General features: G+C 44.8%; 2 protein-coding genes across 10 annotated transcripts; both read right to left on the reverse strand.

The window, feature by feature from the left end:
* Nucleotides 1-30,265: 30,265 nt before the first annotated feature.
* MRPS23 (mitochondrial ribosomal protein S23) lies at nt 30,266-46,803 on the reverse strand. The gene is made up of 5 exons (XM_030186014.1): nt 46,719-46,803; nt 40,869-41,045; nt 40,408-40,485; nt 34,375-34,498; nt 30,266-31,408 (listed from the first exon to the last, which is right to left on the reverse strand). The coding sequence occupies exons 1-5, from the start codon at nt 46,760-46,762 to the stop codon at nt 31,280-31,282; spliced, it is 552 nt and encodes a 183-aa protein (XP_030041874.1). The 5' UTR covers nt 46,763-46,803; the 3' UTR covers nt 30,266-31,279.
* An 18,302-nt stretch (nt 46,804-65,105) lies between these two features.
* CUEDC1 (CUE domain containing 1) lies at nt 65,106-202,261 on the reverse strand. Of its 9 annotated transcripts, none has more exons than XM_030222511.1 (14): nt 201,399-202,259; nt 164,741-164,899; nt 128,524-128,607; nt 113,230-113,289; nt 102,459-103,069; nt 97,068-97,195; nt 94,891-95,017; nt 93,954-94,128; nt 85,006-85,089; nt 76,878-76,979; nt 72,351-72,444; nt 70,422-70,480; nt 69,844-69,905; nt 65,106-65,823 (listed from the first exon to the last, which is right to left on the reverse strand). In XM_030222511.1, the coding sequence occupies exons 5-13, from the start codon at nt 102,756-102,758 to the stop codon at nt 69,847-69,849; spliced, it is 1,128 nt and encodes a 375-aa protein (XP_030078371.1). In that variant the 5' UTR covers nt 102,759-103,069; nt 113,230-113,289; nt 128,524-128,607; nt 164,741-164,899; nt 201,399-202,259; the 3' UTR covers nt 65,106-65,823; nt 69,844-69,846. The 9 variants fall into 9 exon arrangements, with proteins under 9 accessions (XP_030078371.1, XP_030078366.1, XP_030078367.1 ...); XM_030222506.1 differs by lacking the exon at nt 113,230-113,289 and adding an exon at nt 130,328-130,382; XM_030222507.1 differs by lacking the exon at nt 113,230-113,289 and having other exon boundaries at nt 201,904-202,259.
* Between the last annotated feature and the right edge of the window lie 60,806 nt (nt 202,262-263,067).

Raw genomic sequence — 263,067 nt, forward strand, 5'->3', positions numbered from 1 at the left:
GATTAGTGCATGAGCCCACCTAGAAAATAGGAGTTGGTAAGTGCTCGTGCCCTAATGGGGAAATTAGGATGTGGCCATTAATAGGGAAAATGGCAAATGTGGTCATTTTACCACCGCACTAAAGGGCCCTTTTACTAAGTGGTGGTAAGCCCACCGTGGGCTTACCACGCGCTACTCTGGAGCTACCGCCGGCCCAGCGTGGGCACCAGCAGTAATTCCACCCCCAGTATGCAGCATTTCTGGTGCTAGCGGAAATATTCCAAAAATATTTCCGTAGCAGGTTACCTGGCTTTAATCAGGCAGTGCAGCGCTCTACCTGGTTACCGCTGGGTTAGCATGGGAGCCCTTACTGCCACGTGGCAGCAGGGGCGTAGCCAGACTTTGGCAGGAGGGGTCTAGAGCCTGAGGTGAGGGGGCACATTTTAGCCCCCCCCCCGCCACCGCCCCCCCTCGCTGCCGCCGCCACCACCACCACCAACAACAATTTTGACCCACCCCCGCTGATGACCCTCTCGATCCCCCTTCCCGCCGTCAACCCTCACCCACTGTTGCCTACCTTTGCTGGGGGGGGACCCAACCCCCGCCAGCCGAGGTCCTCTTCTTCCGGCGCAAGACTTCGTTCTGTTTCTGTGAGTCTGACGTATGCAGGATGTCAGACTCACAGAAACAGAACGAAGCCTTGCGCCGGAAGAAGAGGACCTTGGCTGGTGGGGGTTGGGGTCCCCCGCCAGCAAAGGTAGGCGGTGGCAGGAGGGGTGTCAAGAGGGTCATCGGCAGGGGGGTCCAGGGCCAAATCTACGGGAGCCCAGGCCCCTGTGGCCCCATGTAGCTAGGCCACTGCGTGGCAGTAAGAGCTCCCCCTTGCATGGCCACATGGTAAGAGCAATTTTACCGCATGACCGTCCAGCTTATAATTGATAAAGAAAAACACCTATATTGCGACCCAAATCGGGAGATAGACGTTTATCTCACAAAAACGAATAAAGCGGTATAATCGAAAGCCGAATTTGGACGTTTTCAACTGCACTCCGTCGCGGATGCGGACAAAGTTGATGGGGGCGTGTCGAAGGCGTGGTGAAGGCGGAACTGGGGCGTGGTTATCGGGCGATCAGAGATGGGCGCCTTTTGCCGATAATGGAAGAAAAATATGCGTTTTTAGCGAGCATTTAGGGCACTTTTCCTGGACCCTGTTTTTCCACGAATAAGGCCCCAAAAAGTGCCCTAAATGACCAGATGACCACTGGAGGGAATCGGGGATGGTCATAAAACCCCTCCCACCACAAAATATGCCGTTTCACAACTTTTTATTTTCACCCTCAAATGTCATACCCACCTCCCTGGCAGCAGTATGCAGGTCACTGGAGCAGTTATTAGGGGGTGCAGTGGACTTCAGGCAGGTGGACCCAGGCCCATCCTCCCCCCGTACCTGTTACAATTGTGCTGCATAATGCTTAGTCATCCAACCCCCCCAAACCCACTGTACCCACATGTAGCTGCCCCCCTTCACCCCTTAGGGCTATAGTAATGGTGTAGACTTGTGGGCGGTGGGTTTTGAGGGGGATTTGGGGGGCTCAACACCCAAGGGAAGGGTGCTATGCACCTGGGAGCTCTTTTACCTTTTTTTTTGTTTTTGTAAAAGTGCCCCCTAGGGTGCCCGGTTGGTGTCCTGGCATGTGAGGGGGACCAGTGCACTACGACTCCTGGCCCCTCCCACGAACAAATGCCTTGGATTTATTCGTTTTTGAGCTGGGCGCTTTCATTTTCCATTATCACTGAAAAACAAAAACGCCCAGCTCACAAATTGTCGAATAAAACATGGACGTCTATTTTTTGCGAAAATACGGTTCGGTCCGCCCCTTCACGGACCCGTTCTCGGAGATAAACGCCCATGGAGATAGACGTTTTCGTTCAATTATGCCCCTCCATGTCTTTTTTTGGCCTTTTTACCCACTGTGGTAAAAAGGGCCTCAGTGCGCGGCATAAAAAGCCCCCCCCCTCTGCTAGCACAATGCCCTTTTTACTGCAGCTTAGCAAAAGGGCCCCTAAAAGTGTCCTGAGCACGTGGGAAAGCCCTGTGCTGAGGATAGTGCTGGCCACTTTATAGCGCAGCTTAGTGAAAGGGCCTCTTAACTTTTCTTTTTTCTTATAATAAGTGCGTTACCTTGTTTTGGGCTCCATTATTTTAAAAGTGTTCTCTTGTGGTTGTGTAAATTGAAATCTGTATAAATAAAAAATTTTTTGAAATAACTGAGAAGAAGGTGCTATGTCTAGGGATGTTTCTATAGTGATGTATATTATCCACTAACACATTTACACCCACTTTAGATTTTAAACAAAGCCTATATTTTTTTGATTGCATAGAGATTTCTTTGATTTCCCGAAGTGTCTTATTAATTCCCACACAGCCTCTGCCATGACCATTTGATATTATAAATGGTTTGCTTAATGTGCTTCCTTTTTATAATAATGCTATGTCTTCATTCAGACCCTAATTAGTTTCTAAGATTTTTAATTCAGGCCTTGACCGTAGGTATCAGATTAGAATGAGAAATGTTTCTGGTCTTTTGTGCTGTGGCTCATTTATTACGGTACAAAGTCTTTCTATAGCATAGTTTCCATTTGGTTCCAGGTCAGCATTAGAATCTGGGTCGGCATGAGAAAATGCTGGATCTAATTTTAACTCGCATCTTTTTCAGTAGTAGCTCAAGGCAGTGGGGTAGCCAGACACGATTATTTTTTTTTGCGGGGGGAGGGAGCAAAGGTTAACATAGGTGAGCACTAGGCACCCCATTTCTTCTGCTTTAGGGTTCCTTTTACAAAGGTGCACTGAAAAATGGTTTGCAGTAGTGTAGGCATGGGTTTTGAGCGCATGCCGATCCATTTTTTAGCGCACCTGTAAAAAAAGCCTAAATTTTTGCTAAAAATGGACATGCGGCAAAATGAAAATCGCCACGTGTCCATTTTGGGTCTGAGACCTTACCGCCAGCCATTGACCTAGTGGTAAAAACTCACGTGGTAACCAGGCGGTAATGACCTAAGCGCGCCAAATGCCACTTTGCGAATGTCCGTTATGCGCACCTGAAAATGAAAAATGTTTTTTAGACACGCATATCAGATGCACGGCAAAAATGAAATTACTGCAGGAGCCAGGTGGTAGTCGGGCGGTAACTCCACATAGACGCTTACGTGGCTTAGTAAAAGGGCCCATTAATTTCCCTATCCTTACTTCCCCCTGCTCCCCCCCCCCCAAAAAAAAATTTTAAATTAAAAGACATTAGCTGGTGGAGATCCTGAAGTCCTGCTAATTGCAGAAACCCAGAGCCCATCTCAAGTCAGCTAAAGCCTAGCAGCCAGCAGCAGCTCTGTGCTTTAGCTAACTCAGTATAGGATCCAAATTTCTTCACCTGACAGGACTTGGGGATCTTTCCTGGTTACACGAATAGGTGCCTGGCTGCTGGGTGGGCATGAGGTAAATGTGGAGGGGCCCAGCGAAGCCCACCTGTGAGCCAAAACTGTGCCCCACCCACTGCCTCCCCTGTTTGGCTGTGATGCAGTAGGTGGGGGCAGGAATGTAACAGGGCATGTCATACAGGATGCATTTACAGCTTTGGACATTCCTGCCTCAGTTCAAGATCTAAGTATATTTTCCATCATTTGAGCACTTAAAATCTGACAGCTATTTCCAAACTGTATAACTAAGTTTTATTGTAGAGAGTTATAGCTCCCGCAAAATCCTCCCACAGCTGCAGAGCTACTGTGTAAGATTTGGCCCACTGGGAAGGAGTCTAGGGCATTTTGCAGGAGAAACTATGCAGCCCAATTTGAAAGGGTGGCTGAGAGCCCCTTCCAGCTTGTCACCCCGTTTGCCCACAGCTTGTGACAACCTCGGGCAGGGTGTCTAAATTCCCATCTCTTAAGAGAATGGGGGATCCTGGCTTTGGTCCCTTTTGTTAGGGAGCGTAGAAGAATCCTTCTGTTTTTGGACATCTAATATCAAGATGTAAAACTCAGAAATTAAGACACAGCCGCAGCTGTTTGAAAATCTGGCCCTTGAGGTTTCTCATGGAGGAAAGGGAGAGATCAGGTTTCTTCCTCTCATGTGAAATATGAAGACTTTGAGATAGCTGCGGATTTATTTATCATTCAGTGTTTTCTTTTTTCCTGCTGTATGTCTATCAGGATTGTTTTACCCCCAAAACTTGTTGATCCAACTTTATTAGATTTGTAAGTTCCACAGAGCAGATCATATCTCTTATGCATAGGTGTGCCAATGGTGTAGCTACGGGGGGGGGGGGGGGGGTCCACAGGGGCCTGGGCCCCCTCAAACTGGCTCCGGGGCCCCCGGTTTGGCTGACAGGGGTCCCCAACTCCCACCAGCTAAGGCGTCTGTCCCACGCTGGTCTTATATTGGTGGCGCCCTTTCCTGTTTCTCAGCGCTGCGCACGCTCATTTTAATGACCAGCGCAGGACAAATGGTTTAGCTGGCGGGGGTTGGGGACCCCCACCAGCCAAGGTACCTTCAGGTGGTGGCAGCGGCGGGGGAGAGCAGCAGTAGCGGGGAGGCAGAAGCGGCGGGGGGGGGGGGGCAGAGGTGGTGGCAGGAGGGAAGCAGCAGCGAGGTGGGCCAAAATGTGACCCCCCCCTCCTTGGGCTCTGACCCCCTCCTGTCGAGGTCTGGCTACGCCCCCGAGGTGTACAGTAGAGGCGTGCATGAGAACATAATCTGGTGTCCCTCCCCAGTCAATTCTTTTCCATCCCCACAGTTTTCTTTCCCATCCCTGTAGCCAAACCATATTTAAAAGATCTTGTAAATTCAAACAAAACATAAAATGTGTCCTATAACTCGTTAAAAATTAAACAAAATAATAGGCATAAATAACTGTTAATTTGCAAGAAAAACATATTATTAATCTGGACTCCTCTTGATTTTTTTCATTTTTTATTTTTAGTTTTTAGTTGAGGAGTTGCTGTTTTCAAGTTTCCAAATTGAAGTGTGCACAGGGACATAATCTGGTCCCCATTCACTTCCTATCCATCCACTCCCATCCCCATTCAGTTTGGATCTGTCCCCTCCCATCCTCATGGTATTAATTACTGTTTTGTTACCAACATCTCAGATTCCCCGCAGGTTTCCTGTTGTCCCCATTCCCATGTTCACCTCTAGTGTATATGTCTAATGGGGCTACAAGGAGGAGGAGTAATAACACTGTTTGTTGGAGGGAGGCCTATGGTCCATGCTGTCCTGCTGTCAGATGGGTACACAATAAGAAAACGGCTCTCAAATAGGCCTATGATAGAGCTCTCTATATTTTTATGTAGGCAGCTGGTAATCTATCAGGAGGGATGTCTGCTTAGATTCCCATTGCTACTTCTTTAACCAATAGAAATTCAGCTTTCATCTGACCTCAGTGGTCGGCAGGAAGAGCAATATCTGACCCATTGGACATTCTGACCTCTTCCAAAAAGAGGTATAAAAGTTAGGAGTGACATTTTGTAATCAGAGGGAGGACCTGGCTATAAAACCTTGACTTACAGATGAACCCTGTGTTAGGTTCCTATTCCTCCCTGGCCTCTGACCCTAGGCCTGAGAGGAAAGCCTTTAAGCCTTTGCCTTATAGCCCAGACATAATCCCCTAAATTCTGTGAAGTTGACCACCCAACTTTATGCTTAGTGGCAAAGTTGTGTGCGTAATGTATAAAATAAAGTCAGTTATGCACCTAACTTCATTGTTTAATTAGATGCTAATGGGCGTTAACAACCAATAGTTGCCAATTATTGGTGTTGATTGGCTCTAATTGGCAGTTAGGTGCATAACTGACATTAGTCAGTATTCTATAAATTGGGCATGCAATTTCCATAGCACTTCTGTAAAAGGGGGGGGGGGGGCGGGAGGGGTATGTGTGTATCAGGGGCCTGTCTAGGAGTTACGTGCATGGGTTCTAGAATACTTGCAGTTATGTGCCTAAACGCCTACAGTTAGATGCAATACATGTACAGCAGCCATTTGGATGGCGTAACTGCTCACGTCTAAAGTTGGGTGTGGAACAGCAGACTTACACTAGTATTCTATCATGGCAGGTCCGCACAGAACTGCTGTTATAGAATTTTCACTTAGTATGTCTCATCCTGGTGCCTATATTTCAGCAACCTTTGGAGCATTTATCCCTATAAGAACTAGTGCTGTGCTATCCAAGCCAATACCATAGGGTCAAAGGAGTATCCAAGAGTGACAGAATGCCACCTAAGCACCTGTCCTAGTAGATGGCAAAGAAGGAGTGGAGAACCCTCACCACCCTCTTGAGTTACTGAAGAGAAGGGGAGACTGGTCTATTTCTGTATGTATTTCAGAAAGGTCACCTGGATTTCATTTTATCTACTGGTGGTCCAGGATAGGGTTACCATACATCCTCTTTTAAGAGGACATGTCCTCCTTTTGGACTTCTTCAGATATGTTCTCCAGGTTTTTTAATTTTTAGAAAAATGTCCTCCTTTTCTTTTATGTGCCTATGACCAACACACTTACCCACATAATGAGAGAATCCAGCCTTGGCCTATTAGTCAGTCTGGACACATTGGGGTGCTAAAGAGAGAGAAAGGCATTGCTGATCCCCTCTCTATTTCTCTGCTGGTTGGAATCTGTCAAAGGAATTTTGTTTGTGCAGCACAATTTTAAGCTTATGTCATGCAAAGACTTTCACATGTAATCTCAGAAGCCAGTCAAAGTTGTTGAGTAATATCAGCTCTTCTGAAAGGTACAATATTTCTTCACCAAAGGAAGCAACTATTTTTCCTAATCCAGGAACATCACTGGGTTCAAGGAAACCTATCATCTATGACCAGGGGCGGGCTGACCATTCGGACAACTGGGCAGTGCCTGAGGGCCTAGTGGCTCTAAGGGGCCCAGAGACTTTCCCCCTGCCGCCGCTGCTGCTGCTGCCACACACTACAACCCCCAAGCCTCAGTGGGCCCTCCCCAGTCCCACCTTGAAGGGGCCCTGGTGGCCTAGTGGCCTCTGTGGAGGCAGGAAAGAACCAAGACTGTCGAGACCCACAAGAAGTCTTGCCCCCTATTTTGAAAACACAGCAGCACCGAGCAGCATAGCAGTAGTGGACAGCACAGAGTGAGGTTCTTTCCTGTCCCCAAAGAAGCCACTAGACTACCAAGGCCCTTCAAGGTAGGACTGGGAAGGGCCCACTGAGGCTCAGGGGACCATAGTGTACGGGAGGGGGTGGCAGCAGCCAGGAGGGGGAGCACAATGACCCTTTTTGCCCGGGGGTACAGATCACTGTCATTCTGCCCCTGTCTATTGACATCTACAGAGTTCCTGAGGATTCAAGAATACTTCAGCTGATCCCATTTGCAAAAGACCTGAGCTCTCAGGATCCCTGAGTCTCAAGCCAGTCGACATTTGAACTATAAGTGGAAACCTATAGTGAGCTATACTGCACAGCTACTCACAATAGAATGCATTTAGCTTAACAGAATGTGTTTACCCCTGTTACCATGAGAAATAGGAATAAGGAGATACAGAGAGAGAGGTGGATTTTGCTCTGAGATTAGGAGTGAATAGCCTCAGAGACTGTAAATATTTATCATTGTCACTTGTTACCTTTTTCATTGCTAGTGCCACTGCCTCATTGTGTTTTGACTCAATGGGGCCAGCTCTGTGGGTGCCAGTAGGTGCTGAGCACCCGTAATATTGAGCAACCCCCCCCCCTTTGTGTCCAGGGAGAAGTCATTTGTTTGTGTTTTACACCTCCAATCATTTTGAAAAGTTGGCTTTGTTACATAGATGGTTTCAGAATAAAATTGGGGGTGGGGGGGGGGGAGTCATAGAGTGAATGGATTGGATAAAAGTCTGAGAAAAGCTGCTTGTCAGTCTCTTGGTGTACATCAGTCCCAGCTCTGGTCCCAACTAAGAAACACTGTTTATGTGCAGTGTTTATCCACCATCCAGCTACTACTACTATTAATCATTTCTATAGCGCTACTAGATGTACGTAGCACTGTACACATTATATGTAAGTACTTTCTCTGTCCCTAGAGGGCTCACAATCTAAGTTTTTGTACCTGGGGCAATGGAGGGTTAAGTGACTTGCCCAAGGTCACAAGGAGCTGCAGTGGGACTCAAATCCAATTCCCCAGATTCATAACCCATTGCACTAACCATTAGGCTACTCCTCCTGGATAAACTGATTCCTTTCAAGCTTGAGATCCTATTAAGGTTGTCTTTATCTTGGCAAGGCAAGGGAATGATATGTGCTGCAGTGGCCATATGATTTTACATCTGCAAGCATGTGTTGGCTGTGACTTCTGTTAAATCCATACATTGTGGACATGGTTTCTCATATACTGTGTTCACAATGGTGCCTGTGAACGCCAGTCTGTTTGTAAGATGCAAATTTGACTTTTTACTGAAAACCCAGAGTCTGGAGTAGACAAATTGTCTACTCCATGATGACTATTGTAAGACTCTCTCCTGCTTATAATCGAACGAGAAAAACGCCCAAGTTCCGACCTAAATCGGGAGATGGACGTTTATCTCACAAAAACGAATAACGCGGTATAATCGAAAGCCGAACTTGGACGTTTTCAACTGCACTCCATTGCGGAAGCATACAAAGTTGACGGGGGCGTGTTGGAGGTGTGGTGAAGGCGGGACTGGGGCATAGTTATCACCCGAACAGAGATGGGCGCCTTTCGCCGATAATGGAAAAAAAGTATGCGTTTGTAGCTAGAATTTAGGGCACTTTTCCTGGACCCTGCTTTTTCACGAATAGGGCCCCAAAAAGTGCCCTAAATGACCAGATTATCCCCAGAGGGAATTGGGGATGACCTCCCCTGACTCTCCCAGTGCTCACTAACCCCCTCCCACCACAAAAAAATGATGTTTCACAACTTTTTATTTTCACCCTCAAATGTCATACCCACCTCCCTGGAGGTCCCTGGAGCAGTTGTTAGGGGGTGCAGTGGACTTCAGGCAGGTGGACCCAGGCCCATCCCCCCCTACCTGTTATAATTGTGCTGCTTAATGCTTATTAGTCGTCCAACCCCCCCAAACCCACTGTACCCACATGTAGGTGCCCCTCTTCACCCCTTAGGGCTATAATAATGGTGTAGACTTATGGGCAGTGGGTTTTGAGGGGGATTTGGGGGGCTCAACACACAAGGGAAGGGTGCTATGCACCTGGGAGCTCTTTTACCTTTTTTTTTGTTTTTGTAAAAGTGCCCCCTAGGGTGCCCGGTTGGTGTCCTGGCATGTGAGGGGGACCAGTGCACTACGAATCCTGGCCCCTCCCACGAACAAATGCCTTGGATTTATTCGTTTTTGAGCTGAGCGCTTTCATTTTCTATTATCGCTGAAAAACAAAAACGCCCAGCTCACAAATTGTCGAATAAAACATGGACGTCTATTTTTTTCGAAAATACGGTTCGGCCCGCCCCTTCACGGACCCGTTCTCGGAGATAAACGCCCATGGAGATAGACGTTTTCGTTCGATTATGCCCCTCTCTGTGACCCTGCTACAATTCAATCATTGAGGTACAGAAAAACCAGATAGCCCCATTTGTGTATGTTTACAGCTGCAATTACAAGGGATTTTGATTTCAAAAAAAGTGTGTGGGCCAATGCAATGCCGAAAAAGAGGAGTTTGTACAAAACACAAAATAAACACCTGCAGAACATAGGAATCAGAATGTGAATGTAAGTATCTTTTGGATTTAAGGTGCACAGCCAGATTCCATTTTTTACATTAGATTAAATTGTACTTCTATACCTCTAACACCACAGGGTTCAAAGTGGTTTACACTGCTAAAAGATAGCCAAGACAAATTCCTCGGAACTGAAAAATAAAAATAAAAAAATTCAGCAGATTAAAGACAAAGAAAGAGAGTTCTCACTGCAGAGAAAGTGGTTGAGGTCTCTGAAAACTAGGATGGGTAAAAGAGGTCATGGATTTTCTACACCACGCCTCCGTAGCACAACCAAAGCGATCCAATTACTGGTGCCACTAGACACTCATTTATAGAATTGTCTTCTAATCAATGGAACAAAATTAAGGTAATTATTTCTGCTTGAAGATGCCCCCACTACCAACTGGGAGGTCCAAACTACAAAACTCTCAACAAACTAGAGAACAATATGTTAACCAACAGCAAAAAGATAAGTATGAATAACAATCATAATGACCATAATTTCTAAAAAGATAGAACGCACAGACAATTCCAAACTGTAAAGTATATCAACATTAAAAATGATACATATGTTCCTACTCTTATAGGCTATATAAATGCAAAGTCACCTGTTAATAAGTCAGCCATAATTAGAGACTGGATTGAGGTTTACTGTTTATAACAGAAATGTGGCTACACCTTCAAGATGACCCAGTACTGCCTGACCTATGCCCACCGGGCTATAAAATAATACACATCAACAGAACCAAAAAGAAAGGTGGGTGGGGGGGGGGGGGGGTTGCCTTAATATATAAATCCTTCTTCACAGTAGAACCTATTGATGAACACATATCCTCTACAATTGAAATCATGGCATGCAAAATCACTGATACAATATTAACTGGTCAATTATGCTGTATACTTTTCTACTGTCCTCCAGGAAATTGGCCCAATGCCCAAGAAGATTTAATAGATTTTGTATCAAATATTTGCACTTCTCTGATATCCTTCTACTAGGAAATATCAACCTACACCTAGAAAACCAACACCAAACTTCCTGAACCAATGGAACCTCAAAATAGTGCAAGCCACTTCATCTCATGCAAAAGGTCACCTATTAGATATACTAGCTTACAGGTTCTCAGCCAATAATAACCATAACCATATACTAGAAAATCATAACTGGGAAGAGGTGCTAGTCAGATCACAGCAAATTCACATTCACACTTCTATGGAAAGAGAACGACAAGAATAGGAAAGCGAGGACACCACATACCATCGTAACTAGAGGAAAAGTGGATAATCATAGCTTCTGGTTAACAGCGGTGAATGATCAAACAAACATCATCTAATAACATAAACTTCATGAGAAATTGGGCTGAACTAAGCAAGAACACACTGAACAAAATAGCACCACTTAAAATGAAAACAAGGAGTAAAAAACAACCACATCCCTGGTTTAATAATGAGCTACTAGCGATGAAATTTTCTGTAGGAAATTTCTGACGAAGAAAGGCAACCTTCGAAAGCTAATCAAGAAATGTATTAAGTTATGTCCAATAAAAAAGGTATCATCTTATTTTCTTTTCCATGTTTTATTTTGTTTGATTTCTATTGATAACCTTTAAGAGTGGACTAACACGGCTACCACACCCCTCTCTACTGTAGGAAACTGAAAAGAAAAGGGTCCACAAACAAACCAGACATGAACAAAACTATATGGAGGAAAGTTTTGTACAAATACAATATAAAGAGAGCTAAAGCAGAATAATACAGCACATATGTGAACCCAGGACAGATCAATGCAAAAAAAGTATATGAACTGATAAACAATGTATTAACCACCCAAACTCGACCAGCATCAAATGAAACACCACCAACAGCAGACGGGCACGCACAATATTTTGAGCAAAAAATAATAAAAACAAGATCAAATCTCGCTGTAACACAAATATCCCTCAAAGATTTCTTACACGAATACGAAACCAACAATGATCATATCAAAGCAGACAGAACCTGGTCCCCTTTTAAAATACCTACAACCAGCGCGGTTAAAACACTGTTGTCAAAAATACACACATGCAAATTGTCTATTAGACAGCTGCCCTCCAGACTGGTTCATTGAATGCTATACTAAATACATAGAATACATGCTCTTGAAAGGTCATTTTCCTCATGATAAGGGTGACATCATACTTATGCCAATCCCTAAAAATGCCACTAGTAAGATCAGCGAACTCACAAATTATAGACCAGTGGCTTCAATGAGTGGAGGAGTGGCCTAGTGGTTAGGGTGGTGGACTTTGGTCCTGGGGAACTGAGGAACTGAGTTCGATTCCTATTTCAGGCACAGGCAGCTCCTTGTGACTATGGGCAAGTCACTTAACCCTCCATTGCCCCATGTAAGCCGCATTGAGCCTGCCATGATTGGGAAAGCGCAGGGTACAAATGTAACAAAAATAAAATAGATACTATTGAAGATTCTACATGGAATGTTGCTATTCCACTAGCAACATTCCATGTAGAAGGCGGCTTCTGTTTCTGTGAGTCTGACATCCGGACGTCAGACTCACAGAAGCAGAAGCCTGCGTGGCCACATTGGTGATCTGCAAGAGCCGATTTCTACATGGAATGTTGCTAGTGGAATAGCAACATTCCATGTAGAACCTCAAATAGTAGCAACAGTGGAGGAGTGGCCTAGTGGTTAGGGTGGTGGACTTTGGTCCTGAGGAACTGAGTTTGATTCCCACTTCAGGCACAGGCAGCTCCTTGTGACTCTGGGCAAGTCACTTAACCCTCCATTGCCCCACGTAAGCCGCATTGAGCCTGCCATGAGTGGGGAAAGCGCTGGGTACAAATGTAACAAAAAAAATACCACTACTGACCAAAACAATGAAGGGTCTAGTTGCACAACAATTAATGGAACATCTGACACATTTCTCAATCCTTCATAGCTCTCAATCAGGTTTCAGACTACTCCACAGCACAGCACTAAGACACTACCCTGATAACACAATTCAGAAGATTAATATGTCAAGGCCAGAAAATCCTAATACTACAAGAACTTTCGATCTAGTAGACCACACAACACTAATGACCCTGCTCAACCACATGGGAATCATGGGTGCAGTGGCAACCTGGTTTAATGGTTTCCTAAGAACTAGATCCTATCTTGTAAAGATGTCTAATCACTTTTCAGCCTCCTGGATCTCTGAATGCGGGGTGCCACAATGTTCTCCAATATCACCGATATTATTCAAAGTTATGATGGCTCCACTCTGCAAGATGTTGGAAAAAAAATGGATATAACACATTTATATATGCTGATGATGTCACTATCTATATACCATTTAATAACAACATCACAGAGATATCGGATAAGGTTAAAAAGGTCTGGACCTTGTGGGAAAGTAGGTCACAACTTTCAAACTCAAACTAAATATAGATAAAACCAAGTTCCTGGTTCTATCCAGCTCGCACAAACCCACTTCATACCAAAACTTCACAATCGACCAACAAACATACCCAATTGAAACACAGCTAAAAATACTAGGAATTATTCTCGATAAACATCTGTCTCTTGAAAATCAGATTTCAGCAGTCACATCAAAGAGTTTCAAAACTCTATGGAAACTGAGAAGGATTATGGACTATTTTCCCAGACAATCATTTCATCTCATAGTACAAGCGATGATATTGTCCCAACTAGACTATTACAATGCAGCGTATGTAGGGTGCAAAGAAAACATACTAAAATTGCTGCAGACCACTCAAAATATGGCAGCAAGAGTGATATTCGAAAAGCCAAAACATGAAAGATATGATGCTACTCTGGCTCCCAATCAAGGCCAGATTATTTTTCAAAACTAGCATTATAATTTTCAAACTACTGTTCGGCATGTTTCCTGAGTACATGCTAGATCTGATTGAACTATCACCAAGAAGTGCAAAGCCTGGGACCAGAGGTTACCTACTACTTCACTTACCCAACTGCAAAAACATAATGCACAAATCAATATATACGGCGGGATTTAGTTATCTGGGTTCTAAATGGTATAATTCAATCCCCAAGATCACAAGAAGCATTGCAAACTATCTACAGTTCAGAAAAGAATTAAAAACTCACATTTTCAAGAAATGCTACTGAGGGTCCATAACTAATCTGTAATAATAACACCGCATAATACTTTGTAACTGTAATGCATCACTATAATTTCCCTAACTGTTAAATGTAAACCACATTGAACCAAAACTCATTTTTGGATAATTGTGGGATACAGGAATGAATGAATGAATAAATAAATACGGCCTGTGATCAGAATGTTTAACTATATACATTAAAAACTTGAGGAAAGTGGGCAGGCTCCAAAATTATTTTCTGACACTGTTTAATGTGTAGAGTTTTGTTTGTTTGTCAACCTGCCTGTCTTGCTCTTTAATATCTTTTAAATTTGGTCTCAATACCTTTCTGCCCTCCCCATTTCACAGGTCACTGCCTGGTTTATTTTGCATGTGTTAGGAGTGTGAGGCTGGCACTGGCTCACCACACCTAAAAGCAATGCCCCCCACCCAGTACTCTTAGAGCCATAGCACCAAGATTGCTGAAATTTAAATGAAAATCAGACAACAGGAAACTTCTACAAACTTCTAATTTCTGACTAAATTGTTTTGGAAAATATTGGTGGTACAGCAGCTGTATTGCCTCTCACAGGAAGGAAAATGCTGGGATCAGGGGAGGGAAGATGCTGGACCAGAGAACTGGAGTTGGGAGCACATCAAGGCTCAGATGACATAACCCCCACAAAACCCAGACAAAGGGTAAGGGAGGACTAAATGGAAGAATCAGACAATTCATGAGCTCTTGCTCACTTCCCACTGGAGTTCCACAATGTATGTAAATCAATGCTCAGTACTTCACACTGATGGGTTTTTGGCCATTTGCCCAGAGACCCTCCAAGTTAGTCTTTAGCCTTCAATCCAAAGATATTCATTTATTTAAACCGATACTAAATTACTTTCTCTCCTCACAAGTTTTTTTTTCATTAAAGACAGCTCTATTGTTTGAATTGCATAAAAGAGCAACTTCCTGGTTCTGCTCCTGCTTTCTTGTGGTATGATTCCAGGTTTCCTTTTTTTCTGTCCAAAAAGTTTCTTTCCATTTGTACATTTGGAAGAAAATGATGTGCAGCTCTCATTATGCCCTACGCCTTTTTTTTCCTTCAAAGTATTAGGCTGTGCCATACTCGCTTTTATCCTGTACTCATTCAATGACTGCATCTCAGTGATATTAGAACATGTACCCAACGCAAAATTCTCAAGGAGGAATTAGAGAAAAGCAAGTACAGGTCTTGATAATGTGGCTTAGGAGTGGCCTAGTGGTTAGGGTGGTGGACTTTGGTCCTGGGGAACTAAGGAACTGAGTTTGATTCCCACTTCAAGAACAGGCAGCTCCTTGTGACTCTGGGCAAGTCACTTAACCCTCCATTGCCCCTGTAAGCCGCATTGAGCCTGCCATGAGTGGGAAAGCGCGGGGTACAAATGTAATAAAAATAAAAAATAAAATAAATAAATAACCTGTACAGAGGCAGTGGAACACCTTTTCAGTAGGAGGAGGGCTAAACAGACAAACCTCTGTTCTCCTCCACCAAGGTCCCTAGCTGTTGAGGAGGTCAATAAAAAATTTCAGAGGCATTATCCGGATGGTGCTCAGACAGTCTGTACAGATATGCAGTGGCACTGTCTAGATAGTACTAAGGCGGTCTGTAAAAATATTCAGTGGCACTATCCGGATAGTACACAGGAGGTCCGTAAGGATATTCAGAGGCACTATTCGGATAGTACACAGGAGGTCCGTAAGGATATTCAGAAGCACTATCCGGATAGTACACAGGAGGTCTGTAAGGATATTTAGAGGCACTATCCGGATGGTGCTCAGACGGTCTGTACAGATATGCAGCGGCACTGTCTAGATATTACTAAGGCGTTCTGTAAAAATATTCAGTGGCACTATCCGGATAGTACACAGGAGGTCCGTAAGGATATTCAGAAGCACTATCCGGATAATACACAGGAGGTCCGTAAGGATATTCAGAGGCACTATCCAGATAGTGCACAGGAGGTCCATAAGGATATTCAGAGGCACTATCCGGATAGTACACAGGAGGTACGTAAGGACATTCAGAAGCACTATCCGGATAGTACACAGGAGGTCTGTAAGGATATTTAGAGGCTCTATCTGGATGGTGCTCAGACGGTCTGTACAGATATGCAGCGGCACTGTCTAGATATTACTAAGGTGGTCTGTAAAAATATTCAGTGGCACTATCCGGATAGTGCTGAGATGGTCCTTGTAATGATATTCAGTGGCTCTATCTGTCTCAATGGCATTTATCCAGGTGACAGGTGCTGTTACATGGTAAATGCCTTTACATATGAGCCCTGTTGTTTCCTCAGGAGGCGATGGCATTTCTGCTGCTGGAGATTTTTAAGAGTAGGTTAGACAAACATTTCTCTTGGCTGATCCATGTACTTGAAGGCTGGACCAGGTGACCTTTGAGGTTCCTCCTAGCTGAGTTACCTTCCAATTTACTCATATCCAAGATGATGGATGTGGTTAAGCAGGCATTTTATCTCAGGAGTGATATTAATATCTTAAGCAGAAAGTGGAAATCAGGCAATTCTGTTTCCTGCACCCACTGACCTTTTTTCTTTTTTATTACTTGGGAATGCTATTTCTAAGAGCTTCAGGGTTTCATGCAATGGAATTGCATTCTTAAAAGACCAGAATGTATTTGTAATACTCACTTCTTTTGGCATGGAGCCCAAGATATTACAGTTGCTGAGCGGCAGACGGTGCTCGAGTAGCAGATCCTTCTGGTTTTTATAGACTACTGATAGGAATTCAGTGGAGCATCACCAGTTGCTTCAAAGTAGCAGCGCTGCAGATGGAGATGCACTGACCTGGGAAGAGGGAGTTCTGGTGAGGGCTGCACCATGCTATGGAATATCTTACAAGATATACAGCTGGGGCCTAGGCTATTGCCTGCATAAGAAACAGCCTTATAAGCTTTTACTACTGTGTACATTTCTGATCCATAGCAGAGAGTTGCTGCCTTACCTTAAGCTCTTAATTTAGAAAAGCATTAAGTATGTGTGTGGTGGTGGGTATGAAAGAAAAGTTTAGAACTGTTGGAATGTAATTGTATTTTACATGCATTGCCTGTCACCTATTATTTCTCTGTGATTACTCTGTGACCTCTGATGTGAATTACTTAGAGAGGTCACACAGCTATGTAACTTCCTGTGGGGGTTAGACACAGCAGATGAAGAAGATGCAGCACATGGAGCACATGGAGCTCATGATCTCTCCTAACCTGAGAGGATCTATGGTGGTGTGAGCATCCATTACCATCTAAGCACATGGAAGGAGCTGATAATACAAATGTATAGTAATATGTATATATAAGCCTGTCTGATTATAATCTAACTACAAACTGTGAGTAAACAGATGTTTTGTTACTTCAACTTTAAAGTGACTCAGCAGTGAATTATTCAGGGGTGAATGAGAGAGAGATGAAGAAAGAAATTAACATTTCTAAAGCTGAAGCTGTGTGTACTAAAATCTGCTAATTATTTACTACAAATAATCCAACAAAAGGGTTATGGGCCCAGGGTCCAGGAATTGAAAAAGAAGAGAAATATTACCAGGCAGAAAAAAGGGCCACATTTTTCTCTTAAGTTTTAAAGGAAAGATTCAGTCTGTCTCTCTCTCCCCCACACAGCAGACAGAAGGCTAAGAAAATGGCTGAGGGAGGAAATTCACCATTTTTCTATTCTCTCAAGGTGCCTAAATTAACTGAGTTTAATTATCAGCAGTGGGAACTAAGATTCATATGTCTCCTTCGAGCAAAAGGATTACATATATGCTTAGACCAAGACAGAACAGCTGAAAATATGGCTGAATGGGACAATGCAAACTATTATGTGAAGTGCATGCTTTTGGAAGCTCTCTCAGAGAAACAAGCCATATTAGTGGAGGGAAAAGATACACCAAAGGACATTTTATATAAACTGAGAACTATGTATGCAACTACATATGCAAAGCAGCAACCAATTTGGCTGGCAGAGTTGAATGAAACCAAATTAAGGGATAAAAGTAAATGTAATGATCACATTATGCATCTTATGTCTTCATTTCAAAAGCTAGAACTTTCTGGAATTCCCATGTGTGATGCATTGAAAAGAGCATTTCTTTTTACCTCACTATCAAAGAAGTTTGATGTTTTTAGGTCTGTAAATGAGGCCATTGAAGGGCAATCTTTTGAACAGGCAACATCAAAACTAAGGCAGGAATGCATAATAAATGATTCTGAGGAGATGTGTTCTCAAAGCAAGTCAGAGAGAAATGAAACAAATTTCTTGGCAAAGAACAGAGGAAGGCGGAGCTATGGGAAAACTCCACCCAAGGGCAAGCTGATTTGCTACTCATGTGGAAAGGAGGGACATGTATCTAAATGGTGTAAGGAAACACAAAACACTCCCTCTAGCTCACCTAAGCCAATGGAACTAAAGAATTTTCAAACCAGGAAATGTATGAAGGACAAAGATAAACACAAGGGCTTTCTAATGGCAGAAAAATCTTTGACTATGGTAAATAATAATTCAAATGAAAGTACTTGGATTTTGGATTCAGGGAGCACATGCCATTTAACCAATTGTAAAGATTTCTTTCAGGAAATGTGTCCAGAGGAAGGTATTCTTAAAACTGCAAACGCAGGGACTGCTAAGATCCAAGCAAAAGGTATTGGATTCTTAAAATGCAAAGTGTCTAATGAAGTTAAAGAAATTCCTGTAAGTGATGTCTTGTATATTCCCCAAGCAGTTTGCAATATGCTTAGTGTATCTACATTAGATAAGAAGGGATTTGCGATTCATTTTGAAAACAGTAAGTGCACAATCTCTAAAAATGATGAAGTGTATGCTGAAGCTTTTATGCATAATGATGTTTATAAGCTGAACATTTCAGGTGAAGCCTCACATATGGCGCAAGTAAGGAAGAATGATGGTAAATGTAGTCTGGAAATCTGGCACCGCCGCCTGGGACATCGTGATTCTAAGGTGATCCAGGATCTTTACAGTAAGCAACTGGCCACCGGCATTCAGATAAGTGCAGATGCTGGTAAAATGGAGAAATGCATAGACTGTGTTACTCAAAAAGGTGTGAGACCCTCATTTCCTGCATACACAGGAAATAGGAGTAATAAAGTGCTGGACTTAATACACAGTGACTTATGTGGACCGTTTAATATCCCATCATTGGGAAATAACAGATTTGTGCTAATATTCTTGGATGATTTCTCTAGATATTGTGTGGCCTATTTGCTGAAAGAGAAAAGTCAAGTCACAGACATGCTGAAGAAATACGTAGCCATGGTGAGCAACAAATTTGAAAGAAAACCAAAGGTTCTTCAGACCGACAATGGTGGTGAGTTCACTTCACAAAGCATGCGCACATTTCTAGAACAAGAAGGCATTCAGCATATCACAACAGTAGCTTATACACCAGAGCAAAATTCTGTTGCAGAGAGAAAATTTAGGTCAATTGTGGAAATGACCAGGTGTATGCTGTCAGATAGCAATCTCCCTAAAAGACTATGGGGGGAAGCCATTCTCACAGCAGTGTACCTACAAAACAGAATGCCAACTAAAGGCGCTGAGCGCACACCACATGAGACATGGCATGGTAGGAAGCCAAACCTGTCACACATAAGAACATTTGGAAGTACAGCATATGCTCATATACCAAAGCAAAGAAGGCATAAGCTGGATTCCACAACAGAAAGGGGCATTTTAGTTGGCTATGCTCCAGGACACAAAGGATATAGAATTTTGAATATGAAAACTGGCATTGTTGGCATAAGACATGTTAAATATTTTGATGAAAACAAAAGGGTTGATAAAGGCTGGATTATCCCAGATGAGCCTTATCATCCAGAATATGAAACTAGAACCATAATAGACATGCCAGTGTATATAAATGCCATACCAAGGCAGATGTCTGAAAGCAACTCACCTGTATCTAACGAGGAACAGGCAGAGGAAGCAGACACAGAAAGGATCATTGAAGAAGACAGTACAGTTGGAGAAGGGGAATCAATTGGAGAAGGACTCTCAGATTTAGAGGATGCGGAAAGGTCAGACCAACCTGTTGTCAGACGCTCATCCAGGGAAAACAAAGGTGTTCCACCCCCAAGACTGTCTTACCTAACAAAGTCAGCAGAAGCTCAAGAGCCCTTAACATGGGATGAGATTGAGAAAATGCCAGCAGAAGAAGCTGCTGAATGGCATAAAGCTGCACAAGAAGAAATTGATGCATTGGATAAAAATAATACTTGGATTCTTACAAAATTACCTCCTGGCAAGAAAGCTATAGGATGCAAATGGGTATTCAAGTTAAAAAGGAATGCACAAGGAAAAGTGGAAAGGTATAAAGCCAGATTAGTCGCAAAGGGATATCTTCAAAAATATGGAGAAGATTTTGATGAAGTGTTTGCACCTGTAGTGAAACACACGACAATAAGAACACTTCTGAGCATTGCAGTCTCAAAAGGCATGCAAGTCAACCACATTGATGTGAAAACAGCGTTTCTTCACGGAGATATAACTGAAGACTTGTACATGGAACAACCAACAGGTTTCATAAATACAAAACAAAGACAGCTAGTGTGTAAATTAAACAAAGGTCTTTATGGATTAAAGCAAAGTGCAAAATGTTGGAATGAAAAATTGCATGAAATATTGACAAATTTAGGATTTAAGCAAGGTGAAGCAGATAAATGCTTGTACACTAGGTGCACAAATGGACAATATGCATACATTTTAGCTTTTGTTGATGATCTGCTCATTGCAAGCAAAAGTGAGCAAGAGTACATGGACATTGTAAAGTGTTTAAACCTCAATGTTGAGATAAAAGAACTTGGTAATGTGTCATACTATCTTGGTATAGAAATTGAGAAACAAAATGATGGTTCTTATCTTCTAAGCCAGAAGCAGAAAATAAATGAGCTTATTGAAAGTTTAGGTATGCAAGATGCCCAAGTTGTAAGCACTCCCATGATCACTGATTTTCTGAAGGATGAAACAGTAAGAGAACCTTTACCAGATAACATCCAATATAGATCAGCCATAGGTAAGCTTTTATATCTAGCTACCACATACAGGGCTGATATAGCAAATGCAGTAGGAATTTTGAGCAGAAGGGTCAGCTCACCTACCAAATCAGATTGGACTGCAGTTAAAAGGATGGTAAGGTATTTAAAGGGTACCATTGATTGTAAATTAAAGATTTCAGCCAATAGTAATCCAAAACTAATATGTTACTGTGATTCAGATTGGGCAGGGGATCATTCTGATTATAAATCCACAAGTGGATATGTGTTTATGTATGGAAATGTACAAATTTCATGGGCCAGTCATAAACAAAGTATTGTGAGTTTGTCTTCTACAGAAGCTGAATACGTGGCCGTATCGGAAGCGTGCAGAGAACTGATGTGGATTGAAAAACTTTTGCTGGATTTCGGAATAGCTGAAAAGAGACCAATCCAGATAATGGAAGATAATCAGAGCTGCATCAGACTGTCACAGAATGACAAGGTTCAGTCACGCACCAAGCACATCGCAACGAAATACCACAACGTGCGAGAGTTGGCAAAAGAAGGGGTCATCAGTCTACACTATTGTCACACCAGTGAGATGACAGCTGACATCATGACCAAACCGTTACCCAGAGAACATTTTGTGAATCTGCGTATAAAGCTTGGACTTTGTATGAATAAATAATTGCATGACAGTTATGCATGAGAAGGGGTTTGTTGGAATGTAATTGTATTTTACATGCATTGCCTGTCACCTATTATTTCTCTGTGATTACTCTGTGACCTCTGATGTGAATTACTTAGAGAGGTCACACAGCTATGTAACTTCCTGTGGGGGTTAGACACAGCAGATGAAGAAGATGCAGCACATGGAGCACATGGAGCTCATGATCTCTCCTAACCTGAGAGGATCTATGGTGGTGTGAGCATCCATTACCATCTAAGCACATGGAAGGAGCTGATAATACAAATGTATAGTAATATGTATATATAAGCCTGTCTGATTATAATCTAACTACAAACTGTGAGTAAACAGATGTTTTGTTACTTCAACTTTAAAGTGACTCAGCAGTGAATTATTCAGGGGTGAATGAGAGAGAGATGAAGAAAGAAATTAACATTTCTAAAGCTGAAGCTGTGTGTACTAAAATCTGCTAATTATTTACTACAAATAATCCAACAAGAACTACTCTCTCGCTCCTTGTATAGTATTTAGACAATGGATTCTACCACAACTTTTAAAGCAATATCCAATTTTCATAGAGTAAGTGGTCAAAATGGAGGTATTGTTTAGTGGTTACACAAGAACATAAGAATAGCCATACTGGGTTAGACTAATGGTCCATCTAGCCCAATATCCTGCTTCCAGCAGTGGCCAATCCAGGTCACAAGTACCTGGCAGAAACCGTGTCCATCTCAATAGCAGGCTATGGACTTTTCCTCCAGGAACTTGTCCAAACCTTTCTTTAAACCCAGATACGCTAACCGCTCTTACTACATCCTCCGGCAATGAGTTCCAGAGCTTAACTATTCTTTGAGTGAAAAAATATTTCCTCCTATTTGTTTTAAAAGTATTTCCATGCAATTTCTTTGAGTGTCCCCTAGTCTTTGTACTTTTGAAATGACAGAAAAAACACCAAGGGCTCATAGCTTTACATTAAATAGATTTCAAGATCGAGAGGGATGCATTTGTTAATGTCCACAGTAAAGTCATTGTAGTGGTACCAAGAGTTTCAGAGGTCGGGGAAGGGAGGGTGTAAGGGAAGAAATGGAAGGTAGAATGTACTATGAACTGGGTGGCAGGGGTTATAAGTCCAGACCCAATGTTTACCCATCAGCATTGATCAGGAGGCCGTGAGTGGTCTTTGTTGTATGGGGAATAATGGGATAGGGTTGGGAAGGAGGTAAGATGGGAGTTGGCATTGTTTAGAAGTTAATAAAGAAATGAGACATTGCTTACTTGTGTGTTTATTGAATTTAAAAAAAAAAAAAGATTTAACATTAAAAAAAACAAACCTTATTCTTCCACTGACATTCGTGGCTTTAAACAAATTACTTCACCCTCCATTACCTCAGGTACAGATTGTAAGGGACCTGTCTGATGTATCTGAATTTGTAACATGGGTTTGAAAATGCAGGTAATTAAATTCCAAATGGGACAAGCACATCAAATCAGGCTGTCCACTAGCAAATCTCGGTGAACTTCTGTCAGTATGGATGAGAGAAGAGAAGAGGACAGAACCAAGCAATAGGTTGAAAAACACACAGGAGTCCTCTGAATTTCTGCAAACATGAAGTCCTGGGGTTTAAATGACCACTGACAGCAATGGAGGACATCAATGGGTGGCAGTAATACAGCCAAACGTACTGCACGCCAGACCTTTACGCATCACTGCTCACTTGTAACTGAAGGTACCACCTGCGTCAGGTACAGTTTACACAGCTCAAGCTCCTTTCAGCTGTGTTAAACTACCTTAATGCGGCAGCGTAAAGCATCACAGGAGCTGTTTGGGCTCACTTGTGTCTCCGGGACAGTGTCTGATTATTGAACAGAAAGTGAGACCTCAGGATACCCTCTCTGGCCACCCCAGGATCTCACTCAGCTTGTACAGCCTTGGCTGAGGATGTGTGACACCTGAATGGGAGCGCAGGGACATATTTCCACACATGAAGGGGAGGAAATGGAGCCCTCTATTGTGGGATAAGTGGCAGGAATCCAAGCCTGGCAGGGCCCTTCTCCTCTCAGGCAGCAGGTGCTCTCCAAGATGTGGTTACGGCAACAAAATAAATGACGGATAATTGCTTTTGTGACAACTTGCCAATTAAATTAGACTCAGCAGAATAACATAATGACAATTTGTTATGCTCCAGTGGGTACTAACATACCAGTCATAATTAAATGCTTTGACTGAAGTAGAATCCTGCTCTACACAGGAATATATAACCCCAATTTCCTCTCAGTGAAACATTATAGGTTTGGGCTTGATTTCAATTTCGGTGGGATAATAACATTAGTACACATCAGGATTTGTTTTGATGTACATACATTATGTGAGTAATAACACAATATGTAAAAGTCTGGATTGGAGGTTTTCCTGTTTAGACTTAGAGGGGAATAATTGAATGGCGCTGGCGATCTATTTTGGCGGCGCCGCAAACAGCTGGCTGAACCGTATTATCGAAAAAGATAGCCGGCCATCTTTTTTTTCGATAATATGGTTTGGCCCGGCCAAATGCCAGAGTTCGCTGGGTTTGAGATGGCCGATTTTGTTTTTCAGCGATAATGGAAACTAAAAGCGACCATCTCAACCCTGGCTAAATCCAAGGCATTTGCTCGTGGGAGGAGCCAGCATTTGTAGTGCACTGGTCCCCCTCACATGCCAGTACACCAACCGGGCACCCTAAGGGGCACTTCTAAAAATTAAAAAAATATATACAAATAGCTCCCAGGTGCATAGCTCCCTTACCTTGGGTGCTGAGCCCCCCAAATCCCCCCAAACCCACTTCCCACAACTCTACACCATTACCATAGCCCTTATGGGTGAAGGGGGCTCCTACATGTGGGTACAGTGGGTTTTGGGGGGCTTGGAGGGCTCGACACTTACCACCACAAGTGTAACAGGTTGGGGGTTGGACCTGGGTCTGCCTGCCTGAAGTGCACTGCACCCATTAAAAACTGCTCCAGGGACTTGCATACTGCTGTCAGGGAGCTGGGTATAACATTTGAGGCTGGCATACAGGCTGGTAAAAAAAAGTTTTTATTTTTATTGTTTTAGTGTGGGAGGGGGTTGGTGACCACTGGGGGAGTATGGGGAGGTCATCTGGTGGTCATCTGGTGAGTTGGGGCACCTTTTTGAGGCTTGGTCGTGAAAATAAAAGGACCAAGTAAAAGCGGCGAAATACTGATTAACGCCACTTTTTTTTCCATTATCTGCGAAAGCCGGCCATCTAGTAGCCATGCCCATGCCTGCCCATGTCCCGCCTTCGCTTCGCCGCCGACACGCCCCCTTGAACTTTCGCCTGCTCTGCGAGGGGAAAGTGGTGATGGTGTCAAAAAAGCAGCTTTCGATTATACCGATTTCGCCGCTTTTGAGAGATCGCCGGCCATCTCCCAATTTATGTCGGAAGATCGCCGGCGATCACTTTCAAAAATAAGCCTGTTAGTCACCCAGCACACACCATTAAAAAAAACACAGGCAATCCGTGGTGGCACAGTTACTAGTAGATGTTAGTGGTTCAAGATTAAAACGGCCCAACCAGTCTGTGGAGGTGGTCAGGGTTGTAATTACTGCTCTGTGCTCTGGGGAAGGGGGTGGGTGGGAGAGAGAAGCAACTGCCTCTTTGTAGGTTGCCCCCACTAAGCTGCAGTAGCGTTTTAAACTTGTGGTAGAAATCAGCTGGTGGTAAATGCCGAGATGCCCATAGAAATATAATGGGCGTCTTGGCATTTACCACCAGCTGATTTGTACCGTGAGCTAATGCTACCGTGGCTTAGTAAAAGACCCCCCCCCCCCCCATAATAAAACATTTTAATAATATTTTTATATTATATTTATAGACTACTTTCCATGAACATAGGGCTCAAACCAAAGCTGTCTACAACAAATCGCATATTAAATAATGAAATATATCATAATATATCACCGGCATATATGTCAGACCTCATAGACTTAAAGCTATAAACACATATGAGGGTGATCTCCTTTTACAATAAATCAAATATCTAGAGAAGGCAGGAGATATATGAGTAATAAGCGTATCAAATCTAAACGTCAATAGTTGAACCACTTTCTTGTTGTTAGAGGAAAAGGCCTCAAGAAGCCCCCAGCTTTCTATTTTAGCTTCGGGGGCTGGACTGCTTCATCACTGGCCAAAAAACCTCGTTGTGTGCAACTTTACTCTGTTGCTAGATTACTCTATCACATTAATAAAGATTCTGTAAGCGTGAAACAACTTAGCTTGTCTGTTGTCTCCTTTTCCTTAGGGTCTTTCCTGCACCTCGATTCCTGACTACGACCTACGGTGGCCAGCATTTCGTTCACCTGCCTCAGGGTGCTGCAGCTGCCCCCCCCCCCCAACCCCAGAACTCACCGGCTCCGGGCTCACTCCCAGTGAATCGCTCGTGCAAAACGAGACTTCCACCCCCGAGGCCTCCTCCACCAGCTCCCTAGCTTCAGCCATGCTGTAAAACGCTTTCAAACACCTCCGCGGTTCTCAGGAGTGCCTTCCCTGCATCCACACGTCCTCTTCGCACACTCTCCTTGCTCTGCCCCCTTCTTTTTCCTCCAATCAGCACCCCATGTCCTCTGCCTTTTACAAATCGCCCAATCCCAAGCCATCATGTCTCTCCTCCATTCCCGTGTACCTCTGCTCCGCCCCCTTGCCCCCCTGACTTCCTACTGCCTCAAGGCCCACGCTTAAATGGCCCCCATCGAGACAAGCTCTCGGGGCCGCCATTTTCTAGTACTTTTGCTCCTCCTCTCCTAAGGGGGCTTTGATCCTGAATAGTCAAAATCTGCTAGGTTAGTCCAATAAAAAGACATCACTTTATATTCTTTCACCTTTTAACTAAACCAAGAGTCAGTTGGTTTCAGCTTAGGCACTGAAGGCTAGATTCTATATATGACCCCGGAAAATTCTATGTGGGGAAAAATACGCCTATATTTTATAGAATAGGCTTAAATTTCCTCATGGTATATAGAATATGATGAGCACCTCTCCACGCAATCCCTACAGAGCTGCAGATTCTGTTAGACAGCACGCCTAAAGATATGGGCAAAAGAGTTTGCAATTTCTGGCAAGCTGAGTCATAGCTGCATGAGTGGAAATTGCTGGAGCCTGGAGACAAACTACAGCACCTTCAATGAATGATTTTTATTTTAGGCTGTGAGACTTTTAACTTGCTTAGTAAGTTGACTGTCATGGGTTTGAGATCTTTTTCTCTGGTTATACTCAGTGAAGATGACCAATAATTCTACCTGGCACTGGCCTTGTTCTCCAACTGCTGAAGCTGAGGTAACAAAAATTATTTTTAGTTTAGTAACTATGTCAGTTTTGAGAATTTACATTTGCTGTCTATATTTTGCACTATACAGGAAGAAATGTGAGGGGGTGTTTTACACGATTATCCATGCAATTACAATTTTTAATCGATCTGCAGCCATAACATTCTCTTCCTTGTGATGTTTAACTCTCAGGAACAGTTCAGAAGCTGTGATTCCACTCCCCCCCCCCCCCCCCCCCCGGATCAGCCATTGAAGGAGGGAGACGAAAAAGCCAGTGCAGCAATTCTTTTATGTTTATGTACATCCCCAAAATGAGAGGCACAGGATCAGAACGAAAATCCATGAAGCCCAATAACAATCCAGGTCACAAGTACCTGGCAGGATCCAAAAATAGCAAGATGCCACATTGCTTATCCCTAAACAGTAGCTTTCTCTGGGTGCTTCTACCACATGGTTAACATTTACTAATATCACATTTGATTTTTTTTTATATTTCTGTAGAATTTAAGAAATTTTACCTGTAAGCAAAATGGAATAAGATTCTTTTTATATTCTTGCCCAGCAAGAAGTACTCACACTGAATGGAGGAGATATTGGAGGCATTTGCATCGCCCCCACCCCACCACATGATCACTCTGAAGAACGCAACTTGCAAAAATGAGTTGATATGTATTTTAGAGGTATCCTTTACAGAAGACTTGTGTAAGCAGTAGGGATAGCCCTAGATAAACTTGAAAGAAACACTTTTCATGATATTCTGAGGTTCTATTATAAAGAAAAACAAACAAACAGAAATTGATTTGGGGCTAGTCCGTAATTCAAGATGAATAAAAATCACCTCTTATCACTTTGAAACCTAGGCTTCTATGACAGCTTATGTACTACAGGGATTTTTCTTACTTTTACTACGCATTGCTTGAAATCTGGTGTTGTTATATAGTCTACATGGGCTGTAGAGAGAAGATAATCAAGAGAATTCAGACTTTACTGAACACAACAGCTCATCTGATTTTCAAAGTACCAACATTTGGGAGGGGTATGCCATTGTTAGTACAACTACACTGGTTACCAATGAGTGCGCGTGTGGCGTTTAAACTGTGTTTCTTGGTTTTTGAAGTTCCTCATTATATGATGTCTTTTATCCATCTGTCTCCCAGGAATTCATTCTAACCCTGATCTAGAGAGATTTATTGGTCCAATATCTTAACCCAAAAAGGATTAAATATAAAAATTACTTAGTACTTTTGCATATATCAGGTTGCTTCATGCTGGACTAGGTTCCCTTGTAATATTAGAGGTCAGGCTAATGATGTCATATTTCAGAAATTACTGAAATCTTACTTTGTTTAGAGATTACCTGATTTAATGGTTGTTTTGTTCATTTTGATTGTGATTTTTTTGTATTGTTAAATTTCATATATTATTTTTATTTTGTCTATTGTAATATTCCTGGGTCTGCCCTGCCTCTTTGACATGTAAAGCCACATTGAACTCAGGAGGTATGTGTGGGGTACAAGTGTCATGTTATGTAATGTTATGTTGAGCTGTAAGAACAAGTTTGTAACAGTAATAACACAGCCATCACACACCAGGAGAGAAAAACTAATTTGGTTGTGATGTCATCACACGAAAGAGGTTTTAATTTTTTTTTTTTTTTTACATAACATCCCCTTCCATAACGTAAGGAGGTTGCACCTGCAGATTTGTTATGGCAGGCACAACTGATTATACACCAGCAAACTGTCCAAATTTTAGGCAGATTTGAAGGCATCTTTTCCAACTAGCTGATGGCACTAAAAAGAGACACCTTAACAAGAAAAACAGTCGCTTTGATGCCAAAACCATTCAGTATCATTGTGTAGAAGGAAGTTGAAGCTTTCTCTGTCTCAACAAAATGTTATTCTGAGATGGGAGTATCTTTGCACTGTTTGGCTGCTGCAGACATCTTGCAATTCACTCCCCACTCAGAAAACTTATTCTTACACCACCATGCCACCAGACACTGCTAAGAAAGCAGACACACATTCCTATCCTTTCCAGGGCAGCTGCTTTAAAATGTTGGCTGCCCACTTGTATGAAGCTAAAAACATCACTAACCAGCTTATTTTCGAAAGAGAAAAACGCCCATATTTCTACCTAAATCGGGAGATGGGTGGTATAATCGAAAGCCAATTTTGGGCGTCTTCAACTGCACTGTCGCAGGAACGAATAAAGTTGATGGGGGCGTGTCAGAGGCGTGGTGAAGGCGGGACTGGGGCGTGGTTATCAGCCGAGAGGTGGGCGCGCTCGGCCAATAATGGAAAAAAGAAAGGCGTTTTTAGCGAGAATTTAGGTCACTTTTTCTGGACCCTGTTTAATCACAAACAGGTCCCAAAAAAGTGCCCTAAATGACCAGATGACCACCGGAGGGAATCGGGAATGATCTCCCCTGTCTCCCCCAGTGGTCACTAACCCCCTCCCACCCTAATAAACAACATTTAAATATTTTTTCCAGCCTCTAAGCCAGCCTCAAATATCATACCTAGTAATAGGGGGATTCGAACCAGCCACCTTCTGATTACAAGACCTGTGCTCTAACCACTGCACCACTTATTCAGTCGTTTAGATGCCCTTCCCTTTCCAGAAGGTGGCTGGTTCGAATCCCCCTATTACTATTGTTTTAATTTGGATGTCCCTGACTGCACTTGCATGTTTTTTTTTTTTCCTTCCGATTTTTGCTCTCTGTATGGGTCCCGCGCAGCACCAACTAAACTAAAATTGCTCCGGGGACCTGCATACTGCTGTCATGGAGCTAGGTATGATATTTGAGGCTGGCATAGAGGCATCTCAAGGGGACCAGTGCACTACGAATGCTGGCCCCTCCCACGACCAAATGCCTTGGATTTGGTCCGTTTTTGAGATGGCCGGCAGCGGTTTCGATTATCGCTGAAAAACGAAAACGCCCAGCTCAAAAAACGCCCACATCCAATGCATTTGGCTAGCACAAACCATATTTTTGAAACTAAAGATAAACGTCCATCTTTTTCGAAAATACGGTTCGGCCCACCCCTTCACAGACCCGTTCTCGGTGATGGACTTTTTTACACATGGGCGTTTGCATTCGATTATGCCCCTCTAAATGTCAAAAGGCAGAGCTAGCCCCTGGGCAAGGAAGAAGAAACAAAGTACATCAGGAAGGACTGCGTGTTTCATCAGGGAATTGGGAGATTTATTGCTCCCTCAGTGGTGTATGGGGGTTGCACAAGTCTCAGCTGGGAGGTGGAGGGGAGATCTTTAAGGAGAATCCTTTGTTGCAACCACCTTCCCTGAGCATTCTGCTGGTCCCAGAAACTTGAATCTCCATCTCCTAAATTGAAGCACTATTGCCGATCCAGAAGACCCAAAATGCTGTGTAGCTGAGAACAGTTTAATCTGACAAGATTTTTTCCACAATCACACTGTCATTTTATATACAAATGGATATTTAATAATATTTACAGCAAATAGATTTTTCACACAGTAACAGCAATATTAACTCAAAAGCAAAACAATTTTTCATGCCACAGTATCATAACAATAACACTAATAGTAAAAAAACAAAAAAATAAAAGCTCTCAATTTTCCACAGATCACTTAGAATATGTTGAGAAAATGTGATAGAAAAGTTTGTATTTTTTGATACTGCTCTTTCACACTTGCCATCTGGGGGGCACAGCCACTCCTATCTGTTAAAACACGAAAGCTTTCAGCATTACGAGTGGCTACCTGTCACTGACAGCCCCTTTTACACAGTGGCGGTAAGCCCAACATGGGCTTACCACTCGCTAAAAAGGAAGTACTGCTGGGCCACCACAGCAGCTCGACGGTACTTCCCACTCCCAGTGCACCATCATATCTGGAACTGCAAAAAATATTTATTCTCTAGTGCTGGGTTAGCGCTGGAGCTCTTACCACCACCTCAATGGATGGCGGTAAGGGCTCCCCTCCTCCCAAAATGGCCACGAGGCAAGTGCTTTACTTGCCCCACGCCCATTTCCTGCATTAAAACAAAAGCAAGACCTACCTTTTACCCGCTGCGGTAAAAGAGTGCCTCGGCGCAAGTCAAAAACACACACCAACACCAGCGCAGACCCCCTTTTGCCGCAGTTTGGTAAAAGGAGCCCTTAATTTGGCATTTGCCTAGCAAAAACAGACTACGGAGGGCTTCTGCTTTGCTACATCAATCCAGTGCAGATGACCCTCATCACTACAAGAAACGAGTAAGTGATGCACACAGTTGTCCAGAAGCTTTAGATGTACACAAACAATGTAGTAAAATGAATCCCAATAAATTTTATGAAGAAAGGGAGACAGCTTTATTATTTTTTTCTGGGGCCTGGTCCTTTTTAGACTGATTAATATAGTAGCTGCCACCTGCTCGGGAACTGTGTGCATTATCAGAACAAGGGGTGGAAAGGAACACTGGTTATTAAGAGTTGTTAGTGGGAGGCTGGGTTTGTTCCTGTGCTTCTGCTTCTTGAGATTGCTGTTGTTGCTGTATCTCCTCCAACACAGTTTTAAGATTAATTTCCAGGAGAGGACCCTTGTTTTGCGTCATCTGAGAAAGGAGAACAACATAAACATATAGAGAATTAGAAAAATAAAAATCTTTGTCTGTCCTACTCACTCTTTACCTTGTACACACAGTGCTCTAGTTCTGGTGTGCAAGTTGCTGTGGCCTAGTGGTTACAGCTACAGGTTGTGAATCATAAACAGCATTCACCAAGTAGGGCCAACCCCTATTTACAGCTGGGTGTTATGGTGTCCATCTTGCTTTGTTGACTGCTGATGCCACTTCAGGCATGCTCTTGCCATGAACAAGCTACACACCGTCGCTTGAAGGCCCAAAGAGGCCACTTCAAAAGCTTGTTTCAGCGAACCTTCTAGATGCCTATCCTGTAAGTCTTTAAGGACAATGCCCCCTTCCACCTGCAAGGTGGTCTTCTCAGTCACCGCCACAACAAGAGACCACCCTGGGAAGCTGCAATTTCTCTTTCTCCTCTGGAACTAATGGGTAAGGGTGAGCCATGGCTCCTCCCACTCTCAGGTATACATCCAGTGAGACCCATTCTGCTGTAATCAGGTCCTGAATGTCAAGATCTCCCTGAGCCCATACGCCAGGCCCCTTCCCTGCCCATCTTCAAATCCCTGCTAAAAGCCCATCTCTTCAATGTCGCCTTTGGCACCTAACCACTATTCAAGAAATCTAGACTACCCCAACTTGTCATTTCGTCCTTTAGATTGTAAGCTCCTTTGAGCAGGGACTGTCCCTCTTTGTTAAATTGCACAGCGCTGCGTAACCCTAGTAGCGCTATAGAAATGTCAAGTAGTAGTAGTAGTAGTAAGATGCATCGAAGCCTTAGAAAGACCTCTAAGCCCCTCATGATCAACTAAGATGGAACTCCTGACACCGGAGCAGAAGGTTCCTCAATGGAAAGCTCCCCCAGTGCTTCAGAAATAAGAGTTACGAGCTTCTCTTTATGAAACAACCTCAGTACTTTTGGGTCATCTTCCTCCTCTAATGGTTCCTTCAATGATGGCTCCCCTGAATAGACGGAGGCCACATCAGGTAAGAAGGGAGAAGCAGAGAGCCTCATCTACCTACTCCTGGAGGTCTACATGGGATCTCTCAAGAGTCAGAGGAGCAAGAAACTGAAGCACAATGCAGCAACTCTGACTGTCCCTGCTTCAGTAAATAGGTCTGGTGCAAGAGCAATATAAACTTCAGTGAAAACAAAGATCCCGATACAGTTGAATGCTCTGTCGGGCCCTGACGTTGTAAAATGGCGGTTGTGCTCCATGCGTGATCACTGCCAGTTGGCCCCAACAAAATGGCACCCAAAAAATTTGCAGCTGCTGACCATTTCTCCCATGTCCTGCAGAATTCCCAGCTTGCACGTACTACAACGCTTCACACAGCGGGAAAAACACTTAACTGTCTCTCCAGGAGTCACCATTAACCACGACTGGCACAAGCACAGAACAACGCAGTTCCAAGCAGTAAGTCACGATCCCTCCCCTGCACCAAGTAGAACTTGCAACCCTCCAAGTGGTTCAGAGTCAAAATTTAGTCGGACTTACCACTGCTGGCTGCTCCTCCCCAAACTCACAGTGTCCACAAATCTTACCACAGCTGAGAAAGAATCAGGATTGATACTCTGTCCCATGCTCTCCAGTAAATCTCTTTCCTTCTCTTTTTATTTTTTTAAGTTTGTTGTGCTGGAAAAAGGAGAGCTCCATAGGAAACAGGTGAAGGGAGGTAAGAAATAAATTTGCAGGGCACCAGAAACAGGGATCTGAAGACCTCCACATATGACCCTGACACTAAAACCACCAGCAAAGCTCAACTGGGGACCGGTAAACCAACTGGACCAGGAGCAAATCACTCAGAACAAAGAGTATCCATCCACCTGCTGGAGATAGAGAACTGAAAACTGAGCTGAGGCACATCTCTACTACTACTACTACTATTTAACATTTCTATAGCGCGTCAGTATTTTCTATCTCCATCTGCTGGCTGATGGACACAACTATCCCACAAATGGGAAGCTATGTAATGGAAATTTTCACTTTCACAGTAGGGCATACAATTGTGAGACTTGCACCTTCCTTAAGAGGTGTGTCATTATATTGATGCCATACCTCATGGACTGTAGTAGCTCAGGGCTTGAGTGCCACAAACAGGCCAGGTTTTCAGGATCTCTAATATGCATAAGATAGACCTACATGGATACTGCCTCCATTTATACAAATCTATCTTATGCATATTCATTAGAGCAGGGGTTCTCGCCCTCCTCAGGACACACCCAGCCAGTCAGGTTTTCAGGATACCCACAATGAATATGCATGAGATAGATTTGCATACAATGGAGGCAGTGAATGCAAATGTACCTCATGCATATTCATTGTGGGTATCCTGAAAACTTGACTAGCTGGGTGTGTTCCGAGGAATGGGTTGAGAACCCCTGCATTAGAGGTATCTTGAAAATTAGCTTGTGGTACTTGAAGCCTGAATTCCTTAATCCCCATTATAGGTGATACGAGTTTATAAATGTTGTCCAATTATTCCTTACTGATTTAATTGCTTTATTTGGGGCTCTTGAAAATATCTACTTTTTGTTTTTATTATAACGAATGCAACTACCAGGACAATTACACCAGCGGCATCAACCACCTGCCTGGAAGGTTGTAAAAAGTGCTCCAAGAAAGAACAGGACCAGGCAAATCAAGGAGAAGCATAACAGCTCCACCTCTACATGGAAGATTTTACTTCAGTTGCTCAAGACCGACAGTCCTAGAAGAGACTCACTACAGATGTCTTCCCCTGGCTGTCACAGCACTTGAGGGACTGCCTTACCTTCTGGGGGCTGAAGCATTGACCTGACTACTATAAAAATATGGATATCCTTTGGGAAAAAGAGAAAACAATATAGCTAGATTCATTGTGCATGTGATATATATATACACACACACACACACACACACACACAGAGGACACAGGGTAAAATCAGTCTTAATACGTACAGGAACTCCTGCTTTCCTCCTTAAAATGAGGCCTTCTCCCAACAGAGCCTTCCCTGTTTCTTCAAACAGTATTTCTTCATCTGTTTCTCCCAGTTTCTTAAGCTCTTGGAACTTCTCCACAAACCTTAAATTTCAAGCATTATAAGCAATTAAACAGCAGAAATCACTTTGTTTCAAAGACAGCAGATCAGAAAACCATTCCAGCCAAATGTTGTAAAGGTACAGTGGATGTCTAAAGAATGCCATATCGTGTCCTAGCTAAACTTGATGAAGCAGGCAGGAGAGTCTCAACTGTGAAAGAGTAAATGCTTAGATGAGCTGGGGAAGAATGGGTGACAGTTTAATAATTATTTCTCACTAAATCAAAGGGTGGCAGTAAGGTCTCAGGCTGAAAATGGACACGCGTTGGTTTTTACTTTGCTGCATGTCCATTTTCGGGACCTTTAAAAAAAGGCCCTTTTTCCAGGACACGGCAAAAATGGGCCCAACGCACGGCCAAAAGTTGTGTTCGCACTGCCGGCTTAGTAAAAGGGCCTCTATTTGTCTCCTACTGAATTATTTAGAACCTATTTAAAGTATATATTGCAATTTCCTAAGACTCTTTAAAAATTGAGAATGTATCAATCTCCTAAGAGGCAACAGAAGTTTCTTGCGGTATGGGGGGGGGGGGGGGGGCATATTTGAAAAGGATTTCTCCATTGGCACGCAGCCAAGTTCTGAATAGTTTTCGTTGGGGCGTTACGGATGGTAAAGACGGATGGTGATTGGATGGTACACACAGGAACCTGGGGGAGGGTAAGGGAAGGGGGAGTTTTAGAATGTAGGTAGGGAAGAAGGTGGGGGTGGGGAGGAGGATGGGTGGTTTGGGTGGAGGGAAAGAATGTATGAGGAGTTAAGCTCTATAAACTTGATGGCGAGAATACGTCTTTGTTGTTTATGATTTCAAATTATTGGCTATTGAATATGTTAATGATCAGTTTTGTTGATTCATCAATAAGAATGCTGTAACAAAATAAATGTGGAAGCGCCAAATAGTAAGAGTGCTTTAGACTTACAGCTTATTCAGTAAGTTAAATGCAGTTGGTCTGTTGGTATAGGTCAAATGTTTAAATGTTCTATATGAAGAGAAAGTGGGGGGGGGGGGGGGGGGGGGGGGGGGGGAAGACAGAGATATGATATTTACAAATTTGGAAACAGCTTATTGCAGTTGCTCTTTAATGACTATAATTACCTCTTTGTGGATTCATTTGTAAAAGCTTTATCTCTGTACTGTTTTCAATAAAAAATGTTGAAACATAAAAACTGAGAATGTGTATTATTTACCTAAAGGTGAAGAAGGTAGAATAGACACAATTAAGTCACCTGACAGTTTAGATGTTTCAAAATTTCTAGAATCTTCCCAAGCTGTCATAGTTAAAAGATCTACCTTGTTGATTACTTTTTCTTCTGTGGAAAATAAGATGGCGGTATTGAGAGCATATTTTCCAAAAAAGAATTTACCTTTTTGTGGTTAACCTGTGATGTTGTTTCCTGATGTCTCGAAATCCACAGGAAAATTTTTCTTCAGTTAAAAAGTAAGGTATTGGCAATTGGTGCCACTTTCTTCTTTAAGTTTCCTTGCAAGTATTTGGTGGATTATGAGAATAATCATATTTTTATGATTCTATTCAATTAGAATCTTTTTTTTATTGAAGATTGGGTGTAAGGTGTAATTGGGTTTCTTTTAGAATTTTTTTTTATCTGGAGGGACAATAATAGTTTAACATCAGTTCTAATGTTATTATGTTGCTTGCTGATAACCAATTGATTTTGTTTGTACAGTTTACTGCTTTGACCAATTTGTAGCTTGTTCCCGTGATGTGGGCTATAATAATTTTTTTCTGTGAAATTGATAATGTGATGGATAATTCTGTATTATTCTTAATTTGTTAGTAAATTTTAAATTAAAACAAATATTACAAATGCAGTAAGCATCATAAAGTTTAATACAAAGAATGATTAAAAAAATAATTCCCAAGCTCACATACTTGCAGCCAGTCCACCTCTGCTAACGGGGCAAACGTTGCTGAGAAGTGTGATGGGCTTTGAATAGACTGTCAAAGGGAGTTCTTCTTTATGCTGTGCATATTAGACAGTCTGGGGGCAATTTTACAATTAGGCACCTCCAGTCTGAGGGCATGTGGCGGGAGCCTACTGGATTTCATATACTGCCTTTCTGTGTTTACAATCAAAGCGGTTTACATATTATATACAGGCACTTATTTTGTAGCTGAGGCAATGGAGGGTTAAGTGACTTGCCCAGAGTCACAAGGAGATGTAGTGGGAATGAAACGCAGGTTCTCAGGCTGCTGCACTAACCCTTAGGCTACTCCTCCACTCCAGATTCCATTACAGAATACTAGCATAACCAGGTATCAGCAACTTACATCTTTCTGTAATTTATGAACGTGGGAGCCAGACCTATGCTCCACCCATGTAATACTCTCTTGCATTTACATGATATGTAAAGTTAGGCACACCATTACCGAGTAGCGCTTAGGTGCCCTGCTGGCACTTTCGTGGGCAAGTGCTAGTACTCTATACATTTATGTGCACAAGGGAGTGTCTAGTTTATAGAACTACCCTTTCTATAGATGTTTTGGCAAAGGCCAAGATGACTAAACACCAAAGGCACCTGGAATCTAATTTTGAAATCCCAGTTCCTCTTTGAAAGTTGTGGGAAAAGTCTGCCTAGTTTTCGGGTGTCTCCCTCCTCTCTGCAGACAGTTATTTTAAGTAGGGCTGCATTTCTGAACTAGGCTGTGAAAAATGTAAGGCTGTTTATAGCAATTCCGACGCTGTTTTAGATTCTTTAATATGTAATTTGTCAATTTGGATTTCTTATTTTTTCAATACTTTTTATTCTTTACTTTATTTAGGGATGCATTTTGATTAAAATTTGTAAATTGCTATTAATCACACAACTCAAGGTATGTTTTTTTTTTTTTTTTACTTTTGTTCCCTGTAGCTCCTTGTGACTCTGGGAAATGGGACAGTTAGGGGCCTTCTTTCACAAAGCTGCACTAGGGATTCCCATGCTACAAATGAGAGGAAGTCAATAGGAATTGAATGGGCTTCCTGTGATATGCCGCACGGGAATCACTAGTGTGGCTTTGTAAAAGAAGACCTTAACCCTCCACTGCGCAGAGCCACAAGGTGCTGCAGTAGGAAAAAAAATACAACAACATGCCTTTAATCACTCAATTCATCGTGCTTAAAATTTTAATCAAAATGCAGCCCTAATTTTAAGTACCAAATAAAATAAGCATGTTATCCAATTTCTTAAAGACCATTTGTGCTGAACTTAATTATAATTAAAATTATGGACTCAATTTTTGTTTAAAATCTACATGTATGGCCCATTAACTGCCCCTTTTACAACAGTGATTCACATACATACACAGGTTTGCAGCTGGTTCTGTAGGGGTATTTACCTGAGATCTCACCTTTGCTGGTTTGGGCCTATAAAAGCCTGAACCATTCTTCTAACAAAATGGCCTCTGAAGCCTTGTGACCTGCATTCATCTGCCACTATGAGAATCCAGCTTGTTTGCAATGGAAAAGTACTGCTGAGCATTGCAAAGTTTTCTGCACCCAAGGACATATTCTTTGTTGCAAACTCGCCCGTTATCTCCTGGGAAGCTTGAAGGAGAAAAACACCCATGGCTCCCAAAAGTATGGAAAAGTACAGAGAGTTTGCCTGCCCTTGATAACTGCTTCATGGCTAGAACAAAGGGTTCTTCATGACTATGTTGGACATAGGTCATGGTGTGTGATTGGTCCACAGGTATCATCATCTGACCATCTTGGATATCTAAGGTTTGGACTGAAGAAAGTTTAGTTGGTGTGTTGGAGAAGTGAGTCAGAGACCGGAGAAGGAGGAGAGACCAGAAGGAAGAACACCAGAGGATGTGCCAGTGAACAGGAAGCTCTAAAGAGAGCAAGAGACTATTTTCCTAACCAGTGAACTGAATGCCGTGTAACGAACTCAGACCTCATCAAAGACTATACCCTTTCGCATTCAGAGATACAATTCTTGGACCTATTCCTGGGAGGCTTGCTGACGTTTCAGCTCGAGTGAGGAAAAATCCACTTCTCTACCATTTGGAGACTGCCACACGGCATGTGAGATTCAGGATTTATTACCTATAGATGGGGATAGTGACTCCTTAGTTTATTCTGAGACAGATAGTTTACGTCAGGATTTTTGGTCAGTGGAGTATTCAGCTAATCTGTATTTTGCATATGACGTGCTAAATTCTCATAAGGATTATAAGGAGTGGCCTAGTGGTTAGAGTGGTGGACTTTGGTCCTGGGGAACTGAGGAACTGAGTTCGATTCCCACTTCAGGCACAGGCAGCTCCTTGTGACTCTGGGCATGTCACTTAACCCTCCATTGCCCCATGTAAGCCGCATTGAGCCTGCCATGAGTGGGAAAGCGCGGGGTACAAATGTAACAAAAAAAAAAAAAAAAATACTGTTCTAATCACTTCTGTAGTTAGTCTCAGGATAATCAGATTGTATTATCTATTTTGGTGATAATCTATTTTCTATAGCAAGTATTTTTGTAATTTTGCTTGGCACTTTGCTTCAGAATATTTATTATATATTTTCTTTACTTAATGAATATATATTTCATCTGTGCCTATGGTTTCCTTTTTCCAGCTTGACTAGCTAGTTTTAGTAGGCATTAGAGGTCAAATATCCCTAGACACAAGATCAGGATAATTGTTAGCGGTATAACTGTTTAACTGTGTTCTGAGCCATATAAGTACCTCGACCAATCAATTAACCTACAGTTCACTACATAACTCAGGCAGCAATGCCACATATTCAACAAATGGAAAACCTTGTTCCAACTTGGTAGTCATGTTTATTCAGTTATTCAGGAATTTGCTTAATTCTATTTTTTAGACACAGATAATCTTATAAATAATTTCATGTATTTATTGTTCTTATAAACTGTATAAAATGTACTAAATGCAGTGTTCAATTGAAGAAACCCAATACAGCAAAAGGGTTATTTTTAATAAAGCGCGCTAAAATCTGGGCTTAATGAGTTGAAATGCAGGATTTTATTTTATATTTATTTATTTAGATTTTGCTCACACCTTTTTCAGTAGTGAGTTACATTCAGGTACACTGGATATTTCTCTGTCCCAGGAGGGCTCACAATCTAAGTTTGTACCTGAGGCAACGGAGGGTTAAGTGACTTTGCCCAAGATCACAAGGAGCAGCAGTGGAATTTGAACTGGCCACCTCTGGATTGCAAGACTGGTGCTCTAACCACTAGGCCACTCCTCCACTCCATACGCTAAGCCCAGATTTAATGCGGCAACTTTTGGGGGCATTCCCTCTTTTTTTTTTTTTTTATTGCAGGTTGTGCATTAATGTTACCATTAACGTGGGACTACTTACCACCTCCTAGTTCGGAGTAGCTAAGTGCTCCCACGTTAACTCTGCATTAGCCAGTTAGCACATGCCAAGTATAGGGGTCCTTTTACCAAGCTGAGGGAAAAAGGGCCCTGCGCAAGTGGCAGGGACTGTTTTTCCCATGCGCCAGGGCTCTTTTTACCCCAGACAAACATGGCTAAGTGGTAAGAGAACTCTTACTGCGTGGCCATATGGTGGGGAGCCCTTATCGCCACCCACTGAGGTGGCGATAAGGGCTCCTGCAGTAACTCGGCAGCATGCAGCAATGCCTGATTACCGTTGTGCAAGCCGTTTCCGGGTGTTTTCTTTTTCCCCCAGGAATGGTGCGCTTGCGGTGGAACTACCGCCAGCAGCCACGTTGGGCCGGCGGTAGTCCCGAATTAGCATTCGGTAAACCTTAGTTGGGCTTATCGATACTTTGTAGGACTCCAGAATGCGTTAGCTGGCTAATGCTTTGACACCCACTCTCTGCCCATGTCACGCCCCCTCAGAGAAAAATTGCAACCTTTACCTTTGCTGCTTAATTCACAGGAAGCAGTGTTTAACATTACACAGTCTTACCTCTGGCTTACGGATCTGAAATTGGATCTTGATAGGTCAAATGGTCTGGGACCATTCCCATAAACCTCGAAAAACTTTCTGTAGGGGAAACAAATCATCATGTTTGGTCTTCTAAATATTCCTGGTTGAATAAAAAAATATCTTCTTTATCACCAAATTACTACCACAGATCACATAACATACTGGTCACCAACTTCTTAGTGCTCTGACCGTCTTAATGGCTATTGTTCTCAGTTGCTCATTATGTACAGTATGCAAAACATTTCGCTTTACTTTGTAAATTCATTTTTTTAAGTGTTATATATTTTATTTTATAAAACTACATAAATTGGTCTCATGAGAATTCATAAACCTTAAATAAGCACCTTTCTATTTCCACTATCCAAGCACATTGAGCTGTAAACGCAAAGCTCCAGATACAAGTAATATTTCAGAAGATACCTAGCTAAAATGTAACTTACGCTCTGATTACATCTTCCTCATACAAAATCGGAGGCACATTATCCTTTAAGTTATAAAAGCGTTTTGGAGGTTCTTGGTAAAGTGGTTCTGTTTTAGGAGGGAAGGCAGCATATACATCGTACCAAATAGGTTTCTCAGACTGTTTGATGACGCCAGCACGCATGAGATCACGCACTCTGTCACAGGGAGAATAATAATTTTAAAAAAAGGATAGTCAAAGAAGAACAAATCTCGTCACAGAATAAAAGCTATGGCAGACCAGCAGCTACCAGGTTCAGAAAGGCAGTTTCCAAGGGAAAATCATCACTGGCACCTTTTTCTTACCAACAGTTCTTCTAGATTAAAAATAGTGCATGTCCTGTTTATGGATTTGTCTCTGCAGAGGAGCTGGAAGGTTGGAGCTCACAGATAAGACTATTTTCTGATTACCCCTGCCTTAAAGCATCTCAATGCAGTTCTAGAGATAGGTTACAGCAAACACATTGTACAGGTTTTAAATTTAAGCCCACCCACCCTGCCCCACAACCTATCCACCCCAAGACTGACACTTCCTAAATAGCTTTCCCAAATACACATCTTACCACAAAATAACTCCACCCTAATTACACCCCCATCATAGTACACCTTTTCAAATTTCAACCAATCAGGATGACTTTTATTCTCTGTAATAATTGTGGTGCTTTAATTTCAAGACCAATCATATGGAGACTTAAAGCTTGTCCTATCTGTCTTCAGCTTGCTAGTTTAAAACAGGAGCTCAGTAAAGTAAAGCAGGAATTAAATGCACTTAAAGCAACTTCTAGGACTGCACAAAATCATACTGCACAGAATCATTCCAAATTCTCACCACTGCCTCAAAGGATAAAACCAACTAAGAACAGATGGTTCATGGTAGGCTCAGGCAGGCTTCGTTATGTGACACAAAAGCATCCGCCCACACAAGTGTTGCCCCTACAGAATTCTTTAGCTTCATTACAGCACTGTGTTGTTCCTGAAAATAGAACTGAGGAAAAAGATAAAGAAAAAGCAATGAAGGTGGTACAAAAAGATATGAAGGTACCCAAAGAGAAAAAAACACCCCCAAATCACTAATGTTGAAACACATACCAGGAAATGTAGATGGAATGCGATGACCACAAATGCTCGCAGTCTAAGCAATAAAGTTCATGACCTTCAAGCCCTGATGGTGGAGGCAGACTTAGACGTTGATGCAATCACAGAGACGTGGCTAAATGGTTCCCATGAATGGGATGCAAACATACCAGGCTATAATCTATTTAGGAAGGATAGAGAGGGTCGTAAAGGTGGTGGAGTAGCTCTATATGTGAGAAATGATATCGCAGCAACTGAAATGACAGGGACCTGGGGAAAGGAAGAAGCGATATGGATCACCTTAAAAAGAGACGATAGAACCTCTGTCCACGTGGGTGTTGTCTACAGACCCCCGACACAATTGGAGGAATTAGATAAAGATCTGATCGCAGATATTCAAAAGTTGGGAAAAAAGAGAGAGGTGCTGTTGCTGGGAGATTTCAACCTGCCAGATGTAGATTGGATGGTTCCAACTGCGGAATCGGAGAGCAGTAGAGAGATTATGGATGCTTTTCAAAGTGCTCTGCCTGAGCAAATGGTGACGGAACCCACGAGGGAGGGAGCGACGCTGGATCTGGTGCTCACAAATGGGGATAGTGTGTCAAATGTCCGAGTGGGTGCCCACCTGGGCGGCAGTGACCATCAAAGAGAGAGATACGTCTGGCGAACGAATCTCATTGAATTCTTTGACTGGGTGACTGGAGAATTAAATCAGGGATGTGCTATAGACGTAATCTACCTAGATTTCAGCAAAGCTTTTGACACGGTTCCCCACAGGAGGCTCTTAAACTTGACGGGCTGAAGATAGGACCCGAAGTGGTGAACTGGATAAGGAACTAGTTGACGGACAGACGCCAGAGGGTGGTGGTGAATGGAATTCGCTCGGAGGAGGGAAAGGTGACTAGTGGAGTGCCTCAGGGATCAGTGCTGGGGCTGATTCTGTTCAATATATTTGTGAGTGACATTGCTGAAGGGTTAGAAGGTAAAGTTTGCCTTTTTGCAGATGATACTAAGATTTGTAACAGAGTGGACACCTGGGAAGGAGTAGAAAACATGAAAAAGGATCTGCGAAAGCTAGAAGATTGGTCTAAGGCTTGGCAATTAAAATTCAATGTGAAGAAATGCAAAGTGATGCACTTAGGGAGTAGAAATCCACGGGAGACGTATGTGTTAGGTGGTGAGAGTCTGATAGGTACCGACGGGGAGAGGGATCTTGGGGTGATAGTATCTGAGGATCTGAAGGCAACAAAACAGTGTGACAAGGCGGTGGCCATTAAGTAGAAGGTTACTAGGCTGTATAGAGAGGGGAGTGACCAGCAGAAGAAAAGAGGTGTTAATGCCCCTGTACAAATCGTTGGTGAGGCCCCACCTGGAGTATTGTGTTCAGTTTTGGAGGCCGTATCTTGCTAAGGATGTAAAAAGAATTGAAGCGGTGCAAAGAAAAGCTACGAGGATGGTATGGGATTTGCGTTACAAGACGTATGAGGAGAGACTTGCGGACCTGAACATGTATAACCTGGAAGAAAGGAGAAACAGGGGTGATATGATACAGACGTTCAAATATTTGAAAGATATTAATCCGCAAACGAACCTTTTCCGGTGATGGGAAGGCGGCAGAACTAGAGGGCATGAAAAGAGATTGAAGGGGGCAGACTCAAAAAAAAATGTCAGGAAGTATTTTTTCACGGAGAGAGTGGTGGATGCTTGGAATGCCCTCCCGCGGGAGGTGGTGGAGAGGAAAACGGTAACGGAATTCAAACATGCGTGGGATAAACATAAAGGAATCCTGTTCAGAAGAAATGGATCCTCAGGAGCTTAGCCGAGATTGGGTGGCAGAGCTGGTGGTTGGGAGGCAGGGATAGTGCTGGGCAGACTTATACGGTCTGTGCCAGAGCCAGTGGTGGGAGGCGGGGATAGTGCTGGGCTGACTTATACGGTCTGTGCCAGAGCCGGTGGTGGGAGGCGGGGCTGGTGGTTGGGAGGAGGGGATAGTGCTGGGCAGACTTGTATGGTCTGTGCCCTGAAAATGACAGTTACAAATCAAGGTAAGATATACACAAAAAGTAGCACATATGAGTTTGTCTTGTTGGGCAGACTGGATGGACCGTGCAGGTCTTTTTCTGCCGTCATCTACTATGTTACTATGTTACTAGTAGCATCTCCTTGTGTAAACAGTGGCATTTAAATGGATAGATTGTATACGTTTGTAAATTACTATTTCTGAAAGAAACTATTTTCAGAGGATAATCCACACACCCATATATTTCAAGGGGGTGTGGTTCGGGCAAGACAAACATCTACATATGTATTCCCCATTCTACAAAGGGAATATACCTGTATGGAATAAAACTTTCCCATTGAGTTTTACGCTACATCAGAGGCACAAATGGGTTTTAAAAAGGTGCTCATTTTGGATAGGGCTTAATATAATACAATATAGGAGTCATCTTCCTTAATCCCATACTGTTTATCTCTGCTTCCAAAGTCAAATTAAAATTGTGGCCTTACTACTTAATACGCAGAACTTAACGTGCAGGTTTTTAAAATGGGGTACCTACACACTGAAGTTGCAAATCTGACACTTCTATGCTGCAGTTAATAGCACAGATGTCGGAATGGGGTGGGCCACAGGGACCAAGGCCCCACCAAATTGTTGATCCAAGCCCCGCCCAACAGCTACTGGGGGGGGGGGGGGTCATGTATCCTACCTCCTCTTGTTTTTCTCCTCCTCCTGCCACTGCTGCAGCTCTCCCCATTCTGGAGGCAAAAAGCAATCCCTCAGATTCTATAAAGCACATCTAGTGTTCCGTGACAAAATCCAAGCATATTCTATAACGACGCACATAACTTAATTAGCTTAACAAGCTAATCAGCCTTCATGAGGTCATAATGAGCAATAATGAGCACTAATTGTCAATAATTTGAATTTACACGCACAACTCGCTAAGCGTATTCTGTAATGCACTGAGCCTAAACTCGAATGTGCACAGCCAAAAGGGGCGTCGCTATGGGTAGGGAACTAGGCATTTCATGGGCATTCCAAAATTTACACGCAGTTATAGAATATACCCCTGTGCGCCTAAATCTATGTGCCAGCATGTACGCCACATTTTTCTTGATGTAAATGGATGCGCGTAGTTTTAAATGCTGTGATATCAACTAAGCGTATTCTATACACAATGCCTAAATATAGGCGCAGTTTACAGAATACGCTTAGTCGTAAATTTATTTTGTGCGGAGCTTTTAGGCACCATATAAAGAATCTAGCCAAAAGTGGATTCAGTGCTTGGCACTGGGCCTAGAAGAACAGGTCGACACTCATGCGTTGTCATGTCCTACCCACCTCTCCCCTGAAAGGAAGTCCATTGGAAGGGGACCTGACTGTTGTTCTATGCCCCTGTCCAGTGGTGAATCCACTTTGCTCTTGGCCTCCAGAAGGGGGGATGGAGATGCTAGACTATGTGTGGGAAGGTAGTATGGAGGGAAAAGGAAGATGCCGGACTGTTGGGGAGATAGAGAGAAAATGGATCATGATCCCAGTATGAAAGAAAAAAACTGACATTATAATCAGTGCTGACAGCTGGGTGGAGCTTAGAACCACCAATCAAAGAAGCTGTCTCTGCCAACAAATATATATGTACTCTTGGAGATATTTCAGAGAAGGTTCTGCATTAGCAGAGCTTTTTCTAAGATGCCACTAGAAATGAGGAGGTCCACAGCTTGACATCTCAATTCCAACCTCACATTCCATGCAAAATTTGACTAAGGGCCCTGTTAACTAAGGCGCGGTAGCATTTTTAGTGCACCCATGGGTGTCACTAGCGTTTAGCACACGCTAATATTTAGCTAACTCGCCCTTAGCGCAGCTTAGTAAAGAGTGCCCTAAGCAAACATTACAATTTAAAACTACAACCAATATTTATTTATTTATTGCATTTGTATCCCACATTTTCCCACCTTTTTGTGGGCTCAGTGTGGCTTACAATATGATATAAATGATGGAAATACAGTTTGTTACAACTTGGTTATGGGTTACATTGTGCACAGTTATGCGAGACAATCGAAGTAACGTTAAGGAATATAACAATGGAACACAAACATTGAAACACTGGAAGGAGACAATGGGAAGCTTAAAGGGCCATATTAAGGCATGAATGGAACACAAACATTGAAACACTGGAAGGAGACAATGGGAAGCTTAAAGGGCAATGTTAAGGCATGAAGACATATGGTATATATATTTCTGTGAGTAGAGGTATAAGTGATGTGAGATTACGGGGATGAGAGTTCAGAAGTGGATGTATGATGCATTAGTGAACAGTGAGTGTGGACTTTATGTGTTTTGGCTCTTTCCGTAGATTTTTTCAAAAATATATACAGAAAAAATGTTTTTTCTTTATAAACTAGGATCAAAAGCAAAAAAAGACAACACAAAATTTACACTTGTGTTTTGTGCCTTGTGTGGTGCGTGTGCTTTTCTTTTTTTCCATCTAATACAGCAGCACATTTATTTAATAAACTCGACAATGCAAGTGATTTCGTTTCCTGCATAAAACATATATCAAATTTCGAAGTGAATCTTAAACTGGCTTCAAATGCGGGCCACATTTAACATAGCCGGTTATCAATCACGTTCCTATACACGGTGCCAGAAAGAAGAAAAACCGCTGCCGGCGACTGAGAACAGTAAAGCTTTCACTGGGAAAGGTGCTGGATAGAAACGAAATTATTTCAGTGCATGCCAAGCTGTTCGGTACCTAGTGAAGATCGTTCCCAACTTCTCCAACCGACTACCAGCCATTACTCTCCGATTGAGACGTTATTCGGCACACCGGAAGCGGAAGTCATGGTTCTACACTGACAACCAATCGGCGACGCCGAACAGTTGCTTACTTCCGGGTCACGACCTGAAGGACTTAGGTCTCCAATACTAGAAGCCGGTTTGCGTGTTGTTGCCTTGTATTAGGAGGATAGGAAAGGGATACACCTAAGTAGTCTGGTTGGAAAAAAAGAAAGGGGGGAGGAGAGGGCTTTCCACAAAAAATATGCATGAACTAGATCTCTACACAAAGGAGGCAATGCATTGAAGTTTATCTTATGCATATTTATTGTGGGTAGCCCAAAAATCTAGCTGGCTAGGTTGTGCCCCTAGTGGATTGAAAACCTCTGCATTAGGGTGTCAATATCTCCCCTGGCACAGACCTTTTGCGAATTTAACTGTAGACATAGCCATCAACAGCGGTATATTGTCCATACATCTTAAGCTGTGTGTATACTGCATAGATTCACCAGCACAATCCTGGTATGTAATTACATAACCCCAAAATACCACTGCTGCTTCCACACGGCCATAAACACTGAGGTTGCAGTGTGTGTATTAAAGATGTGCAATTTTTTTTAGTCTTAGAATTTCTCTTACTGTATTTTTGGGCATTTAGTTAAATTGGAGTTGAAATCAACTGTGGGTGAGACGCAAAGCTATGAGGTTTCCCCTACATTTTTACACATCTTCCATCAAACCAGGGCCTAATTTTACTTTTTTCCCTTCCATATTCTTAACCTATGTTAAAAAACATAGCAAATAACAGAGATGCCAAAGGAAGACCATCACAAGAGTGAGATTTATTAGTGTATTCAGAATATAAATCTAGAAAAATTCGTGTATTGCAAATGGAAAAAAAGCTGCATATGATATTTGCTTTCTTTTGAAGCCTCTGAAAGGATAAAGACACTGGAGGCAATGTGGGTAAATTCTCAGGGCTGAAAATTTGCTTCCCACTCAGTGGCTAAAATTATGTGCATCGATTTCATAGCACTTGTATCTTTAAGTACAGGGAAAAGGGATGGTACACAAGAAAGTGTGCTCAGATTTCTTCCTACTGGTCGGACCACTTGGTTTTCCTTCTCTTGGACTTATGTCTCATGAAATTAGTGATCCAGAGCAGTGCATTAGTACAGAGGTTTTAATAAGTGAGGTGAAAAAGAGGCTTAGAGTGTGAGAGATAGCCTTAATATGAGTGGGAGGGTGGGGATGGGTCAGATTCCAGTGGGGACAGGTTAGATTCCAGCAGGGACCGATTTCTGACTTTTAAAAAATAGCTTACAGCACAAATGGCAAAAAAATGCATGTACATTAAGGCACAATCACTTGCAACAGCCCCATAGCTAGTATAATTGTTTGTGCCTAGATATTAGCACGCACAGCATTCTATAAGAGCATAGCTGGTGCTCTGCCTAACCTCTACTCATGTGCATGCTCACCAGTAAAGTACACGCCATGACATATTTTTTCCGCTAGTCATCAGTATTCTATAAGAGGTCACTTATGCACATAAATGATTAGGCAGCCCTCTACAGAATTAACCCCCCAAGTGTCACTCTTACTTATGGCTAGGATTCTACCCCTTCCTCTGGAGAGAAGATTTACGTTGCTGTACCATATACCATGATGAACCATTAGCTCTTCAAACGTTATGGAAGGGTGGTGGCTTTTTTCCCATTTTTACAGCAGCCTGGTCATGTTTTTGTTTTCTGGCAAAGTGCTGTGGTTTAGATGCCTTCTTTTTCATAAATGAAATCTTGAAGAATGGTAAACACCTAATAACCTGTTTAAAAAAAAAAAAAACAACAAAAAAAGACCCCTCTCTCCCTCTTAGAATTCAAATCACTACTTTTGTAATTTTTTTTCATTTGTTTGTTAAATGGGACTGGGTGTACCTCTGCCAGTGGCTAGCAGTTATGATTAGAAGCACAGCTTTTTGGTTTTTATATCCATTTACATATTCCCTTACAGGATCTATGTTGATTTTTCTTCTTCTAGTGCATCAAATCTGCTGAGAATGGACACCGTGAGTCTGTGCCTTACAATGACTGTGCAAGCAAAAACTACATTATCTTGGTCATTATCAAATCATGATAAATAAATAAATAATAATTTATTTAGTACACTTCACATGGTCCTTGAAGAAAACCTGTGCAAAATTACCAGAAATGGCCACAAGATGGAGTCCCTTTTGAATGAATGAAAAGGACGGGTTATTTGCAGCATTCCATTCAGGGTCTGGTATTTGCATGTTAATGTCTTGCTCAGAGTCTGCCAAGAGTGTACATCCCCTGTTTGCTACTATCTTTTCACAGTAACAAGATGGAATTCAAGGAACTTAATTTCTAGGAAAGAGAATATTTACTGGGCCATACTCATTGCTGTGTTTTCATTGAACAAGTTTTGCATTGCATTATGTACTCATTTTTAGCTACGTAAGTATCTCAAGATGCTTAGAAATCAGTGCAAGACTGAATTCTTTGCCAGCTCTCATGCCTTTTGCTGGACTAATGTTAGACTTTGTGCAAGATGGTGGGTCAGCCCAGCAGCTCAGATGGTAAGCACCATACAACAGAATTCTGAAGGTTGTCAGCTTGATTCTTAGGTCAGGATCTGCACCCTCTGGGACAGCTAGAGCTGGATATGCTGTAGAGGCAACAGCCATAGCCACTATATGAAAGTGACACCTCATGGTTAGGGCCCATGGTTGTAGATACAAATCAACTTATGCATCCAGCTTTTCTTACATAAGTACACAACTGTGGAACACTTTACCCAAAACCATGAGATCTATCCATAACTATCTTAACTTCAGGAAACTATTGAAAACCAACTTAAGAAGGCCTCCCCACTGATCCAATTTAACTTCCTGCAACACAGCAAAATATGGACTGTACTAGACTTCTATCACTACCCCCTCTTTATTTCCTTGATGTTTTATACTGATGTTTGTTACATGCTTACTACTGTACTATGTATTTGTATTATTGAACTGGAGCCTACCTTTATGGTATTGTGTAAGCCACATTGAGCCTGCAACTAAGTGGGATAATGTGGGATATAAATGTGTTAAATAAAGTCTCAAAAAGGGCCAGGTCATATGGTGCCAGGGTCAGAATGGTCACTGCAGTGACCCAACTGAATAACCTGAGGAGACGTAATATAGAAGAGAAAATCTCTAGCTAATATGAATGAAAGAATACAACCGCTGCCCGGTTACTGCCGGGTTTTTTTTTTGTTACATTTGTACCCCGCGCTTTCCCACTCATGGCAGGCTCAATGCGGCTTACATGGGGCAATGGAGCACTTACTATGTTACTTGCCTAGAATTGTAAGATAGTGTGGGTTACACATTTTTAAAAATAAAATAAATAAGTGTATGAGAATTAGAACAACTTCTGATTTAAACGTCTGAACTAATATAAGTGTATTGGACATTGTCCACCATCCAACTCCAGAAAGAGTCTTTAAAAAGATTGTATTGTTATCTCAGTATATCTCAGCATAAATTTCTGTATCTTAAATCAGAACAAGTCAAAACAAGAAGGGTATATAACATGACTTTATTACAGAATTCATATTAAACATCTTTAAAAAATATCACAGAAATAAATTCTAAAATAGCAACACTCATAAAGGAACATTACTTAGTTTTTAGTCCATTTCATCTGCTTTCATATTAATACAACTGAATATAAAGACATTCATATTTGTTTCAGACATGTAGATACTGTTCTGGGACAATAGTGCCAGCCAGATTCTTGTTTTCCACTTGTGCTGAAAGGAAGTGAACTATGTCAGTCCCTTTATCCCACTCACTTGCATTTGTGCAATTTTAACTCTTGATTCACCAGGATGCTACAAACTGTTACTTTCTCTGCGATTCTCTGTGCGTTGGGCCATATAACCCAGGTTGTGCCCGCTGGTTTTTATAGTATAAGCAATATCCTCTCAGGGGAGAATAGGAGAACTTTTCCCCTTATAAGTATCTATTTCCTGAAAGTCATGACCTTGAAGTTGCCTAGGCCTTCCATAGAGGTCCTTTTACTAAGGCGCGCTAACAAATTTAGCATACGCTATTGATTAGCGCACACTAAATGATAAAACACCCTTAGGAATATAATGGGCGTCTTATCATTTAGTGTGCGGTAATCAATAGCACGTCTTAGTAAAAGGACCCCATAGTTTCCTGTGTTATGGTCAGGCAATGACCCTTGAGTAAATAGTGATCATTATGAGGGAGGAGGTTAAAGGGAGATGAGGGGGCATGTGCTGCCCCAGGTAGAACGCCTTTGAAATGTCAGAGTAGCACCTTGCCTACTTTGTATACGTGGTGGTTTTTACTAGATGTGTATTAGAATCCTGAGAAGTAAGAAGCACTGGCTGCAAGCTGCAGTCCATACCCTGAATTATTGCATTTCCTTGAACAGTCTTCCGGCAGGAAAAGACTGTCTGTGCACACAGGCCACTTTTTGGTTGCTCTGAAGAAAGGGGGTAGATATTCACATATATTAAGTGCCGGGCCATGTCTGGGCACCAGGATTGAATATCCGGGTTTATGCAGCCGGCTTTTTAAAATGCGGTTAAGTGTGAGATTCAGCACTTAATCCAGTGGTTCCCAAACCTGGTCCTGGAGGCACCACAGCCAGTCAGGTTTTCAGGATATCCACAATGAATATTCATGAGAGAGAATTGCAAGAGGTGGAGGCAGTGCATGCAGATCTCTCTGATGAATATTCATTGTGGATATCCTGAAAACCTGACTGGCTGGGGTGCCTCCAGGACCAAGTTTGGGAACCACTGACTTAACCACATAAGCGACACCAAATAAAGGTAGGGCTGACTTTTATGTAGTCCGATTTGATCACATAACTTAGGCAGTTAAGTGCTAATACTGGCACTTAACGGCATATGTGCTGACTCTGCCTTGCACTGCCCACAAAATACCCAGTTTTCACTTTAGCGATGTGTGGTGATATACAGTGATACTAACTGGTTAAGTGCTGCTGATTATCAATGTCACACTGCAAATTATTTATGGAGACTGCCATAAATGTGATGGTATTCATGGCAGGCGATGACCAAGGTAGCTTTGCCAGTGCCGTCCCTAGCCATCCCAATGCAATTGAAGGTTAAGTGAGTTGCCTAAGGCCACAAGGAGCCGCTGTGGGATTTGAACTTTGGGCCTACGATTAAAGCAGAAGCATAGTTTACCAAAAAAAAAAACAAAGGGGACTGGGAACTAGAGGACACATGAAAGGTGGGGTTTTCCCACTGAGTGCCAGATAACGGCATTTCTTCTATGTGGAGTACAACTCAGTCACCAACCGTAACCACTCACATATGCACTAAAGGATCCAACATTGACAAAAACACATCTTATCCAAAACACACTGCAGACCTTATTAGGGTTTCAAATCCAACACACTGCAGGAAACAGCAAGCTATATTCAGCTTTTCAACAATATGATCTACAAACAGGTATCTTTCTGTCTGGCAAATAATCTCGTCTCCTCTGTGTGCATTGCGCCATTGTTTTTAAGAAAAAAAATATTTATCTTGATAGCAATATTCATGCTCAGAATATTGTTCACCAGGTGAGAATACCTCGCCAACTAAGCAAACAGCTCGGACTCCCACCTGAGGATTTGTGAACAAGTTTGCCTTGCTGAGGGTTCTCTGCTGCTGCTGGGAGCACTGAAACACAGAAGCTGATGGCAGACGAGCTTCTCATTTTCCCCCCCAAACCCACCTCCCCGCTCCCCCCATTTTCTATTTCTGTTGATGGCTCTCTCATTCTCCCTGTCTCCTCAGCTCGAAACCTTGGGGTCATCTTTGACTCTTCTCTCTCCTTCTCTGCTCATATCCAGCAGACCGCCAAGACCTGTCGTTTCTTTCTTTACAACATCCGTAAAATCCGCCCCTTTCTTTCCGAGCACTCTACCAAAACCCTCATCCACACCCTTGTCACCTCTCGTTTAGACTACTGCAATCTGCTTCTTGCTGGCCTCCCACTTAGTCACCTCTCCCCTCTCCAGTCAGTTCAAAACTCTGCTGCCCGTCTCATCTTCCGCCAGGGTCGCTTTACTCATACTACCCCTCTCCTCAAGACCCTTCACTGGCTCCCTATCCGTTTTCGCATCCTGTTCAAACTTCTTCTACTAACCTATAAATGTACTCACTCTGCTGCTCCCCAGTATCTCTCCACACTCGTCCTTCCCTACACCCCTTCCCGTGCACTCCGCTCCATGGATAAATCCTTCTTATCTGTTCCCTTCTCCACTACTGCCAACTCCAGACTTCGCGCCTTCTGTCTCGCTGCACCCTACGCCTGGAATAAACTTCCTGAGCCCCTACGTCTTGCCCCATCCTTGGCCACCTTTAAATCTAGACTGAAAACCCACCTCTTTGACATTGCTTTTGACTCGTAACCACTTGTAACCACTCGCCTCCACCTACCCCCTCCTCTCTTCCTTCCCGTTCACATTAATTGATTTGATTTGCTTACTTTATTTATTTTTTGTCTATTAGATTGTAAGCTCTTTGAGCAGGGACTGTCTTTCTTCTATGTTTGTACAGCGCTGCGTATGCCTTGTAGCGCTATAGAAATGCTAAATAGTAGTAGTAGTAGTAGGATTGTACAGCCTCGTCTGCCCAATTTACTTCATGTTAGTGACACAGACCCCGATGAATCTATGGCCTTCCCCTCATTTTGCAACTAGGCTGAGGACAAGCATGAGTGATTTCATCCAACAGAGACTGATCTGGAGAAACGTACACTAAGGTCTCAGAGCTTTCTAGAATGGTGCATCACACATGTGAAATTTCCTATGTCTCATTTACACAGGGCCTCCTGTTATAGATTTTTGCAGAGTCCACTGAACATCAGTACTTTATCTCTACAGTTTTTTATAGTCACAAGATAGGTAAGAGTCTATTTTTATGTTGGATTGCCTCTGTTTCACATCTCCTCCTGCTAGGTATCTCATAGGTAGGTTGCTTGGTCATTTGTTTTTAAGTTTCCTTAACTTTTGGTGTTGCTGGGACATGCAACGGCTTTGGTGCCTCAAACAGCATCAATTAGAACTTTTTTTTTAATCATAGAGATGTTTGATTTGGCTATTTTACTATCAATGTTCTAGAAACAGAAGACTCAGTGGCTTTAAGATGTCCTGGAAGTGCAGCAAAATGATATCAGTCACTGACACTCACAAATTGTGTTCCTAGATATCTAGAACAAGCTCTTTAGTTTATCCAAGTCTGATCCAAGTTAATTTACAACAAATCCCAAAGGCCCTGGAACTGCACTGGAAATGGGGATGTACTGACATCAAGCATTAATACAGGCCATTGGGAAAGACCATCATCAATTTTGCCTAATGCATCTGAAAGATTCCATTATATTGACACTGGCATCAAGAGATACTGATGCCAAGCAAAGGCAAGTGCTGCCAGCCCTTTTTCTATGCATCACTACAGAGGCTTATCTTCCTCTACATCTAGAAGCATGTAACAGTTTTCCATAATCCAATGTCCAGCCACTTAGACATCAAGAGACCCAGAAGGTGTTGCTTCTCCTGCACTCCAAGCACTATTGGCAATGGCAATCTTAAATGAGGAGTTGGAAAGACCATAAGATGACGAACCACTATCTGATGGGGATCACTGCATCGGCACCCATACCGAGTGAGGTCCTGCCAATCCTGAAGTCGCATTTAAGATCTTAATGCTAGTGTAGCGGCAGCTAAGGTTCTGCCTGTGCAGCAGTACCAGAACCTTTAGTGCTCTACGAGAATGAAAGCAGTTTTGATCTTTCACTAACCTCACTTTCCAGAACATGTACTGTATCTTCCTTCCAGATTGATATGGTAGGAGAGTCCATCCCTTGGTGGGAAAAACAAGGCTAGGAAAAATATCCAGCCCAGGGGAGGGGCACTGTCTTTGGTTCAGCTCCCTGACCAGAACACTATCTATGCAAGGGGATCAGGGTTTGGCAGAATCTCTGGCCATTTCCCTATCATCAATGCAGAGGGGACTAACAGATATGTTAGCCTTCAAGTTGCAGTATCTTCTAATCCACCACAGCCAGGTCTTTAACTAGCAAAGTTTCTAAGAAGCCAGTAGTGGGAATCTGCCTCAGAGCTTATAAAGCTTCTGGACTGCTTCAAGAAAAAACAGGAATGGGGAACCCAACTTCCAGCATTGCTCTAGAGGAGTAGAGGCAGAGAACAGGAGAAGTGCTACTGAAGCCAGCTGGAGTCAAGGAGCTTATCAAGGTAATGCCTCTTTACATCCCAGACCTTCAACTGGAAGGAACCAGCTCTACCTTGAAAACTGTAACTAGGAAAGGAAAATTTTGAGGAAGACCTTAAGGGATTGTAAGCATTGTTCTTTAACCTATTTTTACTTACTGGAATATAGTAAGGGCTAGAGTCTGTAAATGGCATCTATAATCTAGGCGCATCATTAAAAAGCACTTAATGCTATTCTATATAACGGGCCCAAAGTCAGGTGCAGTGTACAGAATAGCACATAGGGCTAGGGAATGTGCCTACATTTAGGCACGGTAATTTACTCCACTGAAAACTTGGTGTAACTACTCCTGCCTAAATGTAGTTGTATTCCCCTAAATTCTATAATAACGTGCATAAATTTTAATAATGCCCCTGACATGCCCACACTCCTCCATGGCTGTGACCCTTTTCAGCTACATGTTAGAATTTAAATGCACCTCTTTTTAGAATAGGCCTAAAAAGAAGCACACGTAAATTCCAATTATTGCCAATTAGTGACGATAATCGGTTACTGGCCAATTATCACTGACTGGCTCGTTATTCAATTAAGTAGTGTATAAACTGGGCACACACCCAACTTAATGCATGCTATTTGCCATGCCTTATATAGAATCCCAAATTCCCATTTTTGTCTTGCTGTGATTCTGTTCCACCCTTCTACTATTGACCAATCTATACTTTGCTTCTGATCGTTCTCCTCTTTCCTCCCTTGCTTCTCTTGTCTTGGCTCAGGTTATTATGTATTTTGATGTTTGTTTGTAAACCACTGATTGCCCTATTGACTTTCTCCCCTCTTTCTTTTTCTCTCTGGAGTTTTGTTACTTTTACTACTATTGTTTGTAAACCATGTTGATGCTCATTAACAAAAGGTGGTAAAAGTTTTCGAAATAACTAAACCAATGGCAATGACAGAAGGTATGACATCGATGCTGAAGCAAGGGTGCACTGGGGGAGGAAAATTCACTGAGACAGTATGTTTCAGAGTCTAGGCCCCAGCAGACTCACTAAAATCAGTCCAACAAACATTATTCTGAAACAGGATCTGACCAGTCCTACAATTATGCTGAATAGATCAGAAATTTACTCTGATTAGCCTCAGCCTCCTCCATAGGAAAGAAATGGGGTTTTACCAGAAGACCTCTCTTTCATTACATGTCAGGGAAATCATTGAAGCCATTCCGTTTAAGTTGGAAGAGGAAGTACAGCCCGGGACAAAAATGTTGGACATCCTCCAATTTCTCAGTTCCTTAAAAAATGCTGACAGTGCCCATTCACACTGTGTTTCAGGGGACATGAGTGAGAATGTAGAAACCCTCTCTTCTGTGCAACCTATTAAGAAGAAGGCTAACTTAATGTACGGAGGCCAGTAGGCGTCTGGATTCAAGAAGCAGCAGCTACTACACCAGTCAGTGGTACTCAAATCCATTCTCAAAAAGGCTAAGCAGAGGAGGACCCATTCCTCCCTGTTCCCTGGATCTCACTGAAAGAAAAGTTTACCAGAATGCTATGCTCATCTCTCATATAGCTTCTTACCAGTTCTTCATAGGCTAGTACTTGCAGAACATTCTGGACCAGGTAGGTAGATCTCCCTCAAAAGGCACGTGACAACTTTGGGACACTAGTGGACATGGGAAAACAATGTGACATGAAAACATAAGAGTAGCCATATTGGGTCAGACCAATGGTCCATCTAGCCCGGTATCCTGTTTTCCAAACCGTGGCCAAGCCAGGTCACAAGTACCTGGCACAAACCCAAATTGTGGCAACACTCCATACTACAAATCCCAGGGCAAGCAGTTGCTTTCCATGTCTGTCTCAATAGCAGAAAGCATATAATTAAATTGACTTGGTGATTCTGAAATAGCATTGTGAGTTTTTGCAATTGATATCTGTCCCTGTAGACTCTTATGACTGCAGGTGTCCAACCTCAGGTCTGATGTGCAGGAAATACTCACTGATGTGCCCTAGAAGGGAATTAATTTCATTGGAGAAAAGGTCAAGGAAGCAGCAGATCAAATCAAAGATCACAGTTTGATGCTTCAAGCCCCTCTCTGCATCTCCTCTGAACAGGAAGTTTCCTCAGTTCTGTTTGAGGACAGGGATGCATAGCAAACAAATGTCAGCTGTCTTCTTAGACTGGGGAAAGGGCTTCCTGTATGTCTATCCTCTAGTGGATGAGGTTTGCCATCTAGCGTGACAGAAATATCTAGACCTCTTTTACTGTCCCACACAAAAACAGCTTGAATACGTTCTACGTTTAATAGCATCAACTGTAAAATCCAACTCTACTGGGGCTCATTTAAGTGGAACTGCTGCATTTCACCACCATGGGAGGGATCAAGTCCCTCTCAAAATCTTCAGTTGTTTGATTTATGCAGGCTGCCTTCTATCAAGCCTCCAACTTTCAACCTCTGCTGAAGAAAGCAAAACTAAGACCTTACAGGTCAGGTACTTCAGCTACTAGACTCTTGTGAGCTGAAGTACCTGACCTGTAAGATCTTAGTTTTGCTGGTAGTTACAAGCCTTATTAACTTACCTGCCCTATAATAGGATGGCTCTGAGCACATACTCTGTGGAGGAGTGGCCTAGTGGTTAGGGTGGTGGACTCTGGTCCTGGGGAACTGAGTTCGATTCCCACTTCAGGCATGGGCAGCTCCTTGTGACTCTGGGCAAGTCACTTAACCCTCCATTGCCCCAGGTACAAATAAGTACCTGTATATGTAAGCCACATTGAGCCTGCCATGAGTGGGAAAGCGCGGGGTACAAATGTAACCAAAAAAACAAACAAAAAAAAAATACTCCAAGTTCCTAATTTTTCCCCAGGCCAGATTTTCAAGTACAAAATAATAGCAGGGAAGGAGTAGTGAGCTGTAAGGTGGTGAAGATCAACTGAGGCTGCAGTGGAGAAAGAAGGCACATGGAGCCCAACCCCCACAACGGAAGACAAAAAGAGAGCCACAACAGTGAAATGATTGGTGTGCTGGTGGGGGACCAACCCCCATTGGCACTGGAAGAGAAATCACCCTGTAACAACTGTGGTAGTGGCATAGTGACTAGGAGAACGAGGGTCCTCCATTCCTGCCAGCGGAAGAGCAACTTGCACAAGTGCAATGCACTTCAGACTGAGGCTGAGGACAGCCCCAGTCCCACCACTCAAATAGGAGCAAGTAGGATCTGATTGCATGCATCTGATAAGGAGACTGGAAGGTGAAGCTAGGAAGAAGGAGCTAGGAGGGGAGAAGAGGGGAGGGGAGGGGAGGGGAGGGGGCTAGAAGGAGGGGAGCAGTGGAACAGAAGCAGTCTGGTGACTAAAGTGACAGGGAAGAAAGGAGGAGGAGGTCTATGAGGCGAGGGAGGAGAAAGGAGATTTGGAGAGGAGGAGAGGGATAGAGAAAGATCACAGGGTAGAGAATAGAAGGGACAAAATATGTGAAATACAGACTTCTACACACAAAGACATACACGGATTTGACATTTGACACCACCTGTCCTGAATGTGCTCTGAAATGATAATACATATTCACCACCCCCACACACAGACATCCTCTTCCCCTCCAGCCTGTCCCCCACAACCCTTTATCTCTCTATGGACACCACATCAGACCTATCTCTCATTCCCACCCAGCCCCACACTGAGCTCAGCCCATGCATCTACCATGAAACTCCCTCACAAGACATACGTACCTGCCTCATACATCCATCTTCCTCCCCCACAGATACCAAAACTCTCCCCTACATTCCCCGCCTTTCACATAAGCTGCAAATCCATAGACCCCCCCCCCCCCTCGACACTTCCAGCCTTACAAACAGACACACACAACACACCCCGAGTCTGCAAATACAGAAAGGATTATAATGCACTAGTTAATGAATGAACCAGTTCTTTTCCTTTGTAAAATTTTGATTTAGACCTTGAAATTTTGTTCTGTTATCGAAAGGGGACATGCACCCTTGTGTCATATTGGTTGCATGCATGTTTCAACTTATTTTCAATTTTTTCCACTTTTTTCTTACAGGCAACCTTTTGATAACGATTCCCATGTGCAAGGACAATGGTATCTTTCTTGTCATCAGAGACAGCAAAGTTACTTACCTGTAACACCTGTTCTCTGAGGCCAGAAGGATATCAGTCCTCACAAAACCTTCCCTAGGGATTATCTTCTCCTAATAATAACTTTATATAAAACTGAGGTAGCCCCCATCCTGCATACGTACAGTGCGCTGCTTTAGAAAGTTCAGAGGTATATTTATATTTCTTTGGCCTGGGCTCCATCTGATGACATCACTCATGTGAAGACTGGTGTTCTAGCATCCTTGGTTACAGGTAAGCAACTTTGCTCTATGTGCTTGTCCCAACCTCTCTTGAATTCTGTTATTGCTTTTATTTACATCACCCTTTCCAGGCTGGCAAACCCCGCCCAGATGCCCCACAGTGTCCTCAGAAAGAGGACATGTCCAGGTACCCTATGGCTAAGGGATATTTAAGGAAGGGCTCTACACTCCACCAGGGCTTTGGCAACAGGCTTCCAGAGTTGTAATTCTCCAGTATTTGTTGCCTGGCCAGTTCCTGCTTTCAGCCCTGCTTGTTCCAGCCCTGTTTGTTCCTGCTTCCAGTCCTATTTGTTCCAGTCTCCCAGCCCTGCTCATTCCAGTCCTCTAGTCTTGCTTGTTCCTGTCTCCAGCTTTGCTGTTTCAGCTACTCCCTGGCCTTGACTCCATTGGGCCACTACGTGCACTTATTTGTGTGCGCAACTTTTGTCACTGTTTATAGAAACCGGGGGATGGTGTCTACCATGACCCAGGGGCGTAGCCAGGCCTTGGCGGGAGGGGGGTCCAGAGCCCAAGGTGGGGGGGCACATTTTAGCCCGCCTCCCCAGCCGCCGACCCCCCCCCCCCCCGCTGCTGACCCTCCCCTGCCACTTTGTGTCCCCTCCCCCCACCGCTGCCGACCCTCCCCCACCACTTTCGACCCCCCGTCTCCAGGTATCTTTGCTGGTGGGGGTTCCCATCCCCCGCCAGCCTTAGTCTTCTTCAGCGCCGGTCTCCGGCGCGTTCGCTGATCTGTGCTATGAGTCCTGACTGACGTCCTGCATGCGTCAACGTGCAGGATGTGCATGTAGGATGTCAGTCAGGACTCACAGCATAGATCAGCGAACAAGCCAGAGACTGGCGCTGAAGAAGACTAAGGCTGGCGGGGGTTGGGGACCCCCGCCAGCAAAGGTACCTGGCAGCGGCGGGGGAGAGGCGGCAGTGGGAGGGAGCCAGGGCTAAATCTATGGGGGCCCATGCCCCTGTGGCCATACCTAGTTACACCCCTGCCATGACCTCTTCAGGAAAAAGAGAGAGGGTGGCTGCAACTGGACTGCCAAGCCAAGGTTTTTAGAGGGGAGGTCATGTCATGGGGGCTGATATACAGAAAGTGATGTGTCAGGGGAAAGGGAGAGTCCAAGAAAGCACAAAGGCAGATGGTCTGCAAGCTCCAAGATGGAAAATGCACAAAGCAGATCGTAAAGAACGTAATTTATTAACACAATTCAAATAAAAATATATACACACACATATATAAATAGCTATTTATATATGTGTGTGTATATATTTTTAGGGGAAAGGGAGAGGTCAGATCAGCAGGTTGGGTCGGGCCAGGGGCTGCTAAACAGAGTTTTTGCTGGTACCTTTTTTTTTTTTTTTTTTTAATGTCCGGTTAAGAGCTGCTGAATATCAGCGGCTGAGTCAGCCAAGGTGATTTAAATTGTTTTGAATATCTATCTTTTAATTCTTATGCTAACCCCCCTCCAATAAAAAGACAGCAGAACCTGAAAAATGCCTTGTATTTTCCCAGGATCAATCTGTTCTTAGAATTTGGAGTGTAGCTAGGGTTCAACAAGCACAGAAGAGCAAAGGACCTCGCACAGGTCAAAGCAAGCAGACAAACACAGCGAAGGTGACAAGAATGATGAAAAAACGTCCAATGGACTCAATGGGTTCACATCAGAAGTTTATTCACAAAATGCAATGGACTCAACTGTAGAATTTTGGTGAAATCGGCTGTGAACACTCTTATTTTCTCACATCAGTTAACAGGGACTCCTGAGGCAGGCCTTTGTGCCGAAATACGATTAATGTCGAGTCCATTGCATTTTGTGAATAAACTTCTAATGTGAACTCATTGAGTCTGACGGACGTTTTTTCATCATCCTTGTTGTCACCTTCGCTGTGTTTGTCTACTTGTGTAGCTAGGGTAGCTAGGGTTACCATATTTGCCCCAACAAAAAAGAGGACACAAATAGCCATGTCCCTCCCCCAACTGCCATGCCCATTATCATACCCCTCCCCACTCCCACACCCTCTGTCACACCCCCTTCCCACCCCACGCAGTCACCTTGACGACCCCCCAAAACAAAAAGTCATCCCCTTCTATATATTTCCCTCCTCCTCAAAAAATCTTTCCCCAGCCTCCCTCCACCCACCTTTTTTTACAGCTCCCTCTCACCCCCCCTACCCTCTACCCACATTCCACATCCCCTCCCTCTGAATAACCTTATCATCCCCTGGTGATCTAGTGGCTTCTTCAGAGCAGGAAATCCTGCCCAGCGATGCCACTGCCGGTGCTGCTTCAAAATGGCTGCCAACATTTCAAGTGGTGACCTCGCAAGACTTCTGGAAGTCTCGCAAAGCCGCCGCTTGGAGTCTCGACAGCCATTTTGAAGCAGCGCCGGAAGCAAGTGGGAAACTTACCTGTCCTCTATTTGAGGACACTGTGGGACGTCCAATTCCAGCGTGCCCGTTTGTCTGCAAACGGGCAGGCTGGAAAAACCCACCCAGACGTCCCACGGTGTCCTCAAAAAGAGGACATGTCTGGGTAAAACTGGAATATGGTAACCCTACGTGTAGTTTAAACAAGCTTTCCTCAGAAGGAAGCATTTCTTACTAGATAACACATCTTTCCTCTTTCTTTTGGTCCCTTCCTTGCAGCCCCATGCAGAGGCAGATCAGTTTACACAGGCTTTCCTCACAGGGAAAAGTCCATCTAAATTGTGCAAAGCAAGCTGAGGAACCATGTTTTTTGAAGCAAAATGTGCTGGGTTTTGTTCATTCAAAAACAAGAGAATGTTGCCATCTTGTGTGAATGAGATGAACTACTGTTTGTTCACTTGTCTGGATTATTAAGGGGCTCATGTTTGAAACAGAAAAACGTCCAAAAAGTGGCACAAAGTGCTATTTAAAAAACCCATTGTTAAGACTTTGTCTATGCAGTTTGAACACAATGCATCCAAATCACAAGAGGGCATGTCGTGGGTATGTTGCCATGGTATTTGGGCATTCCCAAAACATGGACGGTTTTCTGCCATAAAGGAACAAAGCAAAAACGTCCAGGGCTAAAAATTGAACATTTTGATCTAGACCTGTTTCAATCACGACTAAGGGATCAATACTCTAAAGTCCCCATTAAAAATCGTGTCCATTTACAGCCATGGTAGAAGTCACTGATTTTGAAATACCAGTGATGCTCAAAGGAAATCACATGCAAATGAGATTCACATAAATTTAGCAAGCAGCTTGATAGGGAAAGTACCTAGCACATGTACAGAACAGTCTCTCTGTAAGTGTCCTTGTTCTGCACCTGCCCAGGAATCCCACTACTGTACTCTCTCCTTTCCTCTGCCGTACTTGCTCCCTCCTGCAGTGCTCTGATTCTGGCTTCATCTTCCTCCTGCAGCTTACTTGCCTTCTCTCAGGCTGCCCCTAATGAGTTTTGCTTGGGAATCTCCTTGGTGAAAGCCCCCCCCCCAACCCCCAATCATAGGAGCTTTCCCAAGTCAATTGGCTGTGCTTGTTTCTCTGCCCCCCCAGCTGACATAGGGCTTTCCCCAGCCAACTGGCTGTCTGCTTGTTTCTCTGCCCCCCCCCCCCCCACCCAGCTGACATCATAGGGGCTTTCCCTCTGTGTCCCTAAATGTCTAATATCTCACCTCTGTGTTAAGTGTCCATGTCCCTATCCCTTTCCTCATGTTCAGCACCTGCCCACTTTGTCCCCATACCCTCCCAATGTCCAGCATTACCCCTCTGTCTATGTCCCTCTTCATGACCAGATTCTCCCTCTCTCTTCCCTTTCTCCTGCATCTGTATCACAGGGCCAGCATCTGTCCCTCTCTCTCCCCTGCTCCTCTCCCTGCAGTCCAGCATCTCTCTTGGTCCCTCTCGCTACCTTTGGGTCCCCATCTGCCCCAGCATATCTCTTTCTCTTGTTCCCTAGGTGGCTCCAGCTTCTCTGCCCCTCAACCCATATATCTCTTCTCTTCACCACTCCACTCCAGTCACCACCTCCTGGCCACCCCCTGGTCAGGCATCTTCCCCCCTCCTCCATGGATGCAGCATCTTTCTCATCCCTGGTCCCCAAGCTTCGCCTCATGGTCTGCTATCTCGATTCCCTTACCTCCTTCCCCCATGCGGTCCTCTAACCTCAGTGATTGAAGCAGGGCACCCCTAGCTAGCTCCAGAAGCTTTCTCTCCAGAGCATCCTGCCTACGTGGGAACAAGAAGTTACATCAGAGGAGGCAGGATATGCTAGAGAGAGAGCTTCTGGGGCCAGGCAGCAGTGTTCTGCTTCAATTGCTTACACTGCCATGATGTACCAATAGGTTACAGGACCACCTGGGGGTGAATGAAGAGGAAGGGAATCAAAAGGAGGTGCCGATCCACCCATGGCTGGTGCAGTGCTATGGAGGCAGCTGTGGCTGATCTTCTGGTGGTTCCAGTTTGCTACACTGTGCCGTCGGAATGGGGCTCAGACTAACTCACCTCAGTGGTCAGGTTAGGGCAGGCGACAGCACCACAACGATCGTGCTGCTTTTTTGCTCAGCTGCAGCATGTGCAAGGGGAAAGGCGCAAATGAATAAGTGCAGTTTTCTTGGAAAATCTGTTTGGAGGAGTTACTGCTCCCTTTGTATTCCCTATAGCCTCTGAATGGCGCCTAAGGTGAGTTCCAGGTCATGCCAGGCAGAGTAAGCGCCTAAGGTGAGTTCCAGGTCATGCCAGGCAGAGTAAGACTGTGCAACAGGAGTGCTATATCCATTGGACTCCAAGGAAAGTCAGGACCTCCTACTTAAACCCCTCCCCCCTGGATTTCTGCTCCACCTCTCCCCAGAGTTTAGCCTAATGAAGGGTATCACCTACAGGCAAGAGCCCCAGGCAGGTCAAGTTTTCAGGATATCCACAATGAATAGGCAGGAGACAGATTTGCACGCACTGCCGGCTTGCTATGCAAAATTATCTCTTGCATATTCATTGTGGATATCCTGAAAACTTGACCACCTTGGGGCTCTCGAGTATCGGAGTTGCCTCTCCCTGACCTGCAACAGTTTCCAAGCTGTGAACATACTGCAATCTGGCAATGTTCGGTTAAATTCTTACTTCTAATTTGGTGTCCTTGTCAGACTCAGCTGCGCGTCCAAGCCTCTTGCTTGCCTTGGGACTGGATTGGTAGCATGGAATGTTGCTACTATTTGGGTTTCTGCCAGGTACTTGGAAACAGGATACTGGGATATATGGACCATTGGTCTGATCCAGTATGGCTATTCGTATGTGCTTATGTTCTCCTGCACAGTGTGATGGTCTGTGATAGATGCCACTGATATAACTTTGTACCCCACCTCCAGCCTCAGAATGCAGGGCAAAACTGTGATTCCTGAAAATTAACCATCTACACTGGATCCCACAGAACCTACAAACAAAGGAGGTATACTGCAGAAAATAATTACCTAGGACACTCCAAAGCATCTGGGCACTGTGGTCCCATGCTGTACTAGAGAAGCATTGAGCCCACCAACACTTCCAATATATTTCACTGTGCTCTAATGTGCTAGGGTGACCCACATAAGGTAAGAGCACGGTGACAGAAAAGGGATCTAAGGAAGGGATGTCCAACCACAGCCTTCGCCAGGTCAGATTTTCAGGATTTCACCAATGAATATGCATGAAATCTATTTGCATACAATGGAGACAGTACGTGCCAATATATCTCATGCATATTCATTGGGGCAATCCTGAAAACCCCAACTGGACTGCAGCCCTCAAGGACTGAGGTTACCCTGCTCTAAGGCTTTCTAACTTTTGCTCGATCTGCTTACTGGAGCAATGACACAGACCCCAGAAGATCTTTCTGTCTTTTTCCTCAGCACACAGAATTAATTACTGCCCATTTCTGATACTGTTTTTTTATTATTGTTATTATTATTATTATTATTATAAATTACACTATTAGGGATTCTGGGGTGAGGAAAGGTGAAACATGACAAATATATAAATTTGTCCCGTTTTGTACTATGTTAAGATTTAATAAAGTTTTGGAAAAATAAGCCAGATGTTACCTGGCCCCCCATTGTTTTAAAGGGCAATTAGCATGGAGACAAATTTATATCCAGTTGATATGATATGTTTGCTCATCAGGTTGAGACTTAACATAGCAGAGGAGAGCTTAAAAAGAAGATATACCATGGGAGCTCATTGGAATCCATCATACTTAGTGGACAGAAATGTGGTAGCTAAAAATTCTTAAGCCCGGCCAGGGTATTTGCTGCAGTCCCTGGATTGTAAAAATACTTTGTGTGTAGAATAATGATGCCTCTTAGTGCCTCATAAAAAGAGCCACAGCCCAGGAACTGTTATAAATAGCTTTGCTTTCAGTCTGTAATACTTTCTACGGCTGCCTCAAAGTCTGACCAGTTCAGACACAGCGACTTCTTGGACCTGTAAGGAAAAGAGAAGTTGTCAAGACACCCACTACCCCCCTCATTCTTATAACTTGGTGTCTAAGTTTAAGCACCATTTGTACTCTTAAATTATAGCAGGACCACCAAGAGACAGAGCCGGGCCTAGGACAGGGCCGCTGCTGCCCCCTGCTCTACCTCCCCCGCTTGGGCAGCTGCCGCCCCCCCCCCCTTCCCACCCCCTTACTTTCCTGCGTCTTCTCTTCTCCTCCCGGGTTTCAACACACAGGATCAGAAGACACAGACCCTGGCGCTAGGCCCCCCCTGGGAGGCCGAGTCTGAGGAATATTGCCCCCCCTTGGTGGCCCTGAATTATAGAATACTAGCAGTAGCACATATGCGGGTGAGTTTGCTTAAGTGCTAGGTGCACGATCAGCACTATTCTTTAAATGACGTGTAAAATCAGGGCGTTCGCATGGGTGGGGCCAACATTTGCACGTGTTAACTTACAAAATATTGTAAGTTATGTGGCAAAAGTGCTGTATTTAGGCACACACATTTCAGTCTGTAAGCGAGCACACCTAAATGTAGGCAAACAAATGTCAATTTATGCTACTATTCTATGATGGAATCTTGGCACTGTGACGCTGTTACAGAAATATCATCAGAGTTTATACCACCTTTATGGGCAAGCCATTCAAAGTGGATTATATAGCAACAAAATACAATAAAAGACAAAGTAAAAGATAATACTAGACAGAGACTTAATTCCATCCTACCCCTTAATAAACAATCGGGTCGATATTCAAAGCAATCTAACCAGCCAAAAATGGCTCTTGGCTGGTTAAATCGCCTGTTCAGTACCAACTGCTAATTTTCACTGCCACATAATGGACTGGTGCCGCTAAAAATAACCAGTTGGCGCCGAATTGAAAACTGGCTATTTTGGGGATGTTCTGGGGGTGAAGCTGGCAGAAACAGGCATCAGTGGCACAGTACATGAATGGTTCAAATCGTATTTGTCAGACAGACAACAATCAGGAATAGGGGGCATGTGATGAAGCTACAATGTAGTCAATTTAAAACGAATCAGAGAAACATTTTCTTTACTCAACGTACAATTAAACTCTGGAATTCGTTGCCAGAGAATGTGGTAAAGGTGGTTAGCTTAGCGGAGTTTAAAAAAGGTTTGGACGGCTTCCTAAAGGAAAAGTCCACAGGCTGTTATTAAACAGACTTGGGGAAAATCCACTATTCTGAGATAAGCAGTATAAAATGTTTTGTACGTTTTGGGGATCTTGCCGGGTATTTGTGACCTGGATTGGCCACTGTTGGAAACAGTATGGCAATACTTATGTACTTAGTTCTGTTCAGCAACAGCATAACATTATCAATGGGCACTAAACTGTGGAGTACCACAGGGATCCATATTGTCTCCCATTTTATTTAATATCTACCTCAAGCCTCCGGCTGAGCTGCTTCGGTCAATGGACACATAATTTTGCATCTATGCTGTTGATGTGCAACTACTCATACCCATTGAACCAGATCTACCCATAGCTCTTGAGTAAACTGTCTGCCTACCTAGCCGCAACTCGGGAATGGGCAAACAGCAACAAACTCTGCCTGAACCCAAGCAAAACAGAGATTGTTTGGATACAGCCAAGGGAAGTATGCTTGCCTAACCTTTAAGTTTGTACTCTTAATTTAATTCTCTGTAAGCCACATTGCGCCTGCATGAGTGGGAAAATGTGGGATATAAGCAACAAATAAATAAAATAAATAAATAAATAAATAAATAAATAAGTCTTGCCTCACCGATTTGCTTCATTTCTTTGAAGGCGTGAATAAACTTGTGGATAAAGGTGAGCCGGTTGATGTAGTGTATCTAGATTGTCGTTCCAAAAGTACAAAGACTAGGGGACACTCAAGGAAGTTGCATGAAAATACTTTTAAAACAAATAGGAGGAAATATTTTTAGGATAAGTTAGGATCTAGGTGCCTAACTTATAGCTCAATTATAGGATTGCCCCAATATGAAGCGGCAGAAGGTAAACTTGAAACAAAAGCAGCTTCAGACAACCCAGGAGAGCAACAATGGGTTAGATATTCAGTTGGCGGTGATGAGCGTTTTTTTACCTGCCATTGGCATTAAATATCCAGTTTATGTGGCCGTCCATCTCTTATGTGGTTAAGTGTGATATTCAGCACTTAATCGCATAAAGATAGGAGTGAATATCGACACTTTACTGCATAAGTTCTGAATCTGCCCCCAGAGTGCCCACAAAATAGCCAGCTTCCAGTTTAGCAGTCTGTGGTGATATTCAGCGGCAGGGGTGTAGCCAGACTTCGAGGTGGGAGGGGGCCAGAGCCCAAGCAGAGGGGGCACATTTTGGTCCCCCTCTCCCCGAGAGCTCCTACCACCACCTTGCCCGCCCCCGCCCACCCACCGCCACCGCTGCTACACATACCTTGACTGGCGGGGATCCCCAATCCCCGCCAGCTGAAGCACCGCCACCGCCGCCGCAGCACATGCTGGCTGGCGGGGGTCCCCAACCCCCACCAGCTGAAGCGCGTTTTCCAGCGTTGATCTCCGGCACCGCCACATTTCCTGCCCTGCTCTCTCTTCCCCTTATGTCATGTCCAGCATGCTTGTTTTAATGAAATTGAGCCTGTGCGCATGCTCAGTTTCACTAAAACGCTTGTGCCGGATGTGAGGGGAAGAGAGAGCAGGGCAGGAAATGTGGCGGCGCCGGAGGCCAACACTGGAAAAAGCGCTTCAGCTGGAGGGGGTTGAGGACCCCCGCCAGCCAAACCACGGGCACAGATCCAGTTTTGGGGGGGCCCAGGCCCCCACGGCCCCCGTAGCCACACCACTATTCAATGGAACTAACCAGTTAAGTGGCACTGAATATCAGTAGATAGCTGTGAACAGAAGATTTAATCAACCAGGAGCCTCTATGGGTTAGGTGTACCCTGAACTTGTTATAGAATTGCCCCTTAAGGGGTTAAGTCTCTATCAATCAACTAAAATTAGACACTGGGATATGTTCAAATTCATGCCAGATGATATTTAGCACTATTTATATCCATGAATACGCAGCGCATAGTAGCTAACCAGTTATATCGCGCGATATAACTGGCTATCTGTGAATATTCAGTACACCGCTGGCTAAGTCTGGCGGCCAAATTGGGCCGCCCAAATAGTAGGCCTATCTTTGGCTGTTATAAATTTAACCGACCAATGCTTAATATTACATAGACGGCTACGTTTAAGCCGGCAAAAAAAAAAAGTCCCTGGATATTCCATGCCGATCCCTGGAACTGGCCCGGCATTGAATATCTGGGTTTAGCACCGGCGTTGGGCAGAGAGCGTGCAGCCCGGCGCTGGCTGAATTGGCCAGAATAACAGCAATTGCAGATACAATTGCCATTACAGAACACTAAGGTCAGTCTGCATTAACGGGTCTAATTTTTGGCGCGAGCACTTACGCTAGCACACTGGTGAGTGTAAATGCTCCTCCTCCCTTCTCCCCAGGGAGCTGTGAATCAGTGGCGTACCAAGGGGGGGGGGGGGCGGTGGGGGCGGTCCACTCCGGGTGCACGCCGCTGGGGGGGTGCCGCGGCGCGCGCCTGTTGCCCTGTTTCAGTCCGATTTCGCAATTCGCATGTGTTCACTGCTCCCTCTGAGTCTGCCCCGGAACAGGTTACTTCCTGTTCCGGAGCAGACTCAGAGGGAGCAGTGAACACATGCGAATTGCGAAATCGGACTGAAACAGGGCAACAGGCGCGCGCCGCGGCACCCCCCCCCCCCAGCGGCATGCACCCGGGGGGGGGGGGGGGTCATTTTGCCGGGGGGGGCGCGCTGCAACCGGGGGGGGGGGGGGGGGCATCGGCGATCCGCCCCGGGTGTCAGCTAGGGTCAGAACGCCACTGCTGTGAATGCTGCCTCCAGAGATCTCACCTCCTAGCCAGATCAGGGGGGAGTACTTTTCATAAATATTGAAAATAATTCAACCAATAAGCATAAGCCCATATGCTGGGAGTGCCTGTGACTTGCCTTTTATTTTTGTACGTCCTCTTGATGCTGCTGCTGCTGCCACCTTTCCTGTACATCTTCATCTGTAATACATAAGACAAGGAGAAACCCAAAGTATTTTCTTAGCATGATCACCAGTGCCTTACTGTTGATTTAGCGTACCTATACACAGAGGGAGAAGGCAACCGAAAAGCATTTGGTTAACAGAGTTGTGCTGTTTATCTATGTATTAGATATGCAGATGGGGCATGGTGTACTCAGGACCAGAGAAGGGGAAGGACGAGTGCTCTACAGTGGTAGCACTGTAGCCTAAGGTGCTTCTTGAAGGAGGCATCCCCTCTAGCTCTTAGGCCAGTGATCAGAGGGGTGAAATGTGTGGTTAAAAAAAAATAAAGATTTTAAAAAGAAGAAGGTTTGAGAAGGGCAAAACCAGTCTCTTGGTTTTCTTCAAGGTAGCAGAGATTCTACCCTTCTCTATTTTAAGAAGTACTGCCACATTCCCTATGCCACAGGCACTGCTGTATTGCCTTGGAATAAATACAGCGTGAAGACTTCAAGGTCCCCTCCATGGTAGAATCAGAACAAAACGGAGCACTTACCATAAGAGTGCCCTTCGACATCATCCAGGAGGTTAGCTGTGGAAGCTGCTGTGCCAAGCCTTTACAGTTCTATTAAGGAGGAAACTGTCTACCGAACACGGAGTACTGTGACCATTCACAAGACTAGAAAACAGCATGTCTCTTATCGCAGGCCACAGCAACTTTATCTCCAGAAAAATCAAGCCAGCAGAGCTTGTAAGCTATTGTTCAGCAGTTAACAGAAGGTCATGTCAAAACAGAAAAACAACAAAGAGAGTCCAATTCTCCCGCAAAAACACACAGGGAAACAACAAGTCAAGCGGAAGATATTCAGAAGGACCAGACTGGAGTCACAGATGTTAACAGTCAAAAATGATGATTTATTAAGACCCTACACGGTCCGTGTTTCGGCCAAGAGGCCTTCTTCAGGGGTGTTCAAATTGGCAAACACAGATAATCCAATCAAAAGTGCTTATGTGATAAACCTATCTGGATGGAACTCAGGATAAGAGCTATAAAAAAGTTGTCAGCAGAGTGCATTAGCTGCATAGCATCCTCATTGGCCATATTTTTAGCCAGATTAAGGTTGACCATGCATCTGTCAGTCTGTCAACAGGAGGGCAAACCCTGGAAGCTCCGTTCCTCAGTGCTGGGCACCCACACTGAGGAACGGAGCTTCCAGGGTTTGCCCTCCTATGTCCTTGGCTGGCTGCTTTAAGCTTATTTCCTGCTTATTTAGAAGCCATTTCCTCTGTGCAGAATCTGCACAAAATTGATTTTAGTTAGCAGACAGTGCTGGCAAGCCTCACAATAGAGACAAGTAACTTCAAGGTCTCATTTGTGTAAACTGACTTTATAACTTATATCAGTCAAATGAAAAACAAAAAGAAAATTGCAATGTTGTGATACAGAGCTGGGTCCAGGCAGTGGAATACCTACCTTAGAAGATGCCACCCAGGGTGGAGCACTCCCTCCACTGAGCAAGGGGGTGAGTGGAGCAGGCACAAGGCTATTGGCTCTGCCAATCCCCTGCCCCCTCTGAGGTCAACTTCCTGTTCTGGAGTAGGGGTCCGCCAGAGCTGACAACCATGCGCCTACTCCATTCACCCCCTTGCTTCCTGCACCCAGGGTGGACCACTCCCACTGCCCCACCCTTGGTATACTAGCGTGTCCAGGAACTTAGTATGGGCTGATGGTCTTGAAAAGGAGTTGTGGAAAGATCTGACAGTTTCAGATTATAAGTCTATCCAATTCTTATCTATTAAGTCATCCAAAAGTGTTCTGGAATTTGTAGCTTGGTTGCATTATACTGGACTACATATCCCAGAAGGCTCTGAGAGGCAAGCATGAACAGTGACCTTGTTAAATCTTCTGCCCTCCCCAACCCAATAGAATGTTCCAAACACTTATGCAGTTAGGGAGAGAAGAAGTGAAGGCCACGCAAAGATGAGAAAATATTCTTTTTATTACTTACCAAGCTAGAAAATAGACTACAGTTTTTTTTCTCATGGGAGAGTTACAACAAAGCTGCACATGGGTGCTATCTCTGAATACTTCTCCAATTTTGTCCTGTCATTTATCACCTTTTATACTCTTCTAAAATTATACAGCTCTATCAGTTTGATAATCATTAGTTTCGACCACCTTGATCGTGATTATCAGACAAAGCAGGAAAAACCCAATCCTAATCATCATGTTCCATTTCGCCAGCAATCATTTATCTATGTTCCTGCTCTGGTAACAGAAAAAGCCCTTAAACTACATTTTTTAGTAAACACCATGCATGGAAAGTTGCTTCATGTTATCTTTTCTGCAAGCCTTGTCACATGAGCTTGGCATGATTTTTAGCTCTGGCTTACAGCTTCAGGCCTCTGAACCTGTATATGACAGGCCTAGTAAGGTCATTATATACAACCTGAAGCTTGTGTTTTGGTGGAGGTCAAAGGATACACCTGATGCTTCATTAAGTGTTTTCGTTTCGACTTTCTCATCTTGGTCTTCTCTGAAAACGCTCTGGCAAGTTCAAACAACTTCTTTCGCGTTGCTAAGGAATAGAAGAACGATAACAAAACAAAAAAAATCCATAGTTAAAGAGACTGTTTATGAAAGGTAACAATAGCAAAGGTTCATAAGCAAGATCAATTCTTGCATTTCATGTGCAGGATGCTATTGATTTGTTGGAACTTAGCTCACACCTTTTTCAGTAGTAGCTCAAGGTGTGTTACATTTAGAGTTACCATAATTTGTCCCCCAAAATGGAGGACACATGCCCCGCCCCACAACACACCCCACCCCCTTTCACGCCCTCACTCCGCCCCTGTCACATTTTCCCCTCCCCCCTGTCACACACCCCATCACCCCCCCTCCCTGTCACCCTCCTCCCCTTACCTCACTTCAACTCTCGGTGGCCATTTTGAATCAGCGCCGAGATCAGCAACAGGAAGGATGCATGCAGGGCAGCGCTCCAGGCAGGAAAGAGGGGGCTCTTTCCTGCCCTGAAGGCGGAAGAGGTCACTAGACCACCAGGGCAGTAGTAAGTAAGGGGAGGGGAGGCTAGCAATCTGCCCGTTTGTCCGGATTTCTGGACAAACGGGCAGGCTGGTGGGCGGGCCGTCCTATAGGACGGCCTGCCCACCAGCCTGCCCTTTGTCCAGAAATCCGGACAAATGGGCAGATTGGCTAAACCCGCCCGGTTGCCCGGACATGTCCTCAAAAAGAGGACATGTCCAGGTAAATCCAGACATATGGTAACCCTAGTTACATTCAGGCACACTAGGTATTTCCCTCTTCCCAATCTAAGAAGTTGATATTCAAAAGGACTTAGCTGGGCAGTAGGGGCTCCTGCCTGGCTAAACCCTGCTGAGCTAGCCAGCCACCGATTTTCAGCCACACAACAGGGCAGTGCCACTGAATATCATTGCTAACCAGCTATCCCTTAACTGTATAGGTTTGGGGTGGGCTGGAGGTGGAGTTGGGGCTGAACACCAACATCCAGTTATCAGCAATATTCAGCCACTAAACCCCGGATTCTATATAGCGTGACTTAAGTTGCATGCGCAAATCCAGTCATATTTTGGATTTACGCACGCAACTTAATTAGTTAACAAGCCAATCAGCGCTGATAATTGCCATTTAACAATCAATTATTGAACCTAATTGGCATTAATTAGAATTTACGTGCAGAACTAAGCGTATTCTGTAACGTGATGCACGTAAATTCTAAGTCGCATAGTTGAAAAGGGGAGTGGCCATGAGCCTGGAATGGATGGGTTGTGGGAGGTTCTAAAATCTATGCATGTGGTTATAGAATACACCCGGTCCACGTGTAATTTAGATGTCATCATTTACACAAAGTTTTACTTGGCGTTACTGCCCGCAATTAAATTTAGTTGTGCAGATAGGCACTTGGCATATTCTATAAAACGCATGGAAATTTAGACTTATTTATAAAGTACATCTAAATTTAGGCGTACTTTATAGAATACGCCAAGGCATTATTTCATTTTGGAGCTGATTTTTTAGGCAAGATATATAGAATTTAGTCCTATCTGGCTAAATAAGCGTATAAAGTTAGGCCAGCTGTCTTAACGTCATGTGCTGAGTTAACTGGTCTGAATATTGGCCAGTGTCCAATTAACTTCTGGGTTAGCAGACACACCCAGGATGCTAGGAGCTATGCATGCCCCAGTATTGAATATCCAGGGTTAGGTCAGCCTCCAGCAGGAACAGCTTACAAGACGCTTACTGCCACAGGTTGAATATGAGTCCCTGAGGCCATGGTGGTTTAAGTGATTTGCCCAAGATCACAAGGAGCAGCAGCAGGATTTGAACCCTGGCTTCTCTGGCTGTCAGCCCTGAATATGTATAAATGCTTTCATGTACTGGCACAGGGGCACAAAAAACAACAAGGCAAGCGATCTGCAAGATCCAACGTGTTTTAAAAGCAATAGCAATATCTTATGTTTTTAAATTTTGTATATTATATAGTTTTTATGAGTTTGATATTTTATCATTTGATTTGTTTGTTGTAGCCCCTGACGCAGCCCTCTGTGGGCAAAACACGGCCTGTGTCGGGCAACTTTCTTATATATGATATCTCTAATAAAATCCTTTGGATGTCACTTTGATCTGCTCGTTTATTCTGGCACAGGGGCAGACTGACCATTCGGGCAACCGGGCAGTTTTTAAGGGCCCAGAGGCTCTAGGGGGACCACAGGCTCTCTCCCTCCCCCCCCCCCCCGAGCCTCAGTGGGCACTCCCTGGTCCCATCTTGAAGGGCCCTGGTGGTCTAGTGGCCTCTTTCCTGCCCACTGCCGCTATTCTACCCGGCGCCATGCCACCATGATTTAAAAATGGCTGCCGAGACTTCCTGTGGCAGTCTTGCGAGACTGTCGAGACCTGTGAGACTACCATGGGAAGTCTCGGCACCCATTTTGAAAACACAGTGGTGCTGGGCAGAACAGCGGTAGTGGTCAGGAAAGAGTGGAGTTCTTTTTTGCCCCTGAAGAAGCCACTAGACCACCAGGACCCTTCAAAGTAGGACTGGGAAGGGACCACTGAGGCTCAGGGAACTGTAGTGTGCAGGAGGGGGGGCTGCAGCTGTGGCAGTAAGGGGGCTATAGTATGTGGGGAAAGGGGCAGTGGCAGTGGGAGGGCAGTGAAGCAGTTGGGGGTAGCAGGCAGCGGCCAGGGGAGGCCCAATGATCTTCACTGCCCGGGGACTCAGATCACTGTCAGCAGTGCCATAGTGAGGGCGGCTGACACCCGAGGCGGGTCGCCGCTGCGCTCCCCCCCCCCCCAGGTGCAGCACGGCGCACCCCCCCCCTCAGCACGCACCCCTCCCCCCCCGGAGCGCATTCTTACTAGCATAGGAAAGCGGGGAGTGGGCAGGAGGGCCGATCCACCCCGACTGCACGTCGCTGGGAGCTGCGTCGGCTCCGCTGGTTCCCTGCTCTCTCTGCTCCGGAACAGGAAGCTCTCTGCTCCGGAACAGGAAGTAACCTGTTCCAGGGCAGAGGGAGCAGGGAACCAGTGGAGCCGACACCCCCCCCCCCCCCCCCCAGCAGCGTGCACCCGGGGCGGATCGCCCCACCGCCCCCCCTTCCTACGCTACTGACTGTCAGTCCACCCCTGTATGGGCATCAGTAATGCTTGATTCTACGCATCAATCCCTGGATTCTATATAGGTCACTCAAGTTTGGTTCCCACCTAGATCTCAGATTGGCACCCAAAATAATTAGTTCATCGGCTCCAATGCTTTAATTATTGGAACTAACAAGTATTTCCTTGGCACTAATTATGATTTGGGTGCCGATCTGGCTACACATTATTTTGTAACAATGGGCGTCTAAATTGGATCACATGCAACTCAAACGGGGGTGTGGCAATGAGAGGGGCATTCAGAAAAGATAAGCACAATTTTGCCAGCCAGGATTTGCACCAGGTTTCAGTTGGTGAAAGACCCTGCATCCAAAACTGACTGACATGGTTCAATGATTCCCATGAATGGAATGCGACCATACCGCGCTATAATCTTTTCAGGAAGGATAGGGAGGGCCAAAGGGGTGGAGGAGTGGCACTTTTTGTGAAAAATAATATCAGAGCGGCTGAAATGCAGGGAACCTGGAGAAAGGAAGAAGCTATATTGGAAAGAGAAGATAGAACCTGCTGTATCCACACGGGTGTTATCTACAGACCACCGGCACAAATGGAGAAGCTGGACAAGGATCTGATAGAAGACATCTATAAGCTTGGAATGAAAGGAGAGGCACTGTTGGTGGGAGATTTCAACTTGCCTGATATGGATTGGAACAACTTGTCGGCAGAATTGGAAAGAAGCAGAGAGATCGTGGATGGGTTGACGCTAGATGGGGGGAGTGTTTCCAATGTCCAGGTGGGTGCCCACCTAGACAATAGTGATCATAACACGATATGATTTGATATAAGAGTGAAAGCAGAGTGCAAACACTCAAAACTCAAAGTACTGAACTTACCGTGAAACTCTTCTATGATTGCGCCAAGCACGTCTCCCTCCTTGCTTTTCCTTTAACAGCTCGCATATAATTTGCATACCATTTCCTTTGGGCATTGGCTAGCTAATTTTTTGTGCTGTTCCAGCAGTATATTTTCTGTGCTGTACCACGGAAGCATCAGGCCATAAATTAGCTAAGCTGAGCCACTTTGTTGAGCAGTTCTAGCCCAGTCCTCAACAGAATCACATTAGCATGGCAAATAGCATGTGGCCCTGTTTATGTCATGCTCTAACACAGTTGTCCATTGAGATGACCTGACACCTTCAGATGGGTTGGAAGCTGTGAATGTGATAGGTGTGTCCTATTTTTATAGCACTATCTAATCATAATACCATGTGCTGCAGAAAATGCAATAACCCCTGACCTTATCACACCCCAAAATCATCCAGCAATACAGAAACCTCTATAGGGTCATCCATGCGCACAGCATGCTGGGAAGACTCACATTTCCCCATGTGTTTCAGTTTATCCCTGAATAAGGCATCTTCAGTTACAGCACTGCTAGTCTCACAGGCTTCTGAGGGACAGGGGACTACAGGACCATCATCTGAAAAGCAAGTAACTGATTACTACAAGACAACGAGACGTACAGTCACCAGATACCAAGTGTCCACACTAAATAAATCCCATGTATTCCAATCTTACCATAAGAATTTAAAAACGTATTAATTTTCAAACATTCAAAGGACATATTTATTTTCTAATTTAGATTAAATTGATGTAGGGGATGATAATTTTTTGTGGAAAGATAGGATTGTATACTTAAGAAATACATTTTTGATTGATTTTATATATTTTTTAAATGATTAAATCTAAGAACAATGATTTCAAGACAAAATTGGATGAGCAATTAATGGGTCTGTGACACCAATGTACAAGGTGGTAGTTTTAAAAATCAGTTTGGTGATTTACAGAAATCTGTGTATAAATGTAGGGACAATCTGTGCCATATAGGCCATTTATGGAAAAAGACTGATGATGAAAAGTCTCCTGCTCTTATGTTTCAACAACTCCATTCGTACTTGGCTCAGTTTTTCACCCTTATACTGTATTTCTTTGTTGCTTGTTTGCATTATCATCAATAAAATCATTGAATCTTAAAACATTTTTTCATGTGAAGAGGTTGATTACACAAGAGGCTTTGTATACCCATGGATGAATCCAAACAGGTCTGAGAGACATAAAAAACGTATGAAGTTTGTTTCCCTGTCTGAGAGTATTAGTGGCAATGAAGGGTCGAAAGATGACTTCTTCTGGGGACATAGAACTAAAAGACTAAGGGACCCTTTTACTAAGCCATGCAGGCACCCAGGCGCACCTAATGCGCGTCAAATTGCCCGGTTACCACGCAGCTCTTACGGTAATTTCAATTTTGGCACACATCCGCTACGCACGTCTGAAAAATATTTTTTATTTTCTGACGTGTAGCAGCTACGAGCATCAAGTGGAATTTGACGTACGTAGACCATCACCGCCCGGTTACCACATGAGACCTTACCGCTAGGTCAATGGCTTGCGGTAAGGTCTAAGACCCGAAATGGCCGTGTGGCAATTTTCATTTTGCCGCACATCCATTTTCGGAAAAAATTTTAAAAAGGCATTTTTTGTAGATGCGCTAAAATATAATTTTGCGCGCACCCATTCTACACTACCACAGGCCATTTTTCAGCGCACCTTAATAAAAAGACTCCTAAAATTGCAGGGTATAATGCAGAAGGCCCAATATTATTGATTTCAATTGCCCAATGATGCAGAAAAGGTAGGTTTGAACGAGGGACCTGATAATGTGATCAACTTGGTCCAGAGACCTAACTCAAGTAGAACAGCAACTATTATCAAAGGGTCTATCCATCAAAAAACATGATACTTTCCAGTTTAGAGCTGATCTTGTGAGGCTTGTTAGATCTTTGATTACAGAAGTATATTTAAATCGTCTTTATTGAGGTTGAAAACAAAATATCACATTCACATGTTTCTAATAAAGAATTTTGTATCAACATCGAGTTTTTAACTTTACTCCTTAATCTACCCATCCCTTCCCCTCTAGTCCACCCTACAGCAGTAGTTCTATTTCTGCAGAATTAACAGTTTTATTATTCTTTAACATGCTTTATTTATACAATCAAGTGTCTTTACCTGCTATGGAACAGGGAGAGCTTTGGCTCTTAAGACTCTCCCAGGTCATGCGGTTTTGCTGCTACTGTTTTCAATCTTCCCCCCCTCCCCCCCGGGACTTTCCTAATCATGTTCATTTCTCTTTGTTTTGTTTATCAATTCACCTCCCCTTAGTCCTTGCTGTTTTCTTTAGTCTTAAATGTTCAATAAATGTCCTCTCGCTGCAGGTGTTAGGGTCTGCCAGAATGCCGACTATCTCTTTGATTACAGAAGTATTACTTTGAATATCCTAGTGACGTTGAATATCCTGGAATTCTATTTGGCTATGGCCAGGTCACAAGGATCCCATTATTAACACCTTTAAAAAATTAATTTTGAAGGATATCACGACCTTGCAGGATACATGTCAACATAAAACTTCTAATTTATCTAGGGGCCCTTTTACTAAAGGGTTGACGAACGACAATTCCGGAACTACCATCAGGAGCCTGGAGGTAGTTCCCACCCCCAGCATGCACCATTTCTGGCACTACAAAAACATTTTCTATTTTTGTAGCGCTGGTGCTTACCCAGCAGTAATCGGATATCGCCACATGCTGCCTGGTTCCTGCGGGGTTAGTGCAGGAGCTCTTACTGCCACCTCAATGGGTGGCGGTAAGTGCTCCCCCCTCAAAATGGCTGCACAGCAAGTTGTTCACTTACCGCACGGCCATTTCTTTTCCAGAACAAAGAGACAGCCTTTTAGCCGCTGCGGTAAAAGGGGGCCTCAGCGCTCATCAAAACCATGCGCTGACAATAGTGCAGGCCTCCTTTTACTGCAGCTTTATAAAAGGTCCCCTAGAGAATAACACGATGCATTGAAACAATTAATGATTCCAGTATAGTCTCAAGGCCGTAGAAAAGGGGAAGGTGGTAGTAGTGTGAGATAGACAAACCTACTGTAGAGAAATATATCCACTTTAACCAGGTACAGAATTATATGAAGTGAAAATCTAATCTATGTCCTTACAGTCTCAGATAAAGAATTTTGTGAGTTGAGTTGAATCATGGGATGAATATCAGTTTCCGAATGTGAAATACCCACAAATATCCGCTACTGACACCTTACTAAAGGCACATAAATATTTGGATTCCCTTCCTGTAAGGCCTATTATTTCATCCCCTGGTTCTTTGCTTGAACAACATTCACTGTTCGTTGATCTGTTTTTATGACCTATGGTTAAGGACATTCTTTTTCTGTTAAAAACACCACACATTTTTTAAAATGTTGAAAAAAACGTTTCTGAAGATGTTTTGACACATGCGTTTTCTTTTTATACCAGTATTCCTCAGGATGAGGCTCTTATGGTTCTGTAAGATAGTTTGGACACAAAGCCTTGACTATGTAGAGTGTCCTCCACAGATTTTCTAGTGGGTTCAGCCAACATAGCCCTTAAGAAAAATTATTTTCTTTATAAAGGACAGTTTTACTTACAGATCTCTGGAACAGCTATGGCTCTTTCTTTGGCAAATTTATAAAATGCCTTTATTTGAAAATGCTTACATCGACTGCCTTTTTTTCGACAAAAATATGCATTTGGGTTAGATATATTGACAATACAGTTATGTTATGGAAGGCACCAAGATGTAATTAGAGATGTTTTATAAGTGGTTAAATTATTGCAATGAACACATACAATTTACTATGAGGTTCTTTTACTAAGCTGTGACAAATAGTGGCCTTAGAGCGCCCTTGCATGGGTTTTTCCCACACGCTAAGGTAATTTTTGCCACAGCTGTAAAATGGCCGATTTTCCTTTTTTTTTTTTTTTTGTATTAATGGCCTTGCACTAATGTTGAAAAGTATCCAAAATGTTGCTTACATTGGTTAAGGGAGATCAACTGCCAGACTTGAATTAATGTTAATGAACTAAAACCTCAACTGCCCCAAGGATGGCCAATAACGCCTACTCCCTGATTGGGCTACTATCACAGGTTTTCTATCTAACTAATGCCCAGAAACCCCAGAGCATGGGAAAACAGCCCCACTATGGAGGAAAAAAAATAATCCCCCCCCCCCCCCCCAAATGGGCAGCTATAAGTCACTTAACAGTCAGTCTCCACAATAACCAAAATTGTGTGATTTGTTTGATTTACCTCCTAGAAATTCATTGGCATCATCTCAAACCTATCTTAATCTGCACTATCCTTCCTGCAGGAATCTAAAATACAAGACAATCTACGCTTCTTCCTTTTCATTCATCAGCCCACGAACCTGGAATGCTTTGCCGAGACTCCTGAAAGAGACTCCGGATCATAAAACATTAAAAAAATTACTAAAACTTATTTGTTTAGTAAAGCCTACCCCGAAGTCCACAATGCTCTTTAAACCCCTTTCCCCCCCCCCCCCCCCCCCCCCGCTTTTTCCCTTCTGTCTGCTTCCCTTTTGTTGCTCCTGTATTCCCATCCGTATTCTCTTTTTCAGCTGCTTTTGTACTTGTATTTGTCACTTTTTTCTGGAACAATTTTTTCCTGCTGTATTATGTAATTTTCTAGTAACTTTGTTAGCCACATTGAGCCCGCATAAGATGGGAAACTGTGGGATACAAGTGAACAAAATAAATACATAAATAAATAAAATTGTGAAAACACAAAAAGAACTCAATTGTGAAAAATCTAATTCCTAACACTGTGCATAATACAAATATAAGACAAATTGTTATGTTACGTTATGAATCTTTAGATTGAATACCTTGAGATGAAATACACAAATTGATTGGGATTCATTTCTTTAACAGAGCACAATACTATCTTTTATGAATGGCTTCTTTATTTATGTATGACAAGACAGACTATATTTCAGTGTGGATACTCAGTATTTGATTGACTATCCATGAGCTAATTAGTACTGTTGTTTGAATCATTGGAGTATGCATGTGGTCAATACAATCAAAACAGAATGGATCCATGAGCTAGGGTTTTGATAGTAGTTTAGGAGTAATACAACAATAGAGATGGGTGAAATGATAGATTAATAGAGCCTGGGGTAGTTGTTATTTGAGTAAGACTTCAAAGATTCCTATGAGAAAATGTGAATTGTGAGTTAAAGACATCAATAACAATGATGTGTTTGTGTTTTAATTGGGTGTTTAAAGTTTCAATACAGTGAAACACCATTTTGAACAGTATTGCGGAATCACAGACTGAAGACGTGAGTTTGTGTGGCTAAAGCAACGTAGTAACATGGTGAAATGTCGGCAGATAAAGACTTGCATGGTCCATCCAGTCTGCCCATCGAGGCAGCTAGAGTGTTTGTGAAGAGTGAAAGATGGGCTCATATCCAATGTGGTTAAGTTTAAATACAGTGAAGTCCCATTTTGAACACCCTCCAAATCAACTCTCACCCCAACTGTGCAGATCAAACCATAACCTTTTATTCCTATTCCTCTCCTTCCTCTCCCTTTCTCATGTGCCCCATAGAATGTCCGCTGTCTCCGAGAAGCTTGCCTACATTCACAACCTCTTTATCTCTCATATTCTGCATCTTCTGACTCTCATTAAGACTTGGCTTTACCTTGAAGACTCTTCTTCAGTTGCTGCCCTCTTCATACTATGAGCGGCAGCCATTTTGGAATGCAGGCCAGAACTGGGAAGGATCGAGTGAGCATCACTCCTGCCTGATTTCGCCCTGTAGGGGTTAGACTCCTGCCTATATAGCTGTAATACAAAGCTTAACAACCTCCTGCAATTTGTTCTACAGACTGTACCTTAAAGCAGAGTGAACTTTATCTTGAATTTGCTCCTTAGCAGGAACTGCTTTGGGCGCGCATATGTTTAAAAAAAAAAAAAGGGCCCCTCAGAGTGTTAACCCAAAATGTTCCACATTACACATTTCCACATTCCTCATTGCTGTTTTCTCCAGGAGGAGGCAGGAGCTCTTTAACCCGTTCCTATTACACCCTCTAGACCACAGGGACATCTCCAGTAGTCCTGAGGGGGCCTATAGGGGTGGGGGCAGGTGGGTCAGCCTTCTATTTCCTTCAATGTGGGGGGGAGGGGGTTGTCTGCTCACCTGGCACTTTTTTAATGCAGGTGCAGGCTGAATATTGACCAAAACCAGAATAAGCTCTGGTGGCTAGCAGACAGACAATTAGCCCTGACTATTCAGTGCCGGTGCCCAGACATGGTTTGGCATTAAATACCTAGGGCTAACTCTGCCCACGTTGGGTTGAATATTGACCAGATAAAGTTTACTCATATTTGTCTACAAAAATGTAAAAAATGTTAATAGGAACAGGAGTCCCAGAGGAAGCTCTACATAAAACGTGAGCCACATCTGTTTCGTCTCCTTGGAAGATTAACAAATTAAGGGACCCTTTTACAAAGCGGCGGTAAGCCCAATGCAGGCTTACCACTCGCTATACTGGGCAACTGCAGCAGCTCGGTGGTACTTCCCAACCCCAGCGTGCAGTCATATCCGGCGCTACAAAATTATATTTATTTTTGTAGTGCCGGGGTGTACCTGGCGGTAATCGGGCAGTGCCATGCCATGGCTGGTTACCACCGGGTCAGCATGGGAGCCCTTACCGCCACCTCAATGGCCACGCAGCAAGTGCTTTACTTGCCACATGGCCATTTCCTGCAGAAGAAATGGACTACCCTTTTACCAGCTGCGGTAAAAGGGGGCCTCGGCACGCAACAAAAACAGGCGCAGATGCCAGTGCAGGCCACCTTTTGCTGCAGTTTGGTAAAAGGAGCCCTTGATGAACACGTTTATGGGTATGAGTAATGTTGTTTGAAGCTTTAAGATAGCATATTTAAAAAAAAATTAATATCAATAGTAATTAAAGTACACACTTAAAAATGGACCAATGATAAGAAATAATGCCAAGGAATTGTATTTCCAGGATAAAGTTCTGAGGTACTTTTTTCTCTCCTTTTAAAGGAACTGTTATTCTGATACCCCTATATCAATTTAATCAAAATGAGAAAACAAGAAGTTCTTTGAATTTTTGAAAATTAATACATTTTAAAGTGGAGACTGTAATATATGGGATTTAGCTTGAGTACTCATTAGGTTCCCAGATGTCTCCAGGTCAAGAAGAACTGACTCATCCAGCTCTGCTTTAGCCCCACCCCCCACCAGCACATCTGGACTTGCAGCTCTAATCTCCTTCTGAAAAACAAGACTAGGACCATGTGGATAAAACCAGTACTAGATGTCCTTGTCCTTCATGACCTGAAGCTATCTTCAGGGCTGCCGAGAGGGGGGAGGCGGGGGGGGGGGGGGCAAGATTCCCCTAGGCCTGGCCTTCAAGGGGGGGCCCGGCATTGAGGTCTGTTTCTCTCCTGCTCCTGACGAGGCCCGGGTGATCGCGTCCCAACAGGAGCAGGAGAGAGAAAATTCCGGCGCTGGGCCCCCTTTGAGGCAATGCGGAGGAGAACATCACTGGAGGAAGGCTTCTGCCGGTGTAGCTTGGGGATCCTTGCCAGCCAAGGTATGTAGAGTTGTGGCAGGGGGCAGGGTACTGGGGCAAAATGTGCCCCCCCACTTTATGCTCCGATCCCCCCCCCCATATTTTGTAGTATGCCTAAGCGGCGGTCTGGGGGGGTGACAGCGGCAGTCCTGGGGGGGGGGGGGGGGGCAACAGCGGCGGGACCGGATCAGTCTCTCGGCGGCACTGGCTACCTGGTAACCCTACAATGGACATTAACACAAACACCATGTGCCCAAAATTTAGCTTGGGCAGCGCTTTTGATGTCTGCTGCCGGAGTTAAAACCTGGATATTCAAAGCCAGGCTATTTCCGGTGACTGGTATTAAATATCCGGGTTTTTTTAATCGCTACAAAGTTAACCAGCTATGCCGATATTCAATGCTAGCCAAATAACTTTTTAGTGGTTAAAGGCGGCTATTTATGCGGTCCTATATGACTGCTAAACTTATCTAGTTAGGCGCTGAATATCGGCAATATCGCCAGTTATGCGCTAGGCGCTAACTGGCAATATTCAGCGGAGATAACCGGATATCTGCCCTCAATACTAGTGATTGGATGCCAATATGCTATTTAACCGGTCAGCAGCCGTGTCTGGCTGGTTAAATAGCTTTGAATATCGAGGGGCATATATTGCATTTCATCACCTATATCAGTGTTTCCCAAGTCCAGACCTGGAGTACTCCTTGCCAGTCAGGTTTTCAGGATATCCACAACAAATATGCATGAACTTGATTTGCATACACTGCCTCCTCTATCACTTTCATGCATATTTATTGTGGATATCCTGAAAACCTGACAGGCAGGTTGGTACCCCTATATTGTGGGGCTAATGGTTTGGCCTCTTTTCTATCCCTTCTTATGCCTAATTGTAACAGCATTCAGGCTAAATTGAGGGCCCTAAAAGCAAAACCTTAATCAAATATCTCAGTCACCAGTGCATTGAACAAAGATAGGAGGCGGATTTTGTGTGTGGTGTGCATACCTGTAACCACCGAACAAAAACGAAGCTCAGTATTCACTGCCACAGGGGCAGACTTTGACTTTTTAGACTCATATTTTAATCGATCTGGAAAATAAAAATAACCACCCCCCACCCCACACACATAGAAGTTAGTGTCCTTAAAAGTTCTTGTGCACAGTTATAAAACAACTGGAGAAAGATGCCAGGAATAGATTTATCCTTCAAGTATATCCGCAAACATCTTTTCCCTGGACAGATTTCCTTTCAAAGCATCTCAATATTGCTGTAATCCAGGGATGTACAACTTTTATACACAGTACAATCCCTGGCAGGCCACAACAGTATGTAATGTCGAAACCAGAAATGCACAGAGCTCCATAGACCTTCTGTGATAAATAAGTGAAAATTTTACTAAAAATGATGGAAGCCAACTGCTAAGAGTGGCTGTTTTGAAAATATTTGTGAAATACAGTTTTTAAAATTGCCAAAAGTCTGGCTAATGACATTTTCTATATATACTTCCCATGGTATCGGGGGCTGCATAAAATGCAAAGGTGGTCCACGGGTTGCCCAGCCCAGCTCTAATATGTGCAAATTCAGGCTGGAATATGGGGAATGCAGACTCCTCTTTAGTTCACCAGCCTGACATATTTTACCTTGAAAAACATTATGACACTGCAAAATCCAGTCTCAATCTTTTCATAGTCAGAGTGCTCTCTAGACAATAATGGACACAGAGACGTGTATGACTTGAAGAGGTAAAACCTTGGCCTCACCGTACACATGAGAAAAGCAATCGTCAAAGCCATTTCTGCAGAAAAGATCTGCATTTTATCTGCAGAAATGGCTTTTTTGAAAAGTTCCCACCCTCAATGTAGGTAAAAGTATGCAGGGAAGGCGACACCACACCTACATTTGCAGGTTCACAATTATTTGGAAAAGGCAGATGCAAATCTATGCTGAGACTTTTCCCTACGGTAATAATCAACACAAAAGGATGCGTGGATTTTTGCTTTAATTACTGGTGCCAATACAAGAAGTACAAAGTAGCTGTCAGTCTGGGCAGGTTAATTAATTTCAAAATTTCTGTTCCGTACTATCTACCAATTCTCTTGCTTTCTTGGTGTTCACAGTTCTCCCACTTACAAGGTGTTGCTGTTTAATGACTAATAATTTGCTTTACTGCCTTTCATCCAATAAACATCAAAGTGGTGAATAATAATATATAAAATCAATGAATTTCGATAAGAGATAGAAACCATAGACAGACCATTCAGCTACCAACAATACACACTGATCACGATATTCAGCAGCTTTATCCAGGCAGGAGTGGCCACTGCCCCGATAACTGCTGCTCAATGGGTCCATACTCAGATTTTCAGCAACATTATCCAGATAATGCTGTTGAAAATCTTTACTGACTGCCTGGCACTATGAGGAAGCAGAGCCAAGATGGGGCTGGAAGTTTTTAAGGTACCACCGATCAGGGGCGTAGCCAGACTTCAGCGGGAGAGGGGTCCAGAGCCCGATGTGAGGAGGCACATTTTAGCCCCCCCCCCCCGGCGCCGCTGACCCCCCAGCCATTTTTGACCCCCCACCACCACCACCGCCGCCGCCACCACCACCAGCAACTTTGACCCCCTCCCAACGACCCTCTCGACCCCCCTCCCGCCGCCAACCTTCCCCCGCTGCTGCCTACCTTTGCTGGAGGGGGATCCCAACCCCCGCCAGCCGAGGTCCTCTTCTTCCGGCGCAAGGCTTCGTTCTGTTTCTGTAAGTCTGACGTCCTGCACGTTGTACGTCAGACTCACAGAAACAGAACAAAGCCTTGCGTCGGAAGAAGAGGACCTCGGCTGGTGGGGGTTGGGGTCCCTCGCCAGCAAAGGTAGGCGACGGAGGGTCGGCGGCGGGGGGGTCCAGGGCCAAATTTATGGGGGCCCAGGCCCCCGTGGCCCCACGTAGCTACACCACTGTCACCGATACTCAGTGAAAGCACCCATCTATCAGGGTACCCACACTAATACTGGCAGTACCCCAGCAACTTCTGGCAGCTGCCTAATATTCAGACAGTCAGAGCTAGAATCTGGGTATAGCCTGGTGATGAGTATCTGGGTATAACTTTAAACCAGGCGGTCAGTGTTTTAAAGCAGTGGAAACCATGGAGTTTAGTATCAGGGTTAATAGGGTATCCGGCAAGTAACCACCCGGAAAGTTCCCACTGGACAGTTCCCACCCACCAATCCCCTCCCCCCTTGGGACAATTCCCACCCTGTGCAATTCCCCCCTCCCCCTGGACAATTCCCACCCAGGACTCCCCCACCCCCTACCAGTCATTTCCCACCCTCCCTATTTTTTTTAAACCTTTGTTTCATTATTATAGTGCGTCTTTTTTTTCCAACGCTGATGGAGGATTGGGTGTATCGCTGACAGGGAACAAGGAGGTCAGACTGAGAACAGGAGACACAATGGCATTTCAGACACTGACGGAGGATCGGGTGCTTCACTGACAGGGAATAAGGAGGTTAGATTGAGAACAGGAGACGGCATGCCGCTCAGCCGTCATCCCCGTTTTCTTTGTGCAGCAAGATGTACACAGAGGACGTATAATAACGGAATAAATTTTCATAGGTAGAGCAGTAATCGGTTATCATTTTGAAAGGTTGATTATAGGAATACCTATCACATGTTGTGCTCACTATTCAGAGTTTCTATCTAGTTATTTATTTACTTATTTATGACATTTATCTCCCACATTAAACATTAATTAGGTTGAAACCTGGGAACATTTTAAATCTTTTTTTTTCCTGTGCCTAGTGGGCTTAGGCTGGTGAGGGTGTAGTTTGGGTGTGTGTGTGTGGGGGGGGGGGCATTACCATCCACCCCCACATGAACTGCATGTCTGGAAGGGGAAAGGGATGTGTAAAAGGTAATGTTTGGGGGTTGCCCCCCAAACGATACAGAAGGGAAAAGGGAAGGAGATTAATTGTCCTAGTGTGTTTTGGGATTTTTTTTTTTTGAGTTATGGGTGGGAATTGTCCTCCCTGGTGTGGTGGGAATTGTCCAAATGGGAATTGGTGGGTAGGAACTGACCTAGAACTGTTAGTATACAACCCATGACAAGAAGTGCCAGACACAGAACAATCTAAATTAGCAAAGCCAAGAGCCACACAGGGCACCAATCTCGGACAACAGCAGATGATTCTAATCAGAATTTCCAGCTAATAGAGAGAATCCCTGATATTCATAACTTCAGCACTTCCTTAAACTTTGGATAACTGGACTGGGATATAAGACCCAAAGATTTTCTAGTGCCTTAATTTAGCAGTGGTTGTGTAATATTAAAACATGCCAATTAGGGGCTAAGTCTATAAAGTGGACGCTAACATTTGCATGCCGAGTATAATTAGAATAATAGCATATCTGTATGTATGTGTGCACGTGTGTATATATGCCAAAATTTTGCCTCAATGCTATTCTGTAAATTGCACATATCTTACACAGCATGCATTTGACAGATGGGCACACACATAGGTGAAGTCTGGGTGGGGCTCACACATGCAGAATTTACAGACTATTGTAAGTTATGCCAATCACAATGGCTGATTTATTTATACATTCACTGTGGGACCTCCAAAGTTGTAACAGCATATATTGTAACTGGTTCCCACCAACTATTTCTTATACCAACACAGTTCATTCATCAATTTGTTTGATTAGTGTATTTATCTTAGTGACCTCAGTTGTGCACATAGCCCATATTTCTTAATGGCAATGAAACAGCCCCGGACACTAACACCAACCCCTGGGTCCAATACATCTGGATAAGATGAGTATTTGATGAAAGAATTAACATAAAGCTAAAAAAAAAACTCTAAAAACAGAAATAAGGGTAAAAATAACTCACTAACATAGTGAACTGATGAAGAACTGTGTGCAGGATTCATTGCCATTAAGAAATATGGGCAATGTGCACAACTGAGGTCACTAAGATAAATACACTAATCAAACAAATTGATGAATGAACTGTGTTGGTATAAGAAATAGTTGGTGGGAACCAGTTACAATATACACTGTTGTAAGTTATGTGCATATCTCTGGCATTTAGTTGCAAGCACTTACAGCAGCTCAATGGCTGATTTGCGTGCTCATACCTAATCGCATATGCACCCAAATATACTAGAATTCTATAAAGCAAAGAAAGCATCTATTCAGTGACGATCCTAGGTCGGCTAACACCCGGGGCGGATCGCTGATGCGCACCCCCCCCCCCCCCCCCCGGGTGCAGCATGACACACACACCCCCGGCACAGACCCCCCCCCCCCCATCAACCCCCTCCCGGGTGCATTCTTGGCTGCTAGGAGCAGCAGCATGGCTCTCGGTTCCGCTGTTTCCCTGCTCCCTCTGCCCTGGAACAGGTTATTTCCTGTTCCGGGGCACAGGGAGCAGGGAACCAGCGAAGCCAACAGGCGCGGCTGCTCTCTGCACCCCTCCAGCAGCGTGCACCCGGGGTGGACCGCCCCGCCCTTGGCACGCCGCTGCATCTATTTTCCTTTATAGAATAGGTGCCCTCTAAGCTCTACATATAGGCATATATAATTCTATTACATATATTGTAATAGAATTATCCCCTTATTGACCAATAAAGAGGTTGTTTTCTGGCAAGTAATGCACTGCTGAAAAGAAGTGAAAAGTTCTGGCAGTCAGTTTCTACCGAATTCCTGCCTGCTGGTAATTTCTCATGGAGAAAGCTGGCACCAGCTGCATTCACTTCAGAAATGTCCGGAACTGTTTCTTATTGGAACGCAAGTTATAAAATGTATTAAAATAATACACATATCACAAACAATGGTCAGATGAACTACTTCTAATGGAACACACAATCAGTTCAGTATTTAAACCCTGCAGTCAGGATTTTTTTAAATGTCTGCTGTAGCATTTAAATCAGTCACTTATATTTAGGGGCGTGGTTAACAATGTGGGCTACCGTTAAGATTTTACCACTAATTCATACTATTTTAGAACAGGTCCCATTTTATGCAGTGGGACCTAGTTATTAATAACTGCAGTTAACAGTAAAATAACACATCTTAACGGTAGCCTGTGCTGATAGCCTTCCCCTTTAATTAAAGAAAAAAGAAATGTCTCTAGAAATCAAAATCACTTCTATATGTAATAAAAGTGAGTTAAGTATAGGGCAATCAAGCCATTGTGACATCACTGCTGAGGTTGACTCTTAGACATTGGTGGAATGAGGCATTACGATGTCACAATATCAGCTCTAGTTAAAAGACTGAAACTCTTCACACTAAGGGGAGAAGTTATCAATGTGGGCTACTGTTAAGACATGTTATTTTATCACTAACGCATGCTATTTTAGCACAGGTCCCACTTTATGCAATGAGACCTAGTTACTAATAACTGGGGTTAACAGTAAAATAACATGTCTTAACAGTATGTTGTTAACTTCCCCTCTTCATGTCCAGGGCCGCCTCCGAGGCCCCACCCCTGCCGCCCCGCTCCCCGAGGTCACCGCCGCCGCTCCCCCTCCACCCTCCCCCGAGGTCGCCACCGCTCCCCCCCGAGATCGCCGCAGCCACTGCTCCCCCCTCCACCCTGCCCGAGGTCGCCGCCGCCGCTCCCCCCTCCACCCCCCCAAACTCGCCGCCGCCACCACTCTCCCCCTCCGTCCGCCACCGGGCCGGGCCCCTGCATTGAAATCGCAGTCTCACCTCCGTGAAAGCAGCGCTGCAGGCAGCAGAACACCTCCCTCTGGCCCTCCTTCCCTCGTGTCCCGCCCTCACGGAAGTTACGTCAGGGGGCAGACGGTCGACGACGGAGGGCGGGTGGGGCTGCAGCGCCGGGCCCCCCTTGGAGGCCCGGGCCCGGGGAATTTTGTCTCCCCTGCCCCCCCCCCTCTCGGCGGCTATGTTCATGTCATTAAACTGCTCATTCTTTAATAGGTCACCTAAATTTAAGCACCATCCACATGGGTAAGTGTACACTAGTCTATAATTATGCACTAAAATTGCATAGCATGCAATTGTTAGAAGGGTGTTCACAAGGAAAGAGCACATTAATAGTAGGGGACAAACCAATGGAATGCACCACTGAAGAATGAAAATATCACAGCCTGTGAATGAGGTGTGAATGCTGTCAATTAAAAGGGCAGACTGAAAGAAAAGACACTGGGGGATATAACTCATTCACAGCTTGTATCTGTTTCAAGAGACAGAAGCACCGTACCCAGAACCTGACAAGTAATAATTAAGAAGCCTCAGAAATATTCTGTAAATTTGTCTTTTTTGTGCCTCTGTTGAATCAATTAAAAAAGATTTAAAAAGGAATGCGAGAACTGTGGTGTTTATTCAGTTAGGGCCGAATTCTATATATGGCGACTAAAATCTAGGAGCGTTTGATCCACACGCCTAGTGGTATTCTATAAGCCATGTCTGCATTCAGACGCAGTTTATAGATTCGTGCATAGGCCGGGTGGATGCACCTAGATTTAGGCACAGCCATTTATGCTAGTAAAAAGCTGGTTTGGGATGATTGGTTTTTCATTCTCAGACTCGCATGCCTTTAGAGTTAGAACACACTTATTATGCCCCTATAATTTTTATTCCCTGTTACATCATAGACTTAGCCAGATACCTCGTCATTTAAAAGGGAGTATGTTGCTTCATCCACAAAGGGAGGTGTGGATTGCGATAATTGGTAGATTGGGAGGGAATCCATTAACTTCAGATCAGCTTTCTATTCGGGGTCATAGCAATTTTGAGCCAGGGTTTGACAATTCCACTTTTATTTTATGGGAGCGGAGAGGCATATCACTCTTGGTGGTGGGGGAGGTTGACTTATTTCCGTTTGAAGAATTACAGACCCAAGTGGGAGTCACATGGGGAAACCGCTTTGCTTATTCCCAAATTAAGCACTACATAACCTCTTTGGATAAATCACTTTTAGGATGCCACTTGGGGACCCGGATATGAAATTTTTTCAGGAGGTGTCAAATGCTGATTTTACAGTTTCAGGGCTTCACAAATCCCTTAATAAGAGGGAACCCCATAAAGACTTTACAATCCTGAAGTGCAGAATGGCAGCCAACTCAGAGCACCCTTGGCAGATTGGGATGTTCTGGACATTTCGAGGAGCATCCCAGCTCTAACAACGGATGCGAGTGAGAGAATGTGGGTATCGGGTGGTCCTTCAAGCCTACATGACTAAAGCACAGCTGACCCATGTGTGTGTGTGTGGGGGGGGGGGGGGCTCTGGATCCTAGCTGTTCCAAGTGTGGTCAATCTCCCCACTGTTTTTAACCATGCTTTTTGGCATTGTCCTCGAATTTGTAATTTCTGGGCACATATTAGGAGATTTTTGATTAGAATGTTGGGGCATGGGATACAAGGTACAATGAAACAGTTCCTACTTAATAAGCTCAGAGCTTTTCAGGCCTTACCCAAACACACTATCCTACTGTGTCGCAAAGTAGCATTTTGCAATACTGGACATCACCTGAACCCCCGGACTATTGGCACTGGAGAACTGTACCTTTTGGCAACTTGGGAGGCTAAGGGAGGTGAGGGGATCCCCTAAATGTAAGAAACTATTTACATTGATTTGGAACCCTTATTTACAAATCTTAAGCCCTCGGGGCCGTAGCCTGATTGTCAACACTTTATAAATGATGAATATAATGTCCACTGTTGCTCCTGCTATCCAGTTGGCTTCTAGCATGTGGAGGGGGGAGGGGGGAACATTATGAATGTTTGGGTTGATATGGTCTGGGGGGGGGGGCAGGTCTATCAGAGTCCAGGCCTTGGAGACATGGTTTGTGTGATTTAATAATAAAAGGGAAAACCAAGTGGCCTTTTGGGCTGTGAATAATAGCCCGTGACACCTCACTTCGTATCCCACTCCTGCCCTCTTACGGACATATGGGGCTGGACAGGGCCAGTGTTAAAAATACTGGGGCCAGGGCAGAAAATTGGGAAGGGACCACAAAGCCCACCAGCAGGCTACATCTCCTTCAGTTTTAAGCAGGTTTAGGGGCCCTCTATATCATGGGAGCCCAGGGCAATTGCCCTATTTGCACCCCCTTAACACTAGCCCTGGATATGAGTAAAGTTCAGAGTGGTCCAAAACCTTCACAGGGTGGCAATCAGATGTAACCATATGTCCTCTTTTAAGAGGACATGACCTCTTTTTGGACATATTCAGATATGTCCTACAGGATTTTTAATTCTTAGGGAAATGTCCTCTTTTTTCTATTATGTGCCTATGACCAATACACCTACCCACATAATGAGAGAAACCATCTCTGGCTTATTAGTCAGTCAGTCTGGACACATGGAGGTGCTAAAGAGAGAAAAAGACATCGCTGATCCCCTCTCTGCTCCCCTGCTGGTTGAATCTGTCAAAGGAATTTTGTTTATGCAGCATGATTTTAAGGATATGTCATGCAAAGACTTTCACACGTATCGCAGAAGTCAGCAAAATGAATACCTGCTCTTATGATAAGTACGCTTAGGTTCAGACTCAGTCAAACTCAAAACCAGAAATTCATTAAAAGTAGAATGTCTACTGCTGTACTGTAAGTAAGTCACTGTTTGATGTGTGTTCATTAACTACACTACAATTAAATATTTCTGTAGTAAAGATAGCAACTATTTTAATTTTTTTCTGTCCTCTTTTTTGTCTCCACATGTATGGTAACCCTACACATAGGCAGTGGATTTGGGTGTGCTACTAGGGTCAGCCCAACCAATATTTTGTCCATCCCAGAACCAGCAACTAGAGAGCTTGGAGGAAGGGCTGGAGATAAGTTTGTTTGGCTCTTACAACTAAAAAGCTGTTCCGCTTCCCCTGTAATGCCATATCAGGAATTCAGATTCGGATAACTTTATTGAGATGACAGTTTATATGTGTTGCCTAAGTAATGCATTAAGTGAAATGCTTTCATATTTATTACCTCTTTCAAGAGCAAGAAGGAACTCCCTGTTCCTCTGCAGCTCCCTCATGAACTCCTCGTTCTGTAGGAAGATGGCAATCCGTTCATCTTTCAGGTACTGCTTCAGCCTCCTCTCCTGGTCCAGCGACCTCTGGCTGACCTCACACTGCACTGGTGCAGGACAGCTCTGGGGACTCTGGACACAAGCGGGACAGAAACTATTGACTAGCCATCGAAGAGCAACCCCAACCTAACACCCAGATCACGTTTCTTTGTGCTTAAGTGGGAACTAGATCTCAGCAAGGTATGCATTTGTGACACCTATCTGGCCAGGAGTACCAGTCATGCTATCTGTTGGGTTGAGCCTGTCCTGTTTATAATTTATCTGTGAATATGCGCCTCCTCTTTCTCATAGAAAAATATGACCTGTAAGTCCCTAGACAGAGTGGGATAAATCAGGGCTGGCTCAGCCTTGTCCAGGTGACATGGACCTGGCTGGTAGCCCTGACTCCTGGTTGATCACTACAGGAGGTGCTTCTCAACCCTCTCCTAGAGGCACGCCCAGCCAGGAGGGTTTTCAGGATTACCACAATAAATATACATGAGAACAATTTACATATACTGGAGACCCATTATATGCAAATCTGCCTCATGTATATTCATTGGAGTAAAACCTGAAATCCCAACTGGCTTGGTGAGCCTCCAGGTGAATCATAAAGCCCCAGATGAAAAAGCTAGAAGTCCCTTCCCCACAGAATTTACCTCCATGTTTTTATTCTACCGTAGTCATTCAGCAGGTAGAGAAGAGTGGTCTGACATTGGTAATGAGCAGACCCATTTCTAGGCCTGAAAGAGGAGGTGGCTTGTGAAAGCCTCACCACTAATGAGAGGACTGGTGGCAGAGACAAGCTTTGGCTATCATGTGGGACTGACTCAGAGGGAACAGAAGGTGTCTCACCTGCACACTATCCATCTGCTGGGGCAAGATACGTAGGAAGTCATCGGGGAGATTTCCCAGTAAGGGTGGGTTCCAGTTCCGGTACCTTCTGTGTGCCTGAGGGAAACTGACGCCTGCTAGATCGATCCTGTGTGTCAAAGAAGAGAACCAACCTTCAGAAAAAGTCACTCACAGAGAGACAGGGCACCTTCTCACCCACACAATCTGGAAATGGGAGGAGGCAGGGGAAGGAGAGGACTGTTCCAAGCATGTCCTATAGACAATTGAGGAATATCTGTGTGAATACTTATCAGAGAAGTATAAGAAATATTAGTAAGTTTTTGTTTCAGTATTTATTGAACCTTAACTGAATCCACTCCCTACTCCATTCAGCGGAAAGATTTAGTTGGGTACAAGAGATTTTTTTTTCTTTTTTTCTGCTGGTGCCATAGGTTTTTCTATAGCCAGGTGTTCAGTGCCGGGTCACATCAACTCTTCAGGATCCTGTCAGATACTTCTGACTTGGATCAGCCACTGCTAGAAACAGGATATTAGGCTTGATGGACTTTGGGTCGGACGCAGTATAGCAATTCTTATGTTCAAAGTTAACATTAAATCAATGGTTCATTTGAGCATATCATTCACACTGTATGTGGGATATGACTGAGAAATACGGCCTGGATTCATGTCTACTGAAAATGGCCTACATTGCAGACTGCAGTTGCTGACTTGTTCTCTCGAGACATGAAGGGCAATTATTTGACTTTCACCAAAATGATTGAGATAAACACAAAGGAATACAGTATATAAGGCATGGAACCAAACAAGCTTAGTGGTGATTCAATGGCAACACCAGTAATTGAGAAGCAAAGCCAGTGCTGGGTGGACTTCTACGGCTTGGTTTGGATGGCTTCCTAAAGGAAAAGTCCATAGACCATTATTAAAATGGACTTGGGATAAGCAGCATAAAATGTTTTGTACTTTTTGGGATCTTGCCAGGTATTTGTGACCTGGATTGGCCGCTGTTGGAAACAGGATGCTCGGCTTGATGGACCTTTGGTCTGTCCCAGTAAGGCAATACTTATGCACTTATATACTTATGTCTGTGCCCTGACTGTGGATGGACAGATTCAGCTTCAGTAACTGGAGAACAAGGCCAGTGCCAGGCAGACTTCTACAGTCTGTGCCCTAATCATGGCTGGACAGATTTGGATGGGCTGGAGTGGGTCTTTGATGACAACTTCAGCAGTTGGAGAGCAAGGCCAGTACTGGGCAGACTTCTATGGTCTGTGCCCTGAAAATGGCAAGGACAATTCAAGACCAAGATGTAGTATCACATCATACCTTATGGAAGGTGCCTCCTTTATGGATGAACAATTTAAGCTTCCCCAATGCCCTTTTCCAAGACCAGTATAATAAGCCTGAATTCCACTACCTCCACTGTGGTGCTAAGAATTAGAAAGATAAAAGATGCTGGCAAAAAGGGATCATTAGGTCCACCTAGTCTGCCCATCTGTGGTGTTCTCCTTTCCTCATCCAAATGGTTAGATTCCTACCTCCAGGCTTTCTGTTCCTTTCCAGTGTAAGAAACTAACCCTATTATTACTCCCCAGTCCCACTGTATCTTCTGTCCTTCATGTCTGAATCAGGTTAGTGTTCCATTGTATCAAAAGATTCTAGAACTGGCACAATGGAAGAGTAGCTTCTACTAACACCAGGGTACCTGCTGTAGGATACAAGTTGGGTGGGCATTGAGGCCAACCTGGTCACTGGCACAGATTCAATTTATTTTGGCACTTATATTCTGCTTAGCCGACAACTACTTCAAGGTGGATTACAATAAATCTTTTGCTATACACTACGTAGTATCCTTCAGAAGCTCCACAGTTCAATACTGAGGTCAGGTCTTCCACTTCCCTGGTCAGCCATGTCTGGGTGCAACAAGGGCAGTTCTCACAGCTGTGTGTGTGTGTGGGGGGGGGGGGGGAGAGTTGTGGTCATTAGTATAAGCTAAATGAGAGGACAACCTTAGCTATAACTAGGGTTTCCCACTAGGTCCCCTTTTACTAGAAAGGTGAATCCAGTTCTGGCTTTACCTCACAGTACACATGAAGTAAGTAAGACAGACTACACCTCCCTGCATACAATGGGGCAAAAGCCAGGAATGAATCAGCTGATTGGTTAAAAGTAGCACTTACCGAGGTGGTGGGGTGGGCGGCGCCTGCGGGTACTGCCTGTCAAACACGTGCAGGTCATAGGCTGGAGGGGAGTACACAGGAGGTGGCTCTTCATCAGAACTGTCAGGCTCCAAAGTTCGTTCCAAAATCTGAACAAACCCCAAACAGAAGCACATGAGGGGCTGGGTGTAAAGATACCACAAAAGACGGAACACGAGACAACATTACCACAGCAGAACCCTTAAATCGCAGCAACCAGCTTCTCTAATTACTTTTGCATCTCACTTCAAGAAGCATAACAGTGAGATAACACTGTTATCTTGATGAGACCGGCAGGCACTTGGTGTATCTCAAGACAGTATGTTCAGCTCAGGAGTTCTTAACTTGTGGTCGGAAGGGTCCATGGATGGGTGTCAGGGGGTCTATGAACTGGGTACTTAGAGATCTGTGTGGGGAAAAAACCCTCTTTTTATGTCACATTATATTATTAAAATCAGAAGTGTTTTTGTTTTATTTATTTATAACATTTATACCCCACTTGAACCTAAATGGAGTAGCCACAGGTGGGCCCAGGCCTACCTAAAATCAGCGCACCTCAGATACTTATGGTTCAGCATCCCTCTCTCCCTTCCCTCCCAGCTCCTGCAGGTCCGGCATCTCTCTGTCCTCCTCCTTCCCTCAGCCCCCTTGGTCCTTCCAACTTACTTTATCAGCACTGGCAGCAATTCATACAGGTCAGCTCTGGGGCCTTCCCTCTGCCATGTCCCGCCTTCTATGCAACTTTATGTTTACATGTGAGCAGTACATGGCAGAATGAAGACCCTGGAGCCAGCCTGTATGAGTTGCTGCCAGCAGAAATAAAGTAAGTTGGAAGGACAATGGAGAGTGAAGGAGGGAGAACGACAGAAAGATGCAAGACCTGCATGAGAGAAGGAAGAGAAAGATGCTAGACTGCAGGAATAGAAAGAGGGGGAGAAATGCTCAACACACAGTGGGAGACAGGGTGAGATGCTGGACCTTGAGGAGGGGTGCAGGAGGAAGGGAAGAGAGAGGGAGAGAAGCTGGATGGGGTGGGATCAGGTGAATATGGAACGAGAAGAAATGTCAAATGGACAGGAGACCCTGGCAAGAGAGTTAAAAGAAGACAGAGGAAACCAGAGACTGGGACCAACATAATTAGAAAAATAAAATTACCAGACAAAAAAGATACAAAAATTGCATTCATTTTCTATTTAGGGCTTAGAATATGCCAGTTTTTGCAAGGTATATCTGCTAGAGTTGGCATTAGACATGGCTGGGTCCCATTGCAAAAATCTGGGAAAGGACCCTAAAGCCCATTACCAAGCTGTGCCATCTTTAGGTTCCATCAGCCTTGGGGCCCTCCCTGTTACCATATGTCCGGATTTCCCCGGACATATCCTCCTTTTCAGGGGACTGTCAGGGGTCCGGACAGTTTTTTCAGCAAGCCCATTTGTCTAGGTATCTGGACTGCCGGCTGGTTGGCTGGTGGGAGAGAAGGCAAATGGGCAGGCTGCCCTTCTCCCCCCTCCCAACCTACCGAAGTGTGCCCTGGTGGTCTATTGGCTTCTTCGGGACAGGAAAGAACCCCACTACTTCCTGCCCACTGCCATTGACCTCCCCGCTGCTGCCACTTCTTGAAAATGGCTGCCGAGACTTTAAGCAGTGGCTTCACGAGACTTCACAGAAGAGGCACTAGACCACCAGGGCTGTAAGGTAGGCCCGGGAGAGAAGGGGACAAGCTGCTCATAGATGGGGGGAAGAGAAGGGGGCAAGCTGCTTGTGGATGGGAAGGAAAGGAAAGGGGGACATGCTGTTCATGGATGTCTGCTTTTTTGGAAATTGACATCTTTTCTAATTTTATATTTAGACTACAGAAGAAAATTCATTTCTGTTACTTTCACTGCTTATAGAATCTGGCTTTCTTGGGGGGGTGAAGGCCGGGGGGTGGGGCCTCTTTGGTAACCCTAACCAAGGGTAATTGCACCTCCACTAACACTATCCCTGACATGTGCTATCTTTATATTTTGCACAGTACAGGAGGAAATGCATCTCTTTCTATTTTTCTGGTATTGAATTACATGCAAGATCTTTCAGTTTTGGACTTTTAGTTTACTTTCAGTTTCTAGTTTGTGATCACTTATTCTGTATTTGGCATTTGTGTTCTGTGTATGTGAGTTTATGTTGCAGTTACTAAAATTACACTAGAATCAGAAATGTCTTTCTTTGTATGGTGAGTTTTATGGCGAACTGTCCTGCATCCATTGGTGGGGGAGGGCCAGGCAGTTCTGTGGATGCTGAATTTATTTGGCTTTAATACCATATGGTGGAAGCATATGTCTGCTTGGGGATTGTAGCTCAATGGGGGCTGAAGAGTGTAATCTCTTGTACTTCCCCTAGCCTTCAATGTGGTGGGGAGGGGTACATCAAGTGTCAGGTTCTTCTTTTTCAAAACGTTGTCAACCCTAGTGCCCACCCATCCTACCTGTTGACCCACCCAAAACTGCTTTTAGGCTAAGCCACTGATTAAAATATTAATTCACTCAAAACAATGCAACCGAGCATAGCCAGGTACCATGGAGGGGAATTTTCGAAAGGATGTCCAAGTCAGGATAGAGGCCTACAGCTCATAACATCATAAATGGATGTCCATCTCGCATGTATTTTCCAACAGAAAATACATCAGGATTTCCTGTTCAAAAATATGTGAGATGGACATCTATGTGCCGAGGACGTCCAGCATGAACAGCCATTTTACAAATTGAAATGTTCAACATATGAATGGCAAAAAATCAGAGACAAGGATGTCTATCTGGCAGCATTCATGGCCACACAGATGTCCCTACCTAGTACTTAGTGCAGTGGACTTTAAACCAAGAGACCCAGGTTCAAATCCCACTCTGACTCCTTTATGTTGGAATTACGAGCCTTCCAGAAACAGAAAAATACCTACTGTACCTGAATGTACACCACTTCAATAGCCTTCCGGTTTGCAGGTGGCTTATATATTTAGGTACAACAGGTCTTTTTCTGGAGGGTTCACAATAAAAAAGAAAATAAAAGAGTTAAAGTGGGATTTGAACCTGGGTCCACTGGTTAAAAATCCACTGCACTAACCACTAGGCTCCTCCTCAGACTTGATTCCTGCTGTGCTAAGAATGCCCATAATACCTCAAGCTGTCAAACATTGCCTTCGTCAGGGGTCCTAATATGAAGTACACAAGGCATTTATTCTGCTAAACAAACTCCAAATATATATCACTGAACGCTCTAAAAAGCCGCTATGAATGAACGGCATCTCTGTCCACAAGTGGAGTTTGTTTAGTAGAATACATGCCATGTGTACTTCATATTAGGACCCCTGAAGAAGGCAGTGTTTCTGCCGAAACACTACAGTGTTGGGTCATCTATTTATTTGGAGTACCCATTGCACGTTGCTTTTCCTGTATCTGTTAATAAACTGAGCCTGTTTTTTTACATCCTGACTTGTGGAGTTTGGATCCTTTCATTCCCTGCCTTTGTGCATATTACCACTAACCATCCATCCCCTAATCAGTTAGGTTAGGGGTGGGCCAGGTGTGGAGCAGAAACTTAACCAGTTAGAGGTGATATTCAGTCCGCTGACCGGCTAAGTAACAACATAAATGAGGATTCAATAATGCCTTTATATCGCTCCATGGTGCGACCACACCCAGGGCCCCCAAGAGACTGGGCCAGGCTTGGGGCAAGGCCGCCCCACCCCCCCGAGGTCGTGGCGTCGCTGCTCCCCCTCCACCTGCCCCACCCCATCCACCACTGGGCCAGGCCCCCCTGAATTCAAATCATAGCGCCTCACCTCGACCTCGCTCCGTGTGAAAGAAGCGCAGCAGCGGCAGTCTGCAGATCGCCTCCCTTTGGGCCTTCCCTCCCTGTGTCCCGCCCTCGTCTGATGTAACTTGTGCAAGGGCGGGACACAGGGAGGGAAGGGAGGCAATCTGCAGACTGCTGTGCTTCTTTCACACGGAGTGAGGTCGAGGTGAGGTGCTATGATTTGAATTCAGGGGGGCCTGGCCCGGTGGTGGACAGAGGGGGGCGGGTGGAGGGGACTGCGGCGCCAGGTTCCCCTTGAAGGCCCGGGGAATTTTGTCCCCTCTTTCCCCCCCTCTCTCGGCAGCCCAGACCACACCTCGAGTACTGTGTGCAATTCTGGTCACCTTATCTCAAAAAAGATGTAGTGAAATTAGAAAAGGTACACAGAAGGGCGACAAAAATGATAAAGGGGATGGGCCGACTTCCCTATGAGGAAAGGCTAAAGTGGCTAGTGCTCTTCAGCTTGGAGAAAAGATGGCTGAGGGGAGATATGATAGAGGTCTATAAAATAGTAAGTGGAGTGGAATGGATAGACGTGAATCGCTTGTTTGCACTTTCCAAAAATACTAGGACTAGGGGGTATGCAATGAAGCTACTAAGTAGTAATTTTAAAACAAATTGGAGAAAAGTTTTCTTCACTCAATGTGTAATTGAACTCTGGAATTTGTTGCCAGAGGATGTTGTAAAAGCAGTTATTTATGTATTTATTTTCAGTATTTATATACCGCCTAGACCTAAGCGGTTTACAATTTTCTGTTTCAGGTACTGATACTGTCCCTAATAAAAAAGGTTTGGCTAACTTCCTAAAAGAAAAGTCCATAAGCCATTATTAACATGACCTTGGGGAAAATCCACTGCTTACTTCTAGGATAAGCACCATAAAGTGTATTCTACTGTATTGGGATCTTGCCAGATACTTGTGATCTGGGGTGGCCACTGTTGGAAACAGGATACTGGGCTTGATGGACCTTCAGTCTGTCCCAGTATGGCAAACACGTATGTTCTTATAGCAAAACAGCTGTCCTAACCTTATGTGGTGAGTTCCAGGTCAGAAGACATACCTGGATGTTCAACGCCAGAAGCCATGCATGCCTCGACACTGAATATCCGAGGTAAGGTCATCCTGAGGCAAACCCCCCTAGATTAAATGAAATACTACAGTTGGTGCTTAACATGCACCAGTCACTGTGCTGGTTGAAAACTGGTCCCATATTCTTCTTCCTTTCTCTGACTCTCTCTCGTTCCTCCTCTGAAAGTCAAGACAGCACTTCCAGAATGGGGATGCTTCTGAAGCAGAAGACAAGTTGTGGCTTGGCCTGTGGTGAATTCAGAGGAAGAAGAAAACCCAAGAGAGGCTATGGGCTGCCATTGCTGCATACAGTCAGTTTCATAATTATAAAGAAGTTCCACCACAATTCACATCTTTCATTAAAACCCGGGAAAGGGCTCTACAAGGCAACAGCAGCTGCCACCCAACTCATGGCTTACAAATTACTAAAGCAGAGAAACCGTGAGAAACGTTCCCCCATAAGAGACAGGAATTACCTCTGGGGGAATACTGTCATCTGAGTCCGAGCTGTCATCGTAACTGCTGTTGTCCAGGCTCATCTGTAGGAGCTGATCAATAGTGGCGTCCACGGCTCCATTGTTTGCCCTCAGCACGCACTCAATAATATCATAGTCCATATTGGGGAACATGGTTTTGAAGTCCTCCATGGCCTGATTGAACTCCAGCCTGCGCACATGCCTGGCGGGACGGCTGTTGTTCAGTTCCTGCGTAGAAGAGCTCCTTCGTGAGCCGCCATTGCTGCTGCTGCTGCTGCTCCGGCGGAACAGACTTGTCATTTTGGATAACTGTTTTTGAAAAATGTTTAACGCTTAAAAATTTCTCTTTGAAATGCAGCCACCCTCTCCCTCCCCACAAATAAATCTGAGAGCAGAAAGGGGTGCTTTCAGGCTCTCCTATAAGGAAGCTCCAATGCCATACTTCCAGCAAGTCATTGCCATGAGGAAAATCTTTCCAGAACTGTCCGCAGCTACCATGCAGACTTTCTACATATGAAGATTCCTTCAAGATATTCTCTTCAGGTCCTCCCAAGGGGAAGAAATATTTGAAGAAGATATTGAGTCACTTCGCGCTTTGGAACATATTAGATCTGTAAAGAAACAAAACATATTTTCTCAAAATATATTCACTACATGCTCTTCCTGCTTTTTTTTTTGGGGGGGGGGGGGACTGCCAGCTCAATCAGAACTGGCCTCTCCTGGGGCTCTGACTTCATAATCCTTTATTTGCAACTAACTGGTGATTTTCCTCCTAGCTATTACACCATCCCTTGCTCAGCCCACCCATCATAGCAATAATTCTTAGTAGCAGTACTCTCCAGAACCTGGTACATTTGCACCATAAGACTGGCCACAAGGCGTCACTGTTCCACAACAGTGGAGACACCCTTCTCCCATGGGTGCTATAAATTCTATCTCCAAAGCATCTCCAACCCTTTAATTAAGGGGGCAACATTAGGCCCACAGTGGTCAGCCTTTTTTTTAAACAGCAGTCGTTGTGGGCTGTTTTATACCTGGATATTCAGCGCTGGGTCGTACATACTGGATACTGGCACTGTATATCCAGGTATAACGTGGGCGCTGGTATTTATTCGGATACTGGTGATATTCAATCCAGTACCTGGATAACAAACCGGATAAAGTTTGTATAGCCTTTTCTGCTGTCCTAACTTTATCCGGATAGTTACTTGGTTAGACTGAAAATTGCTGCTAACCAGGTAACTTCCTGTTCTGCCCAGATTGCCCCAGAACTGCCTGGATATACAGTAGCGCTATCTGGTTACACACCGCTGAATGTCCAGGTTTACCTTGTCAGCACAATTTAACTGAGCATAAGCCTCTCCTGTCTGGTTAAATATTGGTAAATACTGGGTCCAAAATATTTATTTATTAGGATTTATTTACCACCTTTTGAAGAAATCCACCCAAATCAGTATACAGCAAGAATAGGTCAAATATAGACAATAGACAATTCGAGCAGTAAAAATATTCAAATAACAATACAAACGTATTCTACTTACAATGTCAACACAATGCGCAATAAAACATCTAAATAGACAGCATAGGGTGTAAGCAAAGGTGGAACATATAAGCAGATAAGATATTTGGATTTTGGTCACATCTTTTTCAGTGGGTGGGTTACGTTCAGGCACACTAGGTACTTAGGGGTCGATATTCAGACCGTGGGAGGTAGCTGGGCCTGCCTCCTGCCATCAGCGCTGATCCTGGAGATTCAATGCCGGGCTGTTTCCAGTGACTGGCATTAAATATCTGATGTATTTTTGGCCGGTTCCAACTTAACTGGCCGAGGCAATATTCAGCGCTGGCCAACTAAGTTGGAACCGGCCAAAAATAGGCCTGCTATTGACACGGCCAAATTTGGTCACTGAGGGGCCCTTTTACCAAGCTGCAGTAAAAAGGGCCTTGCGGTAGTGGTAGCAGCCATTTTTGCCACGCGCCAGGGCCTTTTTTTACCTCAGCGGGTAAAAGAGGCTGAAAATCGACATGGCCATGTGGTAAAATTGCATTTACCATGTGGGCACGTGGGGGGGGGGGAGGAGCACTCACTGCCACCCATTGAGGTGGCAGTAAGGGCTCCCACGGTAACCTGCCAGCACCTCCAGTTTAGCGCAGCGTTAACAGTTACAGAAAAAAATTTCCCATAGCACCGGAAATAGTGTGTGCTCGAGGCAGAACTACTGTCGGTGGCTGCATTGGGCCGGCAATAGATCCGGGTAGCCACATGGCAACCCTTCATTTAAAGGGCCCCTCTAACAGTTGGCGATGCACTGAAAATTGGCGGGTAGTCGGTTATATCAAGCTATAGAATCGGCTATCTGCTGGGCACTAACCGGCGATATTCCTGCTGAATATTGCCAGATAGCCAGCTAAGTACCATTTAACTGGACAGGTGCCCTTCCTGGCTGGTTAAATGGTTTTGTATATCGGGGGTTTAGAAAACAAGTGGATGAATTAAAGAAAGTTACATGAAAATGATCTCAGCCAGTGCAGCAGTGGATAAGCAACTCTTGCTACATTATGTGCAACTGGTGTTAAACCTTGTGTGCGAGTAACTAGCACGTTACATACGACCCTGCATTTTTTAGCATTAAATCTAAGCTGCCAAATTCCAGCCCATTCCTCTACCTTTGCCAGTGGCATTCCTAGCCTGGATGGCACCCGGGGCGGATCGCCGATGCACCCCCCCCCCCCCCCGGCGAAATGACACCCCCCCCCCCCGGTGCACGCCGCTGGGGGGGTGCCACGGCACGCGCCTGTCGGCTCTGAGTTCGCTAACTTCGCTCGTTCACTGCATTCTCCCTCTGCCCCGGAACAGGAAGTAACCTGTTCCGGGGCAAAGGGAGCTGCAGCGAACGAGTGAAGTTAGCGAACTCCGTGCCGACAGCCACGCGCCGCGGCACCCCCCAGCGGCGTGCACCTGGGGCGGACCGCCCCCACCTTGGTATGCCACTGACCTTCACTAAGTCCTTCCTCATGTTATCCACACCATCATGGGTGTCTACCATATTGCAGATTTTGTTATGATCTGCATAGAAACATTATCCCAGCATTGAATGTCCTGGGATAATGCCGCTGTGCTTTTTTTTGGCCACCAGTGGCATTATCCCAGGACATTCAATGCTGGGATAATACTTCTATGCAGATCATACCATACCCTTATGCCACTTTTTATCCCTGGGAGGCAGAACTACTGTCGGTGGCTGCATTGGGCTTTTGACTCGTAACCACTCACCTCCACCTACCTTCCTCTCCTCCTTCCTGTACACATTAATTGATTTGATTACTTTATTTTTTGTCTATTAGATTGTAAGCTCTTTGAGCAGGGACTGTCTTTCTTCTATGTTTGTGCAGCGCTGCGTACGCCTTGTAGCGCTATAAAAATGCTAAATAGTAGTAGTAGTAGGAAGCAGCTGGACTGGGAGGGGGGCAGTGAGGGCTTCAAACCAGGGGCGTATCTGGAATCCGGCGGTAGGGGGGGCCAGAGCCAGAGAGGGGGGGCACATTTTTACCTCCCTCCCCCCCCGCCCCCGCCGCCGCCTCTGCCTCTCTCCACCCCCTCCCCGCCGTCAACCCTCCCCCGATTCAACCAATCAGCACTGCAGCGTTACTTCCTTGAAGCACATGGCCACGGAGGAAGACGAAATATGGAGATTGCGGGTCGGACCTCGGCTGGCGGGGGTTGGGGCCCCCCGCCAGCAAAAGTAAGCAGCGGGGGAGGGTTGACGGCGGGGAGGGGGGCCAGGGCGAAATCTGCGGGGGCCCAGGCCCCTGTGGCCCCACGCAGATACGCCCCTGCTTCAAACGTCAGAGAGTTGAAAAAGTTCTGCCTGGAAGAATGGACCAAAATTCCTCAAGGGCAATGTGAAAGACCAAGCAACAGTTACATGAAAGTTATTGATGCTCAAGGAGGGGCCACCGGTTACTAAGTAGAGGGTTCACATCAGAGGGAAGGGAAGGGGACTTGATATACCACCTTTCTGTGGTTTTTGCAACTACATTCAAAGCGGCTTACATAGTATATACAGGTACTTATTTGTACCTGGGGCAATGGAGGGTTAAGTGACTTGCCCAGAGTCAGAAGGAACTGCAGCGGGAATCAAACCCAGTTCCCCAGGATCAACATCCACTGCACTAACCACTAGGCTACTCCTCTGCACACAGCACCCACAGAGCTGGCACCTATGAACCTCAGAACCCCACTGACTAAATAACTCAGGTAAAAATGATACGTTTTATTCAGAAAGAAGAATCAACAAGAATATCATTGTGTAGCAAAGCATGTGAACCAGAAGCGTAGCAAGGTTGAGAATGCCAGGGGGGGGGGGCCAGGGGGGCAGGTGTAGCTAGGTGGGGAGCCAGGGGAGCAACTTGTCCCCCACATGGACTTCCAACAGCGATGGCACCTATTTTTCAGGCGGTCTGTCGCTCCTACGTAGTAAGCTTTCTGTTCTCCCTGGCGTCACAACCTGTCTATGCTTCTGGTTCACGTGCTTTGTTACACTATTTTCAAGCGCGGCAGTTACCTGTCAGTAATTGGGCAGCACCACGTGCTACCTGGTTACCATCGGGTTAGCGTGAGAGTCCTTACCACCACCTCAATGGGTGGCGGTAAGTGCTCCCCCTCACATTACCACATGGTAAGAGCAATCTTACCGCATGGCCACGTCTAGTTTCAGACTTCAGACTGCGCAGCAAAAATGTCCCCAACTAATAACGCAGGGCCCTTTTTAGCGCAGCTTAGTAAAAGGGCCCCTATTTTTCTTCTGCTGAATTTTGTTCGATAGCAACATGCAACGATATAGGATACGTCAATGAAATTTCCCATATCAGTGCAAACGACAGCCCATTCCTACCGAGCACGTCTTCACCTGGACGTTTGAAGTCCGATCTCTATGCCATAAGCGAACGGGCCTTTAAGGTAACTGACGTGTCAATGTGCAGTGGAAGCTGCTGCAGACCTACAAATAGCTCAGTGCAGAAGAAGGAAGTTCAAAATTTAGAAACTGCCAGGAAACTTCCCTCTCAAAACCAGGTCACACTGTGCTGAATGAATACACGTTGCTGCCTATTCGGGTGAGTCACTTAACCCTCTATTGCCGCAGGTACAAAATAAGTACCTGTATATAATATGTAAACCGCTTTGATTATAACCACAGAAAGGCAGTATAGTAAATCCCATCCCCCTGCCCTCTATGATTTTATGCAAGCCTCGGGTATTCTTCCCCGCACACAAACTTTCCCTTTTCAAGGGATAAAAGTACAGTATTTTCTTTCTAGCTGCTTTACACCTTGGTCATTATTATGCTTCTTCTTTGGGTTCAGGAGTTTGCTTGTAATGACATCAATGCACTTGTTGTCCTCAATACAAGTAAAGGCTGCCAGTAATCCTAGAATTATACTCATTCTGCTTTTCATTTTAGAGATTTTTCGCATCACTTTGGTATCTAACATACATTGTGTTCACAGGCACCAGGAGAATGTCTCAGATTTCAAGAGTCTGCAATTGCCAAGGCAGTTATCACAAAGAGATAAGGTGGTACATTATTCTTGACAGCTCTTCTGTGTGTGGAAAAACCCTGAGAATCCCTCTTAAAAGACTTGTTGGGAGAATTCCCACTGTATAACAATAACAGTATGGCATGGAGAAAATTGGCCAAGATGTTCTGGGTTTGTATCCAGGTCTCTGATCGTCAGAGTTTGGGGTGCTGATGTAGAATCCAAAGCAGCCCTAGAATGAGTAGCAGACACAGTCTGATTGGTCACTGAAACAGAGACCATGTCTTCCAGTCTCAGTTGATCAATGACCCAATAGTATGTCCCTTAAAGTTGCACTTCTTTCTTAGATTCAGACTTAACAATACTATGGACCAACCGGGACTGCATTATAATTAAAACAGCCTCAGACTCCCCCCTTAGAAATCTAGGCTTAAAGGCACAGCGGTTTGCATAACTAGACCCTCCCTTTCCCAGCTTTCTCTCCACACAAGGGTGATACTTAACACATGGGAAGCCATATGTGACATTCCAGCCAGACACATTCTACACTAAAGAAAAGAATTCTTCTTAAAGATTCCTCCCTCTCAAAATAAAAATATATATAAATTACCAAAGATGTATGCTGCAACTTTCCCTAGCAGACTACATATTATTTATTTATTATTAGGATTTATTTACCGCCTTTTTGAAGGAATTCACTCAAGGCGGTGTACAGTAAGAATAGATCAAACACGAGCAATAGGCAATTACAGCAGTAACAATATTCAAATAACAAAACACAAAGAAAAAAAGACAACCATCTGCTGCAAAGAACAGATGTATTGACTTTTTCCCCAACACTCAATTAAACATGGCATTTATGGTTTCTTTTCTGAGTAGGGTGGGTTGGACTGTGGAGCGAGAAGAGCCATCACACAAATCTTTACCTTTGTGAGAAAACTTTATCTGAGCTGAAAAGCTACACTGGTAACATTAAACTACAAAGTACAAGTCTTTTCTCATGGCCATTCACTGAAAATTGTACGGACTAGAAAAGAGCATTCAATGCGCTATAGGTCAACACTGTAAACCTATCTGCAGGAGGAGAAAAGATCAGCTTCAGAGAAGGATATGTCCTTACAGGACTGTTATTTCAGCCATAAAGCCTATGAGGAGCAGATCAAAGCTAAAAGAATATGAAATGATGCCTTTTCTATGGTGCTAACTTAATACATATTTTAAGCTACAACCTCTTTCTTCAGGTCATGACAGCATAGGATGGCAATACTAGTAGACCCAAACAACAATAGAAAACGAGGTCAGTCGCACTCAAACACAAAAATATGACTACACAAATACCAGGAAACAACACAGAAAGGGTCCAAAGCACAGAACACAGTTGAAAAGCCATAAAAAGCATCAAGAGCCTTCAACAAACAGGACAAAGTTCTTTACTTGCACAGCGTAGATCAATCCACACCGTCACCTAACATGGGCTGCGTTTCAGCACAAAGTGCCTACATGTCTTCAGGAATTCTTAAATTAAGATTTCCCAGAGGTCCTTATCCCAAAACTACGCTAGACATTAAGCTCAGCATAGCTTAGTAAATGTTGAATGTTGGGTCACTATGAGGCATATTTTCAAAGCACTTTGGGAGGCTATGTTCCATAGGTTTCTATGGAACTTTGGGAGGCTAAGTGCTTTGAAAATGAGCCTCTATGTGATTGATCTATGCTGTGCAAATACAGAGCTTTCTCCTGTTCGTTGCAGACTCTTGGCACTTTTTTGTGCATTTACACAAATTCCAGTACATACCAGTGCAAAAACACTTTGGTATAGATGTCTATCCTCAGCACTTTTTCACAAAAGTATATCAACATCAGTAGAGAATTCTTTAAGCAAAGTAAAAAAGGTAGAAAGAGAAAACTTGTCTTAGAAAATAATGGCTCTAATGTTGACTAGTGGACTAGCAGCAACCAGACTACTTTATCCTGGAGAGTAAGAAAGAGACCAGTCAGAGGCATAGCCAGTCTCGGTGTTTTGGATAGGCCGAGGTAAATTGGATGGGCCCTTCTATGCACATGTATCACCCCCCCCCCACACACACACACACACACACACACACACACACATACCACACAAAAAATATCTTACCAGAGATATTTTTTAAGAATACAGATTTTTTTTTCACCTGCCCCACATCTCCTCCCTGGCATCCCAGCATCTGCACTCCTGTCTCTGAACCCTGTCCCTCCCCTTGCTGACATCATTGCCTGTTTCCTGTCTGGCGGAATGTGGCAGATGGAAGCCTGCGGGGCTGGCACAAGCAGTGAGAATGAATCACTGCAGGCAGCGAGGATGCTTGAACTGACACTGGGGAGGCATGGGGCGCAGGTGGGACGCCGCAGAGGAGAAGGGGGAAGAGAGCATTGTGGCGCTGCCGCTGGGTGAACCTGAGCCAAGAATGGGTGGGCCTGTGCCCACCCAGGCCCACCCTTCGCTACGCCACCAGTGTGATGCTAAAAGCACTTACTCTATCCAGTCCTTAGGCATCTCTTAATGCCCTGCTAGCAAGGAACCTATCATTTAAGAGGGCAATTTTCAAAGTCATTAATGCTGTGAAATAGCGATTTAGCTCTATAAATTAGCTGTCCGACAACTGCCCTTCCTCATTTGCCTAACAAATATTGAACACTGTTTCACAGCACATACACTTTTGACCACATTTGGTAAAGGATCTCTTGGGGGCATTGTGGGCGGGATTAGAAACTAACGCATATAGGGCTAGGTTTACTACAATGTGCTACTGCGTTTGTGCACACTAACACATGAATTAATGCAATGGGATCTGAATATTGCATTTAACTAGCTATGCGTTAGCCGGCTCCACAAACCCGTAAATTCACTGCAAGAGCCTGGATATGGCCTGGCATTGAATTTCCAGGTTTAATGCCGGTAGTAGTCAGCAAAACGCTGAATATCGGGCCCAGTATGCCTTAAATTTACATGCCCGCAGTTACACCAGCTGTTGGCCTGACATAACTGCAGTTGTGTAAATACAACAGGAATGTGTGTAACTGACACTAATCTGTAAGTGGGAGGCCCACCCATGTGAATACTCCTCTAGCACTTGTGTGCTATGCCACTAAGCATTAAACATCTGCTCTACCTTATGTATTTTTGTAGAACACTTTATGGACTAGATATTCAAAGGATTTCTACTCCTACCTTTGGGGCCCTTTCACTAACCTGCGTAAGGCACTTGCCTAGTGTAGAAAAAATGGCCTAGCGTGGGACATGCTAACCAGAGTGCACTTTCAGGGAAGGGCAGAGGCCTCAGCAACTTACTACTTCTTTTGCTACAATGGCTGGGCTAGCCAAAGAGTCTTCCCCTTACTTTCTGGTACAATGGTTGGGGAACCAATGACACAGAATTCAAGTGGGCTGAGGTTTTATACCAGTCCCAGTTTTCCTCCAAAGGGGATCTCATCCTCCTACCATTACTTCACTGGTCAGGAGCAGCCTCCCCTTGTTCTGGAAACTGCAGGGGTATTCATAGCTCGCAATGCATTGTTTTAGTAGAGCCTTTACAGGTCTCTGTTACCCACCTAGAGCAGAATCTTAGAGGTGTCTACACTGGCTCTCAATGGTTCTCCATCTTACCTTGCACCAACACTGCCCCAGTTGTCACTTTCATCAAAACAGTCTCTTGCAGTATAGCTTGTATCTTAAGCCTACCTGTCAGTGACTCATTGTCCTTAGAACTTTGTGCTGCTGAGATCCCCAGACTAATCAATAAGCCCCAGATGAAGTCCAAGGTTACCACTGGATACTTAAACAAGGAGCTCACATCTGACACAGAATACAGCTGCTAGACTAATATACAGATTGAAAAGATATACCAGTGTTTCAACTCATCTTAACAAACTGCACTGGCTTCCCATAGCAGAAAGACTCAGGTTCAAAGCTGCTTGTTTAGTTTTTCAAATCTTGCAGGGCTTCAACTCTGAACTGCTGACTAAGACCACTTCGCTACGTTTGGTCCAGTCTAACAGACTGAAAGAACAACAGATGCTAGGGTCATCGTTTCAAAAGACAATTCGAAATCAGAAGATTTTCAGCTCTCTATTATTCCCTGTATTTGGAATTAAAATATGGAACTCTCTACCTATTGCCATCAAAACAGAAAACAGCTACCTTAGCTTCAGGAAGAAGCTAAAAACTTTTCTGTTCCCAAAGATTCCTTCATAACAATCCATTTGACTTCTACTCCTAGTATCATTCATTATCCTTTCCTATAATATTTTTGGTCTCATGCATTACACCAATGGTCTCTAATTGTTCTCATACCTCACACCAACATTATCGGCTTTTGTCTCACCTAGAATGTAAACTGCACTGAACCTTGGAAAGGGGATATTAGGGGTATACAAGATTTGATTTAGGCAGAACAGAGGCCTGGATGGAAGACTCAGGTTTATTCACCCCAGCTCTGCTGTCACTTCTTACACCCTCACCTGTAAGGAGTTTGAGATTTCTACCACAGTAGCAAGCATTACATCGAGTAGAGACAAAGCCCTACTGATGTTAATCCTCTGAGCGATGGATACAGCTACTGCCATCCTAACTTTGGAGGCCTCAGGAATGCTTCCATTGTTAGAACCCAAGGTCGGTACTTCTAGCCAACCCCCAGTGGAAACTTCTGACACGACTGGGGCAGCTGTAGGGATGGGAAAGCTGCTGCTCAGGATCCAGTAACAGAGGCTCCTCGCCTTGCCCTTACTCTTTGGAGCCATCGCAAAGTCTACCAATACTGTTACACAGGAACTGGAAACATTAAGATGCCTGAGTCTTATCCAACAACTAGCATGACCTGTTACAGTTCCTGAAACACATCGTCTCACGCTGACTCACATCCTATTTTCTACCTGCAACCCAAATGTTTGCAGGTACTATGTACCTACAGTGAGTTTCAAAGACAAAGTATGTGTGTACTTCAGATTTTGAAATTTAAAGCAAAACCTGCAGGTAAAATATGCCTGCTGGAATGGCACAAAACAGTTCTGCATACCCTTCTATAAGTCAGAAACTCCTACAGTGTGTGTGGTGGATTTTTGGCGGTGGATTTGTGTGGACTTGTAAGCTTAAGGCTCGGACTTTGGGCCTAATGAGTTTAGGACTAGTGTGAAGCTGTCCTTGTGTTTTTAATGCCTCAAGCGTGACGTGCATGTAAAAGTAAGAGGTTTTACCTACCCTTCTGCCTGAGTGCTGAAGCAAGGAGTGAATCGGAGGCTTGGGTCACAAGCTAGAGCACTAAAAAGAGAAGGGAAAGCACCAATCAGGAGCTTAACTACAGGAGAAGGTATTGTGAGGAAAAATTCCCTTGTTCACAGAGTGTGTGTGTGGAAGAGGATCCCTGAAAGAAGAAACTGGGAAATTTTGTGCAGAAAGGAATAGGTTTGCCCAGCAACAGAGAAACCCTACCTTCCAAAAAGACAAGCATCTATTGAAAAGCATCACAGACACAGATACAGAATACATGAGATGTGTGCTCTATAATGTTTATCCAATGCTGTATAACTCAGGCCAGAAAGACTACCTCAAAAGCAGTACCCACTTTGCACAAGTTTCATTTAAGTTAGTCAAAGTACCCCATATCTGACTCTGAGTACTTGTGATGAAGAGGGATGCCTGGGCCAAGGGGTATCCTTTTCCCTCTTAGAGAAGAGTGTCTGTGTGCTGAGTGAAGAGAGGGAGAAAACTGGGATAAAATAAGTGTTCTGGGGTGCCCTGAGGTGTGAAACTGCTTATGGACTGCCCTAAGCCAAGGGACCCCCCCCCCTTACACTAATGTGGGAAGCTTTACTAATTAAAATAACATAAGAATTTCCATATTCTATAAAGATGGAGAGGGAAGATGTATTGCAATTAAGGGGAAGACTAATAGTGGTCCGCTCACATTAATAAATGTTTATGCCCCTAATGTAGGTCAGGGAAAGTTTTATGAACATATCAGAGCAGAATTGACGAACTTTGTAGAAGGCAGGATCATTTTGGGGGGGGGACTTTAACTTCCCGGTTGATGAAATGGATCATTCCAAAGGACGGATGGGAGGGGGAGGGAATAGTAGACGCCTACTACTAAAACTGATGAGGGAACTAGATCTAATTGATGTGTGGCGACTCCACCATCCAGCCCAAAAAACATTCACTCACTATTCACATGCCCAAAGCTTACTCAAGGATTGATGCGATTTGGTGTAGTAGGGAGCTATGGGGAGTGGTGAATAATGCAGAAATTGAAAGTATACATGCATCTGACCACGCCCCAGTATGGATCTCATTGGGAGGTATGGGCCACCGAGTTGGTGGACAGGTCTGGCGGCTTAATGAGACCTTATTGGATCAGGAGGGGGATTGTCAGGAGATTCGAACAGCGATTAAAGAATATTTAGAAATCAATGACAACGGGGAGGTGAGGGAGGGGACCTTATGGGATGCCTTAAAGGCGGTGATCAGGGGACACCTTATTCGAAAGGGAACATATCAGAAAAGGACACGGGAACAGCATGAAATGGAGGTGCGTAGAGAATTGGTGAGGCAAGAAGCCAGGCACCAACGGGAAGGGGGCAAACAACAGTTACAGGAACTCCTTAAATGGAGATCAGAGTTGCAAACTATACAGATGAAAAAGATGGAATTTCAGAGACGCTTGATACAACAGCGATTTTTTGAATTTAGCAACAGGGCGGGAAGCATGCTCGCTAGGAGGCTGCGTGAGAAAAGGGTGAAAAACACTATTGTTAAAGTAAAAGGAGCAAAAGATGCAATGTTTTATAGGGATGAAGACATTAGAGAGCAATTTGTGAAATACTATACAAAATTGTATACTAAAGGAAAAGAACACCAGAAAGAGGTACTACAAGAATATTTGCAGGATTTAGAATTGCAGAGGATTACACCAGAGCAAAGGGAGGCACTGGAAGCCCCGATTGACTTACAAGAAGTACTGTCTGTCATAAAAGGCCTAAAGGGAGGGAAATCACCTGGTTTAGATGGGTACACGGCAAAATTTTATAAGGTTTTCCAGCAGGAGTTAGGGCCGTTATTGGTGAGGATTGGGAATGCTTGCTTTGTAGAGGGCAATCCGCCACTTAGTATGCGAGAAGCAGGGATCTCAGTATTGTTAAAACCTGGCCGAGACCCAACAGTGTGCGGATCCTACAGACCAATCTCCCTTATTAATATAGATGTTAAGATCCTAGCTAAAATTATGGCTGAGAGGTTGAAGGAGATACTTCCCACCCTGATACATGAGGACCAATCAGGCTTCATAGCACGATGACAGGTAGCAGACAACATTAGACGCACCCTAAATCTCACCTGGGGGGCACAGAAAAGGGGTGACTCCCTTGCACTCCTCACGGTCGACGCTGAGAAAGCGTTTAATCGGGTTGAATGGGAGTATTTATGGGAAGTAATGCTGGAGATGGGATTGGGAAGTGTTTTCGTGGGATGGGTAAAAGGCCTATACTCCACTCCGGTGGCGAAGATTAAAGTAAACGGGGGCTGGTCAAGTCAATTTGCTATTCAAAGGGGAACTAGGCAGGGGTGCCCCTTATCCCCACTACTATTTGCGATCTCGATAGAGCCGTTGGCCCAAAGAATTAGATAATTAAGGGATGTTAAAGGGGTTAGGATGGGGGGGAGGGATCACAAAATAGCATTATTTGCAGATGACATCTTATTCTATGTGGGAGCACCATTGCTGACATTACCTATAATTGTGAGGGAATTAGATGCATTTGGAGCATTGTCGGGTTTCAAAGTAAATTTCGACAAATCTGAAATAATGGGAATAACAATATCAGAACATGAAAAAGAACAAATGGGAAGACATTTTGCATTCCGGGTAGTAACCACTAGTTTTAAATACTTGGGTATTTGGATTCCATGTGACTTAGATAGATTATTTGTGTTGAACTATGTTCCCCTGATCAGAGAAATACGAAAGGACCTAAATAGATGGAAGATGAGCTGGCTGTCATGGTGGGGCAGGATAACAGCCATAAAGATGAACATTTTACCTAGATTGCTGTTCTTGTTCCAAACCCTACCAATCCCAGTCCCAAAGGGGGAGCTTCAAAAGATACAAACAGAGTTGGGTGGGTTTGTGTGGGGAGGGCAGCGAGCTAGACTTTCCCGGAGGACCCTATGGAGGGCGGTGGAGCAAGGAGGGAGAGGTATGCCAAATATTTTTTGGTATTACTGGGCAGCTCAACTGAAACAAATTGGTGTTTGGAGCAAAGTGGATCTGTCACCTATCACAAGGTTGGAACAGATTTTTGTTCAGGGGGGGCGGCTTGATGCCCTTCTATGGGGTTCTACCCCAGAAGTTAATTATAGGAAGATGGCATTAAACCCTTTTGTTTCACATCTACTTACGCTGTGGGGAATGCTCAAGAAAAGGTTACGGGGAACACAGCACAGATCTACTTATGCTTGGATTACCCAGGAACCTGGATTTCCAGGAGGGAGGGACGGTAGGATATTTTCCACATGGTTCCAAAAGGGCTTGATTAGATTCCGGGATTTCCTAGACAATGGTTCAATTAGAAATTTTACGGACCTTAGAAGGGAATATGACTTGCCTGAGACGGACATGTATGCATACCTTCAAGTGAAAGATTATATTATAAAAGAGAAGGGGATGAAAGAGGGCCCAATTAAAAGTGAAAAGTTTGAAAATTTGTGGGGGGACATAGACCTGAGAGGGAAAGGGATCACTAAACTTTACGAATATATCAGGGGAAGGGATTTTGTAAAGTTGCCATTTATGTATGCATGGGAGCGAGATCTCGAGACCGAATTTACAGAAGCAGAATGGCAGAAAATATGTATGGAAGTTAAGAGAGCATCCATTTGTGTTCTTATCAAAGAAAATGCTTACAAAATATTGAGTAGATGGTATTACACGCCAGATAAAATAAAGGCAATGTTTCCCAATGCCTCAGACACATGTTGGAGATGTGAGAAAGAGAAGGGCACCTATTTTCATATTTGGTGGGAATGCCCAGTTTTACAGGTGTTCTGGAAAGAAGTGATAAATTCATTAACTAAGATGGTGGGTATAGTGTTCCCCCGTGATCCAAAATGGTGTCTTCTAGGTTGGGGAAACAGAGGGCGGAAGAAATGGCAAAACAGAATATTGCGTATGGGTCTGGCCGCTGCAAAAACAATGGTGGCACTAAAATGGAAACAAACTAGGGGACCCACAAAGACAGAGTGGGTAGAGAAACTTAGATTGATGGCTGCTATGGAAAAGTTGACAGATAGACGCAAGGGGCGCTATAATCCTAATGCAGAGGAATGGGTACATTTGGAAAAGTTTTTTCTTTCTGGTTGAAGGGGAAATTTAATGAGGAGGGTGGGATAAAACCAAAGAAATAAGAGAAGGGGGGTGGGGGGGGAAGGGGAGGGGAGGGGGTAAGGGGGGGGGGGGGGAAAGAGGCGTGTGGAAAAATGTTCGTATATTTATAAGTTGAATTGTTGAAGGAACCTGAGGTTCTGGAATGTTGTAAACCTGTTTGATCAATAAAATTTTATAAATGAAAAAAAAAAAAAAAAGAATTTCCATACTGGGTCAGACCAAAGGTCCATATAGCAAAGTATTCCGTTTACAACAGTGGCTAATCCAGGTCACAAGTACCTGTCATGACCCACAAAGTAGACAGTTTCCGTGTAACTTACCCCCACAGATAAACAATAGATTTCCCCTGGTCTACTTTATGGACTTTTCCTCCAGGGATTTGTTCAAACTATGTTTAAACCCAGATACACTAAATGCTTTTACCATATCATCTGGCAAAAACTCCAGAGATTAATTATGCACTGAATGAAAAAGTATTATTTGTTTAAATGTGCTTCATAACTTCAGTTCAGAGAGAGATCAAACAAAATCATATGAATTAATCTTCATGCCACCATTTTTAGTGAATCAGGAAAAAAAAATGTTCTAGGTGTGGAATAGTGTGTCACCGTATCAAACTTCAGAGTTAATTGGGTTCACTAAATATACAGTGTGAAATTCTATATCTTGCATTTAGAGCTGTGGAAACCACAGGCAGCAGCTTCAGAAACTAAGAGGCAGATGCACTAAACGTTTTTCATCGTTAAATGAGCCCTCGGGGAAGAATTTCCGATCCTTTCCATGCACTTAAGCCTATTTTCCGACGACAGTAGCAGCTAACGAAAACGGAATGGAGATGAGCAATTAGTGTGAAAACCCCATTGAAACGACATGCACTAACCTTTTCCGATTGCCTTTACGCAGGAAAAAGGCAGGAAAACTAACGAGAGGTCTGGACCTCTCGTTAGGACAGCTCTGTGCCAGGAAAAAGTGTTAAGTGAAAAAATAAACAAACTTTGAGCCAATCCCAGCGCATTAGCAGAGCTAAAAGCGCTGTGATTGGTCCAAAGGACCTCAGAAAACACATAAAAAACTAAAACTAAAAAAAGGATCGGGAGGGGGCAAGGGCGCTCATCAGGAGCGTCCTGTACGGACGGCCTTGCCCCCCCCCCCCCCCGCCGCTGCTCCCCACTTTCCGCCGCTCCCCCCACCCCGAAAAAGCAAAATTGTAGCAGCCCCTGCCCCCCTCCCTTCCTCACTACTCTCAGCTCCGCCTCCCGACATCCTCCGTCTGTGCCCCGCCCCCTTTGGGGGTCGTCGCCGCCATTCCCCTTCTCCATCGGGCCCCCCTCCCTCTTACCGGGCCCGTGCAGCGCCTCTCTCCTCTGTCCGAAGGCGCTGCACGGGCAAGAAGAACGCTGAATCAGCTGATGCCTGCCTTCGCGATGGCGCGTCGTTCTCCTGCTGCGCCCGCCCCTGTCTGACGTCAGTGTTACTGACGTCAGACAGGGGCGGGCCCAGGAGGAGAAAGACGCTCTATCGCGAAGGCAGGCATCAGCTGATTCAGCGTTCTTCTTGCCCGTGCAGCGCCTTCGGACAGAGGAGAGAGGCGCTGCACGGGCCCGGTAAGAGGGAGGGGGGCCCGATGGAGAAGGGGAATGGCGGCGACGACCCCCAAAGGGGGCGGGGCACAGACGGAGGATGTCGGGAGGCGGAGCTGAGAGTAGTGAGGAAGGGAGGGGGGCAGGGGCTGCTACAATTTTGCTTTTTCGGGGTGGGGGGAGCGGCGGAAAGTGGGGAGCAGCGGCGGGGGGGGGGGGGGGGCAAGGCCGTCCGTACAGGACGCTCCTGATGAGCGCCCTTGCCCCCTCCCGATCCTTTTTTTAGTTTTATTTTTTTATGTGTCAATTCAATTTGCCATGTGCTTGTGATTTGACTGTTTGTGGCATGCGCAGAGCAGCTAACATAACGCTTGGCTGCTCTGCGCATGATTTGGGGGCCGATTAACGATGTGTATTGTGATTCTTTGATACATTGTACGTTTCAATACCGATTCCAGCATGTGTGACTTTTTTTTTTGGTGCATTTTTCGTTATTTTAAAATCGTTAGGGACTTTAACGATTTAGATTTTTTTACGTTTGGTTGCTGCATCTGCCTCTAAGTGCATCTGCAGGAGTTTCTTTCTCATGGACAAGCACCACTGGCATTCCAAATCCTTGATCTGTCTTCAAATATTTCACAGGGAGATTTCAGCTTTCTGGTGTGAAGCGAATGAAAGCTTGAAAGTGCAGATGTTCATTACAAAAGAGACGAGACCACACGAAAGTAAAAAGAAAAGGAAAGGAAAGAAAGAACGTGCAGATGTGATGACTAAACATAGAAGTCATCCTGAAAAGGGGAAGTTTCAAAAAAATAAATAAATAAAAACTATCCAAACCCATGAAATCATATGACTTCCCCCAGCAGCTGATATGGTGCCTCACCAGTCAAAAAAAGCAATAGGATCCAAAGTCTGATACAGCAAAACTGATTCATACAGGTCTGGACTTCCATACAAGCCAACCAGGGTTTTACAAAATTTAGGAACAGCAAAGTTTTCGGAAGGAGAGCTGTGAGATCACCACCTACCCTGTTAGACGGTATAGTTTGGTTATATGTTTCATTGAGAGAAGCCGATTTTTCAGGCTCACACAGGGCCAGGAAGATTATTGGCATGGGCCTACCACTGTCATGGAAGTGACACATGGCCTAGTCAACGTATGACCTTCCTGGAGGCAGAAGAGAGGGGTTATTGGTGGCTCTGACAGTACCTAGGGACTATATGTCACACCAGCATAAAAAAGGGGTGGGGAAAGAAACCAACAAGAGTGTCAGTCTTCCCAAAAACAGAAAAAAGGGCTCAGTATGATAAACTAGCCCCTGAAATCCCGAGATTGGTTGGCAGAGCCGGTGGTGGGAGGCGGGGATAGTGCTGGGCAGACTTATACGGTCTGTGCCAGAGCCGGTGGTGGGAGGCGGGGCTGGTGGTTGGGAGGCGGGGATAGTGCTGGGCAGACTTATACGGTCTGTGCCAGAGCTGGTGGTGGGAGGTGGGGCTGGTGGTTGGGAGGCGGGAGGTGGGGATAGTGCTGGGCAGACTTATATGGTCTGTGCCCTGAAGAGCACAGGTACAAATCAAGGTAGGGTATACACATAAAGAAGCACATATGAGTTTATCTTGTTGGGCAGACTGGATGGACCGTGCAGGTCTTTTTCTGCCGTCATCTACTATGTTACTATTTCTGTCTACTGCACCTCAGTGTTTCAGAGACATGACTCCCTTTCATGCTGAATGAATCATCTGCACTGTGGACAGTTACTAGGGTGCTGGAGTTCATTTCCTGGAAAATCATATCTCAAAACAAAATCATTTTGTGTATCCCAGGATTTACCACAAAAGAACAAGGCTCTTTGATACTCTGAAAGGGCCTCCTTCTGTAGTTAAGTGGTTAAACAAGTTACATTACATTTGTGAAATGCATTGCCTTACAGCAGAGCGTCAGAGGACCCTGCACAAATGGGACAAAATATAGAGGGGCATAATCGAAAGGGACGCCCAAGTTTTGTTGAGGATGTCCTCGCAAAATGTCCCGATGGAGGGGCGGAGAATCACGTATTATCGAAACAAGATGGACGTCCATCTTTCGTTTTGATAATATGGTCCGGGATGCCCAAATCTTGAAATTTAGGTCGTCCCTAGACTTGGTCGTTCCTGATTTTCAGCGATAATGGAAACCAAGGACGCCCAATCTCAGAAACGACCAAATGCAAGCTTTTTGGTCACGGGAAGAGCCAGCATTTCTAGTGCACTGGTCCCCCTGACATGCCAGGACACCAACTGGGCACCCTAGGGGGCACTGCAGTGGACTTCATAAAATGCTCCCAGGAACATAGCTCCCTTACCTTGTGTACTGAGCCCCCCAACCCCCCCTAAAACCCAATACCCACAACTGTACACCACTACCATAGCCCTTACAGGTGAAGAAGGGCACCTAGATGTGGGTACAGTGGGTTTTGGAGGGCTCGCTGTTTCCTCCACAAACATAACAGGTATGGAGGGGGATGGGCCTGAGTCCGATTGCCTGAAGTGCACTACACCCACTAAAACTGCTCCAGGGACCTGCATACTGCTGTGATGGACCTGAGTATGACATCTGAGGCTGGCATAGAGGCTGGCAAAAATATTTTTAAAGATGTTTTTTGAGGGTGGGAGGGGGTTAGTGACCACTGGGGGAGCAAGGGGAGATAATCCCTGATTCTCTCCGTTGGTCATGTGGTCATTTTGGCCACCTTTTTATGCCTTGGTCGTATGAAAAACTGGACCAGGTAAAGTCGTCCAAATGCTCATCAGGGACGCGCTTTTTCCCCTCATTTATTTATTATTTATTTATTAGGTGGTTCGAGGACATCCATGTGTTAGGCACGCCCAAGTCCCGCCTTCGCTACGCCTCCGATAAGCCCCCTTGAACTTTGGCCGTCCCTGTGACGGAAAGCAGTTGGGGACATCCAAATTCGGCTTTCGATTATACCGATTTGGATGACCCTGTGAGAAGGACGCCCGTCTTCCGAATTTGTGTCGAAAGATGGGTGTCCTTCTTTTTCAGAAATGAGCCTGATAAGACTCCTTTCTTGATACAAAAATTCTTAGGTCCTGAGACTCAAACAAAGCTGAGCTACTAAATTTGTGCCCTATTTTCAGCCAGACTTAGGAGCATAACGTTTCAGCTGAAAATTCATTTTAGTTTAGGGGCTTAAAAGTTTTGCTCATAAATTCAGGCCTACCGTTTGTTTGCCTAGATTAATGAGCCTAACTTATGAGCCTAGTGCTGAAAATCAGTGCTAAGCTCTTAATTTTTCCCAGCCCTAAATCCATCCGTGTTGCTACCCACTTTTTATGCTCATACACTTATGAGTTTACTGAAATTTGGGGGTAACTAGTCAGCCAGTGGCAGTGAATGCTTTGCTAACCACAGCCGGTGTTACTCCCAGATATTCAATGCCATACTGAGAACTTAACAGGCCATGAGTTGCCCGCATAAGATAGTTATTTTATGCGGTTACCCTGGCTGGTTAACTGCTGAATATTGGCTCTTCTCTGGACAAGTGCTGTCTCCACCCCCAAAATAGCTGGTTTTCATTTAGGCACTGATTGTATTGTATTAAGCCATTTCTATTCTGCTTTTAACCTAACAGTGCAACGCAGATTACAAAGTAAAAAAGAAGACCCCCCCTCCCAATGGGTTGATAAAAATCAAAATGGGTAAAACATACACTATCTCCATTTATCTATTTAAATTAACATGAATTAAAATGCAGGTTAATAATTCACAGATAATGTTTCTTCTAGAATTTTAGGAATTGAGGTGGACAGTCAACTATCTTTGGGTATAAAGGTTCATAACGTGGTATGAGATTCTTTTCTGCTACTGAAAACATTAAGAACTAGAAATGGGGGGAAGGCCGACAGTCGCTCAAAAGAGCATGGTTCGGGATAAGGTATCTTTCAAAGATATCACCAAAACAGGGAAGATAGAGTATCCTGATAGTGAGGTTGCAAAAGAGATTGTAGTAGATCGGGTATCTTTAAATAACAATAAAAATCAGACAAAAGATTGCCAATTAATACTGTCAAGTACTAAGCATGATGTACTTAGGAACAACAAACATAGTTTGAAATGTCTATATGCGAATGCCAGGAGCCTAAGAAATAAGATGGGGGAGTTGGAATATATTGCACTAAATGAAAAATTAGATATAATAGGCATCTCTGAGACCTGGTGGAAGGAGGATAACCAGTGGGACACTGTCATACCGGGGTACAAATTATATCGTAGTGATAGGGTGAATCGGATTGGTGGAGGGGTAGCATTGTATATTAACGAGAGCCTTGAATCAAATAGATTGAAAATTCTGCAGGAAACAAAACACTCCTTGGAATCACTGTGGATTGAAATTCCATGTGCAAAGGGGAAAAGGATAGTGATAGGAGTGTACTACCGTCCGCCTGGCCAGGACGAACAGACGGATGTGGAAATGTTAAAGGAAATCAGGGACGCAAACAAACTGGGCAACACAATAATAATGGGGGATTTCAATTACCCGCATATAGACTGGGTTAATGTAACATCTGTACACGCAAGGGACATAAGATTTCTTGATGAAATCAAGGACAGCTTCATGGAACAGCTAGTTCAGGAGCCGACAAGAGAAGGAAAAATACTAGACTTAGTCCTTAGTGGTGCTCATGATCTAGTGCAGGGGGTAACGATACGAGGGCCGCTTGATAACAGTGATCATAATATGATCGGTTTTGATATTGGCATTGAAGGAAGTGAAACTAGGAAATCAAGTACGCTAGCGTTTAACTATAGAAAAGGTGATTACGACAAAATGAGAAAAATGGTGAAAAAAAGACTGAAAGGAGCAGCTCGCAGAGTAAAAAACTTGCATCAGGCGTGGATGCTGTTTAAAAACACCATCCTGGAGGTTCAGGACAAATATATTCCACGTATTAGAAAAAAGGGAAAAAAGACTAAACGTCAGCCGGCGTGGCTAAACAGTAAGATAAAGGAAATCATTAGAGCCAAAAAACAATCCTTCAGAAAGTGGAGAAGAGAACCAACTGAAAGTAATAGGATAGATCATAAGGAATGCCAAGCCAAATGCAAAGCGGAGATAAGGAGGGCAAAAAAGGACTTTGAGAAGAAATTAGCGTTGGAAGCAAAAATACATAGTAAAAATTTTTTTAGATACATTAAAAGCAGGAAACCGGCCAAAGAGTCGGTTGGGCCGCTGGACGAAAATGGTGTTAAAGGGGCGATCAAGGAGGACAAAGCCGTAGCGGAGAAATTAAATGAATTCTTTGCTTCGGTCTTCACCGAGGAGGATTTGGGGGGGACACCGGTGCCGGAAAGAATATTTGAAGCGGGGGAGTCGGAGAAACTAAACAAATTCTCTGTAACCTTGGAGGATGTAATGGGTCAGTTCAGCAAGCTGAAGAGTAGTAAATCACCGGGACCTGATGGTATTCATCCCAGAGTATTAATAGAACTAAAAAATGAACTTGCGGAGCTACTGTTAGAAATATGCAATCTGTCCCTAAAATCGAGTGTAGTACCGGAAGACTGGAGGGTAGCCAATGTTACTCCGATTTTTAAGAAGGGTTCCAGAGGAGATCCGGGAAATTATAGACCGGTGAGTCTGACGTCGGTGCCGGGCAAGATGGTGGAGGCTATTATTAAGAATAAAATTGCAGAGCATATACAAAAACATGGACTGATGAGACAAAGTCAGCACGGATTTAGTGAAGGGAAGTCTTGCCTCACCAATCTAATGCATTTTTTTGAGGGGGTAAGCAAACATGTGGACAATGGGGAGCCGGTTGATATTGTATATCTGGATTTTCAGAAGGCGTTTGACAAAGTGCCGCACGAAAGACTCCTGAAGAAATTGCAGAGTCATGGAATCGGAGGTAGGGTATTATTATGGATTAAGAACTGGTTGAAAGATAGGAAGCAGAGAGTAGGATTGCGTGGCCAGTATTCTCAGTGGAGGAGGGTAGTTAGTGGGGTCCCGCAGGGGTCTGTGCTGGGTCCGTTGCTTTTTAATGTATTTATAAATGACCTAGAGATGGGAATAACTAGTGAGGTAATTAAATTCGCCGATGACACAAAATTATTCAGGGTCGTCAAGTCGCAGGAGGAATGTAAACGATTACAGGAGGACCTTGCGAGACTGGGAGAATGGGCGTGCAAGTGGCAGATGAAGTTCAATGTTGACAAGTGCAAAGTGATGCATGTGGGTAAGAGGAACCCGAATTATAGCTACGTCTTGCAAGGTTCCGCGTTAGGAGTTACGGATCAAGAAAGGGATCTGGGTGTCGTCGTCGATGATACGCTGAAACCTTCTGCTCAGTGTGCTGCTGCGGCTAGGAAAGCGAATAGAATGTTGGGTGTTATTAGGAAGGGTATGGAGTCCAGGTGTGCGGATGTTATAATGTCGTTGTATCGCTCCATGGTGCGACCGCACCTGGAGTATTGTGTTCAGTACTGGTCTCCGTATCTCAAAAAAGATATAGTAGAATTGGAAAAGGTACAGCGAAGGGCGACGAAAATGATAGTGGGGATGGGACGACTTTCCTATGAAGAGAGGCTGAGAAGGCTAGGGCTTTTCAGCTTGGAGAAGAGACGGCTGAGGGGAGATATGATAGAAGTGTATAAAATAATGAGTGGAATGGATCGGGTGGATGTGAAGCGACTGTTCACGCTATCCAAAAATACTAGGACTAGAGGGCATGAGTTGAAGCTACAGTGTGGTAAATTTAAAACGAATCGGAGAAAAGTTTTCTTCACCCAACGTGTAATTAGACTCTGGAATTCGTTGCCGGAGAACGTGGTACGGGCGGTTAGCTTGACGGAGTTTAAAAAGGGGTTAGATAGATTCCTAAAGGACAAGTCCATAGACCGCTATTAAATGGACTTGGAAAAATTCCGCATTTTTAGGTATAACTTGTCTGGAATGTTTTTACGTTTGGGGAGCGTGCCAGGTGCCCTTGACCTGGATTGGCCACTGTCGGTGACAGGATGCTGGGCTAGATGGACCTTTGGTCTTTCCCAGTATGGCACTACTTATGTACTTATGTACTTATGTAAACGTTTTAATGCGGCTGATTTTAGACTGTTAGTTCAGTTCTCGATACTTTCAAAACTGGACTATTGTAATTCTGTTTACATTGGTTGCACAAAGCTGTTGAAGACTAAATTACAGCGAGTACAAACTGCAGCAGCTAGAACTATTTTTGCAGCAGATAAATACGATCATATTAATCTTTTGATATCTCGGTTACATTGGCTGCCATTAGAAGCAGGAGTTCAATTTAAGGTGGCAGCTTTATTTATTTTTTATTTATTACATTTGTATCCCACATTTTCCCACCTATTTGCAGGCTCAATGTGGCTTACATAGTAAAGTAGAGGCGATCGCCAATACCAGTATGAACAAATACAAAGTGAGGTTATGGCAGAGTAATGATCAAGTGTGATAGGCATATTGGGGGTTGTAAGGCCATATTTAGAGCTCTGTATGGATCTACCCCTGCTTACTTAGGTGTATATCCTGCTTTATTTATTTCAAGGTCTACTAGGAATCAGTTCTTAACAACATTTTCTTCATTTCGTAATGTGAAGCTAAAGAGGATTTTTCAATCCACTTTTTCTTATCAAGCTGCACAAATTTGGAATTGTCTTCCTTCTTTTTTTAGGAATTTGTGATTCTATTCAGTTCAGGACATTTCTTTATAAGAAATTTTATTAAATTGTTGTAACTGTGCTGTTGAAATTATTGTTCCTTTTGTTTTTTGTAAAACATTATAATTCCTGAAGTTTGCTCAGTCTTGGCCTGTTGTTACCTGCAGCAAACGTTGTGGTGTTTTGCGGGATATAAGACTGTAGTAAATAAATAAATAAGATAAAATACGTTTTGGCAGCCTGCTACACTTGTTTGATGATGCTTCATTGACTGCCTGCTGTTGATCAGGTTAGGTTTAAAATCCTGCCTCTTGTGCATAAATGCTGACAGGGTTTGGGCCTAAAATGTCTGAGGGATGAGATTCAACACATAAAAATCCTTGAGTCCCTCTGCAGCCCAATGCTGATTTTATCTCCCTGCTCTGAAGAATGTGCCCATAACAGCCTTTTCCTAGGTGGGACTGTGTTATTGGAATTCTTTGCCTAAATTGCTTTTCTATTTTAATTATGAATTTGTTTTGCTCTTGTTCTTAATGTGGATATTGTGTTTTGTGATTGTTTATGTTGGAATTGTATTTTAGCGTATGACCATGTATATCTCTCTAGACATGAAGATGTCTATAAAACTATTATTCATATGTCTCCTTCAACCTCACTACCCTCATTTACACAGTTCATTCATACCTAAACCTCACAGCCATTGCATCTAATCCTGATTATACATTGTTATCACAATTTTCAAGATGTTGTTACATTCCATCCTTCACCAACTTATTGTATAGCACGTGTTGCTATATATATCAACTGTGGAATGCTAGTTCAAAATGTCCACAGGAATCCAACGTTCATTCACCCAGCTGATATTAATTCAGACTAGAAAGTTCTCTTTTTCTTCAGTGACTTGATCGTCCTTATTCCTTAACATAGGACACTTCTAGTACAGCAATTCGTTTCATACGCTGGGCTTAAATCAGACTTAAACAATGTGCAATGCCTGTGTATCAACCTGGTCAGAAACTCCAATTCACACAAAATATCAGTCTCTTATCTTGTTCTCCACCAACTCCTCTCCCCAGTTATCGGTCCTGTCCACACGCTGGTGTATATTGCTCCAAGTGTTTGTCACACCCTACACAAATTTGCATTTCACTGTCCGCAACATCAGGGGATATGACTTATTAAAAATCACTTCGTTATTAATTTCGCCAGACCCTGGACGAACCTATACTGGCTGCGGAAGAAAATGGCGCCTAGATCTTAGACCCAAAATGGACGCGCACCAATTTTTATTTTGCCACATGTCCATTTTCAGTAAAAATTTTAAAAAGGCCTTTTTTTTTTAACAGGTGAGCTGCAAAATGTATCTGCACTAGCCCAAAACACACGCCTACACTAGCGCAGCCCAGGGGTGTAGCCAGACTTCGGCGGGAGGGGGGTCCAGAGCCCGAGGTGAGGGGGCACATTTTAGCCCCTCCGGCGCTGCCGACCCCCCTGCCACCGCCAACTTTGACCCCCCCCCCCCGCCAACTCTCCCCCGCCATCGCCTATCTTTGCTGACGAGGGTTGGGGTCCCCTGCCAGCAAAGGTAGCAGACGGCAACAGCGCGTGGCGGCGGGAGGGGGGGGTCGAGAGGGTCACCGGCAGGGGGGTCCAGGGCCAAATCTATGGGGGCCCAGGCCCCCATGGCCCCATGTAGCTATGCCCCTGGCACAGCCCATTTTTCGGCACACCTTAGTAAAAACGCCCCACAGAATCTTTGGTTGCCAGGTATCTTTTCTATCATGAAGACAGACTGCCTTTCTTTGGGTTCAGCCTCTTTGATAATAGTTTGAATACATACATGCCAAACTCACTATTCAGGTGCACAAGGTGGAGGAGGCATTTTCTGGTCTACGCATGGGAAGTCTGGCTCCGAATCCACTCAACACAGCAGCTTCCTAGAATGGAGAAATCATATTAATTAACACACACAGCACAATCGTGGTAAGAGTACAACAGTCACACTTCCCTTTGCTTCTTTATCCCCTACAGCAAAGAATCTTTTGCTTCTGCGTGGACAAGCACATGGGCTAACTTATCCTGCTGCTGTCTATGGAGAACCCTCGTTACAGGTAAGTTACCCCACTTTATACCTTTCCATACTTCTTAGTAAGGTTACCCAGTGGTCATTTTCTTAAAAATACAGTACTAGGTGGACCAGCAGGGAGTTTCACCTTTCAATTTGGTTGCAGTAGAAAAAAAAGGAAGCAAGTAAAGAAAATTCTGGATCGATGACCTTGTAGAAAATCACCACCGAGGTACTGACTCCGTGTCCTCTGGACAGGCAGGGCCAAGTTCTGGTCTTATCCTCAACTCTATGCACAAACTTCTTAGAAAAACTGAAAACTACCCATAGATATCAGTAGGGAAAAACCTGGGTGGGCTCAGCCTGTGCAGCAGACATGGAGCCATTTGCAAACTCCATATCTTGAAGTTGGAAGAAAGCAGGATGCAGCCCTCTACAGTTACTTCAGTTGCTGCTCTGTGACCAGCCACTAGATGTCATCCTAAGTGCAGCATAGTGTCTGTAACTTTCTCACCCAATCCTGAAGGAAACACCCACACTTGCCAGCCCCAGCACAAATGACAAAAACAAATGGAAATCTGCCATTTCTACTCTTGACACAGTGAAACGCAGCAGCTGGATCTGGTTTAAATTTCTGATTTTTTTTTTCCTCTTTGTTTTTGCAATTGGAATGAACCGAGTCTGGCAGTAGCAGGAAGTAATAGTCTAGCAAAATGATTTAACATGCAAAGCCAGCTGAAGATCTTTGTTCTCCAGCGACTGTAGCATTTTAAATATTCAGGAAGGATAAAGGATGACAAGATACAACTGTACAAACAGACAGTGCCTTCTCTAAAGGAGTTTAGCGATATAAAGTTGTTTTTTTTTCTCCTGCTCTTTTCAGGAAAAGCTTAGAGAGATCAGAGCAGGCAGCACAGCATCTGAGGAATATAAAGCAGAAAATGGCTGCCTGCCAAAGCAAGAGTGAATGAGGACGTCTCTTTTGTAGCTGCATGTGGCTGAGATTCACCCCCTGAAACCAGCTTAAAATTATTCACTTTCATGCAGATTACATCTGTACCTCACTAAGGCCATCTGTGTCAGGAGCCAGCACCAATCACTCCAGCCTTTGGCTGTATTTTGTTGTCAATCACAGGAAAACAGATCATATTTTTCCTGAACGTTTTAATTCGCCAAGATAAAAAAATAAGAGTAAAAAAAAATGATATTGTTTATCAGGATTCATTCTATTCTCTAAGAGCTGGGTGCAGCTATCCAGAGAAGGAGGAGGGTCTACAGCATAAGCAAGTGGTGAATGCCCAAAGCTTGGCAGGTGCAGTGCTGCCAACAGGCTCCATATCACAAGAAGTATGTTGAGCCAGTCCTGGTTTTATCCCATGGCATCTCTGAAATTCCTCCAAGAAAATAAGCACACAGCTGCTACAAACATACATGCTCATGGCAGCAGCAGGCAGAGGTTAGAGTTCAAATCAAGGCCTCTGGAATGCATGCAAACTCTGTCCTGCCAGCGCTGGCACACTCATTCACAGTATTCAGGTGACGCCATAAGCAGTGAAACATTTTGTTCTAGTCTTGTATTTGTTTTTCTTTACCTGGCAGCTTTTACTGCGCCTGTGGGGTTCCAGCTCAATCAGAACTAGCTGCTTTCTGTTGGAATACAGTACCATTTACCATATTTTTCGGACTATAAGACGCACTTTTTTCCCCCCAAATTTGGGAGGAAAATGGGGGGTGCGTCTTATAGTCCGAAGGTAGAGATTTCCCTCCCTACCTCCCTCCGAGTTCGGGATCGCCCTCCCCCCGGCCCTGTCACCACTTCTCCCTACTCACGTCACGCGATCTTCCCTGGTGGTCTAGTGACGTCGGGGCAGGAAAGAGCCCCCTCTTTCCTGCCCAGCGCGCTGCTCTCCGTCCTCCTGTATGCTGCCTGACGGTCTCGGCGAGATTCAAAATGGCCGCCGAGAATTGAAGTCTCAGCGGCCATTTTGAATCTCGCTGAGACCGTCAGGCTGCATACAGGAGGACGGAGAGCAGCGCGCTGGGCAGGAAAGAGGGGGCTCTTTCCTGCCCCGACGTCACTAGACCACCAGGGAAGATCGCGTGACGTGAGTAGGGAGAAGTGGTGACAGGGCCGGGGGGAGGGCAATCCCGAACTCGGAGGGAGGGATTCGGACAAGACGCACTGGAGCACCTAGGTTTTAGAGGAGGGAAAAAGGAAAAAAATGTTTTTCCTATTTCCCTCCTCTAAAACCTAGGTGCGTCTTATGGTCCGGTGCGTCTTATAGTCCGAAAAATGCAGTATTTATTTATTAGGATTTATTTACCGCCTTTTTGAAGGAATTCACTCAAGGCGGTGTACAGTAAGAATAAATCAAACATGAGCAATAGACAATTACAGCAGGAAAAATATTCAAGTAACAATACAATGTATGGCGTGGAGGGGCATAATTGAACGGGGATGACCATCTCTAAGGGTGCCCATCTCTAAGGACGTCCCGGCGAAGGGGCGGGGAAACCCGTATTATCGAAACAAGATGGGCGTCCATCTTTCATTTCGATAATACGGTCGGGGACGCCCAAATCCAAACATTTAGGTCGACCTTAGAGATGGTCGTCCCCGGTTTATGGCGATAATGGAAACCGAGGACGCCCATCTCAGAAACGAACAAATCCAAGCCATTTGGTCATGGGAGGAGCCAGCATTCGTAGTGCACTGGTCCCCCTGACATGCCAGGACACTAACTGGGCACCCTACGGGGCACTGTAGTGGACTTCACAAATTGCTCCTGTGCATAGCTCCCTTACCTTGGGTGCTGAACTCCCCAACCCCCCCCCCCCCAAAACCTACTCCCCACAACTGTACAACACTACCATAGCCATAAGGGGTGAAGGGGGGCACCTACATGTGGGTACAGTGGGTTCCGGGTGGGTTTTGAAGGGCTCACATTTACCAGCACAAGTGTAACAGGTAGGGGGGGGGGGGGTGGACCTGGGTCCGCCTGCCTGAAGTGCACTGCACCCACTAAAACTGCTCCAGGGACCTGCATACTGCTGTCAGGGAGCTGAGTATGACATTTGAGGCTGGCATGGAGGCTGGCGAAAACATCTTTTTAATGTGTTTTTTTTTTAGGGTGGGAGGGGGTTAGTGACCACTGGGGAGTAAGGGGAGGTCATCCTCGATTCCCTCTGGTGGTCATCTGGTCAGTTTGGGCAACTTTTTGAGGCTTTGTTGTGAAAAAAAATGGACCAAGTAAAGTCGGCCTAGTGCTCGTCAGGGACGCCCTTCTTTTTTCCATTATCGGCCAAGGATGTCCATCTGTTAAGCACGCCCCAGTCCCGCCTTCACTACGCCTCCGACATGCCCCTGGGAACTTTGGTCGTCCCCGCAATGGAAAGCAGTTGAGGGCGCCAAAAATCAACTTTCAATTATGCCGATTTGGGCGACCCTGAGAGAAGGACGCCCATCTCCCAATTTGTGTCGGAAGATGGGAGCCCTTCTCTTTCAAAAATAAGCCTGATAGTATACTACTTACAATGTCAAAACAATACGTAATAACCTGACATTTGCTACCGCTTGGAGTTTTTATACTCCCCTCACAAATCAGCCCAATCATCACAAGGATAGTCCCCAGTCAAGAGCCATGAGCCAAAGCTCCCTCTGGAAACCGGCTAAATGGCTCCTAAGTCCGACTACTAGGTGTCATTGCTGAACAATAACGAACACTCGTCCCTGCCCACAAGGGCTATGGCACTACCTCTGCAGCATACCCAGACCTGCCTATGGGGAACAAAAGCCTAACCTGGAAATCTAACCCAGGTTCCTCTGTATAGCAGTGCACAGCACTTGCCCTATCTCAGGGGTGGGCAACCTTGCAGCCGAACGTGGCCCACCACTGAATTTTATGAGGCCCATGAGACCATGGAAAGTATACACAGAAAACGTCATTAACCAGCGTTTCAGCAATTTAAAATACTGTATTTCGCAAATATTTTCAGAATAGCCATGCTAGAGTTTGTTTCCATCATTTTTAATTAAATAAATACACATTTTCACAGAAAGTCTATGGAGCTCAGTGCATTTCCAGTTCCAATATTATGTAATGCTGAAGCCCACTATGGATAGTACTGAAATTCATGCAGCCCCACTCCAGAGGGTTACAATACACCCCATTTGTCATTCTCTTTTCTTATGCAGTGAGAGACGATAAAGAAAAAAAGGACAAAATAATTGCCCTTTCATTCATGGAAGACCATGTCAGCTCAGGTACCTGCTTCCTCATAGTTAGTACAACCTTCAGAATCAGGGGAGCTAAAATGCTTTTCAGATGTTCAGATAAGCTTGGGGAGAAGAGAGAAGACCACACAAAAGTGACTCCTTAAGGAGTAGGAAGGGCTGGAGAGGCAGGTGTCTGAATCTCCATGCCAGCTCTTCCACAGCCCCCACTGGATGGGTGGGATGTCCATGTTTCTGGCGCCGGAAATTGCGTGGAACTACACCAACCCCCGCTTTGGGCCGGGTTTAAAAAAGGTTCCCATGGCTTCCTAAAAGAAAAGTCTATAAGCCATTATTAAAATGCACTTGGGGAAAATCCACTGCTTATTTCTTGGATAAGCAGCATAAAATATACTGTTTTGGGATCTTGCTAGGTACTTGTAACCTGGATTGGCCACTACTAGAACAGGATAATGGGCTTGATGGACCTTTGGTCTGTTCCAGTATGGCAATACTTATATACTTATGTTGTTATGGGAGTTCTGCACCATCTATTCCCCACTTTGCATTCATAGGAGTTGAACAGAGTCCACAACTACTGCAAGACTAAACAGCTGAACTGGATGTATTGGGAGAAGGAACCAGCCTGAGAGATTTGCACACCATAATCCCTCATATTTGTGTACCCTTCATATTCTGTGGCACATTAGGGCCAAATGTTATGCGTTCTTTCCCCCCAGATGGACAGCACATCTGGCATTCTGCACGCTACACCTCCAAAGGACAGGCTCAAAACCTAGGGTTTTTGGGTTTTTTTGTCCACACAGGAATAAGAACATCAGTGCCTTCTATAGCTGAAAGAAAAAAGCTGGTATTTTGAAAAAATCAGACCATAAGAGTTTAAATTCCAGCCAGGAAGTGTTCAGCTTAACATTAGTGAGGCACCTGTTGCTTGTGTAAGCATTAATAGGCCAGTTTTCAACGGGCTTCATGACCTAACTTTTTGAGGGGTCATTTTATTAAGCTGTGGTAAAAGAGGCCCTGTGCTAGCAACAGCAACTGTTTTTGCTGCGCACAAGTCAGTGGCGTAGCTACGTGGGGCCGTGGGGGCCTGGGCCCCCGTAGATTTGGCCCTGGACCCCCCTGCCGATGACCCTCTCAACCTCCCCTCCCACCAATGACCCTCCCCCACCGCCGTGGGCTACCTTTGCTGGCGGGGGACCCCAATCCCCGCCAGCAAAGGTCCTCTTCTTCCCGCAAAGGTTTTGATCTGTTTCTGATGTCCTGCAGGACGTCAGAAACAGAACGAAGCCTTCTCGGGAAGAAGAGGACCTCGGCTGGCGGGAATTGGGGTCCCCCGCCAGCAAAGGTAGCCCACGGCGACGGCGGGGGAGGGTTGGCAGCGGGGGGGGAAGGGTCGAGAGGGTTGTCGGCAGGGGTTGTCAAAGTTGGCGGTGGTGGCAGGAGGGATCAGCAATGGTAGGGGGGTCAGCTAAAATGTGCCCCCTCACCTCGGGCTCTGGACCCCCCTCCCACCGAAGTCTGGCTACGTCCCTGGCACAAGGGCTCCTTTTATCATAGTGGGAACAAGAAATGGCCCTGCGGTAAGTTCGCACTTGCCATGCGGCCTTTCTGTGAGAAGAACTTACTACCAGCCGCTGCAAGCCTGCCAAGTCTCCCGCATTCAGCAGGAGACTCATGCTTTGGTGGGTCATCCCCCACCAAAGCGGGACAGTCTCCCGCTGAGATTGAATCGCTATTTTTCTCATTGCCGCTGCTGCTTCTCCCGGCAAATAACAACAAAAATTTTAAAAAGCGCGGTGCCGCAGCAGCCTTCAGGCATGCGCTGTCAGCTCTGCTGGTCTTGTGCCCCCAGAACTTGAAGTTGATGTCAGCGGGGGCACAGCACCAGCAGAGCCGACAGCGCATGCCTGAAGGCAGCTGCGGCCCCGCGTTTTTTTATTTTTGTTGCGGCTGCTGTAGAGATTGCATGGACACAGGAGGGAGACAGATGAAATGAAACATGTTGAAGCCAATAGGTTAGTTTTGATCTGTTTCCCCCTTCAAAACAAAGTAAGCAAACCTATGAGCTGCTGTATCCATGTTGTCATTCTTTAATGTTGGTAGCATTTTTTAAATTTAATCTCACTTATATTTTCAAACATGCTGGCTTGTGCAGTATACAGATGTACATAAAGGAAGTATAATAAGGGAATAACTTTTCATAGGTAGAGTAGTAATTTGTTAAAAATTGTAATCAGTGTGTCATTTGGAGGGATTGGTTATGGGGACACTGTTATATTTGTGCAAAGATTTTTTTTACTAAAGGTAAAGGGCCTCTAAAACAGACATCATGTTATGAGAATCAGGTGTTCAACATTCAGAGTTTCAATCTATTTATTTATATCTTACATTAAACATGAAGAGAAAGGGAAAGGGAAATGGGACTTGATATACTGCCTTTCTGAGGTTTTTGCAACTACATTCAAAGCACTTTATATATATTCAGGTACTTATTTTGTACTGGGGCAATGGAGGGTAAAGTGACTTGCCCAGAGTCACAAGGAGCTGCAGTGAGAATTGAACTCAGCTCCCCAGGATCAAAGTCCAATGCGCTAACCAATAGGCTACTCCTCCACTTGGGTTGAATTGGGTTGAAACCTGGGAACATTTAAAATCTCCCCCCTCCCCCCATGTTTACATCAAAAGAAAAAGATGACAAGAGGTAGAGTGGGCGGGGCTGGGGTGTGTACTAAAATCTCCCTCTCAAAAATCGGGACCCCTTGGCAGGTCTGCCATTGAGGTGGCAGTAAGGGCTCCTATGCCAACCCGGCTGTAACCAGGTAGTGTGTGACACTGCCCAATCACCGCTGGGTAACCCCCTGCGGAAATAATTTTTAAGTATTTCCGCTAGCACTGGAAATGTTGTGAATATGTTTCTGGAGGACAGATCCATTCATGATTACTAGCCAGGTAGACTTAGGGAATGACACCTCTCACTGCTGGAATCATACACCAGGGAATGAAATCTCCGTATTAGAATCTCAGAACTTTTTCCAAACAACCTGGATTGGCACTAAGACAAGATGCTGGACTGGGTCTGACCACGCATGTTTTTGTAGACTGATTTTCTTGATGTTATGAGCTGTATACCCTTCCAGTGGATAGTTATTTCTGATGCTACTATGATTTTATTTTTTATTTATTTTGTTACATTTGTACCCCACGCTTTCCCACTCATGGCAGGCTCAATGCAGCTTACATATTGTATACAGGTACTTATTTGTACCTGGGGCAATGGAGGGTTAAGTGAACTGTGTTTTTTCAGAACAAAACCTACTGCTAAGGATAAGAAGGAAGAGGAGAGACTTTGCAGAAGACAGAGAGTCTAGTTTTGTTGTTTCGGTTGTTTTAAAATGTTTTATGGAAAGGAGGCCTCACCATAGATGTTAAACAAAAAAAATTCAGAAAACGCTTTTTTATCGGGGATGGAGCTAGGTGGGGTTGGGGTTGGGCAGGGTTGGGGCTAGGTGGGTGGGGTTGGGCAGGAGGCAGGGCTAGACAAGGGACCGGGGGGCCCATTGAAATGGTCTGCACAGGGCCCCGCAATTGCTAAGGCCAGCCCTGACCATTTTGACGATGACAGCAGAGTTGGCAGGTATGAAAAAGCCTGTTCCTGGTCTAAGACCACACTTCATACAGCAAACTCCAGATTCCAAGCGCAACGGAAAACTAAGCTGGGGGGGGAGAGGAGGGGAGGGGAGGTTGCCTCCTCTGCTGTTTTAACAATATGTCCCTCATTGGCAATTAACACAGCAAGCTACATTCTAAAAACAACTGTTATGTGAAATGAGGAGAAAAATGCCAACACTGTAATATTAATTAGACAAAACACAGAAAAGGACGGCAGGCCTGCTAGCTGGAAGAACACCGTTGAGTCAAAATTTAAATTTTTCCAGTTCATAGCTCTCTACCTCCCTGGGTTTTGGCTCAATTCCCATTTCTCTTTCCATTCCCTGCCTCAACTATTTATTCTATTTTCATTTGTGATTTGCAGTAAAACCGATGTATTGCCTTTCTTTCTATGGCTATGTCACGTGTCGGACTGTCAATTGTCCCCTCCCCCAAGGTCATTTCTCAGCTGCTTATTACTGTGTTCAGTGAGTAAAATTTGTAATCTGGTGGTGATAACATAGCTACAGAAAAATTAACTGTTACAAAAAAAATCAATTTATAGGAGTATGGCTTCTAAGAAATATTAGGCTCACCTTGTATGTCAGGGTTGTCTGACCCCCCTGTAATGTTGGGTCGCAGATGAACATTCTGTTGATGGGGGTTTCTTTCATTACCACCCAGAGGAAAGTCAACAATTTCACATGCTTTCTCTGCTCTGGTCTAGAGTGGCTGAACATTTGCTGCCCTTCACCTCCCCATGATGACTTCAATCAGGTTTGAGAGGCAAAGGAGCCCTAATAGTTAGGTCCTCTTGGCAGGATGGGAGGTGTTTCAGGCTTCAAAGGGCAGCCACTGCACTGTTTGTGTTCAGTGACCTCTGATAATGGCTGAGCCTGACTACAAGAGTGAGGCTGAAATCGCAGTCCCTCAAGGCTGCGCATGATTGGTCATAAGGCTCAGGAGCAGGAGCAGTGCTGACGCAGGCAACCCAAGGACTGTAGAAACCCTACGGTCACTGTCCCAGCTAGGGGACAGGGTCACTGCAGTGGATGACAGAAGCACTTTTGCTCTGCTGCTGTCACAAGAGTGGCGAGAGCATATTATCACGTTATCATACTTGAAAAATGGTATATAAATTACCTTGCACTAAAATTGGAAATGTAGTCTGGGAATGCAAATTATTATATTAGAAAAAAAAATTAACAAAGAAGTCAGATGTTGTCTTCCTTCCACTGATCACTACAATATTATTTTTATTTATTTATTTGGAGTTTGCTCACACCTTTTTCAGTAGTAGCTCAAGGTGAGTTACATTCTGGTACACTAGGCATTTCTCTGTCCCTGGGGGGTTCCCAATCTAATTTTGTACCTGAGGCAATGAAGGGTTATGGGACTTGCCCAAGATCACAAGGAACAGTAGTGGGATTTCAACCAGTCCCCTCTGGATGTCAAGACTGGTGCTCTAACCACTAGGCTACTCCTCTATACCATATCAGAATCTGGAACACAGGGTGCTCTGTTCACGGAAAATTAACTTAAAGGCAGTGAGGGTGTACACTCAGGGTCTGGATATTTTAACACCGAAATAGAGAAAAATGAAAACAGATAAAGACCATATGGTCTATTCAGTCTACTATCCTTTCATCTCCCTTAGAGATCCTATCCGATTGTCCCAAGCTTTCTTGAATTCAGATACAGTTTACGCCTCCACCACCTCCATCAGGAGGCCGTTCCATGAACTCACCAACCTTTCCATGAAAAAGGAAATGTCCTATGGTTACTTCTGAGTCTATCCCCTTTCACCTTCATCCTTTGCATCCTCATTCCAAAGCTTCCTTTCAATTGAAAGAGACTCGCCTCATGTGCATTTATGCCATGTAGGTATTTAAATGTCTCTATCATATCTCATATCTCCCCTCTCCCACCTTTCTTCCAAAATATACATTTTGAGATCTTAAGTCTCTGCCCACACTCTTTATAACAAAGACCACTGACCATTTTAGTAGCCGCCCTCTGAACTGATTCCATCCTCTTCAGGGCAGCTGAGAGACTGAACCGGGCCCGGGGCAAGTCCGCCCCCGGGGCCCTGCCGCCACCCCTCCAATCGCTACTTAGGCCGCCAGCGCCGCAGTCCCCAGTCTCTACCCGCCCACCCCGTCGACAGCCCCCTCCGTCCGCCACCGGGCCCCCTGCATTCAAATTGATTCAGCAGTGCCTCACCTCCGTGTGAAAATGCAGTGGCAGATCACCTCCCTTCGGGCCTTCCCTCTGTGTCCTGCCTTCGCGGAAACAGGAAGTTACATCACAAAAGGGCGGGACACAGGGAGGGAAGGCCCAAAGGGAGGCGATCTGCCGCTGCACTTTCACACGGAGGTGAGGTGGTGCCAAATCGATTTGAATGCAGGGGGCCCAGTGGCGGACGGAGAGGGGCTGTCGACGGAGCAGAGGGCAGGCAGGTGAGACCGGGAACTGTGGCGCCGGGCCCCCCTTGAAGGCCCGGGGAATTCTGTTCCCCCTGCCTCCCCCCTCTCAGTGGCCATGATCCTCTTATTTATTTATTTATTTATTGCACTTGTATCCCACATTTTCCCACCTATTTGCAGGCTCAATGTGGCTTACAAAGACCTGTTATGGCATCACCATTTCAGGGTAAAGAAATACAATTGGTGTTACAAATATATTAAGAGTAACAAGGCTAACAAGTCGATCTAATCAAGCAATTCTGGAAAGAAGCCAGTTATAGTAAGGGAGGAGTGGTGAAGTGTTGTGGTTAGTTACGGATTCTCATGGTAAGCTTTGGTGAAGAGGTAGGTTTTCAGCGATTTACGAAAGCTCGTTATTTCGTTAATTGTTTTCAAGTGATTTGGAAGTGCATTCCACATCTGCGTGCTTATTTATGAGAAGCTAGACATGTGAGTTAGTTTGTATTTTAATCCTCTGCAGTTGGGGAAGTGAAGATTGAGAAAAGTGCGGGCAGATCTTTTAGCATTTCTGGGTGGAAGGTCCACAAGGTCAAGCATGTAGGACGGGGCGTCTCCGTAAATAATTTTATGAACAATCGTACAGATTTTGAACGTGATCCGTTCTTTGAGTGGGAGCCAATGTAGTTTCTCTCTTAGGGGTTTTGTGCTTTCATATTTTGTCCTTCCAAATATTAGTCTGGCTGCGGTATTTTGAGCGGTTTGGAGTTTCTTGATAACCTGTTCTTTACAGCCAGCGTAAAGTGCATTGCAGTAATCCAGGTGACTTAATACTATTGACTGTACCAGGTTTCGGAAAATGGCCCTTGGGAAGAAAGGTTTTACTCTTTTGAGTTTCCACATGGAGTGGAACATTTTCTTAGTAGTGATTTGCAAGCGTGAGATTTCGATTGATGGTAACACCCAGGATTTTCAGAGTGTTAGAGACGGGAAGGGACATGTTTGTGGTGGTTATGGTGGAATATTTACTTGTGTTATATTGTGAGGTGAGTATAAGACATTGTGTTTTTTCTGCGTTGAGTTTTAGCTGAAATGCATCCGCCCAGGAGTGCATGATTTGGAAACTTTGGTTAATCTTGTTGGTGATTTCCTGTAGATCGTGTTTGAACGGGATGTAGATTGTGACGTCATCAGCATATATGTATGGATTGAGATTTTGATTGTCTAGAAGCTTGGCTAGAGGTGTCATCATTAGGTTAAAGAGGGTTGGTGACAGAAGGGATCCTTGGGGGACTCCGCATTCAGGTGTCCATGGGGCTAATGTCGCCGTTTTGGCTGTAACTTGGTATGTTGTCAGGAATCCTCTGAACCAGTTGAGCACGTTTCCTCCAAGTCCAAAGTAATCCAGTATGTGTAGTAGTATTCCATGGTTGACCATGTCGAAGGCACTGGACATGTCAAATTGCAGGAGAAGTATATTGTTGCCAGTTGCAATTGTTTGTTTAAATTTATTCATTAGAGTTACTAATACTGTTTCGGTGCTGTGGTTCGATCTAAATCCTGATTGAGATTCATGCAGAATTGGGTATTTGTTTAGGTGGTTAGTAAGCTGTTTCGTCACTGCGCCTTCCATGAGTTTTGTTATCAGCGGGATCGATGCTACTGGTCGATAGTTGGTTAGGTCACTTGTGGATTTCTTTGCGTCTTTAGGTAAAGGAGTGAGTAATATATTTCCTTTATCTTTTGGGAAGAGACCATTTTGTGGTATCTCGTGAGGTCTGTTTTGAATTGTTGAGGGCAGATCTTATAAGATTACTAGGGCAGATGTCTAGTTTGCATTGTGATTTGGCGTAATTTTTTAGCAATTGAGAGATGCTGTCGATCGGTAGTATGTCAAAGTTAGTCCATGATCGGTCTGCTGGGTATTCCCCAGGTAATGAGTCTAAACATTCAAGAAGGTTTGCATAGTCCTTTGTGTTGATGGGTATCGTGAGTCGTAACTTTGTAATTTTCTCTTTGAAGTATTTCGCCAGGTTGTCAGCTGATGGTGTGTCTGTGTTGTTAGAGGTGACCGGAGTGGTGTTCAGTAATTTATTTACAAGTTGGAAGAGTTTATGTGTGTCCTTGTAGCCCGGTCCGATTTTAGTTTTATAATAAGATCTTTTAGTTTGTCTGATGGTGTATTTGTATTTTCTTTGTAGTTGCTTCCAGTCGTTGAGTGCAGAGTCATCTTTTTTCTTGTTCCAGGCTCGTTCTAATCTTCTGACTTGTGTTTTTAATTCTTTTAGTTCTTCATTGAACCAAGGTATTGAGTTTTTTCTGTGAGAGGTTCTGGTTTCAAGTGGTGCTATGTGGTCTAGTATGGTTCTGCACCTGTTGTCCCAGTCATGCAGAAATTGGATTGAATTTGTTGTTGCTGCCCATTCGTTGTTATAGAGTTATTGTCAGAATGTTGATGGGTCTATTTTGCCTCTTGTGGTATAGGTCAGTTGTTCTTGTTTATGTTGAGAATTTTTCATTCTCCAGTGTAGTGGTCAGACAATGGTATGGCTGTCCATTTTATGTCACTTAGTGTGATGTTTAGTTCTGGTGAGAATTTGTATGTGATTATGTCTAGTGCTTGTCCTTTATTATGGGTGGGTTGTATATTTGGCCATTGGAGCTCCCAAAGTTGGAGGAAGTCTTTGCAATCGGTTACATTTGTTAAGTTAGCATCCTCGAGGTGGAGGTTGATATCTCCTGCGATAAGTAGGTTATGGGCAGAGACACATGTATTTGATAAAAAGTCCATAAAATGTGTTTGGCAGTCTTGCCAATTGCCTGGTGATCTATAAAACAGAATAAGGTTTAGCTGATCTTGTAGGGTTGGGTGGTTGATTCTAACTGAAGCGATTTCCAGTTGAGGGAGTATTGATTCGGCTGTTGTCGTGACGGTGAATTGGGATCTATAGATTATGGCTATGCCTCCTCCTTTTTTTCCATTCCTTGTCCAGTGGGTGATTTTGTACCCTGGGGGGCATAATTCTAAAATTATGGGATCTTTGAGGTCGTGGATCCATGTTTCACTTATGAATAGAAAATTGAGATTGTCTGTAGTAATCCAATCTGTTATTGTGGCAGTTTTGTTAACTGCGGATCTGGCACAGCACTGCGTAACCCTGGTAGCACTTTATAAATGTTAAGTAGTAGTAGTAGTAGTAGTAGTTGATGGGGTTCAGTTGGGGTCGAGGTTGTGATGATTTTTATTAGTTGTCTATTCTCTTGATTTTTGGATTTGTTTTGTCCTTTCTTTTCTTTCTGTTGGTTGTCTCCGTGGGTGGTGGGCTTTACCACTTTTTAATCTTTTGGGTTGGTGCATTGTTTGTGGGGTGTGTGCATGGTGTTCTTATTGTAGGTGAGTTATTGTCTGTGAGAGGAGTTGTTAGTGCGTGATGGATTAGGGAGAGGCAGTAGAGGATTAGGAGTAGTTTGTTCGTGTTCATGTTGTTGTTAGTATATGTTTGTATTCGGTACTGTTCTCTAATGGTGATAGATACGGTTATTATCTGTTATCAGTCTTGTGGATCAGTGTGTGTGCTTGCAATTTGTAGTGTTGTTCAGTGTGGTGCAGAGAGAAGCTGAGGGGGTGGTTAGGGTATTTCAGTATGATACTGTGAGGTGTGTAAAAGCATTGATGAAGTTTTTAGAGGTTGGCAGTGGCAGTGGTTAGGTTAGTTCAGTATAGTACTGTGAGATGTATAAAAGCACAGAGAAAACTTTTTAAAAGTTAGAAGTCAATGAGCGGTTCAATAAGCAGTATAATAAGCAAGTAGTGAGGTGTGACCCGTGTCCGGGTCCGTAGTATGGTTCTATTAGAGTTCTGTATATTATTATAGTATGTCTTGGGTTCGTGGGGTCAACAGTCAGGACAGTAGGTTCTAATATAGTATGGTAAAGAGCTATAGATACATTGTAAGCATAAAGTCTACAAACAGGATCGTAGATTCTATTGCATTTCAGTGAATTGTTTTAGGCTTTAGAGAAAGTATGCACCACGGTGAAACCTACTGCAGTTCAGTGTAATCTTATTATCACATGTATAATGAGCAAATAATCAGTAGCTAGGTAGCAAAGATCTACTCAGAAAGCTTAGACTTAACATGCATGGCAATAAGGCCTGCTACAGGTCAGTATATATATAATGCTTTCATATGCATCAGCAATCAAGACATTAAATCTTATTATAGTTCACTACCTGATGCTTTTAGTGCAGAATTGAGAGATGTGTAGCACACAGCAGCTATTCAACTGAGCTCACTTCAATCCTTACTCTTTTGATACGGGATGTGCCACATGGATAGAGCACAACTTCGGGCTCAGGAAGGTTAGGCTGACTTTAGGTTATAACTTTTTGAAGAAGTGGTCTTCAGAACTGCACACAATATTCTAAGAGAGCCTTTTACTAATGTGTGCTAGAATTTTCAGCTTGACCTAAAATCAGCGGGCACTAAACACCAAGATGCCCATTATATTCCTATGGGCATCTCAGCACTTAGCACAAGCTAATTTTTAGCTTTGCATCCGACTTGTCAGTGCTTATGTTGCTTATTTTCCTCATTTGGGTCCTTTTTCCTTTCTTTGAAGGACAATCTTTTGACTGTAATGGCCTCTTTTACTTCACCTTTTAACTACACTGGCTGATGTTTTCTCTTCTTTCCACCTTTGCAAATATGTGGAATGCATCTGAACTGGGCTTCCAAGATAGTATTTTTGAATAACATTCATGCCTGGTTTAGTGTCCTAACCTTTGCAGCCGATCTTTTTAGTTTCTTTTTAACCATTTTCCTCATTTTGTTATAGTTGCCCTTTTGAAAATTAAATGCAGCTACAGTAGATTTCCTTTGCAGGTTCATCCCAGATAGTAGCTCAAATTTGACCATGTTATGATCACTGTTTCCCAGATATAGCGGAATTAGAAAAGGTTCAAAGAAGATCGACCAAAATGATAAAGGGGATGGAACTCCTCCCGTATGAGGAAAGGCTAAAGAGGTTAGGGTTCTTCAGCTTGGAAAAGAGATGGCTGAGGGGGGATATGACTGAGCTCTATAAGATCCTGACTGGTGTAGAATAGGTAGAAGTGAATCAAAGACTAGGGGACACTCAATGAAACTGCATGGAAATACTTCTAAGACAAGTAGGAGGAAATATTTTTTCACTCAAAGAACAGTTAAGCTTTGGAACTCAATGTTGGAGGATACGGTAACAGCGGTTAGCATATCTGGGTTTAAAAAATGTTTGGACAAGTTCCTGGAGGAAAAGTCCATAGTCTGTTATTGAGATTGACATGGGGGAAGCCACTATATGCCTGGGATTGGTAGCATGGAATATTGCTACTACTTGGGTTTCTGCCAGGTACTTGTGACCTGGTTTGGTCACTATTGGAAACAGGATACTGGGATAGATGGACCATTGGTCTGAACCAGTATGGCTATTTCTATGTTCTTATGAGGTCTCATCAGAGTCTTATACAGGGGCATCATCACCTCCTTATTCCTACCGGCGTTCCTCTCCCTATGCATTCAAGCATCCTTCTAGCTTTTATCGTCCACTTTTCTACTCATTTGGCCACCTTAAGATCATCACATTCAATCACACCCAAGTCCCGTAACTCTTATGTAAGAAGTCCAAAATAGTGCCTAGTTTATAAAGATTCAAAACAAATCCACGTTTCATTCAATGTACAGATTAGCAGAAAAATTGTTGCTGGACATTCCTTCATGTAAGCAGATTAGATGGGTTCTCACTGAACTGCAGTGTTGCTTACTGAAGGATTCAAAATACAGTCCATCCCAAAGTGCAAAAAAAACAACAACAAAAAAATATATATATATTTATGTGAGTGTGTGTGTTATATCAGATGCCTAGAGAACTGCACAATCCTGTGAACCTAATTTTAAAAGGGAGCAAAGCAGTGGCGTTCCGAGGGGCGCTGAAACCTGGGGCGGATCACCGATGCGCCCCACCCCCCCGGGTGCAGCGCTCCCCCCCTGGCGAAGGGACACCCCCCACCCCGGCGAAAGAACCCCCCCGGGTGCATGCCGCTGGGGGGGGGGGGGTGCCACGTGCCGGTCAGCGTCGTTGGTTTCCATGCTCCCTCTGCCCCGGAACAGGTTACTTCCTGTTCCGGGGCAGTGGGAGCATGGAAACCAACGACGCTGACCGGCGCACAGCACCCCACCAGCGGCGTGCACCCACAGCAGACCGCCCCCACCCCCACCGCCCCCCCCCCTTGGTACTCCACTGGAGCAAAGGAGAATTCAGTATAGGCTGTATCCACAGATGAGCTTAATTTCAGTGAGTTTAGCCAAAAACGGCTCACTTAAAAAGCTCTATACATCATTAGTACTCCTAATTTTGCATCCCTTCATTTTATTTCTTATTTTATATCAAATGCATGTTTTATGTTTTATAATTTTTATATCAAACCAGGATAATGAAAAATTCAATAGGAGTCCATATATGACTGCATCATAACAACATTCTGTAAGCCACATTGAGCCTGCAAAAAGGTGGGATAATGTGGGGTACAAATGCAATAAATAAATAAATAATATAAACACAGTCTCATGAGTCCGTTGACCAGACATCCAATAGAAATCCCTGTTTCAAAATTACATAAGTACATATGTACATAAGTATTGCCATACTGGGACAGACCAAAGGTCCATCAAGCCCAGCATCCTGTTTCCAACAGTGGCCAATCCAGGTCACAAATACCTGGCAAGATCCCAAAAAAGTTCAATGCATTTTATGCTGCTTATCCCAGAAATAGTGGATTTTCCCCAAGTCCATTTTAATAATGGTCTATAGACTTTTCCTTTAGGAAGCCATCAAAACTTTTTAAAACTCCGCTAAGCTAACCGCCTTTACCAAATTCTTTGTCAGGGGCACCAGTGCTACAGTGACAATGGATTTTCCATTTTGAAATTGCACAGTGTGGCAGGGTAGTCCCTTCCTGAGTCCTTCAATTTGAGGAATGTTTTCCTAAAATGACGTTTAAGTAACTAAGGGGCCCTTTTACTAAGCTGTGCAATCATCTACGCCTGCCCAACATGCGCCAAAATGGAGTTACCGCCCAGCTACCGTGTGGCTCTTGCGGTAATTTCATTTTTTGGCACGCGTCCGATACACGCAGCCAAACAATAATTTCTATTTTCGGATGCGCGCCAAGTGGCATTTGAAGCGTGTAGGTCATTACCGCCCGGTTACCGTGTGAGACTTTACCACTAGGTCAATGGCTGGCGTTAAGATCGCAGACCCAAAATGGACGCGTGGCAATTTTCATTTTGCCGCACATGCATTTTTGGCAAAAATCTAAAAAAGGCCTTTTTTACAGGCGTGCTGAAAAATGGATCGGCATGCACCCAAAATCCGCGCCTACACTACCGCAAGCCATTTTTCAGCGTACCTTAGTAAAAGGCCCCCTAAAAGTACAACTTCAGCTAAATAGATGTGTCGAAAACTTGCAGCCTATTCTGTTGAGAGAATCCAGTCGTGACTCCTGTTAGCGCTGGCAAATTGAAGAAAAACTCTACCAAATGAACTACATAGCAATAAGGCACAGGCATTTGATTCTTTGATTTTGGATTCCTTAGCAGCTATTAGTTTTAATGTAGTGTTGTTTATTGTATGATTGATGTCATTTCATGTTTTATTATGCATGTCTTTTGTACACTGCCTAGAATAGTGGGATGGAGTGGGTTATAAATATTTTGAATACATAAATAAATATCTTAATCATACCTCATACCTGAACTTAATTACTACTACTACTACTTATCATTTCTATAGCGCTACTAGACGTATGCAGCACTGTACACTTGAACATGAAGAGACAGTCCCTCTCGACAGAGCTTACAATCTAATAAGACAGACAAACAGGACAAATAAGAGATAAGGGAATTACTAAGGTAGGGATAATAAAATATTAATTAAATGTGATAGACCATTAAACGGTGAAAAAAATGGAATATCAATTCACTATTAGCATTTCATCATTGGTCCATATTTTGTGAAATAATCAAGAAAAAAAGTTTCAGCAGAATTTGTTACTTATTTTAAAAATTATTGTAAAATGCTGTAGAATAGTGTCTACTATATCGTGTTTACAATGACTAGATGATAAACATTTAGACTGATGATGAAATGCTAATGGTGAATTGCATTTGACTGCCCATCACAATCATATATATCTTATAAAGGTAATATAAGCACCTATGCCACCCCCAATAGTGACACGGCTGATGCACTCATTTACACCTATGCCTGACGCACGGGTAAATGTGTGCACACACTTGTGAATTTTACAAAATACAACGATACACTGCAAATCCACCCTTGTTTCTCCAAACTATGTCCCCAGGAATGATTACATGAGATGTGTGTGGACGTACATGCCATCTTGGTGCACATATTTACATCTGTACCACAGGGCAATTTAATAAAAGGCTTTTTCCATATGTATAAAAATAAATAATCAAAAAGCCTTTACACATGAAAAATCCTTTATAAAATTAGCTCCTGTCACTGCTTCCTCTGAGTAGCAGCCTAATGGTTAGGGCAGTGGCCTGAGAACCTGAGGAACTGGATTCAATGCCCACTGCATTTCGTTTTTTTTTTGTTACGTTTGTACCCCGTGCTTTCCCACTCATGGCAGGCTCAATGCGGCAATGGAGGGTTAAGTGACTTCCCAAAGAGCTGCCTGTGCCTGAAGTGGGAATTGAACTCAGTTCCTCAGTTCCCCAGGACCAAAGTCCACCACCCTAACCACTAGGCCACTCCTCCACGCCTTGTGACACTGATCAAGTCACTTAACCCTCCATTGCCCCGGATACAAAAATAAGTACCTGTATATAATATGTAAACCGCTTTGATTGTAACCACAGAAAGGCAGTATATCAAGTCCTATCCCCTTTCCATTTCCTTACCTACAGTCTTGCCAGGGGGAGGGACAGGCAAGCTCCCCAGGACACCAGATAACCTGCTTGTCCCTAGCGATTGAAAACACAATATTGAAGCATCGCCCCCAACTGGCAGCACTGCAGTTGGAGGACTCCCGCTCAGCTTAGAGGGAACAGTATCCCCTCTTTGGAAAGCTATGGAGCATTAGTGCACTTTGTTAAATATCCCTGAGCAACTTTGTTGCTCTGCCTCCCTTCCCACAGTATGACCTAATAAATTAGAAGAACGACAGTGAAGAGCTCTTGTGGTCAATGTCAGAGGCCAGATAAACGCAAACTCAGAAGAATTCCCACGTCACTCCAGGTGGTCTGCAGCCAAACAGCAAAGGACAGATAAATAACTGGTCAGAAGGCCAGAAAATTAAAACAAACTTATTTTCTTCATACTTTGGGGATGGATACGGGCCAGCAGAAGCCTCTGTAGCAATGCTCCAGCACAGCAGCATTACCCAGAAGAAAGGGTCATCTCTTCAGACTCAGCACTAGGTTGGGAAGACAAGTCAGGTGTGCGATTCTCTACTTAAGTACTTAAGTATTGCCACACTGGGACAGACCAAGGGTCCATCGAGCCCAGCATTCTGTTTCCAACAGTGGCCAATCCAGGTCACAAATACCTGGCAAGATCCCGAAAAAGTTCAATGCATTTTATGCTGCTTATCCCAGAAAAAAGCAGTGGATTTTCCCCAAGTCAATTTAATAATGGTGTATGGATTTTTCCTTTAGGAAGCCGGCCAGACCTTTTTTAAACCCCGCTAAGCTAACTGCCTTTACCACATTCTCTGGCAATGAATTCCAAAGTTTAATTACACATTGAGAGAAGAAACATTTTCTCCGATTCATATTAAATTTACTACTTTGTAGCTTCATCGCATGCCCCCTAGTCCTAGTATTTTTGGAAAGACAACAAATGATTCATGTCTACCCATTCCACTCTACTCATTAGTTTATAGACCTCTATCATAACTCTCCTCAGCTGTCTTTTCTCCAAGCTGAAGAGACCTAGATGCTTCAGCCTTTCCTCATTGGGAAGTTGTCCCATAAGTATATAAGTAATGCCACAATGGGAAAAGACCAAGGGTCCATCGAGCCCAGCATCCTGTCCAAGACAGCGGCTAATCCAGGCCAAGGGCACCTGGCAAGCTTCCCAAACGTACAAACATTCTATACATGTTATTCCTGGAATTGTGGATGTATCCCAAGTCCATTTAGTAGTGGTTTATGGACTTGTCCTTTAGGAAACCGTCTAACCCCTTTTTAAACTCTGCTAAGCTAACCGCCTTCACCACATTCACCGGCAACAAATTCCAGAGTTTAATTATGCGTTGGGTGAAGAAATATTTTCTCCGATTTGTTTTAAATTTACTACACTGTAGTTTCATTGCATGCCCCCTAGTTCTAGTATTTTTGGAAAGCGTGAACAGACACTTCACATCCACCTGTTCCATTTCACTCATTATTTTATATACCTCTATCATGTCTCCCCTCAGCCGTCTCTTCTCCAAGCTGAAAAGCCCTAGCCTCCTTAGTCTTTCTTCATAGGGAAGTCGTCCCATCCCCGCTATCATTTTAGTCGCCCTTCGCTGCACCTTTTCCAATTCTGCTATATCTTTCTTGAGATGCGGCGACCAGAATTGAACACAATACTCAAGGTGTGATCGCACCATGGAGCGATACAACGGCATTATAACATCCTCACACCTGTTTTCCATACCATTCCTAATATTACCCAACATTCTATTCGCTTTCCTAGCTGCAGCAGCACACTGAGCAGAAGGTTTCAGTGTATTATCAACGACGACACCCAGATCCCTTTCTTGGTCCGTAACTCCTAACGTGGAACATTGCATGACGTAGCTATAATTCGGGTTCTTTTTTCCTACATGCATCACCTTGCACTTGCTCACATTAAACATCATCTGCCATTTAGCCGCCCAGTCTCGTAAGGTCCTCTTGTAATTTTTCACAATCCTGTCGCGAGTTAACGACTTTGAATAACTTTGTGTCATCAGCAAATTTAATTACCTCGCTAGTTACTCCCATCTCTAAATCATTTATAAATATATTAAAAAGCAGCGGTCCTAGCACAGACCCCTGAGGAACCCCACTAACTACCCCTCTCCATTGGGAATACTGCCCATTTAACCCCGCTCTCTGTTTCCTATCCTTCAACCAGTTTTTAATCCACAATAGGACATTTCCTCCTATCCCAAGACCTTCCAATTTCCTATGTAGACCTTTATCATTTATCATTACTACTTATTTCTGGAGTGCCACTAGATGTATGCAGTGCTTTACATACACATATGAGACAGTCCCCACACCATAGAGCTTACAATCTATTTAACAGATGTTTATCTTTCTGCCCTCTCCCAGGTATAAAGGTACTATTTACCTGCAAGCTGGAATATCCAGCACTCCAGAGAATATGGTCCTAACATCACCAGGTGGAGAGACAGAAAGACACAGAAGGCTATAATAATAATATGAGAATAATCAATAATTGTTTATTACACTTACCAATCAGGAATACAATTAGACTACATAATATAATTAATTAATTCTCATATGAGACAGCAGCCAGGACACAAACGTGACCTCTGACATTAGCTCTCTGGTTGCCTCTCTCCATAATTCTCCTTTTATACTATTTTCTCTCATAGACTAGTATTGGAAGTACAAAGTCAGCATTTCTCTCATATTTTTTATTTTTGTTACATTTGTACCCCGCACTTTCCCACTCATGGCAGGCTCAATGCGGCTTACATGGGGCAATGGAGGGTTACGTGACTTGCCCAGAGTCACAAGGAGCTGCCTGTGCTGGGAATCAAACTCAGGTCCTCAGTTCCCCAGGACCAAAGTCCATCACCCTAACCACTTGGCCACTCCTCCACTTTCAGCCCATTCTAGCAAATTCTGTCTTTACAGAAGCAAAGTTCTTCATAACATATCTCTCTATATAAAAGGCAACCCCAACGTTCTGAAGCCTCCACGGAAGTTGAGGCGCCCGAGATATCCGGTGTGCACTGGAGTGTCTGCACCGCCCTCGCATCAAAACGTCATGACGTCGAGGGCGGAGCTATGACACTCGACGAGGGCCGAAATGGAAACGCCACAGCGAACAAGGCAAGTAGCTCGGAGGGACGGAGGGAGGGGGCCCCTTGCTAGCGCCCGTTTCATTGCGCTCAGAAACGGGCATTTTTTCCTAGTTTGTTTATAATAAGTAAACATCTTCCTAGCAACTAAAGTTATGTCTCCTTCATTATCTGCTTCCATGATCAACAGCAAATTTTCCCTCTTACATTATAGTATTCTCTTGCCACACATATCTTTGTTATGACTCCATATCTGCCTGTGTCTCCAACAGAAGGAGCAAGCTGACATGAGACTCGCATTCTGTATAATTTCTTATGATTTAGCTTCTCAGTGATTCTTAACCTGTTCATAGACTGTTCACAGAGGCATAGCTATGCTCATAATTCGCAGTTATTTATTTATAGTATTTATATCCCACATTTTCCCACCATGGGCAGGCCCAATGTGGCTTACATCGGTCTGAAAAGGCATACATCAATCTGTCACAAACAATCAAGTACATGGAAGTAGGAGAGATCAGTGAGTAATTACAGAGAAGGGGAAGGGGTAATAGAGTTGAGGATGTCGTTAAGATAGTTACAGTTCAGTAGTTATGGATGCAATGGCGGGACTATTGCGTAAGCTATTCCAAATAAGGTGGTCTTGAAGTGGTCTTTTACTGTTGCAAAGTTACTTTATGGTTCATAACCTGCATGTCCCATATAAACACAGACCTAAGGGAATAGGAAGTAATGTTTATTATAGGAATGATACATGAGCATTTACCAGGTGAATAAGGAGTTAAAAGCAGTCTCAAAAAGGTTGACTTTTTTAACACGGATTTGAATCAGGACAAAGATGGGACATGGCATACTGACTCAGGAAGTCTATTCTAGACATCAGGCCCAGTAAGATAGAAGGAACGAAGTCTGGAGTTGGCAGCGGAAGAGAGAGTTCCCTCTGAAAGATACTGAGGAACTACAGAATGAATACACTTATAATCAGTAAGAGGAGTTTCAACTGCATACAGATACAGATAGGGAGCCAATGAAGTGACTTGAGGAGAGGGGTTATGTGGCAGAAGATAAGTCACGAAGCAGAATTTTAAACAGATTGAAGGGGAGAGAGATGGTTTAGTGGGAGACCTGTGAAGAGCAAGTTACAGTTAGGGTTACCATATGGCTCCAGAAAAAGGAGGACGGATTGAGCCAGCCGGGTTTTATTTCCATTGCTTTCCATTGAAAGCAATGGAAGTAAAACCCGGTGGCCCAATTACTTCCATTGAAAGCAATGGAAGTAAAACCCGGCTGGCTCAATCCGTCCTCCTTTTTCTGGAGCCATATGGTAACCCTAGTTACAGTATTCTAAGTAGGAGATGATGAGAGTGTGGATAAGGGTTTTGGTGGTGTGGTCAGATAGGAAGAGATGAGTTTTGAAGATGTTATACGGAAAGAAATGACAGATTCTCCTTAACAGTCCTATGCAAGCATGACACTGTGATGTTCAGGGCCTACTTTGAAATTTAGCCTGACCAAGGCTTCAGGGCCTACTCAGAGAACTAGACAGGCAAAGCCCCAGGAAGATATTTCATGCAGCTCTCAGGACACTTCTCTTTCTGAGAGTATGCAAAACTCAATTGTAATGTTTCCAGACAGAGCATTTCATGCTAAGTGAGCCAGCCAAGTTGAAAATGCCTCTCAGCTGTTTAGTTTTTGGATCCAGCAGTTTCCTCCTGCAGCTCCAGACTTCCAGCTTAACAGGAACCAGCACTCAGATCTGGCATCATGAGATTTCACTTACAACGACCAGCAGATGTTTTATTCCCCCTATTGTTCTTGTCATCTCCCTTCCAACTCCCTTAGCTCAGTGACAGCAATGAATGCAAGGCGCAGTGCCCCGTATGTGCACGGAGCCGTAAATAACATGGCGCCGTGCACCGACGGGCATGTACGCCGAGGCCAGCGGGGAGCGAGCGGGGCGAGGGAAGGGGCAGGACCCCGTCGCCAAAGGCTCCGCGCTGGCAAGCAGGAGGAGCTACAGAGGGGGTTAAAAGCCCACGAGGAGGGCCGGGGCGACCTCTTCCTGTGGCCAGGGCAAGCGGACTGCACCCAGCCCCCCCCCCTCCCCAGTATAAACATGATGTACGCACAGATAAATTGTCGCAGCTTTGGCGGGGTACCCAAGCCGGATGGTATTAGCTAGGCAGCTGCGATTACGATACAGCCCCCTTGCTGTGCGGTGGGGGGCTCTGTTCAAGATTAGCCAGTCTTGCTAGGGCGGCAGACTTGGCTTGGGGGTTATTGAGCCAGAGGCTGTAGCGGCTTGGGTATGCCCAGGGTTAAGATATGTTTTTGCATGTAAAATAAAACTGCGGCCAAGTTGTGCCAAGTCAACAAATACTATGTGTGAAGTCTTTATTGAGTTATGGTGGTTAATGCAGTTAATGGGGGCCCGAGGGATCTCGGCTGCCTATGTTACAATCCTTGGCTAGGGACCGCAGCCTCCTCTAGAAATCCGGCTAACCGGAGCCCTAGGAAGGTAATTTTATAATTGTGCATCTATCAAGCCTTTTCTATCAAGAAAAGAATGCATCTATTTTTCATTATAGAATATGAGCATAACGGTCAAATATTCACCTTTATCTTAGGCATGAGCTAGTGTATAGGACTGCGCCTAGATTGTGAAAGTACAATAGTAACATTTTCTAATCTATGCATATAAATATGCACTGCACCCAAACTCCACCCATGTGAACGCCCAACTGCAAAGTAAACATCATCAAATATTGGTGTATACATACAGAACAGCAAGTAGATGGAAAATGCTCATTTACGCATGGACGTATAAACTGGCATTTTCCCCTAATTCTATAAAAAGAGCTAAAAATTGCATGTGCAAATTTTGGCATGTACCTAAATTGTGCAAGAAATTTAATTGAATGAGCCAATTAGTGCCAATAATTGGCTTTTTAACAAGCAATTATCGATGCTAATTGAAATCAATTAACATCTACATACGTAAATTTAGGCACGTGATCTGTGCCTAAATTTTACAAGAATCTACTACTACTACTTAGCATTTCTATAGCGCTGCCAGGGTTACGCAGCGCTGTACAAGTTTAAACATGGGGAAGGACAGTCCCTGCTCAAGAATCCCGGAAAAGGAGGGTGGAAATGGGAGGGTCATGGGCATGGATTCCAGTTACGCATGCAATTATAGAATAAGAGGGTTTCATGTGTAAATTGTTTGCACCACATTTTTGTTGGTGCAAGTGGACACGCCTAAGTTTATTCATGACCCCTGTGCTTAAGCTCTGTCCTATAAACTGTGCCTAACTTTAGGCGCGGATTACAGAACAGCAGTTAAGTGGAGGGGTTTTGACACTAATTTTTTTTAGGCACCATTTATAGAATTCACCCCTTTATGCGTATACTTACCACCTAAATCCAGGTGTGTCCCTATAGTATTGTTTCTTGACACTGTCCTCGGGGCACACCCATGGGGAGATACAGAAAGGTGCACAGTACAGAAAACGTGCAGATGTCAGTGTGTGGCTTCTACCTCGAGTGTAATTAGGGTTACCATATTTTGTCCCCCCCCAAAAAAGGACACATGCACCGCCCCCACCACATATCCCGCCCCGCCACCTTTCACGCCCTTGCTCCGCCCCCTGTCACATTTTCCCCTCCCCCCATCACACACTCCGTCACCCCCCCCCCTTACCTTACTACTGCCCTGGTGGTCTAGTGACCTCTTCGGGGCAGGAAAGAGCCCCCTCTTTCCTGCCCGGAGCGCTGCCCTGTATGCAACCTTCCTGTTGGTGATCTCGGCGCCGATTCAAAATGGCCGCCTAGAGTTGAAGTCTCGCAAGGTCACTTCAACTCTCGGCGGCCATTTTGAATCCGCGCCGAGATCAGCAACAGGAAGGATGCATGCAGGGCAGCGCTCCGGGCAGGAAAAAGGGGGCTCTTTCCTGCCCTGAAGGCGGAAGAGGTCACTAGACCACCAGGGCAGTAGTAACTAAGGAGAGGGGAGGCTAGCAATCTGCCCGTTTATCCGGATTTCTGGGCAAACGGGCAGGCTGGTGGGCAGGCCGTCCTGAAATCCGGACAAACGGGCAGATTGGCAAAACCCACCCAGTTGCCTGGACATGTCCTCAAAAAGAGGACATGTCCAGGTAAATTCGGACACATGGTAACCCTAAGTGTAATAGCACAGAATGCAGTAAGTTCATCGTAAGCATATTTATGTGTGGCAAAAATGGGGAGAGTATGCCAGACGCATGCGTATAAGGCTTCAAGGTAAGCGCGACTTTTTGTGCTCAGTTCAATACACGTCGGCACCCGTTCTTCATTTAGGATGAGCCTTTCAAAAATTGCCCGCACTTGAAATTTTTGAGAGGATCGTACTGAGGCACAGAACAAAAGGCACCGACGTCTGCTTCCCCTTTCAGTTTCATTTGGACACACGCACGTTTGTTACTCATTATATCTGCCTTTAAAACTTGCATGGGTTTCCTTCGGCTTCTATAACAAGATGAAACCAGCACTTAAACGTGAAAGACTTACAAGAAATCTTTTCTGCAAAACCTTCTACGCTACCCTGGACCCTCACGGTAAATTTCTCGCATTATGCATACATCAAAAGTGGGCAGTATAATCTCTGTATTGCACGGAATACCTAAAGTAGCTCATCTGCATACATTAAATTTTGTCATATAACAAACACATTGACATTTTATTATATAAATCTATAATGTGAAATTTGTGGCTGTGTCTTCCTCATGAGTTAACACCTGCATACAAGTCCTCTCAGCTTTGCTCAGCGCATAGAACTGGCGTTCAACTATTGGTAACTCAGCAGCTAAGCCTACGTTTGCTGTTTGCATCGGCCCACCAGCCTTTTGGGCTGTCAGAATATCTATAATGAATATGCCTGAGACAGATTTGCATACTCAAGGAGGCAGTGCATGCAAATCTATCTCATGCATATTCACTGTCCGACTGCTGGGTGTATCCCCAGGACTGGGTTGAGAGTCACTGCCCCATAGAGTTACCCTCTAGGTTTTATCATTGAACAATGACTGACTCTTCCTACGCTAATGTGGGGGATGGGAGGTGTAGCTGGTTCAAATGTCAAGATTTTGGGGTACTAGGGAAAAAGATGTATTTTCTTGGAGAAACAATAAGTACATAAGCACCGCCATACTGGGAAAAGACCAAGGGTCCATCAAGCCCAGCATCCTGTTTCCGACAGCGGCCAATCCAGGCTTCAAGAACCCGGCAAAACCCCCCCCCCCCAAAAAAAAATTAATACGGTTCAATGGTCTTTTCCCTTAGGAATCTGTCCAAACCCCCTTTAAATTCCGTAAGGCCAGCTGCTGTATTGATTTTTATTTCCAGTCCAAATACATGCAGATAAATTTCATTAATATTTGGTGAAGCTATCCTGAAATTCACACCGCCTTAGCATATCCTACACCAGTATGAGAAGTGCACAGTCACTGAGCCCTTCAGGCTGAAAAGCGCTGCTGGGGCAATGGTTCACCCTGGATAAGTGCTCTCAAAATTGCAATTATAACAAACATGCTAATTAACTGTGCAGTGTATACATTACAAAACAGCTTGTCCTCCTATTTTAAGTGTTAAGATAATTAGTTAAATTGGAGGGTATTGCAGACATGAGCCCATCCTAGAGGGCTTAGGACTGTAGGGGATGGAGGAGAGGGAAGTCTTTCTTTCCCTGACTTTGTCCCCTTTTTTTTCTCCATGTTTCCTCTCTCTCCCTTCCTTCTCTAAGGTTACCAGTCTGGTGTTGTCCAAGGTCAAGCAGGGGATTAACATAAGAGAGCTGAAATTCATTCTTCGGCCCAAACACACCTGATCAGGAGGAAGACTAACCAGGCTTTGAAAAGACTGTCCTTAAATTCTTTCTGAAATATTTGTGTGCAGTCAGGAAGTGTTGTGGAAACCACATTCCTCTCAGCGTCCAAGCTCTCACAGTGTGTTTTGGCAGCGTCCTGGTCTGTGCTCAGCAGTGATTTTCTGCCAGGTCATTGACCTGGAACCTTTACAAAATTTGTTCCTTTTTCCTCATTATAGCTTGTGAAGAAAACTCCCTGCTGACCCCCCCTCCCCTACCTTTGTACTGTTTGAGCAAAGTGACCAGTATATCCATTTGCACCACACCACACACACACACAGCTTGAATGCCTCAGTTCTACAGAATTTGAGTACGGTATTCCCACCAGCCAGAGGCTGCCAATGCCCTTTAAAAACAGACCACAATGGAACTGTGCCAGAGAAGAGAAAAAAACTGCCAAGTGGTCTCAGCTATTGTTTCCCAAATCTCTCTTGGAGCCATAGCTATCTGATCTGTTTTTCAGAGCTGTCATAATGAATATGTATTAGATAGTTTTGTACATATCAAAAACCCAGCATATGTGGATCTCTCTGATGCATTCGCGTTGTGGTAATCTTGAAACCTGACTGGCTAGGCAAGTTTCCACTGAAGGGTTGGAAAATAAAGACAAAAATCATATATAATATGTGATGAAAACAAGATGGCATAGCCAACGGGCCAGGAATTATTTATTTAAAATTTTATTATACCACCTACATGTCTCATAGCTGTCACTTGCAGCGGTTAACAACAAAAAAACATCAGCTATAAAATATAATCCCCCCACCCCCACAGCAATCACTCTGAGCAGTTAACAATGGTATCTATTTATCCATCAACAAACAAAACATATTTTTCATAAATAACCCCCAATCCCCCCCCCCCCCCCCAAACCAGCAAGTAGAGAACAAGGACATCTCTCCCTTCACCAACTCCCTCCTAATTTAGGGAAGAGCCATGTCTTCAAAGTCTTTTAAATCACTCCATGATTCTTCTTCTATCTCAACTCTTCTAGGAAGCTGTTCCATAATGTGGGATCCACGTGACAGAAAGCCCTAGACCTCAGCCTCGTTCAATGGAACTCTTTTACTGAAGGAACTATTTTTGAATTGTTTGACAGCCCAAGAAACCTGACATCATCTTCTGAACTTTCTACCTCTGGTTCTATTCTCCAGGAAGCACTGCCTAAGTCCTCCAAAGTTCCTGATAAGCCTATCCAAGTTGTCAAGGCATTCTACTGAGGTGAGATTTCGATGCCCCACTCCTGACCAGCCCCTTAGCCAAAGATGTTTTCATCCCATGACCACTGAGGCCATCACTCTGGCTACTAACTGAATTTGATCATCCTGAGCATCTGTGAGAAATGCTGCTGCTGATTCCAACATGGGCCCTTGTGAGAATTCTTTGGCCTAGGCCTACTAAAGCCAATACAGCAGAGCTCAGATAATACAGTCCCACAAATAGCTGAGTGGAGGGAAAACTGTGCTTTCTCAAAGATCCATCTAAAATGGAGTTCCAGCCTTCTGTCATGGAGGTACCTGAGGAGCATCCCCCACCTTTCTATGGGAATGGAAGTGCTTTGTAAACATGAACCATGGTATCCACTCTGGGGATGGCTCTCCTTCTCTGCACTGGGCAGAGGTTAGAGCTTTATGAAGGCCTTGCTCCTTAATATCTCCCATCCAGCACATTCCAAGCCTCCTAGATCATATCACTGACCACCTGATGAAATCAAAATGATTTTGCTGTCAGCTAGAATGGGATCTCCTTCTGCTTGTACACCAACAACTGCAAAACAATCATCACTTTTGATTATGGAGGAGTAGCCTAGTGTTTACAGCATTGGACTGGCAACCAGGGGAGCCCAGTTCAAATCCCACTGCTGTTCCTTGTGATTTTGGGCAACTAAACCCTCCATTGCTTCAGGTATAAACTTAGATTGTGAGTCCTCCAGGAATGGAGAAATACCAACTCTGTCTGAATGAGCTACCACTAACAAAGATGTGAGTTAAATCCAATAAATGATCAGAGAGCTGTAACTTCCTGAAGAGTCTAACCATTGAGGAGGTTACCTCCCAGGAATCAGGCCCCCCTATTTGACAATCTGGAATGATAGCACAGGTTGAGCTCTACCAAACCCAGCTGTTTTCAAAAAGACCCTGATCTTGCTGGAAGTGCTGGAAACCACCAGCGGTGAACAAGAATTAGATTTAGGTACTGAAAGTGAAATAAAGCCCACAGCTCAGTTGGTTCCCATAGTTCAGAAACAGCATATTTTCAGCAGAAGGAATTTTTTTATTCACTGGACTTTAGTAAGGATAGGGGACAGGAGAAAAACAAAACATCAAAAAAGCAAAATAATTCCATGAAAAGTACAGCAAAACTTTTGACCAGAAAAGCTACCATATTTTTCGGACTATAAGACGCACCGGACCATAAGACGCACCTAGGTTTTAGAGGAGGGAAATAGGAAAAAAAAAATTTGGACTATAAGACGCACTTTTTCCCTCCTCTAAAACCTAGGTGCTCCGGTGCGTCTTGTCCGAATCCCTCCCTCCAAGTTCGGGATCGCCCTCAGGGTTACCTCCTCCCCCCCCCCCCCCCCCCGGCCCTGTCACCACCTCTCCCCTTACTCACGTGATCTTCCCTAGTGGTCTAGTGACGTCGGGGCAGGAAAGAGCCCCCTCTTTCCTGCCCAGCGCGCTGCTCTGCATCCTCCTGTATGCTGCCTGTGATGACGGTCTCGGCGAGATTCAAAATGGCCGCCGAGAATTGAAGTCTCGGCGGCCATTTTGAATCTCGCCGAGACCGTCATCACAGGCAGCATACAGCGGATGCAGAGCAGCGCGCTGGGCAGGAAAGAGGGGGCTCTTTCCTGCCCCGACGTCACTAGACCACCAGGGAAGATTGCGTGAGTAAGGGGAGAGGTGGTGACAGGGCCGGGGGGAGGGGAGGTAACCCTACGGAGGGCTATCCCGAACTTGGAGGGAGGGCGATCCCGAACTCGGAGGGAGGGAGGGCGGGCGGCCTGCCAAATCTCTACCTTCGGACTGTAAGACGCACCCCCCATTTTCCTCCCAAATTTGGGGGGAAAAAAGTGAGTCTTATAGTCCGAAAAATACGGTAATGTAGGGCCCCTTTTTACCAAGCTGCGGTAAAAGGGGGGCCCTGCAGTAGCGTCTGCACATGGATTTGCTGCATGCCAAAGCCCCCCTTTTACAGCAGTGGGTAAAAGGTTTTTTTAAATGTAAAAAAAAAAAAGAGAAGTCGGTGTGCGGTAAGTTAAATACTTGCCATGCAGCTATTTCCTGGGGGAGCCCTTACCGCCAGCTATTTAGGAGGTGGTAAGGGCTCCCGCGCTAACCCAGTGGTAACTGGGCAGGCCGGGTAAGCCCCCAGTGCTAAAAATATAAAAATATTTTTCAAGCACTGGAAATGGCGTGCGGTGGGGGCAAGAACTACCACCGGACTACCTCCTGCGGTAGCCCAGCAGTAGTACCGAATTGGCGCACCTTTGTAAAATGGCCACCTTAGAGAGTCAGGCAAAAGTCCCACATCACTTTTTGCAGAAAAATATTTGCTTGCATGATTTCTTGCCCCTTCCAGAAGCAGGGGCGTAGCCAGATCTTGGTGGGAGGGAGGTCCAGAGCCCAGGGTGGGGGCACATTTTAGCCCACCTGCCCCAGCCGCCGACCCCCCCCTCGCCACTTTCGGACACCTCCCCTCGCCGCCGACCCTCCCCCGCCACTTTCAACCCCCGCTGCTGCTGCCAGGTACCTTAGTCTTCTTCAGCGCCAGTCTCCGGCGCGTTCGCTGATCTGTGCTGTGCTGACTAACGTCCTGCATGCACGACTTGCATGTTGACGCATGCAGAACGTCAGTCAGGACTCACAGCACAGATCAGCAAATGCGCTGAACACTAAGGCTGGTGGGGGTTGGAGACCCCCGCCAGCAAAGTTACCTGGCAGCTGCGGGGGAGGGTCAGCGGCGGTGGCAGGGGTTGAAAGTAGAGAGGGCCAGGGCTAAATCTGTGGGGGCCCATGCCCCCGTGGCTCCACCTAGCTATGCCCCTGTCCAGAAGTTACAGGAAATCAAACCCTTTGGCAAAAAGTGCACAGTGAGAAGTATGCTGACCTGCAAATGCTTTGGGGCCACTCTGTTCCCACAATTTAAATCTGACCCAGAGATTGCAGTTCACCTGTCTGTCCCCCGCTCTGGCTGTAGCCAGGGTGTGCTCTCTCCATCCTGTTTTCTTTCCCCATCTACACTGAACTGCTTGCTTTAAATAGAAGCGGAAGCAACTTTATGGGGCCCTCTTACTAAGCCACGGTAGGATCTAAGCGCGCACAGTGTGCACCAAAATGAGACTACCGCCAGGCCAGCACGCCCATCTGGCGGTAATTTCAGATTTGGCACGCGCCCATAACACCTGGATGAATTATTTATTTATTTCCTCCTACACACGCCGGTTCTGATGGTAACTGGCACTTGGCGCGTGCCAACCGGTCACCGTGTGTGTAGCACATGAGCCTTTACCATTAGATCAATGGGTGACGTTAAGGGCTCAGACCAGTTTTGGGCATGCGCTGGTTTCATTTTTACCGCAGGCCCTTTTCCCATCCCATTAAAAAAAATAACAACATTTTTTTGTAGATGCGGTAAAAACTGGCCTGGCAAGCGCCCAATACACGCACCTACGTTACCCCAGGCCACTTTTTACCGCAGCTTAGTAAAAGGACCCCTTTATGAATTATTCCATCTTCTTTTAATGAATTATTTCATCACCTGCAAATTGGAGCACAGGCAAGACGCAACCTCACATAAACTCTCCCAGATGCAGGAGTCCTCTTCCCACAGTTCAAAATAAAACAATGGAGAAAGGAAGTGGTGCAGGACATCAGACTCACAGAAGCAGAAGCCTGCGCGGCCACATTGGTGATCTGCAAGGGCCAACTTCTACATGGAATGTTGCTAGTGGAATAGCAACATTCCATGTAGAATCCCAAATAGTAGCAACAGTGGAGGAGTGGCCTAGTGGTTAGGGTGGTGGACTTTGGTCCTGGGGAACTGAGTTTGATTCCCACTTCAGGCACAGGCAGCTCCTTGTGACTCTGGGCAAAGTCACTTAACCCTCCATTGCCCCATGTAAGCCGCATTGAGCCTGCCATGAGTGGGAAAGCACGGGGTACAAATGTAACAAAAATAAAAAAAAAACAGTCTTAATCAGGACAGATTCAGTCAGAGCTGGCAAGCCTAGGGCTACAAAAGGGGTAGATGTTACTGGTTACATTTTCCTGTAACTGGCCCCTCTGGCAAAATCCTTTAGTCAAGAAAGCTAAATGACACATGCAGATTTTCAAACAGCTGGAAACAGTTTCCAGGAAAGTTTTCACAACCAGAAAAAGCCAGAATCCAAGACCACATCTGGAAAAGGCCTGGTCCCTTCCATGTGTGCCTAAGTCACTCATTAGAAGCCTGCTCTTTTCTGCTCAGCAGTCGTAACAAGCATTTCAATATTCCGAGTGGTAGTAAATATATGAGGGATAATTAGTTCAATTAATGCTGGTTGAAAGCTTGGTGCAGCTAACAGGAGGAACTCCAGGCTACACAGACTGGAAATAAACCAGCCCACAAGGCTCCTTCCTCAATCCCTAGGCATCACGAGTTACAGAGCAGAGTGTACGTGCCCCAGCTTTCCTCACGCAATGTCATTTTAGCTGCTGAAGAACCTCTTGTGGTTTAAAAATCTTATTTGGGTTCAGAGCTGCAGGGGGTTGTTTGCTGGGACATCATCCCATGAAACAAGTAAAAGAAAATAAACTCTGATGTTATTAGCTGGGGAAGCCAGGTTGTGATATTCATCCTCCTGGTGCATTTTGGTCCCTCTGCGTAGACAGCAAAATCAGGTGGGCCACTGGGCCACGGCTCCACCCTGGGAAAGATTATAGAATAGGCAAACTAGGCAAATGCCTAGTGCCCAAATATGTAGGAGGGACCCTCTCAGGGATGCTGATTCAATGACTCTTAATGCAGAGTTTTGCCCTTATAAGTCAGCTGCTGGCAGAAAGGGGGGGGGGGGGGAACAAGGATACCAACTGCCCACAATGGTCTGTCTATTCTCCCCTGTGCATTGTCCTCCAGTCATCATGAGGAGTCAGTACGTAGCACTTTTTACCTGCTGCTCCCTCCTCTGCATTCAGAACTACAAAGGGCCTCGTGTTGGGAGTTTTAGAAGGGATATATATTACAATGGGAGCCCAAAATGTCTAGGACTCATCAAAGGGTTACTCCTGTCCTGGCCCCACCAATATTTTACCCAACACAGCATCAGCAACTAGAGAGACTGGGGACTGGGCTAGGGTTACCGGACATGTCCTCTTTTTGAGGGAACCAAGGGGCATTTGTCCAGGCTTGCGAGTGGGTGGGTGAGCCTCGGGGTGGCCACCCCTCACGTACCTTAATGTGCCCTGGTGGCCTCTTTGGGGCAGGAAAGAACCCCACTCTTTCTTGCCCAGTGCTGCTACTGACCGCTCGCTGCTGGCGCCATTTCAAAATGGCTGCTCAAACTTCAAGTGGTGGCCTCACGAGACTTCCGCAGAAGTCTTGCAAGGTCACCGCTTGAAGTCTTGGCAGCCATTTTGAAGCAGCGCTGGCAGCAAGTGGTCAGCAGTAGCACCGGGCAGGGAAAAGTGGGGCTCTTTCCTGCCCCAAAGAGGTCACTAGACTACCAGGGCACTTTGGGCTCAGGCCCATCTAGTAGCAGCACACCTATGATGTGGCTAGCAGGGCTCCCCAAGCCCCACCAGCCAAAAACTCACAATGACTGTCTCTCCTGCATACCTTGTAAATAGCAGATCTTCGCCTACAGCGAGCAGTGACTGATACATACTATTTTTACACCGGCCCCACAGCCTTCCCTCTGATGTATTCCTACCTATGCAGAAACAGGAAGTTGCATCAGAGGGAAGGCTGTGGGGTCAGCATGAGCAGTGTGTATTAGTTGCTGCAGGCCAGGGAGGGAGGATGTTTGAGAGACCAAATGGCATGCAGGCGAGAGAGGGAGAGACCAAATCATTTGTGGGATAGGGCTGAGTTCTGCCCACCCATCTTGGGCCCAGGCCCACCCAAAATTGGGTGTCTGGCTACGCCCCTGTGTGGAGGTGGATGTATATGAGGGGGGGGGAGGGAGGGAAAAGAGGGAAATACATAGAAGAGGATAGAGAGAAGAGGAGAGGGGGATATGCTACTCATGGATGGGAGGGAAAAGAAAGGGGGACATACTCATGAAATGCTTAGAAATATACATCTTTTCATTTTATATTTAGCAGAGTACTGAAGAAGATGCATTTGTAACTTTACCAGTATTTTCACTGTTTGTAGAATCTAGCTTTCTTGGGGGGGGGGGGGGGTCAAGGTTAGGCGCAGGGCCGTGGCGTAGTGAGATGAAGTGGGACAGGGGTGTGGCGGGGTAGGGGCAGGACTGAATTTTATTTTGGGTTCTCTTTTTTGTCACGGCAACTATGGTAACCCTAGACAGGGCCAGAAATCAGTTTGTTCGGCCTGTACAGGCTTAAAGGTATCCACTGTGCTGATTTCACATGAAGAAATAGAAGTAGGAGTACCACAGTGCACTGGAGGGTATGACGTTAAACCAGAACTGGACTAAAATGTTTTTTTTTCTTTATCCCTTACGTAAGAACCAGAATTCCATTTTCAAGTATTTACCTGAGAGGTAACGTCTGAATTCTGTCTTCACCACTTCAGATCCATTCAGTCATCCAACCAACCCTTCAAGGCTATAGAGGGGCAGCAGTTGGAGAATTTAGTGGTTTTCATTTTGACTTCTGCACAGCTGGGTAACAGCAGGACAGCGACTGAGACACCCTGCAACAGTATATGAATTATTTTTAAAGCCTGTGTGAAGTTGATACTATACTTTCACATACACGGTAACACAGTACATAACGGCAGATATAGACCTGCACACAGGGGCAGCCCAACCACTAGGCCACCTGATGCCGCATCTTGGGGAGAGGCTTTGCGGCCTTTTACCTCGTCACTGTGATGTTCCAAACCCGGCAGTGATTCTCTTACACTGCCCTGCCACCGCCTCTTCCCTTTACTGCGGCCGCCCCTCTGAAGTAACTTCCTGTTTCGTCAAAGGCTCAGGCAGCCGCAGTAAAGGGAAGAGGCAGGTGTTGCTAGGGCAGTGAATGGGAATCGCTGCCACTGCAGGGTTTGGAACATCACCATGACGAGGTAAAACGCCCGGGGAGGGGGGGGGGCGGTATCTCAGCCGGGGGGGGGGGGGCGTCGTATTAGTTCCACCTCAGGTGGCATCTTGCCTTGGGCTGGCCCTGCCTGCACTGAACAGTCCATCCAATCTGTCCAACAAGGCAACCAGAGATGCACCTGCCACTCTGTGCAGGTTATAGTCATTCATGATTAAATATTGGCTAGCAATTTGTCATCATGCCGACCACATATAGGCAGTTAAATATGATGCAGTTTTGCTAACGGTATTTAACTTGCTAATTTTTGACATTAAGATGTCTTCCCCTCCCTCTTGATGCACAACACCCTCACTTTGTAGCTCATGACAATACAATGATGTACAGTTCACAGACTTGATTTTCATATGTCTTTTACTATTTGCCCGAGTTTTAACAAGATTTTGTAAGAAAGGGGTTTTTTTTTATACCGATGAAGAGATTTGACCCTGTTTAAGTCTTTTCTACCCAGGAAGTGTTTGTCAGGTGGAGGCGTGGGTGCCAAGGCTTTTTCCCTTCCATACTCTTTTGTACTCCACAGGAATATTGCATATTGTGAGAGAGGTTTTTCATTGTGTATTCTCCTGCTTCATTACATAATGCCAGAGTTGAAAATATTGAAGAAATGGTATTTGCACAGCAGTGACTACGTCCAGCTGAAGCAGAGAAAGAAAATGTCCTTGCACAAATTAATCAGCAAAATTTCCATATCCCCTTGTTTTTGAATACTTCCCATCTCTGTTGAAACTCCAGCACTGAAAAGGGTGTGTAACCTCCCATCAAAAATTAGGGGGATAAGAGCCCTCGCATATTTACCTTTTTCCTGACAGCTTTCGCATGGTTAGTGGCTTAATCAGAACGGGGGGGGGGGGGGGGGGGGGATTACCACACCCATTCATAAGGTTTTCTTCTGTTTTTAAGGCCATCCCTCCTTTTCTTAATTCCCTTACTGTTAATACGTCTTTTCCTCTAGGTAACCTTTGTTCTGTTTTAAAACTTTAGATACGTCAGAGAAACATTATAAGTTATTTCTGATTCCAGTTGGCACCACAGAGCCTGGAGTTAGATAAGTGTGAAGACACCAGGTATGAGTAAACATTAAGGGCCTGCAGGAGCTTCAAAATCATTTCTTCTTAACAGAGGAAGAAAAATCAGTAGGGAAAGGAGACATCAGGACAGGTTCATTTATTTTAATAGCTTCCTAAATAATTAAATCCTTTTTTTAATTGGCAGAAACAGTTTCTTTAAGAGTGGCCCTAGGTACTAAGTGGACAGCAGAAACAGCACCTGAAACAGCAAGGCAACAATAAAAGAAGCTTCCAGAGACATACCACACTCCCTGGACCACCACCAAGATGGTGCCACAGAAATAGAGCACAGACAGAGGAGGCTCCTTGACCTGTCTGACATCCTCTTTCAGGACCAGCAAAGAGTAGGGCTGCCGCTTAACTAATTCAGTTCTGGTTTTATCCTAGTGCATGATGCAGGCGGCACTGCTTCACATTTCCCTATTGATTGCCTTATGACAATCAAAACTACAAATCCCTACAGGCATTGAGGTAAAGCCAAGATTGGGTTAGCCTGTTCCTTATGTTGTGGAGCTAGGTGGTAACTCCAGTAGGGAAGCACTATGAGCACCAGAACCGTGAGCTGACCACAGGAGCGGAGACAGGGGAAGAGCTCACACTTCCCATAAGACCTCCTCTGAGGACACGCAAAGAGCCACTATGAATAAAAACATAGGCAAACTAGGTATGTGCCTAGGGTCCAAATGTTTAGGAGGGACCCTTCTCAGGTATACTAATTTAATGGCTCCCAAGGCCAGGTTTTACCCTAGCAGAAATTTAAAAAAATGGGGGTGAGGTGAAGTGGGGTGGGGGCATATTCACTTCTGCTCATAGAAGTCTCTCTGTTCTCTCCATCCCAGTGCTGTGCTCTCCAGTCGGTACAAGGCGTCAGCGAGCAGTGCTTCTTACCTGTTGCTTCTATTTCTGTCAGTTCTCACTAAAAACAATGAGGTCCCGTTTGTGAGAGTTTTAAAATGCCTTTATATTACGATGGGGCCCAATGTACTTGATTGCCTAAGGTTCACCAAAAAATTAATCCGGCCGTACCACTATGAGTGCAAGATATGCGAGTGTACTGCGGACTGAAGAAGAACCTACACAAAACTAAGAACACTGCAACTTATCTACACAAAACCATTGCTTAACGAGGGCACAGCTCTTGCTTACCTCATAAGCTTTCAAGATGACATTCCCTGCACAATCCCCAAACTGCATAAATGTCCAATCATCTCACACTGCGAAAGTGCAAAAACATCATTTGGGTTGGGTTGGACTGGGGATCTTTGGCTCTGTCCTGCCAAGATCTCTTCCCATGTTTAATATTTTTGCCTGGCTCCAGATTTCACAGCTAGGCCAAAGTGCCTGGCTCAGTAACTATGCTCAGCATCCAAGCTCCCACAGTATCTTATAGTGTCTAGTGATTCCACAGCAAAGACGGGCGACATTAATAATGCAAAGCTCAGCCCATATGTCATCGGAGAGAAAGCGACAGAAGGCAACACTGGAAAAAAAATGGCCAATGCAAGAGAATAAAAAAATAAAAGGGCCGTGCTCTCACCTGCCTCTGATCGATACACAAAAGCAGCACAGAGCAAAACCTCTTCTCTGGAGACCCAGCAGCCTGTTGGACTTTCAGGATAAGACAGGGATAGGAATCCACCAGGATGGATGAACAACAAAATCCCACGTAACCAACAAACAGAGAAGAAAAGTGGGACGTGGACAAACGACTCCAGAGACTGGGACTACTGGGTGAAAATGGAAAACTTTATTACGGACTTGACACAGATCTGTGTTTCGGCCACAGGCCTGCCTCAGGAGTCTCTATAATATGCGTGCAGATATGTTATCACTGAATAACGGCGAGGTCTTTAGAAAGACTTTGGAACTTGAAACTGCCGTCGTGCATGAACGTAGCTCTATCCATGGAGCAAAATAGTAAAAAGACTTTCAGGATATCCACAATGAATATGTGTGAGATAAAATCGTAGATGTCACTACGGGACGGCTTGGAGTGGCAGGTGCCACCCTCAAAAATGGCTTTGCCATCCAAGCCAGAACCAAACAATACGGGCAATTTTAGAACTAGGTGGCTGAAGTTAGGCAACATTCGTGCGTGTGTGTATATGCACCAAAAAGTATTACCGGCCCCGAATGATGAGCAATCCGACCGATAACGCATCCTATCATGGGCCATGGCGGAAACACGTATAGAAGATCCTCTGGCCATGGCTGGAGAAGCGCGTCTATGCCCTCGGAGCGGGCCTCCCTGCCCCTGCTGAAGAAGCGGGGGAACCTTGGCATTCGAGGAACGTGCCATCAGATCGATCAGCAGAACTCCCCAACGGGCCGTTATCTGATCGAACACCCGCTGGGAGAGCTCCCACTCCCCCGATCCAACTGATGTCGGCTGAGGAAGTCCGCTTCCACATTCAGCACCCCCCGCAATGTGTGCTGCTGACAGAATCGAAAGATGCCTCTCCGCCCACAGATAGAGAGAGGAGGCCTCCTTTGCCAGCGTTTTTCTGACTGCCACCACATTATACCCAGAAATTGAATGCTGGGCCATGCCCGGGCTCCTCATTGAATTTCTGGGTATATGCAGCCGGTGAAAACACAGCTGGTTAAGTGTGATATTCAGCACTTAACCACCTATGAACAACAGCATAAAGATAAGGCTGACTTTTATGAGGTCCTGTTTATGCAGTAATCTTAGCCGGTTAAGTGCTGACTCCGCTCCCAGAACACCTCCAAAATAGCCAGTTTTGGCTTGGTTGCTAACCGGGCATTTTCAGTGACACTATCTGGTTAAGTGCCGCTGAAAAAGCTTGGTTAGCCCCAGACTGGCGATTTAAAGGGCCAGGAGCCTCTCCTTGCCATTTAAATCATTTTGAATATCGGGCTTAGGACACACACAAGTGTCCCAAGTGCTATTGTGTGCAAATACAGAGGGGGAAAAACACATGGATGGAGCACGGGTATGATATGGGTATGTCTCCCAGTAACACATACAACTTACTACATTTACTCGATATTCAGCGCTATTCAACCGTCCAGGAACGGCTCCTGGCCAGTTAAATAGCCTAAAGCCAGCTAAGCACTAATGTTCAGTGCAAGATCGCCATCTATCTCAGCCAGGGGTGGACTGACAGTGGTCTGGGTCCCCAGACAGTGAGGGTGATCTGGTCCCCCCCGTCCGCTGCCCGCTGCCTCAATACCACCGCCCCCCTCCCACACACCACAGTCGCCTGAGCCTCAGTGAGCCCTTCCCAGTCCTACCTTGAAGGGCTCTGGTGGTCTAGTGGCTTCTTCGGGGCAGGAACGAACCCCACTCTTTCTTGCCCACTACTGCTATTCTGCCTGGCACCACTGTGTTTTCAAAATGGTGGCTGAGACTTCCCGCGGTAGTCTCATGGATCTCGACAATCTCACAAGTCTGCCACAGGGCATCTTGGCAGACATTTTTAACACACAGTGGTGCCAGCAGAATAGCGGCAGCAGGCAGGAAAGAGTATTGTTCTTTCCTCCCCCCCTCCCCCCGCAGAGGTCACTAAACCACCAGGGCCCTTCAAGGTAGGTCCAGGAGGGTTGTAGTGTGCAGCGGTGGTGGTGGCGGCAGCAGGGCCGCCGAGAGACTGGGCCGGGCCCCGCCCCCGAGGTCATCGCTGCCGCCACCCCTCCCCAGGCCGCTGTGCCGCAGTCCCCATCCGCCACCGGGCCGGGCCCCCTGCATTGAAATCATCACAGTGCCTTACCTGTCACCTTGCTCCATGACTGAAAGCACAGCAGCAGCAGATCAGATTCACCTCCCGTCGGGCCTTCCCTCCCTTTGTCCCGCCCTCACAGAAGTTACATCAGACGAGGGTGGGACACAGGGAGGGAAGGCCCAAAGGCAGGTGAATCCGATCTGCCACTGCTGCACTTTCAGTCACAGAGGTGACAGGTGAGGCGCTGTGATGATTTCAATGCGGGGGGCCTGGCCTGGTGACGGACGGTCGACGGAGCCGAGGGCGGGTGAGATCAGGGATTGCGGTGCTGGGCCCCCCTTGGAGGCCCGGGGAATTTTGTCCCCCCAGCCCTGGGCGGCAGGCAACTGGGCAGAGTCTCTGAGCCCTCGGGCACTGCCCAGTTGCCCGAATGGTCAGTCTGCCCCTGATCTCAGCTGAATATTAGCGCTTAGCAGATAGCCCAATCACTAGCTATGTCACACCACATAGCTAGTTAGCGCTAATATTCATTGGCTAACCAACTAAGTTTAGTGGCGAGATAGACCCACATAAATAGCAGGTCTATCTTTGGCCGCTATAAGTTAGCTAGTCAGCCAATGAATATCGACTTAACCAGCTATGTGCCAGATATGGCCCAGCATTGAATTTCCAGGTTCACCACTGACCTTGGGAGGCAGCCCGGCTAACTCCCGCGGTCTGAATATCGGCCCCTATGTGTATACGTCCTTGCCACATTTAAGCTCAATTACGCCAGCTCTAATGCTGGTGTAACTGCAGGTTTTTAAATGTAAGGTGAGTCGATATCAGGTTACACTAGTATTCTAAAAGGAATCTGGGTGTCCAGCCTGTACAGAACAGGCTCTCCCTTCATGGCACCAGTGTTCCTGAAAGCAGGTGCCCACTTACAGAATTACTACCAATATCTTTAAGCTGGTCTGGCTGGGTCCCTTGCTCTGGTTCCAGTGCCAACCATGGGTCACACGACTTCTCCTTCCTTTCTACAGCAGCTGAGCCACGTGAATCAAACCTGCTCTATGTCTATGGAGCCCTATATGGTTCAAACATTATCAGTTTGAACTGCATGTTTGAACTGTGTGTTTGAAACAGATGAAGTTTGAACCTTGTAGGGTTCCATAATTGCAGAAAGCCATGCTTCAAACAGAGCAGATTTGAAACACAAGGGCCCGGCAATCATAGAAAGGAAGGAGGAAGTGGCATAGAAAGGAAGGAAGGAGGAAGTGGCATAGAAAGGAAGGAAGGAGGAAGGAGGAAGTGGGGGCCATGTGATTTGTGGCTAGCAACAGAGCCGCAGTCCGGGCCACAGCCCCAGTCAGACCAGCTTACAGGTGCTGGAACAAGGAACAGAGATTGAGGAGAAAAGGAGGAACTTGAGCTCAGTAACCTTAGGGAGCAGAATAGAAGGAAGGAACTTAGGGACTGGAGATGGAAGAGTAGAAGGATTGGCCCAAGGACTGAGCAGAGGAATCAGACTTGGGGAAGTACAGAGACTTGGTGGCTGAATGGGAGAGTGGTGAGGGTTCCAGAGTGGAAGAAGTATGGGACTCAGGGATTGGGTGAAACAGAGCAAGAACTGGACCTGGAAGGACTTGTACTTTGTGACTGAGTGGGAGAGTGTTGGGTATGATAGATGGTTTGAGAGTGCGAGTATGGGTCTGAAATGGGGGGAGAGACTAAGACATAGTGTGAATGACTCAAAAGAATGAAGAGAGGATGAGAGACAGTGGAAAAGGATGGGGTGCTGTATAGAAGGGTATCAGAGAGAGAAAGGATGGGTCTCAGAAAGGAATGAGTATGGGTGGATTGGGGCTAAAAAGATAGTGAAAGAGGGGCAACAGGAGATGGTGTAGAGGGTAAGAGATAGAAGAATGACTTGAAGGAGAGGGAAGGAAGGAGAATCAGGGATGCAGCTTGTCCTGGTGAGAGCTGAGAGGGGGAGTTCAGAGGATGGAAATGGAGGAATAAGTAGTGGGTAAAAAATAGATGGGGATAGGAGACTGAGGAGAGAGAGATGAGGGCAATGGGAGTGCTGAAGGATGGGGTGTGAAAAGAAGGAGAATAAGCAGTAGAAGGTGAGAGAAAGGAAGAATGGGATAAAATCAGATATGAGTAGATATAAAGGTAATGTCAGAGAGATGTAGAGAAGGAAGAAGTCAAGAGGACAGAGAACATTGGCAAAAAAAACTCCAAACAAACCTAGAAAATAATTCAGGAGGAGACCAACACAAGAAAAGTGAACTCCTCCCAACCAGTCCCCCAACACCCCTTCCACCAATTCATCCTCCTCGAATACTATTTAACACTACTACTATTTAACATTTCTAGAGCGCTACAAAGTGTACGCAGCGCTGTACAAACACAGAAGAAAGGCAGTCCCTGCTCAAAGAGCTTACAATCTAATAGACAAAAAGTAAAGCATTTAAATTTAAAATATTTAAGCAGTCAAGCACAAGAGAACAGTCACAGAAGGACAGAAGATGTTGAAGGGTGGTCAGTGTGATTAGGTGTAACTCTGGTTGGAGTAGTGGGAGAAGGTGATAGAAGAATAGAAATGGGTGAGGTAAAGTAATGAGTGGGTTGATAGGGAGGTTATATAAGACATGTCACTCTAGGGGTGGGTGGGTAGAGGGGTAGGGTGGGTGGAAGCAGGAGAAGGCATTCTCTGCAGCCCATCCGCGAGACGGAAAATGCTCTCTGAAGCTGCCGCTACAAGTTGCCAGCCTTCTCTCCCTGAAAGAGACCCAAGCCACACCCACGAAGTTCAAACCGCCAGTGGGGAGGGCGAGGGGAGGAAACGGCAGCGCCCGATGAAAAAGAGAGCTCAGCCCGACAGGAGATATACTATAGGATGTCATTCCGAGGCCAGGCCAAGTCCAAAGCAGGAGAATACCCCTCCCTTCTAGATTCAACCTCCCAAATACTCCCCCCCCTGCCAATTCAGACCCCCTCCTCCAGGCCTACCTACACCCTCTAGCAGCTCCATGTACTCAAATGGCTGCCGCACATTCTATCCTAGCAATAATATAAATGCGAGCAGACAGCAGCAGTCCGGTCAGATCTGGATATTCAGTGCCGATGCTCGGACATGACCTGGCACTGAATATCCAGGTCTAACACAGTGAGTGACGGTCAGCATTTAAAAACACCCAGCCAGTCAAGCTTTCAGGATACCCACAATCATAGCCGCCCTGTATAAGAAGCTGTGACCGCTTTCCTCGCCTTTTCCGCCGCCGCCCACCCTCAGCTCCCCGACCTTTCCATTCCTGCCGTGGCCGCCCGGCGTTTAAACCTTTTTAAGTTGCAGCGACGGCTCACCCCCGCTCTAGCCTTTCCCTTCTCGCTCAGTGTCCCACCCTCGCGGAAACAGGAAATACCTCATCAGAGGAAGGCGGGACACTGAGCGAGAAGGGAGAAGGGAAAGGCTGGAGCGGAGGTGAGCCGTCGCTGCAACTTAAAAAGGTTTAAATGCCGGGCGGCCACGGCAGGAATGGAAAGGTCGGGGAGCTGAGGGCGGGCAGCGGTGGAAAAGGCGAGGAAAGGTCACAGCTTGGCTGGGGAGGCTTAGCCTCCCCAAGCCTCTTATACGGGGCGCCTATGCCCACAATAAATATGCATGAGATAGATTTGCAAACAATGCAGGTAGTGCATGCAAATTTATCTCATGCATATTCATTGTGGATATCTTCAAAACCAGACCAGCTTGGTGTAGCCTGAGGACTGGGTTGAGAATCCCTGATCTAGAGATGCCACTGGATAAAATTAACATATATCAGATTTCCAGTGCCGCAAATTCATCCTCATTCATTTTCATTGAGGATAACCTGAAAACCCAACAGGCTGTGGGGTTCCCGGGCCAGGTTTGGTAAGTCCTGCTCTTATGTGTATTGGCAATGATTTATAAAGTGCTGTCTGCAAACTCAACCTTGTATGCAGGGGGGGAGGGAATCATATTTAAATGTTAAAATCTCCAATAAAGAAAAGCTTACTGTACATCCCACACTTGTACATCACAAGCAGCTTTAGGCTACAGTATGTAGGTGGTGTTTTCTTGTGGGAGGGGGATGGAATTGTTAATGAGATTAGTAAGATGGTTAAGATGGTCCCCACCACCTCCGTATTAAGCTTCCTACAAAGTGCTGGAACCCTGAAGGACAGCAAAGGCAGAGAAAGTCACATAGAATTTCAGAACAATCAAAACAACAACTTGAGCAGCAAACATGACAGGCACCTTACAAAAAAAATATAAGAAATCTCCACTAGGGAGAGCCCCTGAAAGAGCACTGCTGAGGTAAAAGATGCAAACACCAGTACGCCTGAGCCCACACCAAAATTCTCAGTTGTTTTTAACCATACCACATGCTACAAAATTCCTCTGAACATCAGAGTGAAATCCACTAAACCCTTAAAAGCCTTCAAGGAGCTAAAGAAAACAAATAAATAAATTGTAATAAGCTTCTGCAGACAGCTTTCCCACCAAAAGGGGGCTTCTCTTAGCTGGGAGAAACCCCAGCGCCATATGGAAGGCAGAGAGCTAGGAGCTAGTAAGAATGGCAGGTCACTAAGCCATAGGCAAATACAATGGCTGTAAGGGAGAAGCCATGGTACCAGCTGTCTACTAAAAAAGGATATTAATTAAAGGGGCAGAGTGCCTTTAGGCTCAGCGGAATACAGAACAGAATGCCTTCCGCACAGGGCCCTTTCTTCACATCACACCACAAGACGAAAGGCCACAGCCTGGGCCCAGCTTCAAAGGAGAGAGAGATTCAGGAGTGTGTTTCTAGGAGGAGAGGTTGAGAAACACAAATGTTCTGTCACAACATGAATGACATGTCGTACACAGCTGACTGGGAAGGAGGCAGGGAAATATAAAATCTCTCTCCTGTGATGGTCTGTTATTATTTTTTTTTCTTTAGTAGTGAAACAAATATATATTTTTTGTAATTTTGGATATTTAGAATGTAACAATGGGAGGAGGGTACAAAAATCCCCCCCCCCCCCCCCCCCCCCCCGATATTCAGCCACAGGCATTATTCCTGGATTATTCAATGCCAGGCCCTGTTAGGGCTTCGGAATTCAATATCTGGGTTTTTTTTTTAGAGCTGGATAACACATAGCCGGTTAGCTACTAGTCAGCCTTTGACAGCATAAGCCAAAACGCTTAAAGATAGGACTGCTGTTTATGCAGCCCCATTTAAGCGGTTTACTTATTCTATTTTATTTATTTGTTGCATTTGTATCCCACTTTTGCAGGCTCAAAGTGGCTTACAATACATCATGAGTGGTGGAAGAATGTTAGTAAATAAACATTTAGTACTGCAGGATCTTGGTCAGCATGATGATAATAAAACAAAGTAATAATATACAAGCAGATATTAAGAAACAGTTCTGAATTTAGATGGGCGAGTTGTGCATATTCACATAGGTTGATCTTTTTGGTATGCTCTATCAAAGAGATGGGTCTTCAGTAATATGCGGAAGTTCGTTCTTTCGTGGAACGAACTTCCGCATACAATGCTAGGTTTCATATTAGGAGTTACCACCCAGAGAAGAATCTAGCCATGAGGTTCCCAAACATGGCCTGGGGACCCTACAGTTGGTTGGTTGTTCAGGATATCAATTTGCATATACTAAGTCTCAAAGCATATTCACTGTAGATATCCTGAAAATTCTCCTGGCTGTGAGATCCCCAGGACAGGTATGGGAAGTCACGATCCACATGTCATCATGTTGAAATCCTCAGTTCAGTGTGAGGTGACAGCCAAAAAAGGAAACAGAATATTAGGAATTATTATGCTACCATATTATATCACTGTATTGCATGGTGCATCTCAAAAACAGATATAGCAGAATTAGAAACATCACAGAGAAGGGCAATCAAAATGGTAAAGGGGATGGAACAACTTGTAGTGGCAGCCTCATAATGCTATCGAAGTACTGTGAGACTGTCAGCCATTTTGAAGCAATTTTAAAGAGTCATGGGATAGGAAGCAATGGTCTGCTGTGGGGTAGGAATTGGTTATTGGACTGAAAACAGAGGGTAGAGTTACATGGTCATTTTTCTCAATGGAGGAGGGTGAATAGTGGAGTGCAGAAGGGATCTGTACTGGGACCGGTGCTATTTAACATATTTATAAATGATCTGGAAATCAGAAAGATAAGTGAGGTGATTAAATCTGCAGATGACACAAAACTACTCAAAGCTGTTAAAACACATGCGGACTGTGGAAAAATTGCAGGAAAACCTTAGAAAACTGGAAGACTGGGCAACCAAATGGCAACCATCTACGCGGACGATGTCAAGATCTATATCCCGTTCAAACATGATCTAACAGAAATCAGAAATGAAATCAAACACTGCCTCCAAATCATGAATTCATGGGCGGATGCATTTCAATTAAAACTCAACGCAGAAAAAACACAATGTTTCATCCTCTCATCACAATATAACACGTATAAACCCACCAGACTACACCCTTCCTGTCTCAGATAGCCTGAAAATTCTTAGAGTCACAATCAACTGAAATCTCACACTAGAAAGCCATGCGAAAAATACTACAAAGAAAATGTTCCATTCAATGTGCAAACTCAAAAGAGTAAAACCTTTCTTCCCAAGGGAAATATTCCGCAGCCTGGTACAATCAATGGAACTAAGCCACCTAGATTATTGCAATGCAATCTATGCCGGATGCAAAGAACAAATCATTAAGAAACTCCAAACTGCCCAAAACACAGCAGCCAGACTCATATTTGGTAAAATGAAATACGAAAGTGCCAAACCTCTAAGGGAAAAACTACACTGGCTTCCACTTAAAGAACATATTGCGTTCAAAATTTGCACCTTGGTTCATAAAATTATTCACGGCGAGGCCCCGGCCTACATGTCAGATCTCATAGACCTACCAACCAGGAACACAAAAAGATCAGCACGCACATTCTTGAATCTCCACCACCCCAGCTGCAAAGGACTAAAATATAAATCAACATATGCATCCAGCTTCTCATACATAAGCACCCAACTATGGAATACACTACCAAACGCAATAAAAACAATACACAACCTAACAAACTTCTGAAAATCACTAAAACCCAACCTGTTCAAAAAGACATACCACAATGACCCTACCTAAATACCAGACAATGAAACTACACCAGAACTGGACTAAACCGAACTCTCTACACTTGACTGCTTCACTTACTCTGACACCAAGGAACTTTAACGCAATTCCACTTTATTTCTCATTCCGGAATTGAACTCTTTATACTTGAATGCTTATTCTACTCTGTCACTTATGAACTCTAAAGCAATATCACGTTGTATTTCTCATCCCGGATATGGCGATCGCCACTACGGCATAATGTAAGCCACATTGAGCCTGCAAATAGGTGGGAAAATGTGGGATACAAATGCAATAAATAAATAATGAGGACAAATGCAAAGTGATGCACATTGTGAAGAATAATCCAAATCATAGTTACCTGATGTTAGGGTCCACCTTGGGGGTCAGTACCCAAGAAAACAATCTAGGAGTCGTTGCAGACAATACGCTGAAATCTTCTGCCGAGTGTGTGGCAGTGATCAAAAAAGCAAACAGGATGCTAGGAATTATTAGGAAAGAGATGGTAAATAAGAGCAAGAATATTATAATGCGACCTCACCTTGAGTATTGCATTCAGTTCCGGTCACCGTACCTCATAAAAGATATAGCAGAATTAGAAAAGGTTCAAAGAAGAGCGACCAAAATGATAAAGGGGATGCAACTTCTCTCATATGAGGCTAAAGAGGTTAGAGATTTCAGCTTGGGAGACAGACAGATGAGGAGAGATATGATTGAGGTCTACAAAATCCTGAGTGGTATAGAATGGGTAAAAGTAAATCAATTTTTTACTCTTTCAAAAAGTACAAAGACTAGGGGACACTCAATGAAGTTACATGGAAATATTTTTAAAACAAATAGGAGGAAGCATTTTTTCACTCAAAGAATAGTTAAGCTCTGGAACTCGTTGCCTGAGGATGTGGTAACAGCAGTTGGAGTATCTGGGTTTTAAAAAGGTTTGGACAAGTTACTGGAAGGAAAGTCCATAGTCTGCTAGATAGACATGGGGAAGCCACTGCTTGCCCTGGGATTGGTAGCATGGAATGTTGCTACTATTTGGGTTTCTGCCAGGTAATTGTGACCTGGATTGGCCACTGTTAGAAACAGCATACTGGGCTGGATGGTCTGACCCATTATGGCTATTCTTATGTTCTTAACTGCATTGAGCAGGAGAGAGTGGTTTATCGCTCCTGCCCTTTGTCCACTAGACTACTAGAGATTGTACAGGAAGGCCCTCAGTGGATAGTCATCACTGAACTTGGACCTATCACATATACACAGCATGATTACTTGGCTCCATATGAAACAGAAGGGTCACTCCTGTTTTAAAGCTCTTGGCTCTTCAGGTCCACTTGAAGAGTTACTCAGTATTAAAACACTTTGAAGCAGAATTGAAATCCTACAACCGACCCACCTATACTGTTGTATCAGGGCCGCTGAGGGGGTGGGGGGGGGGGGAAGGCGGACCAAATTCCCGTGGCCTGGCCTCCAAGGAGGGCCCAGCGCTGGCCATAAAAACCAAACATGCCCTCCATGGTCTGATATCACTGTCATCCTTCACTCCTCCCCTTCAGCGGTCCTTCTTCATTTCTATAGGCTGCTTGCAGCGTTAATAAGGAGAACATTACTGCCCCTGTCTGGTCCAGGAAGCGTTCCCTCTGCTGTGTGCTTCCTCCTTTGACACAACTTTCTATGTCCATGTAGGTGACACACAGCAGAGGAAACGCTTCCAGGGACAGCCAGAGGCAGCTAGCTCTCCTTATTGACGCTGCTGGTAGCCTGCAGAAATGATGGAGGACTGCCAAAGGGGAAGAGGGAAGGACGATAACAATACTGAACCTCTGGGGGGGGGGGGGGGAAGGGCCAAAGATGTCAGCTTGTGTGCAGAGAGGGAGATGCCAGTAAGCAGGCAAGAGGAAGAGGGCCAGAGATGACAGACCATGGGAGCAGGGCCCAACTTTGACTCTCGGTGGCCCTGCGTTGTACATAGAGTAAGGTAATCAACTGAAACACTTGGTAACTATGGTTTCCAACCAGCTCCACATCACCTGGATAGGCTTAGCTGGTCCTCATTGTACCCCAAGACATGCTTGGATTCATTATACAGATTTCTTTAAGAACAGCAGATACTTAAAGCCCAGAAGAGAATTGACAACCTCTCCCTTGTGACCTGGAACCAACTGGTAACTGTAAAGGTGCAAAGCTAGCAATAAAATATTTGGGCAGAGTCCAGTGGTAAAAGGATCTGTTGAAAAGCAGAGAAAAGGCACCACAGTGCCATCGGAAAAGAGGAGATGAAGACACTGCTAGAAATGTTTCACTGACTGACTGAACTACCAAATGCCAAGGGTTCAGTCACGTTCTATGACCACACAAATTCTATAGATCCAAATTTGGAAGCAATCTCATTTTTTCTGTACGAAGCAGGATACTGGGCTAGACAGACCTTTGGTCTTACCCAGTATGGCAATTCTTAGGTTCTTAATATCTCATTCTCTTGTATTTAAGTCTTCCATTTTTATACCTCTCCATGCATAAAAGTGATTGCAATATAATACAAAACACATACAATATAATTAATAAAACTGTAAATTATAAATATATATGGAAATATAAAAACAAAGAAAAATGATAAACAAAAAAAAACAAGATTCAGCTAAATGCTCATTCAAAGAACCAAGCCTCACAATGTTTATGAAATTATTAATGATCTGTTATCATCCTTCAGTAAGAGATCTGTCAGAAACAGCCAAGAGAATGAATCTGGAAGCTGCCCAAGAAGTACAGAGCATATGCACTTTTGCACAAATGCTCTTTTGACTTTCTTTTATAGGGCTACACCACCTTTTCACTGGTCAACGAGGAGCTTCCATGGCAACATAACACCATTCTTCAGTTGGTTGGCATCCAGAGTTCATCATAAGCAGTATAATCTTTGCCTAATTTTGATGCTGGCCCAAGAAAATACACCCCAACTTGCAAAGAACAGTTTCCTCTAGGACAAGCATTTTACTTTTTTAAACAAACCCTCAACAATCCATGTCAGTGGTGTAACTGAGTAGGCTTCCCTTGTGGGGAAGCTGCTCAGCTCTGCCAAACCTTCATGGACGTAACATAAACATTTTATATACTGTCACAACCAATGGCTCTGGGCGGATCACAAAGCAAATTGTAACAATAGATTAAGCAACAATAATCACAACAAAATTACAAACAATCTCAAAAATCAACCACAAAAATATAAAAAGATACTATTTTGAAAAAAAAAAAGCCAAAATTTCAAATTTTATTTTTCAAAATCTCAAGTAATCACTTTCAGTGGGCAAAGTCCATGATGAAACTTCTACATGATGGAAGAACAACTTCTTATGAGAAGATAATAACTTTACAGAAGAGATACTTCCAGCTGTGAGAACACTACTCTTCACAACCTCTGTTCTTTGGGTTCCCCATCACTGTATGATGTCCTCTCTCTCCCCCTCAAAACCAAGAACACAACCTTAGAAACTACAATTGATGACATTCACACCACTTCAGTTCCCTAAGGATTTACAAGAACTTTCCAAATCCACACTGGTGCAGCACACTATACGGTGTCATATTTCCTACTAATGGTGAAATGGTGGGACTGGTTTTCTGAGGTCTACACTAGAATATAAGGAGGACAGATCAACTCACACTGGATATACTCCAGAATATATTTGGTCCATGCAGGTACAAGGGAATTCCTAATGCATGGGGGGAAAAAAACACGACTGAACAACACTGCCATAATGTTAAGAAACATATTATATACAATATATCTCTGCAAGAGGAACCCAAGAGAGCACTGTTCTATAAATACTTCATAATGAATTTCCTAATCCTGTACTCCACTCAAAGGACAGAAAATTAATTTTCAAAGCAAAGCTTTCATGTGGAAACCCTTGAAAAGACAAATCACCCGGTGCGAGATAAGAAAAGTGCTATTGTCCTCTTCCAGTTGCAGGCAGAAACATGAACAAGCTTTTAACAACACAATTGCAGATAATAAGCCACACAGCAGAACCTGCTCACATGGAATTATTCCTAGCATGTGTCACAACACTACCACATGCAGTCAGAACGCTCATCTCCTGCAATTTTTCATAGCCTGGGGCATGTTACTAGCGTCAAGACGAGTGACACAATTTGAACACTTTAGTCGTTAAAAATAATCAAATTTATCTAGAGGTTCCGGTCACAGAGAACTGCAATATGGTCTATAATCCAGTGTAGAAACATATATACTGGGGGCAACCTGGTGATAGGGGTGGCAAGGGCTGTGTATGGCCCTAAGTTTTGCGCTCCCTCAATCAACTAAGGAATCTGAGGACAGGAATAGAGGATGGGGGTCATGGTGATTGTTTAAAGATGATACCTAGTAGTTGGAGTGGAGGAGTAGCCTAATAGCTAGTGTAGTAGCCTAAGACCCAGAGGAACCGGATTCAAATCCCATTGCAGCTCCTTGTGACTCTGGGCAAGTCACTTAACCCTCCACTGCCCCTGGTACAACATAAGTACCTGAATATATGTAAACCGCTTTGAATGTAGTTGCAAAATACCACAGAAAGGCGGTATATCAAGTCCCATTTCCCTTTCCCTATTTGAGATTCTACATGGAATGTTGCTACTATTGAGATTCTGTTGCTACTATTTGAGATTCTACATGGAATGTTGCTATTCCACTAGCAACATTCCATGTAGAAGCATGCCCTTGCAGATCAGCAATGCGGCCGCGCAGGCTTCTGTTTCTGTGAGTCTGACGTCCTGCACATATGCGCAGGACGTCAGACTCACAGAAATAGAAGCCTGCGCAGCCGCATTGCTGATCTGCAAGGGCAGGCTTCTACATGGAATGTTGCTAGTGGAGGAGTAGCCTAGTGGTTAGTGCAGTGGACTTTGATCCTGGGGTACTGAGTTTGATTCCCACTGCAGCTCCTTGTGACTCTGGGCAAGTCACATAACCCTCCACTGCCCCTGGTACAACATAAGTACCTGAATATATGTAAACCGCTTTGAATGTAGTTGCAAAATACCACAGAAAGGCGGTATATCAAGTCCCATTTCCCTTTCCCTATTTGAGATTCTACATGGAATGTTGCTACTACATCAGGAGTCTTATAAATTGATGTTATGAAGAAATCTCAAATCACAAATGACTTGTCTGCAGATTTTTCATTTGTGATTTGAGATTTCTTCATAACATCAATTTATAAGACTCCTGATGTAGGCCATCTGGCCGAAACACAACATTGTATCAAGTCACTTTTAATGTGCAATTTTATTATCTTTAGTCTGAAAATTATTAAACATTGTTTATTTTAATATTTATTAAATTTCATTTTGGTTCCAGTTTTTGGATAGCCTGGTTCATATTCCCACCTTTTTTATTTTCATTTTACACTCTGTGGGATCTATTGAGTTCTCCACGTACGTGGATTCTCTTTAGATACTCAAGTCCATGACAGCGCATGAAGGTCCCTGGAGCAGTTTTAGTGGGTACTGCAGTGCACTTCAGACAGGCGGACCCAGGCCCATACCCCCCTACCTGTTACATTAGTGGAGGGAACAGCGAGCTCTCCAAAACCCACCACAAACCCACTGTACCCATATATAGGTGCCCTCTTCACCCGTAAGGGCTATGGTAGTGGTGTACAGTTGTGGGTAATGGGTTTTGGGGGGCTCAGCACACAAAGTAAGAGAGTTATGTTCCTGGGAGCAATTTATGAAGTCCACCTCAGTGCCCCCTAGGGTGCCCAGTTGCTGTCCTGGCATGTCAGGGGGACCAGTACTGGCTCCTCCAACAACCAAATGGCTTGCATTTGGCCGTTTTTGACATGGATGTCTTTGGTTTTGAAAATCGCCGAAAGTCAGAAGCATCCATGTCTAGGGACGACCAAATTTAAGGATTTGGACGTCTCTGACGGTATTTTTGAAACGAAAGATGGACGTCCATCTTGTTTTGAAAATACAGGTTTCCCCGCCCCTGGATTTCGCCATTTTGCAAGGACGTCCAAATCGCAACTTGGACGTCCCTTTCGAAAATGCCCCTCCACATAGGTCTCATTAAACATTTCAGCCAGAACGCACCTTGCTAACTTGATCCTCGCCACTAATTTGAACCCCATCTTTCCCACCACAGACAAGCTACTGGCCGTCAACTCCAACAACACACCTTCCACAAAACCTAGGCATACACAACCACCGTTTCTCACAAACACACAAATAACATATTCGAATCTCTGACACAGAAATGGATCATTTAATCAAATATAACAATTCTATTTTGTTTGTAAGCCACACTGAAGCAATGCAAATTGGAAAATGTGGGATATAATAAAATAAATCTAACCAGTTCTAAAGTCCACACATAGAGCACAAGATTTCTATTCAGTTAATCTGGAAGCCAAAAATAACACAGTAACCAATTTCAAGTTCAAAAGTCCCATCACAGAACAGCAAAGATCTCAGCCCTGTTACTTATTTATTTATTTAGATTTTGCTGACACCTTTTTTAGTAGTAGCTCAAGATAAGTTTTACATTCAGGTACACTGGATATTTCTCTGTCCCAGGAGGGCTCACAATCTAAGTTTGTACCCGAGGCAATGGAGGGTTAGCAATGAAATTCAAAATCTCGAGTTGATTTTGTTACGGTAGTGTTCAACTCCTCAATTGCCTTCCAAAGAACGTCTGGTGTTTTACCACCACAGGGAGAGTCAGTTTCACTTCCTCCCCAGAGCTCGAATCCTCCATCGAGGTTCCAGTAGAAGAGACACCATCATCAAGTGTCCCAGTACCAGCAACATTCACAAGGTCGGGACCGGCCATCTCAGTTAAAGGTTGGGGCCTTAGCGTTGGGGGCTACTTTCTTTTTGAAGTTTCCCTCTAAATGTTTGCTTTCATTATCTGGTATTAATTATGACTTCTTTGAACCAGATCAGTTGGAAAGATCGATTTTAGATAAGGATGCTAATAACATCACATGTGGTTTAACATAATATTGCTTTAAGACTAATTGTCTTCATCTCTTTTATTGTTTCCTGTTATTTTTCCTTTTTTTTTCTCCCATGATGTGAGCTACATTGGTTTCCTGAAATGGTGCTTGATGTACTTGTTGAAAGTTTATAAATAATAATAAAAAAAGAAACCTTTTGTGATTTGGTGTTGAAAGATTTATCTATTTTAGCACAGTCCTCACATTGTCCTTTTTCAATCTATCATGAGATGAAAGAGTTGCATTACAGGGACTGGCAAATAATTATTCTTAAAGTCATAAAACCAGCTGAAAAAGGAGGTTGGGGGGGGGGTTGTTATTCAGAATGTAGAGATGTACAAGCAAGAAATATTAAAACAACTGTAAAAATAAAAAGTATTATCAGCTACTTGGAAATGAAACAACTTCAACTCTGCAACGTGAGATAGTTAGGATAGTTGATTAAGCAAAATATTCTGTCTTTTTGACTTAAAAAGAAATTTCATATCTTAAGGTAGCTCATCCAAAAATTCCTGTTTTATATACAATACCAAAGATGCATAAATCGATTACTTGTCCCCCAGGGCGGCTTATAGTTTCCAAGTTGCTCCAGTGTTGGAACTATTGTCTAACATTATGGATATATTTTTGAAGCCTCAGATTTCTCAAAATACATAATACATTCAAGACACCTGTCATTTTTTACTAAGAGCATCTGAGGCAATGCTATAGTTACCTTAAGCATTGCCTCAGATGCTCTTAGCAACTCTCAACGTAGACTCTCTGCATACTAACATTCTTCAAGGACCCACTTTGCAAATTATTCAAGACCTTGTAAAACAATGCCCTGGATCTCAGAGAATTACTATATCGCTTGCAGTCACATTAGCCAAAATAGCTTTGAGTAAAAATGGTTTTTTTTATTTAGCGGAAGGTTTTGGGGCCTTTTTACTAAGCTAAACTAAAAAGTGGCCAGGGCATCATGGATGGAAAATAGAATAACTGACTAGGGGGTCCTTTTACCAAGGTGGGCCATATTTTTTGTAATGGCCACGCGCTAATTTCCTCATTACCACAGCAGTCCTTACTGCCACCTAGTCAGGAGGCAGAAAGAGCTCCCGCTCTACTCCCGTGCTAATTGGTTAGTGTGAGGTAATGTGCCCACGCTACCCGATTAGCACATGCACGCCTACTCTCCACCCATTTTCCAGTATGGGATTAGAGCACGCTAAATGAAAAACTACCGTGGGATGCCTTAGTGTGTCCCACGGTAGTGCCCTTTTAGTGCGCGGTAGGCCCACATGAGGCCTACTGTGCCTTAGTACAAGGGCCCCTATATTATCGATTTGCTTTATCTGTGAAATGACGCTGTTTATACCACGGTAAACAGCCCAATGCTATAGGTTACAGCGGTATATTAAGGGCCCCTTTTACTAAGCCGCATAGGCGCCTACGCTCACCAAACTGGAGTCACCGCCCGGTTACCGTGCGGCCCTTGCGGTAATTTAAATTTTGGCGCGCGTCCACTACGCGCACCTGAAAAATAATTTTTATTTTCTGGCGCGTAACAGACGCATTTGACACGCGTAGATCATTACCACCCAGGTTATTTACCACTAGGTCTATGACTGGCGGTAAGGTCTCAGATCCAAAATGGACGCGCGGCAATTTTGATTTTGCCATACGTCCATTCCCCCCCCCCCCCCCCCCCAAAAAAGAGACCTTTTTTACAGGCGTGCTAAAAAATGGATTGGCGCACGCCCAAAACCCATGCCTACACTACTGCCATTTTTCAGCGCGCCTTTGTAAAAGGACCCCTAAATGCACTGCTGTTGTGTATATCTATGAATGTACTTAACTGTCTCTGACCTTCCTCTACATCATGAATTTCATTTATTTTGAATGCAGTCTGGGCAGCAGCTTGGCCTGCTCTGCTGGGCTCAGCACCCCATAAGCATGCATCTACTTATAGAGGAGGGGACAGTGTCTCTGAAGGCTCACAGGTTAATTGATTGTAGCTTATCTGGAAACACATTCAGCAGCTAAAATGCCTTGTTATAAATATTTCAGCATGGGTATGAATGCTGTAAACCAGAAGCTCAAGAAATGTCAGATTTTATTGACTCTGGTTCTATTCTACAGAGAGGAAAGTCTGCACAAGCCCAGACTTTAAATTGCTTTATTTTACAAATCCTTTAGTTTCTCTCTGTCTCTCTCGCTCTCTCCTCTGCATCTGTTCAATATTTTCACAACATGAGGCGCTTCAACTGGAGTTGGCTAACATACAATGCAGGATGTATTTGAATAATATTTGAAAAATATTATCAAAGCTTTCCTTTAGGAAACACATGTGTGTTGCTTTATTTTAAGAGCTGCTGTCTCTCCTTTTGGCACCTCACATTGCTGAGAGTAATTGCAGCTCAACTGGTGCCAATGTGGCATCCTACCCACAGGCTAAGCTAGGCCATGAGAGGTCCATGGACCCTCCCCCCACCTCCAACCCCCTTTATTTTATGGAAAGAAAGATAGCAGCAGTGAAGTACAATGTCAGTGGCTGGTCAGCAGAAATATGTAATTAAACTCTGGAATTCGTTGCCAGAGAATGTAGTAAAAGCAGTTAGCTTAGTGGGATTTAAAAAAGGTTTGGATGGCCTCCTAAAGGAAAAATCCATAGACCATTATTAAAATGGACTTGAGAAAATCCACTGTTTATTTCTAGGATAAGCAGCATAAAATATATTGTACTTTTTGGGGATATTTCCAGGTACTTGTGACCTGGATTGGCCACTGTTGGAAACAGGATGCTGGGCTTGATGGACCTTTGTCCTTCAGTCTGTCCCAGTATGGCAATACTTATGTACTTACGGTCTAACATGTACTAGGCCTGTAGCACACATGGGGCTCACACTGCATAAGAAGAAAGAACCAGGCTAGCAGGAACAACAAAATGATATGGCTAGAAAATGGAAGGCACAAGTAATGACTGGAAGGCAGTATAGAAAACATTTATAAACTAGCCAAATGGTTAGTGCAGTAACCTGAAAACCAGGTTCAATTCCCATTGCAGCTCCTTGTGACTCTGGTCAAGTCATTTAACCTTCCACTGCCCCTGTATATAATATGTAAACTGCTTTGACTGTAACCATAGAAAGGTGGTATATCAAATCCCACCCCCTTTTAAATCTTACTTTACTGCCAAGCAGAATTTAGCACTGAATCAAATAGTGAAAATCTGCACATTCTCAGCTTCCATTATCCTCTGGATTCTATACAGCATGACTGAAACTGCATGCACAAATCCAGTCATATTCTGGATTTGTGTGTGCAATTTAATTTCTTAAGAAGCCAATCAGCACAGACAATTGCCACTTAACAGTGGAAGAGTAGCCTAGTGGTTAGTGCAGTGGACTTTGATCCTGGGGAACTGGGTTCAATTCCCACTGCAGCTCCTTGTGACTCTGGGCAAGTCCACTTAACCCTCCATTGCCCCTGGTACAAAATAAGTAACTGAATATATGTAAACCGCTTTGAATGTAGTTGCAAAAAACCTCAGAAAGGCGGTATATCAAGTCCCTTTTCCCTTCCCATTATTGACACTAATTGTGCAACACAACAAAACTAAAGTACGTAATGGACATAACACAACTCTTCTGCTGTACATCTTACCACAATATCTTTTTGTATTTGTTTACACCGGAGTCTGCAAACACCTCTCCGGTACTATGTAAGCCACACTGAGCCTACAAATAGGTGGGAAAATATGGGATACAAACGTAACAAATCTACTATAATAAAACTCACCCTCAACGTTCTGAGGACACTGACGTCAGTGAAGCCAAGCTCTGACTTCCTTCAAAAAGGTTCGAAGGTTCGTGGTGGTGAAGCCACCAAAATCGCTCCGGGCCCCGCCCTCGAGGGTGGAGCAATGGCACAACGAAGGGGTTGGCAGGGAGGGAGGCAGGGAGGTGGGAAATCGCTCCGGGCCCCGCCCTCACGTCAAACGTTATGACGTTGGGGGTGGAGCAATGCCAGAACAACGAAGGGGTTGGCCAGGGAGGGAGGGGGGTGCTGGCGAAGAGAACCTTGCTAGCGCCCGTTTCATTTGCTCTGAAACGGGCTTCTTTTACTAGTAAATAAATAAATGGTATTAATCAGAATTTACACATACAACTTGCTAGGCGTATTCTGTCAAGTGATGCGTGTAAATTCTAATGCGAGCTGCCATAAAGGGGGCGTAGCCATGGGAGGGCCATGGGCATTCCGAGAATCTACATGCACAAGTATTGAATACACCTGCTCTGCGCCTAAGGCAGGCGCCGGTATTTACACCAAGTTTTACTTGGCGTAAATGGAAGTGCCTAGAGTTAGGCGCAGGCACGGTCACTAGATGCATTCTGTAAACTGGCTAGGCGTATTCAATAAACCGCGCCAAACTCAAGGTGCGGTTTATAGAACAGTCCTAGGTGGAAATACTTCTGGCACCGATTTTTGAGGCGCTGTATATAGAATCTTGTTCTATGTGAGCATTCTTCCGGGCTTAGCCCTGAATTCTATATGTGGAAATTAATTGAATAATGAGCTCAGAACACATCTGGCTGTACACTGTTCTACAAGGCAGCGCACCTAACTCCAATAACATGTAACTGAAAAGGGGGTGTGGTAATGGGAGGGGCATTTCAGGGGCATTGCAAAAAGTTGCACACATAGTTATAGAATACTGGGTCAGCGCGTCCAACTTGGGCACCAGCATTGACCCCAGGTTTCAGTATGGTGCATAAAGTTTGGGCACTGGAATCGGCACACGCCCTTTATAGAACTGGGCTTAGCACTGACCTCTTCTGGTGCCCATTTTTAAGTGCGATTGATAGAATCCTCTTATCTGCACCCTCCTCCTCCACCACTAACTCCAGACTCCGTTCCTTTTATCTTGCTGCACAATATGCCTGGAATAGACTTCATGAGCCGGTATGTCAACCTCCATCTCTGGCCATCTTCAAATCTAGGCTAAAAGCCCACCTTTTTGATGCTGCTTTTAATTCCTAACCCTTACTCACTTATTCAGTACCCATATCTCTTATTTGTCCTGTCTGTCCTAATTAGATTGTAAGCTCTGTCGAGCAGGGACTGTCTCTTCATATTCAAGTGTACAGCGCTGCATACGTCTAGTAGCACTATAGAAATAAGTAGTAGTAGTAGAATCTGGCCCTTAATGTTTAAATCTAACAGATGTATCTTAACCGAAGGGCCCCCAGAAGACTTTGCCTCTCATCATTCAATAACAGTCCATTTTCATTTTTTGTGTTTCCAATTTGATATATGGTTGGAGTGGAAGAATATCCTAGTGGTTAGAGTGCTGGGAGGTCAACAAGGGAAGCCCAATTCAAACCCCACTGCTATCTTGGACAAGTCACTTAACCCTCTATTGCTTCAGGTACAAACAGACTGTGAGTCCTCTGGGGACAGGGAAATATCCAGTGTACCTGAATGTAATTCACCTTGAGCTACTACTGTGAACTAAATCTAAATAAATAAGGGCCCCTTTCACTAAGCCGCATAGGCGCCTACGCACGCCAAAATAGAGTTACTGCCCAACTACCATGTGGCTCTTGCAGTAATTTCATTTTTGGCGCATGTGGGCTATGCGCGTCTGAAAAATATTTTATTTTCTGGTGCGCATAGCGGATGCACGCCAAGTGGCCTCTGACGTGCATAGGTCATTACCGCCCAAATTCTTTACCGCTAGGTCTATGGCTGGCGGTAAGGTCTGAGACCCAAAATGGATGCGCGGCAATTTTGATTTTGCTACACGTCCATTTTTGGGAAGAAAAAAAATAAAGAGGCCTTTTTTACAGGTGGACTGAAAAATGATTCTGCGCAAGCCCAAAACCTGCGCCTTCACGACTGCAGGCCATTTTTCAGCGCGCCTTTGTAAAAGGAACCCTAAGTTCTCTCCCGCTCTGAAGATCCCTCAGACAACTAAACCCACTGCTTCCCTCACTAGCAGTCCTGGTTTCAGGGCATTCAGTCTCCAACGCTTGTGGCAGCTTTCACAGCTGTGACTGTTCTGGTGAGGAATGATCTATGAATAGACTTTGTGCTTTTCTTCTCATTTCGCTAAACTCATGATCGCTTTCTGAAGGAAAACTGAGAAAAGTAGCAGGTTGGGGTTGCCACCTCATCCCCAGGTCAACCGAACAGGCTGATCTGGTCCCGTTTAGCCTCCAGTGCATGCATTGAGTTGTTGTTTGAAAATCTTGGGACAGGGTTTCCCAAGCGTATCCTGGAGACCCTACAGCCAGACAGGTTTTTCAGGACATGAACAATGAATATGCAAGAAATAAATTTGTATACATAAGAACTGCCATACTGGGTCAGACCGAAAGATCCATCAAGCGCAGCATCCTGTTTTCAGGTGGCAGTAAGGTGTCCTGCAGTAAAGGCCATGAGCTAATGGGGAAATTAAAACATGGTCATTACAAAAAATATGGCAAGGCGGATATTTAACCACCGTGATAAAAGTGGCCACAGCATGCGGAAAACCCACACGCTGACACCAGTACGACCACTTTTCAGTGTCGCTTTGCTAAAGCACCTCATAATTTATATTAGCTAAAATTATTATTTAAAAAAACGAGTAAGCATAACAAACAAATAGTATAAGACATCATTTAAAAAAAAAAATACTTAAGAGGCCCTTGAACTAAGCTGTGTTAGGTAAAGTGCTGAATGTTTTCAACAGGAGCCAATCCAGGTCGTAAGTACTTGGCAGGATCCCGAAAGGTAGGTTGACTCTATGCCTTGGAAACCCCTCCATGCACACATTTCTCTCGTGCATTATCATTGCAGATAGCCTAAAGACCAGAGTGGCTGGGACAGGTTCGTGAAACCCTGCCCTAAATATACAAAACTGCAACTCCATGCGTGCAGAGACAACTAAACCTGTTTAGGTGACCTGGGAATGAGACATGATGGCCAAAACTCAAATTTTGCATTTATCTGATTACTCTTCTGCTGATATTCCACAGTTTTTCACCATGGAAAATATTATAATATCAATTGCTGATAAAATACGCAATTTGGGAGTCATAATTGACTCCGGTTTAACAACGAAATATCAAGTTTCTAAGATTATTAGCCTGGTGTTTTCGAAACTGAGGCTTGTGAGGCACCTGAGACACTTTTTGAATCCATCCAAGTTTCGGTTAGTTATTCAAAGTGTGAACTTTCCCTGTTTCGACTACTGTCACATTCTAGTAAGAGGGTTACCTAAGCATTACCTGAAAGCTTTACAATCTGCTCAAAATGCTACTGCTAGGATTTTAACAGGAATTTATTTACTTATTGCATTTGTATCCCACATTTTCCCACCTATTTGCAGGCTCAATGTGGCTTTCAGAGTTTGGTTATGACATAGTCATTCCAAGATGTCAGATACAAGTAATAATGTTCAGAGATTAAGTAAGGGAAGAGAGAAGGAAAATGTTAGGCAGGATAGTGTTAACGGTGGACTTGAATAACTGGGTGGGTTGGTGAGGTAGTTTAGTCTGGCTATGGGTTCTCTTTGTAGGCCTTCTTGGTATGCTCACAATGGCATAGCTACGGGGGGGGGGGGGGGCTTTGAGGCCTTAGTCCCCTACTTTTGGCTTAGTGCCCTTTGACTGGTTGTTGTAAATCTTTAACTACAAGTTCATTTTGTACCGCACAGCCCTCAAGAAACGCTTGTTCACACACCGAGCCTAACTTCTCTTTAATGTTATTAACAACTTCCTTTAAAGCTGTAATTGCTAAAGTACTGTCCTAAATCGTATTTTTATTTGTGTGAGCTCCGCTAATAAAGGTTCCAACAATCTGTTTACTTCACGTGGAGTTGCCATTTTAATAGGTGTCAGAAATTCTTGTTTAGGATGCTTACCTAAACAAGAGGAATAACAGACTCAATTTCGTTCTGTTTCATACCGGGCATCTTCTTAGTTAAGATGCCATTATTTAAAGCAAGAAAGATGCTATAAAGAACTGCAGGATAATTACAATCTCTGCAAGCATAGAGCAAATACCCTAGTCAGCCATTTTGGATGAGCGCCAAACCGGAAGTTTCTGAATTAAAATTTTTGTTTGAGGAGGTATGTCTGAAGGGTGAAGAGTGGGCGTTCCTGCGCTATCAGTTAGTGCATCTACATTAGCACACATCTAGCGTTCCGCACTGAAATCTAAGCCAATTGCATAACAACGTGCGTAACTTAATTGGCTTAACAAGCTAATCAGCGTTGGTAACAGCACCTAACAAGCAATAATGAGCACTAATTGGCAATAATTAAAATTTACCTGCGCAACTCACTAAGCGTATTTTGTAATGAACTGCGCCTAAATTCTAATGCGCGCAGTTCAAAAGGGGCATGGTTATGGGCAGGGAGATAGGCATTTCATGGGCATTCCAAAATTTATGCATGTAGTTATAGAATATGGCCCAGTGCGCGTAAATCTACACGTAGGGATTTACACCACATTTTCCTTGGTGTAAATGGAGGCACGTAGTGTAAGGCGCCAGGATATAAACTAAGCAAACTCTACATATCACGCCTAAATCTAGGTGGCTACGCCCCTGGCCCACATTACCACTACAATGAAATCTCTCCATTGGCTGCCAATTCATCAAAGAAAAAATTGAAAGTACTTTGGTTTTTAAAACATTAAACAATGAAATCTCTCCAATTATTGCTGCCAATTTAAGGATTTCTCAACCAGCTACAGCTTTACACTCAGTCAATAGTAGTTTGTTGGAAGTTCCTTCTTTCTGCATTTTCAGATTGGAACTGTACAGAGTGTCTATTTTTAAATTGATTGGTCCTAAGTTATAGAACGCTGTACCAGTGACTATCCATAAAATAAATGCTTAAATAATTAGCCACACCAGCATCGCAGTGGGATTTTCAGACCAAATAAAGTGGATTTTGTAGAGGTTTTTCCTCTACAATTTCAAGTTAAACTGCTCGACGCTGAGAGATTCAGTATTTCAGTGGATTTTAGATCACTCAGGAACTTATCCACCAAAGGGGGAGGGGGAGGGGGGGGTTAATATTCAGCCTGCAGTGGTCTGTGGTTTTTAAGCTGCTTACAGCTATGAGCTGAACTGAGCCTGGATATTCAATGCCAGCCATGTCTGGGCACTGGAGTTGAATACCCGGATTAGGATGCTCACCTGAAAACTAATTGAGAACCGGCTGATATTCAGATGAGTGCATGGTTAGTTTGGTACGTAAAGTTAGGACAGCCTTTTTGCTGTCCTCACTTTATACCTAAACTTCTGGAAACTACTAAAAACTCACCTGTTCAAAAAGGCATACCCGAACGATCCAACTTAAATGCCTCAACTCTGCAACACAACAAAAGCAAAGCTCGAACTGGACATAAATTAACTCTTCCTCCTCATGATTCCTAAATCTGTCTGTCACGCATGAACTTTACTCTACCACAACCTCACTCTGTATTTGTTCATACCGATATTGGCGATCGCCTCTACGGTACTATGTAAGCCACTGAGCCTGGAAATAGGTGGGAAAATGTGGGATACAAGTGTAATAAATAAATAAATACACTTAGGGGCCCTTTTACTAAGCTGGATAGGTGCCTACGCACGCCCGGTGTGCGTCAATTTGGAGTTACCGCCCAGCTACCACGTGGCCAGTGCGGTAATTTCATTTTTGACGCGCGTCCGCTCCTTGCGCCAGAAAATATCTTTTCTTTTCTGGCGCACGGCGAAAATTGAGCGGTAACTCTGACTTAACGCGCATAGGTGATTAAACATGAGAGACCTTACTGCTAAGTCAATGGCTAGCGGTAAGGTCTCAGACCCAAAATGGATGCGCGCCAATTTTTATTTTTGCCGCACATCCATTTTCGGCAAAAAAATTTTAAAGGCTTTTTTTTTTTACAGGCGCGCTGAAAAATAGATCTGTGCGGGTCCCAAAACATGCACCTAAACTAGCGCAACCCATTTTTCAGTGCACCTTAGTAAAAAGCAGTGGCGTAGCTACTATGGGGCCACGGGGGCCTGGGCCCCCTGTAGATTTGACCCTGGACTCCCCTGCCGATGACCCTCTCAACCCCCCTCCCGCCGCCAACACGCCGTCTGCTACCTTTGCTGGCGGGGGACCCCAACCCCCGCCAGCCGAAGTCTTCTTCCTTTGTTTGGTTTCCGAGTCTGACGTCCTGCAGATCGCAAGGCTTCGTTCTGTTTCTGTGAGTCTGACGTCAGACTCAGAAACAAAACGAAGGAAGAAGACTTCGGCTGGCGGGGGTTGGGGTCCCCCGCCAGCAAAGGTAGCAGACGGCGAAAGCGGGTTGACGGCGGGGGGGGGGGGGTCAAAGTTGTTGTTGGTGGTGCTGGCGGCAGTGGGGTTGTCGGCAATGGTAGGGGGGGTGTCGGCAATGGCACCGGGGGGGGGGGTGCTAAAATGTGCCCCCTCCCGCCGAAGTCTGGCTACGCCCCTGGTAAAAAGACCCCTATCTTAACCGGTTAATGGACTGAATATCACTGCTATCTAGTTAAGCGCTGACTTCACGCAAAGTGGGAGAAGGCATTAGGCGCCTCTTATGAATATCTGCAATGGGAAAGAGTATTTAAATCCCTCCTCAAGATCTCTGTTTCCAGTGCCCTGGTTGAAAATGGACATAAGATACTCTATTGTTGGTACTATACGCCCTAGCGCCTAGTTACAATGTTTCATTCGGGGTCAGCTCTGTGCTGGTGCCAATGTGGGCTGGAGGGGGATATGTTTCACATTTGGTGGTCTTGTCCCTGTGCACAAACGTTTTGGTCTATGATATTACAGTTTATCTTTCAGGTAACTGTGGTCCAATACCTTATGAAGATGGATCATTGTCTTTTACACTTTAAACCATGGGGAATAAAAAAACCAATTCACTGTTTTGCCATGCAGGTGTTTGTGGCAGGTAAGCTGGTCCTAGCAGCAGAGTGGAAGAGCCCTACACTCCTGGGTTTACAAGCTATTCTACACAAGTTGGATTATATTCATCTGATGTCCAAATTAACCGCTATGCGCACTGGCCAGCTGTTGACCTATCACAAGGTCTGGGACTTATATGTTCAATGGACTTCACGCCAGACTGCTCCCTAACCTGCATTTGTTTTGCAGGAGAGGTTTTTCTTTTGGGGACGGGGGGGGGGGGGGGGGGGGGGGACAGGGGGAAGGGAGGGATATTGGGGACTGAGGCATTGCATTAGGGAGGGAAGTTTTGGCTATATGACTTTTGTTATCTGAATTTTGGCTGTGCCTATGCTTGCTGTTATTCTTTTCTTTTCAATAAAGATTAAAAAAAAAAAAAAAGAGCTGACTTCACCCATGTTCCGCCCCTGGACCGTCACAGGCAATACTCAGTTGCACTACCCACCTAAATGCAGCTGAATATTGCCAGATGGCCAACTCAGCAAGGTTTAACTGGGCAGGAGTAAAACCTTTTTGAATATTGACCCCAGTGGGGGTTTTTTGGCAGAGGGGGTTGCCCATGTATGGTCTATGAGGAAAATGCAGAGGACACAGGACCCAAATTCCATAAATGATCCCAGAAATGTCACACCACAATATCTGTCTGCTCCAACATTAAGTAGACTCTGTTTGGTTCATGCAAGACTTTTTAGTTTCAAAGTTCTTAATAATGAATCATATGGAAAACAGAACTGTGTTCCTGTCATGAAAACACCAGCTTTGAAGTTCACAATTTAACCACCAGAAACTTTGCAAGACTGGCCTCATACCAGCACATGTGAATCACTGCTTTATGGAGAAATATATCACTTACTCATTTTCCTAGGGAGCAAACCATGCCAAGTTGAAGCAAGAGCACTAGAAAAAAAAGGGTGGGTGGGTTGTGGGTGGCGGAAGGGAGTTAAATTTAATTGGCAACTAAGATAAAGTCAATGATCCTTTTTTGTGGTCTGATCTGTAAAGCATTCTTATGGACAGGTTGTACTTGAAAGTTCCATCAGCTGGGTCCCGCCCTCGCTTTCACCATTTCCTGTCTGGCGGGACCCGGCAGCCTGCAGGGCCGGCGCAGGCAGCAATAATTGAATCACTGCAGGCGCCGAGGACGCCTGTAAGGTACACCAGGGAGAGACGGGGTTCATCGACAGGCGGGCAGATGCCGAGGCACTGCGGAGGAGGAGAGATAATGATGTGGGGTGCCACCGCTGGGTGGGCCTGAGCCAAGAATGGGTTGGGCCCACTGGCTCAAAATGGACCTTAAGAAGGCAACTTAAAGAACAGGAGCCATGGTGAGCAGGAAGTACACAGATGAAGAAATTTGCCTTGGGCACATTGCTGGAGAAGAGATCCTGCTGTATTTATACTGCTACCTGCCTGTGTAGCAGTCCCTGCATGAAGGAGAGCAACCCAGTGCCCTCATTCTATAATTCTGCATGCAAAATTATATACTTAGCGTGCAAAATTGCGCATGCAGAGTACAGAATACCTACAGTTCTGCGCATAAGTGAATTGACAAATTTGCTGCTAATTGGCACAAAACCAACTACTGGTGATAACTGGCACTAATTTGCAATTACGCACATACCTGCGCTAATCTCAGTGCGTAAATTCTATAGCACATAACTGCAAGGGGGTGTGGACATGAGAGGGGCATGGGAGGGTCAGGGGCGTGCTTAGCACTTTGGCTAGAGAACACCAACAGTTACATGTGAAACTGTGGCATGGACATTTACACCAGCCATTGACGTGGTGTATGCGGCCACTACTAAATGTTGACGCGTAATTACGTGCACAACTGACGATCTAGATTTTGTGTTTAGTGCGCAGCCTACCGCTGCCTAACTTTAGGCGACCTGTAGAGAGTTATCCTCTAATTGGGAGATTCTGTATACGGCGACTAAAGTTGCATGAGCAAATCAGCACGCACACTGCCGATTTGTATGCGCAACTTAATTGATTAATAAGCCAATTAGTGCCAATATTAGACTGCTAACAACCAATTATCGGTCTTAATTGAGATATACGAGTGGATCGTATTCTATAATGTTCTGTGTGTAAATCCTATAGCGTGTAAAGTCAAAGGGGGTGTGGCCAGGGGCATTCTAGGAGTGTTCCCAGAATTTACGTGCATTGTTACAGAATAGACCCCATCGGCACCTAATTTAGGCAATGGCATTTATTGCTGGTGACATTTATGCGCTCAAGAGGAGATTCTATATATGGCGCCTAAAAAAAAAAAATCACAGCTGAAATCAGTGCCGACTAAGCGTATTCTATAACTGGCACCTAGATTTAGGCGCCAATTATAGAATACACTTAGTTGATATTTCAGCACCAATACCTGTGCACATCCTTTTAACGAAAACCTGGTGTAAATCTCAGCACATATATTTAGGAGCACTGGGGCCATATTCTATAAACTAGGCGCCTAAATTTTGGAACGCCTATTAAACGCCCATTTCCCCCGCCCATAACCACGCCCCTTTTTGCCTCTGCACATTAGAAGTTTGGCGCACATCATTACAAAATAGGCTTAGCGAGTTGTGCGCCTAAATTCTAATCAGTACCAATTAGTGCTCATTATTGCTTATTAGGTGCTGTTATTAGCGCTCATTAGCTTGTTAAGCCAATTAAGTTACACGTGGTGTTATAGAATACGCACAGATTTCAGCACCTAAATTTAAGCGCACTATGTAGAATCCAGGGGTTAGCGCTATTCTATAAAGTGTGCGGACCCTCAGCGCTTACATTTTTCAGTGCCGATTTTTCGGCACCATTTATAGAATATAGTCCTAAGTGACCTGACTCTAGCTTTTACCATACACATACAGGGGAAACTTAATAAATGGTACCTTAAAAATCGGCACCATAAAACCATGTGGTTAGCATGATTCTATAAACCATGCCTAAAGTTAGGTGTAGTTTATAGACTATGCGCATGTGCCATTCCTGCAACTAAAATTTAGGCACACTCATTTAAGCCAACTAAAACCAGGCCTAAATACCTCCGCCTAAGTTAGGCACAGATCAGGTGTATACTGCGCATAGTTTTTGAAACGCCCACAACTCGCCCATTCTACGCCCATGACCATGCCCCCTTTTCGACTGTGCGCATTAGAATTTATGTGCACCGCGTTACAGAACATGCCTAGAAAGTTGTGCGCTTAAATTCTAATTAAAGCCAATTAGTGCTGCTAATTGGTTAAGTGCCAATTATCGGTGCTGATTGGCCTAATAATCAATTAAGTTTATACGCAATTTGGCCACACAACTTAAGGTGCCCTATACAGAATTTGGGGGTTAGTCCATGCCTGTGATATGTGTGGAGAGAATTTTCTGTATCTTTAACAGCTTCTTACAGTATAAAGGGAAAAAGCCAGAATATTACATGAAACCACAGAAATATTAATAAATGAACAGCTTGCTAGGAGCCGATTAGGAGGAACTCTTTATGCAAACACAAAACGTACGTTGTTCATTGATACTATTGGACCATCGTGAATGTGTAATGTCTATATGTTTTTGCATGCTGCATCACAGAAATACAGGACCACCCCAAGAGCCCATCCCCAACCAGCTCTGTTTCCCTGATCAATTTTAACCAGACACGGATCCTCTACAATTGGTGTAGCTTTAAGCCTTTCCTCACACTTTCAGGGCAAATCCTAAATCCTAATAAATAAACGTGAACTCTAGAGCTATCACTAGAATGACCATATAGTTTCAATCCCAGGTTTGAGGGGGTGGGGGAGACAGTCCAGGATTTACCCCATTGCACACAGGGAGAAGTAACCCTCCTCTTCTTATGGAATTGAACAGGGGAACCAGACCAGCAAGTGTACAGCTTGGGTGTAGCATATCACCACACACTACAGTGACATTAGAACAGTCTGCTATATACCAACCAAATAATTCAGAAGAATGCTATATAAATATTTGTGAGGGGGTACACAGAACACTACCCTCACCCTTAAGAAGGATCCCTCAGGTACTGCAAACCACCTTGAAACCTTAGCCCTGCCCAGGGAGGAAGTGAGAAGGGAGGGGTGGAGCCGAAACCAGGAACTATAAAAGGCAAGGCCAGACTGGGGTTAAGAAGGCCCAGGGAAAAGGAGCAAAGACCTACTGCATACACCACATCAGGTACCTGTGAAAAGGAATGGCAACAGTCAGGTAGGCCACGTTAAACTTGGACCTTGTGCAGGCTGGCTAATGAAGTACTAAGAACTGTACTTTTAACTCTGGAAACCAGGCCAGAGTCAAGAGAAAGTATTTCCTTACCAAGAGACTGTAGTGCAGGCAGTGGTCTTGCAGGAGCAGGCCACGGAGGACATTTGTATGTTTATAGACTGGTTTTGCATTTGATTTCTCCTTCTCCTGTGGAGTGGAGGAGTGGCCTAGTGGTTAGGGTGGTGGACTCTGGTCCTGGGGAACTGAGTTCGATTCCCACCTCAGGCACAGGCAGCTCCTTGTGACTCTGAGCAAGTCACTTAACCCTCCATTGCCCCAGGTACAAATAAGTACCTAAGCCGCATTGAGCCTGCCATGAGTGGGAAAGCGCGGGGTACAAATAAAAAAAAAAAAAACTGTACAAGACCCCTTTTCCCAACACCTTTAATAAACATTCATTTTGCTCCCCCTAACCCGCTGCATGTCACCTTATCCAGGCCCTGAGCCTGTCCTCCCTCACGGTATCACAGTATGTCAAGACATAAGAACCATGTCGGTTGGTTTTCCAATAAAAATTATTTACAGAAAAACAAAACAGAGTAACATCATGCATAGTGCAGACAACAGCATCACATATTCCATGTATGGATTCACCTCGTGCTACCCTTCTAATGCAGGGGATTTGCCACCAGTGCTCCACTCACCGGAACAAATCTTTGTTTTTATACAATAACCATGGGCTCCTGGGGGAGGGGGGCAGGACAGCTGAAGATCTGGATAAGTGATTTGATTGTGGGCCACGTTCTTTAACGACAGTCTTGGTTAAGCAAAAAGATGACGTTGTGCAGAGACTTCTATAACTTAATTCTGGGAAAGAATTTGAAAGTTAGCAGCTTTCTGGTTTTGGAATGGAGGCGTGGCCTAATGGTTTGTAGAGCGGGTTGGAGACCTGGGGCATTGGGTTTCAATCCCTGCTGGTGCCTGACAGTCAGCAGTGGGTTGAGAACCTGGGGAACCATGTTCAATTCTCTCTGCAGCTCAGTGTGACCCTGGGCAAGTCACTTAGGGAGTCTTTTACTAAAGCTTAGCTCAAGTTATCTGCAGTAGGGCCCATAGGAATAACATGGGCCCTGCTGCAGATAACTCGAGTTAAGCTTTAGTAAAAGACCCCCCTTAGCCCTCGACTGCCCCAGTTACAATAACTTAGACTGTGACACAGTGCAAAATACCTGTAATAGAAATTGTAAACTGCATAGTCACCTCAGGGAGCACTTGTGGTATATCAAGTACTGAAATAAATAACTGTGTGACTCTGAGGTTAACCTGCCCTATAATTAGGCTTAGTAACGGGATGGATGTAATGACACATTGTTTTGCATGTTGCCATCACATAACATTGTATGACTAAGCTTATGCTGGGGTCAACTTGTTGGGCAGACTGATGGACCGCACTGGTCTTCGCCTCTGCCATTTACCAATAGGCTCTGGAGTCACCAACACTATGTCATATATTATCGGAGGCCAACAACTAAAGATTGTTCTTTCATTTTAAGCTGATGAGGGGACACATTTAGCTGATGTGGCATGTGATGTACCCTTGCCCTCCTTCATCCCAAATCCTATAAGGCAAACCAAGGAGAACGCTACAAAACATTAAGGACACACCAGCCTTCCACAAATCCAAACTTGATGCCTCACACTTAAACCTGTTTAGTACCTGTTCCACCCATTTCAAAACCAGGTTGTGCCTGAGGCATTTAGATTTTTGCTTTTTTTCTCATCCTTTTTTAACACATTCTCACTGATGACACTTGTACAAGGTTTGGTAGTCAAAAATTCTTCCCACACCAGAGCACAATAGCAGCAAGGAGAACCCCCAAATATAATTATAACTGCATCCTAAACATATAAGAAAGGGAATAAAAGGTCTGCAGCTCTAAGTGCAATGAACAGAAGGCTTGCAGGTTGTGTCATTTTAGAGTGGATGTGGCTCACCCCAAACACACAGATGTTACCACCACAGTACATGGCTTTATCTAACCTTTCTTCCTGCTGGTTCAATAGATTTTGGCTGCCGATCTGGGGATTACCTCCTGCTGTGCTGCAGCACATTCACTTCCATTCCACCCCAAAATCCGAGGTTAAAGGGCAGCTGCGCTCTTTCACCAGGACCAGGAGAGGAGAAGCCGGGATTGGGGTCTCGGCCCGGCCGTGCGAAAACTTTTCCGGGAGAGAGGCACAAGCAGAGCCCTGCGCAGCTCCCCAGCAGGGAGTTCCCGATCCGGATCTGGGTCCGGAGGACAGAAAGGGGGATTCGGGTTCCGCCTAGCCGGGTGGATCGGAGGAGGCCTCCACCCCCCCCCCCCCCCCCCCCCCGGATCCTGCTTTCCAACACCTCCAGACAAATGCAACCCCGGCCAATCCGGCCACGGAGGGAGGAGAACCGCCCCCGGTCCTGGAGGGGTAGGAGAAACCGCGCCGATCCCCAGTCAACCACCAGGACCACAAGAGAAAGCGGCGCGAAGCCGAAGCGACTTTTTACCCACCGGAGACACAAAGGCGACTCCTCTCAGCCGATCCGGATCCAGCAGGGCGCTGTGGCGGACCCAAGTTTGCAGGGGGCGGGGGAAGGGTGCTCTCTGATCAAAGATCCGAAAACACGAGTGTCTGGCGAGGGGAATCCTGAAAATGGCAGGGACGGAGGAAAACCAGAAGCCCAGACAGCTTCCTAGCGGTAGGCAGGGAGAAGTACAGCAGCAGCTGCAGCTCAGGGCACAGAGGGGCGCCTGAGGAGAGCTGGAAAGAGATCCCGATGGGGCCGGGGATTTCCCGGAGCTGTGCCCTTTCCAGGGACGTCCTGCAGGTGGGTAAGACTCTGACCCCAATGGGATCAGGCATTATGTGAATGTGCAGGGTGAGGCCATATAAGAAACTCAATTTCCCAAAACACAAGCGAGATTCCCCTCTTCACATTCCCTAACACATCAACACCCTCCCCCCCCCCCCCCCACCTCACGTTCACTCTGAGTTCTCCTTCCCATAATAACTCACACTAACACCAGTGCTATCTGCCTACTTACATCACTCAACACACGCACTCACAGGGTGAGAAAAGATCCCCCCTACAACATGCATTAGCACAAGTAAAATCCCTCCCCCCCCCCCCCCCCCAGGTCCACTCGCACAGGCACAAGTGAGATGCACCTTCCTCCCACCCCCCTCCTGCCTAAATTGTAATTGTATTCAAAGTCGTTAACTCGCGACAGGATTGTGAAAAATTACAGACGGACCTTACCAGACTGGGCGGCTAAATGGCAGATGACGTTTAATGTGAGCAAGTGCAAGGTGATGCATGTGGGAAAAAAGAACCCAAATTATAGCTACGTCATGCAAGGTTCCACGTTAGGAGTTACGGACCAAGAAAGGGATCTGGGTGTCGTCGTGGATAATACACTGAAACCTTCTGCTCAGTGTGCTGCTGCGGCTAGGAAAGCAAATAGAATGTTGGGTATTATTAGGAAAGGTATGGAAAACAGGTGTGAGGATGTTATAATGCCGTTATATCGCTCCATAGTGCGACCGCACCTTGAGTATTGTGTTCAATTCTGGTCGCCGCATCTCAAGAAAGATATAGTAGAATTGGAAAAGGTGCAGCGAAGGGTGACTAAAATGATAGCAGGGATGGGACGGCTTCCCTATGAAGAAAGACTAAGGAGGCCCCCCTCTGTCCACCACCGGGCCGGGCCCCCTGCATTGAAATCACAGCGCCTCTCACCTCCGTATGAAAGCGCTGCAGGCAGCAGGGCACAGATCATCTCCCTTTCGCCCTCCTTCCCTCCCTGTGTCCCGCCCTTGCGGAAGTTACGTCAGACGAGGGCGGGACACAGGGAGGGAAGAAGGCCCGGAGGGAAATGATCTGCTGCCCTGCTGCCTGCAGCGCTTTCACACGGAGGCGAGAGGCACTGTGATTTCAATGCAGGGGGCCAGGCCCGGTGGCAGACGGTCGACGACGGAGGGAGGGTGGGACTGCGGCGCGGGCTCCCCTTGGAGGCCCAGGCCCAGGGAATTTTGTCCCCCTGCCCTCCCCTCTCGGCGGCTATGCCCCAGCGTAAAAAAATAAATTCTATGTGAGAAGCGCGTGCCGATCCCAAAACTACTGCAGGATGCCTGAGCGCGCCCTGTGCTAGTACTTTTTAACCTGCGGTAAGCAGACATTAGTGCTTACCGCAGCTTAGGAAAAGGACCCCTTGAGGAGATCACCACAGGCTCACGACCAGTCTATGCGTTAAATATCAGCAATAAAGCCGTGTATTGAACTCTAAATTCCACTGGTAACCAGCGTAGTTTGACAAGTTTTGGAGAAATGTGCTCAGATTTGGGAGTCCAAAAAGAACATGAGATGTGGCGTTTTGTGTTATCTGTAAAGATCGCAAAATTTTCTTTGGTACCACAAAAAGCAAACTGTTACAGTGATCAAAGTGGAGAGTAATCAAATTTAGGTGTACACAGATCTACTGTAAAGCTAAAACAATTCATTCAACACATCTGTATCCTGCAAAGTGTTCTAAAATCCCAATGAATGTACCATATATCCGTTAACTTTGCTTTATGATAAATGCTATATTAATAAATTTTGCATTAATCTGTATTATGTTATATTTTTAATAGCTATTGCTAGTGGTTAGAGCACCGGTCTTGCAATCCAGAGGTGACCGGTTCAAATCCCACTGCTGCTCCTTGTGATCTTGGCCAAGTCACTTACCCCTCCATTGCCTCAGGTACAAACTTAGATTGTGAGCCCTCCTGGGACAGAGAAATATCCAGAGTACCTGAATGTAACTCACCTTGAGCTACTACTGAAAAAGGTGTGAGCAAAAATGTAAATAAATAATAACAATTTATAAACACATTGGAAACATAACAGCAATATTTTATAAATTAAGAATTGTACGGCGTATTAGATCACTGGTTTCTGTCGAACTTTCGTAAAATTGTTCAGTCTGTAGTTTGTCCACTGTTAGATTACTGTAATGGTTTGCTAATGGGGATTACCGGTAACACACTGAAGGCGCTACAAGTAGTTCAGAACGCTATGGCCCGAGTGATTAAAGGAGGCTCTCATTATGGACATGTTACTTCAATTTTGAAATCACTGCATTGGCTCCCTGTAAAATTTCGCATTGATTTTAAAATTTCATTGCTAGTTTTCAAAATATTGAATGGTAATATTTCACCAACTCTTAGTGCCACTCTAAGATGCTATCAACCTACTCGCTCTGTGAGATCATCTCAGAAACAGCTACTTGACGTGCCTTCATTTCATCAGGTTTATTTAGAAGAATGCAGGTCATCTATATTCTACATCAAAGGTCCGAAATTATGGAATACTTTGCCCATTGAACTTCGTTCAATACAAAATATGGACCAGTTTAAAAAAGCATTGAAAACTCATTTATTTCTTCAGGCTTTTGGTTCCTCTGAGGTATAAATTATTTTAATACCATGTAAATTTTAATCTGTTGTATGTTTGAATTGTAGAGTTTTTTTGTATAGTTTGTTGTGTAAAGAAATAATATTTATTGCTTTGTTTTTTTAATATTTTGTATGTGATTTGTTCCCCACTTAGACCTTTAAAGATATAGCGGGTTATAAATAAAGTTTTATTATTATTATAAAAAAACATCAGATCCAATCACATAATATAAAATAATACGTTGATATTTGTTTTATGTCCCTTTTGCAGAACACTCAAGACAGAAAACATTGGGGCCCTTTTACCTACCGCCGGGGTAGAGTGCAGCGAATTGGCCGTACTGCCGGGTTCTCCCAGGAGCGCAGTGGTAGTTCCAGTTGCGGCATTAGAAAATAGCTTTTATTTTCTAGAGCCGATGGGCGGGGAGTAGGCATGTCTAACGGTAAGCAGCGCTGCCCGATTACTGCCAAGTTACTGCCAGAGCCCTCACCACCTCCTAAATAGCAGGAGGTAAGGGCTACAGGAGCCAAATTTTTAAGTAGCGCACAGCCATTTACTGCCTCTGTTGGGGAAATGTCCTTTTTATCCGCTGCAGAAAAAGGTGGCCGTGGCACGTGGCAATACCACACGCCGATGCCACAGCGGGCCACCTTTCACCACCGCTTGGTAAAAAAGCCCCCCTAGTTAACTGCGATAAAAAAGCAGCAGATACTTGGGTGCATAAGGAGAGGAATGGCAGCAGGAAAAAAAGAAGAGGTTGGTTCTTCTGTATAAGTCTCTGGTGAAACCTTATTCACAGGCCAATTCTCAAAACCTATCAGCAGCGGTAAGGCCAGTTAACACGGGAATAGCACGCATTTCAATCTGGATGGAATGCTCACAGGGCTTTACCGCGGGAAACAACATACGTACCAGAGATGGCATTGTAAGCGATACAAAATGCTTCTACTCGATTGTTGGCGGGTGTGGCCCAGTTTAACCATGTATCTCCAATCTTACGCTCTTTGCACTGGTTGCCAGTCCACGCTCGAGTACAGAACAACGTGGTACAGTTGGTACACCAAGCACTGTACTCTTATTTTGTTCACCGATATCTTAAAGATGTAACTCAGGAATACCAACCCGGTAGATCCTTGTACTCTGAAAATCTGAAGTTTTTGGCGAATGTTAAATTGCAAACTGTGGCATATGGTAACGCATGGAACACTGCATTCTTGATAGCAGGTCCACAAATTTGGAACAAATTACCAAGTTATTTGAGACTGTGTAGTAGTAGGGTTCAATTCAGTAAGGGGTCCTTTTTACTAAGCCGTGTACGCGTCTGCGCGTGCCCAACGCGTGCCAAAATGGAGTTTCCACCTGATTACCATGTGGTGCTTGCGGTAATTTCATTTTTGGCGCAAGTCCAATACGTGTGTCTGAAAAATATTTTTTATTTTCGGGCACGCGTAACAGATGCGTGCCAAGTGGCATTTGGCACAAGCAGGTCATTACCACCCGGTTACCGCATGAGACTTTACCGCTAGGTCAATGGCTGGAGGTAAGGTCTCAGACCCAAAGTGGACGCGCGGGAATTTTCATTTTGCCACACATTCATTTTCAGCAAAATTTTTAATAAGGCCTTTTTTACAGGTGTGCTAAAAAATGGATTGGCACGCACCCAGAACCCGTGCCTACACTACAGCAACCCATTTTTCAGTGCGTCTATGTAAAAGGACCCCTAAGTTACTGAAGACATTCTGGGTGAGTTCCCCACTCTCAAATTATCCCCAGTGATTCCTAGGTTACTGGGACCACACTCCCAGTGGTTCCACAATTCCTAGAAAGCACCCACAGACCCAACGCACAAACCACCAGGATTCTTAGTCAGTCCAGACAAGCAGTGGCAATGAACTAAAAATGTTTGTCATGAAAAATTAGAACAATGAACAGAAAAGGTGCAATCAGCAAATAATAACAGGTAACTGAAATATGAATCAATTATAACACTATCTAAGCAGTTATTTACTATGTAAATAGTACCTGGGGAGTTCAGGACATATAGCTTACTCATAGGTTATCAAATATAACTATTTACAGGGCCTCAGCAAATAGATTTTTCTTTCTCTTCCTGACTAAAACTGGAGAAAAAGCCAGTACATCTTAGTTGAATTTGAGCTCCTGGGCCAATCAAAGCCCAGAACAACATTTTTTAAAAGTAGCTGGCCACAGCACTGCTGGTTAACTACGTTACGTCTCTGTGTTAAACTAAAGAAGGAGCAGTTTAAAGCCCTATAACAGCTTTAAACATAAGCATGCACCACCAGCTGACAACCTAGAGAAATACACTTCATGAAATATTCTTGTATTTGTTAACACCGGAGTCTGCTAACACCTCTCCGGATTATGTAAATCATATTGAGCCTACAAATAAGTGGGAAAATGTGGGATACAAATGTAACAAATAAATAAAACATACATGGAGCTGATGCTGTCTGTTTTATTTTGAATATTGTATAATTTAGTGCCTGTTATTGTTTTACTGTTTCTTTTATTGTGTATGTTGATTTGTAATCCACCTAGTTGTAGGTGGACGAGAAATATTTAAATAAATAAATTGTATTTAAATGTAATTCAAAGTATGGCAATGATGTCGTTCGCTATGCCTTTCCAATGCTCAGAGTAGAGCGCACAAACAAACCCTGCTCATATCAATGGAAAAATAACGCCAGCTCGGAGCTTGGGGGGGGGGGGGGGGGTTGAAGAGAGGATTTCTCTTGATTTCCAGTTTAACATCTGCCAGTTTTGATTTCTTTGGAAGCAGAAGAAAGCCCGTAAGCGCCAGTACTGAAAAAGAAATGTGTACGACAGTGGCGTAGCTACGTGGTGCCAGAGGGGCCTGGGCCCCTGTAGGTTTGGCCCTGGACCCCCCCTCCCCCCGCCAACCCTCCCCCGCCATCGCCGTGGGCTACCTTTGCTGGTGGGGGACCCCAGTCCCCGCCAGCCGAGGTCCTCTTCTTCCCACAAAGGCTTCGTTCTGTTTTTGACGGGTGCAGGACGTCAGACTCACAGAAACAGAACAAAGCCTTGCAGATCAGCTGATCTGTACAACGTGCAGGACGTCAGAAACAGAACGAAGCCTTGCGTGGGAAGAAGAGGACCTCAGCTGGCGGGGATTGGGGTCCCCCGCCAGCAAAGGTAAGCGATGACAGTGGTGGTGGGGGAGGGTCGGCGGCGGGAGGGGGGATCGTCAAAGTTGGTGGTGGTGGTGGCGGTGGGGGGGGGGGGGGTTGGCAATGGCGGGGGGGGTTGGTGGTGCCGGGGGGTGGCTAAAATGTGCCCCCTCACCTCGGGCTCTGGACCCCCCTCCCGCTGAAGTCTGGCTACCCCCCTGGTGCACGACTTCAAGAGCAAACCCAAAAGTGAAAGCACACATTGCCATCTATTCTCTGTACTTAAATATAAGTTTTCCAAGTACAAGAACATTTTGAAATGCTTATATTTAAAGGCACAGAAGAGTGACGCTAATGTGTGTGCTTCATGGTCAAGTTTGCCTGGTGTATGCGCACAAGAGCTGCGCTTATCATGACACTGCTCTGCACGTGCACCAAGCAGCACGTTCTTCCCCTTGCTTTCGCTTTTACAGTGCGTTTATAATTTGAATATCATTTCCTTTGAGCACTGGAGAGCTAGTTTTCCGTTCTGTTCTTTGCGATCGGCTCATTGTAAACTCAGCAGGCAGGAAAGAGTGGGGATCTTTCCTGCCCCAAAACCACCTTCGCGGAAACCGGAAACAGGACATTGCATCACTGCACACTGAGAGAGAAGGGGAAGCTACTTTTTCACTGCCACCGCTGCGACTTTTTAAACGCAGGGCAGCTGGAAGGAAAGCAGCTGAGTGACAATATGGCAGGGAGCGACAGGAAGCACCACGGGGCCCCTGGAGGCATGAGGCCCTGTGCAACCGCTCCTGTTGCCCCTGCCGCCGCTTGTTTAAAATGACTGCCGAGGCTTCAAGTGGTGGCCTCGCAAGACTTCCGCTGAAGTCTCATGAGGCCGCCGCTTGAAGTCTTGGCAGCCATTTTAAACAAGAGGTGGCAGCGAGAGGATCAACAGTAGTGGGCAGGAAAAAGTGGGGATCTTTACTGCCCCGAAGCAAGCCACTAGACCACCAGGGTGGTGAGGTATGTGCGGGGAGTGAAAGCAAAGCTCAGTTCGATGGTTCTGCAGGGACCCCACAGGACCCGGGTCCATCCCCATGGGATCCCCTTGGACCTCGGTCCATCCCCGCAGACCTAGAGGGGATCCCTGTCCCATGCAGCTCTCTACTTTGAACATGCCAATCTACATCTTCTCACAAAAGAACCGATGGTCCTCGTCTTTGATGGAAACCACCATGTTCTACTCCTATTTTGTTCCTGATAGCCACAGAAAATGGATTTGATCCAATGTCATCTTTACCCATGACAACATTTAAAGTTTTCTGTATATAGAATTGGGTTTACAATGGCCCAATCGCAAAGAGGAAGAACGCTGATTATCCTGTTGAGGTTATATGAGTTCAGTTAAGACTTCGACAAGGCTATGTCAATCCACTTGATACTATGCTTGTTTGTTTCACAGCTTGTTTTCTATGTCACTTCTGCCATTTTTGTTCAGATTTTTGCTTCCTTTGTATTGCATTTAAAAACACAATTTAAAAAAATTGGGTTTACAGAGAGTGTATAAACTATGTGGGTAGATAAAATTGTTACAAAATATTTATGTGAAAGTGGTCGCTCTCAGTGGTCTAACTGTGGCACTAGGGCCCTTAGTATAATAGGGCTATTGCCAGTTTCAATGAACGAGCCCAAAATTGGCTATCATTTAAACACCAAAACACATTCTTGAGTGGATCACTGCAATATATCATGTAGAGACTCTCAATATTCTGCAAAATGAGATATAAACAGCAACTTCTCTTGTGCGAAGAACAATGCAATAGTCTCATCTGAATAAATATGCTGTAATGTTTACTCTGTTCTACAGAGCTCCATTTCGGATAAAACGCCTTCCTCAGGAACCCAAACATCAATGTCTTCAAAAAGAGAAGTGTGCACTGAGTAATCCACCGTGCTTCAAAATGCCTTTGGTCCTGCCGCGGTCTGAATATCGGTCCCACTGTATATACACTCTCTGTAAACACAATTCTTTAGATGTCAGTACTGTTTTATTGAGAGCCCCTTTTACAAAGCGGTGGCAAGTCCAATGCAGGCTTACCGCTTGCTAAAAAGGAAGTACCGCTGGGCTGCTGCAGCAGCAAGGTGGTACTTCCCACCCCCAGCAGGCTGTCATATCTGGTGCTACAAAAATATATTTATTTTTGTAATGCTGGTGTATATCCGGCGGTAATCGGGCAGTGCTGCATGCTGCCCATTTACCACTGGGTTAGCGCTGGAGCCCTTATTGCCATCTCAAAGGGTGGCAGTAAGGGCCCCCCCCCCCCTGAAATGGCCACACGGCAAGTGCTTCACTTGCCACACGTCCATTTCTTGAAAAAAAGAAACACCTACCTTTTACCCACTGCGGTAAAAGGGGGTCTCAGCCGCATCACAGGCTCCCTTTTTCCATAGCTTGAAAAAAGGGGGTCTCAGTGTTTTCTGATTTGTGGTTTGTTTTTGAGTAACATATCTTTAGCAATGGAACACTTTTTACCTGAAAATGACAGAAAGTTATCAGAACTGTCGCATCCCTCCTTCATGCCAGGAGTTCTGGAGAGCAATCAATTTACTAATTTCACAGCAATTACTAGACAAAATGCCACCTTGGGCAAAAGCTACTTTTAGCAATTCTCACTTCCCTTTCAGGTTCATGTTCTGGCAGACTCATAGAATGATTCAAAAGGGTGACTTGCCTACCCTTTGTTATCTCGTCCTTACTGAGGAGGAAATGTTACCTGCTCACCATCTCAAAATAGTCTGTGAATGTGTAGAAATAAAAGCTTTCATTAACGTGATTGTGTGGAAATAAAACCTTTTATTAATGTATCATTAACTGTGATGTGACTTCTAGGTCATATCTCAATAGTTTACCAGTTGAAAATCCTTTTTCCTTTTGTTTAATTACACATTCAGTCATTCTACAACCACTCCATCTTGTCTTAATGGAAAAATAGTTTAATGGAAAGAGCAGCAGGCCAAGAACCAGGGAAGCCAGGATTTAAAATACACTTCACTTAGGGCTTCTTTTACAAAGCCAGGCTAGTGATTCCCACACAGCAAATGAGAGGAAGCCCATAGGAATTGAATAGGCTTCCTCTCATTTGCCGCACCGAGAATCGGCAGCGGGGTTTTGTAAAAGAGGCCCTAAGCCATCCGTTGACTCAGGCAAAAACTTAGGGCCCTGTTTACTAAGCAGTGTTATGGGTGCATTCATGTTTTTAATGCGCATTAATCCAAGAAGACAGGAGGAGCCACCACGGAGAGTCAAAGCAAAACAGCAAAAGTAGAGGCTGACATGCGCAAACCAATAGGGAGATAATATCAAGAAGCAGTTTATTCAGAATATTCATATCAAGGACCCGACACGGTCCGTGTTTCGGCGCCAAAGCGCCTGCCTCAGGGGTCACAAACAACTTTCTCTGAGAAGAAGCTGATTGGCTTGAATAATTCCTTTATGTATGCACGTGGTTATAAAAACAAGTTAATCCACAGAGAGAACAAAAGACCAGCCAACCGATCAGCAAACACCATATACGTGCCTACAATATCCCTATAGATGCCTACATGGTTAGTGCCTGCGCTAAGTGTAGGCGTGCTAGCTTGGTTTTAAACTTGCTGTAGGCTTGGAGGGGGGACAAGTGAAAATGGGCTGATTACTCATTCCGGAGTGGGTTGGGAAATGGGGGGGTAGGGGCTTACCCAGGTTATCAGCACACAGGCTCGGGGAGCCATCAGGGACAGGGTTAATGGGGGGAGAGTAGAGGGAATGAAGTTGATTTTGTTTGTGGGGCTTTGCATATACATGCTGATATGTAGACAGCTTGATATCGGTCTTAATAAGAAGGTTGGAATACAAAGGGAAAGGGGTGGGTTGGGGCTTAAAGTTAAAAGATTGGTGATGCTTGATAATGAGTTGTCACGATGAGCTACATTCTTAGTACAGAAGTTTTATTTGTTTATCATCAGCTTGAAAAATTTGTAATTTATACCAACTCACCAATAAAAAATGTTCAACCATAAAACACTAACGCACCTTAGTAAACAGGGCCTTTAAATTGCAAGTTCTCTTGGGTAGGGTCCTGCTAACTGGATGGTTAGGACTATGGGATACTAGCAGAAAATATCCTGAGCCACTGAGTAGACATTTATATTTCAGATTGTGATGAGGAATAATAACACCCACAGGTCAATATAGGGCTTCTAATACTTGAACAAAGTAGACTGTTCCTGAGCTGAGGGGATTGTGTTTATGTTTATTCTATGGACCCAGTCTTACATTTAGGGGAATAAAATGCCATGTCTGACTAGACTGGCGCAGGTGCAGAGTCCTGTACCAACTGAGATCTACAAACACCGTATGCAGACACTCAACTACCGTCAGAAATGCTGGGCAAGAGAGACCAGACTGAATGAAGAAAGAAAAAAAAAAAAACCCATAAAAACTTCTGGGAGACCCCTATGAAAAGAGTCGAATTACGCATCACATCTCAGATGACAGAGTCTGCCCAAATATTAAGCAGAGCAGGGGCTACAAAAACAACATTTTTGACAAGGAACATACATGTTTCCTTAAACCAGCACAGAATCACGTAGCTTTTCTCTATTTTATTATTATTATTATGGACTTATAGCCCACAGATACCAGAATAGTTCACTGTGGATTATGATAGTTAAAAAAAAATGAATCCATCGTTCAAATGATATTCTCGATTATATATAACAAATATACAAACTAATACCATACAAAGTTAAGCTAATGGGGCCAATATTCAGACTGTGGGACAGAGCCCGGCTAACTCCCGTCCTTGGTTGGTGGTCAGCCCAGATGTTCAATGCTGGGTTGTTTCTACTGACAGGCATTGAATGTCCGGTTAGGTTAAAACCTAACTGGCTACATAGATATTCAGAGATAGCCGGTTAAGTTTAAACCTACCAAGCAAATTGCAGCTATTTAAGTGGCCCAATGTGACCACTTATAATAGCTGGCTATATCGTGCCATATAACCAGTTATCTTTCTAGCTGCTAACCGGGAGTATTTAGCAGTTTATAGCTGGCTATCTCCCCTGCTGAATATTTCCAGATAGCCGGTTAAGTACCATTTAACCAGCCAGGTGTCGTTCCTGGCCGGTTAAATGGTTTTCAATATCGGGGGGCAGATCTCAGAGACAGATACTACATATTTCCTAAAGAAAAAGGTCTTAAGCGACCTCCTAAAAAGCTGAGAAATTCTTGTCATTCTAAGATCGAGAGGCAAAGAGTTCCAAAAAGTTGCAGCCTGATAAGAAAGAGAAGTAGACAAAAATCTAACAGACTTAACCTTACGCATTAAAGGATAAGATTTAAAAAGTTGCTTGCGCAACCGACTCGATTTACACCCTAGCAGCAAATTAACCCTAGTCACCATATAAAGAGGAGCTTCACCATACAACATTTAAAACACTGTAACCCCTAATTTAAAATAGACCAATGCAGGGAGCTAATGCAGTTTAACCAAATAAGGGATCAGGGAATCAAATCTGCTCAAAGAAATAATTAGTCGTATTGCTGTATTCTGCACAACTTGCAATCATCTCAAAGAGAACTTAGTGAAACCTGAATAAACTATATTGAAATAATGAATTTTGGACAGAATCAAAATCTGAACAACAAGCCTAAAATAGAAATGTCAAAATATTTTTTTCTAAGGTAAAGTTTTTAAAGTAAAAACAAAGATTTCTTAACAACGGAATTTATATGAGATTTCATGTTAAGTGTCCTGTTTCTAGTGGTGAGCCCTTAGGTTCCCTAAGGCTCCGCAAGGCCCCAGAGGACAGCCGAGCACCCCGAATCTTCACCCGCGGCGACCGCCGTTCACCAAGGGTTGAGCCCTCAGCTGCAGGCGGCCAGCAGGACTGCTGGAACCGCGGGGTGACGGCTGACCTGGCGGGTAGTCAGTAACGTAGTCTTTAAGGGACGGCTAGCAAGGGCGGCTAGCACTCCGAGAGGGAAAAAGCACTGTCTCAGAATGAAGGCTAGCAGGACGGCTAGCCAAAGGCACAGTCTCTGGAGGATAGCTGGCAAGGGCGGCCAGCAAGTAGCACAGTCTCAGAAGGAGGGCTAGCAGGATGGCTAGCCAAAGGCACAGTCTCTGGAGGATAGCTGGCAAGGGCGGCCAGCAAGTAGCACAGTCTCTGGAGGATAGCTGGCAAGGGCGGCCAGCAAGTAGCACAGTCTCAGAAGGAGGGCTAGCAGGATGGCTAGCCAAAGGCACAGTCTTTGGAGGATAGCTGGCAAGGGCGGCCAGCAAGTCGCACAGTCTCAGAAGGAGGGCTAGCAGGACGGCTAGCCAAAGGCACAGTCTCTGGAGGATAGCTGGCAAGGGCGGCCAGCAAGTAGCACAGTCTCAGAAGGAGGGCTAGCAGGACGGCTAGCCAAAGGCACAGTCTCTGGAGGATAGCTGGCAAGGGCGGCCAGCAAGTAGCACAGTCTCTGGAGGATAGCTGGCAAGGGCGGCCAGCAAGTAGCACAGTCTCAGAAGGAGGGCTAGCAGGATGGCTAGCCAAAGGCACAGTCTTTGGAGGATAGCTGGCAAGGGCGGCCAGCAAGTCGCACAGTCTCAGAAGGAGGGCTAGCAGGACGGCTAGCCAAAGGCACAGTCTCTGGAGGATAGCTGGCAAGGGCGGCCAGCAAGTAGCACAGTCTCAGAAGGAGGGCTAGCAGGACGGCTAGCCAAAGGCACAGTCTCTGGAGGATAGCTGGCAAGGGCGGCCAGCAAGTAGCACAGTCTCTGGAGGATAGCTGGCAAGGGCGGCCAGCAAGTAGCACAGTCTCAGAAGGAGGGCTAGCAGGATGGCTAGCCAAAGGCACAGTCTTTGGAGGATAGCTGGCAAGGGCGGCCAGCAAGTCGCACAGTCTCAGAAGGAGGGCTAGCAGGACGGCTAGCCAAAGGCAAAGTCTCTGGAGGATAGCTGGCAAGGGCGGCCAGCAAGTAGCACAGTCTCAGAAGGAGGGCTAGCAGGACGGCTAGCCAAAGGCACAGTCTCTGGAGGATAGCTGGCAAGGGCGGCCAGCAAGTAGCACAGGGAGAACCACTGTGACGGCTTCAGCAAACAACGAAACGGAAGCAGTGAGTTCCCCTGTCTTCAGGTTTAAATATCGCGCCGTCCCGCCCCCTCCCCGGGAGAGGAACCAACCAACCCGACCCCAGGAGGCAATGGGCCTCGGGATTGGTCGGCCCACTCTCCAGGCGGGGTTTCAGGACTGGCGCGCCAATCCGGCGTGAGGTGGGCGGAGCCTCCGTGCTGGTCCGCCCTTGGAGGCGTCGATGCTGGCGCCGCCATCTTAGTTGGCGCAACGCCCCGCTCTCCGAGGCCGGCACTCGCTCCAGCGGGTCGCCGGTCCCCGCGACAGCGTCGGTCTCTCCGGAGGTCCCCCCTTGCCACCCCGGGCGTCGCGAGGGCCGCCGATCATCGCCCCCTACACCCGGAGCGCAGGTAGGACCGGGGAACGGGACATTAAGAGCACTGTCCACCTCTATCACAGGAATTCTAGAAGAGTTCTCAAAACGAAAAACAATTCGCTCTAATAGTACATTTTCATCATCGAAACGGATGATGTCAACCTTTTACCAAGCGGTGGTCAAAGGTGGCTCGTGTTGGCGTTGACACTTGGGCTTGCCGTGCACTGAGGTCGCAGTTGGTAAAAGGGCATTTTCTGAGCTGGAGCAGTAAATGGCCACGCGCTACTTCAAAATTTGGCACATGGCCATTTACTGCTGCAGCCCTTACTGCCTTCTACTTAGAAGGTGGTGAGGGCTCCGGCGTTAACCTGGTGGTAATTGGGCAGCGTGCAGCACTGCCTGATTACTGCCAGGCACTCCTACTCCACACCCACTGGCTCTAGAAAATAAAAACTATTTTCTAGCGCCAGAAATGGTGCGTGGCAAAATCGGAACTACCGCTGGGCTCCTGGGTGAGCTTGGTGGTAAGGCCAATTTGCTGCACATTACTTCTGTAGTAGCTCTACTGCCTATTGATAAAAGGGTTCCTTAGTCTTTTCCTTATTTAATTTAAGCCTGCAAGATGTAATCCAGATTTCAATTAAGTTAAAACACTTTACAACTTTTTGTTTGAGTCATAATCCAATCATTGATGACAGGACAAAGAACTGAGATATCAGCATACGTACAAAAAATGCAATTTGGCTTTCTCTAAAAATGCTCCCCATGACTGCAACAAAATATTAAGGGGCCCATTTAGTAAGCCACGTAGGTGCCTATGCGCACCCAATGCATGCCAAATTTGAGTTACCACCAGTTGCTGCTGGCCCTTGCGGTAATTTCAATTTTGGCGTGCATCCGCTACGCGCATCTGAAAAAACATTTTTCTGGCATGCGGCAGCTACATGCGTCAAGTGGCATTTGACGCGTGTAGGTCATTACCACCCAGTTACCGCATGAGACCTTACTGCTAAGTCAATGGCTTGCGGTAAGGTCTCAGACCCAAAACGGACGCGTGGCAATGTTCATTTTGCCACACGTCCATTTTCAGCAAAAAAAACTCCACCATTTTTTGTAGGTGCGCTAAAAAATTCTGCACGTGCCCAAAACACACGTCTACACTACCGCAGGCCATTTTTCAGCGCACCTTAGTAAAAGGACCCCTGAAGAATGTAAGCGGGAGCCTTGCGGAACTGCACAAGGAACTGTCCAAGGTGCTGAGATAGTATTACTGCCCCTAACATGGGAAGACCGATTGGTGAGAAAACGATAAAACCCACGGCGAGACCTACACCTTGAACACCAAAACTACTCAACACAAATAACAGGATCTCACGGTCCGCCAAATCAAAAGTGCTTGAAAGATTAACCTGTATTAAAATAGCGCACTTTCCTTGACTCGATGTCTTTCCCAAAGACACAATAGAACCCACCACTGTTTCCATGCTAAAGTACTATTTATGACTAAACAAGCCCGAACTGGTCAGTGCTAATGAATATTACATGGTCTGCCTGATACATTAATGGATATTTCTATGCGCATTCCCAGTTACTCATTAAATACTCTCATTGCTCTGTCCATAGTCAGTGAGAGTCTGTGGTTTTCAATGATAAGTAAAATCATGACATTTGTATTCCACTGAAGCATGTAAAGGAAAACAGAGACACTGCAGAGAAGCACTCTTTTCCTACGAGGGAAGCCTGAAAATCTGCAATACAATTTCAGTTCCATTTCATTGTAAAATGAAATGTAAGATGTTCTTGTACTAACATATACCTCTTTTACGACATTGAATTGTCTCTTAATATCATATTCTCAGAGGGAGGGGAAGTAGCTAGAACAACTTGTAAAAAAAATGATAAAATCAGAGACAAACACTGAAGATCAGGTTTAATCATATTTTGTGGCTGCCACAGAGGAGATTAAAATAAGTTTCAGGTTCTTGAATAACCAGACTTTTGTCCCTTTGTGTAAACTTTGTCATGGGTCTCCTGAAGTCTCCTTTCCCCTTCCCTGTTCTCTCCTGTCTAAATGCTGTAGGGATGAAATATTTTAATATTTTCTATTTTACCTTTGTGGCCAGAGATTTGAAAGAATATTCAAGTTAAACTACAGCAGTTTTTTTAAAGGGAAGAATAAGATCCTTTAAAAGTACAGTATAGGGTGCTCATTTTTAAAACGCATATCCCCCCTGTTTACAAAGCTGCACTAGCGGCTGTCGTGCGGCAATGCCGACAAAGCCCATTCTGGCATTAGTGCACCGGTAGCTGCTAGTGTGGTTTTGTAAACGGGATAGACTTACAAAGTTACATAGGGCCTCTTTTACAAAGGCATGCTAGCATTTTTAACATGCGCTAAATGTTTGAGATGCCCGTATATTCCTATGACACAAAAAAACCACCAAAAAAGAAGATGTGGGGACTATTAAATCATATACATGAACATGTCCCAGACATCAATATGGAGCACAGGTCATGATAAGTAACATTCTAGTATCTGGAGAACATCAGATCTAACTGCCTCACACAACCATCAGAACAAACATTTGTTCCATTGCAATAAGCGAAATGGTGTGGTGCAAATCCTCATGAGCTCTCCTCATTATTTTACAACTATTTATTTCATTCTTATTTTTCTTTTTTAAACAGTATATAATCACATGAAAAAACTAGTGTTTCTAAGAACACTTATCTTAAAAGGCAGCAGTTTGAAGATATCAGAGATATCAGAGAACCCCCGCCGACATGGCCAAGTTTCGCGTGACGCTTTTTCAAGGAAGCAGTTTGAAGATATTAGAGATATCAGAGAACCCCCGCCGACATGGCCAAGTTTCGCGTGACGCTTTTTCAAGGAAGAGGCTCACTGAAATATAAAAAAGCCAAATTAAACCAAAAATTTAAATTTAACAACCCCCATTATCAAAAATATTAATAAAACATCTTATACCAACTTTCTACTAACATACCTTTCCATCCTGCAAGCGCTCCTGCATACAAAAGATGGCCGCGGCGTTTTCACGCGACCTTACTATTTAAATAAACCACAGCTGATCATAAAGGTACTATGCCGATTGGATACTCAAGAAAACCCAACAGCCAATGAGACTACAACAAAGACCACCAATCTATTTCTGCATTTAAACCACCCGTAAATAATGTTTTCAACTGAAATATCCATCTTTGCTCTTTCAAGTTTAATATTCCTATGGGCATCTCTAGCGTTTAGCATGCTAAAAATGCAAACGTGCCTTTGAAAAAGTGAATGGGCTATTACGGCATTAGCGCATGGCAGCCGCTAACACAGCTTAGTAAACAGGGGGGTAAGTAACCTATGTAACTTTGTAAGTCTATGTGCTTTGAAATTGAGCCTCATAGTCAGTGGCGTAGCTAGGTGGGGCCACGGGGGCCCCATGAAATTTCTTCTGGGCCCCTGGTTTTGCTGGCGGGGGTCCCCAAACCCCACCAGCTGAAGCCTTCATCCACTGCCGGTCTCCGGCGCCGCCGAGTTGCCTTCCCTGCTCTTTCTTCCCCTCGCATCTGGCACGCTCCTTTTAGTGAAACCGAGCATGCTCAATTTCACTAAAAGGAGTGTACAGGATGTGAGGGGAAGAGAGAGCAGGGCAGGCAGTGTGGCAGCGCTGGAGACCGGCGCTGGATAAAGGCTTCAGTTGGCGGGGATTCGGGACCCCCGCCAGCCAAGGTATTGCAACGGCAAGGCGTCGGGGCAGTGGCAGAGGGGGGTGGTGAGGTGGGGGGGGCGGCACACCAAAATATGCCCCCCATTTGGGCTCTGGCCCCCTTCCACCGTGCTCATAGCTGTGCAATATTTGGGTTTGAATGTAATTGCTCACCTTTCTATTCCCAAAGCAAGCCCCTGACCCAGAGAGGCCTTGAATACCTTTCATTTGCACAGTGTTAAAGGCATTCTATGTTATTATAAAGCATATTGAGGGGAGCCAAGAAAGAAATGAGGGGTTCTTTTACCAAGCTGCGATAAAAAGGGCCCTATGCTAGCAGCGGGAGCTGTTTTTGCTGCGCGCTGAGACCCTTTTTACCACAGCAGACAAAAAAGGCTGAAAATAGCCATGGCCATGTAGGTAAGATTAATCTGAGCACTTACCACCACCCATTGAGGTGGCGGTCAGTGGTGTAGCTACGTGGGGCCAGGGGGACCTGGGCCCCCGTAGATTTGGCCCTGGACCCCCCTGCCGATGACCCTCTTGACCTCCTCTCCTGCCGCCAACCCTCCCCCACCGTCGCCATGGGCTGCCTTTGCTGGCGGGGGACCGCAATCCCCGCCAGCTGAGGAGGTCCTCTTCTTCCCGCAAAGCCTTTGTACTGTTTCTGACAGAAGCAGAACAAAGCCTTCGCAGGAAGAAGAGGACCTTGGCTGACGGGGATTGGGATCCCCCGCCAGCAAAGGTAGGCAATGGTGGGGGAGGGTTGGCGGTGGGAGGGAGGGTAGAGAGGGTTGTCGGCAGGGGTCGTCAAAGTTGGCGGTGGCGGCGGCAGCAGGGGGGTCGGCAATGGCGGGGGGTCGGCGGCAGCGCGGGGGGGTCGATAATGGCTGCAGGGGGTCGGTGGCACCAAGGGGGGCTAAAATGTACCCCCTCACCTCGGGCTCTGGACCCCCTCCTGCTGAAGTCTGGCTACGCCCCTGGTGGTGGTAAGGGCTCCCATGCTAACCCAGCAGAAACTGGGTAGTACGTGGCACTGCCCGATTACTGCCAGAGGTTAGTGCCATGCTAAAAAATACAGGCTGATTTTTCCTAGCACAGGAAATGGTGTGTGCTGGAGATGGAACTACCGCCAGCGCCTGCGTTGGGTCAGCGGTAGCTCCAGATTACCGTGTGGCATCTCCGCTTTGTAGAAGGGGCCCCTGAGGGAGGCTCCAGGATCTACTGACCCGGCTGTGATTTGGATATGTGCACGGAATGACTGGATATTCTGCAAAGAAATGGCCTGGTCTTGCCTAAGAAAATTTCTCGTTTACATCCAAAATGAAGACAAAGTACCAGCCACAGACTTTTACAGCAAACTGAATTCGACTGTTGTCTAGAATACCTGTGCCCTGGAATTCAAGGGTGCCCAGCTCCTCACTTCCCCTTTTAGGTTGTTTAATGTTGTTTCTGAACAGTATGAATAGGGTGGATACAAGGCTCTGATCTCATCTGAAGACTTCTGTTAATGGTTTCTGGAGCAAAATTTCCTTCTGACTTATTTACACTTGTAGCAAATCACCCTCTCCCCTGTGCCACAAACAGGGCTTTTCATAAACTGTAATAAGAACATAAGAATTGCTGGGAGAGACTGAGGTCCATCAAGCCCAATATCTAACAGTGGCCAATCCAGGTCCAACTATCTGGCAAGATCCCAAAGAGTAAAACAGATTTTATGCTGCTTATCCTAGAAATAAGCAGTGGATTTTCGCAGGTGATTTATAGACTTTTCTTTCAGGAAATTGGCCAAACCATTTTAAAACCTTGCTAAGCTAACTGCTTGTACCACTGCAGTGATGCAGACCAGCTTTACCTTGACTTCCCAATAAGTAAGACCCTTCTGAATTCAGCCCCTTCATTCTTGAATTTCCATGCTCTAGATGAATTTAGAACTATTTAGAACAAAAAGATGTTTGGTGCACATGGGAAGGACTAATTCTAAGCTTGCCAGTTATACAAAGCAATTAGATTCTTAATTAAATTAGAACCACCTTATGTTAATATGTCTCAGAAACGTGACAACTGGCCATCCCGATGGCTGCTGAGATCAGCTCTTTGTCTTAACACCTGAGTCTGAGATCCAGTAGAATTCATCCTGGTTCTGCCACACTCATGCATGCGTAACCACTACCACAGTGTGTGAATTAGGGGAAAAGAGCAAGAAGTGGTCCTTGCTCACTCATCAGTGGATGGCACCTAATTAACAAGCTCCATAATAAGATTCATCTCATATTGTGAACACATGAACCCTACACAACTTATTTCTGACATTTTGTTACAGAAGTAAACAAGCAGGCAAATAAATAAATAAATAAAGCTTCTACCTTATTGTATCATAAATCTAAAACAATATGGGGGGAAAAAAAACATTTTAAGCTGACCGTCCTCATCTGACCTCATGGCTCAGCGGTTGTACTGCACACTGCCATGTGAAGGACCTGGATTCAACCTCCAAGTCAGGGCTTCAGTTCACTGGAACAGCCAGAGCTGGAGATGCGGCAGAACAAAATGTTATGGGGAATAGACTTCCTGAGCCTGTACATCTAGCCCCGTCTTTGGCCATTTTCAAGTCCAAACTTAAAGCCCACCTCTTTACCACTGCTTTTGACTCCTAACCACTGCTCACTTGCCCTGTCCTTTTATCCTCACCTCTTTATTCCCTTACTCTTAATTGTTCTGTCTGTCTGCCTATCTTATATAGATTGTAAGCTCTTTGAGCAGGGACTGTCTTGTTTGTGTATGGTGTACAGTGCTGTGTATGCCTTGTAGCGCTTTAGAAATGATAAGTAGTAGTAGTAGGGATGGATTCCACTCATTGTGCAATGGGGACAGACAAATGGCTGGATTTAGGAATCATGACTGCCGGGCTCCTACTGGAGCTTGTTATTTAGATTCTTCTTTTGGCTGGATTTAGGGCTGTGATTGAGCCACTTGTGACACACAGTAGCTGGATTTATGGCCCAAGATTGTACAGCTCCTTCTGTAGCCTTCATATACGGACTCCACTCATTATACAATAGTGAAACACAGTAGCTGGATTTAGGGCCTATGAAGGTATTTTATTTATTTACTTATTAGGATTTATTTACCGCCTTTTTGAAGGAATTTACTCAAGGCGGTGTAGAACAAGAATAAGTCAAACATAAGCAATAGACAATTACAGCAGTAAAAATATTCAAACAACAATACAAAGTATGGCATAGAATGCGACATTACAATGTCAACACAGTACGCAATAAAACATTTTCATAGACAGCATAGGGTGTAAGCAAAGATGGAGTGTAAGGTGTACTTGCAATCATTAGCTCACGTAATTCACTCTGGTTTCTTGCATTATATCTGTGCAGAAGATATACAGGTTTTTGTGAATTGAGGACTAAATAATTGTTTGGCTAGGTTTGAGGAAATTGCTGAACTTCTTAAAAAGAGATTTACTGTACTTCCGATGCTTGATAGCACAAACCACTTGCCCCAGATTTTTTAGTCTGATCTGAGGTTAGAGCCTAAGGAAGAGATTGGGTTTCTATGAAGCATGATCAGTCTACTGCGGTGGTCTAAATATATGGATTCCACTCATTGTGCAATGGTGATACACAACAGCTGGATTTAGAGCCCATGATTGCACAGTTCCTTCTGGAGCCTTGATATGTGGGATTCCACTCATTGTGCAATGGTGAAACATATTATCTGGATTTAGGGCCCATGATTGCACAGTTCCTTCTGGAGCCTTGATATATGGATTCTACTCATTGTGCAATGGTGAATCACAGTGGCTGGATTTAGAGCCCATGACTGTACAGCTCCTTCTAGAGCCTTGATATGTGGGATTCCACTCATTGTGCAAAGGTGAAACACATTATCTGGATTTAGGGCCCATGATTGCACAGTTCCTTCTGGAGCCTTGATATATGGATTCTACTCATTGTGCAATGGTGAAACACAGTGGCTGGATTTAGGGCCCATGATTGCACGGTTCCTTCTGGAGCATTGCTATATGGACCTGGCTGAGGACTATTTGTGCAATGAGCAAAGACTGGGCTAAGTGAGTTGGGAGGGGGATATAAAGCAGGGGAAAAAATCCGCAGGTTAACAAAATGCATGTTTATGGTGCCAGATCCCAGCCCAAGTTCCAATAGGCTGAAAGCTCCTCTCACGCTAAAAAAAAGTCTTTTAAGACAGTTTGCTAAATAAAGTATTTGGCACAGGTAAAAAATTTGGCCTGCAAAAAATTAAAATCAAACACTGTCCAAGCTGGAATGACAAGGGTTATAATTCATAAAAAGAAGAAAAAAACCCATTTTTGCTCTCAGCATGCTAAAGTGAGAATTAAGAGCCTGAGCTGTAGCTGTTTGAATGGCTGAACAGACTTGTGACTAATCCTCTTGCATTCAGAATGATTTTTTTTTTTTTTTGCAGTCAATGGTTTTGTTTCAGATTCAAAATAATCAGCACTTGGAATGTGGGCACAGACTAGCCAGAATAGAAAACAGCAATACCTTTCCCTAAACAGTTTTGTGAAGGTGGTGCTCTGAAGACCTAGCATCAGGGTAAGCTTAACCATGGTCTAAGGCAGCAGCTTCTGGAGTGAAGTTGGTAGGGGGGGGGGGAGAGGCCTGCAAGGAGTAGGAGCATTCAAGACAATACAATAGTTCCTGATGGTCATACAAATGAAAGAACCATCAACATGTACTTTCACTCACAAGGGGTCTGGCAATTTTCTGCTATCTCATGTCCTGGATAAATGGTTTTTGGGAAAACAATTTGTATGTATGTGCACAAAGAGGACAAAATATAATGTTCATTTTGTGCAGATTGTTCTGGGAAGGGTGATGGGATAATTGTGATTGTTGGGTTTAATTATCAACATTTGAATGGGAGTGGTACTAGGGACTTGGCAGTTAATTGGAGGGGGGGGGGAGCAGCAAAGCTGAAGATTTGCCTATGGCAGTGGTTCTCAAACTTATTCTGTAGGACCATCAGCCAGTCGGGTTTTCAGGCTATCCCTAATAAATATGCATGAAGAGGTCTGCATGTAGAGGCGACAGGCATGAAAATCTGTCTCATTCATTTTCATTTCTGCTTTCAACTCATATATAGTCCTTGTAATGTGTAGCATATATAAAATCTTGTGCTTGGGAATACATCGCCTCGGAACAAAGCCGCGTATGTGCCACGAGAGCCTGAATGACTGCTGTGGGTTTCCTTCATGAACTCTATTCGCTCAGGAATTTTGCCAAATTGTAGGATTACCAATAGTCATATCCACCCTCAACTATGGTATCCCATCAAGCATGGTTCTCTTGCTGGAGCCACAAACCTCAATGTCTAGGTGAACAGTGTTGACCTACATCTTTTATTGGTATTTTGCTGTGTCTTTTCCTCTCCACCTGTATTTTGAGTTTCTTCTTGGAAATGTAACTTTCATCTTTCTTTTTCTGCATGCCCAAATCACTTTCCCTCTTCTTCCCTGCAACCTCAGTCAACTTCAACCTTTTCCTCATCTTCACTCCTAACCTTGTCTGTATCATCTCAAGTAATTAGGGGCCCTTTTACTAAGCCACGCTCAAAAGTGGCTGGCGCTGTTTGTAGCACATGGATTTTCCACACTCTGCAGCCATTTTGTCAGTACAATGGCCGCATTTGTCTAATTTCCTGTAATGGCCACACGCTATCCAATGAGCGCATGGCCGTTACTACAGGATCCTTTACTGCCACCTATTTACTAGGTGCTACACCCGTGCTAATCGGGCAGCCCACAGCAATGTAACTGTGCCACCTGATTAGTGCTGAGCATGTCCATAGCCACGCCTCCCATGCCAAAAAATACAAACTATTTTTTAGCACGGGATTAGTGCACATTGTTTGGCACACTACTACGGGACACCTCGGTGCATCCCGTAGCACTGTTTTTTGGTGCACATTAGGCATGCACTAGTGCCTACCATGGCTTAGTATAAGGGCCCCTTAGTTTAGTGTCCCTTTTACTAAGCATCAGTAAGCCCAATGTAGGCTTACTGCTTACTAAACAGGAAGTACCACCGAGCTACCGCAGCAGCCCGGTGATACTTCCCATCCGTAGTGCACCATCATATCCGGTGGTAATCAGGCAGTGCTACACGCTGCCCGGTTACCACAGGGTTAGCGCGGGAGCCCTTACCGCCACCTCAATGGGTGGCGGCAAGTACGTTACTTGCTGCATGGCCATTTCCTGCAGGAAAGAGAGACTTCCCTTGTACCCAACTGTGGTAAAAGGGGGCCTTGGCACGCGTGAAAAACACGTGCCGACACCAGTGCAGGCCCCTTTTTGCCGCAGCTTGGTAAAAAGGGTCCCTAGTACCATAGTAGATAACAGGAGATAAAGACTGAAGCAGCTCATCTTGTCCACTCAGTGAGGTTTTACGGTTGTAATTGCTGCTCCATGCAACTTACCTCCATATCTTCTTAGAAAAAAGTCATTCACCACTGGGTTGAGTAGAAGCACTCAATACTTAGCACACTTGTTGCCTTCACTTCCTTCTTTCTCATGCCCCAACTCCATAACCTTTTGAAAATACTGCTCCATAGAAAGTACTTATCTTATTAGTCGCTTTTAACTGCGCTGAGATTCTCTTCTCACAGCAGTGGCGTAGCCAAGGGTGGGCTGGGGTGGGCCCAGGCCCACCCACTTTAGGTTCAGGCCCACCAAGTAGCAGCATACCTATAATGTGGCTGGCAGGGACCCCAAGCCCCACCAGCCCAAAACTCCCATCTTTTTGCTGCCGGTGAAAATCTGGTATTTAAAAGGTATATGGGGGAGAGGGGATGTTTGAAAGACCATATGGTATGCAGGCAAGAGAGGGAAAAACCAAATCACTTGTAGGACAAGGCGGAGTGCTGCCCACCCACCTTGGGTCCAGGCCCACCCAAACTTGGGTGTCTGGCTACGCCCCTGTCTCACAGGTAGCATCCCTCTGTTCTCGATAGATGAGATTTTCCATATATAACATATCTTTCCTTCTGTGTGTGTGATTAGAATTTGCTCAGTTTTGTACATTATCCCCCAGATAATATATATGGTGCCCAAAATTGAGTGCTGATATTTGGACGCCGATCCAAGATAGCTAAGGAGCCCAGAGTTGGGTGCTAATTGACACTAATCGGCACCAATTTGGCACTGGGTGCCCATTTTGCTATGTGCTATTCTCTAACAACGTGCACCCAAATCTCACTGCATGCAACTCAAAAGGGAGCATGGCCATGGGAGGTGCTTGGGTGAGTCAGGGACATTCCTAAAATTTGCATGCATCATTCTAGAATATCGGGGATGTGCACCCAAGTTGGGCGCTGGGAATTATACCTGGTTTCAGCAGGCCTAAATCCTGGTGCCAAAATTAGCACTCAATGCTATTCTAAAATAGGCTCCATCTTTGAGTGCCCATTACAGAATAACATTGAGTGCCGATGTTTTTCGGCTCTGAAGTTTGAGCGCCATTTACTGACTCTGGCCCTATGTACTGGAAGTTTACACATCAATTTGGCTACTAAAATGGTCAGTAGTCTTTTCCATAAATCGTATGGGGACAGGCTTAAAGATTTCAATATGTATACTTTGGAAGAAAGGTTGGAGAGGGGCGATATAATAGAGACATATAAATACCTATGCAGCATAAATGCACAGGAGATGAGTCTCTTTCAATTGAAATGACGCTCTGGAACGAGGAGGCATAGGATGAAGGTGAGAGGGGATAGACTGAGAAATAACATGAAGAAATACTTCTTCACAGAAAGGGTGGCAAATTCGTGGAACAGCCTCCCTAGTGGAAGTGGTGGACATGAAAACAGTATCTGAATTCAAGAGAGCTTGGGACAAGTACATAGGATCTCTAAGGGAGTGATGGGGGAGAGTAGATGGCATGGATAGGCAGACTGGATAGGCCGTATGGTCTTTATCTGCCTACATTTTTCTGCTTCTGTTTCTAAAAGATATGAGACTCCAGAAGAAATATAACCTCAATGGGAGGGAAGTGGAATCAATTATAATATAGTTCTTGCACAGTGTAATGTCAATTGGGGATGTGCACATGGGAGCCTAAACACAGAGACACAAGTCAGACCAATGATCCATCTAACGAAGTATCTTGCTTCCAACAGTAGCCAATCCATTCTAACTAGTAGAATCTCAAAGACTAGCAAGATTTCATGCTACCAGTCCCAGAGATAAGTAGTGGCTTTCCCCACGTCTATCTTAATAGCAAATTATGGACTTTTCCTCCAGAAACTTTTCCAAACCTTTTTAAACCCAGATACAATAACTGCTTTTACAACATCCTCCAGTAACAAGTTCCAGAGCTTAACTATTGTGAAAAAAAGTATGTTCTCCTATTTGTTTTAAAAGTATTACCATATAATTTCATGGAGTGTCTTCTCATCATTGTGCTTTTTGAAAGAGTTAAAAATTGATTCATGTTTACCTGTTCTACTCCACTCAGGGTTTTGTACACCTCTATCATATCCCTCTTCAGCCATTTCTTCTACATCATACCTCTTAAGCCTTTCCACACGAGAGAGGAGCTTCCTCTTCTTATTCATTTTGGTTGCCCTTCTTTGAACCTTTTCTAATTTTCTTCTTGGGATGCCGCATGCCATATATTATATTTTACAGGATAGATGCAGACATGAGCAGAGGGGGGAAAGGAGGACGGAATTTCCTTTCTCTGCTCCCCCCCCCTATGAACACCCACACTCTGGCCCTGGCTTTGCTACATCCCTCCTCAAGTTTTTCACACCTTCTAGATTGTCTCCCTGTTGCAGATTTTGGTATCTTCTGCAAAACTTTTCATGATAACCTTTCTGCAATATTGTTTACGTAAATGTTTAAAAACCAAGAGAGCATACAGTAGACTAAATCCTACAAGGGACTAGTGGTACTAGATTTTACACAGCCATATTTCTTTTTGAATATTTCTTTTTATTCCCCTAACATATACGTGCCCATCCATGGTGACCAGTTCATTATTTATTTAAGCAAGATCAGCTGGGTTTGAAGCTTTATATTTCATTAGTGTCAATGCAAACCAATTCCTTTCCTAAGGTCCCTCCAGTCTAAGTTTTGGTACCTGTGACATGAGGGGACCTTGAAGACGTGTCCTAAGTTTCTTGCCTAGCTCTTGGTCCAGTGCTCTAACTATTGCATTATTCCCCTCACCCTCTATACTGATATCTTAACTTCTGTAAACAAACATCAGATGATTTGGAATCGCCTTTTTTCATTTGCTCATTTTCAATCTGTACTTTGTCACATTAGCCAGTACAACTTTTGCGAATAGTAGAAATTTGTGTTGTCAACCTACCTACCCCCACCACTACCACTTGTGAGATTTTAATCTAATGTTTGTTGTAAAACAAGGGATCCTTTTACAAAAGGCATGCTAGCGTTTTTAGTGCGTAAGCACGCGCTAAAAGTTAGACATGCCCATATATTTCTATGGGCATCGCTAGCATTTAGCATATGCTAATCATTAGCTAAAAACACTAGCGTGCCTTTGTAAAAGACCCACCTCCTTTCCGAAATAATGGACTGCAAAGGGACAGGAGTTTGAGCTTCTAATGGGAGTTAGGTCAGCAGCACTGCATCAGGCTTTTTAAATAAACTGAGCACCCTTGGTATGGGCCCTGAAGTGGCTGTCTAGGTTAGAAATTGATTGAGTGGGAAGCAACAGAGCAGTACTAAACAGAATTCAGTTAAAGGAAAAGAGAGCTTTCAGTCAATTCTATTTCACTGCTGTCTCTTGAGTTATGCAGGATGTACAGACCCATTGATACATTCCATTTATATAATAATGTTACAAAGCACAGTATAACATTACAAATACTGAAAATGGGATCAGTTTTCAATGACCATAAAGTATGGAGATAATTAGCTACTCAAAGTCATGAAGAAATACCACAGACCGCCACAGTGAATTCTTTTCCAGTGACAAATGTACACAACTAAATCATCATTTGACAACAATTTGCATATGTTGATGATTTGGTTTTATTTAGAGCTAAACTGATCAGTTCATGATCTACTCTTCATCATTGGCAGAAAACCTTCCTTATAATCTTTTTAGTACATAAGTATTGCCATACTGGGACAGACCAAAGGCCCATCAAGCCCAGCATCCTGTTTCCAGCAGTGGCCAATCCAGGTCACAAATACCTGGCAAGATCCCTCAAAAAGTACAAAACATTTTATGCTGCTTATCCCAGAAATACTTTCCCCAAGTCCAATTTAATAATGGTCAATGGACTTTTCCTTTAGGAAGCCGTCCAAACCTTTTTAAAACTCTGCTAACCTAACCGCCTTTACCACATTTTCTGGCAATGAATTCCAGAGTTGAATTACACGTTGAGTGAAGAAACATTTTCTACGATTCATTTTAAATTTACTACTTTGTAGCTTCATTGTATGCTCCCTAGTCCTAGTATTTTTGGAAAGCATAAACAGACGCTTCACATCTATTCGTTCAACTCATTATTTTATAGACCTCTATCATATCTCCCCTCAGCCGTCTTTTCTCCAAGATGAAGAGCCCCAGCTGCTTTAGCCTTTCCTCATAGGGAAGTCGTCCCATTCCCTTTATCATTTTTGTCGCCCTTCTCTGCACCTTTTCTAATTCTACTATATCCTTTTTGAGATGCAGCGACCAGAATTGAACACAATATTCACGGTGCGGTCGCACCATGGAGTGATGCAAAGGCATTATAATGTCCTCATTTTTGTTTTCCATTCCTTTCCTAATAAAACCTAACATTCTATTTGCTTTCTTAGCTGCCGCAGCACACTGATCAGAAGGTTTCAACGTATCATCAACTAAGACACCTAGATCCCTTTCTTACTCGGTGACTCCTAATGTGGAACCTTGCATGACATAGCTGTAATTTGGGTTCCTCTTTCCCACATGCATCACTTTGCACTTGCACACATTAAATGTCATCTGCCATTCAGATGCCCAGTCTCCCAGTCTCATAAGGTCCTCTTGTAATTTTTCACAATCCTCTTGCGATTTAACAACTTTGAATAACTTTGTGTCATCAGCAAATTTAATTACCTCACTAGTTACTCCCATCTCTAGATCATTTATAAATATGTTAAAAAGCAGCGGTCCCAGCACAGAGCCCTGGGGAACCCCACTAACTACCCTTCTCCATTGAGAAACTGACCATTTAACCCTACTCTCCGTTTTCTATCTTTTAACCAGTTTTTAAACCATCTAAACTTCAGGAAATCACTAAAAACCTACCTGTTCAAAAAGGCACATGCCACCGACCCAACATAAATACCCACACTCTGCAACACAGCAAAATCAAAGCTCGTAATGGACACTATATAACCTTCCCTCTCGACCCCTTCTGTATCTGAAATACAGGCACCTTACTCGACCACAATATCACCTTGTATTTGTTTCTCTACTGGACTTAGCACACGCCTTCACGGTATTATGTAAGCCACATTGAGCCTGCAAATAGGTGGGAAAATGTGGGATACAAATGTAACAAATACCTCCTATCCCATGACTCTCCAATTTCCTCTGAAGTCTTTTATGAGGTACTTTGTCAAACGCCTTCTGAAAATCCAGATACACTATGAGGCATATTTTCAAAGCACTTAGCCTCCCAAAGTGCTTTGAAAATATGCCTCAATATCAACCGGCTCCCCTTTATCCACATGTTTGGTCACCCCTTCAATGATACTTTGTCAATATAAACTTATTTACAGCAGACCAACTTAACTTTCGAGTATGTCACAGCTAGCTTCTCTGTTCTCCAGGACCAACGATGGTTAGCATTTCGCATACATTTATTTCTTATTGCTGCATCAGGGTCCACTACATCAGGGTTGCTAAAAAAAAGCAGAAAAAATTAAACCATTTTCCCAACATACACTATCAAAGCATCAACTTATTGTTTATCAGAGTGCTGTAGAATCTTGCTGCTTATATAAATTGCTTCACAATCAAGAAATTGGCTGCCTCTCATAAATAATGACATCAGACACCAACCCAAAGCCCCATCAATCAGTATAAAGGAACAAAAAACAGGTGAAAAAACAGCACTAAAGTTCAACAATGTCACAGTGGAATGGGGTAATTACATAAAATGACACCATTCAATCCTAGAGTTTAAACCCCTAGGCTCCAACAAGTTCAGTTATTTTGAACTAAGACTTCTTTTTTTTTTTTTTTTTTTTTAACAATTATTGCATTTGGTGTCTTCACACCCATTTTGGATTTTATTCATTAGGGCTATCCTGAAAACCTGACCTGTTGGCAGCTCACAAGGACTGGGAGCGAAGCCCAGGATCTGAAACTGTTTTACAGTCATAGCACTTAAATTCATGTTGCCATGTCTAGAGTGTGTGGTTACATGGTTGAATCTCCAGCATTAGAACAGGACACAGTTGTCTGGGGAGGTATCAGTATCCAATGACAGCTATGTACAAGGAAACAGAGAAACACTGGAAACAGTACCAGTCAGGAATATACACCAACTCATGGGTTCAAGTCTTAACTCATGCTTTCCAGCTCCTGGGGATGTGCATTTGAGAGTTCACCTTTAAAAAAATGCTCAATACACCAAATTTAACACATTAACTTACAAAATAGCACGTACTGAGTTCTAAAACATATTAAAAATGTTTTATTCACATTTGCAAAACACACTTAAAAAGATTTCTGAAAATTGCGGAAAAGCCCAAGTGAATTAAAGATGCTGGCACTGTGCCCGCAGGTCTAAATGGCAAAGCTGCACCTCCTTGCTCATGAGACTCTCAGCAGGGATCTGTTCATGATCAGAGCCTGGTTTAGGTAAAGCAGAGCTATGATGTCAGAGTGAAAGTTAGAATGTACTGCTTTGTTACTAGTAAACTCACTCCAGTTTCTCTTCAGTTCTAAAGCAGTCTGCAGACACAGTCCCTCCAATGCAAATTGATTTTTCTGTCCATCTCCACTAGGTTACAAGCTCCACAGGATGTGGACTGCTCAGTTAGAATCTACCCATCTTCATACCTTCTTCTTTGAAACTCCCTCCCCTTAGGCATCCCTGAAGAAACCTCATTTAAGACTTTCAAAGACCTGGCTGTTCACCCATTGTGACCTACTGCTGCTATTACCCCTTTCTCTCCCTGTTTAAAGTCTATTCCTGCCCTCTCCCCTTCTCCCACTTTTTTGCATTGTTTTGTATCATTTGGGTTGGCGGTAGAATGAGAGGACATGAAATGAGGTTGAAGGGGGGCAGCCTCAGGAAAGATGTCAGGAAGTATTTTTTCACAGAGAGGGTGGTGGATGCTTGGAATGCCCTCTCGCGGGAGGTGGTGGAGATGAAAACAGTAACGGAATTCAAACATGCATGGGATATGCATAAAGGAATCCTGTGCAGAAGGAATGGATCCTCAGAAGCTTAGCCAAAATTGGGTGGCGGAGCAGGTGGGGGGAAGAGGAGTGGGTGGTTGGGAGGCGAGGATAGTGGAGGGCAGACTTATACGGTCTGTGCCAGAGCCGGTGATGGGCGGGACTGGTGGTTGGGAGGTGGGAAGTACTGCTGGGCAGACTTGTATGGTCTGTGCCCTGAATAAGGCAGGTACAAATCAAGGTAAGGTATACACATATGTTTGTCTTGTTGGGCAGACTGGATGGACCGTGCAGGTCTTTTTCTGCCGTCATCTACTATGTTACTATTTATAAACCCATCCCTCATCTTTCTTCGCTCCTCTGAGTGCCTGTTCTATCCACTTTCCTATCAATTTTGTAGTTCCTTTCCTTTTCCAATTGTTTTTGGACTACTGTAAACCAAAGAGAGCTGCCATGGTGGTATAGCAAATTCTAATAAACCAGACTGTGGCTTATGAATATCTGTATCACACAGCATATATCAAGTAGAGTTATGGAAATAAATGGTCACAGCACCGCAATACCTGCAGACTGTGCTTTAGACCAGCACATACTATCTCACTGGTTTCCCGGACAGTTGTTTTTGCACAGTTGTTGTTACTGAGCTGTCACATTTGCTGTTCATCTTGAAAAAGAGATTTCTTAAAGAAATGGACTCTGACACCTAATGGACCAAGGCTAACAAAATATAATTGGTTCATTGACCCCTGAGGTAGGCCTACATGCCGAAACACGGCCGTGTCGGGATGTTTTATATGACTATTACAATAAAATTCAATTGTTTTGGAATCCTCCTTGTATTTGCCTCACTTTCTTCTGTTTGACATATGATTTGCTGCACCCAGGGAATGTTTTAACCAGACAAGGTCATCTTACAGCTGTTCAGACCTACTACATACACATTCCCCCAGATTCTATAAAGGTCACCAAACGTGGGCACAATCCAGAGATGCGTGAGCAACTTAATTGGTTAACAAGTCATTATTCTATAACAATGAGTGCCCAAAACCCATAGCATGCAGCCCAAAAGGGGGTGTGGCCATTGGAAGGGCATGGGCGGGTCACGGGCATTCTGAATATTTGGGCCAATGTTTAGGTGTGATTAGCCTAGCGGTTAGTGCAGCGGACTTTGATCCTGGTGAACTGGCTTCAGTTCTCATTGCAGCTCCTTGTGACACTGAGCAAGTCACTTAACCCTCACAAAATAAGTACCTGTACATAATGGACCTAATTCTATATAGGTCATGTATTCTGTAAACTGTGCCTAAAGTTAGGTCCAGCTTACAGAATATACCTAAATCCATCCACATAACTAGAATTTAGGTGCAGCCATTTACACCAATGAAAACCTGGTGTAAATGCCCATTCCTAACTTTAGGCATAGAGCAGGTTATTGTATAATGTTGCACATACATTTTTGGAATGCCTTCAACCTGTCCATGCTCCTCCCACAGCCACACCCCTTTTGCGATCTGCACGGTAGAATTTACATGGACTACATTATAGAATATGCTTATCAAGTAGTGCGTGTAAATTCTAATTATTGTCAAATAGTGCTGATAATTGCTTCCTAGCATCCAAATATCAGTGCCAATTGGCTCATTATCAAATTAAGTTACGTGTACAAATCAGAATACACCCAGATTTGCAAACGTAACTCAAGGTGCCACATATCGAATCTGGGGGATTATGTAAACTGCTTTGATTGTAACCACAGAAAGGCGGTATATCAAGTCCTATCCCCTTTCCCTTTTAGAATACAGAGGATGAGTACCCAACTTGCATGCCAGACCTTACACCAGGCTTCACTTGGCACAAGTCCTCGTGTCCAAAGTTGTGTGCGAGAATCCGTGCTCAGCATGGAGTGCCCTTTATAGCAGTGGCGTAGTTATGTGGGGCCATTGGGGCCTGGGGCCCCCCAAATTTCCTCTGGGCCCCTGGTTTTGCTGGCAGGGGTCCCCAACCCCTGCCAGCTGAAGCCTTCTCCAGCACCAGTCTCCGGTGCTGCTGCATTGCCTGCCCTGCTGTCTCTTCCCCTCACGTCCTACGTGCTCCTTTTAGTGAAACTAAGCATTCTCAATTTCACTAAAAGGAGCATGCAAGACATGAGGGGAAAGAGAGAGCAAGGCAGACAATGTGGCAGCGCCGGAGACCGGCGCTGGAGAAGGCTTCAGCTAGCGGGGGTTGGGGACCCCTGCTAGCCAAGTTATTTGCTGCAGTAGTGGGTCGGGAGCAGCAGCAAGGTAGCAGGGGGGGCGGCGGTGGGGCAGCAGACCAATATGTGCCCCCCTCCCTCGGGCTCTGTCCCCCTCCCACCACAAGCTCTGGCTAAACCTCTGCTTTATACCATAGCACTGAGCATGAATTTTTCCTGGTGCCGTTTACTGAATCCTGTGCCTTATGGCATTGTATGGCACCTAGGCCTGCCCTCTGGTCCAGATTAGAAGAACCAGTTTATCCCTCCAGGAAGGCTGCCAGTTTAGATTGGCTTCAATGTGAAGCATACTGGCAACAGTCATCAGACAGATTGGATCAGTCTGCAATGGTGGCTATTTAAAGACATTTAAATATTGATCCTCGCAAGCAGACACTTGTGTATCCGCCTACTAAGACTATTGAAAGATGGATGCAACTTGTGGATTTGCAGAGTTTTGGCTCAGAAGGGGAACAGCTGTCGGGACGAGTGGCACCAGAAATTGAAGACACAAAGGGGCAAACATTTGGCAGGAATGAGGAAAACAATAGGCACAGTGTTTGCTTACAATGTTTGAGAAAAATCCCTTCCAAAATGACAACTGCCCTAAGAGAGGGACAGCTGTCACCTTCCAACTAATGCTTATGTACATTTGCACACACAATTTTTATTTATATAATTTGATTTTTTGGTTATCCTAACAGATCTACCTCACTAAGATCTAATTAATAGTGAATCATTTCAAAAAGGCCTTCAGTTAGGACTGATGCAACAGGCATATTTCATATTTGTATAAAATTGTGGTGCAGGACAAAGGGTTGACAATTTAAGCAATGGGATTCAGTGGTCAGGTCAAGCTCAAGGACCAGCAACAAAAGAAATGTCACAACCACATTGGAGTAAAAGGGTTTCTCTTCACTTCATGTAAACACTAGAAACTATAAAAGCTCTTCCCCAACCAGCAAAGAAAAACAAGCAGAGCATGGCTCACGCAATTCTTTCCTTAGTGTTTGTGTATATGACCTAGAAGGAAACGGGTTGAGCAATATCCAACCATTCCATTGCATTAGAAAGAATAAAAAAAATAAAAGTGTACTAACATGTCTAACCATTAGATGGCACCATCAACAGATTTCAAAAGGATGTATTCTGCAGTTCAACCCAGGGTGCCATGTGCCCAAGGCAACAGGCATTGCCAGGCTTCTTTACTGCTAGGCGGTCATAGACATAGCAACCAGTAGCAAACATGGCTCAATCAGTAGGTTTCACAGGAAAATTTGGAGCAGCCTGGCAAGGATAGGATTTGCACGTTGAATTTGGACACTGATTTATTGTTATATGCTTTATTTTAGAAGATACTTTTAGCACCTTGACACAGCTCTATTGGCGAAACTTTGGCCACTGTTGGTGTGTGTTTGGAGCAGTTCAAGTAAAGGTTGTAAAATCAACTTTTGGTTACATTTCATTTATTGATCCTCTATAGGTAGTCCGCTAGAAGCTTTAACAAATTGATGTTCAAGGGGTTTTTTATGGCAGTGAAATAATCTTACCTGTATTTATTCCTACTATTATTTCTTCCATAGTGGAAGTGGAGGAAAAGGGTTCTGAGGCTTTATCCCCTTGAATTTATATTTTTGTACTCCAGTAGACATTTTGTGATATTTTAAAATACTCGGTGCTTATCTAATTGAAAGAGTTTTTTTTAGTTTTATTACATAGTAACATAGTAAATGATGACAGACAACGACCTGAATGGTCCATCCAGTCTGCTGAGGAGGAAGGAGGTGTTTTAGAGAGCTCTGCTGACTTCCAGTGGAAAGGGTGTGAGACCTAGCTCCCTCCCCAAAGATGAGGAGGGTCCCTGGGGAGAAGGCCTCAGGAAAGTCCCAGGCTGTGGGGCCTCCTGGGGCCCGGGACCAGAAGGCCGAAAGGAGTGGCTCTCTCCCTGGTTTGACTACCGGGAGAAGGGAAAGGAGTCCAGTGGACCGAAGGGAGAAGCAGCCCGGTGGAGGCCACAAGAGCATTTCCCCCTCCATGGCCCAGCTTGCGGAAGGTAAGCGAGAAGACAGTGGAGGGGGGAGGAAAATAGTACAGGCCCCAGAAGGGCGCTTCCAAGGAAGGGAGAAGGAAGAGGCGATGGAAGTTTGCCAGAAGCCTATGCTGGAGGCAGATGAGAGTGAGAGTGAGGAGAGTGGATCGTCAGATGAGGAGTTCCTTGAAGTGAGCTATGACCCTGATGATCCAGCAAGTAGTGTGGTAAATATTGTAAGACGAATTAAGCTGGTGGAAAAAGAAGTAGTGGAGCTAGGAAAACGTCTGAAAATGGCAAGAACTATGTGTAAATTTGCCCCAGCGGAGCACAGACAAATGTATGTTAAAGAGGAAGCCCGGATATCGAAGTTGTTGGGGAAAAAAGAACACTTGTTGAACTGTTTAAAAAAGGGCTCTGTGAATCCTTTGAGGGAGCTCTATGTTAACCGAGAAAGGATGGCTTCTATACCACAGTCTGGGGGTTCAGGAACACTACAGTTGCAGCAAGCTTCAGTGTCTTCAGCAGCATTAGAATCTAAAGAGTTGTCTGGGTTCAGAGGTGACCCCACTTTAAAATACATGAGACAGTTGGCAACACAGTCCAGAGCACTTACCCCGCAGCCAGAGGATAAGGAGGCAGCGGCAGGACATGGCTCTGAGGTGGGGGCTGGAGCGGAGATCCTACCTGTGGAGGGGAGGACAGAACTCAGTACATTGTCAAAACTCCAGATAATGGAGGCAGCAGAGGGAGACGCAGGTAGCAGCCTGTTTTCTACAGAGGTGGTGGTCGAAGTCTCAGAGGGCTTACCTGCAGTTGTGCAAACAGCAGAGACAGTTGCCGTGAAGGAGGCCCTGTTGGAAAAGGGTCAGCAGAGGCAGACTCCGGTATTTTTGGCCGGGTCTGCAATGACTGAAGTGGAAACCGAAGCAGCATGGCATCTGGAGAAGCCCCGCCCACGAAGTCCGGGAGCAGGGGAGGTCTTCCCTGAGCATGGAGTAGCTGGCGGTTTACAGGAGAGGGGTCGGAGAGAGAGGAATAGGAGCGGGCAGCAGCTGGGAGCTCATTTGACCAGCTGTCCATTACAAGAGGTGAAATCGGGGGGTGCTAACAGCCAGCCTGTGGCGGTATCAGGAACAGACAAGCCATGCCCCCGGGAAGCGCCAGCCATTGGGAGAACGCAGGACGGACTGCACCAGAAGCAAGAGGGAAGTAACCCGATTGTTGAGAGACTGTCGTTGAATAGAGAAGTGGACATGGCAAGTCCAACAGATGTGCAGCGGGTGGTGGAGCGGACCTGCCAGCAGGACGGCTGGGAGCGAGGAGCCAAGGGGAGCGGCGGAGTTCCGGAGGCTTCGCCCCTGGTGCCGGAGGTTGGAGGGAGTTCAGGGGCGGAGCGAGCAGGGAGTCTGGTATCGCCAGCTGCAGACCTGACTGGACAGGAGCCAGAGTATCGCCAGGAGACAGAGGAGAGGAGGCGATTAGCCCAGAGGCTGGAGCCTGCAGTGGCAGGGACGAGCAGGGACGTTCCAGGAAGTGGAGATGGGCAGGACAATCAGTTGGAGGCAGCCCAAGCAGCAGAACTGACTATGGACGTTGCTGGATGTTTGTCTGAGAGGGAAGGGGTCGGGGGACAGCGGGAGGGGGAGGGGGCTGTGGAGATTGAGGGAGGGAGAGGGATGAGGGGAGGGGCAGAGGGACAGAAGGGGGGGGAGGCAGAGGGAAGGGCTGGAACAAGTGTGGAGGGGGGGCGGTGGGGGCTGGGATCCAAGTCCTTTGCGGCAGTAGTCCAGGGAGGGGGAAGGAAGGAGGGGGGGAGATCGGGTGGTTTTGAGGGCCCAGGGAGGGGTTGGGGGGGAGCGGGGACAGGGGGTGGACAGCTGCCTAAGCGGCGAAATGTGGTACAGCTCAAATGGATAGGGGAGGGGGCAATGCCCTCCAGGGATCGGGTCTTGAGGCTGGTGATGGGGATGGGGTTTATACCCGAGGACTTTTACGCGTGTATACACCCCATCAACATCCCAGAATATGACTTGAGCTTCATGACCCAGAGGGGGATGGAAATATTCTGGGAAAGGTACGAGGGGGTGAGGGGAAAGGGGGAGTGGCGGGACCTCAGGGCCATTCCAATCAGCAAGCCGGACCTGGTGCAGGTCACCCTGCTCGTGAGAAATGAGTCTATCTCTGGGGCAGATTTAGCCTACTGGCTACAGAGGTACGCGGAGCTGAGATCCCCGCTTACAAAGTTACCGGATCCAAGCAGGGTTTGGGCAGGAGGTTGGGGAGCCCTGGTCAAATTGAGACAGGAGAGCCATGTGGTCCAGCACATTCCTTCGGCTGCCTTTATCGGTCGCGACAGGATACTGTGCTTTTACAAGGGGCAGCCGCGGCAGTGCTTCAGATGTGGTTCGTTTAGGCACTTCAGCATGTCATGCCCAGTGGTAAAGTGTGGAAGATGCGGGGATCAGCACGCCACAGAGGACTGCACCGCAATCAGGTGCAACCTCTGCGGCGGGTTAGGCCATGCATATCGGAACTGCCCTAGGGCGGCCCATAACGAGTGGGATATGTGGGGGAAGGGACAGGGAGGGGGGGTAAGGGAGGAGGGGATAGGGCAGGGGGTGATAGGCAGGGAGGGGCAAGGGGGGGAGGAGGGGATGCAGGAGGGGGGGCGGCAGGGGGCTGGGTTAGGAGTGGAGCAGGGGGGAGAGGGGGAGTGGGTACAAGTGCCACAGAAGAAAGGGAAGTTTCGGAGGGGGGGGAAACTAGGGGTGGGCGGGGAGGGGTCGCTGCAGGGGAAGAGGGGGGGAACAGATTTCAGGTGTTGGAGGAGGAGGAGGAAGATAGGGAGGTTGGGAGGGAGGAGGAAGAACAGGGGGAAGGAGAAGAGGTGGAGTTAATGGAGGAAGAGGGGGCGGCAGGGGGGATTGGAGAGGGCAAACGGAAATATGAGGATGCACTGGAGGAGGGTACTGGTGGTAGGAAGAAGGGCGGGAAGGCTCTGGAGGGAGGGGGAGGGGGGAGGGAGGAGGAAGAGGGAAGGGAGGGAGGGAGGGGAAAGGGGAGTAAGAGGAAAGCTGAGGGGGCTGGGCAGGTGGTGAAGGCCCAAGTGCAAGCTTGGGGGGACAGAGTGGAGCTAGAGGAGGATCTGGAGGACCTGGAGGACTTGGGAGAGGTGGAGGACTCGGAGGAGGAGGTAGGGGGTGGGGGGGGAGAGGGGAGAGGGAGGGTTCAGGGGGTGGGTCCGGATAGAGCAAAGAAGAAAGGAAGGAAGAAAGGGGGAGGGGGGGGTAAGGTGCAGACAGGACGGCTGGGGGGGGGGGAGGGGGATCTGGCAGGGGATGACGTAGACCGCATAGCAGAGGACCTGCTTCAGGGTAAGAAGGGGGTATCCCAGGAGATAAGGAAAGAAGGTGGGAGTGAGCAGACTCGTGACTCGCAATAAGGATGGCAGGCTTAGTGTTGACATTTGCAACGCTGAATGTGGCCAGCATCGCCTCTCCGAAGAAGCAGGGTTTAGCGTATGACTGGTTCGCGAGGGTCCAAGCAGATTGCTTCCTGCTCCAGGAGACTCGGCTGCGGTCCATTGAGGTGATCAGGCGGGCGAGGCGGGCCTGGAAGTGGGGTCCCTCGGTGTGGGGGTTGGCGGGGGAGAGGTATGGTGGGGTGGGGATCTTATTTAAGTCCCACCGGGTGAATATTCAGCGAGTGGTGGAGCTGGGGGTGGGGAGATGTCTTGTTGTGGATGTGATTTGGGAGGATAGAGCACTGAGGGTGGTGAATGTGTACGGGCCCCAAAGCAAGAAGGAAAGGGTGCTCCTCTTTGGGAAGATCAAGCCCTACCTATACACTTCGCGCCAAGTAGTCTGGGGGGGAGATTTTAACACCATATTGCGGAAAAAGGATAGTGGGGGACGATCGGTACAGGTGGGCTATGACGGGGTGAGGCTGGCAGGGATCATGCGGGAGGCGGAGCTGGTAGACGCGCACGTGGCCTTCTGTGAGGAACAGGAGGGGTTCACGTTCTTTCGAGGGCAGTGTAAGAGTAGAATCGATAGATTCCTGGTAAAGAAGGGAGTTTGTCTGGGGGGTCCACGAAACGTGGACGTGGACTTTTCAGACCACCACATGGTCCTCCTTCAGGTGGGGGGGGCGGCAGCGCAGAGGCCAGGGAGGGGGTTATGGCGACTGAATTTAAAGTGGTTAGGTAGCGAGCAGGTGCGGGAGGAGTACCGCCGGTTTTTGGAAGATCAGGTGTCAGTGCAGGGGGCATTTCAGTCATTAGGGGAGTGGTGGGATACAGTGAAAAGACGAACGCGGGGATTCTTTCTCAGACAGGCGAGAAGGGAGGGGAGGGAAAGGACAAAGTTGGGCATGGCGATAAAGAAAAAGAGGGACACACTGATTTCACAAGGGGGGAGGGAGGAAGAAATACATGATCTCCAAGCACTCCTGGAACAGGTACAGTACAACCGCTACACCTCCTTGGTGTACGAGCGGGACTTCGGGAAAATGTGTAGCCCGGACCCCTTCGCATGCTGCCGGGAGCGGAGGGCACGCAGGGTGATGGAGGGGGTGCGGGACGCACAGGGGGTCCTGCAGGACACCAGGGAGGGGATTCTGGGGGCAGTGAGGGACCACTTTGCGGCTTTCCTTTCAGCCCAGCAGATTGATATAGAGCAGATGGAGTGTTATGTGGAAGAAACCCCGGGGATAGGTCACGGGGGACCCCAGCTTCAGGCCCTCTTGAACCCGTGGACAGAACAGGAGGTGGAGGAAGCCATCGGGGCGCTCCACAGGAAGACCTCGCCGGGGCCGGATGGGCTAACAACTGAGTTCTACCAGGCCTTTAAGGAGCAGCTGGTGCCGATCCTGGTGAGGGTATGGGGGGCAGCCCAGTTGGAGGGTTCCTTGCCTAGGTCCCTGACAGAGGCGGCTCTTATCCTACTAAGTAAGGGGAAGGACCCGGCGATGCTGGCCAACTGGCGGCCTATAGCACTGCTTAATACAGATCGGAAAATTTTTGCGCGAATGCTATTCCAGAGAATGAGGCAGGTGTCTGGGGATTTGCTGGCAGCCTCACAAGCATGTGGGGTTAAAGGGAGAGGGGTCTTGGAAGCGGCAGCGTGGGTGCGGGAGGGGGTAGAACGCAGTAGAGTGGGAGGGCATGGTAGGCTGTTGGTAACACTCGACCAGGAAAAAGCGTTTGATAGAGTGCAGTGGGGTGTCCTATGGAGCATTTTGGAGCGCTATGGGTTTCCGAAGGGCTGGATAGAGCAATTACAGCTACTCTATCGGCATGCGGGGTGTTTTCCCCTGGTTAACGGGTGGAGAGGGCAGGGGTTTGAGGTAGGGGCAGGGGTCCGGCAGGGGTGCCCGCTCAGCCCGCTGTTGTATGCATACGCCATCGACCCTTTTATAAGACGGCTGGAGAAGGGGGGGCGGAGGGGCTGGAAGGGGTGGAGGTGGGGGACAATAGCCAGTTAAGGGTCGTGGCGTATGCAGATGACGTTACAGTGTGGGTAGCGGACCAGAGGGAGGGAGGTAGATTGCAGAACCTGATCCAGGAATACTCGCAGGCAACAGCGTCCCAGGTCAATTTTCAAAAGTCCAATAGCCTGTGGGTTGGGGATCAGGGGCTGCAGTTTGAGTTGGGAGGTAGGTTTCCTACAGCTGTGGAACGTATACGGGTCTTGGGAATATACTTTGAGAAGGGGGATTATAGGCTCTACAACTGGGATAGGTGTCTCCAAGAAGTGAAGGGGAGGGTGGATAGATGGAAGGGGTGGAAAATGACCATGGGGGAGCGGGTACAGCTCATCAAGGCACACTTAGTTCCTTTGTTTCTGTTCGTCAGTTACATCTGCCTGCTGCCGGAGAGCCGGTACGCGGCCTTGTATGGGGTGTTCTTCCGGCTGCTCTGGGGCAACAGGACGAATCCGGTAAAACGGAATGTTACATATCTGCCTAGGAGGGAGGGGGGGGTGGGCATGATAAACCCAGTCCTGTTTTTCAGCGCTTTGTTCCTGCAGTTCAATCTGGGGAGGGCGGTAGGGCGGGAGCCACCGGGGTGGGCTAGGAGTGTCCTGCAGTGGTGGCCGAGATATTGGGACCTATGGCGGGAGGGGGGGAGGGTAGTGGCACTGCGAAGGGGGGCCCCGGGGGGGGTGAGTTATTGCAAGACCCTAGTGAAATTGGTGAGGGTGTGGGGGCTGACGGTGGGGGAGGTGAAGGCAGGACAACGGGGGGTCTGGATGGACAGAGTACGGGCGCAGGTGTTCTCAGCTCCTCTGGCGCTGAGGGACGCGCCGGCCCCACGGATGCAGCAGGGGTTACGGTTGATTGCTTCGAACCGCATCCCGGTGAAGTATAAAGACCTGGCGTGGCTGTCCTTTCACGGTAGACTGTACGTCCGAGGAAATTTGAAATATCGCAATGTGCGAGATAGAGGGTGCCCACGGGAGGAATGTGCTGGAACTGAAGAGACGATGGAGCATTTCCTGGTGAGGTGCCCATTTACAGTCCAGGTCTCTGACCGGGTTTCCTCGTTGCTGCAGATCCCCAGTTTCCGCAACTACAGCTATGCGGACTGGGTGTACGGCCCAGAGGGTGGAGGGGGACGCAGGGATCCGGTAACACGCTTTCTGATTTCGGTGATAGTGCGGTACTGCCTCTGGATGGCGCGCTGCAGGGTGTCCCTGTACCAGGAGGTTCGGCCGGCGGAGGTAGTCAGCTGGGATGTGGTAAGGGCAGTGCAGGAAGCGGCGAAGTGGGAAAGGGTGGAAAAAGGGGTGGGGGTGGCTTCGAGGTGGTGGAGACACGTGAGGCTTAAGCCGCCATGAGGGGACATGCTACCCAGGGGATTGTGTGCCAGTTGTCTGAAGGGGTTTGGGGGGTTTGGGGGGGGGGGGTCGGGGGGTTGATTCATTGTATTATTGAGGAGGGGGAGGGGGTGTATATAGATAGGCAGACCATGTCTAGCTAGGAGCCTGGGGTTTGATTTGCATGTCCGGTTTTTTTTTTCTTTGGTTTTTCTAATAAACAGTTTCCACTGTACTATTGAGGAGGGGGAGGGGGTGTACATAGATAGGAGGACCGTGTATAGCTAGGGGCTTGTTTTTGATTTGTATGTTATTTGTTTTTAGTTTTTTCCAATAAAAAGAGTTTTCCAGTCTACCCAACAGTCACACTGATTATCAAGTCATGATTAAACTAACAATGAATTTGATAGAAAATACTTAATCGTGGTCTTTTTTTGGTGTTTCTGGGACGTGGACCACTTAAGTCTGCCCAGCCCAGTCCTTATTTCCAACTGCTGAAGTTGCTGTCAAACCCATTCCAGCCTATCCATCTTGTCATTTACAGGACACAGACTGTAAAATTCTGCCCAGCACTGTCCTTACGTTCCAGATTATTAGAGTTTCCATCAAAGCCCTCTCCAGCCCATCCGAAATTGGACTGCCATGTACAGGACCCAGACTGTACTAGCTTGCCCAGCATCGGCCTTAGCTTTTCATAGCCAGAGTCACTGTTTAAATCGCCCCGCGACATGCAAACATTCAACTATTTAAGTTTTATTTTATTATACCATTCATATTCTAATTTCAAGTAAAATATGGACCTGTCCCAAAGGGCTTACAATCTAAGGGGACAATTCTGTAACTGGATAGCACAATGCTATTTATATCCGGTAGTATGATTCTACCGAAGACTTAACACATTCCCAAGACAGAATTCAAATTCTGATTTTTATAACTCATCTTTTATTGGGTATATATAATACTAATACAGTGCAATATGTAAGTAAACAGGCACCCAATTTTCAGAAAATAAACGTCCACTCATTTGCCTCTCATGCTCCATAGACACGCTTCTACTTCAATAACCAGCTATGAGCCAGCACTGTCGGTGAGTTCCAGAAAGGTTCTCAATCTTTGAGTTCCAGAAAGGTTCCCAACGAGCTTGAAAGCCTTGCCACGGGATCGTGTCCAAGGATGAGAATGACTGGCGCTCCAGAGCCACCAGATGCAGCATCGCCAATCTCCACTGAACCAAGGTTGGCGAATCTCCGTCCAGCCACTTCTGTAAAATACATTTCTTTCCCAAAAGGACAGTTGGTTCTAGAAAGCCCAATAATCCTCTGGGAGTAGGTCAAGTAACTGAAATCTTGTCAAACAATATTTCAGGCTTGGTTTGCCACCTACAACTCCAGAGATAGTTGACATAGAGGCATATTTTCAAAGCACTTAGACTTATAAAGTTATATAGCAACCTATGGAACTTTGTAAGTCTAAGTGCTTTGAAAATGAGCCCCATAGGAAACTACATTTCTCCAAAAAGACAATATGTGGGCACCTCCAGAACATGTGACCTAAAGTGGCTGGTTCCTGAGTACAAGTCGGATATTCCACAGTAGGTCATAAAAAAGCCAAATATACCCTATGCAGAGAGACATAGTCGCAGATAAAAGCGATATCACAAGTCACCATGCAGCACATCCTGCGTAAGAGCCTGTTTTTGAAGGACACAGCATTTCAATTGCTCCTCAGTAATAGTAATATCTAGATCTGCATTCCATTTATCCATATAACTTTTATAATCAAGATCGGGGATTAACTCCTGAAGTTGTTTATGATAGCACATCAATGGGACCAACAACTGAGGATCCAACCTAAGTGTAAAAGTTTCATAAGAGGACGAGGATAGCACCTTTACCGGCAGGGGAGCCACATAATGGTGCAATTGGTAATATTGTAAATAGGCTTGTGCTCCCAACTGAAATTCTGCCCTTAAGTGACCCTAATCAGTCACCACATGAAAAAGATACAGAGCACTGTTTGACACCCAGTGTTTAAATGCTCCCTCTGAAAAATCAGGCAGGAACTCCAAATTCCCCACCAAAGGCAAGAAAGACGTTACTCGAGAACTTTGACCCAGCATCTGTCCCACCTTTCTCCATACCACCAGGAGAGGCATATAGAAGAGGGTGCCAGCCCCACTCCACATTAGCTGTGCGGAACAAGTAACTGAAGTGCCAAGGTTCCCCCAGCTGGACCTCTGCATCATGCACTGAAAAAAAAGATGAACCCTGAAAACAATATGCCACATGTCGCATACCACTGGCCAATGCGAGTAGCTGAAGATATTCTGATTTTTATTTAACAATTTTAAGAATTGGAAGCCTTTTGACTGAAAAACAAAGCCTTTCTATTAGTGGACTGTATCATGGATGGCAGTGAGTTCTGACAATTTGTTTTTTTGTAATTTCCAAATCAAAGACTTCAAAACACAAATTGTACCTGAAAGTTGTGGATTAATGGCTGCCATATTGGTATTTGTGCAATAAGGTAGTTTTACTGCATAGTGTAGCTCCTCAAACAAGATAAGTCAAAGAGTAAAGTGTTATGATTGTTAGAATTCTGAAAATCAGACAAGGGTATGCTTGGAACCGCTCCTGATTGGCCATCAGGGGCTGAGCTGATGTCAGTCTGATCTACTTAAGCTTACCTTTCCCTACAACCCCTGCTTTGGCGTTATTCCTATTCTGCTGAAGCCTTACCTGCGCTCTGTCTGAGCTTTTAGCTCTATGCGCTCATGGAGCTTGATTAATCCTTACCTTGCTTGTAGTTTTCTGTTGCTCTGTCTGCCTGCTGCTTATAGTGTGTGTCTAATTACCTCTCTACACTGCACCTGGGATTCTCTCTGTTTGACTGTGGTGCTGTGTGGTGAGTTCCTACCTTGTCCCGTTCCTGTTTGTTTAGCTTCCCCTTCCTTCGGAGTTCCCTTTGTGCTGTGTTTGTATTCTGCTTTGCCCTTGTAGTAGCCTTGGGACCCTTTGTTTCTCTCCATGGGGGTTGTTTGCTCTTTCCTTGTACTTCAGATTAACCCGTTGTCTGCTGTGTTCCTGCCCCTGTCAGCTGTGTGTGTTGAGCTTGGTTTAACCCTTCCTGCAGAGTTTCCCGGTTTCTGGCAGTTGTCTGTTTACTGCAGTCTTCCCTTTGTGACCGTGTCAGTCCTTTCTTTGCTGTATCTACCTCCTGTATTGCTGAGCACTGTCCCTTTCTGTGCGGGGGGGGGGGGGGGGGGGGGGGGGGGGAGGGGGGGCTCCACACTCCATTTTGTGGATTTTTCTCTTCCCTGTCTGCTGAGGGTCTCTACCTATAGTATCTTTTATTTTGCAGTCCCTCATTTTGTTTGTGTGTGGTGGGGTATGGCTTGACATGTTTCTCTGTATGCTTCCCTTTCTCCTTGATTGACAGCACTGAGGGTGTTGCTGGTGCTCTGGTCCCCATGGGGACCACTTGTTTAGTCTCTTTCTCCCCTCCCTACGTATGAGTCAGTTGTGGTTAGGCCGTGAGACCCGCATGCTTGAATTCTGAGTAACTGGGTTCCTGAGCGGCCGTGAGGCCTGCCTGATTGCCCATCTTCCCTTTTCTGGAAGTGCAAATTGATTGCTGCGTGTGTGTACAGGACTTGGTAGCTGGGGTAGTGTGTAGTGCCTGCTCGGCCCACCCTCAGCCTAACACCTATACTAGGCCTCGGCCCGGGCTCACAACCAGACTAACATAAAGACACACTCTCACTGTCAACATATAACTTAGGCCCTTTTTACTAAAATGCATTCACATTTTGTTAACATTAATGCACAGTAATTGCAAAGCTTATTTACTGTTGTGGGTATGTCCAGCATCTTTCCATACAATTAACAGAGATAATACGTTGCACAGAATGCGGATGCATTAATTTGTTAACAACATGAGATACCGCACCACACCCATTCCACATTTATCAGTTAACACAAAAATTAGTTTGCACTAAGGTCATTGTATAACAGGGCACCTATTAAAAGTGCTGATTATGGCACCTATTTCTGGTGTATTCTATAAATAAAAGTAGGCACCTAATTTTCTTTCTAGAATAAGAGGCTGACTGGCTAAAAATGTGCACATATTTACCCCCAGATTCTATAACTGGCGACTAAAGCTGCTCGTGCAAATCAGCGGGAATAGCCAATTTGTGCATGCAACTTAATTGCTTAACAAGCTAATCAGCACTAATTGGCCAGTAAGAAGCAATTATCAGCACTAATTTGAATTTACGTGTGCAGCTTTCTAACCATATTCTGTAAAGTGGTACAAATAAATTCTAATGTGTCTGGCACAAACCAGAACAGCATGCCAGAACAACTATCTGATGCTCAACACTAAGGATATGCAAATATAGGGGGAGTTGGTCTGATGCACTGTTCCAGTGCTATTTCTCTGGCACCGTTCAATACAGCGCTGGAGTTTTGAGCATCATGGCCTAAATTCAATGACTTTGTCCACTATCCTCTTCAACAAGGCCTACCACGAGAACCCATAGTTTAATTATAACACTTCACCACTCCACCCTTATTCTGAAAGTCATACTTCTATATCTGTTTGCTTAGATCTTTTTTGTCATCCTAGATCTTTTTGTAACACCAATTGTATCTTTTACCCTGGAATGGCGATGCCATAACAGGTCTTTGTAAGCCACATTGAGCCTGCTAATAGGTGGGAAAATGTGGGCTACAAGTGCAATAAATAATAATAATAAAATGGTGGGTATCTGCACCATCCCCCTATATACCTTTGACAATCATCTGCGAATCTTCTCCAGGTTTTTCTTCCATAAACACTGAACAGAAGTACTTGTAGAGCATTTTCACTTTTTCCTCATCAACTTTCCATATATCAGCGCAAAACATCTGAGTCTCATAATTCCACGTCTGTCATTTCTCCTTTCCCCAATATACCTAAAACATATCTTATCACCTCTTTATCTTTAGCCATTTTTACTTCAGTCTGTGCTTTTGCTATTCAGATTTCTTTCTTGGACTCTTTCAGCTTTTGGGCTGCATGATAAATGTGGTTAATGCCAGGCTGAGGGGCAACAGAGGGAAGGGAGGAGAGAGGGAGAAATGTTGGACCTGGAGGGGTTGGGTAGGAGAAAAGAAGAGACAAGTGGACTGAGGGAGCAGAGGGGAGGAAATCATGTTGAAGCGGGGGGGGGGGGGGTAGAGGGGAGGGAGGGAGACATGTTGGACTGTATATCTCAGCTTGCTTCTTGTATTGGTGTAATAGCTCAATTAATTGCAATTAAAACTTTTTAATTGCATAATTGTGATTAAAAATGTTAATCAAAATGCAGCCCTGGTATTCATGTGTTCCTCCTCTTTGTGATCTCCTGTATTTTCTGAAAGCTACCTTTGCAATAATTTCATTGGTGAACCACATTGGTTTCCTTTTCATCTTGCTTTTATTTCCTTTACATAAAGATCAGTAGCCCTTTTGATAGCCCCTTTCAGATGAGCCAACTATTTTCCCATTTATCTTATTTCATCCCATCCCACCAGCTCCTCTTTCAGAAACTTCCCCATTTTACCAAAATCAGAGTGTTTGAAAGCCATAACTTTTTGAGTTTGGTGTGTTGGAGTCTAGACACACCAAACTCAAAAGTCTGGATTTCAAACACCCTGGGCTCCACCTTAGCTTTTATAAGAAACCACACTCTGTAGCAATCACTGCCACCCATGTGGGTGCCCATCCAGACATTAGACACACTATCTACATTTGTAAGTACTAAATCCAACACTGATCCTCCCTCCCCTGGTGGGTTCCATCAGCAATGCCTCTTGTAAGGCATCCACTGTCTGCTTCTTTCCAGGTGGGATATTCTAATTCACATCTGATATATTACAATCACCCATTATTTATTTATTGATTTGCTGCATTTGTATCCCACATTTTCCCACCTATTTGCAGGCTCAATGTGGCTTACATTGTTCCGACATGGCAGATGCCATACCAGAGTAAGAGATACAAGTGGTAACACACAAAGAACATAAGTAACATAGCAAAGTTGATCAGTCAAGTATGAAGAGATCACATTTCGGGACCAGAGAAAAAGTGGTACTGCATTAGGGTTTATATGATGAATTGTTGCGGTATGCTTTGATGAAGAGGAAGGTCTTCAGTGATTTCCAAAAGTTGGTTGTCAGTTATTTTTTTCACGCCAAGTGGTAGTGCATTCCATAGCTGCATGCTTATGTAGGAAAAGCTGGAAGCATGTATTAATTTGCATTTTAGTCCTTTGCAGCTAGGGAAATGGAAATTCAGGAATGTTCAAGCTGATCTTTTAGTATTCCTGGGTGGTAAGTCTATGAGGTCTGACATGTAGACCAGGGCCTCTCCGTAAATGATTTTATGAACAAGGGTACAGACTTTGAATTAGAGAGTTGCACGGGGACAGAAATCTTACCCATCCCCGCCCGTCCCTGCTGGAATCTTACCCACCCCCACCCATCCCCGCAAAAATTTAAACCATCCCAACCCGTCCCCACCCATCCCCGCAAGAATTTAACCCATCCCCACAAGAATTTAATAGTACATAAAAGAAAGTTCCAGTCAGCTCCCTCAGTCTCTCTCTGGATTTGAGCCACAGCACTGTAGGCAAGGAAGGAACGGAAGTTGGAACTTGGAACACTCTGGTGCGCACATGTAAGATTTGTCTCTGATTCACTGGCAGTGTGTGCTGAGAGGTCGCCTCATGCACGCGCCAGTAGGTCAGGTGACATCTGATTCTCGTGCCTGTGTTAGAGCTGAGGTCTGTGCACCAGCCTGGGAGCAAAGAGGATTAATAGTAACATAGTAAGTGACAGCAAATAGACCTGAACGGTCCATCCACTCTGCCCAATAGTCACACTCATGATCAATTCATCATTAAATCAACGTGTGATATTATATACTTGATTATGGTCTTTATTTCATGTTTCTGGAACAAAGACCACAGAAGTCTATCTGGCCCCATCCTTATGTTCCAACTGTGGAGTTGCCATCGAAGCCCACTCCAGCCTATTCATGTTCTCATTTGTGGGACACAGACCATAAAAGTCTGTCCAGCACTGTCCTCATGATCCAGCCACTGAAGTTGCTGTCTAAGCCCTTTCCAGCCCATCCTACACCAGATTGCCATGTATGAGACACAGACCATACAAGTCTGCCAGGTATCAGCTCTAGTTCATCACAGCCAGAGTCGCCATCTAAGTGTCACTTGACATATCCACACACATGCAGCCATTTAAGGTTAGCATGCCTTTTTGAATTCCGTCATCATTTGTGACTCTACCACCTCCTTAATGGAAGACTTTCCACATTTATGCTGTTAAAGCAAGGAAGAAGAGGAGGAGGAGGAGGAGAAGACAGCACTCAAATAAATTGGTATTCGGTAGATGAGAGGCTGGTGCAGGTGCAGCTTACACTTCCACGGGAAGCCCACAGAACTGGTTCCATCCCCGCGGGAACCCCGCAGGAACTGCCTCCATCCCTGCGGGAACCCCGCAGAACTGCCTCCGTCCCTGCGGGTTCCGCGGGGATGGAAGCAGTGCAGCTCTCTACTTTGAATGTAATACGTTGAGTGGAAGCCAGTGTAGTTTTTCTCTCATTCTCTCTCCTTCCATTTTCACTTTTGCAATATTACTAATCAGATCTCTCTTCAGTGCCCTCTCCTCTTTCCAGCATGATATGCAGGGCTTCCTCTTTTCCCCACACCCCCTGCATTTCAGCCAGTTATTTCTGACAAAGAGCCGCTCCTCCCCCTTTTTTGCCACTTCAATCTCTCCACAGAAGATTATAGCTAGGTATGGTGATATTCTAGTCAGAAGACTCATTGAACCACATCTACATAAGTGACTACAATGTCAGTCCATTTTCATCATCAGGGCTTCGAGATAAAGAATTTTATTGCCAATGCTGTGAGCATTTGTGGTCATAGCACAGCCTTCAACTAAATTTTGGATTGTTCACTTTTATAGTTTAAGGTTTTTATTCTGGTTTCCTCTTCCCCTGTCACTGCTAAGTGTATTGTCAATCTTGTTATTTTCCCCACCACCATGGCACTTTGGGGTGATATCCTGAACTTGTATTCTCCCAGCTGCCACCCTCTTCCTCTAGTGTGAACACCTGTCCACAGATTGATTTATTTTTTTCACTTAGAACCTGTTTTCTTACCAGAGTATAGGCTCATGTTGTTCCATTTATTGCCTCAGCCACCTATATATCTAAAACTTTCTTACTTATACTGTACTAGGCTTGGCGCCACATCTTGAAGCCGACTGCAATACAGCCTCTCTTCTCCATTAACATGAGTTTCTACTTATGTATGCATTCATTTATACATACTATTTTCATGATCAACATCATTCAAAATGGTTTACATTCTAAATATATCAAATTACCAAAGAAAAAATGACACAAAAAGTTCAAATAATACAAAAACAGAATATCAAATCACAATTCACCTCAGATCTGGAGATAGGAAAAATGTTTATTATTTTATGAAAGAATAAGTCAGGATTTGCCCCAATCAGTAGAAAGTTATAGTTCCAATTAAAAGGGCCACTTGCTCTAAATGCGTTTCTTTCTCATATTACTGACTTAGAAGTGGGGACTTCTAATAAATGGCCTTGGGAGGATCTCAAATTTCTCTTGGTGTGAAATATATATCCTGTGCCCAAAATCTACAGGTTTCCTGGCTTGCAACTAGTCCAACCTCCCCCCCCCCCCCCGACACACACACATACAAAGGTGAGCTGAAAAATTTTTTTAACAACGAAAAAAAATGTCCCTTACCCTAAAAGAAGCAGACAACTCTAGAGACCAGGCATGTATATTTTGGAAAGGAGTTTGTTTCTTTTTCTTGCAAAAAGGCTTAACCACATCAAGAATGGAAGGGCAGAACGCACTAGTCTAGGATATGATGTGCTTTATGTGTAGAGGATGTAGATATTAATGGCACAGCAAAGCCTGTTCTTTTATGTCACACAGACTATATAAAGTGTTGTATAGCAATTCTGGCAGTTGAGAACCACTTAAAGCTGTTGAGTACATCGTAAGATTTACATACAATGATATATTCCTGCTTCATTTGCTGTTGCCAATAACTTAAGTCTGGTTGCACCTATAGAAAGACACTAGGCATAAAGTATGAGATGAATGAATCATAGAATTCATCCTAAGCTGGAAAGGGAGAGGGTATGCAACAGCCTTTTATTTTTTTTAATTTGAGCACTTAATAGCAGCTTAAACATGTTAATGGTTCAAAGCAGGTTACAAAGAAGTGCACTCCAAATTAACAGTAATAAAATACATTAAATATAATTAGGGTTGCATTTTGATTAAAATTTTAAATATAATCATGTGATTAAAGTTGGGCCATAGCCAGCTGCTCATGGGGGAGGGGCTTAGGCAGGGGGCACATTCCTTCTTCCCCCCCATTTATCTTATCTTTGCTGGTGGGGATTTCAAAGCCAGTCAAAGAAATCCACTGCCAAAGCATCCCGTCCTCCTTGTGCTGCCTCAGCAGTGTGGTGCGGCTCCAGTTGCCGCTACTGGAACTCCCCGAACATACTCAGTTCATGCACAAACTGAGCAAGCTTGGGAAGTGCAAGCATTAGTGGCTGGAAGTACCCCACTGACTTCCTCGCTCCTGAGGCAGTACAAGGAAGGGGGTGACTCAGGAAGTGGATTTCAGCAGCTGGCAGGGCATCAGTGACTCCACCAGCCATTGAACAGGTACTGTAGCTGGAGGGGGGGGGGGGGGGCTGCACCCATTTTCTGTCATGTGCCTTCACCTCTCATTCTCTCTGTGCCCCCCATCTTCACCCATTCTCTCCCTCCATCTGCCCCCCCCCGTGCCTTCACCCATTCTCTCTCCCTCCATCTGCCCCCCTTGTGCCTTCACCCATTCTCTCTCTAATATGCCTCTCCTCCCGCTTTGTCCCTGTCTCTCGTACCTGCCATCTCTCCCAGGCGGCAGCAGTGGCGAGTCTCCCCTCCGCGCCCGGTTTACCTCATCAGTTGTCTTGCAGTAAATCTTCACCCTGCAGTGGGCGACAGTGTATTGAAATACTGCCTCGGCATGCACTGGGCCTTTCCTTCTGACTCAACGCCCCTTTCTGAAAATAGGAAGTTGCATCAGAAGGAGAAGGATGGGTCAGAAGGAAAGGCCCAGTGCAGGGCGAGGCAGCATTTAAATATGCTGCCAGCCGTTGGAAGGCAAAGATTTACTGCAAGACAACTAAGGAGGTAAACTAGGAGGAGAGGGGAGAGCCGCCAGTGGTCCAGAAGGGAAGCAATGCTGGACTGGACAGGCAGCTAATCACTGAGATCAATTTTTTTTTAAATTGTGATTAGCTATTAACATGCAGCCCTAAACATAATATTAAATTATAATCTTGAATTTAGGCTACTTATGTTATTTAATCAGTTCCCACTGCAGATATTTCTAAAGTAGTCATGCTTTTACAATAAACAGAAAATACATTAAATAGCAGTTAAATATTACAGTATTACATTGTAATTGTAAAATGTAGGCTGCTTGGATTGTTTACCGTAATCAGTTTCTACTCAAAAATATTTCTGAGAGCCATGAAGTCACACAAAGATCAATACAATAATCAATCTGATCTCAGCTGAAAAATTATTCCATTTTATAATCTTCAAAAGTACTCAATGATGGAAGTATTTAGGAAAAGGAAGCCAGTCTTAATTGGCATCAACCATTTTTTTTTTGTGAAGAGTAACTCAACTGTACCATATCCAGTATACAAACTGGTGAAAGACCATAAATGTTCCTAAGAGTAGTCATGTTTCTAGAAAAAAAAACTTAGGAGAAAAAGCTCCAGCAGTAAAATTTAGGGGCCCTATATGAAAGTGCAATAAATAGTTAACATGCAAATTAGTGAATGCGGTTAGTGTATGAGTACAGTAATTTACCAGACTGGCATGACAGCAAATGCTAATTCACACATTAACTGCATGCCATGTTAGAGGGAGGGGGTGAGAACGGGCTCCCCCAGAAATGGCTGCACCACCATTTCCTTACCGCCTCCTATGCTAACTCAGCAGTAATTGGGCAGAACGCAGGGCTTTTAGCCAAAATGGATGTTGAGCTACACAGTCTCAACTTCTTAATGTTGTATGGTTAGAGTAGATTATGGGGTTAGTGAGCTCACATTTTCCTTTAAGTTTATCGGTATTGGACTTTTTCTATTATAGTGGACTATTCTGTACACAGTTCTGGTTTATGTTCTTCTATAAGATTTTCTTAGTTGTGGTAATCATTGTACATTTTCTGTACAAGCAGGTTACTGTTTGGATGTAAATTCTATCAATTTTAAAGATTAAAAAAAAATGTTTTTTTTTCTGTTTGAAAATGACAAAACAGACTGCAGAGAAATTAACCTTAATTTCTTTACATTGTGAGAGCTCTGTTTTCACATCTGTGATAAAGCAGAAAAAAACCCAAAGCCGAGGTACTGAGGAGACTGCTGCACATGAGAAGGGTTGTGAATGCTTAAAGCTTTCAACTTAATTCTGAGCCCTGGGAAAGCACTTCCATCCTGTTGATATGCAATGTAATCCACTTGTGTGCCTGACTCAGTCTCACTTGTTGATGGAAAAGAAAAAAAAAAAAAGTTAAACAGACAATAGTATGTGATGTCATCCATCCATCACCAAACTTACGTGAGGTAGTTTACAATCATCTTTTAAATGTATTATAACTTTGTCATGAGTTGCTTTGACATCTTTGAAATTGGCATATAAACAAGAAATCAATGTTACTGTTCTTTGGATCACCAAGAATTAGCTAGAAGGAGGGAGACTGTCTACAACTGTATTGTGAAGTCTATACTACACTATTTCACTTACTTCATCCAACTGCTGAGCCACACACTGTAGGATAGCATGATCACTTTCACATGCCTTGCTAGATGAAAAAAAAAAAGCCCTTCAAATGGAGACAGCAATTTCCACACTGTGGACCCAGAGGAACCACAACAAATCCACTGGGTCTTACGTTTTCTCTACATTTTTGTTTATTGAGACAAACTAATTAAAAAGGCACAAAACATGGGGCATGTGGTTATACAGGGACAATATAACAAACATATACATTAAAAGTGTAGGAATGTGTTTGCTTTCTGCTAAACAGAAAGTTCCTATGCTTTTATATATACAAAAGTTGTACATTTAATGTCCTAGAGTACAAAAGATCATTTATAAAATTATTTTACATTTAGTTCTATTTTGTTTTTTTATTTTAACTATATGTAGCCAAGGTCCTAAAACTGTTTGTATGTTAATAGTACAATTTCCCTTTTCTCAGTGGAGGCTGGCTGTACCCACCGACACAGCAAGAGCAGGAACTGAAATAATTCAGCACGAATACTTCTCAGAAGCCTCCAAAGAGAAACATCCATACATACCTACAGTAATTTCTAACCATCTTGACTTCCATAAAAAAAAAAATAATAATAATAATAAAGGTGAGATGGTTTTTTATCCTAAGACTCTTGGTTTAGGTTGTTGAAACAATGTTTTATAAAATAAATGTTAATATGTGACATGATGGTCTAAAAGCATTTTTTTCTTTTGGTTTTCTACTTTACATATATCTTGCTAGGAGGTAAAAAAAATGTGTGTGTATCACCACATTGCTCAGATTTATGTGTACAATTTGAGCCCAGCACAAAGCTAGCGCTATTGCAGTGGGTGTCTGGCTGGACAGAACATTCGACTGTCACCAATGTTCATGAATTGGACAGAAACATGTTAAAAAGAGGGGAGGGGAAGAATAAAAAAATGAAGTTTATAAATATTTACATGTATATCTGAAGCAGATTTCCACACTAGATTAAAAACCAAAGGGGTAAAAATTAAATTAAGTCATACAGAAATCAAGCTGTTGGTTTGTCCTGAAAGGGGGCACACAACCTAGTTAGTGGTTAGAATAATAAAAAAAAAAAAGGCACCCTCATATAAAACAAATTTTTTTTTAGTAAACTAATATGTTGCCTATTACAATAACAGGCTTCACAGAGGGTTACTTTAAATTACCAAAATACAGAAGCACTAACTTTTTTTTTTTTTAACGGAGCATTTCTTTTTTTTGTTTCCAAAAAGTGTCTTAAGTTGGCAGCTGAAGGGGGCCTTGAATCCCTCACTTCTCTACTATTTGTCAGTCTCTTTGTTTGGTCTTTTACTTTCAAACCAAACACATAATATACAGTATTAAAAAAATAATCAACTACAATGCTAATACTCCCATAGGTAACATGTTGAGTGATATTTACATAACTTTTTTCCTCTTCAAATCTTGTCAGAATCCCTATTGTATGTAAATGACATTCAAATGATAAAATTATATGCTTTGCATATCAGAGCTGGTATTGCCTTTCCCATAGGGAATACTGCTTGAAATTAACGTATTCCCAAGGTAAAACACATTTTCTGAGATGCATTTAATTTCTAAAGCATTTTCTTGTAATAATAAAAGCAGGGAACAGATGATACTGCACCTGTGCAAAAGGCAGATTTAGAGCTGACGTTCTATAAGAGATAGCCTCCTTGGTACTGATACGATGGTATTAATGGATTAAAAAAATTTATTTTAACAAAATATCTAGCTGATGAGGGATAAACAATACTTTTTACTTTGTTTTAACAAATGGGCCTACTATTTTAAAAAACAAACAAATAAAAACAACCTACGGATAAGCATTTAAAATATCCACAAGGAAAAACCCCCATCATAAAGGACACCTTAACAAATCCTGTCTAGAGTCCTTTTTATGTTCAAAGCAAAGACCTTCTAATCTGGTATCCTATCTCAGTGATAAGCAGCCAGTGCTTAGAGAAATGTCTAAAATCCTGGCATATCTGACTTGAACCAACCAGGTATACATACAGTCATGGTTTAGGGATGCCTTGAACCCAGGATGACATACTAGAGGGGTCCTTTTACAAAGGTGTGATAAAAAAATTGCCTTACTGCTTTTATGCAAAGGTTTTTCTGCACACTAAAGCCATTTTTACTGCGGCTGTAAAATGACCTATTTTTTTAAATTAACGACTATGCGCTGTGGCCATTTTTTACATTTACTGCATGAGTGCTTGCCACCCAATTTGTAGGTGGTAAGAGCTCAAACTGTATCCCTACACTAACCAGTTGGTACACAGTAATGTGGATATGCTAATTGGTTAGCACAGGAACACCCACTCTCCATCCATGACATGTCCCCTAGAAAAAAATAATATATATATATTTTTAGCATGTGGTTAACGCAGGCACATTTCAAAATTACCACAGGACGCCTGAGCGTGTCCTGAAGTACTCTATTTTTAGCTGTGTTAGGCATGCATTAGAGCTTAACACAACTTAGTAAAAGGACCCTTTAAATTGATGTCTCCCATAAATGCACTGCATGACAAATTCATTTGATTTTAAACCTGCCACCTAGTACTTTATGTTCCTAGTTCTTGTACTGGTAGACATAGGGGCTCATTTTCAAAGCACTTAGGCTTCCTAAGTTCCATAGAAACCTATGGAACTTTGGAAGGCTGCTTTGAAAATATGCCTCATAGACACCTATATGATTTCTTCACATCAATCATGATTTTTATATACCTCTATGACAGTTCCCCTCTATTGTTTCTTTTCTAAACAGGTCCTAGGTTTGTTTGTTTTAAGTTCTTTCATTGTCTAATCACTTCTATTGCCCTTTTTCTAGGTGTACTATGTCTTTATTATTGCAGTCTGTCAACATTTCTACCCCTGTGGTTCTCTCCCCACCCTTCTACTCCAGGCAGCACAGGCACCCAGAACAGTCCAAAGGCTACCTCTTCCATAGTACTCCAGTACATCAGATTGGTCAGTGGGAGCCAATAGAGCAACAGCTGCCATCTTCCCTGGCCACAACACCTCAGTGGTATGCCCAAACCTGACTGGTTCTGTTACACAAAGCATCCAGATTTGGATCTTCAGTGCCTTGGGCTGAAACTTGGGTCTGAAACAAAGGGCCAGTCACATATTGTATCTTTTTTTTTTTTTTTTTTTTAGGCAAAAATGTCCAAAGCTGCACACAGTATTCAAAATGCAGATATAACATGGGCTTGTATACTGGCATTAAGCTATTTTGTTTCCAAATTTTCTCTCAATTCCTATCATTCTATTAACTTTTTTTGATTAGTGCTCCACATTATTTAAACAAGGGTCCTTATAAAAGAGGAAATTCAATCAGGGCTTCAATTCACCATATAGTCCTAAATGGAAAAATTACAGACCCGTGTCAGTTTCAGAAGAAAAATAATTTGAGAATGTCTAAAAATAGAATAACTGCTACATACAGGCAGAGTTAAATCAACTGATGATAGCAGCCACTGTTTCATGATATCCTTCCACAAAGGCTGTTTCACCTATTCTGGGGGTCGATGCAGAAAGCCACATGATAAGAGGCATGTACCATTGGCTGAAGATTAGCAAGAAAATATTCCACAGCAAAATGCAATAAGTCAATGATACAAATTTGAAGTGTGCAGAATTTGCACACTAATTAGTCTGCCAGACCTATGCACACAAAGGTTCTACCAGAAGGGTGGTTACACAGTACACATGCCCAGAGAAAAAATGAAGGTACATACCTGTAGCAGGTGTTCTCCGAGAACAGCAGGCTGATTGTTCTCACTGATGGGTGACGTCCACGGCAGCCCCCGATGACCGGAAAATCTTCCTAGCAACAAAAGTTTGCTAGAGCCTTCGGGCGCGCGCACCGCACATGCACAGCCATCCGCTTCCCGCCTGTTGCGCGAGAGTCCCGTCAGTTTAATAACAAAGCAAAGAAGGAAAAGACAACTCCAAATGGGGAAGCGGGCGGGTATGTGAGAACAATCAGCCTGCTGTCTTCAGAGAATACCTGCTACAGGTATGTATCTTCATTTTCTCCGAGGACAAGCAGGCTGCTTGTTCTCACTGATGGGGTATCCCTAGCCCCCAGGCTCACTCAAAATAACAAAGAAAGGTCAATTGGGCCTCGCAAGGGCGAGGACATAACAAGGATTGACCTACAAAGAAAACATCTAACTGAGAGTGCAGCCTGGAACAGAACAAAAAAGGGGCCTAGGGGGGTGGAGTTGGATTCTAAACCCCAAACAGATTCTGCAGCACCGACTGCCCAAACCGACTGTCGCGTCGGGAATCCTGCTGAAGGCAGTAATGAGATGTGAATGTGTGGACTGAAGACCATGTCGCAGCCTTGCAAATCTCTTCTATAGTGGCTGACTTCAAGTGGGCCACTGACACTGCCATGGCTTGAACACTATGAGCCGTGACATGACCCTCTATTGTCAGCCCAGCTTGGGCATAAGTGAAAGAAATGCAATCTGCTTGCTAACTTGAAATGGTGCGTTTCCCGACAGCAACTCTCCTTCTGTTGGGATCGAAAGAAACAAACATTTGGGCGGACTGTTTGTCTGACGTTCAGCAGGGCGGGTATGAGGACGGGGAAAAAATGTTGGCAAGACAATTGACTGGTTCAGATGGAACTCCGACACCACATTCGGCAGGAACTTAGGGTGAGTGCGGAGGACTACTCTGTTATGATGAAATTTAGTATAGGGAGCATGGGCTACCAAGGCTTGAAGCTCACTGACTCTACAAGCTGAAGTAACAGCCACCAAGAAAATGACCTTCCAGGTCAAATACTTCAGATGGCAGGAATTCAGTGGCTCAAAAGGAGGTTTCATCAGCTGGGTGAGAACGACGTTGAGATCCCATGACACTGGTGGAGGTTTGACAGGGGGCCTTGATAAAAGCAAACTGCTCATGAAGCGAACAACTAAAGGCTGTCAAGAGATAGGCTTACCCTCTACACGTTGATGATAAGCACTAATTGCACTAAGGTGAAGTCTTACGGAGTTGGTCTTGAGACCACACTCTGATAAGTGTAGAAGGTATTCAAGCAGGGTCTGTGTAGGACAAGAGCGAGGGTCTAGAGCCTTGCTGTCAAAACAGACGACAAACCGCCTCCATTTGAAAGAGTAACACCTCCTCGTGGAATCTTTCCTGGAAGCAAGACTCGGGAGACACCCTCAGAAAGACCCAAGGAGGCAAAGTCTATGCCCTCAACATCCAGGCCATGACAGCCAGAGACTGGAGGTTGGGATGCAGAAGCGCCCCCTCATTCTGAGTGTTGGAAAACACTCCAATCTCCACGGTTCTTCGGAGGATAACTCCAGAAGAAGAGGGAACCACATCTGACGCGGCCAAAAAGGAGCTATCAGAATCATGGTTCCGCAGTCTTGCTTGAGTTTCAACAAAGTCTTCCCCACCAGAGGTATGGAAGGATATGCATAAAGAAGACCCTTCCCCCAATGAAAGAGAAAAGCATACGACGCTAATCTGTTGTAGGCCTGAAGTCTGGAACAGAACTGAGGGACCATGTGATTGGTCTGAGTGGCAAAAAGATCCACCGAGGGGGTGCCCCACGCTCGGAAGATCTTGCGTACCACGCCCGAGTTGAGCGACCACTCGTGAGGTTGCATTATCCTGCTCAACCTGTCGGCCAGACTGTTGTTTACGCCTGCCAGATACGTGGCTTGGAGAAACATGCCGTGGGCACGAGCCCATAGCCACATCTGGCCGGCTTCCCGACACAGGGGGCGAGATCCGGTGCCCCCCTGCTTGTTGACGTAATACATGGCAACCTGATTGTCTGTCTGAATTTGAATAATCTGATTGGACAGCCGATCTCTGAAAGCCTTTAGAGCGTTCCAGATCGCTCGCAACTCCAGGAGATTGATCTGAAGACCTGATTCCTGGAGGGACCAAGCTCCTTGTGAGAAGCCCGTCTACATGGGCTCCCCACCCCAGGAGAGATGCATCCGTTGTCAGCACTTTTTGCGGCTGAGGAATTTGGAAGGGACGTCCCAAAGTCAAATTGGATCGAACTGGCCACCACTGAAGGGAATGGCGAAAGTCGGTGGGTAACTGGATTGCATCCTCTAGATCCCCTGTGGCCTGAAACCACTGGGAAGCTAGGGTCCATTGAGCTGCTCGCATGTGAAGACAGGCCATGGGAGTCACATGGACTGTGGAGGTCATATGGCCTAGCAGTCTCAACATCTGCCGAGTTGTGATCTGCTGAGACGCTCTGGCCAAGGAAACAAGAGCCAGAAGGTTGTCCGCCCTCGCCTCTGGAAGATAGGCATGAGCCGTCTGTGATTCCAGCAGAGCCCCTATGAATTCTAGTTTCTGAACAGGAAGAAGATGGGACTTTGGGTAATTTATGACAAAACCTAGTAGCTCCAGGAGTTGAATAGTCATCTGCATGGACTGTAGAGCTCCTGCCTCTGAAGTGTTCTTCACCAGACAATCGTCGAGATAAGGGAACACATGCACTCCCAGTCTGAGTAGCGACACTGCAACTACTGCCAGGCATTTGGTAAACATCCTGGGCGCAGACGTGAGACCAAAGGGCAGCACACAATACTAAAAATGCTGCATTCCCAGATGGAATCGAAGATACTGCCTGTGAGCTGGCAGTATAGGGATGTGTGTATAAGCATCCTTTAAGTCCAGAGAGCACAGCCAGTCGTTTTTCTGAATCACTGGAAGAAGGGTGCCCAGGGAAAGCATCCTGAACTTTTCTCGGACCAGGTATTTGTTCAGGCCCCTTAGGTCTAGGATGGGACGCATCCCCCATTTTCTTTTGCACAAGGAAGTACCTGGAATAGAATCCCAGCCCTTCTTGCCCTGGTGGAATGGGCTCGACCGCACTGGCGCTGAGAAGGGCGGAGAGTTCCTCTGCAAGTACTTGCCTGTGCTGGGAGCTGAAGGAATGAGCTCCCGGTGGGCAATTTGGAGGTGTGGAAATCAAATTGAGGGAGTATCCAAGCCGGACTATTTGAAGAACCCACCAATCGGAGGTTATGAGAGGCCACCTTTGTTGAAAAAATTTTAACCTCCCTCCGACCGGCAGATCGTCCGGCACCGACACTTTGATAGTGGCTATGCTCAACTAGAGCCAGTCAAAAGCCCGTCCCTTGCTTTTGCTGGGGAGCTGCAGGGGCCTGTCTGGGTGCACACTGTTGAGAAGAACGAGCGCGCTGGGGTTGAGCCTGAGAAGGCTGTCGGGAAGGTGGACTGTACCTAGGCTTATCGTAAGCATAGGGAGCAGTCCTCCTTCCCTGGAAAAAATGTCTACCTGAAGAGGTAGTTGCTGAAGGCGCCCAGTGGGAGAGTTTGTCGATGGCTTTCTCACGCTGGTGGAGCTGCTCTACCACCTGCTCGACTTTCTCGCCAAAAATATTATCCCCCCAGCAAGGAACATCCGCTAGCCGCTGCTGGACTCTACTGTCCAGGTCAGAG

Source organism: Microcaecilia unicolor, chromosome 13 (genome assembly GCF_901765095.1).
Source record: "Microcaecilia unicolor chromosome 13, aMicUni1.1, whole genome shotgun sequence".
NCBI lineage: Eukaryota > Metazoa > Chordata > Amphibia > Gymnophiona > Siphonopidae > Microcaecilia > Microcaecilia unicolor.

Excerpts from the sequence above, each read along its gene's own strand:
- MRPS23 (XM_030186014.1), bottom strand. The coding sequence starts at position 46,762 with ATGGCTGGTAGTCGGTTGGAGAAGTTGGGAACGATCTTCACTAG. Across the intron at positions 40,486-40,868 it reads GAGGAAGATGTAATCAGAGC|AAAGTTTTTCGAGGTTTATG; the intron begins GTAAGTTACATT and ends TTTCCCCTACAG. Across the intron at positions 31,409-34,374 it reads GGAGGAAAGCAGGAGTTCCT|ATGACGCAAAACAAGGGTCC; the intron begins GTACGTATTAAG and ends CTCCTTTCTCAG.
- CUEDC1 (XM_030222507.1), bottom strand. The coding sequence starts at position 102,758 with ATGACAAGTCTGTTCCGCCGGAGCAGCAGCAGCAGCAGCAATGGCGGC. Across the intron at positions 76,980-85,005 it reads TTTTTGTTCGGTGGTTACAG|ATGATGGTCCTGTAGTCCCC; the intron begins GTATGCACACCA and ends CTTGCTTTTCAG. Across the intron at positions 72,445-76,877 it reads ACTGAAACACATGGGGAAAT|CAACGCGAAAGAAGTTGTTT; the intron begins GTGAGTCTTCCC and ends TCTATTCCTTAG.